Source organism: Ammospiza caudacuta, chromosome 12 (assembly GCF_027887145.1).
Source record: "Ammospiza caudacuta isolate bAmmCau1 chromosome 12, bAmmCau1.pri, whole genome shotgun sequence".
Lineage (NCBI taxonomy): Eukaryota > Metazoa > Chordata > Aves > Passeriformes > Passerellidae > Ammospiza > Ammospiza caudacuta.
Window position 1 is genome coordinate 17,340,054 of NC_080604.1, and position 284,825 is coordinate 17,624,878.

The window sequence follows — 284,825 nt, forward strand, 5'->3', positions numbered from 1 at the left end:
TGGGCCATGGCCACAGGCTGTGGTCAGAGCTCAGCCAGCTCTGATGCATCTCACGGATGGAGCTGTGAAGGAGGAGGTGGCTTCTTCCCAAAAATTTCAGTGAGATCCAGCGTGTTGGGCAGGAGCAGGATGGCCAACCATGGCTGGAGCTGGGACATCCACAGGGACAGACATGAGTGTGTGCCTGGCTGCTGCTACAAGCACAATCCACTGCTGGCTGCTTTTGGAAGCTCATGCTCTGCCATGATGCTGGAATTATCCTCCTTTAGTTTCCCAAGCAGCTCCCAAGGCTGCCTGGTACTGCTGAGGCAGAGGAGGCTCCACTAGAGCCAAGTGCTTACTGTAAAAGTAGTGGCATGACATAAAGTCCTATATTTACCAATGTTTCTATGAATTTGATATCCTAACAGAGATGTACTGACTCAGACTGATGCCCTTTGGCATTCTGAGCTATATAAAAATGAATAGTTAACATTTGGAAGCAGAGTTTATTGATGTTTTTCTCAGCACAATTAAGGACACTATTCTTGGGTAAAATATTTACAAGACTATAAGAGCAACTTAGATACTTCCCTGCCTAAGTTTAATGTGTCTCCAGCACCACTTGCAGTGGTCACTTATGAAATGTCTCCAGAACTTGGGATATGTGAGACCTCAAACCCTTTTATGCTCTGGCAGGAGAGTGAGTGCAGCAATAATTCACTATTACAGGCCAGTGTTCAATACAGATTGATTTGGTTCTGTATCTTTTTGTATAAAATGCATCTCCACTCAAATGAGTCTGGTGTTTTCAAACTTCCTAAATAATCATTTTACCAAAATTCTGTAATAAATAAGTTATCCTCAAAAATCTACTGGATATACAAATAAATCTGCAGAATCTCTGTTCAGCAGCAGCAATAAATCCTTCCTCTATCACATACAGTGTTTACATTTGCCTAGGGGCTCTAAAACATTATGAGATGAAATGATTTTCCTGTTCCTTGGTGTCTGACTGCCATAGAATTTAAGTGTTTCATGAATTTAATTGTGAAGAGAACAGTTTAACATCTTTTCAGCCCCCTGTGGGAAAATGGAAGGAGGAGCCAACTGGATATTGCCTGGAAAATGATTCATATTTAAAATTTAACAATGATTACTGTGTCAGGGGAGGTTCAGAAAGGCAGAAAATGACCCCATGTCCATTAAAGATCTGTGCAAACTGGCAAAAGAAGGATTTGATATCATAAGTAGGGCCTGGCCTTCTGCTTGTGGTTCAGTTGCATTACAGGTTGCATAAATATCTTTATTTATGCAACATTAAGCCAATTTTCAGCATTTTCCTCAAAATCTATTAGTTGCTTTCAAGCTCTCTGGAAGGTATTCTATTTCATTGCAGGAGAATTCATCTGCCAGGCTCTGAAGAGGATGTTTATATTTCTGGCAACCAAAAGCTTGCAAAAAGGCAGTTGCAATCTTCTGCTGGAGGAGAGGTAGATGAAACAGAAACTACTACTGTTGCTTAGATGTAAAAAGAATTCTATTTTCAATGGAAAAGATTGTCCTGACTTGCCTTGATTACTGAAATCAAGGAAAACATAACTTCAGTCTATCAAACCATTTTTGTAGCATTTGGGGAATGAAAGAGAGGATTGCTGTACAAGCTGGGAAAGAAAGCAAAACTACCAGTTGTACCTCCTTTAAACACACAGCCCTTCATAGTTTCATTTTCCCATCCCTATTTTGTTGTCTTGGTCCTCCTTTATTCACTTTTTTCTTTTCAAGAAATACAAGAAGCTATTTTAATGTATTGTGTATGATTCTTTATTCTGACTTCCCTGCACAGAAGTCAGGGTGTGACATGAACCTCAGCTTGATGCACAGAGCCTGCAGTGGATTCTTGCATTTTATTCGGGACTAAATGACAGCAAAATCTTTGAAAACCTGAGAAGAAGGTGGGGTAGTAAAAGAGATGTGTGGGAGAAGAGGAATATAAAAAAAGGATCAAAACAGATAAATTTCAGTTGGCAAGAGATAATATACTTTTCTGTTTCCTAGCATTAAATTTTTAGCTTCCAATGTATTTTAGTGATGGATTCTGCATAGGAAACTTAATGTAAATTAGCTGTTATAAATTTGTTTTCTAACAAGAAAAAAATTAAATATAATCTTATAAATTTTGCTAATGTTCTTGGTAGTGAAGCAGAATCAGCAGTAACCAAAAGAATACTGCTGACAATTCCAGTGAAGAAGAAAATCAATCAAGGGTAATGTTCATCATTCCTTATTCACTGGGATAATTTGATCCTGACATTGTGCACTGTGATGGGCATGGCATGCTTTGTTCAAGATGTTGCCCATTTTGTGCCTTCAGGAGCTGTCTTCTTCCCTTGCCACCAGCTTAATACACATCCTTTTAACACATGCATGGGAAATGAGGATTTCCAGAGTTCCTGATTGCCCCAGCACCTCTCTACAGCTGACACTAAGACAAATGAATCTACGTGCAGGGACACATTGGCTGAAGCTCTGCTTTGCTTCATTAAAGCAGTGCTCAATAAATGCTCTTTACCACTGAAAATTAGCAGTGGTGTGAGCAGGTCTGTGGAACTTTGCAGCTGCACTCAGGGTTAAGAACAACAGGGTCTGAGGGTTGGGAATTGGGAATAAGAATCTGAAATCAGGACAGCCTGGAGATTGGAGCATTCATTGCTGCATCTCTCTTAGGGTGGGACTGTGCATTAGCAGATGGCAGCCTAAAAACAATATGTGCTGAGAGAGCTGGAGATGTATGGCAAGATTTTCACCACCTACACAAGCATTCTGAGGAGTATTGTCTGTCAGGGGTGGCTCAGGATTTTACGAGCTGCTTTTGTGTGGATTTCTGCAGCTATTATCTGCACAGGATCAGCCAGGAGATGTTGGAGGCAAATTCGAGGCAAATTTTTACAAAATGGAATATGATAACCAGTCACAATATTAATCCCTAAGCTTTGATGTGAGCCTTGTAAAACACACATAAAGCAGCCCAGGCCCCTCTTTATTGGTAGATTGTGGAGATGGGTTGGGTTGTGAGAGGCAGCAGAAAACTGTGACTGAAGAGCAAATCATGATCTTGCCATCTGCCTGGAAGGAACTATTTTATAGGGTTTGCTGTCAATCAACCAACCTGTTTTGAAGCAAAGGCAGAACAGTATATGATTTTTTTTTTTAATCCTGCTCATTTCATGCACTAATTCCCCACTCAGAAAATCACAATTTCCAGCACCAGCACAGCACTCTGGGCTCTCCCTGCCTGGTCCAGCAAGCAGGGAGAAGAGGTGGAAGAGAGTCCTTAGAGTGGTTTTCTTAAATAATGACAAGTCCATAGGTGTGACAAGGAATTAAATCCTAAATATTGCCTGCTGTATGCCACATATTCATGATAATTCTCACCTTTTTTTTTGTTCCAGTGAGAGATCTTCCCCCCAAACTCATTTCCACCCTTTTTAAGTGTGTCTTCTGTGTTGCTTTATGATATTTTTTTGGTTGGTTGGGGGTGGGTTTTTTCATGAACATAACTGAAGGCAAAAATTGTTGCTGTCTGCCTGCTTTATCTTTTCAAGGATTTTCCTAGGAACCCTAGGCTATAGCATTGCACAGCAGTGTATTTCATCCATAACCACATTTCCTCATGTAGCACCTCTAGTCTGGGGATGTCCAAGCATGCTAAAATAGGTGTGTGGAAGCCACACTGTTCTCCTGCACAATCCAGGCCGTTTTAGAAGTAATAAACTGAAATATAATTTAATATCACAGAGTGATTCCATTATAAGAGTCCACACTGCAGGGGACCAGTAGCACAGAAACCTCTCCATTTGTTAACCTTTTTTTTCCCCCACCACTGTTTGTATTTATGATAAAGTGGAAGCAAACACATGGGTTTGCAAATCAGCTGTTTGGTCTGTCCCCTGGTGTAATGCAAGAGCTGAGATTTGCTCAGCAGCTGAGGCCGAGGCAGAGTTAGAAAACTTTAAAGTGCAATTTTCAGAGTAGCACCTGGACTTAAAAAGACCAGAAGTGCAACACTGCAGAGTTGATCTGCCCTCTTGCATTTTCCTTTGGCACCAACAAAGCTTCCTTTCCAAAGAGGTGCTGGGCTATGCCAGGATGTGCTTTGGATGGCACTGGAGCAGAGCTGGGTGTCTGAAACACTTCCCAGCCAGGAGAGGCCCTGAGCTCCTGGCACAGAACCACCCTGGCACCTTCCCCACATCAGCCTGGGTGTGCCTGAGCACTGGGATTTGCTCTAACAAAATAACGTTCTGCACCTGGTGCTGTTTTGAGCCTTCAAACCAGCTCCTCCCTCTGTTCAGGTGGTTTGAGTTTATAAAAGCTCCCTTTGTTGGGGGGAAAGATACTGAGAGGAAGAGGAGTGTGGTGGGGTTTGTTGCCTTTGAGCTTCAGAAGCAGCCAAAAGGAGTTAGATGGGAAAATAAAAATTAGGTAGTCTAAGGTAGAGGCAAGCAGAACCAAAAACTAAACCTGTCTCTGACTTCAGACCTGGTTTTTGGGTATTTGTTTGTTTTTTAAGGTGAGTATTTGGGAAATAGAATTCTGGGGGTTGTGGAGTGGTTTGCTGGTTTTGTTCATAGTTTGGGCTTTGAGCTTTCACGGTTTGTTGGGGAAATTTTTTGCTTCTGATAGGGACTGGAAAAGGGTTGATGTATTTTTGAGCTTTGGTCTGTGTAACAACTTTTGTATGGGTTTGGCAGCTTTTCACAGTTGTCCCTATGCCAGAAGAAGGTGGACGGCTGGCTGGGCAGGAGGAGTCTGCCAAGAGGAAAGAGGGGCCATCAAGCTGGGGCTGACTTGCTGCAATGTTTTAGGAGGAAATTTGTCTTCCAGATAGTTTTGTTTCTATGCTGATGTCTGAAATATGTCAAATTTGACAGAGAAGGCTTTTTTTAAAGTGTTGAAACCTCCTTTTTTTATATTACTTCATGATAATGACAGACTCACAGAATGGCTGGGTTGAAAGGGGCCTCTGAAGACCATCTAGTTCAACCCCGCTTCTAAAGCTGCTGAAATAATAATGGAAAGCTTTTTTTTTTTAATTAAGTTTAACTAAAATTTAGGAACATAGCAAGTGTAGAGGGAGTGAATATAACCCAGTGACCATATCTGAGCTCACCACAGGGAATTTTCTTCCCAAAGGTTTTGAATGCCTTTGCTTTTCTTGGATTTATTTTATTTAGGTTGTAAGTATTAAAGACACTTGCACCTTCATGTAAATGTTGACTTTTCAGCAGCAAAAGTAGATGCTAAACCTGTGATATTAGGACTGATATTTGATATAATTAAAGTGATATATCAAATGCCAAATGCCCCCTCTGGCTATAGATACACTAATTTTCAGTTCATGCAGCTTCTGACCCATGATTTGCCCACAGTAGGGGGATCTTGCCTGTAATGTGGTTTTTCTGGTCTGGAAAAGCAGCTGCAGCCTGACAAAAGTAATAGTTTGTTTTCATACTGGGACTATTCCAACAGCATTTTATGTAATGGGTTCAAGCTGGCTCTTTTAAGAGTCAGCTGGAGGTGCTGAGTTTGTGCTGGATGAATTTGGGAATCCATGAAAAGCTTCTGGATTTTCAGATCAGGATGATCTCCCTAGCTATAGATAAAGGCTAATAGTATCACAAGAAGCCATGAACTGCTATCAGCTCATGGGCTGTTTTAACTTAGATTTCTTTGCTTTTTGGTATCTCTGAACTGAAATGAAATGGACAGCAGATCTCCATGACATGATGGTTATGTTTACCTGCCATGATATCCTGAGCACAGTCATGTTTTGCTGGTTGTATTTTAAATGTATGGAGTGCTATTAATTTTTTTCCTGATGATAATGTACTGCACAGACAATTCATTTTATTAATCCTCAGCAAGTGCTGATCTTGTCAGCTAATGGCAAGTTCTAGATAAGGGTTGAGAATTTTTGTGTGCGTTGTCCTACATACTTTAAAATAACTAGGACAAAAACTTTTGTGATATAAACTTCCCTGACAAATATAGATGTGTTTTTTTTTCTCTTTCTCTCCCCTCTTAGGCTTTGGAAAACTGTAAAAAGCAGAATCCCTGCCTCCCAAACACAGTAATTGGGAAGACCAGACATCCCTTTGACAAGGAGTAGCCACATGTTTAAGGTAGGCTGGGAGGAACAATTGTGAGAATCCTTCATTTTGTGTTCTGTTCTCACTTCTCCCTGCTTTTATCAAGATTCAGACTTGTTATTTAATTGCTGTTTTCTAGTGCAAACTACATATTGTGCTCCTGTGGTTGTTTTGGGGTTTGGTTTGGTTGGGGTTTTTTGGTTGGCTTCTTTTTCCCCTGTGGTTGTGTCATCTTCCTGCTTGGGTCCTCCCTGTGAACTTGGGGATGGCTGACAAAGCTGCTGCTTCTGCCAAGCAGGTTTGGAGAGGCTGAGGCAGAGCAGGGATGTGCCAGGGATGAGAGGGTGGAAAGGGGCCAAGAGCAGCAGGTGGAGCATCTCCTCTGAGTGTGCTGTGCTGCTGCATCCTGATATCCATGCGTCTGCACCTGGGCTGGAAACACAGCTCATCTCCCAACATCCTGTACTTGAGGTGGGACAAAATCTGTCTGCACCAGCCCCTGGGGTGATCCCATGGGAATTGGCTTCCCTGCTCATGTTCGGCTCTGCTCTCTCAGCCTCTTGTGTGGTCTCTATGTTGGTCAGTGAAGGCTGTGGTCACAGCCAGACAAATCTTTGGTGTTTATTCCCTTAATGAAAAAATGGTGTATCTTTCTAGCAAAGCTTTTCTTGTTTGACTCCAGGAAAAACAGGGCATCTTCTCTTGTCACTGGAAAAAGCTGTAGGAGGAGCAAACCTTACAATACAGACAGAAGGATTTCAAGTTTTCATTGAAAGCATAGGAAGGGCAAGAAATAAAATAAATCCAGTTTGGTCACTGAGGGTGGATTAGATGTCATGCAAGAGAGGGCGAAAAGTGGCGAGGAGTGAGAAAGAAAGTCTCAGTTGTGAGGAAGGTTTTCCTGGGAATGTATCCATCAAACGTTCTGAACATGAAGTGCAGCTCCTGGCTGAGCAGAGGGGATATGCACACAGAACATCAAACATTGCTGCACTCATGCATTGAATGTGGGCTGTGAATGTTTGTCTGGACCAAGCTGTGTCCAGGGACTTGGTAATTCTGTGCTCTCCCTGTACCAAAGGAATCCTCTTTGTGCTTCCTGTTCCACTAGGGGAAAGGAAAACAACCAAGAGCCAGAAACACAGGGAGGTTCAGGGCCCTGGATGAGGATTCCTTGGCTGGTTTTACTCTGGGCTTCACAGCCTTGCTGTTCAGGCACTCACGTGTAGGCAGCTCCATCTTCACATGCTCAGCTGCTGGGGATCCATGTGGGATGGCTCCCAGTGGAGGAAACTCTGTGAGGAGGGGAGGAGGCCAAGCAAAACAGCTCTGCCAGGCTTTTGAAAAAGCCTCCACACATGTTGTGAACCCTGGATGAGCGTCAGAAATCTGGCTTTTGGTGGAACCGAGGTAAAATTTGCTGTGAGACTGCACTTGGCTCACCTGGGAAGGAACATTTAGGTGGGGAGGAGCTGCAGTGTGCAGTGCCTGTTGCCCAGGCAGCAGCCAGGGGAGAGGCTGGGATATGGGAAGGAGCTTTGTAGGGTGGGTGGAAGCAGCTGGGAGGGGTGGAGAATGCAATCTGTGAAAAGCAAAGCTTCCTTGTCCCAGGAACACTGGAACTGAGGAGCTCTGCATTTCCAAGGTGGTGAGCCTTCTCCAGACCCTGTGAAATATGAGCCTGGATGTGTGGTGTTAAACCCCTTCATGGGGAAAAGGCAACTGTGGGGGAGGAGGAGAGGGAGGCAGAGGAGGCAGAAAGCAGAGGCCAGAGGCCCCTGTTTGGGTGCAAGCACCAATCTGCTGTCTGCATGAGCCTGCCTGAGTTGCATATGCTGTCCTATTCTGTGCGCCCAGAAAATTGTGATAAATAGAGGTCCAGGCAGGGAAGAGCATTTATTTTTATTTGCCTATTTTTGTCATTCACTTGGCATCTCTAGATGAATGGTGGAAGCACGAGGGAGAGGCTGTTCTCCTTGTGCATGCAGCCCTGGGTGTGGGGCAGATTCTCAAAGACAGCTGGGTTCCTGCTGACCCCTTGCAACCTTGGAGATGCCATCCAGAGTAATGGTCTGTGCCAGCAGCCCCGTGGAGTCTCTCAGTCAGAGCTGTGGATGGGCAGTTTCCATGCTCTCCAGCTGGGACAGCTCAGGTGCTGGTGTCTGTCCTCTCCTGTGTCCCATCAGGAGTCAGAGTGGGGCTGCAAGGAGCTCCTCCTGACACTTCACCTCCCAGTAGTCAGAACAGACCATGTAACCCAAAGGGTGTTTGTGGATTCATTCAGCCCCAGCACTGCCAGGAGCTCCCATTCCACAGGACACCACCTTCAGTCCCATCTTCCTCTTGTCTAGAGACAAATTACTTGCAGTCTTCCCTTTTCATGAGAAAGCATTTTGAAATGTGCAGACTGCTCACTTGTGGGTTTCTTCCTTCCTATTTTCTCTTCCCAGGGTGTCAGGGTCAGTAGCCCCACAACCAACATGGGCCCAGAGGTGCTTGCAGAGCATCATCCCCTCCCTGTCAGAGCCAGCTGAGGAGGCTGAGTAAACCCCAAACCATCAGGTGAATATGGCACTGTGCTTAGCAAAGAGGGCAAGAGGCAAATGTTTGATGTCTTGTTGGTCCACTGAAAGTTAAAATTGGCAGCAAAGACATCAAAGCAGGTGTGAGGATGCTTCTGCAAGATGTGCCAAGGATTCCTGCGCTCCTGTCTGATGCTGGGAGCCAGGGCAGGAAGAGGCTGCAAGCACAGCCTGTTTAATATTCTCTCTGTCCCTCTGATCTCCCCCCTACCCTGCAGAAGCAACATGTCCCCTGTTTCTGCAGAGCTTGTCCTGAGCAATAGCAGCATCTGTCAGGGGTTATGGTGGCATTAGCCTCATGGAGCTGGGAGTTAGCAGTGCTTGGCAGAGTGACAGGTCTGCTGTACCTTACATAAATCCGTATCTTGCATAAATCTGCCTCTGCCTACTCTGCCAAGGTGTGTGGTCACAATTTGTCTGATTCTTCCTGCTGTCCACAAGGCTTTTGAGTTTCTTAGAAGATATTTGCTTGAGACCCTTCTCCTTCATCTTTCTTCACACCTCCCGACTCTGTATATTTCACTTGTATCTTTCCCACACTGTATATTTCACTTGTATATTTCCCACAAAGTCCTAAAAGGGATGTAGCTTAAACAAGTGTTTCTTTTCAATTAAATCCCCATCACCTGCCCCTCACGGAGCTGCAGAAATCTCCATGTATTCCCATGGGATTGAATTCCTTGAGCCTCTCTGTGGCTTTGGCAGCAAACCTCACCATCCTGACTCCTGTTGTTGGCTGTACCTGATCCAGGGTAGCCACAAGGTACCTACCTTGTTCTTCAGTCCTTCATGGGGTTTTGTTGCCTCTCATCCACTTTTCTTGAGCCTTCTAGACCCTTCTGAGGCCAGAAACTAATAACTACCTCAGTTCTTTGCTGTCCTTCAATGTCTAAGGAAATTCTGCAGGAAAACAAGAAAATCCTTATTAAACATATAATTATATCCCCACCCACAACGTGTTTTCAAATGAAGCACCTGGAAAGAAAATGTTGACCCATTGAAAGCATCTCTGGTCAATGAGGCTTGACCTTGACCACTCTCTTGTCCCCAGCTCTGCTCAGGGACCTGATGGGAAGGTCATGGCCAGTGATCTCGTGTGTCACTTTGTCACACCCAACTGCCACCAGTTGCTTCACTGTGTTAAGGCTGTAATAGAGACCTGTTCTGAGCATTGTGGCAGAGACCAGTACAACATCTCTGTTGGTCTGCAGGGCCAAATACTTGGTGTGTATTACCAATAAAATACAGCAGCTCCAGAGGAGGATGTGATCTGTCAGGTGAGCTCATTGCACCTCTCAGAGTCTGCATTGAGATAGATGTCCTCAGGTGCTGAGGTGGAGGTATTTGAGTGTAAGAGTACTTAGTGCTGTTATTATTTACTATTCTTTGGTGTCTTGTGCTGGTGAGCATTTAATGAAGGTGGCACACTCTTCTACCACAGGTTATCCCGGGGGAAAACAAATAATCCCACATTGTGTTGTAGCACACATCCTGAGCTCTCAAAATGGAAGTTTCTGTTTTGTCTCCAAGCCCTTTTTCTTTTGTAGGCAGACATAAGAGCTGTAATGCCAAGTGAATGGTATGTACTAAGTCTATACAATGGCTCTTTAAAAAAAATAATTACATATGGTACAAGAGGGAGAGGAAACCACTCCATTCCTGTAAATGGCCACTTAAGACGTGGAGAATAAATAACTGCAATAAATAATCTGGCATAGCTGAGCTGTAGCATTTGGGAGTAAACCAGAGCTCTTTCCCCATTGTCTGCAGAGAAGGCTCGGAAATGGAGTTGGAAGGAAAGACAAAGATTCCCCTGAGAGTTGCGGCGAGGCGCTGGACAGCCCCTGGGAGCGTGAGGGAGTCTCCGGCTCTGCCGTGAGCCTCGCTCCCCTTTCCCTGCACCTCCCTTCCCCTTCCCAGGCATGTGCAAGGCAGCAGACTCCTTAAGTCTCGCTCTCCTCTGGTGAACAGGTGCTGGGGGACGAGGGCTGGCGGATGAAGGCTGTGCTGGCGGAACCAGCCCGTCCCAGGCGGCTCGCAGGCCGCGCAGCCCCCGGCGCTCCCCGCTCCCCTCCCCGCCCGCCTCCCGCGGCCGGAGCGGCCGCTCCCCTGCGCCGTGCGGGCTCTGCTGCCGCTATTTAAATGCAGCTCCAGTCGCTGGCTGAGCGAGGGCTGTGTCGCTTTAAGGCACATGTGATACTCTCCCGAGCGGGGATGTGTTGAAATAGGCTCGGGCAGGTCCGGGAGCCGCCGCCTTGTGCCGCCCGTGCGGAGCCGCGGCCGCGCTGCCCTCAGCCGCCGGCTGCTGCTCGGCCTCGCGTGTCCTGCGAGCCGCTCCTCGCCGCCAGACCCCTCCGAAGGGCTCCTCCAGCACAAGGGGATGCTCGGCAATGATCTAAAGGTGAAAATGAGAAGGTTTCCACCCCTCAAACCTTGGCCACTTTTCTGACGGCAGTCTGAGAGCTCAGATGTCTTCTTTACTCTGGAAAAAGGATTTGTAACGAAAAAGAGATTTTTTTGCTTCTTTTTTTTTTTCTACTTTTAATCCTGATAAAGAAGATTATTGGGAAGCTATAAAAGAAACCCCTTATTGTGGTACAGATGGATTTTAAAAAGTATTAGATCTTTCCGATGAACACTACTAGAGTGCCCTGCTCTTGGTTGGATTACTCAGGTAAGGAGCTTCCTCAGGATTTAAGATTCAGAAAGCAGATCTGGAACTCCTCAGATAATAAGTGGAAAATATTCACTGCTGTGTTTCTATATTAATGATAAGATGATCTCTGGGTGAAATTGAGTGTGTGTGACAGTTTGCGGATGAACGAGTGCATGAAGAAATATTTGTAAGAAATGCTGGGTTTGAGCAAAGGTAGTTTGAAATAGCAAATGTTTGAGAGAGGATTTTATATTTTAAAAAGCCACAAAAACTAATTTTAAAGCCTCGGTGGGTAAAGTCTGCTGTCCATGTGTGAAGAACATGATGCTGGAGGAAAGACACAGGAGCATTTAGCAGGTTGTGGAAGTTTCGCTCTTTGACTGGGATTTTTAAAGTTCAGTTTAAATAACCTGATTACCTGAAATTCCCCTGCGTGAGGCTCACCTTTCCCTTTGCCTTGTGGTATAAAAAGCATGGGAGCACCAATTATGACAAGAAGGTGTTAATTCCTGAAGACACGGGAAGCCTCCCGGGAGCTCCCTGATCTGAGGAGATTGAATCTATTGTGCAAGATAAATGGGTCTAAAAAGAGAGGAGAAAAAGTGCATTGTATACTGCAAAGCAAACAGTTGGAAATGAAATTAATTATACACCAAGCAGTGCATCAAGCACTCAGTACAGAGAAAGGAAGAGCCTCATGCTGATCAAAATAGTGTTTTGGTATTCTCTATTAATTATATTTGTCAGTTTATGTGGTTCATTTCAACTAATTAGACTTGAAAAGCTTCCCAAAGACTCTGCTGCTTTAAAATCAGGACAAAAAAAAAAAAAAGGATTTATATGCATATATTTTATTGCCACAGCATTTCACTATTTTAATATTGTTCATCTTCCTGCTGTAGAAATCCCCTGATATTGCATGCAGATTTTTTTTTTTTTTTTTTGTAAAGACATGGGTTTTTTTTCCATGTGAGGGATTTGAATCTTTCAAAGTCTTTCTTGCTCTGTGAAAACGATGTTCAGCTGATTGGATTATTAGATAGAGAGCAGCATCCCGTCATTGGCTGAGTGAGGAGAGTGCCTGAAGTTTGATTAATTTGCCCATCTGAAATGCAGCACAAGGTGCTGTTGGGGGAACTGGACGATGTGTAGCGTAGCTGAGCCTTGCAAACCTCCTGATCCTTGCAGGCACTGAGCAAGAGCTGCTGAAGTTAACAAGTCAGAGGGAAATTCACCCACTTAGTACAGCCATGAGCACAAGTATGGAAAAAGAGTTGTCTGCACTGCATGGCCAAGTACACCAGCACCAACAGACAAAGAAATTGCCTTTTCCCTTTGCAAAGGGAATATTTTTAAAATTTTGATACAGTCTGCTGTGTGGAAGCATCAAATCTTCTATAGAGCACATCTGAAATTCAGTCTGGCCATGCTCCAGTCCTTGTGCGTGCACAGGTCGAACAAAAGGAAGCTGATTTCATCGGGGGATTAGAACATAATTCTGAGAAACAATTACTTTGTTTGGTAGACAAAAGCATAATTAATAATTAATGCTTGCAAAAGCAAAAAAACCAAACAATGTACTGTTACCTTCTGGGTCAGTAATTGCCTTTTTAGTTTTGGGGATGGAGTATTTTGGCAATACGTCTTGGATAGCTGAGGATATGTTATGTCTTTCTGCAGGGTATTTAAAGCAGCTTTGATACTGTCTGGACATCATGTTGGTTTTTTCCAGCTGGTGTTGTGACTTTTTACAATTCGGTTTATATTTTTAACTCCCTTGTAAATTGAGCTATGGATCAGTGTGAGAATATTTCCCAGCTTCTATTTATATTGTGGTTTTTTCAGCCCTCAGATTATTACTGTTTGATTTTTACCACTGAATTATTAAAGTTACCCAGGCTCCTGTGTTGATGTCTCTTTACCTCAGCTGTCCTTTTTGGGCATGACCTTTGTTGTACAACAATTGCATCCTGCAGGGGGGGAACGATAATCAAAAGACATTTAGCAAAAGGAGTGAAAAAGAAAAATATTAAAACCACTGTTGTAATGGAAGCTGACTATTGTGTGTGCTGGAAGGCATTGGATAATAATGTGTGTCTAATATTTTGTTTAGAGAATGGCAGTGGTCTCTGCAATGTCCTGGGTCCTGTATTTGTGGATAAGTGCCTGTGCAATGCTGCTCTGTCAGGGGTCCCTCCATCACACTTTCCAGCAGCATCACCTGCACAGACCAGGTAGGACTGAGCTCAGCTCTGGGCTTGCAGGCTCTCTGCCCGTGCTCCTGTCTTGATAAATGACTGACTAATCAAAATTCTCTTTATCATTTAAGTTTTATGAGTTGTTTGCCTTTGTATTGCACAGCATCTGTTTTCTGGTGAGTCTAATGTGTGTTGTGCTTTGCCAATCCAATGTGGGAATATTCATGTTTGATGTCATTTTCTAACAATTGCCCAACAGAAAATCCCATTGTGGGTAATGGTTCCGTTTCTGTGTCCTTGTTTCTCACTCCCCTTCTTCCCGTTTGGTGAAGTTCTGGAATTTCTGTAGAACTTGGACACTGAGAGCACAGGTTTGTGGAACTTTTTGCTTATCTGACCCAAACTAGGTTCAGGTTTGTTCCTTAAACCACAGGCACTGAAACTGGAGATTGGATGTTTGCCTTGGGTTAAAGGAGGCACACTCACTCAGAGATTCTCAAGTTTACTTCTGAAATTGATGGGGCTGCACAAGTGTGTCCTGGAGGAGAATTTGGGACTGAATAGAGTGCAGTGCCTGTAAAGGCAGAATCAATCCCACAGGTTAGCAGTGGAGACCGCAGCTCACTTGGACTGTTGGCTCTGCAGGGACAGCACAGCAGTGGTTTTATTCTGTTTTTAATAATAGAAATGGATCACATAACTCCAACTGCTAATTGCACTTTGATGAAGAATGTGCTATGCTAAAAATTGAGGTGGTGGCATTTTCTAGCACAGTGTTTTCATCTGGTTAAAATTAGATGGGCCAAGAATGTCACTTAACCAAATTTGAATCCAAAGAAAAGGTGGGAGGGGCTCTAAGAGTTGAAAAAATGAAAGATGGAAAGTGTTAACTCACAGTGATGAGTCATCTTACAATGTGGCAATTAATATTTTAATTTTTTTGATCAAATTATATCCCTTCAAAGACAGATGGGCTTGAACACAGGTCATTGGCAACTTTAAAACTCAGAGTTTTCCTAAGTACATTTCTTGCCCAGGAATCACAGGTATTGGCATTGTCTTGGCTTATTCTAGTAAAACATAAATGTTACAGAGGAATAGACCAAGATCCTTGCTAGGCCAGGTCTCAGTGCCCATGTTAGAGCATCAGATTAACCAAGGGTGTCACCTTTACCCCCTGGCACTGGAAATCTGGGAGTGCTTGAAGTTTGAGGGGTGAAGGACTTATCTGGGACTTGCAGAGATCTATTATAGTGCAATAATCAGAAATGCTGCTGGTTATTTGAGTGTGTCCCTAGTGAAGGAAAGGGGAAAAGAGAGCCTTGCTGCACAGGTATGTAAAGGGAAAATGTAATATCACTTTATGGAATCAGTTGAAACAAGTGACATTATGAGAAAAAATGAGAGCTGGGCAGATCCAGAGCTCTGCAACATTTGCCTAAGCTTGAAAAATCACCTTTTTTATGAAGCAAGAACAGCAAGACACTGAATGCATACCAAATGTTGGGGAAATGTGAAAAATGACAAAATCTTTCACTCAGGGATGTGCTGCAGATAGAGTGAAGGTTTTACAGCTGCCTCATCACCTACTTAGAAGCAGCCAAGCTTTCCCTCCTGCGAGCCTGGCTCAGGCAGCTTCTCTGCACCCTACACGAATAAGATTGATGGTGTTCTGATCCCAGGCAGCCAATTTCAGTCTCTCAAGAAATAATCCACTACATTGACAGATGAGTGGAATTTGACATGATGTTCACCTCAAATTCAGATTGTGCTGCACCTGGGAAGTACCAGCCAGTGAGTGTCCTTTAGGGAAACTCTCAGATATTTTGGGCGATTTCTGCTGTCACAACAGAAAATCAAGACACTGTTTTTTTTATAAGGCCATGAATTTGCAGTCTGCCAACTGAATGTGAAAGGTTGTACATAAAAGGGATGGAAATATGTTAACTAGCAAACTGAGTGATTTTAATGTATTCAACTGCAGTCCCTGAGCACACCCTATTTTTCATATTTATATTATTAGGAATGCATAGTTTACTTTTAGTTAGAAATTGTGTAAGTAATATTAAAATGTTCAGCCAAATAAAAGTGAATAAAAAATGGATGCAGATAAGCCAAAGCATAATTTCAGTAATTTAATACTTGGTGTATGAAATTTCAACTTATTGAATCATGGCAGATAGAGCTGTAATCAATAGCATGCTCAGCTTACCTTTTCTTTCAGTTTGTGATCATGCATAGATAATGAGCTGGCCTAAAATCAGAGAGTTTGAGCAGTTCATCTCCATCATGGGGCCACTTTGGTACAAGATAATTAAAAGGGCATGTTCCACCTCATCTTGTGCTTCTCATTCTTGATGAATAGAAGAGTCTCACTGAGCACAGGAAGGTGCAGGTAGAAGATAAAATCCTCTTGGAGTGTATTTAGCATAATAAACTTGAACTGAACACAGTGGATTAGCACAGTGAATATATCCATCTGGACCACAGCAGTTAATCCAGTTTGGAAACCCTGGAAATCAAGGGCAATATATTAAAAGGTTAGTTTATCATCAGAGATTTCTGAGCTTGATCTTTTTTTTTTTTTTACTCCCAGAAACTTTCTTAAGCAAGTATTTGAATGGGCTGAAATAGATTTTAACACGCTGTGCAATCACAGAAGCTTAAAGCCTCTTTCCAGGGCAGTATAATTTTTCATTTTTATAATTCAGTACTTCTTTGTTCAGTTAGATGACTTAGCAGAAGGTATGAACCTGGAAACAAATGTGACAAACTGCTCTACATGACAGTATTTGTGACTTTATTTTCTATGAAATGTTGGCAGGTGGGCACAGGTAGTAAGGACATAGTAAATACTGCTTGCTTATGAGATGGATGATGCTGTATTATTTGTGCCTGTTCATGAATTCTTTCTTGTCTCATTAACACAGTGAGAAGTTTGAGTGCTGCTCTTTAGTGCCCTTAAATTTTGGTGCCTGTTCCTTTTGGCTTGGGTAGGTGAGGAAGAGCAGACCTGGGAGTAAACCTGCAGAACCCCACTGCAGTGTAATTCCCCTTGGGCAATACTCATGGCTTTCTGCAGGGTTTTTTATGCCTATATTTCATTTTCATGAAAATCATGTTATGCAAAGGATGTGTGAAAGCATTCACAGGAAATAACTTTATGTGGAAACGAATCTCCATCTTCTTTGCAAGCTTGTCATTTCTGTGTGATTTAAGAAGAAATAGTGGTAATGAAAAGAATTCCATGCTGGTTGTTTTGGTCTCTAAGATACACAGAGTTGTAGGGCTGTGGAATTGGCCTGAGGGGTTAGAGTGGCCACGTTGATTTGCAGTTATCTGAGTGCCTGTGATAGTTCATTGATCATCTGATTGACAGGATTGATCCTCCCAGCAGCAGGAAGTAGATGCTGGGGTTTGGTGACATAAGATATTAGCAAAGTACAGGATTCAAGTTAAAAAATAAATAAAGCAACGATTGCCCGTTCAGTTATGCATTTCTTTGCAAAATTTTGGCTTTGTTTCATAACAAGGTATTGGATCTTTCATCTAATCATAGGTGACAACACTGGCCATGTGTTACTTGGAAGGACATAGGATTCACCTGTAAGTTTGTGCAAATGAATTAGGTGCACATCAAGTTAGTTTTGTGTGCAGTGTAAAGATGGAAGGCACACACAAGCAGAAAAAAGTATCCACTGTAGCACTGCTGACATTTGCAAATATGTTAATTAAAAATAGGCCTGTTCAGAGGAAGAAATCATGGACTGAATCAAGGCTGGAATTTTATGATGCTAAACATGAAGTACCTTTTATTGTGACAGTAGTTAATGATGTGCCTATTAAAAATCTTCTCAAGAAGTGATTCTCTGTACTACAGATTATGAGACAGAAAAATCAGTCTCAAAGCAATTCTGCACCATCTAACAAGGAACATCAACCTAAGGATGCTGTGAGCATGTTTCTCAGTAGACAGCATTTTGCAGAAACTGTAGAATGTGGCTGTGAGCAAAAAATGTCTTAGTTCTGATCTTGGCCTTCCCACTGATTTTTTTATAGCCCTGGGGTAAACTGCATATTTTCACATTTCAAAAGGTCTGCTATTTTCATATGCCCATATATGTGGCTATTCAGTTCAAAACAGGCAGGGTTTTGAATCTAATTCCTCAGGAAAGCAGAAATAAAATGTCTGTACTTTGTAGAGCAATTGAGATTGGGAAGGTGAGTTCAGCAGGATTTTTGCTCTTGCTGTGGACAGAGGCAAGTGTGGCACTAGGCAGTTAATATATAAAAGTTTCTGTGATTAGCAATAATTGTGTTTCATTAATCACATGGTGTGAATGCAAACTGTTGCCTTCAGTATACAATGTTCAAATTGCTAGGCAGGAACACAGCCAGCCGTGGCCATGAAAGGTGACAGCTATTGTTTCTTGCTGTGTTAATTAAAATCAGCACATTTTTAAGTTCTAAGGTCTGACTCAGTTTTCATTGACTCCAGCAAATGCACAGGAAGCAGCACAGTGCCCTGGTTTGTTCAGAGTCAGAAAATCCTGCTCGCAAGGAGCTGTTCCAGTCACTCACTGGAAAGATCTCCCTTGTGATACCTTTGTTACACACACCTGGCCTTGACAGGCTGCTCTTGAAAATGTGAAATTACCAACTGCTAAGTGAAGAAATCCAGGTTGTAAGTACCTACTGTGTTCCTGGTCACACACAAAATACATTTGGATGTATGTGGACACGTACTTTGTTTAGGAAGAGAACTGAAGTGATAAAGTCAACACTTAAGCATGAGGTAGGGTTTCTAGCAGCATGATGGCAATGAGCTGCCTGCTGTGCTTGTGTGATGGGCTTGTTTACAGCAGCAGACTTGATCAGAAGTATTGCACCCTGTGATTTTAGCTTTTGATATTTTTTTTCCTGAAAAATCAAACCTCTGAAACAAAGCTATCATGGCTCCAGGGTGTGCTTGGAGATAGGGTTAGGCATGGGAGTTTTTGGGGTCTGTTGCCTGGAACACTGGGGAAGTAAATGGGAAGGACAGGTTGGTATTGCCAGGGGTCAGGCTGTCCTCCCTGGCTGGTCAGTGGCAGGAGCAGAAGGGCAGCTGGGATCCTCACAGCTTGGCGCAGGTGGAGCAGAGCTGTCACCAGTGACTGCTGAATGTGCTGCCTGCTTACTGCTGATCCAGGGAGGTGGAGTAACCTGGGGAGGAGCAGGAGTGTCAGCTCCATGGGCTGTGAGGAGCAGCCTGGCCAGGGTGTGCACTGGGGCCTGAGCAGCACAGGAGGGCTCCCCAGGAGCTGCTGCAAGCGTGGCTGCATTCCCTGTTGGGTGCTGCCTTTTCCTTCCCCCCACATTGGGTGCCACCATTTCTTGCCCCTGTTGAGTGCCATCTTTTCCTCCTGTTGGGTGCCACCTTTCCTGTGGGCGCGCTCCTGGGGTCACCCTCACTGCACACCTTGTGCAAGCCAGCAATGGCAAAATGCTCCCACAGGGACAATGGGATGATGCCTCCTGTGCTGGTGCTTTGCACTGACACACTCTCTGCTCTGGTTTAGTTCCCCTTACTCCTGGCCATGCTCCTGTCCCCATCCTGTGCCACTTCAGCTCTTCCTCAGGCCTCTCTGCAGGCAGACACTTGGGCAGAGCTGCCCTGGGGAAGCAGGGACCAAAAATCTCCTCTTGCTGTGCTGGCCCTGGCAGCATCTCCTGCTCCCAGCCCTGTGCTGAGCCTCCCTCTCCAAGTGCAGCCTCGGGGCCCTGTGAGTCATGCAGGGACCTTTCAGTGCACACCACTATTTGTAGCTCGCTGTCATGGCCTTAAAGACTGTGGGAATTCATTCTGGGGTGGTAAAATCCCAAGGAACATTTGACACCCACAAATATAAACCCCAGACACAGACTACATTGCTCTGCGCTGAAGTGTTTCTGCTGATAACATCAGAAACATGCCTTTAATGATTAGCCTGCTTTAGTCCAAGGCTCATTTATATTTTAAAAAGTAATATTCAAGTGCATTGCTTCATAAGATTGATGTGTTTTCCCCTTTAAGTTTGATATTTTTTTACCCTGTACTGTCTATCATATTTGTGTTTCCTTCTGAATGTTTTTCTTTCCACTCTGTGAAACCAACCTGTGCTGTGAGCAAGATTTTTGGGGTTTTTGCCTGGTGGAACTCGGCATTTTTTGCTGTTTTCAGATGCCCTATACAGAGCAGTTTTCTCCAGCTGATCTTACTCCTTTGCATGGGAGTGATGCTGGAGCTTTCTATTCAGTGTGCCCTGGGAAGGGACCACGAGGACTGCAGCACAGTTGGAGTCTAAATTTATGAGAGTGAGGCAGTGATGCACAATGGGGAATCGGGGGTGTAAATTAAGCTGAATGAAGTTACACAGCCCAGTGTTTCTGTGACTCAGATTTCTACACTCTATTTAGATTGTTTTTTGACATCTCTCTCTTGCCTTCTGTATTTCTTCTGGAATACCAGTTTGCCCCTTCATAGTGGGTGAAGAAAACACTCCTGCCCTTCTTGAAAGGTCACTTCAGTGACAGCAGTGTGCAGGATCACTGTTGCTGTCATGATAATCAATAACTCTGTCCTACTGTTCCACTGTAATCCTTACTTTGAGAAAACAGCTTGGCTTGGGAACTGAAATGATGGCAGGACTATAAAATTTTACTCGTTTTTGGATGATATGAAAGGAATTTCTTGAGAATCAGTGAGTGAAGTACAGCACATGAACAGTCTGTTGGGATGGGTATCCTCATTGTGGTGCAGTGTCTCTGAGTTCCAGGTAACCCAGGGGATAACCTGCTCTCCATGAGCAAATCCCACCCAGCCACACATGATGGGAGATTTTTGAAATTAGGCACAAATATTTCTACCATGAAGAGTTAAGTTTTATGTGTATACCATGTACCTTAACTCTTACTAAATGAATAGGAAACTAAAACTCAGCTTAAACAGTGATCCTTGTCTCTTGATTATCAGGGGAGCTCTTGGTTCAGATTAAAGAATGTTTTTAATCCATCCTCATGCATGATCCAATGATCTGCTGAATTAATTTAGTTTTCTGTAGTTGACAAATCTGAATCAAGAACCCTCATTTTGAACCTACCAAAAAACAGGGAGCAAAATAAAATACACTGTCAATTAAACTGTATACAAGTGAGAGTTATATCTGTGGAGAACTTGATTAAAGACTCCTATGCATGTACATACCAGTTTTTTGGAAAGTGAGGAACCTGAGACTGATTTTTCTGTGTAAATAATGTCAGCAACCAAAGACTCTACAGATCTACCTGGGTACAGGCAAAAACCTCAGGATCTGAACTGCACCCCTGTTAAAACTTTATTTTTGCTGTCCTCATTAATGCTCTCCAAAACTGCTGCTAAATATTGCTGGCAAGCAAGGCTTCAGTACAATTGTACTGTGTTGTTCAGGATTTATTAATTATAATCTTTTCTTGCAGAGTCTATTTATATTTGATCATGACATTAATTGGTTGCCAAAACAAACTAGAGTTAATGGTGTTTAATTAAGTGCTTGAGAGCAAGCAAGGACATTTTATTTGGAGAATTGGTTTCATTGATTTATATGTTTGTTTCTTACAGGAACATGCAGAAATGAAGGGAACCTATTGGTTAGCACCTCTTTCCTACATGCTGCCCAGGAATCCCAATAATAGTGGTGACTGAATGTGTTACAGAGTTTAAAAGTATTTGTAACTCATACATTTGCCTATATAAACATATTAAAAAGTGTTCATATTCTGAATCAGTCTGAATTTAAATAAAACCAAAATCCAGACAGAAATGAGATCAAGTAACACTGAAATATCATTAAGGTCATGTTCAGAACGCTGCATTTTGAAATAAAAACACATTTTAGAGAAGACCTTAGCTTCATTCCTGGACTGGCTAAAGGTGCTGTGGATAAGGAACGTATGGCAAAATACACTGAAATATGACTAGATATAGGTACTTCCTGTAATTATATTAATAATTAACCTATTATTTTATTCCTATGATACAGTAATTCCTATGCTTTCTATCATGTCTTTAAAAATTGGCTAATTTTACAGTTCAGAAACCTTTGAACACCAGCCTATTTCATGTTTTATAGCCAAAACTGGAAGTGAGTGGGAAATTCTGAGGACTTAATACTTTGTTTGTTTTTAAGAATCAGTTTTCTAAGTTGAAACTTTAAGAAGTGATTCTATGTCTTTGTGCCTTCTTTATTTCTGCCTTGGTGTTCCTCTTTGAGGGAAAAAAATTATCTGTGTAGGTATCAGCAGCTACCCAAAACAAGTCATCATGCTGGTAAAGGCATAAATCCTGTCTGGAAGCAGAAATTGAGATCTGCCAGTGGCTGCCTCTTTCCCAAGAGGAATCCAGACCACAGAGAGCTCAAATTCAATACCAGGGTAAACATGAGGAGGGTCTTGTGTGTCCTTCTGGCTGGTAGCAGCTCTTGTTTTGGTTTAGAGCAGCACTGAAATTAAAGTAGGTCTGGTGTTTTCAGAAGATGCCCCTTTTTACACAAGGATACGCTTTTCATTAAACAGCAGAAATTTGGGGGAAACCTTTGTTTAGTCATAAGCTCTCATGGCTAAGCTAACACAATTTACTGTGACTTTCATTAACACATTTGATTCCTCTTTTTGGTTACTTGCATGGAGTTGTTTCAGATTTGTGTGGTTATCCAGCCAGAAGTCACTGCTGTGTGAAACAGGGGAACCCAGGGCATGAGTTGAGCTCACAGAGGTTTTTGAGTTCCTGATTGTTTTCAGTGTGCTGGGGCAGGATCTGACAGAGAATGACTGTGTCTAAGCCAGCTCCTACATCTGTAGTATCATTATTTCTTTAGCAGTATCTTTTTGTGAAGCTTTGAAATGCAGCATTTTTTTTTCCCCCTCCAGGTAATTAGAAACTGTATTTCCTCAGCTGACATCTGAGTGCTTTCTCCATTAATTCAGCTGCCTGGGTGGTGTTTATCCTAACCTTGTTTTGAGTTTCTCCAACAAATAGATGACTCCTTTAGTTCTAATTTAGTTTCTCTTGGTATTTCTATTATCTCTTTCTAGTTGGCAGGCAAGGAAATCAGATGTGCATCAAATGAAACCATTTGTCATGGATTAGTGCATGCAAATGCCTTGATAACAGCAGTAGACAAAAGCTGTGAGTGTCTGGGAAGAGAAAATTAACAGGGCCAAAGCAGCACTGATAGCTGTCCCTAAATGAGATTATTCAATGCCTAGGAGCAGGGCAACTCTTCTGTGCCCTCCCTTGACATTTGTCCTCTACTGAAATCTTAATACATGAGGGAAATTCACAGTGAAGCCTGTGAAGTGGAGAAGTGTCTGTGGCAGCTCCTGGCTTTCCCAGGAATATGGACACATCAGGATCTTCCCTCTGTCCATTAAAAACCAGCAGAGGTGGAGGATGGGGCTCACAGGTGGGCAGAAGTAGAGAAAAACATGAATGATCCTCCAACCCTGTGTATCCCAATTTGCCACAGCACACTGGGAGTCAGGAGAGCTGCCAGGCAGGACACGGGGATTCTGTTGAGGTTTAATGTATCCTCCTCAATGACTTCTCTGGAAACATTTTGCATTTCCTTCTTTCCCTGAGGGCAGAATTGGGTAGTTGTTTAATGCTGATTCCTGCTGTTGATAGCACGCTGAATTGAATGAGCTGAGTGGTTATTAGATATTTATCTCTTGCTTGTCGTGGTTACTCCAGTTCCATTATGAGCCTGGTTGGTCTCTTCTGAGTCCAGAGAGGTGAATGTGAGCTCTGGAGTTCCCTGCTCAGAGGATGGAGGGAGGAGCAGCTCAAACACAGTTGGAGGAAGGGGAATTTTGAGGTGCCCTGACTGGGGGCAGCCTGTGGGCCGTGAGCATCCAGGGCACATTGCATTTCTAACCCTCCAAAACCACCCCTGGGAGATCACCAGACACAGAGGCTGTCATTTAGTGCAGGCTCCACAATGCAGGCAGATTACCAGCTCTTTTCTGTAGGTTTTTATCCTGTTTCAGTCTTTATTTTCCCTTTCCCTTCCTCTAAACCAATTTCCTTTGTTTTCTCTAAGTTTTCCTTTATGTAAGCTCCTAAGGCTCTCACTTTTGGTAAAGGCTTTCAGAATTTCCTCCTCTTAATTAATGCACCTTGATGTGGTGTTTGAGCAACAAAATTCCATTTGATTTCATCCCAATTCAAACACCAGCAATATCTTAATAAACTAAATAGTTTTAAACAGTTTTATTTTTTAAAAAGGAACAAACTGGAACTATTTGATTAAAAAAAACTTGAAGTGCTAGAATTTCCTACTTCCTGATATTGGTAGGATAGATTAAGTGTTTTCTAAGAAAAACTGGGAGGAATATAAATCATAATGTAAAATATATATCATATATATTTTAACATATTTATGTGTAAGTTTTTATATATATAAAAAAATAATCTCCTACCCATAGGAAAAACTATTTCTGTTGGTCTGAATCTTCCAGTGGGAAAGATTTTGTCGTGGTTTCTGCTGTCTACACACCCCACACGTTTTGATTGTACTTTTACAGCAGTGTGGCATCGAGCAGTCCTTTGTACCAGTCAATCCTCTGAGGTTCAGGCTGTGCAAGTCCCCCCTAAACCCTGTTCTTAGGTGAAATGAATTATTTCTTACCTTCCTTTCTTGTTTTTTAGCCTGTCAAAGGAAGAGGTGTAATCTGTAGTGTCTAGAGATGGAAACAAGGTACAAAGGAGTATCAGATTTACACTGAAGTCCTTCTGATGAGGATTGTGTGTCTTTAGTATGCTGCTCCCCAGATCTGAGGGCTGTGCTCTTTAACAGGTGAGAAGAGATTATCCCTTAGTCCTGACAGAATCTATGAATCAAAATCAGGAGGAGACATTCATGCACAGTTTAGAATGCAAACCTGCTTTTAAATATTACTATGGTAAAATAATTGTCTCTGTATAATGCATGATATAAATTAGTATCTTAAGTTTGAGATATCTTACTCTAAGCTGTGTCCTGTCTGCTTTCCAAGTGCTTTAATGTCTAGATTTCACAAGAGAGGCAAAGATATGAACAAAACTGAAATATGCCTTTGTCAGGAGGGATTATTCCATTGTTCTATATTTTGATAGCACATATGGGTCTCAGAACCTCATTTGGTACAGAAAAAAGGCAGCCTAGTTTTACAGGCTGCCTGTTTGGTTCTTTCTCTTTGTGGCCAGCCCAGGGACAGTCTGTGCAGCATCCCTCAGTGGGACAGGCCATCAGAGGAACCAGCTCTCCCCCAGGAGCACATTTCTGGGAGCTGGCAAGGAAACAAGTGAGGTTTTGTTACTCTGCTCCTCACAGCCTCCTCTGGTGGCTGCCAGACCCTGTCCTGCAGCTGGTCCTGTGATGGGTAATGCCATGGTTGACTCTCAATTAAAAGGCAAATATTGTGTATATATATTAAGAGAAGTTTTCTAGACTTATAGTTATGTTTTACCCCCTTGTGTTATCAGGGAGTGGCCTGGGTTTGGGATATCTGGGAGGGTTGTCTTGTCACTATGGCACAGCTGATGTCCAATCAAGATTTAAGGAAGTGATTTCCACCACTGAAGAGTGAAGAAGGAGTAGATGGAAAGAACTTTGGGAGGAGCTAAGGGGTTAAAAGGCAAAATTTCCATTGTGTGGGTGAGCACATGATGGGGGAGAAACTTCTCTGCTCCCAGTGCTGTGGTATTTTCTCTATTCAGTCTTCTGTTGTATTTTTTGTAAGGTCTTAATAAACCTTTTGCATTTTTTGAAGTGAGCATCATTTCTCACAGTACCCAGGGCAGGAATCCCCTCCCTCATGCTGTGTCCTTGGCATGGCTGCTCAGGCTGGGTGATGGATCAGGAGCCTCTCAGCTCCCTCTTTTCATGGAATCAAGAGCTTTGCCTTAAGCCAACTTCACGCTGGCTTAAACTTCCATGGTGGTTAAGCTGGAATGGCTCAGAGTGCCCCAGCTGAGGGGTGTAAACAGCCCTGGTGTCGCTGGAGCTCAGCTGGCAAACAAGTTGTGCCATGTCAGGGAATGTCCCCCTGCCCAGGGAATGTCCCCCTGCCCAGGGAATGTCCAGGCTCTCAGCTGAGCTGCAGAGGGGCCATGCCAGATTTGCTTCAAATGTGGAGCTTCCCACTTTGTATTTAACTGCTTCCTTAAAGAGGGGAGAAGGTTGAGCTTGTCTTAGGACAGAAAGGCTTCCTCTTTAGCCATATTTCTCATTCAAAACCTACACTTTCCATCTGAGTTTAGTGCTGTGCTTCCAGCCTTTCCCAGGCAGTCTAAAATGGATTCTGTATAACTCAGGGTGTTTTTTGAAATGTGTCCAACTTGCAAATATTACCTGCTCACTGTTACTCAATAGTAATTCTTGCAGGCCAGCTACAGCAATGTGGAAACTTGTGTCAAGATAAATGTCATCTTATAAAGGGGAAAATAAATTCAGACTATTTCTTTTGCTATATTTGGAAAAAAAAAAAAAAAAAAAACAAACCAAAACCTTAATGTCTTGTTTGATTCTAAAAACACAGATTAATCTGGGGAAAGCTCCAGAATATCTGTCCCAAAAGAGGACTGTGCTCTGGCAATCCTGGGTGGAAAATGAGCTGTGAGTGTTGCCTTGTTTGGCCCAGCCAAAGGTGGGGTGATACACCCTTGGCAGGGGCAGGATGCTGTTCAGGTCCTTCCCCACTGCTGGCCAGTCCTGGGCTCTGGCTGTTCAGGTTGACTGCAGAAGTTTTGCTTCTCATTTGTTGGAACCTAGCAAACCTCCAAGCTGGAGAAAGATCTCTCCATGATTTATCTCTGTTTTGGCAACACAGAAACTCCAAGGTTCTGTAGATGTTTATCAGCGTTTTTATTTCATGTCAGGACATTTTGCTCTTTTTGCTGTGATAGAATGAACTATGTGTCCCACTTCAGATTGGAGTCACCTCTTCGGGCTGGGGAGTCCTGGCCAGGGATCCTTTTCCAGAGGATCCTTCTCCTCTCACACAATGAAAATGTGACTGAGCTGCTGCCCTCAGCCTGGTTTGCAGAAAGTGTCTGGAGGCTCTCATTAGGCCTTGAATATCAAACTAAGACTTGATTCCCTCTCTACTGAGAATTAATGCAAAAATTGTTCATTGAATCTCTTGTGGTGATAAACTTTCACGTGCTTGAGTAATTGTAGTAAATTTTTTGTTGTGACAATTGTTTATTTTTTAGTTTGAGGGAATACAGGGTAACAGTCTACATTTTGAAAAGCAGCATTGCTTTTGTTGTGTGACTAAAGCAGTGTAAATAATTGAATTTTTTTTATGTGACAGCCAAAGCAAGATATCAAGTGTTGTTTTGGTGCAGTGTTTACATTTTGCAATTAGTTTAGAACCACTCGATTGTTTTTCTGACTAAGTGGAAAAGAAAAAAAAATAGAAAACAAAACCTGAAACAGTTTGACAAATTTCTAGCCACTGAAAGAAGAGTGAGGAAATGGCCAGATGAATAAAAACCACTAGGGATGGTACTGCTTCTTTCCTTAAATAGATTCAATTCAGAGTATCTCTAATCAGAAGTTGTGTTCTGCTTTAGGGACTGACTCTTCATCTTTCTCCCTAAAGTAGATATGTGGTGTTAAGATATGGCTGAAGGGAGAGAGCCTTCCAATAGCCCTTCAATTTCACATCTTGAATAAATAAATAAGAGAGCGGAGATGAGCTATCAGGATTTTTGTGTCTCACTTTTTATGAGGCAGCAAAAAGCCCCTATTCCATTGCTGTCAGTCTCCATGGGTAAGGCAGTGCTCCGTGGAGGTTTGGGTGGCCTTTGAGACAGCCCCAACCCTGCCTGAAAGGGAGGAGATGGACAGGACACACCTGAAATCTCTGCCACTGAAGCTGAGTGTGTGGCTCTGCACTGAGCTGGTGGGGGCAATTGCTGGTCATTCGGAACTTAATATTTATGTGAAAATGAGGTTTTAACTAACAAAGGGTGCGTATCACAAAAGCAGCTTGTTCCAAAGTTCATGCTCTGGACAGGGAACACTTTGGCAGATTTTTCTTTCTTTTGGGAGAAAGCTGAATCCCTGCCCCCTAACTCTCACAAAGACTTTCTGCTGTTTTGCTGTGGTTGAGCTCAAGGCTTGACCTGTAGCTTCTCTCTGAGTTTTGGGGGAGGCCAAGGCTGCCCCAGCCCTGCCCGTGGCTCTGCTGATCCATTCAGGAGGAGGCAGGAGCCCAGAGGGAGGGAAGGCAAAGCTTTGACAAAGCCCTGTTTGTCTGCAGTGCTGTTCTGTTTTGCCGACTTCAGTCATCTGAAGACCTCTGCTAATTTAATGAGCACATTTCGCTTGTCAGTGTGACAGTTATCTCTGTCAGACACCAGTGCTCCTCCTTTAACACATCTGCAGCAGCTCTTCTGCTGTCCTTGAAGAAACTTGGACTGAAATAAGACTTTGAGAGATGCTTTTAGGGTTTTGAGGTTTTTAACAAAGTCTTAGTATTAAAAATGTGTTTATCTCAGTAATAATATTTGCTTTTGCCATTTTTGTGTAAACTCAGCTCTGCCTTGCACAGCACCGCTGTTCTCTTCTGGGGAAGGCAGCATTGTCTCTCAGCAGTGGAGCTCTGTGTGATCTAATAGCAGTCACCGAATCCAGCAGTTGTGAAAACTCTCCCTAATTGTGCCTTTTTCATTGCAGGGAGCGTGCAGGGGATTGTGGTGGTATTCCTATGTGGATATATTTGTTTTAAAATGGACTGGCAGTAAATGAGTTGTGCGCCAGGAGATGTTTAGTGAAATGTAGACTTGTGGAAAAAAACCAAAACCTCACACGTTTGTGGTAGGAACATGCCACTTTCAGCAGGTTCCAAATTTGAGTAAATTTGAGAGAGAGGTTGAGATGTGATGTATTGGGTTTGGCCAGATTTGGTGGCAGGAGGGGGGCTCCAGGAGTGGAGCAGTGAGAAGCTTCCAGAAGCTTCCCCTTGTCTGCCAGAACCAATACCAGAGGCACCAGGAAGGCTCTGCTGGCCAAGGTAAACCCATCAGAGAAGGAGGCATCAACAATAACATGGGGGTTTGGGAAGGAGGCAGGGAATTTGGGACTGGGAAGAGGAGAGGCATGGGAAGGAAGGTGTTTTTGAGACTTATTTCTTGTCATTGTGCTCTGGTTTGGTAATAGATTAAAGTGATTTCCCCAAGGGAAGTCTCTTTTGCCTCAACAGTAACTGGGGAGTGGCCTCTCCTTGCCCTGCCTTTTATTTTGTCTCTCTGTCCAGCTGAGAAGAGCAGGGATGCAACACCTTTAGTGAGCACCCCACCACACCAAGGGTTTGGGTTTTTTATTTTTATTTGGATTTTTTATTTTTTTACCTCTTTCCAAAGCCTTGTGATGCCTGTTGATGTCCCAGCCCAGTTTTGTGGGTTTTTTGTGCTGTTTCCCATCTCATTGGATGATCTCTTGCTGCCAAATCTTAGACCCCCAACTTTCTGCCAGCAGAAATAGAATAGGGTGTGAAACATTTTGATTTTGATGGCCCTTCATGTGGAATAGAAAATGTAGGTTCATTTCATAGCTGACAAAGAGCTGATTATTTATGTTTCTTAGAAAACAACGAAGAACGTCCAAGAATCTTTTTTTGCCATTATGGATGACTTTCCTTGTATTTTCACATCGTTCTTTTTTGAATCATGACAAAGTGAGATTAAACAACAAACAGCCCTGAGATCTGTCATTTTCTTTCCAATGATTTGCATAGGATGGTGTCCATAAATTATGGAGGCAGTTACTGGGTACTGTGAATGCACAAGTACTTTGTGGTGTAATTTTGAGAAGCATCCTTTGTGTTATATCTGCACAAGATAATGATGCTATTCTGTAAAAAAAAAACTGCTAAACATTTTCAGGACAGTAAACCTTGAGGCAAGGGTGTTAATTTATTTCTTTTTTTAACATAAAATTGGGAAGTTTTATGTTGGATTATATAACACTTTGCCTACCTCTCTTCTTATTTATTTAAACATTATAATTACGAAAAATCCTCAGTGTTTTAGACACCCTCCTTTGTCTGTAAATACTCCTTCTGTAAATGGGAAGCTTGGGAAAGATGCTCTGAGAAAAGGAGGCTTAATTCTGTTCTGCTGCAGACTCCTAATTTATGGCTGCTTTTATTTTCTGCATTTCCCTTCATTACTGATTGAGGAAGGGGGCAAAGTATCATCTCCCGAAGTGAGAAAGTGTGGATATGCACATGGCCAGGCTTGTATGACTTTTCTTTCTCTGTGGCACAGGAATATTCACTGCCAGCTCCTGTACATTGCCTCACCTTGTAGTGCAGAGACCCATTTTTAGTGTGCAGAGCTGGAATTTTCACATAATTGTCCTTTGCTCTTCCCTAATTTCTTGTCTTCTCAGTACAGCCCACAGTGGGATGTTCACAGCAGCCAGGGCCCCCTCATGGGGAGCTCAGTGCTGAAAGTTTCCCCTTGGCTGACCAGGTCTTGCCCTCTGTTATTCAAACACAAGGGTTTGGGGTCTGGCTGCATTCCTGCTGGTTTTGATGGAGACTGAAATGTTTTCAGTCCTGCTGTTGCTGAGAGCATCTTTCCTCATTGTCCAAGTGCCAGTCTGGAACAAGATGTTTCCCCTGGGACCACAGCTTGTCATGGACTAAAGCAGTGGGAACAGCACTGTGAGGGACAGCACAAAATCCCTGTGCTGCCCTGGCCACGGGAAATGGATGCTGCTGCCTTCTCCAGATTTCTCCCTAATCCCTGAGAGAATTCCTGAAGGTTTCTCTCTGCAGCTGCAGGGACAAGGTGTGTCTGGGCTACCCCACACTGCAGGAGCTCAGCACAGCTGGTTTCCATGTCCCTCCTCCGTGTGCCCCTAGGGCAGGGTGGCTTTGTCTGCCCTGGGGCACAGCTCTGACAGCTGCCAGTGCTGGGCTGTGGCCCCAGTGGGACAGGCACTGTCCATGCTTCTGCCTCCACAAGGCAAAGGCAAAGCCCCAGCTGACCTGGGGCTTGAAAAGGTGCCATTGCAGGCACAGGGCTGCTGCCATCCTTTAGGCAAAATCACTCACTCCAATTCCCTGATTTTTTTGTTCTTTGTTTGTTTATCTGTCTATCCCCACCTCAGTAAAGAAGATACACTTCTAATATTTTTATTTTACATTCTATGTTCTCGTTCACAGCTGGGGCAGACCTCAGTGCTCACAAGGATAGGTTTTCTAAATGCACTACTTAAAATCATAAAGGATAAGTGTATGAAACCTGAAACCAGTATCAATTACTCTGCCTTTGTTCTTCTCTAGAAATATTTTTCTTATTACATTTAGAATTATGACTCCTGTAACAAATTCTAAAGCATATCCATCGACTCAAGTGCAGAGAATGCTCAAAGTGTCTTTTAAATCTGCCATGATTGTTTCTGTCAGTATTTCATATTTGGCTAAATGCAACTCATGCTGTAAACAAAGCCATGGCAAACTGGGGGAAGGTAGTGCTTGAATGTCCATACCCCAGCTCTGCATCCACAGTTTTACTGCAATCCAGCTCAGTTATTGCTTTGCATTTCCCCACATCCACATGGATTTCTTCCATGGGCATTTCAGGCACTGTACCCTTCTGTAGGTGTGGCAAGGTCCAAAAGCTGCAAATCCATGAAATCAATCTACCTGGTGATCTTCCAGTAAATAACACCTGAGTTTATGGTTTGTTCAGCTTTGTGGTAGATCATAATTTGGATTTAGAGCTGTTTGCCAGCCTGGTGGGCAGAGGGGTGCATCTGCTCCCGTTGGGAGCTCCATCCTGGCAGCAGCTCACCTGTGTGGGATGCTCAGAGCCTGGCAGGGAGAGGGTGCTCCAGGGATTCCTTGCTCCTGCTAGCTGTGACTGGGGATTTAAGCAAGTGCCAGGCTTTCTTTACTTTTCTGGTTCATTTTGCTTCCAGCACATTTCTGGCAGTGATAGGTATATTAATTATCATTTTTATCATGTAATAGTCTATAGCCCTAAAATATAAAATTATGAGCACATCTGTAAATCAGGTTTAACTTTTAGTGCTTTTCTGGATATAGATATACATTATTTCTTTATTGGCAATATTAAATCATTCCAGTTGAAGAGTTAAATATCTGGATTTTATTAATTTTTCCCCTTCCACCAGAATGATGCCAACATCACAGCATCCTGCCCAGCTGTCAGTATATGAAGATGTTTTCTCCTTATAAGTCTCTTATAAGGTACACAATATAAAAGAATGAAGGATACAAAGATTTCATCTGTATGCTTTCCCATACTTAATTTATATTTCCTATTTTTTTCAAGGAGGGAAAGTTCCCCATCTGTGAGGAGAAAGAGAGGTAGACTGAAACATTGTTCTTAATGGCAGCAGTGAAAGTGTTGTGTGATTTGGGATGTAAGAGCAAGTCTGCTGGGAAATGGATTAGTAGGCCAGGAGAGGGTGTTGTGATCAAAGTGCATAGTAAATTAATTTACCTCACACTCCAGCAATTTATCACATAGATATCACCTCTACATGTGTAAAGATATATGAGTATGGATGTGATATTGCTCTAGTGCTTATATCTTATTCCTGAACCTAAATAATTTAACACTCGTGCTTTAACCTTATTGAAATATTAAAACCCTGTCATTCCTTGGATTTGGTTTTGTTACAACTGTTACATTACATTTTTGTGTCATTATGACACTGGTTGGTAGCTGCAGCCCAGACAGGTCTTTGGCTGTTGGAATAGAAAGCAAATCTGTTTTGGGCTGGTAAATGCAAAGAGATTTCATCATGAACAAAGATACACTTTGTAAAGTAGGAGGAATGACAGATTCGCTGACATCAGGAGCCTTTTTAAAAAGAAGTTTTTCATTTTCTCCCCCTTGCAATTTTTGGCTTGTAGTCGTTTCCCATCTCTAGAGCAGTTCTGAGTGCTGTTTCAAGTTGCACTAGTTATGCTGTGCAATTAGACTTGGCTGGTAAACAGTTCATTAAAAATATCTACTTCAAAGCAAGATGAAAGGCAGCTTTCAGAGGTTTTGTTGCAGAATGGAACAAAATAAAGATCCACCTATTGTTGAAGGGCCTCGAGGTCGGGGAGTGCAGGTGGTGCAGTGAGGTTGGGCATGGGGAGTTCACAGTTATGTCCTGAATTAAGAGGTTTTTTTGCTGCTCTTGGGCCAGGGCAGTGCCCTGACAAGGGGCTCTGCTGTCTGTGCCTTTGACCAAAACCTGCCTCGTTCCTCAGCAACTCCTTCCCATCAAAATCCCATGTGGCTCCTTCTCAGAGGGTTTCAGCTGTACAGAATCTGTGCTGCCAGGATACACAAACATTCCCCCAGAAAAATCCCAATTATCTCAGTGCCTGTGCCCAGTTCAGTGGGGGTGAGCTGGTCCCTGCTGCTCCTGGAGCTGGCACAGGGCTGCAGAGAGGGGATCTTCCCCCTCCTGCCCTTCCACAATCCCTTCCAATGATTCCCTGGCTCCTGGCTGCAGAGCCACCAATTTCTCAGAATCCCTTTATTGCCAGTGTTCCTCTAATTAATTACTTATCTCCAGGTCTTTTAAAAATCTGTTAATTGGTGTATGTAGCTGTCTGTCTCCCTTAAAGTCTGAAACCATTTTATGCACATCTTATCTAAGTGTACAATCAGCTAAATTAATACTAATTACATTTTCCGAGGCTCTCTTGAATTCATTTTCTGAAGGGAGAAAATTTTCTTCATGTTTACTTACAAGTAGAGGTCATGAATATCCCTGTATTAATCTTTTTTGATTACTAACACCTGATAACTCAGATTGCTTCTTCCTAAAGTATTTTTGGTTCAATTAATTTGCCTTTACTGCTGGATCTAACACACATTCTGCTGTAGTAAATCACCTGCTAATGAAAGTACATCTTCTTAAATCAGTTCAGACTTGCCTTGTTAGGCTTCTGTTTGAGGGAAAAAATGTACTCAAAAATACCTAAAGAAAATGCAAATAAAAAATAGTTACTCAGGTAATTAATTTTAGTTGAAATTTTCAAGTGAAATACTGTGACCCTTAATTATTTATGAGTGGGTTTGACCATCATCTGCGTTTCTTTGTAATTTTTTAGTATAGTGTTGTTAGTGTTTTTTGTAGATTTTTCTGTGTCTCAGAACCTGTACTGTCAATATGAAAATATGACCCAAGGAAAGCAGGAATTGTTTTCAGAAGCTCGTGGAACGATGATCTGGTGCAAATACTGTAACTCAGACTCACAAAACTACCAAGAAAAAGGGGATGGAAGAAGTTGATTGTCTTGTATAGGAGAAAATCTTTCCAAAACAAGCAGTTGGATCTTGGTTGAGTTTTCATCCTCCTCTTACTCCATCAGCACAATGGAGGCACCAAGTTAGACCACACTGATTCAGTGGCACTTTACCAGCACTGCCCAAAAGACTCGGGACAGTAGATACCTGCTCCAGGGTTATATAGAAAAGCAGCTTTAGACTCTGTACCAGATGAAATTTGATGGCTCATGGGAGGGATTTCAGATGAGCCAAGTGACCCATCAGAGAGAGGAGTGAATGCTTAATCAGGATTTCACCCTACCCAGGGCAAAATGAATCTCTTCCAGTGAGGGAGAAAATTTGTCATGGCAGCTTTTGTTCAGGTCCTCAGGAGGGAGTGTGGTGTGGGACTGGGTGTGCAGGTGGCAAGGAAGTGTTGGGTGGTCAAAAAGGGAGGAAGGATGCAGTGATCTCAAATAAAGAGGCCAAAGCTACAGAACCACTTTGCAATGTGCCAGACTCTTCACAAATCAACATGTGGTGGGATTCAAACAAACAAATTAGGGACTTTGACAACTAATAAACTGGAGATATATGTGGATAAGTTTTTAGGTTATAATCTTCATTTATCAGTGTAATCTAGCTATTCAAATCTTAGTATCTCTAATGCAAATCCTAGTTTTATACCTGCACTAAAATGTATACCTGATGTCCATGATATCTGGCTTTTTAGTCTGATACAATACAGTCAGAACAAAGTTCTCTTGTCACAGCTCTAGCAGGACTCATCATTGTGTCAAATCTCAGTTTCAGTGTTGTCCACTCTAAATAATTTCACCCAGCCTGTAACACAAGCTGAAGAGTATCTTCTTCAGCCTGTGTCATCCTGGCTGTGTCTGAATCATGCTGCATGAACCATCTGAGATGCAGCTGTTGAAGTTTATATGCGCAGCCAGAAGTCTTATTAAGGTTCTTGTTTCATGCTCTGATTATTTCCACCTTTGTAGGTTTTGTTACACTGTGCTGATGTCTGATTGTCCTTACCTATGCCTTGTGTTCCCTCTGTCCTGATATCCCCTTTTCCATTGTGTCAGTTGTAAACTACTTGGTTTGATTTTTTTAGGTATTTTTGTCTGTTCCCAGCAGATTTATTTCCTATTTGTTGTTTTGCACTTGCTTTGCTGTGTGCCTTGCACTGGGCAGGCTTTCATGTTGCTCATTCCCACAGCACTTTCTGTACCCTTTCCAAGCACCAAGCCCCTTTGGCATCAGGGGATTAGGTGTAGCAATTGGTCTGATATTCTGTAATAATTTACCTATTACTGCAGAAAGAAAGATTATCTAAAGAAAGTCTATCTTTAAAAGCCTGTACTTAAGATAAGAAAATATTCTTAAACTCAGGTGACTTTATCTGATCTCCAGAGACATCTCCTGGGACAGAGTGGTTTAGGTACCCAAATGCAGGTTTGTGCTTTCCGGGCATTTCAGCCATGAGTTTTCAGGCATTTAGTTTCAAAGTTGCCTCAAGATCTCTGATTCATTTCACCCTGAATATCCCCCTCTCATAAAATGATTCTGGGCATGTCCACACAGAGTAAAGAGCACAGAGGTGTCCTGGTTGGAGTCTACAGCTGCATCAGGACACACTCACTGGGTTGATTTGGTACCCTGCTGCCCAGGCATACTTTGTGTTGCTTCAGTATCACATGTGCTGATTGCAAATCTGCTTTCTGCACTCAGGTGTTCAGAATAGCCTATTTTTAAGTTATTATATCATCCTAGGGGCTCATAAGACCAAAATTCAGTATTTTAAGCGTTATCTTAATTGCACACATTTGTGTTCATGCTATGTTTCTCATATTTTGTTAATGAACTAAATTACCAGCAAAAATTGTTAGAAGGTGTAGCTAAAATTTGCTATTGATTGACTCACTTATGCCTGTGGGTGTGCATAATATGGAATGCCCTGGTTTATTAATCTGAACCAAATTTTACTCTCTGAAAGAAGGAAGAGGTTATTAAAGTGAAATACATGTGCACAGCCAGGCTATTGCCCTACAAACTGTGGTGATAAACCTGAGGCTTAGGTACTCCTGAAAATATCCCCTGTGGAGAGGGACATGAATTTGTTTATAATAATTCAGGGACTTAAAACAGGATTTCTGCTGGCGTTTGTAGCCCATGCCCTGGCAGCAGTCAGCAAACTCTTAATTAGCATCTAAACCCAACTTTAGGGCCTCAAGGGTGACCTTCAGTAGAGGGGAGCAATGAGACACTTTTAATTTCCTAATTACTGAGTGAGGCTAATGGATGCATGGCAACATCAATTCCACAAAAACTATTCTTGTTCCTCTTGGGTTCCTTGGACTCCTTTGTGTGTATTGATTGCATCTCTGCCCTGAAAAATGTATAGGCAGTGTGAAATAAAGCTATTTTGGCCTGAGGGGCTTTGAGATCAACACTGTCACTGTGTACAGGGTGATTTAAATGTGATATTCCAAACAGAGTGCTCTGTGCTGTGCTCATCTCCACTGAAATAATAATTATTAACTGTGCTGTGTTTTTAAGGAAATAAATGTGAAATAGGGATTTTCCTGAGAGCTGAGGGGTTTAAATTGCTGCAGTGAATAGCACACATTATGCCATCAGTTCAGAGCAGCAGCTGAGGTCACAGGACTTTTTCAGCCTGGGGAAGAGGATATTGATGAGAGACCTCAAAGCTGTCTAAAACTTCCTCACAGTGGAAAAGTGGAGGGTCAGGCACTGAGCTCTGCCCTCTGATCAGGGACAGGACCCAGGGAGCAGCTGGAGCTGTGCAGGGGAGGTTGGGATCAGGGAAAGGTTTTACCCCAGAGGGTGCTGGGCACAGCCCCGAGGCTGCCAGAGCTCCAGGAGGGTTTGGACAATGCTCCTGGGCACAGGGTGGGATTGTTGGGGTGTCCTGGGCAGGGCCAGGGGTTTTCTGTCCCCACTGCAGCAGGTCAGCTGCTGGTTGATCTGTAATGTTCACTGGGTGTCCTTTATCCCTGCTCCCAGCCCAGGTGACTTAGGGCAGGTGCAGAGCCAGCAGCCTCTGGGCTTCAGACCCTGCTCCTGCCGTGGGTCTGGGACCTGCTGTTGGATTCACACCATGAGTTATTTCCTCTGCAGCACTAGGATACAGGGCCCTGCTTCTTGTTACCTCTTGTTAACATGGCTCAAGCTTGTGTAGTGACCTGGAACCAAGTAATTGCTGTGCATTAAAGTGCATATATTTACTGGTGTAAAATGCCAGTAATTGTGCCATAGAGCAATTGCACCCACCCAAAAGTTGCTCATCTAAATCAATTTGATGTGTGATGTCTTTAATGCTTTTTACCAGTTTTGCATTATGAAGAATGGTGACTAGGTGATTGGTCTTTCCATGTCATCTGCTAATGTTTGTGCTTTTCTGTGTCCCTCCCCTTTTTTGTCCCTGCTGGAAATTTAGTGTTTCAATTGGTGAAGTGCCCTTGGTTCCCCTTGCTACTTTTGTTGCTTTCTCTCTTTTTCCCACTTGGTCTTTTTAGGGTGAGTATTTTACATCACATAAAAAAGAGCAAAACTTAAATATATTCCTTCTGCACTATTTTTTTTCAAAACTATTATGTTTCTGCCTCCCAAAGTGTCAGATATTATGGCTGAACTATCATTTTTTTTTTCCTAACCTGACATTGTTTACTTTAGAAGTAGCTTGGAGAAGATAGAGCTGACATATGACTTCAGGTGGAACTGCATCTGTTTTGTTAACTCTTGTATCATTTAATGATTTTCCCCTTTAAAAAGAAAAAAAAATCAAACCACAAAAACAACCTCCAAAAAAATCAATTGAAATGCAGTTCAACAAATGAAAATAACAGTTAATGTTGGCCTTCAAAGTGAAGCAGGGGGAGTTGATGCTGGTATTCCCTCCAGAGCCTAGTGCTATTTTTCTTCCTTTGATAATACCAACAAAGTGGAAGCAGCTTGGGCAGATTTGTGTGGGGAGGTGCAAAAATTGTGGGAGTGTGGAAACAGCAAAATAAATTTATCTTCATCCCACTACAGTGTGTCATTGCAGCTGTTTATTTCAGTGGTTGTTCCACAGAAAATGCCAGAGCAGAGATGATTTTTGTGCTGCCTCAAAGTGGCTGCAGCACTGGGGTGTTTTCAGGTGATGGGCCAGCAAGGAGCAATGAGCCTGAATGCTGCCCATGTGCCTTGGGCAGAGGCAGGTCCTGCTTCTTCACCAGAAAGCAAAATCATGCTGCAGGAGCTGGGCCTGTGCACAACAAAAAAAAAGCGAAAACCCTCTGAGGAGGAGCTGGAGTTTGGAGGATGCTCCTTCCTCTCAGATTTGAAAAGCCACATCCTCTACATTTTTTTTCCCCGTGTCCCCATTTCTGAGGGGAGCAGTGGGACAAAGGCTGAGGAGGATTCCCCTGGATTTCTCAGCTGCCTTCTCCCTCTCACTGGGAAAGTGCCACATTGAGTCACTTGTAAAGCAAGAGGTGGCTCCAGGAGTGTTGCTGTTGTTGTTGACTGCAGAGGGGAGAGCTCCAGCACGCCCTGATGAACCAGAATTCCTGCTTTTGCAGGGCTGTGTGTTTGACTCCAGTGTGAATTAAAACCATTATTTTTTTCTAGGACTTCCATGGCACTTGAGATTTTGCATTGCAAAGTGACCTCACCATCTGCTCCCAGGTTCTCATCATACCTGGCCAGAGACAGGTGTGACTCTGGGCAGAAAGGGTAGAGAAGACTTTGGGCAATTAAATAAATACATGCTCTTTGGTGTTTATTAAGGCATAGTAACTCTCATACTTAAATAGAAAAATAACTCTTGCAAATGCAGGGGTTTTTTTCCTTAAGTTCATCTGCTGCTATATGTGATTCTGGTGCTCCTATACTTAGAAATGCTTAACATAAATTATGACCTAATTAACATTTGCATGGTAAGCGAGACTTCCTAGAGCTTATTCTCCTAATTAACACATGACAAATGATCAAGAATTAATATTTCATTGAAACATAAGTTGTCCAAGAAAGCCCATTAATGCTGCAGAAAACGTTTTGTTGCCTTATAGTTTTATAGCTGAAAAGTGGTGTGTTACAGTTGAGACCATTATATAATTTTGTCATTAAGATTATTTGTTATTAGAAAAATTATTGTAATAATGATGAGTGGAGGTGTTTCAATTTTTTCCCAAGTTGTGTTGCAAATGGATGAATCCATGTCCTGATATGATCACCTGGGCTGATTAGGGTAGGGGGAGTTTGGGCTGCTCTGCACACACAGACACAGCTCAGGCCCTTCAGCTGCTGCTACCTCTTTCTCTCTGTATTTCATGTCTTTTTAGGGTTGCAGAACATCCTTGTGTTTGTCCCTGCTGTCCCTTCTCTCTGTCCTCACCTTTCCCAGGGAGATGTGTGGCCTCTTTGGAGGATCTGAGGGTCTGAGCTCCAATTTTCCATCTTTAATGGATGGCAAAGTCCAGCTAAAACAGAGAGCTAACACTTCAGGACAAAATGCTTTCTTTAGATCTACAGGAAGAGAGCCTGCTGACTTTAGTAAATGTGTATAGGCTTAGGATAATTAACACTTAAATAATAATTAGCTGCTAACTCATATAACCAAGAAACTGAAGGTCTAAATCAAGGTTGTAATTAGGGTTACATGATCAATGCAGCACAAAAATCCAATGAGCTAATTCCTTGAGTTCACAGTGATTAAGAACTGGCCATTTTTGCTGTGTCTTTTCAAGCACTTCTATTTCTGGGCAGTGCTTACTGAAAATTTGAATACAGCTTTGAACTTGGGTTGAAATAGTAAGTTTGGCTGTACTTACAAAACTCCAAAAATTAAAAATAATCAAATGAAAACAGGTTTTCTTCTGCCTAAATCCCCATGTAAATAATGTTGCTAAAATAATAGGCACCCTTTTGCAGGAATGCAAGACCCATCTTTGTTGTTTGGCCATCAGATACATCTCCACAGGCACCACTTGCTCCATTTCTTTGAGATAATGTGTCATCATTTGTTCACTGAGCAATAAATCCTTAGTGATTAATCAATCAATGCCTATTGGTTTCAGAAGGAATCTCAGCTGCTTGTGAAACACAGGCTCTGCTCTCTAAGGAAAGAGCAGAAAACATGCACATATTAGACTAACATTTGCTTTGTTTTAAAGTCAAATTAATTTTGCCTTGCCTGAAGCTGAGAAGGAACTTAATCATATAGAGAGTCTGTAATAAATCCTGCTTGACATCTGGTATTTCCTTATGAGCTACTGAGAAGGAGGGGGGCACAGCAGACAGGGTGTGCAGGGACAAAGGGCTGGTATTGCTCGAGCACCAGCTCAACTCCAACATTTTGGATTTGCTTTTGTCCTCGAGTTGTGTGTGCTTTTCCTGGAAAGAGCTCCTGACTCAGTTTTGTTGCACATGGCTGCTTGGCACAACTCTCAGGTGCAGAGCAGAGCCACCAAGCTGAAAACTCTGCTTCAGAGATTGTCAGTCAGCTCATCTCCAGGGTGTGAGGTCTGTGTTTAAGGTTTGAACTTTATGGCTTTTGTTTTATAAAACCCTGAATACTTATCTAATTATAAATTACCCATAAGCTTTTTAATGCAACTAACAATAAAGATATTTGGGTTTCTATTTTCAGTTCTGAGGTTATGAATATCTATCTCAGCAGCTCAACATGCCCAGACTTCTACAAATGTGATTGATCAGGCTGGGGAGTCTGTTTTCTCCCCCAGAAAGTTAAAAACACAGACCAAGAATATGGGGGATTTTGGACAAAAGGGAAAGAGTAGGTTTGTACCTGAATGGTGGCATGATGTCCATGCCACCCCAGCTCTTGTATGAGTAGAGGAGTGCTGAGGATCCTTGTGTGTCACCCTGCCACTGCCTTCTCAGGACAGGCCTTAGTGAGCACGGGGCATCACTCATTTTTTGTCTTAATATTACAATGAACTGAGTGTTGCAGAGTTGTATCTTTGACTTTCTTGTTAAGGGCAACTTTTAGAAGAGTTCCCTTTGTCTGGAATGGGAGTGCAAATGGAAATTGGCAGTATTGGTCTGCCAACAGTGATGTATCTTAGAGCTGAGTGTGAAGCATATCATCCCTTTGAAGCTCCCTTTTTTGTTGGGCTATTTTTCCTTTGTTCTAGTTATTTTTTATGTTCTGGGATTGATGCCCACAATGCAAAGAGAAGTGAATGAAAAAACCCTTCAGAAATATAACAGTTCATGCCTGTTTACATTCTTCTGTTCTACATTAGGGATACTCAAACACATTTGACCCTGAAAAAAGGTTTCCTTTAAGGTGTTTGATTCACTGTGACATATTTTGTTTGTCTACATTATGCAGGTGCCATCATAGCATTTGCCCTCTACTGTACAGCTGGAGGAGTAAAGTAATAACACAAAATTTCATGTCAGTCACTTCAACTGTAGGTGACATTTCAGTGCTTCCAAAACCCAGATGTGCATTTTTTTCTTTCCATGAATTTCACAGGAAGCAATAAAATATTTTTTCTATAGAGGAGTAATGAAGCTGATGAGGGGACTGAAGCACAAATCATATGAGAGTGGTTGGGGGTGTTTAGCCTGGAGAAAAGGAGGCTCAGGGGGCCTCCTGCAGCTCCTAAAGGGAGGTTGTAACCAGGTAGGGCTGGGTCTCTGCTCCCAAGTAACAAATTACAAGACCAGAGAAAATGGCCTCAAGTTGTGCCAGGGGAGGTCTAGATGGGATTTTAGGAAAACTTTCCTCTCTGTAAGGGTTGTCAAGCGCTGTAATGGGCTGCCCAGGGTCACCATCCCTGAAGTGTCCAAAATGTGTGGATGTGGCACTAGAAGGTGTGGTTTATTGGTGCACATGGAGCTGCTGGGTTAACTGCCAGTGGCCTGAGTTCCAAAGAAAATATCTTGAATGTCTTTGATCTGTGACAAAAGGTCAAAAGTCTGAGATGCAGAAGATGTTGCACATCACCCATGGGTCTGGGGATGGCAGAAATGTCAGTCAGGCTCCCGGCTATTTTGCAGCAAGAGCAGTTTTATGTTTCCTGTGGTCCTAAATCCTCCAAATGCAGAGCACTCTCACTCTTGTGTCCCTTGGTTTCTTCAAACACCTGAAGGGTGACTGTAACTTGGCCTACTGACTGAAAGGAATTGTGAATAATTAACTCTTGGCTTGTATGGTTCTTTTGGATTGGAAAGGCTCTGGTCTGTATTGGTTACTCAGATTTGATTTTTTTTTTCCAAAGGTTGAAGAGTCAAATACCTTGGAATGATTTTATTTCTTTTACACAATGAACAGCAATGTTTTGTCTGTCTGCATTGTTATATCCTAATTCCATTAGATCTGGGGATAAACCCACAGACCTGACTGCCTCAGAAAAGGTTTTACTTTCATCCAGCTGCTTGAAGCAAAACCTATTTGCAAATAAACAGGGAGCTGTTAACAGTGTCCATAAGAAACACTGCTCAGTGCAGTGAGGAGCTCCTCCAATTTGTCTGTCTAAATGCAATTAAATGCTGCAAGACTTGCCATAACAAACTGCTGAATTGTCACTGTCATCTACTGCAAGAGACCCCTCAAGTTATTGGGGGCACTGTTCATTTCCTGCTGCAGATAAGGGATCTGTCCTGCTGTCAGTGCCTGGCAGCAGTGCTGGGATGGAGCCTGGACTCCTGCTGCTTGGCTTTGCTGCTTCAGGGCTGCATTTACATTTTCAGCTTCCCCAAGAGCAGTTTCAGGGCGAAAATGGAGTGGGAGCAGGAATTTAAAGGGGTGAAGTTTTGCCTTTGGTTATTTTTGTGAGACGGGGCACAGCTCAGTTCCCTGGCCATGGTGAAGGAACAAGTTGTGGTTTTATCATTGGGGGTCTGTCTGCAGGAACTGGCAATCACAAAACTGCTTGTTTTGTTTTCTCCACTCCAACCTGTGCTTTGTAGTGAATATCTCCATGTCCACAGACCAGCACAACATTTAAATGGAGGGAGAGGAAAAAAATGTCTTTTTTCCTTGTTAAGTTAGCTGTAAATGCATCACAGGACAGTCTTTTCTTGTTGAGAATAGAAGCCTTGCTACCTGAATTTGGTCTCTCTCTAGCATTGAACTCTCACTTGTTTTACCTTTCTGCTTCTCATTCCTTTTTTGAAATGAGAAGAGCCCACCAGAGGCTGTTTTCAGCATTAATTACTTGGCATAATTTGAAATACTGAGAAAACTCGTGGTAGTTCAGACACTTCATTTTGGGCTCTGTTATTGATTGCTGTTGCTTTTTCCTCACATGCTAATTTACTGTGGAAAACACGCACCTTTTTTTCTTTCTGTCTTCTGCCATCCAAAGCATCTGGAAGCAGCTGCCTGTGTGCCAGGCCATCAAAGAGGAAAAGTGGCTGTGCACTGATGCTCATGCACATTTCTTCCTGACACCTTTGGCTCTGGTTCTGTTGAGAGGCAATATTCTGGCTGCTGCAGCTGGTATTTACATTTACATTTGGAGCTGCACTGTCACTTTGCTTCATGGCTTGCAGACATGAGACTGTCGATCCTCAAATCCAGCAGGAGTGGTGGAGAGCCCTTCTGCTCCTGCCCCTTGCAGGGCTTTCTTTGTGACCCATCCAGTCACAAAATCAAAATGTTTATGGTGTCTGTGTCTTGGCAAGGCCCTCTGCAGTGCCCCAAACACAAATCCATCACAGAGATTGTTGCAGAGCAGCCATGTGTATTAACTCTGTTTATCAGATAATTAATTTTGGGGCCAGGGGGAGGGGGTGATCATAATTTACAATGCACTTCAGGGCCACGTGGAAGGAAGAACAGCTCTGTAGTACTGTGGGCTGCAAATGGGAATTTTAAACACACCTTAGTATCACTTAGTGAATATACTAAATACATTAGGTAACCTTCTAACCAGAAGTCCAGTCCAGTTCATGTCCTGTTTCTGGCAGGAAAGAAATTACTTCCTCCTGTATGTGTTTATTCAGTAAGAGATGGGGTTTGGTTTTTTGTCTGGGATTTTTTTGGTGGTTTAGTATCCCATAAATCTCAAGAGGCATTATTACTGGTTCTCTGGCAGCAGTCATGTTTTAATATTTTTTTTAAACAATATAAGCCAGCAAAAAGATTTTAACAATTTTAAGCCACAAATGCTTCTTATGAGATGTGGAAATACACTGTCCCAGGCAGGGCCTGAACCCTATAAATGTATAATCAGCCCCGCTGCTATTTTCTGGGTGCATTTTGTTGAATGCCCTGCCAGGGACTGCAAGATGACTTCACCTTGGTTTTCCTGCCCTTTGCTGGGAGAGAAGGAGCACACATCACATCATCTGTATCTCCTCAGAGCACATGGAGTGCTTCTTTCCCCCTCAGCAGCCATGCAGAGGCAGGAGAACATTCACCCTGGCTGCCTCTTTTTCCCCTCAGTGTTGTCAGACTGGGCACTTCCATTTGACAAAAAATGTACACCATGCAAAATTTCACCTGTGCTTTTCCATAATTGGCATGACCTCTTTTATCAATAGCTCAACAGAGAGCAGGTAATGTCTTTTAAAATTTATTCTCCTTCTCTGCAGTTTTCCTCCATTTTCTACAGTTTCTAGCTGGAGGGGGGAGAACCAAACTGAGCATTCAGTTTTATTTTCCAGTTCAGCATCCCCTGCACTCCTGCAAGCAAAGTGTGGGTCACACTCCAGACACCAGATAAATGGCTCGTTTTACCTCATCTCTGAGTGAAAAAGTCCTGCTCACTTTTTTCTGCTGTTACAACGTGTTTGCTCTTGTTCCATTTGCAATATTTGTCACAAGTTCCACTCTGATGACCCCCACGATCCTCTTGGCAATGTCTGAGAGTGGTGCTATTACAGCACAAAAGGGAACCAGCAAAATTTCCTTTGCTGCTGCAGAAATGCCAATTTCTTTGTAACCTGGTGCATTGTTAGTTTGCATTTTATTTTATCTTGTGTAGTCGCACTGAATATTGTGAGAAAGTTAAAGGGATAAAAGCTTAGACCACTTTGTGATTTAGACTGAAAATTTGTCTGTGTCCTGGGAAGTGAGACTCTTGTATCAGAATTTGAGCTGGTTAAAATGTGAGGTTTCAAGGTTTTTCTCTATTTTTTATATTCTATTTTTCAACTTTGTAGTAATTTTTGAGTGGTGGTTCAGTATTTCATCAGTTCATCTTTTGTATTGCATCTTCTCCCTTGTTTTGAGAATCATGATTGCCTTGCACTGACCAGATCCCAGTTGCCTTTATCAGAGCAGTGTCAGCTTTGAGCTGCAGTGAAGGGTTTGACACATGTACCAAAATCATGGCCATGGGAAAGGAGTGCACGATGTTTCTGCCATCATGTTGGAAAAGGTGAGACAAGAACCATGTAAATTATAAAACACTTCACAAGATTTTAATAGCATACTTATAAACCCCTAATTTATTTTTTAAAAATGCTTAATTAGAATACATTTCATCCCACAATATCTTCATTGACATTTGTATTGAATCAATAGAAATTATTTTTTTTAGCGAATACCACTGGATCCATGACCATACAAACAAACAATGTATCCTGGGGGGGAAGGGCCCTCAAGACAATTAGGTTCTTATCAGAAACTCCCTAAGACTGATGCTAAAACCACTTTCTATTCTTGCCAGCTCTTTCTCAATCAACCTCAACTGGGGCAGAGAGGGAAGGAAGAGCTGTTCTTTCCTGAAGCCCTTTCATGAGGCTGTGAAATCCAAGACACAATCAAGTCCTTATATCCTAAGGAAGTGTGTGGTAGATATCAACCTAAAAAGATTAAAATGTGTGCATATTTTTGAGATTGACTGTAATCAGTCAGAGATGACATTTATTTTGCTATTTATTTCCCCCGGAGACAGGACCAGATGGGGCAGCTGGGTTGGGAGAGTTTGGAGAGAAGATTGAGGGGGACATGGACCTGCCTTGCCAAGGCACAGTGTGGAGCAAAAACAGCCAATGTGGAGCTGTTCATCACATCCTGGAAAATTGGAGTTATGGGCAGGACACTGATCTTAAAGAACATTTGTGTTCTTGACTGTGGCCAGGGAAGGGCTGTAGGTTTGTACAACCAAATGTGGTTTGTGCCAACAACCACACAGATTAGCTGTGGTTGTCACCAGAACCAGATTGTTACTTCTGAAGAACTGAATGGAATTTCAGTGATATGGGCAAATACTTCTGAGGTTGCTTTGCAGCAGGTTTAGCTTGTTTCCAGAGCCACTTAATCTCAGATTATCTAATATAAAAGATTAATCTTTTCAGCTTTCAGATTCTCCCAATATCCTATGTCTAAGCTTTGTGCAAGGAATGCAGAATTTAGGGTGAAAACTATCATGATGAATGCATGCATAATGTATTAAACCTATTCCTAAGCAAATACTGGCTGATATTTACCAACATTTGCTTTGTATCCAAGCCAGTCTTTTCAGCTCAATTCATATTGATCTTTCAGCCTGGTTTCCACCTTTCCCCATCAGGTTTTTTTGAACCACTGACCTTTATTTTGTCCTCTGGAGCTGTAAGAATGACTGAAGTGATGCTATTAGCTTTATCTTTAGAAAGCTGATGGTGACAGTGGCAGCTTTTCCTTCAGCCTCACAGAAGCCTACAAGTGTGTTACTGATACTCCCATGTTAGTTTAATCTCTCAGGTCAGTTCCAACGAGAAGAAGCAGTTAAACCAAACACTTTGTCACCCCCAAAATGAGAAGAGTGTACAACAGACAGAGCAGACATTTCTGCTGCCCTTTAGAGCTTCTTATTTCAAATGTTATGGAAACACCAGTTTTATCCTCGGACAGGGAGCACAAAGGTTAAAATTCAATGTAATTGAACACTATCCCACTTGTGGGGCTGTCAGGAATTTTAGCTGCACCCTGCAGAATGAGAAGGATCTTCTTGGCAGGACAGCCACTAAATCCCAGGGGTGCATTCCCTGCCTCAGAGGTGGGATTCTCTGATGTTGGCCACATCTTCCAGTGGGGAATTGTGGCTTTAAGGACTGTATGAAATATTGATGTGCCCTGCAAATGGCACTGCCTGGTTACTCTTTGTTTTACTTGTACCTGTTGTGGTACAAGGCTTGAATCAGAATTACATGGAGGCTGAATCCCAACCTGTGAAACAACTCCTCAAAACAAACCCATTTTGTTCAAAGAATCTGGTACTTCAGTTTGAGGCTGGTGGAAACTCCTAATTCTGTCCATTTCCAGATGGAATGTGCTTTTGTCAGGATTTGCTGTATCAGGAGAGAGATGAATGCTTGGCAGTGCTTTGTGAGAACATAAAAACCACATCTTGGCTGGCATATTCTGTATTCTTACATCTAGTCCAGAGAAAAGAGCAGGTCACAAAGACAATGCTGCTGGTTTTGAGCTGTCTCCCACAATGTAATTATCAGTTAACTGATGAAGAACCACACTCTGCAAGAATTATTTTGGTTTTTTTTTATGAGGGGATAATGGCCTTTTTCTCCTGGGAGCTGAAAATGCTGAGCCTGTCACATGTTATGTTCAGTGCTTTAGAGGACTGGCTCTAAAGGTGGCATAAGTATATATTAAGGTTAATTTTAGGTGTAAAAACCCATGGAGAGAGGCTAAAAATCAGGACACTGAGATGATCTCAGCCCTGCAACTCTCCATCAGCACCTGCTGAACTTCTGCATTTTCTGAGGAAACTGGAAGCAGGGTGACACATACAGACATAAATGTGGGTACATAAAGGTACAGAAAGATGTTAACCAAAATCTCACTGGATGTGTCACTCTGTTTGTAAAAGTTTTATTGTTTCAAAGCTGGCTCTTGGCTCTTCCCTCAGCATTTCCAAGCCCCATCCAAAATAACCTGGTTTTGTGATACTGTTTTGAGTTAAATTTCTGACTTGTGTTTTCTCCTTGGAAGATATTTTTATTTCATTATTATTTTATTTTCATGCTATGAATTATTTCCTGCCAATCCTGACGTGTTTTCTTCTTTGGAGCCCTGCAAGATTGATGGGCTTGTTGTCATTTGAGACTAATGCGCAACTGTCAGTGCCACTTGCTCACTCAGGGATGAAGAGACCTTTAATCATGAAAAATGGTTAATAACAACAGCTTTTCATGTCTACTATCTGGAATTAAAAACCTCATGGAAGCTTTTACATGCTTTCAAATTGTGGTTGCTTAGTGCCTTTGTACTTTTATGTGCAGAAATCTAACAACTCTCCCCTTCGTGCCTGCTGAACTCACAACTGGCTGATGTGGGAATGAAACCACAAAGATGGCTAGAGCTCCTCCAGCACTTGCTTGAAGATTAATTTTCATTTCTATTACTCGGTGATTCTAATCTTTGTTTCAATTATAGTAACATGTTGATAATGGGATATCTGGGTATGGATATAAACCAGAATTTATGTGTATGTAAATTTAATAGGTAGATCTACCTCTTTAATCTGATGCAGGAATATTTCCATGGGTATTAGTTGTGTATAAAAACATATTTCTGTAGAATTTGCAATGCCAATTAATGGTACCACAGTGCAGGATTTTGGTCCCCTCTCAGTCTGTACACAAAGTTATTTAGTGCCATAATGCTGGGTGGTCTCAGCCTCCTTTACCAAGCTGGCATATTTGGGTGCAGGGACCCAGGAGAAGTTCCCTGGTGCCTCTGTCAGTGCAGAAGAGTGGCTGGGGCCAGTCTGACCAGAGGTGCAAGATCAGATGTTTCTGGGTTCACTCTTGGATCTGTTGCAGGGCTGAGGTGCAGCATCCAGCATCCATGCAGCTCTGCTGGATTGGCAGATGGAAACAGATTCCCTCTTTTCCAGAAGGAGAAATCATTCCACTAAGCCCCAAAGAGCCCATAACATCTACCCTAAAAATAAACCCTCGGTGTGTGGAAAGTTTATTGCAAAATCATTTTGTGATATTTTTCAAGAGAGCACTAGCATACACCTGGTAGTAAGCTAGAGTAGATATTTAGTTGAAGGAAAAAAGAAAATTACCACAGTTAACTTTAAACACACTAAATTTTCCCGTGTTGAAGTATTAGTGTGGATTAAGCACTCCAAGGAGTCTGCAGACATTTGGATGACATTCACAATTTCCTTGGGAGTTTCCTGTCTGCACTGGAGACATGCCCAATGAGTGCCAATTAAATATTTACACCACCACAAACTATTGCACAGATACAGTGCTCACCATTAACATCTCAGAATTTGTCTGCAGGTGCTTTATTCTCTCCAATTTTATTTGCTAATTCAGACATAAGCACAAAAAATAGTGAGCAGAACAAATGGTATTTCAAAGAACTAACAGTTGGAGGAGGACTGAGGACATTCATTCACTGATTTTGTCAGTGTAGGATGTGAATTTAGGCAACCACCAATGTCTCACCAGTCATGTTCAAACAAAAATAATGCAGGGTGTAAAAAGTGACTTTAAAGCAATTAAGTGATGTGTCCTTTCATAGTTTCTTCTTCATGTGCTTGTAGTGAGAACGATCTTTCTTTCAAGTTGCACTTATTCTTGTGCTTAAAGGGTACAGCTTAATAAAACACAGCTTCTCTTTGAAATGTCTCTTGTCAAAACTAAACATCGGGAAATTTTCAAACAAACGTCAGATGAACTCACTGTAATTGGCACCAGTGTGTTGAATATAAAATGCATTACTCTAGTAGCATTTGCTTCACTTTAACCCAATATCTTGAAATGAATGTAATCTGCACACTGAAAATGTTTGGTGGCAAGGAAAATGATGAATGAACGTGACTGTGGCAATAATTAAAAGGTGTGAGTAAGTGTGCATTCATTGTGCTGCTGTGTAAACTTTGTTCAGGTTGAAGAGACTCAATTTCCATGTATTTGGCTGAGCCCTGATAAGTTGCAAGATTTTTTCATGTATTATTGCTGGTTTAATAATTCATATATTTAAGGAGCTTTAGTACCTCTGGTTCTATGGACCAGGTAAGAACTGGCCCACAGTGGGAGAGCTCAGGTCCATCTGCACTGCCCAGAAAAATGCACCTTCAAGTGGGCATGGGATATGGAAAGAGTGGTAGAGGAACAGGATGTGGCTAAGAAAAGGCTAAAAGAATCATAAAATAATCATAGTGGGAAGAAAAGCAAAATAAATCAAACGAACACATTGAGAAAAGACATAGTACCCTAGAGGCAGGGATATAAGAACTGAAATTAAATTGCTATCAATTACTACACCTGGAATACTCCTACTGACTAGGCCAAAAAATAGAAATGAGGCTTCAAGGAGGACCAGTGTTGGTATTGAAAAGGAGAAACAGGAAGAAAAACACTTTTCCTTTTCTCGAAAAGAAAAGCTGTGGCATGAACACCTTCAAATATATCCCCTGTTGTAACTCAGGAGTGAGACCATCTATCTCTTCAGAATGCAGAGTTGGCTTTTTGTTTTTCTTTTTCTTTTTTTTTTTTTTTTTTTTTGTCTGAGAGGGAAATACCTGGAAGCAATATAGTGAATACAGTGAGGTATGAGTGAAAATTTCCTTTGTTGAGTAAAGGACTGGGTCTTTTTTTGGGGGGAGGGGGTGCTAGTTTTTTAGGTTTTTTTTGGTGTGTTTGTTTATTTGTGATTTTGGAAAGTTGCAATCCTGGTTGCTTTGCATTTGGAGGCTTTAGTCCAGTTGATGTAGGGAAGGCAGAATAAATTCCCATTCTGCACCCTCTGCTTCTGCATTTTTGTTCCTGGGCTGTTGCTGAGCTGCTGGGGTGAAATAGTCTGTGCTTCTGGGGTGTGGAAAGGCACCTCAAGAGAACAGGGCTCTCTATAAGAGCCAGCCATGTTAAAGCTCCATGAATTCCACATTCCTCCTGAGTTCAGCACTTGCTTCTCTCAGAATAATACAGATTATGTGCACTTGCATTAAAAATCCTCCTCCTGACGGTGCTGTTTAGAAATGTGTCAGCTGCTGGCATCAGTGTTTGATTGGGAAACCTTCCTTCTCATGGCTCTTTTCCTGCTAGAAGACAATATCAAAGCTGCCATCTTAACCTCCTGCTAATTTGCTTCCAGTCAGTCAAATGATGAGTTAAACTATGTTATTTTTCCTTGTATCTGGCAGTTTAAGTCAGCCTCTACCTTTCTACATTCACAAAGCCAACAGCACAAAAATGCCTCCTGACTGTGTGTACATTAAATGTGCAGTTTCCTAAATAATCTGATCTCTAAAAAGCAATAAAATCTGTTGCTTGTACAATTTCTGAACATTTAGTTTTAAAAAAGTACAACACGGATCTGATGGTAAAAGCTTCTGGAAGTTTTGTTTAATTTAAAAAAGAGAGGAGTTTTGGGGAAAAAATTGCAATGGGAGAGTGACACAGCATTTCTGCTCCTGGGATGAATTCTGGGTTGCATTTGCTGAAGTTGGTCACAAGATCAGTTTATGGAGCTGAAAGCCAGACCTGTCCTTTGCTGCACATCTATCAGGAACAGGGCAGAAATGCTTCTCACAGTTTAATCACTCCAAACAAGCGTGCCTCGAGCAGACAGGATTACAGGGATATTAGGAAGGGCAATCAATTTAATACTGATGCTCTAAGAGAAGCCAAGAACTTGGGGTGTATTTCAACCCAGAATCTGAGTTTTGGGAATTTGAATTTGAGAGGTTTCTCAAACTGCCTGGAAATCACTAACTTGTGACATGGAAGCTCAAAGCAAGAGTAACTTGGAATTTTTTTTCCCCTGCTTTGAAATGAGGTTGTTTGTTCCCTCTTTACAATCCTGGGCGATTTAGAGGGCTGGGGAGAGGCAGATAGACAGCAGAATAATTAGTTTGCGGTGCATAAAGCATCCACACGGTGAAAGGAGGCAAATGAGCGCCTCAGGGAGGATGTGGGATGCACCTGAATTAGCCTGGGTGCCCGACGTGAATGACAAAGCTGACCCCAGGCTGGCACAGGGACATTAAACACCCATGGGCACGGGGAGCTCAGGTAGGCACGGCGCAGTTTGCTGCGGTAAATCACCCGCTAAATGAGGAGCAAGCAGGTGAGCAGGATTTACACAGCCCTGCTCTGTCATCCTTTTACACGAATAGGCACTTAGGATGTGTGCTGCGGTTATGTCTTGCTCCCCTGGGAGGCTGGAATCATTTTTTGTGGGGGTAGTTTAGTTCAGCTCTGAGGAGGTTTGTCTGTACCTTTGTTTTATGGCACACAGAAGCTGCTGATCTCCCTCAGCCTGTCTTTGCTTGCTGCTGAACTGCGTGATACCTCTGTTTCCCCAGCAACTCCATTCATTCATTTGAATCTTTCTTATAAAGTAACTTTTGCTGTCTACCTTAGGATAGAGAATTGTAAGGGAATTACAAAATCAATATACAAAACAAACACAAGCTACATGTAGAGAGACCGCTGCCAAAACGATGTGTGTTTGTGTTCCTTATCTAAGAAAGATTTATTTTTTGCATTGTTCACTTTCATTTTCCTTACAACTATTTCTTTATTCATCATTTCAAACGTAGGAAAGGATGCTGAAGCTACTGAGGTGTAAGTTTATGCATAAATGTGATGGAGCTGTGTTATTTTCTTCATCCAGCTACATCTTAAATGTAGATCCCAGTTTTTGTCGTTTACAACCTGTATGGTGCATTTATATGGATATTTTAGAAGGAAAGAGAATATTTTGAATTCTGTATGGATTCTCTGTGGATGGACACAGTGCTGGGTAGAGATGCAGTCCCCATCCTGCCAGGATGATTTATCTACTCAATCATTACATTTGCATTAGGAACATCCAAATCCATTGTGTTAGTGATTAACTAGAGGATAAATATTTCGATTCAGTGGTATTTGGTGGATGCACGGCTAAGTGCTCTGCCTTTGGCTCTGGTTTAGAAAACATTGGCATGGAGATGAGAGGAGTTTCCCCCACAGTGCTGAACTCCCACTGCCTGCCCAGTTTGAATCCTTAGCACTCTAAATAAAACCCCCAGGACGCTGGCAGAGTCTTGAAATTTCTTTGGAACTCAGGAACGCATGAAATATAATGGGCACTAGCTTTTAATCTGTTGGAACAAACCCTTAAAAATCCAATTCTTTTTGCTTTCCAGACTGTGACAAAGCCTCTTGGGTTGCAAGAGCTTTTCCAGTCCACACCTTCATGGTGGCTCAACCAGAGCCAGGCTTTGGAGATGTGTCAGATGCCTTCTCGTGCTGAGCAGGTCTCAAGCTTTGTGTTGTCCATGTTTTCTTCCCAAAAACTGGGGAGCAGTGCTCAGGGCACAGCCCTCTGCCCCAGGGCAAGTGGAATTTTCAGACATTTCCAGTTTCGGCTACTTCTGCTCAGCATTGCACAGGCACTTGAAGGAAAGCAGTGAGGGCTGGGCTGAGCTGCTCTCCCTGGCAGGGAAAGCTGGGTTCTGTTGTCTCTGCAGCCCCTGTGTGCTTGTAAAGAGTGAAAATTAAACTTGCAGGAGTGTATCAATCCTGAGAAAGTTGTGTACAATCCTGTTGCCTGTGGTCTGCACAGGGGCCAATTTCACCCTGCCTTTCTTCATAGCCCAAGGCTGTCAGCTCCTTGCTTTCCCTGAGCCATGAGGATTCAAAGGGAAAACAAGATAAAGAAAACTGCTTTGATTTTTATATTTTTGTTACCACCACCAAACAGCATATAATTAGCCTTTCTTTTACATATTAAAGCTAGCCTGATGATGCAATATCCATTATAACTCTAAAAGCTTAATCTTAAACAGAGCAAAAAAAACCCCAGAGGAGGATCATATGCCTGGAAATTAGCATAGGGTTTTTTCCTCTTTAGAGGAATGCCTGAGTGCATGGATGCTGAGAGGATGTGACTCACATAGAATGAGAACAAGTTGTTCCTCAGCCTCTTGATACAGTGCCTGGGATATCAAATCAAGTCCAAGCCCTGATTTGAAACTCCCTTAGAGGACCAATTATTAATTGGATGTGAACTACTTTTAATACAGGAAGGACACCTCTTTTGGTGTTGTATTTATGTGAAAAAATTAAAAAGGAGTTTTAGATGAGCAGTAACAATCCAGGGCATGCAGCCATAACCCAGCAGAGATGTTTCACAGAATTCAGAATTCACAGAATGACTGGGTTGGAAGAGATCTTCAGGATCATCGAGTCCAACCCAGCCCCAACCCCTTAACTAAACCCTGGCACCCACTGCCGCATCCATGGATGGTGACTCCACCACCTGCCTGGGCAGCCATTCCAGAACCTTATCACTATTTCTGTGAAAAACTTTTTCCTAATATCCAACCTGTATTTTCCCTTGGCACAGCTTGAGACTGTGTCCTCTGGCTCTGCCTGCAGGACTCACAGCTAGACCATGGCACACGGAGGACACAGGCTGCACGTGGCATCTCAGACAGGGCATGTTGGTATTTTCACAGAGAATTTCCCTCTCAGGACAGGAGTATTTTGCCATGTTTATGCCCAGGAAAGACCAGATGCACCTGGTGATTGCTCTGTTCTGTGCATGTGGAGAATGAATAACTGACTGGCCCTCGATTCCCCTTTCATCAGACCCAATTTTTCCCGTGCTGGCTGTGCTGTCCATTGCACCTCTGCAGGAGCTCGTTAACCTCCCTCATTAGTACAGTGAGGAGGTCTTGGCTCCATCCCACTGGGGAATGGGGTCATGCATTTGTGACTCACTCCTTTGCTGCTGCTCCATTTAGTGCCTTTAACTATGCCATGTTTTGGGTTGGTTTTGCTCCAGTGCCAAGGCAGAAGCTTTTAGGAGACACCTCCTTGCAACCTGCACTGTTCCTGGGCAGGCACAGCACTGACCACCACCGGCTGTAATTGGCACAGAAAGTTTGTCACATAAAAATAACTCTTGGGTAATTGTTACTCTGCCTTAGAAAGCAGATTTTGCCTATATTTTTTTTTTCCTTCTTCCTTCTTATTAACCAGCCAAATCATGGCTTATAAAAACTAACGTTTAAAAAATCTCTTTGCTGGGCATAACAAGAACCAATTTGAATTAAAGTACTGCTTGGAAAGAAGAAGAAGAAAACCCCACAACTTGGCCTTTGCCTTTTACTTTTTACTTTTCTCCAGGAATGATAGGCTACCTGGCTATTTAAATAATCTTTCATTCCAATAACTAAGTCACTACCACAGCCTCATTATTTAACACTGATGGGAGTGTTTTGCTGTGCAAAATCTCACAGCTCTTTTTACCCCTTGTTTTTGTAACTGAAAATTCTCACACCAGTTGACTTTCTTTGTTTTTATGATTTAGCTGGTTTAATATTCTGCCCTATGCCTTCTGTGCCCTGGATGTTCTCAGAGTTGTTATGAAGTAGCTAAGCAAGGCTACATTATTAATTTGCTTCTCAGTAATTTTCCTGCAAGCAAAAAGCTCTAAAACAATTATTTTTCAGCTGAAGGTCTTGGAAACTTCATTTGATTATCCAACAAGCAAAGGACCTGGTCTCAGGGTTGACTGCATCCACCTTGTTCTCCCTGTTCTCTGCAGGTTTTTGTTGCCACAAATTCACAGCTGCACCTGGACACCTTTCAGTGTGTGTTGTACAGCACAGTTAATATTTGGTGTGTGTTTTTCTTCTCACCTGCTCCTCCTTGGAAAGAGAAGTGTGAGCTGCAGTGTTCCCAGTGGTTTTTTGGTTGACTCATGCAATAGGAACATTTCCCTGAGTTTGTTCTGCTCAAGTGAATGGTTTTGAAAAGGAGATATTGAAGGGTCTGTAATTCCTGTGTCAGAGGAAGCTCAGCATCCCCCTTTGGGGGCCTAACATTCCTTAGAACATATTTTTAATTTCCAAACAATGAAATCCTCAAACACAGGTTGTGATCTACAGGCACCTTGGCCTCAGCTGGGTTGCAGGAGTGGTGGAGCTGGGCTGTGTCAGGAGAGCAGTGCTGGGGTGTTCCTGCCTGCTGGGTGGGCTCCCCAAGGCTCCACAGCTGTGCCAGAGAGCCATTTCTAATGCTTGTTCTGGTTATTTGGAGAAAACAGTCATAGCACCATACTGATAAAGGTATTTACCCTCTAATCTAACTGGTCTGGCGGGCACTGGGCACTGCAGCTTCACACCCTGAGGTCAGCTGGGATTCAAGGAGTTTGAGTCTTTTGGGAATTTTGGTGTTACAAAACAGATGATTGATTTGATTTACTTAAATGGAAGCTAAAGTAAATTATTGCAGCTTTCTGTCCAGGTTGGGTTTTCTCTGAACAGTTCTTGATACCCCGGACCCTGGCACCATGTGCAGACCTGACAAGGTTTGAACTAAAGTCATCATCTGCCCCGCTGAGGGGGACAGGGAGCAACCTCTGTGTGTGCAGGCACTTGTAACCTTGGATTTCTTGAGTCTGTAATACCATGGAACTCTTTTCCAGACAGCAGGACCCCTGAATCCTGTTTCATTTTGGTCACAAAGGAAATTGGTCCAACCAATTTCATTATTCCCTCACTGAGAGTCAAATAGACCTCATATTAATTGTGACAGTGCTTCAAATTTTCCTTTTTTACTATATGCTGCATTATTCTTTCATGCCAGTTATTCTTTGTTTGGTGTGCCTCACTGCAGGAATTTATTAAGAATCCTTATAGCCCAGATTTTGACATGCTTAGGCATGATGATTTTTCATTTATTGTTATAGAATGAACATTGCAGAGCAAGCAGGAGGCCAACCATTTAACACCAAGTGTCTTATTAATCAGCTTTTGTTTATTTAATTTAATAAGCAGCTTTTGATAGCTGTGAGAGTCTGGTTGGGTATTTAATTAGATCAGCACTTACTGCTCGGGTCTGTGGAACATCTGACTTCAGCTTTCCTGATACTTTGGATCTCAAGTTTATTCCTTTTTTTTTTTTTCTTTTTCACTTGAGAGTGCAATAAGTATTTTCTCAGTAAGATAATTTCAGTTCTTTCTTGATTTTGGGGGTATGTGTGGGGATACAGAAGCCAGGAACCACTTGCCTTTTGGCATTAAATACACAGAAGCAGGTCCTGGAAATTCCTGTCTTTGAAGCCTGTCTGGTCTGTTGGGAAGGTATGGAACCTTCTTGCCATCCTCCTCTCTTTTTGAATAAGTCCCAAATCACTTCAAAACCACAACTCTGTGAGGTGAGGACCAGAGCCCCCTCTGAGACCCCTCTCTCACAGTCCTCTGGTCATATCCCTTCTGGGTTTTCTCACACAGTTGTTTTTAGAGCCATGTAAAACACTTCCCACCATGCCCAGTGCTGCATTCCTGTGCCTGGCACCTCAAACCTTTTCTCCTTAGGGATCTGGGCTCCAGCACATCATTGTCACTCTCTGCTCCTCAGAATTCCCCAGGACAGAAATCAGCCCTGCAGAATAACAGGGCTCTGGGAAGCCTTTCTTTACTTTCATTTACATTTTATGTAAGCATTACTTATTTATTAAGTAATTAATCTGGATTTATTTTTCTGAACTAGAAGAATGCCATATGGTTTTTTGTCTTCCATTAGTTCAATCATGTCACATTAACAGGATGGGTTTGCATGTGCAGCCTGGAGTTCCAAGAAGCCTTGGGCAGCTTTTTCATGGATCCCATAGCTGAAGCTGAACCTGACTGTATTTAGTGAAAACTCAGGAATTCTTCTAATAGCCACTGCAACAGGATTCAGTAAGATCTTGATAAATTGAGGACAAAGTATTACTGAAATAAATTCACAGAAATGTGACTTCCATTATAGAGTTTTTCAAGGAAAAAAAAAAAAAACAAAAAGACACCAAAAAACACCCAAAAAAACCAAACAAAAAAACTATTTTATTACTCACAATAATAATATTTTGCAGGTTTGCAGCACTATATTGACATAGAGACCATGTATTAAATTGAGTATATATATGTATGTATGTGCCTAATTTTATTCTCAGTGCTGTGGGCTACAATACTTTGCTTTGAAAGAATACTCAGGATAAAGTCTCTTTAACTTCACAACTCCTCACATAAATTATTAAAATATTGCAAGGGCTAGGAGGGGAGTTTGAACAAACCAGAGAATCGTGATTGTCTTGGTGAAATGTATATTGATAACAGTAGTGTTTAACTATTTGGGAAACCCTCTGGGACAAAAAAATTACAATTTGCTGTGACTGGCAGATCCCAAAGCACACTGAGGAATACAGGGCTGGACAGGACTGTCCTTGGCTGTGGCCCCCAGCTCTGCCACAAGTATCTCCTATTACACTGTTCTGACACCTAAACAAGAAGGTAAGTGAAGGACAGCTATTCTGTGCTGAAAAGCTCAAGAAAACCCATCCCAAAACAATAATAACAACAATAAACCCCTCCAAATCTCTTACACAATTTGTTACATTGGCTATTAAAACCACCTAACCAAAATTCCATGCTTGGCAGAAAGCCAGGGGCAAGGTTCAGTTTGTTTTTCAAAAACACAAGACATGGGTGTATAAGTAATTAACAAAGAAAGTTTTTAAACGCAATTTAAAGGAAAAAAAGGGGGAGAGTTTTGAAGCACATAATCCAGCTTCTCTTTCAGTTTATTGCCATGCTTTCATTGGATTTTAGGGGCTGTTGAGTAGTTCAGTTGTAGTCATTAGGATCCTAATTCTCTTAGGTGCTTATTAAGCACTAAATTGCTTGCTTGTGCCAGTTCTTAGTAACACATTCTCCTGGAATGAAAAGGGGGAGCATACAGATTGACATCTGAGTTATTCTTCCTATTGTGTTACCTGGAAGAACAGTAAAATCAGCATTTTAGAATATTTTCCTCTCTCTGCTCTCTGTAATCAGCACCTAAGACACTTTTACCAATGATGGAGATCCCTCATCTAAATGGGAAAGCTGAAGTTTCTATTCCCCTGATTTTTTTTTACCCTTTCAGGAAGAGACATCCATAATTGATTCTTGGTACCCAGCTCCCTCTATTTCCAGATATCCAAAGGAAAAGATCACTGTGCTCAGGAGCAATGGAATGCCTCTTTATCCAGTAACAGTGGGACTTGGAAATGTTTCCAAATGGGATCTGAAACAAGGACCTTGAGCACCGTTGTAGGAGCCTCAGCTCTTCACTAGGAGAGAAAGGGGCTGTTGTGTGGAGGCAGCCATGGAAAATCATTTTCCTATGTTTATCAGCAACAACAATGGGCCATCTCTCACCTGTTATGCCCACAGAGCCTTTGTGGACATCTAAAACCCATTCCTGCTGCAAATAATGTCAAAAGGTCCGTAGGTTAATTATCTCTGAAGCATTACAGCTCCTTGGGGAGGTATAAGTATAAAACCAACTGCTGCTGTGTGCATTAGCGACAGCAAGTGCAGCAATCATTTTTTAGGCACAGAAAATGCCAAATTGGGAATCTATCCCACTGCAGAGCCTTGGGAACCTTGGCTTTCCCCAAAAAAAACCCCCAAGTGGCCAAATCTGGAAATTAACCTGAGATGGCTCTGTGTTCTAATGGAAGAGCTGTTAGGCAGGAATGTCAACAAGTGATCTTTGACAGAAAAAATCCTGGATGAAAGATGTCAAAAATAGTCCCCGGGGAGGGGAGGCAATCAAAAGCTCAGGTTGGATGAGGAATCAGCTTTGTACAGCAAAAGGTGACACCAAGCTCCCTGCATGGGATAACAGGCAGGAAATGATCCTGGAAAGAACTAAGACTTGTTATCCTTCCATGACCTGAAGTGGTGATGGCATGAAGGAGCTATTAAAGGGCAGTGCAGGCAGAGGAAAGAGTCTCCTTTAAAGTGAGAAATGAGTCATTTGAGGAATGAGTTGCTTGCTTTTTTTTTTTTTTCTTACTTAATTGCTTTTTTCTCTCTCTATTAGTTGATAGCAGCTCTGAGAAATGTGCTCTTTGGGTTTCTGGGAATTCGTCAGCAGTATTTCAAGTTTGTTTGTCCATTGTTTTTATAGACTTATCAGCAAAAAATCATGGGAGAGGGAAAATCAGAAAATCTCTATTTGTATGTAAATCATCAGTTAATTTCCATGGGTATTTCTCAATCTTATTTCCACAACACTAAATGCATGTATGAGCTTTATTTTCATTGTGTTTATTTATTGGAAAGCTGTGTTATCAATAGAAAAGTGTTTTTCTAAATGCAGTCTTGCTGGAATAGTAATATCATGTCTCTGACACTCTCAGTTATGCCAGTGAGAGTATTTGCTGCTGCCATTTCCAAAAAATAAGTCAAAGGCTACTGTTCCCTGCCTTATTCCTGCTTTGGGCTTTTTCCTCAGATTTTAAGGGAACTCCTGTGAGAGTTTTGTCTGTCCTCTGCAATTTAGGAGCCCATCCCTGTTGCTGAACAGCCCCAGTGTAAAACCCTCAAATTGCCTCCTCCCCTGTGGTGATACCCCAAAATCACACCTCAGAGCACACCAAGGGCTGATCCAGGCTTTGTTCTTCCCATCCTCCGTCTCATTTATTTATCTCACTCTTCAAAAAGATTTCACTTCTCACACCTTGCTGTTGTTTCTCCATTTTTCACATGTCTTCCTGCCCTCTCAAAGGCAAACCCTTGTGTTTCACCCACCCTGGCTCTCCCTGTGTCCCAGTGGTTGCTGTCCCAGTGGTAACCACCCTCCTCATCTCCTCCTTTTTCCTGGCACTCCAGTTTCTTTCCAAACCTGGCAAACAGGTTTACACCAATTCACCCAAACCAGATAAAATGAATGTGCAGTTATTTTTGTTCCTAGAAGCTTATTTCAGTTTACATCAAAACTGTTCTTACACTCTGCCGTGGTGAAGCAGCACAGAAAAGAACTGTTTTGTTTTTTTTTAACCGTATTGAAGAAACCACCCAAGGTGTTCTGCTGAGTGATCCCTGCTGGTTTTTGGATAAGGAGATGTGGGAGGTTGTGGACAGGATCTGAGGGCTGTGTTTCAACCCAAAGCCTCTCTGTTATCCACTGCTTCTGCTCCCAGGTTGTTTTCTGGTGGAAGAGGCACTTCCTTTCTGCCCCAACCCTCTGATTTGGTCTCAGCACACTTTTTCTCTTCTGTCTCTGAATTGAGTTTGCACCATTTGGACCTTCTCCCTCTGAGTGGACAAAATTTTTAAATTACGGATTTTCAGCTTGGTTTTCTCACAAGTTCCCTCTTCTAGGAAGAGTGTGGAATTGGCAGAGCAGTCCCCTCATGGATGTTCCTTGGGTCACCCTTCTCAGCACCTCTCCTGACCCATCTTTTCCCCCTCAATTTGTGCGCCTGCGCAGGGCTGCTTCCTCAGCATCTGTGCAAACATTACAGCATTTTATGAAAATAGCAGTGAATAATTCTGTTAGTTCCTCCTCGCTTGGGTTTCATTGCCTGTATTTTAAGCATAGCTCATTAAGGCTGTAGTTATTTTTTTTTTTTTTAGCTCATATAGTTGATTTTTCAGCTTAGATACATCTACTGTTTTTTTGGTGTGTTTTTTTTTTTTTTTTTATTTTAGTGTCCTACTGCTCTAATAGAGTCTGCCTGAGTTTCTGGAAACTGCAGAGGGCTTGACTGCGTCAAAAACCAGGTTTTTACCCTTTTTACCAGTCTGATTTTTCTGACATTTATGACTGTCAATGGAACACAGTGCCTTTATTTATAATGATAAAAGATACATTTGTACCCCCAATTCAGTTTTGGTTTTTTTGTAGCTTGAGACTGTTTTTGAGGGCTGCTTCTCACATCCCTCAGTCTGATGTAGAGGACAACCATTGTTTTATCTTTAATTCTGGTTGTGAGGAGAATATAGAAGACACCTCTAGGACAGATGCTGGTTTGGAGAGGGATGGATCACCCAGCCAGGCTCTGCTTGCAGAATCTCAGGGACAGGCTGGATGCCTCCTTCAGCACTAAGCACTCACTGCTTCACTGATCTGGTCTGCTGATCTTACTGCATTCAGTGAGGGGTTTAAAATAGGTATTCTTGCCTTCAGCTTAATTAATTAAATTTTCTAATTGTGTTCTCTTTTTACTGCTGTAGGAGTGATAACTGGTGACTTAATTGGGATAATTCAAGGGAAAAAAAAATCATCTTGCTCTCATTACTGGGTTGTGGAGTTTGTTTGTTTCTTTAAGGTTTTTTGCAATATAATACCCAAAGCACTAAATTGCTTAAGACTGTGGGCAAGTTTCTGCCAAATGCAGCACAGGAAAGATGCTGAGAATCCTGGGTGATGTGGGTCAGGCCTGGCTTCCCAACAGCCCTGCAGCTGCTAATGCTGGACCTCAGTCCTCTGCTGGGAACCCATTTATTCACAATCCTTTTAGGATTAAACTGCAGCTCGAGGACCACAGGTCTTGTTAGGCTGATCCCAATTTTTAATTACTGTATTGTTCCTCTGAAATGGATGTTGGACAAGAGAAAATTGGCCCATTTGGTGTGTTATGATCACAGGGCTTGCACCATGAACCAAACTTCGTAGTTTGCTTAGCAGATGAAAATACAACAGATCCCCTTTGAAGATCTTTGAATGTCTCTAAGTATTGTCCCTGTTTTCCAGAGACATTTCATGAATGGGAATTGCAGGTTTGGGAATGGGCCATTGAGAGTTTGTGGATATTTTGACTGAAACCTTCAAGACTTTTCTACAGGGACAATTCAACTGGTGTAATTACACCTGTGCAGCTGTACCAAGATCAATGCCCCATGTTCCCCAGAATGAGGGTTCCTTTCTTTTTGTTTGTTGTGCTTCTATGGTGACACATTTGGGGGAAAAGATAGCAAACTTTGGCAGGGATGATCTGTCCTACAAAAGTGGCAGAGTTCAGGCTGTTCCAGGGCTTTTCCATCCTCTGCTGTCCCCACAGCCATGTGGATTTATGTCCCAGCATGTGGTAAAACGAGGAGGGCTGTGCTGCATGGCCCAGTGGGATTATTTTGTCCACAGTTCTGTGGTAGCTGTTATCCCTGTTTTCTACAGGGTGACAGAAAGGAAGTATCTGGCAGGGACATGTCTTTTTTTGGCAGCACAGATTCTGAAAAGAGCACCATGTGCTTTCAGCAAGGTGATATTGCAGGGGAGCATTGAACCACCCCAAAAAAAGCAGGGGACTCTTTTGAGGGGGGCAAGAGGCACATCCCCAGTGAGCAATGCCTTCAGGGCTGGCAGGGGAACACTCCAGAGCTTTGCTTTGGGTCTGGGTGAGGAGAAGAGTAGAGGAGGCAATGCAGGTGAGGGGGGAAATGAATTTGCCTGAAGTTCTGTGCAGGGTGCAGTTTGAAGCATTAGGAGTCCTTGTGTAACCACTGCTGTTTGAAGAGGCAAATCTCTAATTTTGGAGTTGTGTGTTCAGGACAAAGAAATGTTGGTTCTTTCTGCAAGTCAGCATCAATAGCCAGCTGGAACTTGTATAAAAATGTTGCTCTTTGGATTTGCAATTATTTTTTGATTAAATAAAGAAGAGGGACCTCATTTTGTTTTAAGTACACATTCTGCAATATTTCTGATACTATGGGAAAGAGCACACCATGCACTTACAAATTACTGCTCAGTAATTAACTTCTTTGATCCTAAAAGTGAAAACAGCCCACCTGTGCTACAAGGTGGCTTGCAGAGTCTTTGGAAAAAAGACTTTTGCTGAAAAAGCCTATTCTCTCTGCTCTGTTATGCAAACAAATGATTTTTTTTTTTTTCATTTAGAAGGAGTGAAGTATGAGTTATTTTTCTTTTCCTGGCTTGCTAAAAATATGTGATAACAAGTTGACTTCTGTGGGAGTTCTGCATGGGTAAAATCTGAAGGATCAGTCCCCATATTGTATGTGATTTTGCCCTAGTAATTATTCTTCACTTGAACAGCTTCTCCATGGCAACTGCTTCAAGAAAGTCTTGTATCTTCACCTATTTTTAAAAAAGGACTTATTAAGATGTATGTTTTAAATTTTTTCACCCTAAAAAGAGAAACAGCAAAAGAATCAGACACAAGCAGAAACATATGGAGTTTCGCCCAGAAAGCCCTTTATTCCATGCACATCCCCACCTTTTCTCTGTCCTGGGGGTAAAAAGGAAAAAAAACAAACCTTAGAGCAATTAAAAATAAATTCACTACCTTTCCTTTCCCCAACCCCTTCCTGAGCCTCTGAGACATTGTGACACTGACTTGATCAATCATCCCACATCCACCCTGGCAGTTCCTTAACACAAACTTTTTCCTTCCCTCTATTTTCCAGCCACAGTCTGCTTTCAGTCTGGCAGTTAATTGTACCCCTGCTCCAGTGCCACAGTGGTGTCCTTGTCAGAAGGCTCAGCTGAAGGTCAGGACCTGTTGGTTTGTAGCTTCTTGCTATAAAGCAAAGGGAGCAAAACATTCTGTGCCTGGGTATTCTCTTTCTGCCTGGACTCAGCTGGGTCATTGGTGGTGCCTCGTTGTGCAGTTCTGCTCCTAAACCAGGAAATTCTCTAATGTTGTGCCAGAGAATAGAAAACACATTTGTTGTTAGCAATGCAGTAGTCAGGAAAAGCATCCATTTACTTTAAACTTATTTTCTGTTTTCATTTTTGTATGGCAACTGTGCTCTCTAATAAAACTCCAAGAGCAAGGAGGTTTTCTACTTTGGAGGTCACTGTCTTCTGAAACATCACATCCTTTAGAAAGGTTTTTCTCCTTGATTCATTTCCAAATGTTAGGTGATTGTTGTATGCTGGATCTTGTCTTTTGTGTTCAGCTCCTTATGCTGTGACAGATTTTAAAAACTAATAAGGTAAAATGTGGTCCCTCTCCTTTGTGCTGACCTCATGAACATGGGAATTTACCTGCCCTGGTGACATGATTTTTGTCACATTCCTGACTGACTGTCTTGCTGGCAGATGTGACTTTCTTAAACTGAGATAGATAGGTAATAGATAGATAGATAGGTGATTGATAGATAGACAGGTGATAGATAGATAGATAGATAGATAGATAGATAGATAGATAGATAGATAGATAGATGATAGATATACAACCAGGTTACCTGTATTTCACCTGAAATCGCTCATAATGTGGCACACAGAACATGCTATCTGATAGGCTTCAGCAGGGTTACACCCCTGTGAGAGCTGTGCTATAATTTCTAAAGTTGTTTCTGAAAGCTTTTGCAGCTTATGTATGATTTTAAAATCATTGCTCTAACAATGATCATCAACCACTGATGATTTGTTTTCTGTTTCTGTAACACAGCCAGGCTGACTGGTTCAAAAGGTGTGTGAATTTGGCACTTGGGGATGTGGTTTGGAGGTGAACATGGCAGTGCTGGGTTAACAGTTAGACTCAGGTGATCTTAGAGGTCTTTTCCACTTTAATGATTTTGTGGCTGGCACTGTGTCTGAGTTTTACCTTCTGTACCTCTCACCCTGTGGTTATGTGCTGCTCCCATCGTCCTGGCAGAGCACGTTGCATTCAGAGATCCAGTCTATATTATGACCCAATAAAGAGTTTTATCTGCAGAACTAAGATGGCAACAAACCGTGGCAGGAGCTAGGAAGAGTTTTCTGGAGGATGAGAACATAATAAACCAGCTTTCTCATTTAACCTGATTTATCCCCGTACCCTGAGCCACAACACTCATGCAAGCCAGCAGGTGCTGCTCAGTTTTGTTCTTTTCTTTGCAACTCTCAGTGTCAAAAGGAGGACTCATCAGGCAGCATCCCCAAGTTCACTGGTGCACATAAAACGTTGCCTGGTGCTGTCTTCTGACAGTCACAGCAGAGAGGGTGGTAAATAAAGCTAAACCAGTGGTTTTCGGTCAAAATGTTGACAGCCATTTTGCAATTGCCATCTTCACTCTGATATCTTGGGAAAGAGCTCAATAATTAACCTTGCAGTGGAGATTGGAGCTGTCTGCCATTCCTGAGGAGCACCAAAACAACACCCAGGCTCACTGGAGGGAGCAGAGGTACCTCAGGTGGGCTGGACATCAGGCACTGGAGAGCAGCTGTCATGTTTGATATGGTGCCACAAGATGGAAGAAACTGCAACAGAATCTTAAACAGGATGCATCCATTAAGTTTTCATTATGTATGTTTGGCTTGAACAGTTACAACAAGGATTTAATTGTCTTTTGTTGACATTTAGAAAATTAAGCCAGCAATTAGAAAATGAAATAAGCATAACTAGCAGTAAGAAATTTAGGGTTGTTTTTTAATATGTCTTGGCTGTAATAATTGTTAAATAGTGATTAATGGTTGGCTGTCAGTCAGGTTAGGAGAATAATTTTACTCTAAAAAGCTGCAAGACAAAATTTCTTGTTACCCTCGGTTCTGCACTACCTGTTTTGTCACTTAGTCTAATACCAGAGTAATTAATTCCGAAGAGCTATCTTTGAAAAACAAATAGCCCTGGCTTCCTGCTGAAAATGATAGATATCACTCCACAGGGAGGCTAAAAAATAAATAGTTTATATATATATCACAGAAAATTGGACTTTTTAATTGAGAAGTATCTAAATTCTCCAAGCACTCTCTGATTAGTGGTTCCATATGTTAAATCTATGGGTGAAAATGGGTGTGATGTGGTACATTTCTTCAGTGGTTGTGCAAGTCTTTTGGTTAAAACAGCCCAAAAATTACACAGGGTTCTTGCACCATTCACCTTAATGCTAATCTTTTAATAACAACAAAGAGAATGCAAATCTTAATGGCTTAATAAGGTTCTTTGGACCAGTGTGGAATGAATATTGGTGTCCTGTGGATCACCAGGGACAGGTGGGACAGCACAGGGGATCCTTGCTGGTGGCATCCTTGTGGACCATGGAATGCTGTTGCTGACAGTGCAGGATTTCCATGGCCAACACATTTCAGCAAAAATCATCTTCCCTGCATTGCAAAGAGAGAGAAACCTTTCTGCAACAGCAATAAAATGATTGATGGTGCTGTTTTTCATTACAGCTAAGTCTTAAAACATCCATTTATCCCATTTGTCTGTCCCATGCAGATTTTAGACAAAGTGACATCTTCTCCATGGGTCTCTTGAGCTTGCTGCTCTCCCTGAGGCAGGGCTCCTCAGTGCTTGTATTTTCCTCAGGACACCCATCTCTTTGCCTGTGTAAGTAGGATAGTGAATAAAGTATCCTTTTGTGGGGAATTCAGCAAGTTTATTGTTTCATGTATTGCTGCATTTGGATTTTGAGCAAAGCATGCAGCACAGGAATGCTGAAGGGAAGGGTAAGTGTTGCAGTCTGCATCACTGGCTGAGCTACACTGGTCTGGGCAGGTCCTCAGGAGCAGGGGACATGGAATTAAGGACAGCTTGTGCACAGGATTAATGTCAGATGTTTACACCTGACAGCAGCTTGGATAGTGCTTTCTAAGGCTTTTTTGGCTTTGCAGCTGTGGCGCTCATCTCAGCCCTTTTATTTATGAAAGAATATCTTTGGACACCTTCCAGCAACTTGGCTAACATGAATCCTTGTAATCAAAACGTTTTCCATCCAAACCAGACCTGATGTCCCATTGTATTATGGGAATTACTCATCCTGATTTCAGTTGACCCTCGGCTATGGGTATCCAAATGCTGCAAAAAGGACTGTGCATCAGATCAGAGCTGGGCACAGGGGAGAAAGCGAGCAGGGCATAATATCCATGGCTGGAGACAAAAAGAGGAAAGGTTGTTATCCCTGCTTGTCTCTCAGATATCACTATACACCATGTTTCTGGTTAGTTTTATCTGCTCTCCTCTCTAAGCTGTTCATATTTGAAACATACATCTACCTGAAAGGTGGTATTAAGATAATATCATAGAATCTCAGAATTGTTGGTGTTGGAGGGGACCTTTAAAGGTCATCTTGTCATAATAGGGTACATGTGTCTCTGTCAGCTGTTCAACAGCCAGGGTTATCATAAAGTAGATGGCTAAAGCTAGTTTTGTACCATACCAGCTCATCTTGTTGTCAAAATTACCATGTAGCAAACCAGGAATTAGGTTTCTCCTTTTCCTACTCTTATTACAAATTAATGACACCAGGGCACCAGACGAGATGGGAAAAGCTCAGGAGTCCAGCTTACAATTTTGTCTTTAAAAGAAATAGACCAAAAAAAGAGGAAGTGAGAGCTTTATGAGTGTTAATATCCTCTAAACTTAAAAATGCCTCCTAAATGTGATAAAGTTAACACATGTTCCTGTCAAATTCCATTTCTGGAAGGTGTATGAGCAGATTACAGCTTAATGTTTTTCTCAAGGTATCTTTGTTTAACCTCCGTTACAATGCAACTATGTAGTCTGCTGTCTACATATGGCCTTTTATTCTTTATATTTGTATCCTGTGCCTAGATTTAGGTAGCACATAAATTAAATTCTGTCACATATTAAGCAGTTAAGACTGATCCTAATTTTCAGGATCCATCAGAATGCAAAAGGAGCCATGGCATTAATCTTGCAGATTCATCCTTTTGAGATATAAATGTAAAGAAATTTGATTTGCTGGGCTGGAGTTTCAGGTCATGCTAAATTTATGCTTGTGCAGAGTTTTCTGAAGGAGAGAGCCTTTGCTTATATCTTACAAGGAATGTGAGGTAATGGACTTTCACACTGAGACATTTGTACTCCAGGAAAGCTTTTACTGACCAAGAGCAATTCCCAGCCACTCCTGTGGTTTAGATAAAATTAATTGGTGAAGAGGCATTCCACATTTACTGAAAATGGAAATACACTGTTTTGATAACTTTAGGGACTTCTTTCCTTCCTAGATTGACCATTTGAACATGCTGAGGAAGAGATACAGTGCTGTTGGTGCACTGAAATAAATCCCAGAGAAATACATAAGCAGGCAGGGTATGTAGTTGTATATGTGGGCTAAATCAGATGGCTGGGATTATAGATATGGAAGAGAAATCCATGATGTGAATTCCACATGTTTCTCTGTGTGCAAAATTAATCTTGACAAAATAACAGTGAAAGGATTAGTGTATGCTCTGAAGTCAGAGTTGAAAAATAGTCCTGTGAGCTGCCCCCTTTTTAGTTAATGAAGACATAGGAATTTTTGTAACATACAGAAAATCAGGGCTCTGTAATGTGTTCATTATCCTCCCATTAAAGATTATCCTGGACATAGAAATGGAATATAAGTTAGCTTTATAGGGGAAATATCGACTAGACAGGCTGCTAACACGGAGATGGATTTTATTATTTAGAAAGGCAGAATATTAGGATACATGAGGGTTTTTTTGCCCTTTTTTTTTTTTTAACAGAGATGCTCTGCTGTCAGCAGTGAAATATTACTGCAGGAGAGTTTTCTTTTTATACACAGTGGTAAGAAGTATGGCTTCCTTTCTCGGCACTTCAGCCACAGATGCTATCGGCGAGACCATCTGTGGTGACAGATTTGTGTTATATCACTTCCAAACTCAGCGAAGCTGGTAAAGCCTCCTACTACAGGATATAAGTAGCTCCTGCTAAGGCTGGGATGTATTACAGGGCTGTCTTTCTTTGGGGGGTAGAGCAGTGGGAGGATTGTGTGGATAGAAGCTCACAATAGCTTTCAATCACCTCCCCACCGAGTCTTGAAATGCTGGTGTGGATCTTCTGGGGCAACATCTACACAAAGATCCTTCCTCTGGGTCCCACAGGGGATAGGTCTGGACTCTTCTTACTCTCTGTGAGGCACTTGCAGACCAGTCTGATCTGGGGATGTCAAGGGGGGCACTAACTCTGACCTCAGAGGGAGTCTGTGTAAGTGGAAATACCAGGCTGTCGTGTGGCCCATAGCTCCTCTGGAGGCATGGCTGCAGGAAGGACCATGTCCCCTCAAAACATCTCCTCAACATTACCTTGTCCTAAAGATGGTGACCCTTTGGCTCACAGCGAGCTTCTTCTTAGCCAGTCATAATTTTTTTCTTCTCCTAATGTTCAAAATTATTTTAACTGGTGTTCTGAGTTTGTTTGGGCCAGGTTGGATGGGGGCTGGAGCACCCTGGTCTAGTGAAAGGTGTCCCTGCCCAGGACAGTGGGGCTGTAAGTAGATGGTTCCTGAACCATTGTGTGATTCCCAGACTCCAGGGATGCCAGGCTCTGATGAACACTGCTGTTAGTGTTCATCACAAGTGACCACGCTGACCTTGGCACCATTTGGGCACTGCTGGGACCAAAACCATGGCACACACAGGGCCAGCTGCCCACACCAGGGGCAGGTTTTCAGCCATGAGTAGGCAATGAAGGGATGTTGATGGCACAGAGCATCACACAGCATCTCTGTGCAGTGTGATGCTCTCCAAACTGCTGTTTTGGCAAAAGCATTGCAGAAATCCTGGTGGAGCCAAGAGTGGAAACCTCCAGTCTTCACATCTGTGACTGTTGAAAGTATTTGAAGATGTGTTAGATTGGAAACATATTCATGTCTGCTAAGCATTAAAAAAAAAAAATAATGTGGGTTTAGACTTAAAAGGAATTTTTGCTGCTAATAACCTTGCAATAGCCTTGCCCTGGGTTTGAAATCAGTAGGACATGCTCATACCAAGTGGGCACAATTAATTCAACACCATGGAAGCTCTCCAGATATCTTGAACTGAGACTTACAAGTTCCTCAGCCCCTCATTCTTCATGTCAAATTCTAGCAAGTAACGAAAGAACTTAAAGAGCTGAGCACCTTTATAGGAGTTGACATTCCACAATCTCAAGTTCCCCACCTACAAAACAGAAGAGGTCATTCATTTGGTCATGTCAAGAAATGTCCATGACTTCTTTCAGTAATAGAACCCATAAAACAACCAAAAATAAAACTATGGCATTTTACAAGATCTAAGTGATAACAAACACCTACTTGTCAGTATAAATTTGTAAAATTGTCCTTCCGTTCTTTTAAAATAAAATCCTACTGATAGCTCATGCTTTAAAGGCAACAAAGAGACTTTCCAAAAGATGATCTGAGGAAATTGTTTATCTTTCTCTTTGGAAATTTAGACTTGTTGCATTTCCTCCACAAAAATTTTGCAGTGGGAAATCATGGCAGCGTTTCTCTGGATGCTGTTCCTGCACGCAGCACAGCCACCTAAAATTTTCCAGTTGGTAAGAGAAATACTGAAAGAGTCATCAAATGAACAACTTTTTTTTTGTGAAGTCTGGTGTTTCCTAAAGGATAAACTGTCAATCAGTTAAGTCCCTAGCTGGAAGATACAGCTGATGTATCTTCTGTGTGGTAGCTTGTCTCCTCTTTATTCTTTCCTTTACTCTTCCTCCTCCTTTCATTGTTCTGTGTTTGGACTCTGGTTTTACAAAGACAGAGTTGTGCATCCAGAGCAGCTGGACTGATTGCAGGGAATACTGCATCTATGGCATCTATGGCTGTCAGTCTGCCTCTGAGCAAATTCTCCACTCAAGTTCTCTTCTTCCTTGCTCTTAAAAACGTGAGCTGGCCATCCATTTAAAATCATCCATTTGAAAGCAAAATGGAACCAACAGTAAAGACTGCTGCATCTAATTATTTTCATTTTTTTTTCATTTCAAAAGTACTGTCTACAGTGAATGTGTTTTACAAAGGACAAGAAACTGTGACTGGTTTTACTTCAGTATCAGTGGTGGTCCTTTAACTGGGCTCTCTTTCATGAGACATTTTTCAGGAGGGTTGTTGTTTGTGTACACGTGATAAGATCAACTTAAGCTGATGATCTGCAGTTTTAATTGGTTTTTTTAAATTGTTTTTTCTTGTTTATTAATTGTTTGGGTTTCTCAGTTTTCAATACAATAATTTGATACAGCTCTCCAAAATTCTGCCTTAGCAGGTTGCTGGTGCCTGTGTTTGTTTCTGTGGCCACTGGCAGGGTACAGAATGATGGGGGGATTGCAGGAGGTCTGTCCTTGTCTCCAGGCACTGCTCCAAACCACACATACAACGATATTTCCCCCCCAATAACTCTTCCTACACCTGAGGAGATCATTGCTGGAACCCAGCTGCTCCTTATCTCTCTGGCTGTTGACTGGGTAATTCGCAGCCCAAAACACAATGCTCTGAGGGTGTTACAAACAATTAGAGGGATGGGAACCATGAGCTCTTGTCAAGTGGACAGCATCACCCAGCTGGGTGTGCTGCCTCTGGGCACCTTCTGGTTAAAGCCCTGCTCGGATCAGGCTGCTCAGGAGCCTCTCCAGGCAAGGTCTGAATGACACACTCAGCACGAGCTCCTAACAAGGTTTGTGGGTGAAATGAAATTTAAATGTAGACAGGAGTTATTGCCATAGAAAAGATCCTAGCGAAAAAAAAAAAAAAAAAAAAAAGATAATCACAATGCCACAATTATAAACCAGAGAAAACCAAAATCGTCAGCACAAATTATGTTCTTTGTTATGTTCTTGTCATGTCCTTAAGCCTGGAAATCCACCCCATGGATAACTGGGGTCAGAACCGAGTTCTGCAGCAGACATGTGATGACTCTTCTGTAAAGAATAATACTTTATTAACAATATGTTTAAGTTATGTCAGCTATCAGCCATTCATGAACTTTTATTGACAGCTAAATAGGACCTGAATGATTTGAGCTTTTGGCTGTCATTCAGGGGGGCATTTGCTTTCAGGTCTGCCTTAACCTGCAAGTATGTAATTTGTTTCATTTATGGTGCTGCATAGGAAATGAACCTGGTCTATAGAGCTCAAAGGCAAATGCGTAATCATCTGCATGACTTGATTCCTTATTCCAGTAATATGAAAATTGTCAATTATGGATGAATTATGGGTGCTACTGATACCTGTAATTTGGTTGTGCAGTTTTGTAAACATAAGCAGCTGCATTTAATTGTATTTTACTAGTCATGTAATTCATTAAGGTGCACCTGCAGTCACCTAAGATACAGATATTAATGAGCTGAAACGCTGTCTTTCATTGCCTACTATTTATATTGACATTCCTTTCCAGTGTTTGTTTTTAATCAAATATCTGTGTATCTGAGATGCTGATATTAAAAAAAAATTAAATGATTGTGAAATAAACACAGAGCATAGCTAGGTGCTACATTTTTAACTTCTGAAAGTACTCTCTAAATAATTAATTTAAACAATTGCTTTTCCATGCAAAGCCCAAGACTGGAGGAAAGCTGTAGAATCGATTTTTGCAGCAGTTATTGTGGCAAAGATGAATCATTAGATAACTGATTCCAGGGATGTGAGCTGTTGAAGCCCTTACTCTGTATTTCCATGCTCCAGTGGTGATGGATGTTGTTCAGCTCTGCCTGAATACAGTACCTTTACTTTTTAACTTCCAGTCCAATCTCTTGGAGATGTTATCTTCAGACTTGGGAACACATTTATGAAATAGGCCTTTTATTTTGCACAAATATGTGTTTAATATTCACAGCCTGTTCCTTCTCTGCTGCTGCTGGATATTCCTTTCATTTGAATTAAACCAAAAACCAAGTAGATTTATTAGCCATGGAACCAGTCCTTGGTTCAGTGGATTTTGGAGAATGTGCAAGTAGAACACTGAGAATCCAACCGTACCCCGAATTTGATTTTTTCCTTCTTTCAGTAATTCTCATTTGGCCTATTATTATCAGGTAAAAAAATGTTTTTACGGCAGAGTCTTGTGCCTTCAGCAGGTCTGGGGCAAACTCTGGCTCCATAGGGAGTTGTCCTAACTTTGCAGAGGATAAAGATGGAGAAGGAGGTGACAGAGAGAGCTTCAGCTGCTGCCTGCATCCCTGGGATGGTTGCTCCATGGCTGCTGTCTCTGTGGAGCACAGGGGGAAGAGTGATGAGCCCATTAGCTGTGAGCTACTTAGGGAAACACAAAGCTTTCCATCAGGCCAGCAGCTGTGCTCTGATCTCCTCTCAGTGCTGCTCTCACCTGTTCCTGCTCTCTCTGTCAGCTGCCTCTTGTCTCTGACAGGGACCTTCTTCCTGTCTCTTCTTTCTCCTTGAGCAGAGTTTTGCTTCCATTGTCCCCTCTACTTTTCCTCAAAGGGTGATTCCCATTTAATAACTCATTGCAGATATAGAAGAAGCCACACCACTGAAGTTAAATAGCATAGTAACTAAACAGAATAAGGTTGTTGAGTCCAGGAGAGATGTAGGCTTGCTTACCTGAGGTTACAAATGTTGCAGTCCCCATCCCTGAATCAAAGGTATTGTATTTCTCCAGAAAAATCTCTTTTCCTTTAAGAACCTGTTGGTGGATTGAGGATCATTCCTGGAAACAGCTTTAACGTGTGTATTCTATTTTCAATTAATTGCTTATGGTCAGGAAAGTTTTCCAATCTCTAGCTTATTAGTATAATCTTCCTGCCTGACAGAAAGTTGTTCCTCTGCCCTGTAATATAGGTCCTGGGACAAAAATAGAGTGAATCCTTTCCATACATCTTGACATTTTCAAGAATATGTGAAGTTTCTGTTGCAGGCTGGGGGGGAAGGGTGTTAGTTCCGCATTTCAGAAGTTTCTGTGATCTGTGTGTGTATGGTGACATTATGTCAGGAAATATTTTCTGGCCTTATGAGATTTTGTGATAGATGCTTTTGCAGTTACAATATTTGTCACAAAATGGACTAATCCCATCGTTCAGATGAGGCACTTTGTGGCTTGGCATCATTTAACAGCACAGTGATGGTTATTGTAAGAGCAGGCTAAATATTCTTCCGCCTATCTAGGATATTAAGTTCTACCAAGCATCACACCTCCATTTCTGGAGGTGCTTTACAGAAACAGTTTCCAGCTAGGAAAATGTCAAGCAAGAAGATGAATTGGAACCTGAATAGCAGGACTTGCATAAGATGACACAGGCTCCTCAGATGGAAGAGGCAGATATCAGGACAGATGCCCTCAATTAGGAGGAATTAAAGATTTATGTTGTAAATAACTCGGAGGGGAAAAAAAACCTCACACAGGAAAGAATAATCTGATTATGTCTGTTCTGACATCTGTGCAAGTGTTGAAGTGTCCAAAGGCAGGAACATTTGCATGGGAACAATCAAAGTACTCGTGTGCTCTTCCTATGCTGGAGTCTATAAACAGATGAAAAAGATAATTGCATTTTTCTTCTCTTTCTTTATTATGTCCATTAAAAACATTGCAGACAACTGAAGGAGCAAGTAAAGGGAACAGAAAAATTAACTGCCATTTTTGGGGAAAGGTGGGTAGGATTTTCCTGTGCATCAGATTGAGGATGGCCTTATTTACTAGGGAATTCTGTTCAGAAACCTGAGTGAACTTGGCAACTTGGCTGTTTTGTGATTCTGTTCTACTGACTGTATTGAAGTTAGAAATTGAAGAACAATTGAAATGCAGGAAAATGTTAACAGTAGGCTACATTTTGCAATCACTTTGTTCAAGCTGTGCTTTCCAAGGAAGTATAGAACAGATGAAGCATAGTTCCATTAAATTAATGTGTTGGTTGAGGCATTTCAAAGTCCTCCTTCTTTGTAATAACAGGATTTGTGAGGAAAATGAGGTGTCCAGGTTCCAGAAGCTGGTTCATTTACCAGGCCTTGCACTTTAGCCAGCTCCAATTAGGGTTATTTTCTATCTCAGACTCAGGTGAAATCTCCTCCAAAGTTTGGCTTTCACTGGACTTTGGAGTTCTTAGCACTTCTGACATCTTACCCACTTCACTGTGTGAGGAAACAAGATTTAGCCTTCATCTCTGCCTACACTCGTCATTTGAAGTTTCCTTTAAATAGGAGGCTCTTCTAAGCCACATAGGTACCTGGATTTGAGATAAAACATCTCAGTCATTAAAGGGGTCCTTGTCTTGCTGCATTTCATGCAGCGTTGGGAATGGCTCAGTTAGTTCTGAGTTAGCAAACACATTGATTTTCTGCTCCTTTTCCCTCTGCCAAGAAATGGATGCTATTTCTTGGCAGCACCTATCTTTATAAGAAAATTCCACACATAGAAACAGGCTTCAGAAATAAATGGCTTTATTACAGACTCACAGAGTTGTGTGGCTGCATTTGCTTTGATCATTGATTTGTACAGAGTGAAGTGTTAGAAAAGAGGAGAGGTGTTTCCAACTCTCAGCTGACCAGTAAGTGCCATATCTAATTGATTCTTTTGTGCCAAGTGGAAATTGAGTTTTCTTGGCTTAGAAAAATGTGTCTGTTTCTGGAGTTTGTTGCCATTATAACACTCCTGTTAATGCTCATCACTGCTATTGCTGTGTACCATTGTCATTTACTTTTGCTGCTGATTTCTAAGCACACTGAATTAACGAACTTAAGTTTATAACCTTAATGCTTGTTTAAATAACTGGTTCCTGCTGCATTGAACATTTATCCTTACACCTCATGTCTTTTATGGCTGAACTCCTCTCAAGCACTTCACTGATGAAGGCTTATCCAGACCATGGAATTGCTCCATGCACAACACAAGTCAGTCAGTGTTTGGTTTCCTGCAGTTCATTTCAAGGATAATTATCCTAAACTTGGTTTGTCTTGAATAAGGACAGACATGTGATTATTTCTGGCAACAATAAAAGTCCAGGGGGTACAAAAATAAAATTATTTTCTCCTTTTTAAACAATATTGGCAACTTCAGGATGTTACAAGACGTGCTTTTTGCTGAATTTCAGCTTACCAGTCTCTTGCTTCTTTCTGAAGGGCTTTCAGAGCAGAGCTCCCAGTGCAAAGCCCACAGTGGCTGTGTATTAAACACAGCTCTAATTTGCAAAGACGTGTGGGATAGTTTATAGTTTAATTGGTTTGTGGCTTCAGCTGTCTGGAGAAGGTGGGAAGAGGGGATGTAAACCTGCCAACGTTGTGCAGCTTGCCTGAGCCCCCGCTGCCAGGGAGAGCCCAGCAGAGGGTGGGCAGCTCCCAGGGCTGGGTAACACCTTGGCTCAGCCCTCCCACACGCTGGGTCAAAATAGCTGAGCCAGCACCTGCGTGCTGGGAGGGAAGAGTTCAGTCCTGCTCCGGGCCAGCAGTGTCTCAGTGGCCTTTCCCTCCCACGGGGAGTAGGTGCTGGTGATTCAGAGATGTGGCTCTGAGTCAGGTGGCCTCCCGGGGCTCCCGTGGGATGCTCGCTCCTGGTTTAGAGAGTGGAGATGCAGAAGAGAGGATCCTCACCAAAATATTGCTGGAATGAGCTGATTGCATCCAGGCTGAGGAGAGGGTGTAAGGAACCGCTTTGTTTTTTGGTTCTAGAATGGTCTGGGTTGGGAAGGACCTTAAAGCCCGTCTCACTCCAGCCCCTGCAGAGACACCTTCCACTAGCCCAGGTTGCTCCAAGTTCCATCCAACTTGGTCTTGAACACTTCAAGGGGTGAGGCAGCCACAGCTTCTCTAGGCAACCTGTGCCAGGGCCTCACCAACCTCACAATAAACAATTTCTTCCTAATATGTAATCTAAACCTACTATCAGCCAGTTTGAAGCCATTCCCCCTTGTCCTGTCACTCCAGGCCCTTGTGAATTGTTCCTCTTCATCTTCTTGCAGGCCCTCTTCAGGTACTGGAAAGCCACAATCAGGTCACCCCAAAGCCTTCTCTTTTCCAGGCTGAACATCTCAATTATCTCAGCCTTTCATTCCTTATAGACAGTGTCCTATCCCTGAGGTGTTAAACAATGGTTTAATGTCCTGAAACTGAGATTTCTATCTGCTTTTCCAACTGGTTGTTTTCTAAGGAATGTGCTATAAAAACACAGGTATGTGATCATAGTAAAGCCTGTGTGCCTGCAGAGATGTCATAAGTGTCTTCTCATGCCTGCATTTCAAGAGGCAGCACTTCCAAAGATAAAGGAGTAATCTGCAATAGTTGAAGTGGTAGAAATTTTCTCACAAATTACTTACCAAAGAAAAATATATTTCTTCTCAAATCTGCAAAATGCCCATCACGAAAAATGTCAGCTTAATGCAAATTAATGTGGAAAAGAATTTTGTAAGTTTTCTCTGGTGTATCCCTGAAGGCACTCCTGAAGGACTGTAATGTTGCCTTCATTGCATGTCTGCTGGAAGGAAGGGAACATGCAAGATTTTTTCCCCCAAGGCAGCAATTTCAACCATGCTTAGATGGAAAGGGGTTTTTTTTTGGTTTGGTTTTTTTTTTTTTTTTCCCCCTAGAAACACACACTGGGAAGCAGATGGAATTATGTTTCGTTATGGAGTGATTTTCTTAAGTAACTTCTTTTTTCTTTATACTTTCCATCCAGCTAAGCACCCTGGCCAAAAGAGGAAAGTCTGGTCAGCAGCTTTGTTCTGAAGGTGCCATGGGTTACCCTGGTTCCACCAGGCTTCCGAGTCTTTTTCCTAGTTCAGGCACAAGCAGAAGTGCTGGGGTCCTGCAGCAGGAGCTGCTGTGGGGGAAGAACTTGTTCCTCTGTGTGCTGCTTTCTGCTTGGGGTTGTTTCTTGACTCATTCTTCTCCTTCTGATATCTTTGCAAAAGACTGTGACATCCCCTGGTTTCTGATCACTTCTGCTCCAAGGCTAGCAAACATACAGGAATCAGATTACATATTTAGAATCCACCCAAAAGCCCAAGAAATTTCTTCTTTGCCATTTACTGGGCCCGGTTATTCACTGTCTGTTCCTAGACAGTCTCTCCCAAAGGAGCAATGTTACTATTGCTTGTAAATATCTTACTTGTGAACACTTTATTAGCTAAAATGAAAGTGTGATCAAACCCCTTCCTTAGGCAGGAGTGAAGGCAAATGAAAGAACAGGAGAGATTCAGGGTTTTGTTCTGCCTTAACAGCGAGTGACTCAGACTTGTCTAAGGTAACTTTTATTCCGGTTTTTTCTGCACTCATGCCATGACATACTCATGTCTTGTTCTTTCTGTAAGGTGCCTGGGGTACTTGTGAAAAGGCTGTCATCAGTGCCAGGGAGAGACAAGTGCCGCATGAAAAGCGACAGTGGAACTTTTCCTGCTCCACCAGAGTGGTTGCCTTGATTTTTTTTTTTGGAGCTGTCTGGAGAACAGAAACTGCAGCTCAGCTATTACGGCCATTCAAACAAACCTGGCTATAAATATCTCTGCTGGCTCTGAGCACAGTGTAGTTTTTCACTGGGAGTGTTTGGTCAATCAGTGTCTCCTGACTGTCCCCAAGCATTGATGAGTCAAGGCTCTGCTGCAGGGAAAGGGCTGCTCTCCATACAAACACCTTCCCCCAGACCTGGAAGGGTTTTTCCTCTTCCCAACACTCCCAAAAACTTACGGTGAGAATTATGGTCACCTTCCTCTCCCAGTGCCTCAGAAAGGATGGTTTGTACACCTGGAATGGAGTAACTGCACTGTTGATTACTGCTGGTACAGGAGTGGGATGCCACTGGTGGTCTCGTGTGGTTGTTGCAGGACTGCTGGTTTCCCAGATAATTGTACAGGGGACCCATGTTGCCCCTTTCCATGCATATCCCTCGATGGATATTTCCCAATTTCCTTACCCAAGGAATTTATTTTTATCTGTTACCTGTGAATGAATCCTGTAGTTCTAAATCTTCAAATTCAGGTTGAACATCAGACTAAAACTTCATGGTAATGTAATTGTTTCATATGAGATCATTCCACTTCATAAAAGGTGTGTTCTGATGGTCTGGAAATAATGTTATAGAACAGAAATACCTCAGAAACACTAACCCACTCTGGCTAGAATTGTGTTATCTAAAAAATACTTGGAGTGTCTTTCTGCTCTGTACTGTGTCCAGAATCAAAATGAGGAGAGAAAAATTTTTAAGATAAATTGGTTTGTGAAAAATTTATGTGCACTTTAGTAGTGCAGGCAGGATGTAATCTGCTTTGTATTGAATCTGCTTGGGAAAAAAAAAAGCCACAATGATAATGAGATTTTTTAAAGGCACTTTTAAATTCATGCTGGCAAAAGACAAATAGTCATGACTTTTAATTTCTATAAACTTAACAGCTGGGGACAAAATAAAGCGTTATTAACTTAAGGGGTGTAAGGAAGTTGCTTTTGCTTCAAGGACAAAATAAGTTATTCTATTCTCAGTGTTATTCATCTCAGCTGTCCGTCTGATCTTTCTGCTGGTGCAGCCAGGCCAGTGAGTGGGTTTATTTATACTGCTTTTACTGTTAGGAGTGAGAGAAGGGGGGCTGTAGGCATCTTTGGGGATGTCTGTATTCCTTGTCCTTGGTAATGGCTGTGAAAACACTGATTATGGAGGAGCTGTGCTTCAGGGCCACATTGCTTTGCTCCTAAATGGGAGACTTCTTGGATTCAAAATACAAATTGTATTACCAAATATTGAGGAGCTTCTTAACTATATTTCATGGTTTGGAAAAATATTTGTCTCTTCTACCATGACAGTCATTAATGATGAAGATGTTTGTCCTTGTCAGACTGAGTTCTTACACCAATTTTAGTAGCATTAAGGATAATTTACTGTTACTAGCAGATAAATAACTGTTATTTTTATTAATCACTGTATATGTGTATTGTATTGCAACTGAGAATCAATCTGTTTGGTTTTGCCTTTCTATTTTTCATTTTGATTATAAATTTAGAGGTAATCCAAAGACTTCCATAGTTTCTCTGTACTCTTATGTGCCTACTTTTTCCTTTGCCTGTTGAATTCAATTGCACTTGCATTAGTGATTTATTTTTTTGCTGTGAATATCTTTGGTGGCCACTTGCAGACTCCTCCTGTATTTTCCTGGACTTCACCATGGAAGAAGTTGTAGAATATATTGTGTTAATATAAACCACAAGTTCATGTTTACATGAGGAGGAGTTTCCCCTGAGTCCCCAGTCTTTACTAACTGATTTGTCATGGAGGTGAGGGGCACAACCTCTGTGTTTAGGAAATCAATACCAGTTGCCATTTCCATTAAGGAGTCTTGGCTGAAGTTGTTCTGTCTTACATATTACACTGCTGTTAGGATCTGCTTGCACTGTCCAGCAGGAGCTCTGATATAGAGAAGCTACAACAACCTTAAGGAATTTGTTCCAAGTCTAAACAGAAAGGTTTTTTCTCCAGTAATTCTCCAGAGCACCCAGTCTCAGTGCCACTGTGCCCACTGCCAAAGCTGCCAGGCATTCATATGATGCAGGACTTCCCACCCCTCAAAGCTGCAGCACACTTGCTAAAATTCCCAGTTCTCAGTGTTTTCAGGACATGCTGTGTTTGGGCATTACTCCTCTCTGTAAAGCCCTTCCCTGGTGGGACACGACCCTGTGGCTCCAGCTCCTGCACAAAGGACAGTGCAGAGGGATCTGCATCCCAGCAGCTCCCTCTGAAACTCAACCCTCAAAATGTACCAGATCACATTCAACAGACCAGGATTTCACTGAACAATTCAAGCTAGATTGCTGCTAAGGCTTTTTTTTTTTTTTTTTTTTTAGCAGTAATTTTCAGCAGTTTTTTCAACTTTCCAGTGTGCTGTGCAGCAGGATTGAAAGTTAATATCCGTTTAAGCCATTGCCAGAATAGGAATATTTCTGCTCTTATATCTTTAAAAATATCTCGTGGAGTGAAACGACGGATGCCAAATTTCAAGGTTGAATGGATTTTTATAGCAAAATTATAAATCCCTGCAAATGAAGGACAAAATGGAGAGTATTTAATAAGCCTGAACTGAAGCAGTGCTATCAGATGTCCCTTCAATAATTTTGATAGAAATGGATCTTCCCTCAGATTTTCCTATCTGTGAGTAGAGCATTCAGCACTGGCATCATTCTACTGCTGGCCAGTGTTTAAAGGCAGAATATTTGGATTGTACCAGAGAGTGCCTGAGACCATGCAATGGCATAGTGGCTTTTGCAGGCAGAAAGATGATGAAATACAATCTGGGCTGATGAATTTTCTTCAAGCCCACTCCCACAGTGCTGTGGCTGCTGTGAACTTAGCACTGCCTTGGGAGACAAATCTTTTCCTACTATTAGGTGGGTGTTGGATGCTGTAGAAAAGAATCCATGGCCAAGACTCCTGCAGCCTTGGTGCTGGTGCTGCACCCCCATGAGCATCTCTCTAGTCCCACCTGAGGGTCTAATCAAGTTCAGGTTCCAGTGAAAGAAGAGGATGCTAATACTGGTATTAAGCAGGCAAGCTCTGAGCAGCACCCTGGGAGGAGGAGGAGAGTTTGTTCTTGTCATGTGCACTTTAATCTCTTAAATGACACTCCTGCCTAGAGGAAATGGTGAGTGCCAATCCAAAACCATGAAAGATGTGTTTTGCAATTTTCCATGCTGACTTCAGAAGTATTTATGAAGTATTTATGTTAAAAGCAGCAATATAGCTTGAATTGTTCAGTGAAATCTTGGTATATTGAACGAGATGTGGTACATTTTGAGGGTTGAGTTTCAGAGGGAGCTGCTGAGATGCAGATCCCTCTGCACTGTCCTTTGTTCAGGAGCTGGAGCCACGTGCTCCTCCTTAGCAGGGCCATGTCCCACCAGGGAAGGGCTTTACAGAGAGGGGTGATGCCCAAACACAGCATGTCCTGAAAACACTGAGAACTGGGAATTTTAGCAAGTGTGCTTCAGCTTTGAGGGGTGGGAAGTCCTGTGTCACATGAATGCCTGGCAGCTTTGGCAGTGGGCACAGTGGCACTGAGATTGTGTGGTCTGGAGAGTTACTGGGGAAAAAACTTTTCTGTTTAGACTTGGAACAAATTCCTTAAGGTTGTTGTAGCTTCTCTATATCAGAGCTCCTGCTGGACAGGCTAAGCAAGGCATGTCTCAGCAATGTCTCAGGTGCAGAGAGAGAGTTGGACTCTCTCACATGTCCTCCAGCCCATTTTTCACACCTTTTTCATGATAAAATTTGCTCTGTGCTTTCTCATTAGTGCTGCTTTTGCCTCTCCCCATTCACCGGGCAGGTGATTCACAGGTGCCTTAAGTGGGCCCTTAATTCTTAGAGCAGAGGAAAAGTTTTTGGTCTCAGTGGAGGTCTCCATTTTCCTGTCCTTTTTTCCTAACATATCTGAGCCTGGTGTCTTCTTGATTTCATTGGCATTTAAACTGCTTGACATCTTTAGCCCTCAAGGATGCTCTGAGCTGTAAAGGCTCCTTGCTGAAACTGCTGTTCTGGAGTTAAAGGTGGTGCACGATTGGTTGGCTGCTTCATGCACTAAAGAAATCAAGCAGTGTGTAGCTTCTCCCATTAAAAATTAACACTCTGCAGTAGGCAGTAAAGACCTTCAGTGTTTTGTTGTTAAGGAGCAAATAATGGAAAAACACCACCTTTTTGTTAAAGTAGGAGGGATGCTTCAAATTAAGAGCTGTCTCCTGTTATGTAGCTATCTCCTCCTTGAAACTGGTGACTGCAGAAGGATTTCTGGGAATGTGTGGTTTGCTTGGATGTTGTTCCACAGTTCATATCCATTCTGCTTTTACCTTCTATAGCCAGCGTATGCAATGTGTTAAAAGATGGATAAGTACCTGTTAGAGCTGATAGGATTTGGATATCCTTTCACACACCTCATGTTCATGTAAAGCTTCACACGGCTGCAGATGGCTAATTTGAAAAGAGGCCTGTAGGAAATTTGGCATAGAGTATATTTGTTAATGCAAATATCAATAATACATGTGGGAAGGAGTGAAAGGATCATTTAAATGGAGCACTGATTCCAAAACTTCCCAGACATCTGTGAATATCCTGGGTTAAAGGGCTAAGCTCGTGCTGGGGGATTTGCTGTTTGGGGTTATGTGAAGGTGAGCTGTGGGATGCCCATGCTCACATCTATTTTGCACACTCAGCCTGCACAGGGGCTTTGCCTGGTGCGTGGGGCTCTGCTGCCCTGCTGTAGCTGTCTCAAAAAGCTGTCTCAAGCTGTTCCTCACCCCGCAGAGCAGCGATGACTGGAAGCCTGGGGAATGCCCGCAGAGCGGGACGCGCTGCTCGGAGCAGACTGGTGGAAAGCAGGCACGTTCCCTCTGTCTGCCTCAAACAGCAGAAAATGGTTTTGGCAAGGAGCACAGCGAGGGAGATGAGAGGGGGCATTCTCTCCAGCCAACTGGCACTGCTCACATCCACCTCCCCTCTGCCTCCCTGGTACATCGTCCCTCTTTCTGTGGCACCATCTAAATGCTAAATAGCAGGGCTGTTGTGTGCCTGTAACTATGCAGCACTCTTTTGTTCCACTCTCTGCAGTTATCAGATGAGAAAGAAAAGTAGTTATTAAGTAATCGAAGATTTAGGAGAGCTCTGAAGCGCTGTCATGCAAATAGGAGGAAAAAATATGATGTTATAAGAATGAAGTATTTGTCTTGAGAAGGTCTCCAGAGTAATAGAAAATGAAGTCTCTCTGTTGAACAGCATTGCAGCAAAGGGGTCCTTCAGCTCATCTGGCATGTGACAGGCTATAAAAGCTGGTGCTCACAGTCTCTGTCTAATTGGGAGTAATTGCAGTAACCAAGAGGTGTAGTAAGACCAGTTAGAATAAATGCTATTAATGAGGATCAGGTATTAACATTGATATGATGATTGCTGGGTATTGGTGTGCAGTTGCTAGTTTTCATTTTAATTTTACATAGAAATGATCTGTTGTAGCCACCCAGTTGTCCAGTTCAGAGCAAAGACAGTTAGTTAAGACACCTGAATTCAGGCTCCCCTGGTTGCTTTACCCACATTTCACTGTGCTTCTCTGTAAATTCTGTCCATAGCCTCCACCACATCCTTTATGGAATGAAAAGAGCAATGTCACTTTGAGGCAGATCCACAGGGTTTAGACCAACTTTCCATTTCCTCAGTTAATTACCAACATAATCTCTAGATAATCTCTTCTTGAGTCTATGAAGATTGGCTGCCTTTGAATTCAGAGGACACTTGGTCTTTTTGGATCGTAGCCATAGATTAAACTTCTTCAAAGTGGAGATAGCTGTACTTTCCTGCTGTTGATTGAAACATGCCACTGAACACTTCTGAAGCTGGATAACCCCTCCAGAAACACAAACAATTGCTGGCACCCTGTGTCCTCCCAGCTCAGAGGTGCCAAATCCCATTATAACTCATCTCTGTGCAGACAGTCAATCATAGCCTTGTTGTTCAGTGTGGAAGAGATTTTTCTGGTGTTACTGGGAATATTTCATCAGTAAGAAATCACACAATATAAAAGAGTTGTTTGCACCAAATTGGCAAAATCATGTCTGTAATTGTGGTGATGTGTGTTGTTATTGCATCAATCTAAACAGGGGAATTTTCAGCCTATGTTTTCTGAACTGTCCTCATCCTGACTGAGTTCTGACATCTCCCATGGAAGGAGAGATCTCCCACCTGCAGGGGATGTGCTCCTGTGCCTTGCACTCCTCTGCTGCCTTCAGTCCCAGGAACATTGGCTCCCCTACAGAAACCTCACAGAGCTTCTCTGATCTCACCCCTGGGAACTTTGCAGAGGACCAGAAAACTTTCAGAGGAAAATTAAACAACAAGTGAGGAAACTTATTAAATGAACAAATTTCCCTTATCCTGCATGCTTTCCTTCTGTATTTTGTGCAGTTATAGTTGATGAAAGGAGCCATTTTCCTCCTCTGTGCATGGCAGGGAGTGCAGGATCCTCTGTGTCGAGCACATCCTCACAATCCTCACATCAGACATTCAGGCTGTGCCTCAGTGCCTCTAAGACCATTCCTGACCCTGTTCTTGTGGCTGTGCACTTCTGATGGGCTCACTAAAAAATACTGAGGACTGAGAGCATGAGTCCATTTTGTGTTCACTATCAAATGCTCAATGTATGCTTTCCTGTACGGCATAAATTTAAATTAATTTTTCTTTTTAATTGGTCTTATACTTCTATTTCAAATTAAAAAAAATGTGGATACCTGCACATTTGGGTTGGTGGGGTTTGTCTTTTTTTGGTTTTGAGATTGTGTCTCTAGCAGCAAGTCTGTCATTTAGTTTGCTGATGTTTGTTTACAAGCTAAACTCTGCCTGTATCTGAATGTAACACAGTAAATGTCTGTTTGGTTGCAACACCAGATATGACCCAATGTTCAGATATCCATACAGTAATTTCCCATGAGCTCAGAGGAAATCATTCCATCTCCCAGTGGACATCCAGCACCATTTTCTATTGTATTTGAATTTTCTTTGCTTGTGATATTGCATTTCTCCCCCTCCCCAGACACATATAGTCATTCCAGTTTCTGGTAATAACTTTTTGATCAGGTTTTCTTTGTACTCTTCAGCTTTTGAAAGCTCACCATTGGGGTAAATTTCCCTTTCATCTTCATGTAGCCTTCTCCTCCCCTTTTTCTCTGAAAACAACAGAAATTGGTAAGGAAGAAAGTTGCAGTGCAAACATAAATTGCTTGTTTTGTTTGAAATTGTAAATCTCCTTTTATAAAAGTTCTCCCTACAGTGAAGGAAGAAAAAACAAACAAAACTCTAACAGTTATTTTTATCTTTTGACATTAAAATCTGAAATTTCTACATCTGAAGAATAAGACAACTCTCTACTTCACCAGCTGTATGTTTTTTACAAATGTCAGGCTGAGTATTGAATGAATGAATGCATGGAAATATAACTGCAGACCTAAATATGTGCCATAGAGGCATCTGAAATGATGGAATTATGCCCTACCTAAGCCTGATATTTTGAACACTATCTGCAAAATACAACAGCTGAAGAGTTTGTTAATCAAATCCTGCTCTCTGCCAAAGTACTAAAGATGTTACTATGGCTCAAATGTTTCTAACTCTGTGAGATGTGGAGAAGTGGGCAAAAAATACCTTTCAGAGAATGGCAGTGATTTTGGTTTAGGTAGGAAACTCAGATTTTACTTTCTGCTATGAAATGAATAGAAAAATGGCTTTAACTACAACTTCTGAAACCACTGACTGACCAACCAGCAGTGTGTGTTATTGGTTGGTTCCACACACACTGTGACAGAGCCACAGGGCAGTTTTGGGCAGGAATCTGTTTTCATTGCCCCATCTTTAATTGATCCCATTGCTGCTGTCAGTGCCTTCAGCCAGGGGAATGGGGTAGGGAGCCACAGGATGCTGGAGTGGGTTGTGTTGGAAGGGACCTTAAAGACCATCAGTGCATTTCCTCTGCCATGAGCAGGGCCAGGTTGCTCAAAGCCCTCCAGCCTGACCTCAGACAGTCCCAGGGAGGGGAATCCTCCATAGCACACATCCTTCTGCTCTGGGCTTTGATTCCAGACAGGGTGTGATTCCAAGGGCTGTCTCTCACAGTCACTGCATTCCTCAACCTCCTCACCTTCTCCTGCAGCTCTGGCACTAAGGGGGGGATTTCCTCCACCAGGAGAGCTGTGCCCACTGCTGCTGGATGGAGCTGGAGCATGAGCAGGGCACAGCCTGCAGCTGGCACTGGGTGGGCACCGTGTTCCCCCCGAGCCCTGCCCGGGCAGCTCTGATCCCCAGGCTCTGTGCCAGGTGGGCACCAAAGCTCCCAGTGGGGCTGGCAGGGCCCTTCTGTGCCATCTGCCCTGGTGACAGCATTCCTGGTCTCCAAGTGTTTCCCAAGGGTGCTTTTGTAGGTGTGGGAGGCTTTGGCTGCTGCTGCTCCTGGTCCCAGCCAGGTCCTGCCAGCATCTGTCACACGAGCTGCAGGCACCCACTGCCTCTCCTGAGGCTCTCCCAGTTTGGGAATGCCCCTGCACACCCCAGAGACTCCACTTGGAATTCTGCCAGCACCAGGGCTGCTCTCCTCAGCAGCAGCATGCCAGTGAAAAATGGATAGAAAAGCCATAAACATTTACCCTCGGTCTGTGTCCCTTCTTCCCTGCCACAGAGCGATCTGCAGGCTGGGAGAATCCCTGTGAAATGTTACAGTGGCACAGCTCCACATCTGCTCTTTTCCTGCCATGCTCTTTATTTTACCAGGGCTAAGAACAGCATCCAAAATCCTGTGAGCTGGACCTGTTGTGTTAAGGACCTGTGTTTGTGTGTGCAGAAGGAGGAAGGGCTGCAGCCTGGAAAGGCTTTTGGCTCAGCTCGGCAGATGAGCTCTGCTGGCACTGGCACAGCCCTGTCAAAGGCCACCAGATAAAACCCTGATCCAGAGTCAGGTGTGAAGCCAGATGTTCCAGGCAGGAATGTCAGCTGCCTTTTGTTTTCTGAAATGTGGGACTGTGAGCAATCTCAAAGCTGCAGTCTCACAAGAGTGACATGAGTGGATTTAGTGAGATTTTGGAAAGCAGTGAGTATGTACGAAGATCTAAGAAAAAAAATTCATAATTTCTTGTGCTGGGCTTGTTGTCTGTAAAACCTCCCTGTTCTTATCTGCTTTCTTACACACATCAGGGTCTAAAATGGAAAATATGTTTTATCTCTACATCTGCGAGCATGATATACTTGATATACTGTGTGCATGATATACTGTGTGCAAATATACTTTAAAAAACATTAATTACCTACATTTGGGGTAAATAATTTCTTAAGGGGAAAAAAACCCTCCTGAATTTCCAGACCAAATGCGATCAGATCCTTTAAAATTATAAGGTGAGCCAGATCCCAGCTGATGTAAACTAGTATAGCCTCAATGAAACTAAAAGAGCAGTTCAGACCACACCCAACTAAAAATGTATCATGTTTCATAGGAAAGTTGCAGAAATAAACTGTTTATTCCTTGTACTGTAGAATATATATTGAGGCAGGATATTTTCAGGCAGTAAGAATAAGCAGCTCCCAAAATTGTTAAAAATATAGAAAAGACTTGGGCACTGCTAAAAGGTGTTATTTTTTCACTGAATGTGGGTTATTACTTGCATAATTGGCACAAAATAGAAAGCAGTTCACAAAAATGGTATTGTTTGCACTTCTGTAATTAAGATTGTATCAGTGTTTCAAGGGCATAATAGCCAGCTAGAAAAACGCATGCAATTACAGCATTAATTCCCTAGGAAATTAATCTTTAGCCAGTTTTTGTGGGGAAAACACTGCTTTGGTTAGTGACCAGGTAGAGGAGTCAAAAGAAAATCATTCTGGGTTCCAGCATGGCATCAGGTGTTCTGCATTCCTCACATAATTAAAGCCTAATGTGCAAGAGAAGCCTTAACGGACTTAACAAGCAGAAATGCAAATATTAGACCGACTTAGTATGTTCCACTTTTGCTATTTATTAATTGCTGTAAATATGCAAAGGTATGCAATTAAAAGAGCAAATGAGTATTTCTAATTAGGATGGAATGGTAGCACATTGCATCGAAGTAGGACACAGTGTGCTGCTTAGCTGTGTATGTGTTTTTGCCAATTAGTCAACACGGGATTCTCGTCTGAACAATAGAGCCTCCTGTAATTGGCAAACGAGCACTGGAGCACCAAAATCCAAAAACAACATTTATATTACCTTGTAACACAATGGGATGCTTCTGGCCTTCTTTGGGGAAAGGGATATAATTCATTGACAAAACCTGAGCCCGCCTGTGGGAATGTGGCTTTTCCTGAGCTGTCCTGCTCAATGAGCAGTGCCTGGCACTGGGGCACCAGGTCCCCCAGCAGGCCAGGGCAGAGCTGCTTCCTGCCCCTTGCATTTGTGCACTCAGATGTGTCACTCAGCAAGTGGCAAGTGTCCCCAGCACGTGTCCCTGGGACACTGAGGGCTGGATCCTGGCTTTCCTGGCAGTCCCAGCAGCGTGCTACAGCCAGGATATCCTCAGTGGCTGCACACCACAGAGACATGTCAGCAGCACTTTCCTAGAAAGCACTGAGAAACAGCACTGAGCTGGAATTACGATGGAAATATAATGCTAGGCTAAGTTAATTTTGATCTGATCTCCTCCGTAGAGCTGTATTTTTGTGGAGGAACACGTGGGAGAGGGCTAATTCCACACAATGGCATGTGTGGGATGTGCCAGGGCTGCCATGGCAAGTGACCTGCTGGCAGGCTGGGACAGCTGAGCACTGTGCTGGGATACAACCCTCAGACAGAAACCAAACCCATCTTTCATGTAATGGGTGAGAAAATTGATTTTCTGTGCAGCCAGTGAGTGCTCCCATTTTGATTGAGGGGGCACTTGGAGCAGGTGGAATTCCTGGTAATTGCTATACAATGCTCAGTCCCATGGGAAGATTTCTGTTTGCTGATTTAGCAATTTTGGTAATTTTAAGACTAGATCTCTTCCTTTATTTTCTCTTGGGTGAGAGGAATAGGATTAGAAGGGAAGAAAGTCTGTTCTTGCCTCATGTCTTCATTTCCTCTATGGAAAAGGATGCTACCAATACAAATTGGAGCCACCAATATATCAGTCACGACATCATTTCATATTGATGTGGGGTTTGCAGGAAGAAGAGTTCAGTCTGCTTGTCATGAGGATCTAAAACTCTGAAGCAGCTTTGGAAAAGCCTTGAAGAGGCAACGGAGCACAAGGATGAGGAGAGGAGGGGTGGAGAGCACAGCAGAGAGCCCCAGCCTGAGGGCTCACAGGAGCTGCTTGGAACAAAAAGGTGCCTCTGGTTCTGTAGTGCTCTGATGGGTTTGGGGCTGCTCTTCTCTTGCTTTTGGATGAAGTTTCCTTGAATTTAGAATCTGTGTTGTGGAAACACTGAGTTTAGGGGGTTCATTTGGGGAAAGGAAAAGCCATTTTTCCTTTGTATAATAATTCAAATAAACTTAGACTTAGGCTGTACTTCAAGACCTGACTGACAGTTTCTGTGACAGATGAAATAGAACATTCTGAGGTTGCAGAATAAAATAATATAATTCAGACTGTAGCAGGCAGCCTCCTGCCCTGAGCCATGACCCTTCCACAGATATTCTTTCCACAACCTCCTGAAATATTCCCAGAGCCTCTCTCATGGTGAAAGGTATCTTGCTTAGTGCTTCTCCTATGCTCAGAAGGCACAGGCCTGTAGCTATAAATAATTACTGACTACTCACACTGCCTTGCACAAAGTTCAGATTTGAACTTTCATTCAGATACCTCTGTGCCTGTTCCTGCTTGCTGTACCTGGGAAAAGTTGTATTTTTTACATCCAGCCCGTTTGCTCCAAGTTAAAGTCATTCTGTCATCTGGTTGAGATGCTCAGACAGGGGATTAGGTTCCAGGCTTTTCTGGTGATTTGGGCTTTTCTTCCATCTTGCTTCATTTCCTGAGGATAGTTACTAAACCCTTGATTTTTTTTTCCTAAAAGAAAGGAAGCAGGGCATCAGGGTGTGAGCGTTTAATGCCCTTGTGCTCCAAGGTGAAACACAACCAAAAGCCTGGGGTCTGCCAGGCTGCCTTTCCCAGCTTTCCTCAGGAATTAGGATGTCCTAAGGTGAGGTTGGGGTGAGGAACATCTGCAGGTCTCCTCATAGGGAAATCCAGCTGCCCCAAAATGGGACATTTCGGTCCCACCACCTTTTCTGAAGTCCAGCCTGTGGTGGCCCATCCATGAGGGATCCTCTCTGCCTCCAGGCTGGGCTCCATCGAGGCCACTCACTGATGGCAAAAACCCCCCAGATTTTACACATGTAAAAGCTTCACACAAGCCCATGGGGCTGCACCTGTTTCCTTCACAATTACATTTATAATACCAAAAAATGCCTTTTGCTTCTTGGCTGAGTGTGACAGGTAGAGCTGTGTGCTCACAGATTGTGCCTCAGTGGGATGAACCCTCCTCCCCAGCTTTCAACAACGCTCAAGGAGTTTTGCATCAGGTTCTTGGATGCTGGTTTTTCTGCCAAAAGTGCTTTACATCACTCAAGCTCACCAGATGCTGAGCTTCATATTTTGAGTGAGGGTAACTTTCCTGATGTATGGAAGGTGTTTAGTCCTTTCATTTGACCTTAGCTTTAGCTTGCTCATATTTGTCACTGGAGAGAAAGGTGATTAGGAAGATCTATGGCCCTCAGGACTGATTGCAGACAGCAGATATGCAGCACTGTCAGGAGTGGGCAATTGCTGACAGAACTGTTTCAAGTTCAACTTTGGATCTCAGGCTCACATCTCTGTCAGCTCTATTTTAATATCTCCTAGCACAATTTCAATATTTACTTCCTGCAGAATAGAGAACATCTGGGATTTATGTGGCTGCTCACAGAAGTAAAGAAAAAAAACCAGAGAAGTGTTTCTGGGGCTTTGCCTATAAAAGCTTCAACTTTCTGAGCAAAGCTAAATGGTGTTTGGCAGTGCTGTAGTAGAAAATTAGAGAGAAAATGGTATAAAGACTCTTGTTAATACCAAAAGAACTTGCATTCTGCAGAATTTGGCATAGCAACAACCTGCATTCCCAGAACTCTCCCTATGTATTTGAAAATAATGAAGTGAGAACAAATTGGGTTTGTGGAGTGCATTATGTGTGCCAACAGGCTTGTTTGTGTGTGTCTGAGATAAATGTGTGTGTGCCTGTGTGTTTGGGGGGTAATTGTTATCTCTGAGTGCTGTGAGATCCCCTTCCTCCCCAAACCCACATCGCCACTGGCTGCTGTGAATTACAAAATCCTGGGTACTGCCATTTTTACCTCTAGACTCAGTTTCCATGTGAAGAGGTTAATGCTAGCTAAGACAGAAATGGTCTTCTCTTCCTGCTACTTTTGAGGCATTTGGGAATATTTTTATATCCTTTTTGCTTTTAATTGCTGTTGTCCCTGCTTCATCCTCTCCCTTGTTGCCACTTAGTCCTTGCTGAACGGAGGAAATGGCTTTTACATGGTGTTCTGTAACTATTGAGATCTTTGATTATAAAAGGTGCCTGCTGTTTCTGCTGCCTCCTGTAACCGTGGTTTGCTGAGGGAAGGAATGGTGAAGGCTGCATTGAGGGGGTGGCCAGAGCCTTAGAAAAGCCACCAGCATGAAAACACTGCTCTCCTTTGCACTGGGGGAGGCTCTGTGTCTTTTCTGGCCTCCCAAAGGGACTATTTTTGTCAAAAAAATAGGGCTTCCCTGTGGTATCAGGGCTTTGTTAGCTGGATTTCAGGACAGCACAGTATCTCCCCATACCTTTGATGCTGTGATCATTCCTGCTCTATTGACAGCCTGCATCCGAGCTGACACTTCACACTCAGTACAGTAAGGGCCTGGTGTGCTGCAGTAATTCCACAGCACCTCCACTCCTGCACTGCCATCCTTCTTTCCATGAATCCTGAGTGCTTGCCTAGCCCAGGAGAAGTTACTAGCATTTGGCTGCGCCTGAGCCAGGCAATCTGTGTTAGGTAAAGTTGTTCAATGCAAGAGTTCTTGTAAAAAGTGACAGCACACTGCTGCTAACTCAGAACTGCTGCTATTGTGCATTTACAAATTCTCCTGCCTGTCCCAGCTCCTGCACCCCATGTTACAAGTTTTCTCTGCTTATTTTCCTTATTGTTCCTACAAAGTGAATATTTTATCCAACTGCATAGTAATGTTTATATTCAGAATTCCTTTGTGCCTTACTGACACATGTCAAGGCCAGGGCACTGCAGGTAGGCAGTAAATCAAACTAACCCTTTAAATGTTGACAATATGGTGTATGCTCTGTATATTTATTGCTTGCCATAAAGCAAGCGCTGGACTTCATGAAATATTTGGATTTATTTGCATGTCTGGAAAGCCAGTCATGTATGAAAGTGCTGGGTGTACTGCACGTGCACAGAGCATCTGTGTTGTACATCCACATTAGGAGTGATGCCTCCCAGGGGCATCTCTGTGTATGCAAGAGATGCACAGGCTGATGGTTGCTGAGCAGGATGCTTGGTCTTCCAGGAAATCTTGCTTGGAGCATATTTTCTGTGGCTCCACAGCAATGGGGATCCCCCACGCTGGCCCATTATTTCAGAGTGGCCTTTCCTGAAGGAAAACCAGCCCTGTTTGAAAGTGGACTGGTCAGCAGGAGGTGATAAAGTGTTCATTGTTGGGGGGAAAGAGAAAACTCTGACATTTCTGTAATTGCTTGGCTGCTGTGTCTCATATTGCAGCAGAGTCATTCTGCATGGTGGGTACCTATAATGGAGAGTGATGGTGTCATTAATCTCAAAGGAACATCAAAAGTCTGAACTGTTTCTGAGCACTGGTATAAATCAGTTAAGTGTTGTCCTTTGCACACAGTCATCTGCTCTGCTTTTCTAATAACTCTGATACATCCTTTCTTCTTTTTTTTTGACACATTTCTCCTTAAGCATAGTGGTAAGATGTACCTCCCCACATGAATCACAGTTTGTGCAGACTTCCATTCTTGGGTTTTAACATCAATTTTACCTTAGCATAGTTACAGGTTGTCACTGTGCCTACTCAAGGTATATTATTTCCATATCATTTTTGTGTGAATGTGGTGGTATTTATTCATACACAACTAAAGCCAATAAAGCACATAGCCAGTGCATATTTTATTACTAATGTAGCATTTACAGCACATTATTGTTAACATTAAAAAATGGTATACACATAAAAAGCAAATGTTACAGCATAAATCACCCTAAATGTTCAGCCAGCATGACCATCACATATAATGTTTCCATTTATCAATCAATATGTCAACATGCCTTGATGCTTCAGATGTAAATTATCACCTAAGGTGTCTTTAACTCCTCAAAATGTCATCTGCTGAACCCAGCTCATTCAAGTTCACCTTTTAGCTTTTTCCCGGAGATGCTCACTGTCCATCAAATAAGTGAAAGAGGCCAGAGGTTAATGAATCTTCATTGGACTTCCTTCTGGGGCAGGGGAGCACCTCAGGTGCCTGGTTGTGTCCTGGTGTGGGGATGGGAGCGAGCAGAAGCCAGGCTGCATCATGCACTGTGGCACTTGGTGACATTTTATGGTTCCCTGCATTGTCCCCACCGAGGTGTAAAGCCTGGTGCAAACCAGAACAGCCACATTTCAGTTTTGAGACCTATTTATAACACATTTGTAAGCATGAAGACTTCTGAATGATTGAATTATACTGTAAGGCAAGCCCAGTGCTTTATAACTTCTATCATTACTGAGATCTGGTGTTCTTTATTGCCTGTGATCCAGAAGAGAAATTGTATTCCCTCGCTGCAAGTAGGGCAAGGCAAACCAAAAGGAAAAAAAATCCTTCACCCACGAATTTTATGGTGTTAATTTGCCACATATTAATTTTCACGTATCATTTGAGAGCAAACAAAGAATTAAAGTCATTCATTCAGTAATAAAACTGTTTTATTCGGAGTTGTAATTAGGCTATATTATTTTCAGTTTCCCTTTGGAGGATTGGAGGCCATGAGCAGAAAATGATTGTGCTGCTATTTCTTATGTCAAAAAGTCTGCTTAGGCACTGGCTTTTAGCAAAAGTGCCTGGGAGATCCTGGAGAAGTTAGAAGGGAATTGCATGGCCAAAATATACTGGATCCAAAATGTGGTTTTGGTATATTGCAACTACTGGTGGTTATATTTGTGTTTCCCAAAGTTTCACATTCTGCATCAGCTGCATTTTGCCATGTTTAGGAGTTGTCATTGATATAATCACTTTGTCATCTTATTTAAAACTGGAGCCAGGTACCATGTCAGTTAGCTGGAAATCATATTTTATGAATGAAAGGTGTACTAAAGAGCTTTCAGTAAGCTCTTCACAGAGCTGTGTAATTAATTGATAGGTCTGATTAGGGTTTTCTTGGGTTTTTAGCTTTTGGGGCTTTAAAATGCTTTCTTTTTTTTTTTTTTTTTTCTTTCATTTTAGTCATGCTAGAAGAAAGTATTTTCTATTAGCAAAAAAAAAAATTAAGTGTCATTTTAGTTTACTGATTTGAACAAAAATGATGATTCATATTTCTAAGGATTTTAAGTTTCTTTCCATATTTAATTTTTAATTAAAATATTCTGCCTTTTTTATAATTACTGAATCAGATTTTAATTTTTTTTAAAAATCAAAACCAAAAAGAAAATAAAAAATTTTCACTTTGAAAATATTAAATGAGCACTTCAAATTTTGAAAAACGAACAGCTTTTTAGCCCCAAAGTCTTCATGGACATCACCCCAGAAAGGTAACATTGTATGTGCAAACTACTCGCTTTTTAATTCTTCATTTCTCAGGTCATTAGTTTTTCATGCTTTTTTTCTTTTCCCCTTCAAAGATTTTGTAGCTTTTTTAGGGGAAAACCCAACCACATTTGCTCCTAACATTATCTGCTTGGGCTAAATCTTGCTTAAGAATATGCATTAACATTTGCAAAACCAATAAAAATTCAGCCTAAAAGATGGCAAACAGTGGGACCACTTTAAACCTCACTGCAGAGATAGCTGTGCTTTGGCTGAACAAATGTGCTGTTCCTTCCTGGCACTGCAAATGGCAAATAATTTTAAATTGTTTCATAAATAAAGGATTTTCAGCCAGCAAAAGACCACCTTCATTTCTGAGCTGAAACTGGTAATTTTCTTGTGGACTTGCAGTTGTTAGGGAAGGAAACAGAGTTCTGTGCTGCTGCCTGCACCATCAGGTATCCTGCTTTGAATCCAATAACTGAGCTCAACAGCTTCAAAAGGGTATTAAACATCAATATCCTTTCCTCAGTGAGAACTAATCAGTTCCATCTCTCTACCTTTTGGGATAAAAAGAACTCTCTGGTTGCTGCAGGATTTATAATATTTATAGGTGTATTTTATATTCTGTTTCTGCCTGCCTTTTGTTTCCATCTCTCTCGTTTGCTTTATTTGCATGGCGCTGTGTGAGCTGATGGTAACACCCCAAATTGGATCAAGGGCCTGAGCTGGAGGATGCACCTTCCATAGGAAAGGTTCCAGTGGTTCCACTCAGTAACTGAGACTTGCAAATATCTTTATTTCTTATTTTCACTTCATAAGGACAGGCCCAGGGCCAGATGGGCACTGTGAGGATTCTTTGTCACAGCAGTGGCCAAGGATCTTCGCCTCTCTGGGAGTGTTCATTGCTTTGGGCACCTGGGCACCCCTGAAAGATAAAATAAATAATTTATTATTATTATTTATAGATTATTTACAGTGTTCTGGAGTGGCAGGACAAGGGGGAATGGCTTCAAACTGCCAGAGGGCAGGGTTAGACGGGATTTTGGGAAGAAACTCTTCCCTGTGAGGGCAGGGTGGCCCTGGCACAGGTGCCCAGAGAAGCTGTGGCTGTCCCTGGATCCCTGGAAATGTTCAAGGCCAGGCTGGATGAGGCTTGGAGCAGCCAGGGATAGTGGAATATGTCCCTGCCCATGGCAGGGGTGGCATGGCATGGGCTTTAATGTCCCTCCCAACTCAGACCATCCTGTGATTGGTGACACTGTGGGACCCTGCTCCTGATTAGGCTGTCACAGCACTTATTATAACAACTTGTCTGTTTTCCATTGCACCACCTGATAACTTCATTCAGACAAACTATTACCTGAAAAAGATGAAAACAAAACCAAAAACCCTCAGGCATGTGTGGTGCATGAAAGCAAATCTCAGCTCCTATTAATTTTTAGGCCGTTAAAAGACACTTTCCTAGAGAATAACACATTCCTATTGTCCCTAAAATGTGAAATATAATACAAATAGCCAATGGCAGCAAGGGATTTATTTGCTGTATGCTCAGGTAGGGTTCATCTGGTGGAGTTCTATCACATTCTGATGGATTTATGACAGTTCAATCACAAGTACAACACTTGTGTGCATGTGCTCAGCACCCACAGGGACGGCACAGATTGCAGGGAATGCAATGAGCATTCCAGCAACAATCACAATTCAGGACAGCAGTGTCTTCTTGCTGGATATCAGTGGCAACATCTAATTATGAAGAAAATGTCAATGCTTCCTCTTTATTACTAACACTGTAGCTGCATTAAATCTAACTTTATTTGACAGGGCCTACTCAAAATTATTTCCTACAGAAATGTGCTATCAGACAGCAAGAGTATATCTTTGTCAGAACAGCAAGTAGTAGCTGCTGTTAAGCAATTTTGCAAACATGGTACCTTCAGGCACATATACTGTATATCATTCTGCATTTCCTGATATGACAATTAGCCTTCAGTGTCAAGATAGAAAAGATTATGGATGCAAATATGGCTATTTCTTTTCTTTTGGTTGATTGTGTCTGATTACAGCCAGATACTACTTCCCAGCATGATGAGTTTAAATATGTTTTACTCTTTTCTTAAGGAAAAAAAAAGGAAATTGACAGCAGAGTACTTAACTGCTGAGATTCACATGCTTACTTTATGTATATATGAAATGTAATTCAAGTGGCTGCAAACATTGACTAATCCAAGAATTCAAGCTTATTTGAGTTTTCTGTAGAGAAGCTTAGATTAGATCAAGTTGATGAGTTCTTTTGAGTTGCATATTACAATGTCATAAAAGACTAACTGAATTCATACCAATCACAAGCTGGGCTCCTGCTCTCAGCACCACCAGAGAACAGAATCAGGATTTGCATCTTCTCCTCACAGACAGCAAACCTCCTCTTTGATTATTGGAGGAGTTTTGGCAGATTGTCTCACTCAGCAGCAAAATAACATGAAAAAGTCTTATTATAGAGTCAGTCCTTGTACGTGGATTTTATTATTGTAATTTTCTAAATGTGAGCCATTCTTCAGCTTTGCAGCCTGGAGGTGGCTTAAAAACCCTGTCTGGGAAGTTCAGTAATGAATTTGTCATAACAGCATTCTGAAAAAGACATCCTGGAATTACAGAAACATATAGTTAAAATTAGTCACTCCAGGCTCATCTGTGCTGCATTTTGACCCTGAGGAGCTCTGCCAAAGGACCAGCACAGCCTGGGCTTGCCCTGGTGAATCTGCAGTGAAACCCAGGGGGTTTTGTTCCTGAATGTGCCAGGGAAGGGCTGAGCCCTGCCTGTCCTGCCCTCCTGCTCGTGGCAGTGGAGACAGCAGAAATCCTTGTGCAAAATGGGCAGCCTGGAGCACAGTCTTCATAATTAGAGACCTTTTCCTTTGAGTCTGTGCCAAAAAAAGTTACATTATTTTTTTGCAGCTTATTACCTGAAAAACAGACATAACAGTGGAAGGAGCATGTGTGATAAAAGATGGAGCTAAATAAAGAGAACAAGAAATATTGCTGAGATTAGGCTGTTGGGCAATGAGCTGAATGCAGTTGAAAATCCAGCAAATCAGTTCAGGAAGTTAAAGTTCATTGAGAGCAGGCATCAAAAAACTGTGTTTCAACCACAGCAAAAACTGAAAAGAAAACACAGAGATGGCCACAGCAGGTGTACTTTATACTTCAGCTCTTATGGAACCTGCCAGAGAGCAGTATTGACATGTGGCAGCAGAGCATTTGAGTAGAAAAGGAGCATAAAGTTACCTTGGCATTCACATCCAATTTAAGAGAAAAACACTGCTTGGGTACCTAGAAAATATATATCCTCCAAATACTTCATATGGAGCTGTGTGCTAATCAAGAGAACATTCAGGGAAGAAACCAGTAAACAGCAGGTTTGAGCAAATGCTTTCCCAGCTCCCAAGCAGGAATTATTTTTAATCATAATACATAAAGCATCCATTGGAGTGAGCCCTGATCAGTGTCTTGCTGTCATGTGAGTTGTTTCATTGATTTCAGTGGAGCTATTTAAGAAAAGCATGTGCTTAAATGCTTGGCAGGGTTCAACCATAAAGAGATGGTTGAAAAGTAGCAAAGATACTGGCAAAAACTGCCCTCCTTTGCACCTTAACTCCCATTTCATAGTTCTGTCCTTTAAGAAAACATTAATTTACTCAGAATAAGAAAGGACTCATAGACCCAAACTGCACCAGAACAGAGAGTTTTCCCTGCAGATATTCCAGCAACATGCAACGCCCTCCAACACCTTTAATTAAAGAGAAATGCATACAGCTGAATAAGCTATAGCTGGTAATTTAGTTCAGCATCAAAAGTCAGCAAAGCAGTGTGCTTCATGAAAGGCAACTGTCAGTCCTTGGCCAAAACATGCTGTGATGAACTGAATTATTAGGGGGGAAAAAAGGAAACTTTTCCTGACTTCTTCAAACTGGGCAGAGCCTTCATGTTCCTTTTAACTACCTGAGGGAATTAATTAATGATGGAAAAAACCCACCATAACCCCAAAGTGCAGTGGGCTGTTAATTGCAGGTATCTCTTTGCAGCTCACCTGCTGCTTTGGCTGGTTTTGCCATCGTTAGCTGCTGCTGACCTCACCCTGGGAAACCACTGCACACAGTGTGTGGTGTGGAACTCGAGGTGCTGCAGCCCTGTGTGCCATCCCTGAGCTGTGATTTCAGTGATTAATCCAGGGCAAGTGATGAACAGAGAGCAGCAGCCACCTGTGCTGTCCCATTAGCTGCAAGCCAACAGAATTTCCATCTCCATGGGGTGGCTGAGCACTGCCCAGGCTCCCCAGGGAATGGGCACAGCCCCAAGGCTGCCAGAGCTCCAGGAGAGTGTGGACAACACTGCTGGGCACAGGGTGGGATTGCTGGGGTGGCCTGGGGTCAGGCTCAGTGAGTCTTGTGGGAACATTCCAGCTCAGGAGATTCAGGGATTCTGGGAATGGACACAGGGCTAATTCCCTCCTCTGACACAGGGTCCTGCCCCTCCAGCTGCTTCTTTCATTGGTTTCACCTCAGTTCTCTTTAAAGATAGCTTTGTGTTCTTCTCACTTCCCTCCAGAGAGATGGAAAGGCTGGAGCTGGATGAGGGACACGGTGGGAGTTTATCTTGACCGCTCCTCATCAGATCTTGTCAGGTTCCAGTCACAAAAAGCCAGCAAGTCTGTCTTGCTTTCATCTGTAAATGTCTATTTTTCACCTTGGGCAAACATGTCATTCAAGGCCATGCAAATGTAGATGGCTTTGTAGATTTTTCTCTGATTTTCGGGAAAAATCTATGGATTTTTAATCACAAAAGGTACTCTGTATTTACATATTGTTTTCCTGGAAACTTCTTTGATATTTTGTGAAGATCAGGACATAGGAGTCTGCCTGGGTTGCAGATGTCACACAAATTTAAAGAGATAAGGGACCAACAATTTTGCTGCTCTGGTCCTGTGCAGACTCCTGCAGGAGAGGAGGTGTTTGTTGAGGACAGTGTTAAATTACAGAATTAAACTGCAAGCAGCCAGGTTGGCCAAACTATCTGTCCTTAGTGCCTGAAGGTTCCTGTTGAATTCAAGGCATGTTTTCTTGCTGGCAGGTCTCAGTGGAGATACCCTTTCCAGGCATTAATGTAACTGATAGCATCACTTGAGTGGTGTCAGCTGGAGTGATATTTCTCTTTCCTTCACCTAATAGAGACTGAAAGGGCTCTGAAGTTCTGGATTTAGTTGTGTGGAAGTATGGGGTATTTAGGAAGGGAAAGGAAGATAAGGTGCAGGAATCAAACCCACGACAAAATCAACACAGTGTAATTTAAAGATCAGTCACAGAGGGTTGGAGCCTGCTGGTCGCAGACCTGTCTAGTCTGGGCTAAAGCAGGAACGAGTCTGAAAGAATACTGTAAAAAAACTCCAAGGCTGAAGCTGGAACCTTTACCTGTCTGTGACAGTGCTTAACTACAGATACACAGGACTAAAATGTTCTCGTGTGAACTGGACTTGATAGTTTTTCCTGCAATAATGTTTAAAGTATGTAATTTTGAAAATATAGATGGCTTGACTGCATACAAGTAGATAGAGACGTGTTGAGAATTAGAGCAGATAACCACACTGCCAAGACTTGCTGTATTCTGTTTTGCTTACAATGCATGGTAAATTTGTGTTTTTTGAATGTCTCACTCCCATACAAAATATGACTGAAATACTTGGCTGAAACTGAATCACCAATAAGGCCACTAAAGTATTTATTTCACCTTTTAATCTACATGTTTTTAATCCATTAGAGATTACATATTAAAACATCGAAGAAATACTTTTATTTCCTATGAATAAACCTCCAAACTCTGGCTTAATTTCAAGTTTTGGTTCTAGTCCCAAGCAGTTTAGTTGGAGCTTCAGTAGTGTAAGGATTCCAAATAGATCTCACGGGTTGCAACCTCACTTCCCTGGTAGTCACAGTAATCTCAGAGAAAGTCTTCTGGCTGTGACATCTGCAGTAGTACAACTACATTTCTTGTTGAAGTGTGTTTCATCTAAACTGTATCATTTAGCAAATAAAAACCATTTTGTGAGATACAGTAGATGGATGCTGAAATTGGCCTATTAAAGATGCTTTAACAAATGGTGTAATGAAATTCTCTGCAGCTGAGACACCACGCTTAATACGACTCAGAATAGATAAAGTAAATAGTGACTAAGAGTAACAGCACTTTATAGAACATAATTATCATTTAAGTGAGGTGCTTTGCAGATGTGAGGAATTTCTGCAGTACACTTTCTGCTAGCATTAAAGGTAGTTTTCTCTTGGTAGTGACTCAATGTGGAGCAATTTGTTTCATAACTGGAGAGTTTAAAATGTAGTTTGGAGGTTTGCTAAAATGTCTCAGACTCTTCATTTTGTGGTGCTTTGAAATAGGCTGTGTATTTATGAATGGTTTTCCCCTGAGCCTTTATTAACCAACAACCACAAGTCCCCCACATCTTCCAATACAAACTCCTGTGAGTAGTAGATTTTCTTGTTGCCTGTGCAATACTTTCATATGCTGTGAGAAGCTTTGCAGAGAGAGACTTTAGTAAAATTCTGGCCAAGTAATACACCGTATGATTTAAGATTTCAAGTGCAGGGTGGAGCAATCCCTTTTGTTGATTAAATGTAACAGCAGGATGAGTGTACTGTGTCTGACTGGGTTACAGATGTGTCTGTGTCATAAAGATGTACCTGTTCCCACTGTGATATAAACATGAGCTCCATAACCTTGCAGCCTCACCTTGCTAGCAGCTCTTTTAGAAATGTGGAGACTGTGAGAAATTCTGTATGAAACAGGTTTTGCTTTCCAGAATAAAACTGGTTATAATTTTGGTCTATACACGTTCAGATCAGTGACTCTGGTTATCCTCATGTACCAGTGACTCCTGCTGTTTGTCTGTGGATAACAGAGGATAAAGGTTAAAAGAAAAGCTGTGTCTGGTTCATACAGTCAGGATCCAAAGCCTGACCTAGTCCAAAGCCAAATGGAGTGAGAGAGGCCTCATGAGCTGCTCTTCACAGCCTTGGAGTCACCTGGGCAGGGAAAATACTCCCAGGTAGGGCTCTGGCAGGAAAAACCTCCCCAGATGAGGTGGAAGAGGCTGACACACATAAATGATTTTGCCTTCTTAGGATGTGTTCTGAAATCCATGAGTCCTGAACCATTTTTCTGTGGCTGCCTTATTTGATTAATTGGTTTGCTGTGATACATGCTATCCATGAGCAGTTAAAAGGCCTTTCCTCTTCATCACAAAGCATTTTGTTTTGCTAGATATTGGTTTTATTTAATACAGAATTTATTCAGCAGCTGATTGCTGAATCTACAAGGTTTTTTAAGTGTTTGCTGTGTGTTCTAGTAGCCACTATAGTAATTGTAAGGTTTAATGTTCACAGTGCTTCAGAAATAAATGGCTTTTCAGTGTCCATATTATTTTATCATATCAGTTATGAGCTATTAGATGAATATGGAACAAGTTTTATGCGACATAGCAGAGAAACAGTATTAATTTTCCATACCATTACATTCTCATTTTGAATTAGCAAAGGTGTGACTGAGAACCATTTCTAAAGCACATTGTGCCATATATTGCTGTATGAGGAACGTCTGACAAGGAGTTGCTACAGTTAAAAAGAGAATAAATAAATGGAACTTTTCTTTTAGATGGAAATCCCACCTATGATGCTGCACAGGAGAGGCTGACCATGCTGTTTAGATACTGGCCCAGTGGCCCAAGGAAGTGCTGCAGTGCTGCACATTTGATTTAATTTATCTGAGGCTGAAGTAAGGTCATTCAGAGGTCTTCCCTTATCCCCTGATTTCCCCTGCACCAGATTCAGATTTGTCCTGCTGCCTGCAGCACATCTTACTTATGGCTTTTCACCTGGAGAAGGCTTCCATGGCTTGCACAGGAGTGTTCCTGGTCCAGATTAGATTTAGGGCCAGGCACTTTTTTTTTGAGGCATTAAGTTATTCCCATGCAGGGGCTGGAGCCATCCCAAAACTCCTCACTCAGTGGTTAAAATAAAATCTGCTGAATCAGGTAAAAAACCAATGTGGGCTTGGGCTATCAGCAAGTGAGGAAAGCAGGAGGCACTCGGGGAGGAGGGCAGGGGCTGCCCCCTGTGCAGAGCATCCTTCAGCCCACGCTGCAGATACCCCAAAGCCCAGCACAGCCTCCCCTCATTTCCACTCTGCCCTGCCCTGTACCTCCAGCTGTGCCCCAGCTCGGTGTTCGCACATCTGATTTCCCTTCCACACCTCAGTACTTTGCATTTGCCTTCCATTAATTCCATTTTCTCTGTTTCAGTCTGCTTCTCCAATTTATCAAGATCACTTTTCTAAGTCTGTCCCTGAGAGACTTCCCAGCCTCTTGTCAGCTGCATGTTCAGCACTGGCTTCTCTTTTCTAATTGCTCACTGTGTAAAAAGCAGCCCCATTGCCACTGATAAAGCACAGTAATCATTCCTTTGCAGCCTGCAGAGTTTAACCAGTGATGCACTTCTGCCCTAGAAGGCTCTAAATGGGCTTAAAAATCTTCAGAAGGTATAAAATTATTTATTTAAATGTAGCAGTTTTATCAATTCCTGTGGAATCCAATTGATTTCATCCCAGTGAAAGCCCAGGTGAGTGAAGAATGCAGCCTCTTTGATAAATTAGTAATTGAATATAATGAATTCTTAATCATGGCTCTTGTTCTGCATTTGGTGACACAAGGTGCAGAGACCTCAATTAATTTCTTGCCACCCCCACTTCATTCAATGAGCAGTTTCCACACCAAATTGAGGTTTTTTTATAAATCTAGCAGAGGAATAACATTAGATGTGCTGTTTGTCCTTTTAGTTTTTAGAGTGAACTATGTATTTGCAGTGTGTGAGACTTCCTGAAGTTATTTCAGGGGTTTTTGTAACATACATACTTTTTTCAGCAAAAAAACCCCTTGTATTCCACAAGTCTGAGTTTCGTTTCATGTGTTCTACCATTGCAAATAAAGAATTGTGAATTCATTGTGAACTCATCCACCTCCAAATTATGGTTTAAAATAATCATCAAAATTATAGATCAGATATTTATGTGACACAAATTATCAGTGAGAAAACAAAGCCTGAAAATTGGGTCTTGACCAGTGTGTGGGACAGTAAGTGGAAATCATCCACAATACAAAAAAAAAGAAAAAGGATTTTAACCAATTTAAATCAAGAGGAGCCTTGCCCATGTTACAGGAGAAATCAGCCAAATGCACTCTGCTGTTTCATTCCATTCAGGCCTCCCTCTTGGTTTTGCAGTTCCCATTTCCTGCAGCTGCACACATCACTTGTACTCAGGATCTCGATTCACCTTCTTGTTGCCCTAATGGGGAGAACTCAATGTGTTTTTTTCTGGAAAATGAGGTTACAAAGAGCACTGCACAAATGATCTCTCCTTCTCTTACCCCACCCCAGGTACCTGCTGCCCCACTGGCCAAGTGGCAGCCGAAGCTGCTGCTCAGTGTCATCTCCTTGCCTTAGGAACTGGAATTTCTCCTAAGTGTCCTTGATCTTGCCATAGGATTTTTAATAGAACTACCTCCTTCCTAAGATTCTCATTTTTTTTCCCTCTGAATTATTTTAAAGCAAGATATTCTCTAAAAGGATTTATAACTTACCATTAGAAATCCTCTTCATTGCTTTTTAGCCCTTTAGGATTTTGTCAGGATTACTAACGGGATTTTTATCACCAGGGAAATATGGCTTCTGACATTATATCTTAAAAAAATAAATCTGAAGCATAGACTGCCAATGAAGCAGCCAACACATTTATATTCTCCCCAGAACAGCTTGTTTTGTAAACCAGAGGATTCTTTAGCAAGGTGTTTTAATTTTTTATGTGTCAGAATAAAGCAGATTTCTGGCTGAGGAAAACCATCTGCACAGATGACAGCTTGGCCATCGTGCTTTCCCAGTTTGTAACATGTAGCTGCCACACAGTTCTAGCCATGTTTTCACCATGTTTTGCTGCAGCTGCATTCCTCATTCTGGTCCCATACTTAAATATATTCTTAAATCCAAGTCTGCTCAGCTATTCACTCAGCATTGCAGGAACATGCCTAAATAAATCAAGCAGCCCCTCAAGTGCTTTCCTGCATCAAGGCCTCTCTTTTTGTGGATAGAGGATGAGCAAAGAAGGAATTAGGGACATCAGACCTGTACCAGACCCAAGAAGCTCTGATTGAAAAAAAAAGGCAGTTCTGCCCTGAATTTATCTCTGGGCACAGAGATTACAAAGGACTTATGGGATAAAAACTCAGGTGGGCAGGGATACCTGAAGGAACTGGATCTCTGACTTAATTCAATGGCTTTGCTAAGTGGGTTTGCTTGTCTGGGGTTGTTATCCTTCCCCTCCCTGCAGGGAGCAGGTTTTTACAGTCACAGCTTTCTGCACATCCATGACACCAATGGAGGCTGTTCACAAGCAGTATTTATGTAGAGAGCTGTCCCTTACTCTCATGTCTCCACTTTCTACCCTGTGTATCAAAAGTTGGGGAATGGGAGTCAAAATGGGAAGGAAATGGGCTGGAGGAAATTGCAGGAGGAAGTGTTACCCTTAGATATTGTCATCAGGTATGAAAGAGCTGAAATCCAAGCAAAAGCAGATTTTGCTTCCAGAAATGCTTCCTGATGATCAGATTCCTTTAATTGTTTGTCAAATGAAGAAAGGGAGAAATAAATTTCCTTTCTTCTCTCTCCAAAACTGTCCTCACAAGGGTGTGAAGAGCCCTGTGTCTTCAGTGAGCTCTTTCTGCCCACATTCCACCCAGAGAGATGAGAAAAGGAAGACTGGATCACTGTCAAAGCAGAGCAGCTCCAGATTGGAGCAGCAGCCCTTCAAATAGGAGGTGCAAACTCTGAGTTTCTGACTGTTTTTACAAGTCTGTGCTTTGCCCAGGAGGCCGATTCCCACTGCACACCCCTGGGCTCCAGGTTCACTGAGGCTCTGCATGTTCTTCCTGTAAACTGGTCAAAACCATTTCATAAATAATGGTTTTATTTAGGAAAATCCTGTGGGGTTTTTGTCTTCTGTTTGTTTTGTTGTGGTCATGGTTTTTTTCCTGATCAATAAAGAGGGGAGTTAATTAGTTAAGATACAATGCACTGCAGGGGTTGGTCACATAAATCTTTTAAAGCAAATAACTCTGGCATTTTTTAATTCAAAAAAGTTTCTTTCAAATTGTGTGTCTGGGGAGGTACCATCAAGGCGATTTCAATTTTATATACACTATAATTATTTAAATGACCTTTAATCTTACACCTTAGAAAGTCTAGAAGGTTTCATAGGAATGAAAACCACTTACAGGATTATCCTTGGGAAAAGCTCAGGGTTTTGGAAGGAATGGACTTTCTGAATTCTTCAGGTCACTTAAGTTTGGATTAATTAACAAGGGTAAAATACAGAGATTCCTGGGAATGGCAGAAAATCCAAGCAGTAATAAGCATGATCCATCCAGATCCAAGTGCCAGGGGCTTTGTCCAGCTGTGACCATATGATGCCCACGAGCTGCATGCTCATTTTCTGTTTATAGCGGCATTTAGGTTGTTAACCAGCCCTTTTTCATTTTCCTGAAGAATATGAAGAAGTTTTGCAAAAAACCAAAAAAGCTCACCATAAAACACTATTAATTTTTAAAGTGATTAGTACAGTCCTCACAGCTAGTGGCTCTCTGCTATTTACAGCACAAGTGATCTGTCTGTTTATGTATTTATGGCAGGCCAGGTAGTGATGAATGTCAGGGGGCCATGGGGGCAGCTCCATCACCCTGGAGCAGAATCCCTGCTCCCCCTGTTCCCCAGCCCAGGTCACCTCTGTCCCTCCACAAACTGCATGTTCTGCCTCTGCACCACTAAATTATACAAGCCAGGAGTCGTGCAACAGGATTAAATGCCTGTGATCTTTGAAAAGAAATCCGTGTCAGGTAACTCTCATTTCCATCCTTGGCTTTGACCCTTCAGGCTTTAATCAGTTTTCATTTTCAAGCTCATCTTTGAACCCACAAAGGCTCTCTTGTCAAAGGTGAGATATTATGTGTAATCATTCCGTTTCAAGAGCTGGGCTTTAAAATTAAAATAGCAGATATTCAAGTTCATGGTAAGGACAGGAAAAGTCAGCCTTAAAACAAAAGTTAGCAGGACTTCTTTCTACCTCTTGTGTGCCATCCCTGAGCCCACGGCGCAGCCCTGGGCAGCCCTGAGGGACAGGCACAGGGCACCTCCTTTCCTGAGTCAAATTTCACAAATCCCAGCCTTGGCAGCTCGCCCTGTGCACAGGGCTTGTTTTAGCACGGGAGCAAACAGTTTAATTGCTCAGATTCCAGGCCCTGACCTCAACTAACCTTAATTAATTAATTAGATATCGGCACCAGGCATCAAGCCTGTAGGTGAGAGGAGGAAAAAGCTGCTATTTTGGAGCATGATCCAGGACCTTCATATTTGCCTTTGCCAGAGGAAGGGAGTGGGAAAAGTGCTTGTTCCGACAAGACCTGTGCATCTGAGGGAGATGTGAGCAGAGCCAGGTGTTGGGGCTGGAGCAGAGAAAGCTTTAGGGACACCTTAGAGCCCCCTCCAGTGCCTAAAGGGGCTCCAGGAGAGCTGGAGAGGGACTGGGACAAGGGATGGAGGGACAGGACAAGGGGAATGGCTTCAAATTGCCAGAGGGCAGGGTTAGATGGGATTTTGGGAGGGAATTCTTCCCTGTGAGGGAGGCACAGGTTGCCCAGTGAAGCTGTGGCTGCCCAATCCCTGGAATGTCCAAGGCCAGGTTCGATGGGATAGTGGAAGGAACCTGGGATAGTGGATGGTGTCCCAACCCCTGGCAGGGTGGAACAAGACGGGCTTTAAGGTCCCTTTCAACCCAAACCATTCCATGATTCCATGATAACTTTGGACTCTGCTACAGCACCCGTCCTGCAGGAGTTCATGTGGCTGCTGTCACCTTGGGGTGCCTGATGTCAACTTGGGGTGCCTGCTGTCCATGTCCATGCCTGATCTGCTGAACAGCTGAACTGATGTTTTAGAAACTAAAACCACATCAAGGCAGCGGGCCTGCAGCTGGAATGGGTGTCAGGGACTGTTTCAAGCAGGGATTGAGGTCAGGTTGTCCAACAGAGCAGGGGTAATTTCAGGCAGAATTAACCCCAGGTAAAGGCTGTTTAGCCCCTCTAGGCATTCTGGATATTGAGGAGGGAAAGGTCCATTCAGAGGGCAGTGCAGGAGAGGGGTTTAACTGGACACAAACCCCTTTTCTTGGTTGCAGCCTGTCCCTGGTGCCTGTGCCATGGTGAGATGGATGCCCAGGGGAGGTGCAGCAATTCCTGTCATACAGCCTGGGGTGGTTGTAACTCAGCAGGACAGAAGCTTGTTTGTCTGCAGGCTCGTGTTTGGGATATAACAGCTTCCTTTGGGAAGGAAAACACAGCTCACCTGAATAATTTATGGGTTTTCCTTAATTATTCAATAATAGGAGCCCATTCTTTGGTATTGAGATCCCAGATAAAATGCCAAGAGTATGTTATGTCTCTAAATCTTATTTTCAGGAGCAGATTAAGGCCAGATTTTCAAGGTTATAAAAGCAACTTAAGATAGAGATAGCAATTTTCAGGACTAGTAATTAAGCCAGGCATCAAATTCCCAGGGAGCTCAACCTCTGTAGGCATTTAAATGTGTCTTTTGGCACCTAATGACCTTGGCATCTTTCTCAAGAACAGAGAACAGAGGGAGTAGAGATGACTTCCTATGCCTGAATTGCAGTGGAAATTTTTATTAAGTAGGGAATGCAAAAATATCTTTCAGCATGTTTACTTTGTTAGCTGCTCTCTCATGATACAGAACAAAAAATGAGACTTGTAAAAAGCTGAAGTGACCACCAATCTTGTTGTTTTGGGGCTGTACAAATAAGTAATGCCATGTTTTTCTTCTGGTTCATTTAAAATTTTGTGTCTATGGTACCAACTTTATGTGGCATCATTAGAATGCCTGCACCAAAAATAACTTTACACTATTCATTTCTTAGAAGTCTGAAATGTGACTAACAAATGCTAAATCTTTTAAGGGTTGTCTTCCCAGCTGTACACCACTACTGCCTTGGCAGATCCCCAGCATGGCTGGGACTCCTCTCTCTACTTTCTGTCCTCGAAATGTTTTCTGGATCAGAGCTTTTGACAAGTAAAGGGTGTGGGAGTGTCACGTTCCACAGCTCTGAATCATTAGGAAGAGGCTGGAGTAAATCAGCATTCCTGCTCTGACCAAACTGCTGTTATCTGTGCTTGGGTTAGCTGAGATCCCCATCCATTTAATAAAAGATTTAATTTAGATTAATGCTTTAAAGTGTTAATTGAGGAGTTTTTTACATAAACAATCTGTTTTTAATGAAATATTGCTTTGGTTTACAGATTTATCTATATATGGGCATACTTTATTCATTTCAAAATCAAAATTTTAACTGAAACTATAACAACTTAATAGAACATTTTAATAAATAATAGGGAGTATGTAATAATAGAGAGTAGATAATAGGGAGTTGAAGAATAGGACAGGAATTCCCATAAACCTGGCATCAGGTTTATCTAGCTTCCACTGGGCATGTGCTGACCATACCCCACTCCAACTTGTGCTGTTCTAAACTTCTCTCTGATCACTTAAAAATAAAATTAAGAGCACTAATTATTTACAGAAATTATATAGTAAATAATTGTGCACAAAACCCATGCTTTTTTAAATTATAACCTGCTTGTTTTGATTCACAAAGAGGGAAAATTGGATGCTTTATTTAGGCTAAGTTATTCACTACTATGAAGTGGTTTGAAGTAAAGTGCTGATTATTGCCCTATATAGAGCTGTGTTGAAATTTATTAAATACTTGAAGAAAGAGTCACAAGAACATTGCATGGCACAGTTAGTGTTTGTTTGTAAGAGTCTGGAAGTGACTGCTTGGCTTGAAGGTTTTGGTCAAGAAAATCACCCAACACTGCAGACTGGTATTACATTTTCTCTACATAAATCTCAGATCAGAACAGCCCTGCCTTGCTCGCCTTAACTTGCATGTGGAAACCAAGGGAAAGCGAATGAAATGACAAAAATAATTTTTTGCCAGGCTCTTGCTTCAGAAGATAATTTCAAAAAACATCAGCTTTTGCAATAGGTTTTTATAATGCCCAGACAAACAGCAGCAGTTCCTGGTACCTGAACTGCTGTGTGTGTTACTTGACACCTGTCAATCAATCACTGTTGAAATTTACTTCTTTGTTATATGTGGTTTATGGAAAAAATTGGACAGCATTCACACAGCCTGAGTGGACTTCATTAGCATATTGACAATAACGTTGCACTCGGGGAGAGAAAAAGAGCATTAGGGGAGTTTGACTTGCCTTCCACTCCAGAGTCTGCATGGAATGGGAGTTTTCCAACCAAGGCATTGAATCTAATTCCCTAACTCTCTAGACTGATAGTGAAAATAGGAGAGGGAGTAGAGAAAGGATTATTTCAAGTGAGGGGTTATTGTTATTGGGACTGAGCAGGACTCTTGGGAGATGCCAGCCTGGCTTTTAGTTTGAGCATTTCACCTTCTTACTGTCTGACTTAGTCTTGAGGAACATGGTTATGGCTTTTGTCTGTGTTTTATTTTGCTGAGGACACTTGTCTTGACATATGTGAGATATAAATATATAAAAATAGATTTATAATATACTTGAATGGCTCAGTTAATATTATCAGGATGCCCAGAAGCAGTAGTGCAGCATCTCTGGTATAGATGGCTTTTGTCACCTAAGTCAGCAGCACTTCGAAGTTGTTGCTTTTCACCTGTAGCAAATATAGGGGTGATACCAGAGCCCTCTCCAGGTCAGTAACCAGGGACTCTTCACGAATTTCACTCTGCATGAACTGGTGTGCGCTAAGCTATTTTTTAAGGCTTTAAATGCATTGGCCAACCTGTTTGTGACTTTCCATATTGTAGTCAATACAGAGCTATGGTGCTTTTCCCAGCTAAAGACTGAAAACCTAGTTCGAATGCTTTGAAATTATTACTTATTACAAGACTCCAAGAGAAAAGCTTGTGATAGGAGGCCCAGCTTTGAAAATAGAGCAGAATTCTTTTTCTGTGGTAGCTAGGGAACAGGCTTGACTATCAAGCTTATCCACATGTGTGCATATAGATGTGCACATTTGAAATGTGTGCATGTGTATTGTGAAGCGTTTTTAATATATATTTATGTAATCACAGATCAATATTTGTGTTTATATGTTATATGTTTAATTACATATTAAAAATTTCAGTTCATGCTAAATCATAATTCTTAAATGAAGAACCAAAGTTTTTCCTCCTTGCACAAGACATAACCTATAGAGTGTGCCAAGAAAAATACCACAGTTTGTATGCCAAGGCACTGGAGTTTTTGCTGGTATAAAGAAGTTAAATATAACTCATTTTGTACGATGTTGTTTAATGAAAATTCTTGCTTTTTTTCACACTGGTGCTGTTTATTTTTGTCAAACCCTGGATGGTTTGTTAAATATCACTAAATGATATTTACAAGTTTGCAATGCTCCCACGGACCAGGTGCAAAGACTTTACGTATCTATCTAGCTATATTTTACATACATATATTCTTTATTATATATAATCAAAATGAGAAATTAATGACAAATTCCCACCTACCCATCATGAGGTATGTCACTGCACACTGAATGTCATCTTGTTGTATCTCTACGCAGTTTGTTGTTCAGGGAAGTGGATCAGACAATACACCCCAAAAAACTGAATATCCAGTAACTGTCTATGACACTTCACAGCAGATTAAGATTTGCAAACCTTCTCATGGACTCATCTCTTGATTTTTCCAGAAACTTCTTCCCAATTCCCAACCCACCATAGCTGAGGTTTGAGTCCTGTCCTCTTTGCAGTCCCAGCCCTCAGGAAGAACCTGTTCTTGTGACTCTACTGCAATAATCTCCATCTGTTTTCAAGTACCAGCCATAGGTACCTTCCCCTTGCCCATAACTCTTCATTTCTCACCCCTCTGCAGCCACATTTTCAGCATTGATTTTGCAATTGGACTCTTCACCTGTGGACTGTGTTTGGGAGGCAAATTCCAACCCCAGACTGGGGAACCGTGGACAGCAAGGAGAGCCATGAGATCATTGAGGTTACAAAAGACCTCAAAGATTAAGTCCAACCCTCAACTCAGCACCACCACCATGTTCACTATTAAACCATGTCCTCAAGGGCCACATCCACACATTTTTTTGACACTCCCAAAGATGGTGACTCCTCCACTTCCCTGGACAGCTCATTCCAGTGCTTGAGCACTGAACACTGCATTGTTCAGTGATCTACAAGGCTCTGTCTGGCTCCTGGTGCTGTTAACTTCAGCCATTGTCTGGTGGGAAGCTCAGCACTGTGGGAACTGTCAGCATCACTGCAAGCTCTGTGTCACAGGTGGCTTTTCAGCTGTTCTGGTGTTTTTCTTTAGGTATGTTAAAAGAAAACTGCATTTTCATCCAATAGTTTTCATGAATTATACACAGCAAATGATTCCCACATAATTTTTCCCAAATTGCCAAGTAAAACTGATGATGTCAGTTTAACTGATTACAGGAGAGCATCAGTCAAACACGAGTCTCTAAATATTTTCAGCTGCCAAATAGGTTAAACACAGCCATTTATGGCTGAGCATCTCAGCCTTTCCTTCTGTGGTTTTTCCTGCCTGGACTGCCCAGGACCTTCATGCACATGTGCAACTCCACCTGCATTATTTCTGAGCAAGGTTACAACATATTATGGGATGTATTTACATATACGTATATGTGTATGTGTGTATATATATATACACACACATATATATATAAAAGTATAAAAGTATAAATATAAAACATATATAAATATTACATATATGCTATATACATAAATATATAAATAAAATATATAAAATTATAAATATATATAATATGTATATATATGTATATATGTATATGTATATAATATGTAAATATATATTTATATAACTATGAATATATTAATATATTATCTAACATATTTATATTATATGTAAATTATATGGTCATTTATATATTATATAAATATATGAGAGATATATGTATATATAAATTTTATATATTTATATATATATATATCACCTAAGAGTACCTCAGAGTACATCAGTAACCAGTCTGCAAGGTCAGAGTCAATTTTTTCTGCTTAATTCTAAGCTATTTTAGATGATCCAAAGAGCAACTTATCTCATTCACCACATCACTGAGAAACTCTTAATTCTGGCATTCATGTGTAGTTGCTGCATCAAACAAGCTAAATTTATGACAGCAAGTCTAATTCCAGCCACGCTCTTGAGTTCAGTCCACCTGAGCACAAAGATGATTTGATTGATAGGAAAAATGTGTGATCTGTCTGTCTCTAGGGTGCCATCTTTTCCCATTGTCCCTTTGAGCTCTCAGTTCTGACACCACTGAAAACAAAGGGTCAGGTTACTGCTCAAAATGGAATGATTTTATGCCACTTACTAATGCAATTTCCTTGCAGGCAAGCCAAAAGAGGATGGAAGAGCTTGACATGCTTTTATGCCCCTTGAAATGTGGGATTGAAGATCATATTAGCACAAACATATTTGCTCCATCTCTTTCTTCAAATGTATAGCTAATGTGTTCTAAAATTAGTCTGAATCAGGTTTCTCATAGAGTGTTTGAAAATTTTTTGCCTTGATTTCTGACATGCGGTATCTGAGCTGTATTTTAAATTTAGTTATGAACAGAGACAGCCTATTGATAGACAAATGATACCTCTGGTGCCTTATCTTCCTGTTATTTTGACATTTTTCTTGTAATTGGTGACTGTGAAACTTGAGAATTAGCAAGATGGAATTATCTGATACAAGGAGAATGCAGTGAATTTTGCAACACTAAAGTGGAACAGAAATATATCCACAACCATTTTCCTATAATCATTTCAGGTGGGTGTTTGTGTTTCAGAAACTGCAATTTATTCTTCATAGCTCCTTTCATCCAGAAGAAATGGACTACAAGGTGTTTTATAGACTGTGGTAATTTAACTTCCAGCAGTAATATAGGCACAACATGGCAAACAGACCTTCTAAGCTGGCAGAGCAATTAATTCATGATGAACGTTGAACACCATGATGAACATTAAGCACCTCAGTAGCCCCAAAATGAAATCCACTGGAGACTGCTGACAGGCCATTTTAATGTTAATCACATGCTTACAACCTTTGCTGTATGAAGGACTTAATTTTCCAGCACCAAACAGCTGAAGAAAGAGAAAATAGGGAAGACAGTGAGGAGTCACTCCCAGGTAAAAAGTTTTACACTTCAAAAATTACTGAAATGGCCACACTTACTGATGCTGTGCCAAGATGTGGCTATTTCCATTTGGATTTTTCACTGATAAGAACAAAACCTTGCTTACTCTTCTCTTTTGGTAAATGGTCAATCTCGTGGTGTCAGTATGTTGAATTTTAGTATTTTAGGCTCATTCAGGACAGTCCCAACTGTTTCCCACAGGCAAATAAAAATGCAAATTACCACAAAGAAAGTGGAAAAAGTAAGAGCCAGCCTTCTCTTTTGTGGAGTTGGGGTTGTCACCAATCAAAGACAATGGAGGAAATTCCCTAAAATTATCTTTCTGTTTAACAGAGGTAGCTGGGAAAATGTGTCCTCCAGTAAGTGGCACCACTTATTGATGGTGTTAGAACTGTGGGTTTGAGTTCAGGGCTTTGGTGAGCAAAGGGAAGGAAATAAGGTGGATTGGGGCCAGATTTGGTCCCCTTAAATTCACCCAGTGGAAATATTTCAGGCTCTGTGTGAGATTTGTGCACAAACAGTTGGTTCTGAGAGATTTCTGAATCCTTAAGTGGTTTCAGTGATAGAAAGTGTTTGGGATCTGGTTTGTATCCTTTTGTCTGTCCAATGGGTGTTTTGTGGATTTTTCCTATGTGAGCTTTGGATGACAGATTGTCTTCAATTTCAGTGAGACGTATTCAGTCCTCTTGACAGTTCCTTTGGGTTTGTTCGGTTTTATATATAAACATATACATTTATAAAGCTATGTAGATTAACCAGTTGGGAAAGAAACCCAACATTTCTCTCATCATAATGAATATAAGAACTCTGAAAGAACTATCACACAAAATGAAGGATGGAGAGTTGTGTGCTGACTCTATGCTGACAGCAGTAAAAGTTTGGCAGAATACATTGAAATTTCTGTCATTAGAACTATTTTATTGCAGCTGGGAATAACAAGAACTGTGAGAACTGGTCATTAGAGACAATAAAAACATTGTTTGTTTTTTTTCCTCCAGAAAGGTAAATCACATTTGGAGAGGTAATTGATAAGCTAATGCTACAGAGCCAGCTGTAAATAAACCATCCATCCCAAAAATGATATATATACTTTCTTCAGTCACAATTCTAAGCCTCCATCAAAGATCTAATTTTCTTCCTTTAGCAGGGGAAAATACAAGCCTTTATCAAACAGTAATCCTTTTAACAGAAATGCCAATTAAAGCTACTCTGTTCTTTATGCTAGATGGGTTCTTGCCATCTGTCTTGCAACTCTGTACTGTAAATAAGAAGGAAAATAAAAGGATTCTCAGTTTATTATAGCTTTAGCTGTAGAAAACAAAATTCAAGCATTCCCCTGATGTCAACAAATATCTTTCTTGGCACCCAGTGGAAGCAGGATTGTACTCCTGCACTTCTGCTTGAATTAATGAGTTTGGGCTTGGTGTTGAGGGTGCAGGGCTGAGAGCCTGAGTCCTGGAACCTGCAATTCAGGGCTGGCAAGACTTTCCTGTGGGCAAACAGACCTTTGAAACACCTTTGGCAGATGACACAACAGCCCCTGACAGGAGTGGCAGCAGCTAGAAAAATATGGAGTAAAAATTGTGGAGGTGGGGGTTGCAAATTGGGGGTTGGAAGCAGGGGCTGCAAATTGGGGGTGGGAAGTTTTGGTTCCTTTTCAACCCAAACCATTCCATGGTTCTGTGAAATGTCCCTTTACATTGCTGATTAAAGATTCCTTGGAACAAATCAGTAATTTCTCCTCAGCTATATTAAGACCATGACTTATTTGGAAATAGAATGTCTTTTTAGACTACCAAAGCTCGGAGAAATCTTCTGTGCTTTCCTAAGAAGTTGCATCAGAGCAAGGTCCTGAATAATATTTCAAAGTAAAATCTCTGGCATGCTCTCCTTTCTCTGTCCTGCCTGCATAACTGCCTATTCTACAGCTCAAAATCAGGAGATATGACAATGAACTTCATCCACACCAGATTTAAAAAGAAACAAGAGTCACTGCTTCTCAAAGCTACAGCCTATTTTCAGAAAAGTACCATGAAAATAATGAAAAGATGCTCAAGTCCTCTTTTCCTTTATGTGTAAGCCAATTTTAAGTATTCCATGACCCCTTTTCTTTGATTTTTTAGCGAGTGATTCATAAGTTTATTTCCATGTCCTGTGGGACTGATTTCTCACAAGCTTTTTCTGTTCTGGCAAAGACCTGATCAGTTGGCCGAGAGGAAATTGCGCAGAAAAGCTGCAAGCCTCCAAATTTACATGAACTGATTCAAAATGGCATTAAATGTTACTGAAAGTGGTGTACAGAGATCCACAGAGATTGATTTTCCCCCTCCCCACCTTGCTTCAGTTCCCTGGGGGTTCCCCTGCTGCCTGGCAGAGTCACACGGGGCTGGCCCATGGTGAGTGTGGGACTGAGGGTGGTGGAAAGGGTTTGGTGGGTGGCCCTTGCTTAGGCTGGGACATTAATGCTGGCTTTGGTAGATGTCTCCATGATGAGTTCAGCAGGTTATTTTGGCTTTTTTTTTGAACTTTTTATGAATTTGCAAACATAAGGGCAGGGAGTTCAGAGAGTGATTGTGTGACTGGTAGAAAACCAAACATTTGCTCATTTCAAGACAAAACTGTCTTCTTTACTCAAAATACCTCCTTTGAACTCTTCTTTAGATTCAGAAAACGTTTTTTGTATCAGGCAGAATGGAAAAAAAAACTGGGTTTTTTTTTCCACCTGCATATTATTAGGCAGACCCCAATGCATTTATTCAGGATTGAATTAATAATGTTCTCATCAATGTTACATATCTTAACAAAAATACCTTTTGTTGGCCCAACTTTTCCTTTTTCTCCCAGCTTTGTCTCATGGTTTTGCAGATTATTATTTCTGCTTCAGACACCTCTTGTGCAGACCTAACCACACATTCCCACAAATTCTGGGTGGGTCAGCACCTTCTCTGGGATTGGAACATCAAAATTTCCACTCCCCTTGGCACTTGAGGAGTGCAGCAGGAGCCAAAGGACTTCCCATCCTTTTAATAACTCCTTTAACTCTCCCATCTCCAGTTTGATGGTTCCTGTTTTACTGCAGAGTGAGCTTTCCTCTTAAAGTTAATGACACCCTTTGTTTCTAAGTATGCAGTAAATTGGTCCCAAGGTGTCTTATGACTTTGACTTGTTGCAACATCCACCCCATTTCTTGCACAGCTTCTCTCATATTAAAGCATCCCTGCCATGGTTGTGGCAGTGATGGGGTTTCTGTGTCATGCTTGTGATTGTGTCATTGTTAATTAACAATTTGCACATCTGCAGTGTTGAGGTGTGTGCACTGCTGTGTGGACCTAACTCAGACAAAAGTTTTATTAAGGAAAAAGTCATTATGTGCATCATGGAAGTTACTTTCTCATTGATATAGGAGGAGAAGACGATAAGTTATTCAACATAAAATGTGGTGTATTGAAGTAAATGAAACCTGTTCATCAGATCATGCTTTCTTTTCCACCACAGCAGCCCAAATCTTACAATAAGCCTGAGGAATATTATGTGTTTTCCAGACAAAAGCAATCTGAAATATCAGATTCATAATCTGGTCGAATTGTGCTGCCTAGGAAACCTAATGGTACATAAGGATCAGTGTTATGTGATCTGGGGTAGCAATGGATGACAGGATGTTCCTAAGCCAAAAGAATCCATGAATATGTGTAGCTAAAGAGAACCAAACCTGTGCTGTAAGGGTCTGAGGACAATATAAAGGACTTTCAGTTCCCTTTTCAGCAATGTGTAGGAATGCACTGATCATCCATGTAAATATGAAATATTTTACAAAGTAAAAATATGAAAAAATATCATGGAATGAAAAATATGAAAAATATCATAGAATGTTTAGACATGTGTCTTCCTATGGGAAATTTAAACCCATTCAGGGGAAAAAATAAAAAAGCAAGATTGCACCTTCCAAATGCTCTAACTCCTGCACAAGACACATAGGCTTTAATTTCACAAGAAGTTCATAACAATGCTACAGGTGCCAGTTCATACAAATGAAAACAGAAATTGCAGATCCTCTGGTGGAGTGCCTGTTCTGGTAAGCCATGCTAGTGTTTTGGGCATATCAGTTGGCACTCATAAATAATAATAAAAATACAAATAATAAATAGTAATTAATTGGAAGAATGTAGTATATAACAAGGAAACAAGGCAAGTGGCTTTCTTGCATAATGAATATAAATAATACCATAGTGAGAGTTTTGACAGTCTTTCTCAGTACCACTTTCTGAAGCCTTTTCTCTGAATGGTCTGCTTGGCCTGTCATTCATGTGGCTTTTGAGATAAAACAGCCTTCCTCATGCAAGCACTCGGGGTAATTCCTGAGGCCACTGCTTAAATAACTCTGCTGGAGTGGCTCCATCTGTGAACGGCATGAGCCCACGGAAAATTATTCACTACACTTGTAAGGAGAAAAAGAGAGACACACAGGAGCATTGCAGATAACCTCAGGGCTTGGCAGTAGGTCTGCAACAATTAAATAAAAGATTTTCTGAAGGTGACCCTGTGGATGTTCATTCCTTACTCCTGTCAACAGTGGACCATGATGACAAGGCGGGCAGAAGGTAGTAATGAGACAGTTTGATTGATCAGTGGATGTCAAATTAATTCAGCTGGAAGCTTGCCAGAGCAAAACACAAAACTGCACAGTGGAATAAATAGAAGAGTGGATTTGATACTTTGGCTAGAACAATGCCTTGAAACCATCAAAAGGATGTCTCAGGCAGGAAAAGTTAAAAAATGAATTCTGTAATGAATTATTTGTCATTCAAAACAAATTCGGTTTTACAACAGAAGATAAAAAGGAGAAGCAAATCTTAGCAGGTTTGCCAAAAGGAGAAGCAATATCTTAGAGAAATGTTAGTGGTACAGATGACGAATATTCATTTATCTTTAGGCAATCTGAAAATTCAGCCTTTTAGATTAAAATCAAAGGAACCAGTCTGGAGTATTCAGTAATTTAAAACATAAAGGAAAAGAGCCCTTTTTTCACCGTGTTTTATATGTACAGGCACGAATCATTTTACAGAGCTTCTTCAGAATCAATCTTGAGAAGATTGGTCTATTAAATATATTTATCTGGATTTGATTGCAATCATTTATGAAATGTTTATGGTCTTGTGGTGTATGCACAGAGGGGAACCCTGGCTTGCTGAGCCAGTGGCAAAGCTTCCCTGACTTCACAAGGTGCTGCTACATCTACAATTGTTCCTCTTGAAATCAGATTTTTACCTGAGAATTAAATATAGTGGCTATGCTCCAAGTTAATTCAACCCATTTCACTCCTATTAGCACAAAACAATATTCACTTCCTTAAAAATACTCTTGCTTGAGAAAAGGTCTCCACAAAACTTGTGCCTCAGTAGAGCTCACTGCTGCTGTAAGGCAGCTCCTTTTCCAGGGTGGCTGCACATCCAGAAAACTTTCTTGCTCATGGGTGTTATTTGTCATTGACATGATGGGGTTGGGAAGGAGGGGAATGGAGAGCTCAGGGCAAGGGGCAGGAAAACCTTCAGCACAGCCCTATCAGTTGTAGCATCCCACCTGCTTTTCCCCATGCTTCTGTCAGGTGTTGTCTTTGCAACCAATTTTCTGAAACCAAAAAGCTGGCTCAGTGAATGTGAAGTCTGCACAGTAGTTATGCCAGCACAGAGTTGTATCAGCTGCTGGCAGCCCGTAATTACATAGCTGCACACTGTTAAATGTTCTTTTTCACAACACAAGTGGCATTGTCCTGTTTAGACTGTAAATGTAGTTATAGCAGGTTTTTTCTGATGTGAACTCATCCTTGAGTGGGAACTTGCTGCCATTTCCCACAGGTTTGTTGTTCATGCTGCAAGTGCGAGGCAGCAGAGAAAGATTGCTAGCTGGGCTTCATTATCAGCCCTTAATGCATCTGCTGCTCTGCTGCAGGTAGAAGAATTTTCCTTCCAAGTGCAATGCTGATGTTGAAAGCACAGAGAGAGCTCATATAATTAGGGTTAGTTCAGTTGCTCAGTGTCTCCTGGGAATTTTCATGCCATCGCACTTGTAAATTAATTTCCTTTGGCTATTCTGTGCTCCACTTGTGTTAATTTTCTATGAACATTTCTACAATATGGTTTTATCAATTAAAATATTCATAGGATGACTCTTTCTAGACCAAGGCATATTTGCAAGGTCGACTCTGGTACTTGCTCAAGTACTTATTTTGAAATCATGAAGTGCTCTTGCATTGTATGTAAGAAATCCTTGTTTTTAAAAATGCCCATTGAAAGCAGTGGCAGATTAGTGAGAAATTTTGCCCCAGTGTTTGAAGAGTCTCAGGGCTCAAAATGTACCTGCTAACACCAGGAAATGCTGATGGTAAAGCTCTTTGTGCAAGAGCCCCAGCACCTTCAGATATACCATAAATCAGGTTTTGTATCTGGAGGAATAGCAGTAAATTCCTCAAGGTGATTTTCTTGTGAGTGGCCAAACCTGGAATTTTGATAATGCAAAGGCTCAAAGCTGGGAGCTCATTCTGCCCAGTGCAGAAGGAGCAAGAGGAGAGCAGTGGTGGGACACGGTCCCGAGGATTGTCCCCACAGGCAGCACTCACAAATCCACTGGTGCTATTCTGTCACCACAGCAGGACTGCTGTGAGCACATCTGGGCCTTGGGGCACAGGCTGGAGGGTGGGTAGGAGCAAGACATGGGAATTCAGCCACCAGCTTCAGTGGAAAACAGATTGAGATGCTGTCTTTTTATGCATTTATCTGCAGTGATTAATTTTTCAGGGAGTCAGGGCAGCCAGCTGCCACTGAGTTCTGTGTTCTGGGCTCCAAGTGTTCGATAACTTCCCAGTTGGAGAAGCCTTTGTCCCCACCTCATCTCTGTTTTGGTCGTTCCCATTATCACTTGATAAATATCTCATGACCTGATGCTCTGTTTTACCCAGACCTGCACCTCAGAGACCTCCCTGCAACTTCTGCTGTCCCAAACCCAAGAATGTAATGCATCAATAAAACAAAATAATGACTTGATGTGCCATGAAGTGAGACCTGCAATACCCTTGGTATTGTGTGTTAGACACATTGCAAACCATCACAGACTGCAGGGTTTAATGGCTTGCTGCAGTTCTACTGAAAAACTTTTTTCACCTGAGTAGAAATTTGTCATATATTGTGGAATAATAAGTCAGCCTGATGGAAGACAGAGCCTCTTGATGTGATCTGTATAATTATACAATGCCTATTACATTATTTACATGTTGTTTCTACAGCTGTAAGGGTATCAAAACTCTTGTTTGGGCACTGCCTGCCCTTGGTGAAAGCTCCTGGGTTTTAGATGGTGGTCAGCACATCCTGTTAGGGCAGTGGAATGACTCAGGGGTAAGAAACTACCACATAAAATGCAGGCAGCCAGTTTGAATGTCCTGAGTAGAAGCCTGATCTCTGATGGGCTGAACCACCTTCAAGAAATGCCGATTTCTTACTACTATGGGGGGAAGCTCAGGAGTCATTTGGGTGCCTGAGCAAAGGGCTTAAACAATGCATCCTGTGCAAAGGGCCAGAATTATCCCTAAAACTGCAGAGCCCATCTTTCCTCCAGGAGCAGACATCTGCACATTGATAAACCTCACCTGACTTAGTTTTGGCACTGAAACCATCTCTTGGTTTCAGAGATGATGCAGATTCCTACATGTGCAGGAAAAGGCACCATACCACAGTTCAACTTCCAAGAATTTCCACAGAAAGTTATTTCTGAGAGATTTGGATCTTTTAACTCTCAAGGCAGGAAGCCTGCTGCTTTTCAAAGTAACAATTTTGTTTGTCTGAGTTTGCACCTCTTGCAGTCTGTCATCAAATGCAATGGGAAGGATCTCAGCCTACCCACTGCCTCAAAATTCCACCTTTTCTTTCTTGGAATAAAAATAAGTATGTTTCTCTCCAGTTCATTTACAATAATATCCTCCTCTAATATTTATTGTACATGCTCAAAATTTTTACTTGTTCTTAATTTCCAGATAATGTCCTTATGCCCATGTGATAATATTTTGATTTTCCAGCTGATATGCATTTCTCATAATGCAGCACTTGAATGCATAGCCATGGCTCTGAACTTTGAAGAGGTATCATAGGACTGGAATGAACCTGAAAGTTCTTTAAAAGCCTCTCTTATCTTAAAACACTTCATGCAAAAAATCAAGTGCAAAGCATTCCATTGATTAAATATTATTTAGCATGTTTGAATAGCTTTCCAAAGAAGCCACATATCTAAAATTTAGTCACATTTCTGTAAGCCTGTGCTGGTGTTTCTGACATGATTTTTATTAATATTAAAGGAAGGGAAATTATTTTGATTTTTCCCAAGAGAAAGAGCAGGTTTTAATGTGGTGAGAGGACAAGCATTTGCTGAGATTTCTGTTGCTGTGACTCATTTACTGATCCCACTCTTTCAGTAATTAGCTGGGATGATTTCTTTTTCTGCCGCTTGGCATTCCCAAAGCGTATGAGGGAAACCCTGGTGGTTTCTGTTTGCAGCAGCTGAGAGGAGAAGGGTGCTGGGTCACCCTGAGCACAGACTTTGGCCTCATTCCCCACCTGCAGGGTGGGTGCTGTCCCCTCACCCCCAGCCCATTGAAGTGTCAGGTCCCAGCAGATGGATTTGGAGGTGGGGTGCTCCTGCCAGGGATGTGGCACCTCAGGAGGGTCACCTCTGGGGAGGGGACATTTAAAAGCATATGGGAGGAAAATGCCACTTTGGGAGGGTTTTGACACCTTGAGTTTCTAAATTGGCAGTTGGGTATGAGGAGAGATTACTGCAGGGAGGTTTTCCCCTTCTTCTGAAAAATCCTTGGCTGCATTTTGCAGTACAAAGCAATTTTTAAGTGCAGGGAGGGTGAAGGGAGGGAAGCACTAAAGATAAGGATTATATTAAGGGAAGTGGCCAAGTTTGGAGCCACAGCAGCATGACAAGATTGAGGTAGAAGAGCAGAGACTGATTTTTGATGTGGGATAATTTGACTTAAGACCGTGACTATCACTCCCAGTTTTACATATTGTAATGAATGCAGGCATGCAGCAAGAACAGTTTGGGAGCATCTGATACATGAAAGCATGAATATGATATTAGGTGCTTTTAATTGCTGGATTTTTGGTGTCTTAGGCTCTTTTTAAATAATTTCCATAGTTATTCTTTCTTAAGAAGCTATAAGGGAGCTCCTTCACTCTGCAGAGCGTGTTGGACGTGGAAATATAGAAAGCAATTGAATTGTTTCTATACTCTGTGCTAGAAAACTACTTATTTTGTACAAGAGCAGCTTTTGTAAAGCTTCTCCCTAATTAAGCCACTTCAAGCACCCTTCTGAGCTCAGTGTATACTGGCCTAGGTTCAAGATCTGCTCAGTGCAGAGGAGGGGCACCAGGGAACCCATCACAGGTCGCAGGCACACAAACCCATCTGCTCCTGCCCTGACTTCAGCCTCAGCATCTGAGGGGGTGGCTCCAGGTTGCCCCCAGTTCCTCTGTGGCCTCACAGACTCCCAGCTGGCTGGGAGCTGGGAAAATGGAGATTTCTACCCATTATACACATTGTTCTCAGCCAGGACCATATTCCATCCAGATGTGCTCTGTTAGGGGTTGCAGTGAGTGGGAAGAAACTCTTTAAATACAATCCTGCTTCACCAGTACATCTGTCTCCTCTTACTAATATCTGCCAGTCCCCAATTGCCTGATTTATGTGGGTGCTGCTCTCCCCAGACTTCATTGCAATTAAATAGTTACAAATTGTATGAAAATTTAGTCACAATACTGCAAAATTTTCCATAGGATATTCTAAAGGAATCTTTTCATATGAAGCAGAGGGGGGAAAAAAGTGGTAGCTTCACTTAATTCAAATGGAGATGCTTGATGTGCTGATATTCTTGAAAGATTTCTGTCAAAAGCTTAAGTTCAGCTGTAAATATTTCTGTCAAAAAAATACTTGAGCTGCAGTGTTGAGGAGATAAATACTAATCTTGGGACTTTGGGGAGATGCATTTATTGAACAAATGCTTATAAAAATTAGGGCAGTTCTAAATAAAGTTGATATCTGCAAACACCACATTAAATTAAAAAAAAAAAAAAAAAACAGAGAGAATTTGTTTTCTTTACTTAAGTGAAATAAAGTGGGTAATAGGATGCCCCTTTGCAGCTCATTTGCTGACATTTGAGAAACTTAAACACACCTGTGAAGGATTCTGGCCAAAAGAAGGGTTGCACTTGAGCAGCTCTAGAAGCAGGGCTGGTAATTTGAAATTTTAAAATTATGGGAAGAAAATCTTCTTGCAGGAAGAGTCAAGGACAAACCTAGAGTTAAAGGGAATTGAATCAGAAATCTTTTGTAAATTCTACTCCCAGGCTCCTTAAGAAAGTTTCACAGATGTAAGGAAAAATAAGTCCTTGAGCTTGATGCCCACCATTCCTGAGATGCCTGGTGAGTACTTTTATTGTGACTGTGTTCATGTTTTTATGACTTGTGAGGAGCTTCAAATCTTTGATCTCGTGTAACAAAATGCAATCCTAGCAGAACACTGAGGAAGGCACAGGAGCCACTGGGGAGCTTTGTCAGCTGAGGTGGCTCTGCTCGAGAGGGTCCCAGCAAAGGCTGCACAAAGAGCAGCTCTGGGAGCAGGGAAACCTCCAAACAAACATCTCTTTCTGATCTCCAGAAATCTGCTTTTGGATAGGGCTCCTAGGTCTCCTGATACAATTCCCCAGCATATTCAAGAGGAAACATCCAGGTTTCTGATGGAGATTATTCTGTCTGTAAACATTGACAGATTTTCCTTGCCAGAGACATGTCACACCTGAGCAAGGGGGGAAAAAAGCACATATCAAAATGGTCTTTGTCTCTTTTTTCTTTTTTTAATAATCTTAAATAAATGAAAGGTACTTTGTGTAAAATAAATTATTATGAAAATAAGCTTTCAGTGCCACAGTACCCAGTTCTCTACCATGGATATTCACAGAATGATATTCAGCTCTAAAACACAAATATTAATGAAAAGGAGGATATTAATAAAAGCAGCCTTCTCATATTTAGGTTGTTTTTGCTTTGTTTTTTTTTTTCTTCAAGTTGCAGAGTTATTGCTTTGCAAAGGCCATTAAATAGCTCCTGTAACTGCACTCTCTGTTGGAGAAGGATGTCATGTCTAAAAATGTTGTCACCTTCAAAGTACTGTGAAAGTCAGGGCCAAGTTATTTTAATCAGGCAGTGCTGGAAGTTGTGGGTAGAATCATAATGGGGAAAGCAACATTTACCTTTATATGGCCAATGCAGTAATCCTGGCTCCTCTGGGGAGTCACTCAGAATTATGGGGATGGTGAGATTAGTGTATTACTAAAGCATTTGACAGCAACAACAGCTACAGTGTTGGCTCTCTAATGCATTAATAATACTTAACATTTCCTAGTTGTAAAGCCCCTTTTTTTTTACAGGTTTCTTGTGCCTGTCCTTCCTCACAGCAGCCAGCTCCAGCTGGCTTGAGACATGGAGGGATAGGAAAGTTTTCTTAGCAAAGTGATTGATTGAGGTGAGGTTGGGGCTCCTGTGGGAGACAAAGGAGGCTGCCAGGTTCGTGCTTTGGAAAATGCCACTGAACAACAGTCAGGTTTTTTATAAAAGAGGAGACCTTCTTGTTTGGGAGTGATGTGACACTGTGCAGGAAGAACCTGATGGTGATTCTCAGATGAAAGGTTAATACGGAGTCATTTTGTACCAACATAAAATTCAGCTTGCACTGATGGCTTCTCCATTTGGAAAGCCCTTTTTTTTTTTTCCTGCAGAGGAAATCACAATAGGTGAGAGCTGGAATAAAGGAGATTTCTTACTCATTCTCCTCCAACTAACCCCAGGCCTCTCAATTTACACCTTGTGCTGCTTTCTCTCATTTGCTGCCCCCTCCAGCTCTGATGCCAATTGTTAAACTGCATCCCATTGGCACTTTTCAGAGGCTTTGCTAGCAGAGTCACATCTCACTCACAGAAGTTCTGTTCCAGATTCCCTTCCCTTATTTATTTATGCACAAAAGCTTTTTTTCAGGAGGAGCACTGACCTGAGCAGGAGGTTCTGTGACAGGGGCAGGATTGCTGGCAGGCACAGGAGAATGCACAGCTCACCCAGGGCCTGGGTGTTGCAGGGAGAGCTCTGCTCAGGCTGGGGTTGTTTTGCAGGGTTCCATTAACAGCATTCCCACCCCAAGCCTTGTTTTGTCCCAGAGCCCCAGAGAGCATCCTGTGCCCACCCAGCCTGGGTAATTAGCCTGGCTTCCTTGGCCCCTGCCCCCCAAGCCAAGGCTGCCAATCTCCCTCCTGTTCCCAGCCAGCTGAACAGCCCTTCATAGTGCTCTAAATTGACTTTTTGGGAGAGCTGCAGTTCACCTATTCTGCCTGGCTGCTCTGCTAACAAGGCTCAGCTGCCTTCTCCGGGCCTTGACAGGCTGGAGGAGGATTTTCAGGGCTTGGCTGAGTTCACAGGCTGTGGAACAGCTGCCAGTAGTACCTGAGGGCTTCTGTCAGTGGCTTCATCTCTCCTGTGAGAGCCTTCCTGTGCATGTCCAAAATAAGCACTTTTCTCATTGAAAAAGAGATGAGTGAATGCTCCCTCACCATCCCTAAAACCTCTTCCCCCTTCCTTGACTTCTCACAAAACTATCCAAGAAGTGTGGCAAGGAAAAGAATGAACCTGTGTGTGGTATTTTACTGCTGTTTTCTAACTGTGTGTACTATGTCAGATATATTGAAAGGAATGGGATTTATAACACTATTATGGTTCTGATAGTTGGCCCTGTTTATGGCTAATCTTATTTTTTTCTCTGAGCTCCCCTGTCCTTTGTTGCAGGGGATTATATGTCCTCTGATTATATTTTTTTTTTTTGCAATGTAGTGATATCAATCTCTAGGAGGCAATGTTCAGTCACAATTAGAATTATTAGATGGCACTATTTATAAAGTGAGGCCAAAGTGACTAGGTAGTTATTTCCTTTTTTTTTTTATTTTGTAGTTACAGACTCATTAGAGGAGCCTCATCCACTTGTAGCAGGCAGGCCAGAGCGCACCTTATTAGTGTTTAGTAGGTGAAAATCCTGGCATGAGGCAGCAGAGGTTAGTTACAGATGTATTTTGTGATAGATCTAAAGCTCTCTATTTTAACACTTGCTCTAAAGTAAAGCTGCTGAACCATGGCTCTGTATTGCAGTACATTAAAATGCAATGGTAATTATCCTCATTATGAGAACATCTCCTCACATCTCTTGAAATCCTTGCTTAAAAATGTATTAAGGGGGAGCACACCACTCATGCAGTCCACGGAATGTGGGGGTGAAGGGTAGGAGTGCAAAAGTACATTTATGGACAGCAGAGGTGGTGAAGAGATGTCCCTCCCTGGCTGAATTCTACTGCAAAATGCCATCTCAGGAAAGCTCTAATTCAGCATTCACAAGTCAGAAGTTTCCTTTGTCCTCCCTGGAATCAGCACTTGGAGAGTCCCAGTGGCCCCTTTGCCTTGCCCAGGCCTGGTACAGGAGCGACAATTAAAGGGTTTTTGTGCAGGTGTGTGCTCACCTGGAGCTCCCTCACACAGGTTCCCTTCTGGGGGTTCTGAGGTGACAAAGTGAAAGGTGCTTTAGCTGGAAACAGGGCTCATTAAAAGCCAGGTTTGTGTTTCCAACCTGCCCATGCACACAGGGGAGAAACAGTTCCTGTGCCTAGTGTGTAACCCACAGGATTTGGTTTGAAGAGCTTTAGCAGCCTGGAGACAAAAGAAGGAAGCCTTAATTAGCAATAAAACAAGCAGACTTTCAGTCACCCTGTACTTGGTGGGATACAAGAAGGCCTTGCAGTAAGAAAAACCCTTGATCTACTGAGTTTCCATATCTGCCACCTCCTAGGAAAGCTGTTCTATTGAGTGAGGGAACAAAAATAGGATATATCTCCATCCTGAGCAGTGCTAGTGTGTTCTGCAGTGTGCTTCCTAGCAGGGGACAGCAGTTTGATAAGGATCAACATCTGATCCTTCCAGTGCTGTGGAAAACTTTGCTGACATTTCTGTGCCTTGCAGTTTGCTGCTCCTTCGGAGCCTCCAGGAGCTGTATGAGCTGAAAACCAGTCAGCTGGGTAATTGTGGTAATTAAAAGAGATGTAAACTTTCAAAGTAGCTGACACTTAGTCATTACACCAAGCTGTCATGCTTGACTGAGCTAACGTTAATTCCGATATCCCATTATATCTTGCTGATATCAGTTTAAAAGATAGCTGCTGTGTTTCTCCAGCAACTTGCAGCTACAGTCATAAAAGTATTGATTGCAGTAGGATTTGACAGATGTGAGATGTATTTAAGAGAAATTGTGCCATAGATATTCTATTACCTCAGCTGCTCAATGCTGTATGGATTCCAGATACATTCTTTTGGATTTCACTGGTGAAGTCCTGTGGAATCTGCCTGGGAGGGGCAAGACAGAAGAAACACCTTCTCCTGGGCTGTATTTTTAGTTTTCTTAGCATAGATCTCTTTGATTTTTTTGTACCTGAACTACAAAGGTGCTGGGGAATGAGAGAAAAATCAGGTTTTAACCAACTTAGCCATTTTCTTTGAGCCTTCCCCACATGCTAAGGTACAGACCTCAGCTGAAGTGAAGTCTTCTAATTGACTTCAGCAAGCTTTGATGGAGGGGCTGAGCACTGAAGTTTTCCATTCCCTGGGAATTATCTACATATTTAACAGGTATTTTATCTTGTCTTCTTGCTGGCATCCCACTGATTTCCCAGCAGTGAATTATTATTTTTAATGCCTTGTTAGATTTCTGTAGGTACAGAATTCCCAGCCTGTGGAAGCTGCTGGGAGCCATGCAGGAGCTATGGAAAATTCTCATTTAGAGGATATAAACTCTGTGGAGGTGGCAAGTGGGGTTCTCACAGCAGCCTGGGTTCTTACCACTGGCTGGAAAACATGAAGTTTCCATGTTCAACCCCTAAAGGGTTTTTACTTTCTTTTCATGACTATTCCACCCTTCTTTATCTTGTTAATTAAAATAAGATTTATTAGGCAATAAATTCCATTTTTTCTATATGCAGTTTTGAACTAGCATGTGCCCACACTGCAGCATAAAGAAAATACTGTCAGTTGTCCTGGTATAAGAAAACCTGAGAAAATTTTTCTTGTCATTTTAAAAAAAATCACAAACAATCCAGCAACTTGAAAAACTCAATAAGCCTAATTACTGACATCTCATAAAATCATGTGCTACCCCTCGCAGCATGGCAGGAATAAGAAATCAGGAGCAATCCCCCAAACTTGCATGAGATGTGCGAATAGCAAAATGAAATATTAAAATATTATCCATAGTTTATTTCTCTAGTTTTGGCCAAAAGAATTGTGAGCTGTGGGCTTTCATGGAGACAGGTATGCTGGCATTATGAAAAAAAAAAAAAAAACATTTTTCAACGCTATCTAAAAGATTCCAAAGCTGTCATCAGATCAGTGTATGCCTTAGAATGGAGCTTGCAAAAATCATTCCTCAGCTAATATTCTCAAGGACAAGTTGTAGTTTGATTTGACTCTTCCAGGAGATATTCCTGATTGCCTTGGAAAGCAGTATTTTAAAATGGGGGTGAGGGAGGGTGATGCAGAGTTTTATTTTTAAAGCACTTCAAATCAGAATATCAGTCAGCCATGAGGATGGAGATTCTCCTCCTTTCCTTAGAAAATTCATCTTGGATTTTCTATTTTATGCCTAACTGGGAGTTGTTTTCATGACATTATGAAAATCAGCCTGTCTTCCAAAATGGTCCCGAAGTTGTGTTTGTTTGTGGGTTACTGCTTCTGTTTGTTGGTTTCTTCACCGCAGTATTGAGGAATTGTGCACTTTTTTTGCCAACATTTACATTTGATTCATATGTAATAGACCCTTAATGCTGTGTAAATGGGTAAGCCAACAAATGTTACCAAAAAATGCACGGAAACATGATGGAGACAACAACCTCATACTCAGTGTTCCTCTACTGAGGTATTATGAATACCAACAATTTACTATTTTTTTTTCCCTTTCCACAAAGCTGATTGACAGAGAAATTGAAAATGGTAACTAAACGTTCATGCTGGTTTATTTAAAGAGGTGCACAGGCTTTTTCTGTGCATCCCACAAGTTATTAAATAAGATTTGTGCACAAGGCTTACCCCCCAATGGGCAGATATACACATTACATGGCCACTTCTAAATGCAGGAGCCTGCGGGGCCCAGTGCCTCTTTATTCAGCCAGCAGTGCCATTATAATTACGGAAGGAGGGGATCTCACATTTTGGAAATCCAAGGTCTCTCTCCCAGCCCTACCATGGCAGCAGTAGCTCCCATTAATCACATATGAATAATTACAGATGGAGGAGTACCTGCTTTTGAACCCCTTAGGGAAATGATTACAGGTATGGTTTTGCTCAGGAGACCCCACAAAAATCAATAAAGTAACAGACATTGCAGAGCAGAGCCTTCTTTCCTTTAGGCTGGTAGGAGATGTGGTCAGAAGGCAAATTCAGGTCTGTTCATAGTTAATTTCAGTCACTAAATAAAGTAGGAAAAGGATCTCAGCTGCCCTGTGATTGGCTCAGAAAGGGAGGAGATTTTGTGAATTTAAAGTGTTTTACAGAATAAGCTTGTGGGTGAAACTAAACTAGGGACAGGTTTGGAACACACCATAAATGGCTGCTGGTAGTAGAGCTGTTCTTAGGGCAGGTGTACCCATTTTTATTTCTAGATTTATTACCCTGAGCACTTCTGCTGGTCCCTTCATTTGGTTTGCTCTTCTAGCTGCTAATTTTAGGGATTTTGGGGGGGTTTTTTACCCATTAATGGGAGGAAGCAATTTTTCTGCAATTGTTCCTTCTCAAAAGATGAAATGGAAAATGTTTCATAACTGGAGTGTCTGAAAGCTCCTTCCAGTGTGCACAGCTGAACCCCAACACAGGGAATCAGAATGAGCAGGTCTTGTTTATCAATCCTGTTACTCGGTGGAGATATTGGTGGACTCTTTTATAGGGACTGAGAAAGCCAAATTTCAGAGCTATCCATGTGAAATGCAAAAAACAAGGGAAAGAGTGGGAGAAAATTCTCTTCTTTTCACATGTGTCACTATAAAGCCTACACTGGCATAAATCAACCCTGATTTTTCCATGTCTACTCTGAAAGGGATTTTGTCTGCCTTTTGGTAAGATGTGGAAATTCCTGGTTGCTCAGGGGTGTAAATTAGCATGGAAAGTGTGTCTGTGAGAAAATGAAGCACATGTTTCTAATGGCTCAGTTTCCTACAGGTACATGGAATTGTATTTATTTCCCTTAGTAATACTTTGAAATGTGTTCTATTCTGGTAAAGTTGTGTATCAAGCACATCCATAGAAATGAGTTGGTTTCACCTCCAATCCTGATTTTGTCAAATGACATCAGGATGGAGTTTTCCTGAGTCCCTGGAGTTGTGTTTTTGTTCCTCTGTTACCAGGCGTGTCCCAGGCTTGAGCTCACAGTAGTGTCCATCCTACTGTTGTACTGGTTGAAGGAAAAATTACCTTGGCATTCAACTCAGAGATGTCAAAGATACTGAGAAGAAGAGAATTTGCCACTTGGCAAAGCATGTTTTTACAGTTATTTTTCCAAGTGCATCTTCAACCTGTTGGTTTAGAGGATATTTGTCCTCCAGATTCTAGTGCTTCATCATTTACAGAAAGGAGAAAAACAGGCTTATAAAACTGGGTAGTTTGAACAACAATACAGTCAACTCTAAAAAACACAGCCTTAAAGACGTGGAAATCTTTCATGCAGTGTGCCAGGCAGTGATCCTGGGCTGATGGTTGTAATTGTTTATCACTGTTCAGCGTGATCGATGCAGGCGTTAACCACAGCGCTCCCTTTCAATGCCATTGATTGGAGCTGCTCCCCCTGACAGTCCCTCGTGTACACCACAGCTCTAGCTACATATTAACATGACTTCTGAATGGCTGGGGAGATTTAGACTCAAAGGATGCTATTCTTCACTGATTTACAGCCCTTGCAGTGCTCCTGAGTCTACGTGGAATGTAAATCAATGGAGAAGCTGGCCTAGGTGATGAACTATTCCATTAGAGAGGAACATTTCCATTTTGGTGTATTTACAGTATAATGCACTTAGATCCTCAGCTGTTACCTCTAAAGCAAAGTAGGGGTGCAGCATTGGGAGTAAAAAGCAAAAACCCCTATTTGTTCTTTGAACGCACTCACTTAGAGTCATTACTTGCCTTTTTCCTAGTGACTGAGTCAGCACAAAAGCTCAAACCTTAGAAAAGCAGTTCTGGCAAATTCCCTGCAGTTTGACAGGAGCCCACTGAGTGTACCTTAGGTGGATATGCTGCACTTGCTCACATGTAGGTTATTGCCTGGGGTACATGTGCCTGCACTTGGCAGGTTATTGCCAGGGGTGAGCTGTGAACCCTCCTGCTCAGACTCCTGCCATCCTCCAGCAGGAAGGTCCTGAGACAGACCAAGGACAGTTTGCTCTGAGCAATTTCAGCCTGCACTTGGGCAAAGTGCTCTCAGCAGATCTGTCCAGTGGTAGGAGCTTGCAAACAGCTGGTTCATGGTCGTGCTCAGCCCATGACATAGGCACCAAGCAGGAGTTGGATGGCTCAGGATGACCATCCTGCTTTATCTGCTCTGATCTGGGAGCAGATTCAAGCTTTGTACCCCCCAGTGTCACCCTGATTTTTTAAGGTTTTCTAAGCCTTCTGATGTTTATATTCTTGTAACGAACTTTTTCACACACTTTATGTAAATAGCTTATTGTTTTGCATTCTTTTATGGAGGAGGAGAAATTTGGTGGACTGTTGGTTTGTCAAGTGTCATTGGAGAGGTGGCACTTTCACCTTCCAATCCACTGTCACTTTTGGTAATCTATAAATGTTGGAGTCAGAAAATAAAAAGTCCCTTTTTACCTTGGAAAAAGCAGTGAGTCCATGTTGTGTTGTTTTGTGATGCCCCAGGATCACAAAGCAGAGTTCTCTAAACTTAAAAATCAATTCTGTGATTTTATTTTTTATTTCCTTTGACAATGAGTATAAATATGATAGTAACTTCCATATCAAAAAAACCCCTGCCATTATACTCTCACTCGAGCCCTCCCCATTAATCAAGCTGAAGGAATGGATGGTAATGGCTCAGTTGTTTATTGACAGCCATTGGGTTTCTCCTCAGCCAATTCATGATGCTTGTCTGGATTAGTGTTGGAGTCTACCAAATAATCTATGAACACTTCAAGCTATTGACAGACCTCCTTGCAACACTTTTAAATTGTTTTTGTGGAAGTCAGCTTGGGAAAAACGGACTGTCAGAGTGGAGGAAAGAAGTGCTCCCCTCCAGCCCTACCCAGTATATTTGGGGTACCCAGTATATTTGGGGTTTTTGTACTGGACAAATCAAAACAATCAGAATAATGTTGTGATTATGTCACAGTACATCCCCTCCCTGAGCTCTGGAAAGTGCAGGTCTTGTTGCACCACATGCAGATGTCAGAACTTGTAATAGGGGGAAAAAGGGCTGAGATTTTGTTCCTGTTGTAACAGAACAAATTTTAGAACAAATATTGAGATGTACATTTGCCTGCACCATGGGTGCCAATGTAATCATAATTCCTATTTATTGTTTGCCTTTTCAAAACTTGTCCATGCCAAAGTTATGCCATGGTATGCAGTGGCCTAGAGCATGAAAAAGCAGCAATCCTACATCAAATGAGTTTTGTTTGGTTTTTTTTTTCCTTTGTTTTCTCAGCTCCTCAATCACTAATCACAGGCACAGAGATGAAATCTGCCCATGGCTGTATCTCTAGACTCCCACTGACTTGGAGTGAGGTTATACAGTGGGACCTGAAACCAGAGGTTTTGCCTTGGTTTTATTTTTCATTCTGAAAAAGAAAAACTAGACAAGGGACTAGTCAGAGCTCAGAATGGGAAATTGGAGTCCCCAAAGAAATTATTTCTGTGCACCTACACCTTGAAAATAGGTTGTTTTCCTACTTCTTTGTGTTGATGTCTCAGACGTTAATTGCCTAATTAGCAAGCTGACATGATCTCCACTGCTGAATAACTGAGCAAATTAAAGTAGTGCTACATGTGTGTTACTTGAAGGACATGCTTCAGCTGGGATTTCCTTGAGCATCACGTATCTGTGGAAACCTAATGAAACTGCTTTGTATTAAGTGCTTGTGATGATGTTTCTGACCTTTTGTGCTTCCTCTCCATTCCTGGAAAAAGGACCTGCATTTTAGGCCAACTTGCTATGCATGTAAATCACCATAAGTGGTGAAATGACATTTTCTTGATTTGACAGAGAGCACTAAGTAGTGTGCTTTTGTTCCCTACCTACTGAATAGGAGCTGGCTAACTATACATACTGTGTGAGCTATTCTATCACGCTGCTAAAACCTAAGGAGCTTTTTATTGGACTTTCATGCTAAATAACTTCAAAGGTACCACCTGGTGTTTTTATATAAATTATAAATGTTTTAAAAATACTTCAGGAAAAATACTTTAATAGCACAGTTTGCCACTGCAGTGTCTCACACTATGTGAACTTTAGGTTATGGCTGTTTAGCCCTTCCCCCAACAATGACAGTCTGCTACATGGGACTCAATTACAACTATTTATTCAGCATGAATAACAGGTTTCTTTTAGATATTTGGTCTTGGAGCATTCATTCTTGTTTTGTGGCTTTGGTGGGAAACACCCACAAACATGATTTTTGCTGCAGTCCCCTAGATAGCAATTTTGAAACGTGGCATAAAGATCATCGTAAAATAAAACCACTGTGGCTTCAGAGAGCAGCACAGAGTTTTCTATGAGTTTGATCTTGCTCAGCTTTACTGGGAGCTGTGGGACTGTCATCTCTGTGTTCAGAACTGCAGGAATATCAGGAGTGAAGCCCTGCAGCGTGTCTGGAAGGTCAGTTCTGGGTGATGTGTGCAGGGCAGATTGGGGATGATGCTCTCCTGTGTGGGAGGCTACATGGGGCCAGTGCTCAGGGTTGTCCCCCGTTAAACAGGGCTGAAGTGTTGCTATGCTTGCATTTTAAACGTGATTATTTTGCCTAGGCAACCTTTCTTCTGTCTGCTTTTCTGCTCTCCTCATTAATGTTGACTTCAGGTTGTTCCCTTGTACCTCTTCTAATGAACTTATGATCTTTGATACAAGAGTGTTCACGTGTGCTGGGGCTGTCTGTAGACTGAACTGCAGTTAGTAGTGGAGCATTAGCTTGGAAATGGGATACTTGATCCATCATTGCCAACATGGTCCATAGCCTGTGGGTGGAACTTGGCTGCTGGGGGAGCAGGATCGTTTCTGTGCTGCTGTATTTGGTGGTGAGGTCACTGGTGAGCTGTGATAAAACTGGAAAACAGAGAAAAGCTTCCTCCCAAATATTTGCATAACACTGGCCAAGTGTTAGGGAGACCTGCAAGGTAGCTGTGTGTTTGATTCTGAGCAAGGGTTTTCCTAGATTAGGCAGTTATTTGCTGTACATAACTCTTGTGACCATCAGCTGTGCGTGGGCTTACACTACACTGCAGATCAAAGTATTATTTCTGCTGGCCTTGAAACTGCTGCCTGCAGTGAGATAATATCTGCAAATGATGCATTGTAACTGTTGACACTGGAAAACTGTTTTGCAATCTAATACAGCAAAAATAAATTAAAAAAGCAATTGGAGAACTTGCAAATGTAACAATCCTGCAAATATTATTTCTTTGCCTTCCTATTTATTCATACATTTGTAAATGCCAAAATGTCTTTTATTCTGCCCTTTCTCAAGGGCAGATCCCTAGTGCCATACTAATTGAAAATTAAGAATTTACAGTATCATAATTAAATTCTACCCTTTGAACTCGTGTAGACTCTAGCTGCATATTAACAGCTTCCCACGCAGATCATGAGTGGCAAGGAGTATTTTGAACACCAACTGCTGCAAGATAACATAACAAGCTCTGACAGCTCTCTAATTACCAAACTACCCACTAGTTAAAAACTTTCATACTATAGCAATTCTCTTCCTTGCACATAAGTCAAAAGGTATAACTAATTTGTCCTTTAATTGATATCTATATTGCTGTTTAAATAAAGGGCACATTCTCCCCCAATATGCTTAAATATTAATTTGTCACCTCTGAACTGCATTTAGGAAATAATTGGAATGACTAAGACTTTTTTTCATTGATTTTTATAAATTTTACCACAAAGCATTTGCATCTTATTTGATCATTAGTCATGTTTAGTGATTGGCAAATCATATACAATGATCCTGAGCAAAACTGAAGTTCAAATGCTTCTGTACATGAAAGTTTTCCACCAAGTCCCAGTGCTTGTGGCTGGGTACAAAACAATAAATAATTAAGCCTTATAAAAAGGTTGCAGAGTGGGCAGACTTGGCACCTGGACAACAGCAGAGGGAACCAAGTCGTGCCTGTAGCACAACACCCCCTTCCCCATCCTAAACTCATCAGGGTTTTATAATATACTCATTAGATACTCCTTCCCTACACCAAGGAAGGGGAGATGGCTCTGCTGGCTCTCCAAAACTGGCCCTTGCCCAGCACCCAGTGCCATCTCTCTGCATTTCCTGTTGCTGGCTATAATTTAGGAAAAAGAGAGAGGGGAAAAAAAGAAGTTTCTGGTGGTTTGCCAGTTTGGAATGAAGAGTGGGAAGGTGATATGGAAGCTGCTGTAGCTGCATATTCAGCGCAGACACAAAGAGCGAATCTGGGTGTGTCTGAGGGTGGAAGAGGGTGACACAGAGATGTTCTGAGTACAGATATTATTTCCAGAGGGACAGGAGAGCTGTGCAGCCCCTGAGGAGGATCCGCAGCGCTGCCGGGGGACGCGCATCGCTCCGGGGCTGTTCGGGGAGTGCAAGCGGGTTCTGAGCCGCTCCTGCCTCCTGCTCTGGGCTCTTGGAGAGCCTGTCATCGCTGAAACTTCCCTTAAACTGCAGCCAGAGGAGGAGGGAGAGCGCTGACGGGGCTGGGTTTGGGACGTTCCTCATGCTGTGTAAACGCGCCTCCGAGAATGTACTGTAGGCAGGGACAGTAAACGCTGGTTTCATTGCTGCTTTTCTCTTTTGTTCAGTACCTGGCGTGGATTTAATAGGAATGCTGCCTTCAGTGCCTGTGAATACAATGGGGTGTTTTGATGGTGATGACTAGGATTCCTTACATTTTTAGGTAGCTAAAGCAGACAAGCGCTTCTGAGAGCATCGCGCTGTGCCTCACTCCATCAAGGCTCTGGCAAGAGCAGAGGCTCAAATGAACCCACATGTACTTAGCTTGCCACTCCATCCTTCTCCTCTGCCTTTCATGATGCACAGAACAGACTCCATTTCTTACCCCAGCCTTCTCCCTTCAACAATGCCACGTCCTTTCCATGCATTCCTTTAATGATCACTGAATTCAAACTGCTGGCACTCAGTGAATGGCACAACAGATCTATGCTCTTACAGCACACAAGCAAATCTGAGGTCTCTGAAGCACAAAGAGGGCTCAAAATGTTTTTCAAAACTTTTTTTTCATGCTTCAGGTTTTTTCAAATGGCAGGGCAGAACATTATTGATCTAACTAAGAACATTCTCTCCATAGCAGAAAAATAACAAGTTACCCAGAACAAGAATGTGGTGACCTGAGTATAAGTTACTCAAGAGAATCATTAGTTAAAACTTTAAATTATTTTAGCAATATTTTTTTTCTTTGTAAGGAATTTCTGGGTCATGCTTTTAATTCTGGCTGAAGCAGAGTCAGCTCAGTGAGGAAAAAGGTAATTGATAAGAATGCCTGATGAGACAAAAAAAAAAAAAATAAAGTGGCTCTATCTGTCATTAAAATATTTTTAATAAGCTGCCTTGCTAGTGAGAAATACTTTTGTGTGCTGGGAAGAGAAAGAAAATATCAGTACAATGTAACAGGAGGAGAATCACTGGCAATCTGAGGGATTTTGGTAAACATTCACTTGTGCCAGGTCCCCCAAAATTCATTTATAGCGAGTCAAATGTGGAAATATAAACCTAATGTGGAGAGGAAAAAGGGGATGGTCACTCAAAATCAGTATGTGCATATTCTGGGTTGAATTTTATCCAAAATGAAACTGAACATGGATCCACTCATGACTGTTCTGTACAAGATGTTGGGTATGATCTGTGTAGGGACCAGTCCACTGGTGTGATTACAGAAAACCCAATGAAAGTCACCTCCATGCCTCCCAAAAGAAGGAATATTTCTACATAGTTCATAGCAGGAAGTTTATATTCATGGGGTTTTCCCACTGTTGCTGTGTTTGCTTTGGACCCATTCAAGGTCTCTTTCCTCTGTGTGTCCCTGTTGATGGTGTGGAACTCCTTATGTGGAATGTGTGGCCTCAGTGCCTTTGTGGGGTGACATATTGGTCATGGCCCATCAAAGTGACTCATCAGAACAAAGCTGGTAGAAGCAGGTAGAGGGAGGCAATGAGAGATACCACAGCTTTAATGAAAAACCAATTCTCTCTGCTTCTCTGGGTACAACCACCTGGATTTTCGTATCGACTGCTGAAATGTTCTGTAATTGTGTAAAAGGGACCTCTAGACAGAAATCTATTTTTTGTTCCTCCTCTCCTTTGTATTAAGTGAGCTCTTCTGTAATGTTACTTTTTATAGCCTATAATCATGGTGATTATGTTTGGTTGAATCTTTCACAGTAGTCTAACATTTAGTAACATTTATCTCACTGTGCTGGGACTGGAAATCTTCCCTGCCATCAGATGCTAATTCTGTTATATTGTTGTGGCAATATGGGAGCTAAGCCTAAGCACAGTTGTTACTTCTTACTGTTGTTACCTTTGGCAAATTACTTTGGTTATTACGAGTAGCTGCATTTGGAAGGTCAGTATTAAGCAGACCATGAAGAAGATAAGAGCAATAGAAACATTTAAATGTCCAGGTAAAACACAGAGTCGCTGCATTGGTCAGCATCCAGCAGTCAACAGGCCTTGCTTTCAGCATTGTGGTCATTGAAATGATTATTTTTTGTTGAAGATCCTCTGGTGTGCTTTTTCAACAGAATGTCCATGTGTCCAAAGCTAACTCAACCAGAGACATTCTCCTAAATGCTAATATTAGTATAGTCTTGCCAGCTTGTTTCTTTAAATGCTGGACTAGATAGCATCCTTGTGTCATCAGATCAATAAGAGGAGGTGTCTCAAAGGACAGAAGTTTGGAGAATTAACACTGTGGTTTCTGTGAAATACTCTGGAAAAGGGAAGTGCTCATCCCTTTTTCTCCTGTCATCTGCTCACTTGCTGTCCCACTTTATGACTGGTATTGCACTCTGTGCTGCAAACAATCACCATTAAACTCAGTTGGGGCACTTCAAGACAACAGCAGAACTTACACCAACTGTTTATTTCTCATTATATTGTCCAGCCTGGCCTGCTCTCATAATTCCAAGGCAAAATCCTCAGCTGGCAAAAACCAGCTGAGTGAGTCTGTGTCTGTCAGGATGCACCCTGTGATATAGGTACTTTTGTGAAATGTCAGTCAGGTTGTCAGGTGCTTGAGGTGGTGGTTCAGAAGCCACAGATCCTGGATTGCCATTGGGGAGATGTGATCCTGCCCAGGTCATGTCTGCTGCCCACAGCCCAGTGAGCTGCAGCAGGGGTCTCAGTGGGTTTGTGTTCATCTCTGGCTGCAGTAAACTGGAATAAGATGGCTCAAATGGGTGATATTTAGCTAAAAGCATCGCTGCTACTTCTTTGTGTCTTCCTGGTGCACCCTTTTCTCAGGTGCTCATTAGCTGGGAAATGCAGTCACTACAGCCTGTGCCCGAGGCCAGTCCTGTGATACACCCTGAGCACTTCCAGCAGAGATGGCTCCTGCAGGAGAGCAGAGCCAGCAGTAATGCTCCTGCTCCAGTGGGATGACACAACAATGCTTCAGAGCATTCTGCTTCCGAGCTTTTGTGGGGTTTGTGTCATAGAACTGGAGCTTGATTTAGAGACAGAACTTTGAATTTGTTTTTTTGTATGTCCACGTGGCCACAGCAGATCCCTGGAGGGGTGGCTGGAGGACAGCTCCTCTTAGCCTGGCAGGATAGGGCAAGCTGGGACTCAGAGCAGCACAAAAACCCACAAAGGGCTGACCTGACATCTTGTGCCATTGTAAATTATATTTAAACTACTGTAAAGGTAAATGGGTGCCAGTGAAGGCAGGTGGCTGTGGGTGGCATGTGCTGTGTCATGAGTGTTTTAGGGTGAGAACAGAGAGAAAGGAGTGTCTCATCACCTTTGGCAGCTCCTTCCAGGCATCACTTGGCATCTCTTCACTAAGAGGTTGTTGCCTCTCCAGGTTTTTATGAACTGTCGTCCCTTGTCTGGAGACGGCACCACTTCTCCCCACAGGTTTTAATTTTGACTCAATGAGAGGGAAAGTGAACTTCATGTTTCCTGTAGCTACTGTGGGGAGCACAAGGATGCTGGTAGCAAGGTGATCTTTGGAGTAGAGCTCTAAGGAAACACCCCAGAGTGAGCCCTGAGATGCAGTGTATCCATAACAGATGATTTTTATTTTTTTGTTACAGCATTATTCAGCTGCCACTGTTACCTCTACTTTCAAGAGCCTGATGATGCTCTGGGATATACAACATTCTTTTTCCTACAATAGCTTCCTTGGGGTGAAATGTCCCAGTGCTCTGTTCACCAACAGAATCCCCAGCCTCATTTTCTTATTTTAAAGAGCAATAATGAGTGCAGCATCTGCTTGCAGAGTGTTGTCCTGCAACCGACTTCCAATATAAGCTAAGTCATTCTTGATTTCTAGTGTTATTTGAGTTTCTTTGCCTTCCCCCCACTCTGCTCCAGTGCTTCTGACAAGCAGTTGGCTGTCAGATCCAGGAGTAGGAACCAGCAAGACAAATCCCATACATGATTTGAGCATCAGTGTGAGGAAAGATTCAGGTTCCAGTGCCTGGAATTGCAGCTCTGAAATCTCATCCAGCTACCTGCTCTGGGAATGCCCAAATGCTTTGATTTAACAGCATGCCTCAAGTGGCTGGATAAAATGTGCCAGTCCTTGTGGAAGCAGGGTCCCAAATCCAGGGCTGCTGCCTTTCCAGTTAGCAGATTTATTGTTCTCTCCAGCCCCACCAGCACTGGGCTGCTCTGCCTGGGGTTTTCTGACCAGGGTGCCCAGCAGAGATGGGTGATGAGAACATCTGTGGCTCTGCTTTGCTGGTTGAAGGTTTTAGCTACAAAACCTCTGTGCAATGAAAAGGAAAGCTCCAGCACCATCAGTTTTAGCTTTTCTAGCATTAAAAGCTAAGTGGCCAATTGCAGCCCATGTTCTGGTATAAAGGCTGTGGATGTGTGTGTTCAGAGAAGGCCCTGGGTGGAGCTTCCCACAGAAAAGAGTAGGGCATTTGGAATTGAGGGTTAGGATCTGACCCACATCTGCTGACACAACTGGATAGAAGCAGTGATTTCAGGTGCTCTGGGCTTCAACCATGAGATGTTTCATACTCATTTGGAGGCATTGTGTAAGTGTAGGAGTTGTAGCACCAAAGTGCTTTACTAGATCTGCTCAAAAATTTATAATATTTTCTTGTATTTTACCTGTCCAAAAATTTTCCTCCTCTCATGTTTTCTAGTGGTACTTTTAAATACATTTTTAAAAATGAAGAATATTAGCCACCTATGTACTGTTGAAGGACAAATACAGGTTTTAGCATCAGCTGTAATTATTCACTTGTGTTCCTTGAAAAGCCATTTTTAGCCAGTTTTGCACATTTTACAAATGTCTTCTGTGCCAAATCATCCATGGAACGTACAAATCATCTCAATTGTTAAATTCATTAACCTAACAAACTGTGGACTGAAAGCCACATTTAAAGCATGCATCCTAAATAGTATTCTCATTATGTGGAATCAGATTAGTCCCTAATCAAATTTGATTTGGAGCTTGGAGCAAAAGGTAATGGAGTATGACCCCTGATGTAAAACAAGGATAGGTGAAGTGAATGTCCAGCACCATGATACCTTCATTTTGTGCTGTGCCAACTAATTCCATCCTTTCTGAGCTTTTTCATGATTTTATAAACAGATTTGTACTTGTTTATCTCCTTACCTCAGCTTCTCACACACACACACACACACAACATCTGCTAAGAAATTTGCAGATATTTGTCCCAGCAGCTTGATGTTTTTGCACATTCATGTCACTGATGTAACTTTAATAGCCTGGCCCAATAATAATGATTAAGTCTATTATTGTTGTGCCAACAGACTGAGCAGTGATGGGACACCGTGGTTTGGGACACAGGAGAGACAGAAGAGGAGAACATTTCTGCTTCACAAAGTTTGCTGTATAAATAGAAAGGCAGCAACAGGGTAGAACATGCAAACAGAAGGGGAAAAATGCTAAATAGAGACAAATGTTACAGTCAGTTATTTCTCTCCCAGAAAACTGTGGAGACATGAGGAGAGAGACTTGCAATAGAAAAGAGAGGAAGGACTGAAAAAGGCCATACATTAATATGCATTGGGATAGTGGATTTTTCCTAGGGATTTCCAAGCACATCTGAATGATGTTCCTTAATGAAGATTTAGGAAAAATATTTTCCCCAGTTGCAGTCTTAGGTCTTCCCTGCAATGACCTGTTTATTTCATGCAGGAATATTCAGTATTCAGTATGTTTTTGAAAATTCAAATCTGTCCTGCAACTTTGGTAAAGCACTTACATTCAATAGACAAACAACGGCTTATGTTGAGGTTTTCTGTTGGGTTTTAAATTCTTCCTTTTTGAAAAACTAGACTTTCTTAGAGCATCCTTTGAAACTTTCCTGTTTCATGCTCTGCCATAGGAAATTCCTTTGTTAGCCATTGGCTAATTAAAGCTGTAGCTGTTTATAGGATAAATAAATACCACATTCCAAAGCAGCTTTAGCTCTTTAGTTGTGTATCAATAAGGAATAATGGACTGCATCTACAAATACAAAGAAAAAGTGCTTAATAACTGATAATTTTAAAAAATCCTTCTGATGTTCAGAAGCCCCACTGTCAGCTCTTTGGAAAGCAAGAGAGAAATATTTGTAGAAGTGTGGCCAAGGACATGACGTGAGGTTACCACAAAGCAATTTAGCAGATAAGAGTGTGTGTGACAGTGCTGAGGTCACTGCCAGCCTGCTCATGAGCTGCTGCCAGGCTGATTTGTGACCAAGCTTTAGACACCTGAGATTTGTGGCTGTCTGTCTGCAGCAGTCAGTGCTCTATCAAGGTCCTTGCATATTTTCCTGCAGCAGGGCAAAATAAGGTTCCTTGTTCTGCATACTCATCTGGCAGTGCAGCACCTCATTCTGTGATTCCAAAACCATCTCAGTGGAAGGTAGCTGGGGTTTTGTTTGTCACAGCCACCTCAAAGCCACCCTCAGTAATTTGGTGCAGACAGCAATCTTTGGTAATAAATGGGTAAAAAATAGCTAGTAAAAATTACAATGACTTTTCATAACTTGCACCAAAAACTTGAATTACTTTTCCTTTGTTTCACTGCAGAATTAAAAGAGTTGTCCATTTGCTTTTCCCTCTTTACAGGTAGTTTCTTTTCTTCAATCTTCTCAAAAATTTTAGAAGATAAAAAAAGCTCCTCCGACCAGATTCTTCAGAGAGACCTAGAAAATTAATGGGGTAGCTGGTTCTCTTATGATTTTCCTTTTTAAGCTACGAAAGTTTTAGATTTTAGACTTTTTGGCCCTTTTAAGTAAATTTGTAAGGAGTTTTGATTCTCACTTCAATAAGGTCTGTCTTTCTTCTGCTGGAAGAAAATGTGATTATGTAATTTGAACTATATCCAAACCTTTCTACTTGCTAAAATAAAAGACCCTGTTCCTGCCAGTTTAGCACCTGCCCACAAGTGATCTTTGTGGGGACTTCTGGAGTTAATTTGGTGTCAGCCTCTGGATGAGAGCTCCAATAAATTGCTTTGAATCGAGAACCAGAACATGAGGATGGAGGAATGGCAGGGATAGAAAATAGTACAAAATCTGAGCAAACATAACCAAATAGCTACTCTGCAGCTCCTACTGACCAAAATCCAGTTTGCACATGGAATATCTGGTTTAGTTATCATATCTTTTAGGAGAAAGCTCTGTGGGTTTTCTATCCCAAACCCCTGTGTCTTTTGCCATTTAAATATGGTCATTCCCTCCCAACTCCTCACGCAGCCCATGAGAAGCTGCTTCAACCCACAGAAATTTGTGGGAATTACTTACCTGTGCTGCCAGGGAGGATGCACAGCTCCAAATCCCAGCATCAGGGCCTGCAGGAGGGCAGAGCAGGAGCAATAATCTGATTTCATGGCAAACAGTTGGCCTTCAGCACATACACGAGGCATAAAAACTGTCCCTGCAGGCAGACATGGGGTAATTTGGCATGAATAAGAGAAACTACATACTTAATGCATAATTTGCCTATTCTATGGGCCCCTTCATGGGAAATATTTTGAATAATAAAAGTGTGGTAGGGACAGTCTTCTCTTTTCATTATCTCAATTTTTAAGGTGTTAAGAGGTTTTTTACTGCTTGCACTAACTAACTGAACTGATGCTGCCTTTTGGTCCTGGCCACTATTTCACTGGACAACTAATAAATTATCTGGAAAAGAGGAGCTAGCTGGAGAGAAAAGAATTTGGGTCAAATCTTATAAATAGCTCCTGATGAAAAAGATAGGAACAAGAGAGAATTCAAAATCAGTTCATGGGAAATGCCAAAATGCTTCTTTTCAGCATTTTAATGATCCAACTTCTGAACTTTTTGCTTCAAATCAGCATTTTTAGTGTATTAAAAAAGAAAAAAAGCTCTACATACTAAAAAATGAAACAATGCTTTGTTAAGGAGTTATATAAACTGAAAACATAGTAAAATACCTTTTTTTTTTTTGAGGTTAAATGAAGCATTTTAGATTGTGCCTATGCTAAATGTGGTGGTTTTCTTGTTGTTGAAATAGCATATATATTCTGACCTAAACCAATTTCCTTCTCAAGCCCAGAATTGGCTGGGATGCTGGAAAAGCTATTTTTCCTCTTTTTCTTCTCCCTGTTCCAGCATTCTTGAAATCCTACATTTTCTTGGCAGACTTTTTGAGTGTGGACAGGCTTTCCTGGAAGCAAATCTATTTACCTGTGATTAGAAACTATATTTCTTCTGCTGAAATATTTTTCCCACCTGTTCTTTCTGAGACAGACTTTTGCTACAAAATAACTTTGCAGAACACTTTCCTTGCACATGCACTCAATGTGCAATTATTCCTTGTGTATTTTTTTAAAGCTTTGACTATCATGGCAGATATAGGAGTTAAATTCCTGTAATATTCTGTAAGCAGTGAAAACATCCTTTGCATTAGGACTACAGACCCAGGAGTTGAATTTTGTGCATTTGCAAACCACCAAAGGCTGGCACTGGTTACACAGGATTGGTGCAGAGCCCTTGCAATCACGTCCATGTTTTTTCCAGCTAGGTTGGCTCCTGGTTGGAAAATGGATCTCTAAAAGCTGCACTGATGCTCTCAGGGATGTCCAAACCTGTAAAATTATAGTGCCACACCATGGTAATCTTATCTCTCTCTCTAGTAGCTCTTTCAATAATGTCAAAAAATCCTTCAGGACTGTGAAGAGCAAGGAGCTGGATGAGGAGAGAAGGCAGAATGGAATGGTTTGCTCAGGACACAGCTGTTCAAGTGGCTGTCACATCTATTGCTTTGTTTGCTCTGTGTAACTTGCATGCTCTGAAAATGGAGGAAAAAATCCGATGGACATCAACAGGCACCTCTTAAGGTGCTCTTATGATGGCTGAGAGCAAGAGGTGGGAAGGAAGGCTGGGTAACCAAAAAGCAGGCAGCTGCTGCTGGCCTCATTACTGGCCAAATTACATTTGCCTTTTAATTTCCCACCTGACCTGGGACTGAGTGCCCTGAGGGATGGGATGAGGGGAAGCTGGAGTCACCTGGGGTCCAACCACCAGGCTCAGGGGGTCTGACAGGAGCATGGATTAGCCCCAAAACTCTAAGGGATGGCAGTGATCCTGTCTCTGCTGCTCTTCTGTGGCACAGCTGAACTCTGAAGTGGAGCATACAGACTGTGGTGAGTCTTACCTGGGCATTCACATGTCCTCATGTTGGAATCCATAAGGTTAGAGGATATTTAAGAAATGGTTAAAAGAAGTATGTAGGCCTCAGACTGAAGTTTTGTTAGCATTGCAAATACAAGCAGAAAAGTTTCCCATGCAAGCAGAAGAGTTTCCCAAGCAGTAGATGTGACAAACTACAATAGGTCTCTGTGGAATTGGCTTTAGGATGGCAACAAGGTTATTTAATGTATATCTTTAGAAGGTTAGCATGAATAGAACTCTGTTCTTTGTCTCTTATGAACTAGTCTTTGTTTTAGCTACGATTACGTATGTTTTATAGGATTGGATAGCATGCTTGTCAATATGTGTTTTCTGTGTCTGATTGGCTGAATTCTAGTCTGAGATGATTTTATGGATTGCTGTATGAGCCCTGTTGGGAGAGACATTTTTTGGTGTGGATCAGTGAGCTGTCATGTCTCCATTTTGAATTTTGAGACTGATGTGCTGGAAATAAAAGCAAAAATCTCTTCACTGGTCTGGTTACAATGTTATCCATATTTGGATATTTTGCCGCGGCCTAGTGGGTTCCTTTTTTAAGGCGTGGGTTCCTGACACCCTTGGACTTATACCTGCCCCGTCCCCCGCATTTGGTGCCCCGTGTGAGGATCGAACTCACGACCTTCAGATTACGAGACTGAATTATGAAACAGCGCAGAATTCCTTTCCATTCAGTCTTTGTGCCATCTTGCCATTTTTCTGTTTGAGAAAAGACAGCTCCGTAGCTGAAATCAAATCTCTGACTCTTCTTTGCTGCTCTGCTGAGACTGTGAATATAGGGAGAAAAAGGAGAGAAAAATCTAGATTTTTTGGTGGTATAATGGGGGAAGGAAATAGATAATTTTCATGAGAGGAAAGAAAAAAGATTTGTGTGAATTTACTGCAAGTTAGAGTAAAACATTTCATAGATGTATGGATGTTATTATCTAGATCAAGAGTATTATATGGAAATACATTTAAGTTTTGTGTCCAAATTCCAGTTTAACTTCTGCCAAGTCAATAGAAAAGATTGCAGTATGTTGAATGGAAGTGAGATGTAGGTCTATAGAAGTGCTTTTCTTTTCACTGGGGACATTGCTTTGCTATTTGTACTCTTTGTTCCTTAGGAACATCTCTCAGAGGTCCTCTCTCTTTCATTTCTCTCGTCAGAAACATGTTATTAATGATCTCTTTTTAAGCTTTATTATTCAATTCAGGTCACTAATCCAGTACACATGTGCATAGTTCTGAAAACCTGAATTGTCACCACATTCATCCAGCCTGGTGTACGTAGACTTGTAACTATCCTGGAATCTGAAAAATAAAATCATTTTAATGAACCACAGCAAACAGTTCATGTTGAAACAGCTGTAAGCACAGTATGCAAATCATGTTTACTGGTAGCTTATGCTCCAGAGAAATAATCTTTATATGACTGCTTTATTATTTACAGGAGTTCCAAAATTTAATTTTAGTCAACATTGACAGATGCCATCCATGTTAATAGTTGGGCTGCTATATATGGAAAATGCTAAACATATTCAGAGATGTGATGTTTGTGAGTTGATAATGTGGTTGACAAATGGGTTTAACAATATCCACTCCTTTCTGAGCAGTCGGCTAAAATTCACCTGAGGTCTGTGGGAACAGAGTGAGGAAGAAGGTCAGAGGAATATGAATGAAGAGGAAATAAAAGAATGACTCCAGAGAGCAGTGGGTATAATAAAAGCATGACAGAGGATGATTAATTATATTTTAGAGTCAGATAATTCCCAGAGAATATGCGTGCATGATAAAACTTTCTAACCTTTTGAGTTGTAATTAAATGAGAGATACACTAATCTGACCAAGTAGAGACTATTCTGTTCCTAAAACAGCATTAATGCATATATTAAAAATGTGTTATTTTAAATAATCAGTCCTACCTGCCATGAATAAAGTCAGAGGCTATAAATGCAGAAGACAGAAATGAGAGTAAAAGAGCTAAATTAGAAGAAAACTCAAGGAGATTTTGAGATATGGATGCAATGTCTAAGATGGTATAAGATGCAAGGAGCAGAATTAGTAGGAACAGCTATGGCTGGAAGATAGGGGTGAAATCCTCCAAAATTTTTCTCTAACTTTTTGTTTTGAAGATGCTCATTTAGGCTTCTGCACACTTGCTGTCAGTGAGTTTGGTGGCTCCATCAGAAGCAGCCTGAACTCAGCTTTTGAGAGGTTGGTGGGTTGATTTAGGGCAAAAACTCTAAAAAGACTTGAGTGTAAACTAGTCCATATGCATCTAGCAAAAATGAGCATGGATGAGAAGGAGCATGGTTTCTCTTCAGTTGCAGTTCAAAAAGTACCTGAAAATCTTGCTGGATCTTGACAGAGCTGGTCCTTTAGGTGAAATCTTGGAGCAGGTGAGCAGGAGCTGTTCTGGATTGCTTGGGGATAGACCTTCAGATTGCAATTATTTCCCGCTTAACTCCATTCCTTAGCAGCAATTCCTGAGGTGCTGGAATCTGATATGCAAACCCACAGTGCTTTAATTTTTAATTAACCCAGAAGGCAGAGCTTGAGGACAATGAGCCGTGTCCCCCTGTTTAGTGAACTTCACTGTGGTGAGAGTCAATATGTTCATTTCTGCTTAATTCTGCCAGAGCTACTGCAACCCTCCTTTTCCTACCTTGCTTTTAAGAGCACACCCTTGAGTGCCATCCCACAGCACATTTGGGACAGCCAGGGATCACACCCAGCCAGCAGGAGTTTAGGAAAGGCAGGTCCTGCTTGACTGACCTGCTCTCCTGATTGGTGACGCCATAAAAGAAAAAAAAAATATAAACAAAATAACTCTGAAGAGGTGAATTTGATAAGGAAGATATCCTTTTTAATAGATCTGGATATATCACAGAAGCCTGGGCATAGAGCAAGCCTTTATATTCATGGTCTGCTTAACAAGCCTTTTGTTTGGCATTAAAATTGAAATCTGTGAAATGGTTAAGTGCATGTTTAATCATAATGGATTGTGGACCCACTCATGTATGCCATTTTAACAGTTTTTCAGCTTTCTGAAGTACATTTTCCCTTAAGTTTTAAGGTAATAATGCAGTGAATTGTGCTGATTTCACCCTGATCTCACATATTTTTAACTTTGCGGGCTGGATCAGCAAATTTTAAATCAAAGCATTTCCTGTGGCTTCTTAGATTAAAGCAAGAAAAATACAGCTCAGCTGTTTATATACAAACATGCAACAGTTATAATGAAAGAATTACCCACAATGCCAGTGTAACTATAGTAACCAGCATTCACAAAGATCTACATTAAGGGTGGTTAAAGCCAAATACATGTTTGTTTCACACAGACAATATTATTCTTGTAATGGAACACAACAGCACAAAAAAAGGACCTACAGATGCAAACATTACTAGGTGTGGAGTCTCCTACAAAATAAACTCTGCCTTTGCTAGTGGCATGTGTACTCCAAGGTGTCAGAAGACAGAGGCATTCAAAGTGCTATTTTAGCACAAAGTCAGCTGAAAACCCAGTTCCCTAAACCCCCATCCCCAGCAGCGTCCACTGGCAGAGATGGTGAGGCACAGACACTCTCTAGCCTGCAGCAGCTCCTGCACCCTCATACTACTGTAAATATCAAAAATAAGGTATTTTGATTGTGGCAGAGCTGACTCTAAGTGATGGAAAAAGAGAATAGCAATAAACAAACAGAAGGCAGATAGTGAAAATAAAAATAACGAGTGGATGTACACTGTAATCAAAGGCCCTTTCTAGTTTTGATATACTTTATGAACACTCCTCTGTTCAACAGAGGTTGGTTGGGTTTTTTTTTTTTTTCCAAGTCTATGGCTGATTGCAAGCAAAAATAACTACTGATCAATAGAAACCTCCACTGGGAATGGAACATTGCCTGGAAATGATCTTAGCACAGCTATCTGGCTTTTTGCCGTGCAGGTTTATGCAGCTGCTCCTTCACAGTTGTTCCAATTCTTCTTATATGCAGAAAAGTCTCTGCTAGCCTGTGCCCACCTTTGCATCCTGGCAGTTTCAGGGAGTGTGAGGATACAAAAAACGACTGGTTCCTCTACTTTGGCTGCTCTTAAACACTTTGATTTTGGTTTTTTCCAGATATCCCATGCTGAGATTGCAGAGCATTCAGGGCAGTAGCAGGGCATGGTGGGCAGAGGACAGGGAGGGCTGAGAATCCAGGCACTTTCTGAAGTGGGAGGATGATCCCAACAAGGAAATCTCACCTTCCCTAAAGAGAAAGGCACAACCATCCTGCAAATCCTGCAGATCTGATACAGAGGGGGGAAAAAAGGTCACTCCCAGCCCAAAACCTGGTGAGTGGGGAAAGCTTGAGAGGCAAAGCCTGGGAATGGATATATTCTCTGTGCCACCTCCTTCCTTAGTCCCAGCAGCTCCTCTTCACAGCATGGCTCCACACTCATCCCTCAGAGCAAGACAGGATAAAATCCTCAGATATTCTCTAGGCAGTTGTTTGCTTCATACAAAGAGAGCAAAGTATGACCAGGTTTGTCTGAGATGAGTGGTTTCAAGCCTGAAAATACAATACAACACAAAACTGGCTGAGGATTCAGAATAATTCTCAGTTGTGTTTGTTTTAGCGAAACGTAAGGCAAGGCTGTGTTTTTCACAGGACCAAGATGTTAAAATATTATTTAAATAATGATAGCTGTCCTTGTTGATTGATGTGGAAGGAAAGCTGAGGTGGAAGGGCCCAGTTCATTAGTACATTTCCATCAGATCCAAAGGAAAAATGAGACAGTAAAATTAAAAATTACATATAAATAGAGAATTGAGAGTAGCAAAGTGGGAACAGTCCAGTCAGGATGGAATACTCATAATGACATCTTCACCGCATAGGACAGAAGTTTAAAATCTTGTTCCTAAATCAATGAAGAATTAAAAAATGGCATACTTTACTCCAGTCAAATAACACTTTGATCTTCAATTTCAAATAAGGCAAAAGCAGGTTGCCATGACTACTGAGTACTACTGGGTGTCTTGGTATCTGGATAATTGCTGAATATTTGTAGACAAACAGCTGACGTGCATCTTCCGCTTTCACTGGCAAACTTGGAAGCTTAACTAGTTGTTGCTGTGAGTCCCCTGGTGTCTTTGTGAGTAATTGGCTCAGCACTGAGATAAATTTATCCCTACCCAGACAAAAAGAGAGCCTTTCAAATACCCACATCAGGCCCAAATGTCATTGTGTGTTAACACACAGTGAAACTCACTGTTACAGAGCTTCCCCGTTTAGAGAAATCAGGGCTGCTGACATGCTTGACATGATTTTATGAAGCTCGGCTGTTTGATCTCTGCTTCCAAAACTCAGTAGCTTTTCACACAGAAGTGGATCTTTGCACTCAGCTGGGGAGAGCAGGGAGCTGTCAGCTTTTTTGGGCTTCTCAGGGAGCTGTTGTGGGGCTTTTCTGCCCCACAGTGTCTCCCTTTCTCTGCTTGGTTGGGAGATCACATCCAGCAGGAATTGAAAATTTTATTGTCTTTTATATTTGTACTGATGATTTCAGTTAAACTGTTCACATGCAAAATGATATGTGGAGTTTCCTCTGTCCTCATATATTATGCATATGTGCTTTACTCTGTTTGTCTGCTAAAAGCAGCACTTCCCACTGCCATAGAACTAATTGGTGTTTAATCCTGCATAAGCAAGCTCTGCCCCCAGTGACGCTAATTCAGACACCCATAACTTTCAACAACATTATAAAATCCAAATTTTTATTAACTTATTAATCATCTGTAAGTGACCTGTGTAGTTTGCACTTAGGCAAAGCATTCAACTTTTCTCTTTTTTTTTTTCTTTTTTTTTGCCTGTGCCATGCATTTGAGAATATCTAAAATATATAAAACTAGATGGAAAATACTTGAAAGAAAAATAAATCCTTAGTAATTTCCCTGCTTCTCATCCAATTCAGAAATATAATTAAATGTTAGAGAAACCATAAAAACGTTACTTCTCTCTCTCTTTTCTTTTTAACTACATCTACAGTAGCACAGACATGGCAGTTAATAGCAGGAAAGTGGTCTGGAAAAACAGATTTTGTATTGTTGGATTTGTTTGGACAGTTCTCTCTGTCATACAGCACCTACAAAAGAATTAAGATGGCACAGGATAACAGGGAAAAGTTCTGTGAGGTACTGAGAGTTTTAAGCTGAAAGTCCTGCAAGTAAATCCCTGATAAATAAATGTATTTGAAAAGTAAGCTCAGAAGGAATGTGGAAAATGCTGGCATATTCTGGGGAGCTATTTCCCCTGCACTCTGGTAATATGTGTCCTGTTCTAGGAATAGAACTTTTGAAGCTGTACATGTGTGTCTCACCAGCAGTGAAAGCTGTAGAGTTCTTGATAATTAGCTTTTATTAGCAAAATGACCAAACTCCAAACCAGAGATCTCTTAAAACTCCTGGCAGCACCTAATAGTACAGATCTGGATCAAATTTGGCAGCAACTCGCTTGATCCACAATTACCCAAATTCCAACTTAGATTTTACCTAGTTCTGGAAAATAATTTAACCATATACTGAAGACTACTAGTAGTGAAATTATTACCTGTAGCTTGCTTTCTGTTAAATATTTAAAAATAATTAATTAAAAATTGCTATCTTGAAGTCAGAAACCTTATTTTCTTTCCACTAACTGTACTAGGATGGGTCCAATTTATTTATTCAGTACTTGAGGTCTGTATATAAATCAAGTTTACACATTCCTCTATTTGCATAATTCCAATCAACCAGTGGTTAAAAAGAAGTACTGCATGAAAGTTTTTGGCCTTCCTACCTAAGCTCATTATGCCTCTGAAGAGCACTAGGCTACTCCTCTAATCACTTAGATTTTTTCTGTCAAGCTGTATTAGTCTCTGTTCAGGTTGCACTAGATTTAAGCTCCTCTTTCTTGGAGTTTGCTTAATTGTGTAAGTGGAATTTCTTCCCCCTTGCAGAGCCTTGGGAGGATGCTCCACACCTTCAGTCTCAGCATAAAACAGCCCAGTCCCCAAGTGATACATATTTTATTGCTTCTCTGACTGCAGTTCTCTGCTTTTTCTATTTGCAACCTTTTCCCTTTCATCATCGAGCCCATCCACACCTCTGATGGGAGGCAGACAGTTCTTTTGAAGAATAATAATTTATATAAATAACATTCAGATATCCGCATTTCTTCATGATCATGGATTTTCCCTTGTGACCCTGCGGCCAGCACCTTGGACAGCTCCATGGATGTTGTGCCTTCCATGAGCCCACAGCATCTCCTTGGAGCTCTGAAGGCCTTTGGGGTATTTTTGTTTGCCTTTTTAGGCCTTTTCAGTCCATTTTGCCTGGAGCTGAGCTGTGAAATCATCACCCCTTGGCACCACTGTGTGCCTGCACCAACATTTCATACATGTAACTCTGGTATGACTGTGGAACAAAAAGGTTCTTTTCCCAGCTGTGCCAAAAATGTCAAACACTTTTCTGATTTTTCATAATAAGTGGTCTCTGCTATTCCATTTTAATGTGCACAGTTGATAGCATTTTAAATTTATTTCTTGTTTTATATATTAGTGAATAAGGTGGCAATATAATTACATTGGATTTTAGATATTATCGCCAGTGTAGATGAACAATGGGAAAAAAGGAAATAAGCTAGAAAAGGTAATACATAGAATTAATTCTTTGAAAGTCCACAGACTCAGCATTTCAAATATACATGAAATTTCTCCTTTTTTATAGTTATTCCATTGTCTCCAAGATTTTTAATGTCAGAAAGTGCCTCTAGAATTACATTCTCCTGTGTAGCAAAGGTCACAGGATTTCATCCAGCTGTTTCAGTGCTGAGCCTCGTAAACTCTGTTGAATAAGCATATTTACTGAGGCAGAAGTCCATGAACTGAAGACATGAACTGAGCCTGCCCCTCTCAACTTGTCAAATCCCTTCTGGCCTGTTCCATTTTTACTCAAAATGCCAATCTTTTATGTAGAAAAGTATTTAAATACAGAGAGATCATGGCACTTCTTTGGAATACAATCCAATGGTTTCTTTACAGAGAAGAAAATACCTATGACACAGTCCTCTGAATACAGGTGTGCTCACACACATTTATCTCATGCTGCTTTCCCTGCTTGCTGAAATGTCCCTGAGAACAGGGAGTGTTAGTTCTGCAAACATCTGTAATCCCTCCTTCATTTTCGTCCCTACATGTATAATGAATTCAGTTTAGACAGTAGTTTCTGAAGACAGAAACTTCATAAAAGCTTTACAGATCAAATTTTCATGGTGGAGAAAATTCTAACTTACATTTTTTTCTTTGTTACCGAAGTGTTACTTTGTGTGTGTGGTCTGGGCTTATTTGTATAAAGTTCTGGGAACAAACCTTTGGTAAACTCTCTAGGATAGAGACTGTCTGTGGAATGGGCTGCAGGGAGGGCCAGGCCTCAGCTAATGCTGGAAAAGCTGACATCAAGGCTCAGCACTATTTTTAAAAACTTTCTTCTCTTCTATTAAGCATAAAATCTTGTTAAAAACGAGATTTTCCATGTCTTAATTGTAATACAGAAAGTATCTTTTATTCTTCCTATGCTTCAGATAGCAAGGTAATTTCAGAACTGAAACTGATTGTCTCAGACACTCATGACTCAAATATTTAATCTAAAGGGTAAAATTCCCAGAGTACTTCTCTCATCATTCCTCAGTTCTATAGAGAATAAAAGCTTCAACTTTATATGATGTGATATTATTTCCATTATTGGTATTATGCTGCAGGCAAATATCCTTCAAAAAGCAAAATCCACTTCTCCAGCACACAGTGAGTTGTGCACCACAAAGGCCCAATCCCTCCTTTGCACTGTGTGCTGGAGATGCCTTGTAATCTGCTGAGAATTTAATAACAATTATTTTACTTCTTGTAGTGAAGAGCCTTTAAGATGTAATATAAAATATTCATCTGAAATCTGATGTCTCCAGATTTCAGGGGTGATTTAGGACTCAAGGATGAATTTTCCAGCTAACTGAATATTTTAGGTAGCAGTGCCTCTATTTATCTGCATCTGTGTACCTCTGTACATGGTGTGCAAGGGCTTCCTTGGCACCTCTTTCATTTGCTGTTCTTAAACATGCAAAGGCTGGGATAACATAATATTATCTCGCTCCTAAGTAATTCATCCATTTTTGGAGCCCTGCCTCAGGAAATGAAAATAAAAGTAAGCATTTGCCTATATGGTAAGCAAAGAGAAGGAATTAATTTGTTCCAATAACCCCTAAAAATTTTTTTTGTCCTTCATAACACCTCCAAGATTCATTCTCACACAGCCTGAATCCAATTGCTCCTATCTGAAAGTGGTAAGAGCTGCTAAATAGGAACTTCTAAAGAGTTTGCAGTGTAATATGACAAAATGCAAAATATGCTGGGATTTCAAATAGTGGGTAATATAATGGACCTAATCTGTAATCCAGAATAATAATCTCTTAATAATATCAGAAAAATTCTTCATGTCTCTTTTAGTTCTTACTGAGTAGAAATCCCATTGACTTTATCATCTTAGTGAGGGTACAGGATTTTATCCACCCTGTCTGATAGCATAACAACATGAATATGGATGCCTTTATTTATTGTAATACAAGGAAATATGCCTTGTAATTATGCATAATGAGGCCTTTAAGGCTGAGAGCTGTGTGTGTGTCTGCTCTTTAGCCCCAGACATGCAGGCAGGAGATGGATGCAATTTCTCTATTATTGATCATGTCTAAACATCAAAGGAGATGGTAGGGGGGATTGCTTCCTGCAACTGCACAAAGCAATGCTGCTTCTACAGAGGGAAATTGTGCAAATATGTGATTTCTTGGGGGAAGGAAGGAGGATTTGTATAAATACATGAGAATTCAGGGACACATGAGTGGTAGTTGTATAGTAGTACACACATGAAGCAGCAAGATCAAAGACAGACTGAAACACTGAGGCAGACAAAGTCTTTGCATCACTGAAAATGATTACTTTCTCTATCCAAAATATCTTTGAAAAACAGCATTTCCTGCATGTGAATGTCATAACCAATTTGTAGATGTCACAGCTGGGCTTTGATCAAAGAGAGAAACAAGAGAAGTGAAGATCAGGAGTAAGCAATCATGGCTCAGGACTGTGCAACAGACTGAAAAAAGAAAAAACACAACCTGTGCCAGGAGTGCAACTATTAACGTGTGCTTACTCTGAATTTTCTATGGCCAAACCAGGAAAATAAGAAAAATTCAGTCTAGATAATTAAGATTTGAACAAATACACCCATTATGGCCAGGAAGGGGGCATTCATTTCACACTGGTTTGAAGGCTAACAGACAATGGTTTTCACCTGAGCTCAATTGTCCCCCTGCACTGAAAAGCTTTGCATGATCTAATGCACAGAACACTGCTGCCAGGCAGCAGATGCTCAAAAATGTTGATAAAACCATGTAGATAAATTGTGACAACCAAATAAGCTGCCTAGGTTTTATGTGTATTGACACACTAAGACAACGACACCAATAAATAGGAGAAACACCAAATAGTGTTAGAAAAGGGAATTGTTTTTCAGGAGATGATGCATTTAGTTTATGGCAATGTTAGTTTTGGAAGCCAGATTTTAAAATATTCAAGCCAGATCAATTAGACAGATCAAACAAGAATAGCTGTGATAGTCCACATTAGTTATGTTTTCATCTCAGTATTCTAATTTTGGTATTTTCAAAAAGTAGAAAACAGAAAAATAATGAAGTAATTTATTTACTCTGATAAACTTAATTACCACAATAGATCAGTTCTCCAATCTGGATGTATGTGAAATCAGGAATCCTTGGGTTATCACCAAAATGTGACATTTCATTGTAGAAAATGATCTGTATACGTATTTTTTTAACCTAACTTGCAAATAGCTAGTAAATGTCAGAATATGCCAGATGACATTAAGAAACTTATTCAGGCAAAGATGGTTTAAAACACTTACTGAGTGCCTGTGGTGCTTTCAGAGGGAGTGGAAGACATCACTCACTTTCCTCTTGTATTCTGAAAATAACAGCAGGTAGAGGCAGAGCAGTTGTGGGAATGGACCTCCAGCTATCTGCTAACTGCACAAATCTTTCAAGATAGGCAGAGACTCCTGAAGAAAATACAGCTGAATTTTAAATTCTGAGCCAGCTGAACCTTTGTGGGTATATATGTTTAAGAATGAGTATGTGCTTATACACATGCACAGAGAATTTGGAGATATTCACTCTGAGTATGTGCAAATACATCCTTAACTGACATTATAATCTCCATTTAAGTACAGCATATGCTCTGCTTCAAAGTCAATTCATAACATTTCTCTCATTCTCCTTTATTTGCCTTTTTCAAAGTCTCTTGTAGGAGTGGAGTCAAACTCAGTCTCTGATTTTATAGATGAAAATAGATAATGTAATTTAACATTAATTTATGACCCTTTTATTATCTATTACTTGGTCTTTTGAGCAAACATAATATGCCTGGTGTTGCATGAAAGTCATAATAATAATTGCTGTTTGGTGACTGGAAATGGGTTTCCTCAGCTTTAGAACAGCTGGGATTTTTGTTAGTTTTAGATAAGTTTCTAATTTATTTATTTATTTATAGATATTTTAGATTGCATTTATAGCAGCTACTTGTTGCATTATCTGGATTTTGTAGGGACAAAGACTGTAGAAAACACCAGGAGACAGAGTGAAACCCTGTCCACATTTGCCAGTTTCTTCTGTGGGACCAGGATTTTGCCTTGAGATTTTATGTGGCATACGGGACCAAATCTCCTGTCAGCTTTTGCACTCTGAGCTGTTCTTGTGAGATAGGTTTCTTTTCAGCTGTGTTAATTCCTGAGAAGCTTCTTAGAAAGGTACTTTAGTGGATTTTGTTGTAATAGCTATGGAAATTCAAAGTGAGCCAGAGACAGCAATGTCTATTTCATTCCAATTCCTGATGCTCCAGTGTTTGTACTTCAGCTTTACATTTTTCCTCAGTTCCACTTCTCTATGTTATTATCATCTCATTAGTTCATTATTGTTAATGATTCTACTGTATTATGAAAGATAACAAAGAGAAAACTTTTTCTTTTTGCTTTTCCTGTGAATTATGTTTAGACATGCAGTAATTATTTTGATAATAGTGGGTGTAAGGATGAAGAAAAGCCTCCTCCCTTCATCTGCAACCCTTAGGTGAGCTGGAGAAGCCAAAGCTGAGTTGAGCTGCAGGTGTTTATTGCTGTTGCTGTTCAGTTAAACTGAGGTGGGTGTGACCTCTGCAATCCAAGGAAAAATCACAGGGGACAGAAAAGAATCCAAGTATGAGGTCATTAATCTGTTGCCATATTTGAGAAAGGGAATCAGCATCTATTACCCACAGTCCAAAGTTTTAAAAGCTGTACACAAGGGTGACAGCATTCTGCCTTTCCTCCATTTGCTCTTTGGCGATTGCCATCGAGGATCAGGCAGGGTGACAGAAAGACCTTGACACATCCCTTAGTGACTTCCAACACCTTGCAGGCACGGCTGGCATCCACAAAAATTGGCTTTCCATGAATAAAATTGTAGCACTTGCACACAAACCAGCTGATATCCAGTGTGTGCCCTCCACCACCTCAGCTGTGACACACAGGCTTCCAACAGCAGCCTCAATTCACAGCTCTGTCTGAAATATTGTCACTCTGGCAATTAAGTTTGCAGAGCTCATGGCAGTAGTAGTAAAACACAAAGTCTGCTGTACACAGTTTAATGTTACTGAACAAAACTGCTAGGAGTAGCCTAGTGGAATTACAGATATGTGGGCAAGTTTGTGCATGCATTTAATGAACTGAGCTAAAAATACGTGAAACGTATTTTAATGATTGGAATAAAATGCAGAAAAATGTACTGCTCATCTGTAATGAATGATTTTCTCTAATAAAAAGAATGATTTTCTCTGTGCCTATAACATGGAAAACTCTTTATATCTGCCCACAGACCAAAGTCTGGCATGCACAGCACAGTTGCAGACATGGATGGATGCTGATGTGCACAATTGCCCACCCTGTGCATGTGCATCCAGAATTTTCACAGGCTGATGTGCACAGCCACTGCTGAAAAGTGCATGTAGTTCATGGCCCCTACTGTAATCTAAAATTATTTCTCACTGCATGCAAACCAATATTAAAATTAAAACCTCCTTATCTTTAGGGAGTCAAGACAAAGTAAACTTAATGCTCATGTAACAGTGTGTGTACATGTGGGGATGTGTGTGCAAATAATGAAATTACCATCAGTAATGTCTTTAGTGTGCTGGCACTCTTTAAAAGCACTTCCAAAGGTGTGCAAGACTGTTTGTTACAGTTATGTCTTATTTTTAATGCTAATTAATTAGTAGAAAGATCATATTTACCATAAATTAGATCTAGTAAAGGTTTGGGCGGGGATCTGGCACCTTTGGAGAAGTATGGAATAAAAAATGTTTAGGAAGCACATGTAAACACTTGACTTAGACAGACTGACCAAGTCTTAGGTGATAGAGAATATACCAGACTCCCACAGGATGACATGAAAACTAGGTGAAAGGGTGGTGTGAGGGCAGGTGATCTGAAAAAAAGTTGATAAAAGCAGGAAGAAAACCCCCAAATGTTTACACAGAAGGAAAATCACTAAGGATAATTTTAGCCTTGAGGCATTATTCTGCTTCTGTATTCAGTGGAGGGAGATGTGCATTCAAAGGGCCACTTAGAGGATCATGTCTGGGCTCCAGGCTGTCCTTGTGCATGTCCCTCAGCACAGGGCTCCAATTAAATCCCAACCACTGGATTCAAAGCCCTAATTCTTTCTCCTGAGCAGAACATCTGGTTCACAACACTGTGAATTGAACCTGTGACATGGTTCTGTGCTCTGGAAATGAATAATGGATCTGTGACGGATCCTGGAAGGGAGGAACGAGGGAAGGGGATGTTGGCAGGATGTAAACGGTAAAGAGACAAGAGCACCCAAGGGAATGTCTGCTGAATGTTCCTGGGGATGAGCAGAGACTGCAGAGCAGCACAAAAGGAGATCAGGCCCAAGAGGATAGCAAGAAAATGGAGAATGATTTGAAAGCAGAGCTGGAGTAGTCCCAGGGGTGAGCCACCTCCTGCCCTTGGAGTGGTGAGGGAAAATCGCCTATCTGGTGAAACTGCAGAGGGTGATTTATTACAAAAACATTGGTTATTGGGAAAAAAATGTCAGGGTGAAATAGGTGTACCCAAACTGGTGACTGCTGAAATGCTTGCTGCAGCACAGCAGGATAAAAATGGGAAATATTATGTTGAATGCTGAACTCTTGAATGTCATTATGAGTATTTAAGATGTTTCTACTGACAGATTCACATTGCCCCTTTTATCATCAATTTTCAAGCACCAGTGAAATCTAAAATAGGAGCCACATGGTGTGTTTGAGAGATGAGGAAATAGCTTTATATGAGCAAAAATTGACACGTAGGTGACCATATGCAATAGAGAAAAACTCCTGAACAGGCACAAAATGGAATGCAGAATAACTGTTATATTTGCAGTTCTTTTGAAGAATGAGTGCAGACACCCAAGAAATTTGTAAAATTGATGCAGGGAACCAGGTTTAAAATATTTATTAATACAATGTATAATGTATTTGAAAGGTATGCACACCAGTAGTAATAGGGACATGTAACAATATGGACATAAAATAATCTGTGTATTTTTCTGGATTATTTGAACATTATTTCTCTAGGATTAAAAAAAGCTCCCAAAGGAATAGGAGTTCCCATTTCCCAGAAAATAAGTGTGCAGGCAGCCTGTATTGCAGTTGTCCCATTTATGGGCTCCTTTAATGTTCCTTTGAAGCCCTTTGTGTTTCATCTGTCACAGGGAGTGCAGAAGAGATGATGGTCAGCTGTTCTGATCTAGTTTGGCAGTATTTGTGTTCCAGGTTTGTACATGTTTAAGGGCCATTTAGCAGTGAATCTGGGACTCGTGGAAATCTGAGGATTTCTCAGGCACATGGGAGATTCACCCTTAGCTTGAATCCCAAGAACAAAGAAGTTTTGGAGAAGGCGTGGCTAGCAGCAGAAATCAAAGAGCTGGGGAATGTGCATGACAACTTTGACATTTCCTGCCTTGTTCTGTCCTGTAGCAATGACTCTGGACAAGGCTCTGCAAGGCAGGCTGTCAGATGGTGAGGAAATAAATAAAAGTTTAGGGTGTGCTTGTGACGGCATTTCATAGCACGGGTTGGAGAAGGAACGTCAAAGCTGACGTGATTTGAATATAAAGAGAATACAGGAGATGGAGATTTGCCCTGGATAGGAGCAGGGAAAAAAAATGGAAATGCAAGACCTGCAAAGGGATATGAAAGTCCCAAAATATGATTTATGTTAGGAATATGTGTCCTAAATAGCTTGGTGATACTTCACAGTGGGTTACTATTTTCAGATGACTTGAAGAATGACCTCTGGGATGTTGGGACCATCTCTGGGAATTTAAAAACAACCATACTGGGTCAGGTCAGGAATCCAATCTTGTTTCCAGTAGCAGTTGCAGCCCATGCTAAGGCAGAGCACAGGAGTGATAAACCAACAAGGAGAATTTCCCTCTAGACCTTTCCAGTTTCCAGCAGTTTGTGATGCAGGGGTTGTTTTTAACCCCTAAAAGAATTTGCTTTTCTAACTGCTTTGTGAGCTCATGGAAAACTTTCAGCTCATGTGCCTTGTGTGAGATTTTTTCCATTATTTTTTGGAACATTCAACTTAATGTTCTGTCTTAACTCCTGGGTTTGACATTGGAAGACACAGTGAAAATTTGTATTTTCCTGACATCTCTCAGTACCCTCATTATTCATCGCTCCAAACACCTCTCTTGTTCATCATTCCCAATAATATTCTTCTTCAGAAAGTCACTCTTACGTTGGTTAGAAACATTTAAATTTTGTTCCTAACTGACAGTAGTTCACTAACATATTAAAATCTATTTTTTACTGTTGAGTATCAACGAGTTGCAGTTAATTTTTTTGTTGTCTTCTATTCACTTTATATTGCTGTTTTACTGAGTTCTGTTAACAGATATTAACTGGCTTCATTATTGGTTTTGGTGGTTTTTTTTTAATTGACAGCCAAAATTATTGGGTGGGGTTAAATTAAACCTAAATTTAATGCAAATGTTCACTTTGAATCTGTATTTCTCCATTAAGTTTCAGTGCAGTTTTACACTTATCCTTTTTTTTTTTTTTTTTTTGCTTTGTTCTGATGCCCAAGTGCTTACTGTCCCCCTGTCCTGGGGATCAGAAGCAAAGTCATAAATCCATGAGCAGTTGATTTGGAATCTGTGTGTCACAAACTGGCCAGAGGGAGCAGAGCCACCATCAGTCCATCATGCTGATGACCAGCTGGTGAAATTCACAGCACAGTAAAAAGAATTTCTTACTGAGCGAGGGTCAGTGAGTGAGCAACAGCAGCTGAGAGTTGTTTGTCTCAGGCATTGATCAGTGCATATTTTCAATCATCTCAATCATCATCCTGTTTGAAGCAGTCACGGTCAGGAATTTATTTAGGACACCAAACCTCCAACATAAACATGGTTGAATCCTGGAAGAAAACTAACAGAGACAACAGCTTTGTGCCATTTCTTTTGTTTGTATAATTAATGTTCAACATTAAGTGCTCACTGGGCTGACACATCCAGGGTACCAGCAAAGTCAATTCATTTAAATGCAAACAGTTGCTCTTGTATTGTTTTTGGAGCTATATGGTACATTTGTTCTGCTCCCTGGTAATGCTTTAAAAGCTAATTAGTTTGAAAAGTAAACAAATATGCAAATATACATCAAGAAGTTCCAGTTTGTTGTCTCTGATGTTTTGGGTTGAAAAAACCCAAGAATAGAGAACCATGACTTCACTGAATTACTGACAGTGCTGTGGTTTCTATTTCCTGTTGATACTTTATTTATCCAGACTAATTTTAAAATAATTGAAACCAATACTTCAGTCTGTGCACATTTTCAGCTGAAACAAGTCAACAAAACAAGGATAGTGGGGAGGAGCCCACAAGTGCCCAGGTGGGATATTTATGCACAAAGGTAACAGAGCCCTCAGGCAGTTTCCCTACATCTTCCAGGGATGACAGACCTGAGATAGCTGTAGTGAAAACAAAAATCTCCATCAGGATTTGGAACCAGAGCTGGTTTTGATGCCACCCTGCTGGTATTCCATGAGACTGTGCCCTGGGCATAACAGTGAGCAGGAGGACAAAGGTGAGGCCTTCCAGATCTATCCAGAAACTTAGATTTTTTTCAATGATAAAACGATACCATTGACACTTAGATATAGACTCAACAACGTCCAGTAACTTATCAAAGGGAGTAATTAGTGATGATGATGATAATAATAATGATAATATAATAGTAGTAATGATGATAATTCCTTACCTTGATATAAGGGAGCTCCTGGTTCACATTTCTAAGGGAATAGTCAGATTATAAAATCCTTAGTCAAAATTTATGCCAGGGGATCTCAATATTCTCCAACATGACAATTATTTAGGGCCTGATGCTATCTCACTGAATTAGAAAGTTTCTCACAAAATTGTCTCCTGGTCTCAGAAAGTCCTGACATCAGATTCTTGTTCCAGAATCATTAATTCACTATTCTGTCTCTCAGTAGGACACTGTGCTTGCACATCCATCTTTTAGAATGGTCTTTTAGTCTAAAATTGTGGTTCCAGCATGGCTGAATACTGTTTATTGATGTGGAAAAAAAAAAGTCTGATCCTGAAAGTATTAACATATATATTCAGGTATTGAAGAGGTGATTTGTCCCACAGAGAGAATTAGGATTTTTAAATAAGAGAAGGGCTATGATGCATGAGACTATGAGGTGATTGCAATATCAAAGGAGGAGAAGGGAAAAAATGAACTTTCCAATTATTTTATGAACCTTACTCACTCGATAGTATGCAAACTATTGTAATTTATTTAGATGGAATTTGTGTAAGCAAAAGTATTTTTCTAGGTGCGCTAACTTATCAGAAAAAGAATTTATGTGAAGTTTCCTGGAGGTTTCTTTTTGTGGTGATTGAAACAAAACCCACGTCCTAAAGCTATTATTGTAGCAACAAGGATTTTCTGGCTGCATTACTTGTTCACAGATGGTTAGCCTTTGACATGGCAATGAGATTGTTCACTTCTGCAAGATGTTAGCACAGATCAATAAGAAAACTGTCTTACAGAGGGAGCACCTGTTTGTCAACCAAGGCTGCCTTAAAGGTATTGCTGATAGCACATTTTTGTTTGTTCAGTGGAAAGTCAGTAGTTTCTCTGGCTGCAGGGTTAAATTCCTTCTTTGTTAGTGTGCACTTTGATTGGAGAAGGCTCCCACTGGAGCAAGAGGGAGCCCACATTTGCAGTGCTGGATAACTTGGTAGGGTGGGCTCGAAAAATCCTTTCCTTTTACTCCATTTAGGGCCATGGCTGTTGCAAGTGCTAGTTTAGTTTTCTGCCAAGCAAAAAAGCATCTTTCAGGTTTTAAAAGAAATATTTGGGGATGGCTTTATCCACAGGAAACGGGGCCTCTGCCAATTTGCCAGTGACAGTAAAATATGTGTTACAACACACAAGGCTCATAATAAAAAGGATCAGAAAAATCTGAAGGCCCAGGAAATAATGTAAGTGTATCTAGAAAAAAAAAGTGAACTAATATACATGGGGAAAAGAAGTATTCAAGTATTAACGCTGGAAAATTGCCAGCTACTACAATGGAGATGGAAAAAATAGGAAAGTGATGGCACTTTCTCCTAGAGCAGGAGGTAATAGTGTCTTTCCTTGTTGAGAACACTGCTGGGAAGCACAGAGCACCATTTCAATTAGATATGGCATTCCTCTTCCATCTCAGACTGTTGGCTGGATTTTCTATTGCGGAGCATCTGCCTCTGTTTCTGCACCCTGTTTTTTATTCCTTGTCCATCTCCACAGTGCTAACATGCCCAGGCAGTAATAATACCGATGTATCTGGTAGTTTATACACTGATGATCAAATATTCTTGAAACTATTAACTTGTGCTGGTTGTCTGTGTTTTAGTTAATAGTGCTGAAGAGCTGAGTAGGGATAAATGCTGGATTGGGAAAACAGGGCAGATTTTCTCTCTTGAATGGAGATAATGATGCTCATCCAATTTACAGCAGAGAATTTCTATCACTTTTAATAATAATGTAATTGTTACATAGTGGAATTCTAAAAACATCAGTGATGTCAGTGATGCTGAGAGGAGCTGTGGACATCAGTAAGGTGATGGGGACAGGCTCCATGAAGAAAGGTGAAGTGAAGCAGCAAATGCACAGCTTGTCTAAGTGGTGATAATGATGATGGGGGATGTGATGACCATCAGAAACATATCTGACATCTGTAAATGTGGAACAGGGAATAGCTGTGTTCAGTTGGTCATAGCATCACAATTAGTGTTAATGAGGAAAACTGAGCAAAAGAAAACAGAGCATTCTTTTTCTGCTCAGCCCAATGGTAGATCCCATTAAACACTAGAATGGCATCTTCAAAGGATCCCCTGTTGCACCAGCAGAAGTCCAATTGCTTAAATAATGAGAAAATAAATTGAGCAAGATGCTCATGAGTGTGTGGAGGGCAGCATTTTGATACTGGGAAAGATTTGGGCAAGATGACCTCTTCTGCTTCTAATTACCAGCACACCATTAAGGAGAGTTGGCAGAGCTATCCTATTTCTAGTTTAGAGGCTTTTCCCAATTTATTTTATTTCTAGTGAAGGCCCAGTTTATAGCCAGCATTATCCAAAACTTTTAAGGCTGGAAATGCAGGAGCTGGACTGAGGGGTCAGAGCACTGGGGTTTCTCTGGTGGGGCTCACCTGGAGCTGGATCCCCATGAGCCCTGTGGGATGGCATCTAAACTGAGCTCTCTGAAGCAAAACTTTGGGGTTTGAGTGAAATGGGGTTTCTCTAACTAGCTCAAAAGTGGACTGAGCTGGACATGAATCAGGAAGAGGGAAGAGAGACCCTTTGGAGGCAGTGCTGGAATTAGCAAAGAATTATAGAATCTGCAGCTCATCAGAGGGGCTGCTTCTCCTCAGGAAGCTGCATGTGCATGTGCCTTTTTTTCTTTTTGCATCATTTCCCTGGAATAGATCACTTGGATTATTTTGGAACAAAAGTTGAATTTATTTTTTTATCTTAATGCAAAATGATGTCTTTGTGACCATAAGAGACATAGTTCAGATAATTTCTTACTTCCTTCTTTGACCGGACTTCAGCTTTTAAGACAATTTCCCCTTTCTGGGGATGATGTTAGTGTGCTGTAGTTTATTGGCTGTAGTACTATATAGGAAACTGGGAATCATTTGCTAAAAGTAATTGAGTTATGTGAATTATAACACACACTGAGACAGGGATTTTATCTTGAATTCAAATTTGTTTACATTGGCCAGTGAAATGTCAATGTCTTTCATCAAAAAGATTTTAGTTTTTAAAGAAATCTGTTTTAAAAGCAACTTTTAATTGAAAAATCGGATTCCAAATTTTCTTAGATAGTGTTTGGATGAATACTGATCATCACCAAGGGGGAAACAGGGGAGAGAAAAATAAATGTGTTTTCTGCCTGGCCTCTTAGGTTCTGCCAGCTGCAGAGCTCCCTGCATACAGCTCCTGTTTAACTAATAAAAAATAAACTAATATTAATTTCAACCCAATGTTGTTAATGTCACATGTTGCTTTCAAAGTAGGAAATTATTTGCTCCCTACACTTCCTGTATTTCCACTGGAGTGTGCAGCCCTTTTTATTCACATTATAAAGGAACAGAGTGCACTGGATTGCACATGTATTCAAAGGAGCAGTACAAATCTGAACAGCAGCCAGGTGATCAATTATTAGGAGGCAGTACTGCATTGTGTTGTTCATCAGGAGCTTCCAGAGAGAAGAGAAAGAAATTGTCAGAGAGAGAAACATTCAATGCAGTTGAAAATAAAAAGGTAAAGAGGGAGAGAGAGAGAGTGGGGAACCAGAATAAATCAGGGTTACAATTCTATGCAGAGAGCTGAAGTGGGAAGACAGAGCAAATCATGGTGGCAGGAAATAAAATATTGCTCATCAACAGAAATAGGGAGGAGAGAGACATCAAAACACAGAGACTCATGCAAAAAAAAGCAGCTCAGGATAGTGACTATGGAAAAATGTAGGAGAAGACAGGTTTGGGAAGTGATTAAAGTAATAGGGGAAAAAGAGAAAATCAGTCAGACTTGCTTTGTTCGAGGTGAACCTCACCAGAACAAAACCAAAAGAAGAAAATAAGAGGTGCCAAAAGACAACATGAAATAAAATATTCCCATTGTCCTCTCCCTTAAAATTTCAGTGAGGAGGAGGCAACTGGCCTCTCACTATATTTTAGCCACAGTAGTGGCTGCCCTGATTGTTAAATTTTGAGAACTGTAGGGTCTGAGTCCCACTTCATCCTCTGCTTCCTCCTCTTCCTCAGCCATAGTTTGGTCCTGACCAGAAGTAAAACAGCTCAATCATGCTTCAGTCTGGAGGGAATAAATCATTGTGAGGGGGAATATTTAAGCTTGCTAATGCATAGCCACAGCAGAGTAGCATGAAAGTTAAAATAGATTGAGAGAATTCCTTGAGTTGTTAATTCATAACTGAAGTGTAGTAGTCTGAAATTTAAAATATTGCTGCTCACATACCCAGTTCCTAACATTTACTGAAGTGCTTGACTGTGCTTGAAGCTAAATAAGGTTCAGAAATGAGTGTGCTATAAATTCCTTAGGCTGGAGACTACCAGGTTCTTCTGCTCTGGATAATGAGTGCAGTGCAAAATGCTTTCCATGCAAAACCAACTGATTGCTTCTGAGCCTTTGGTCCCATCCTCTGTCCTTGTGCACCAGTGTGCAGCCAGTTCCTGGCAGAGGAATGGTTTTCTGCTCCAGAGCAGGACCAGCTGCTGGCAGTCACAGTATGAATAATTCTAAAATATATGGGGTGGGATAATGGGCACACTTGTCCACTGGAAAATGCCTGGGAGGTGATTGCCTGGCATTGCTCAGTGCTGCAGAGGACAGGATTTACTGCGGCTGCTGCTCATCCCACACAGCTCCTCACAGGGACTTCTGCTTGCACGTGCTGTAACTTGCAGTCTTTGTTTTCCTTCCCATGGATTTTGTAGCATGGGGTCAACCCCATGGATGAAAATTTTGTTGCCACCATGGCTAGTCAGTGCATCCATAAGAGATCCCATTAAAAACACTTTGATCCCACACTGACTTCTCAGTTTTATATATTGGCTGAATTTGTTTAGACCCATTCCTTCCTGTTATTTTATTTATTGCCATTCACTGGAAGATTAATGCAGCCTGTACCATGGTTATAATTCTCTCTATCAGTCTGTCTGTAGTATCTGTGCAATCCCAGCTCTTCATCACTGTGCATTCTTTATGGATCACATTATTTTCACCACTCCTTATCTAACTGCTTCATAAAAGCATCTCACACATTTATAAGGCATGACAAGAGCTTTACCATAAACTATGCCACTGTGCTCAGAAACACATCATAGGCTCTCCATAGGCTAATCACCTCAGTGGATAAAATTATCTGGGGATGAATTTATCTGCAACCATCATATCAAAAGATGAACTGTATGGAGCAACATTGTTTTGCTTTTCCACAAGGATTTCAGATTCCTGAATCATTTTGGGATGACTCAAAGCCTGGGTTTGAAAGTTGGTTTTTGTGGAGCTGCTTTGTACTTGGTGGATTATTTTATAAATATTTTTTTTAAATCCCAAAAGTGTGACATTTTCATGTACCATATGAAAAATTCAAAGGGTGCATCATGAGCATAATAAGAAATTTTGAGTCTCTTTTAAGGCTGAAGAGAAAATTAATACGGTTTTCCAGTTTGGAGAAGTTTGGAGATGAAGGTATTCAAAAAATGCATTAGGCAGTTTTAGAGATCTGGTGCTTGGGGAAAGCCTGTTGGGCATAAGTCAGATTCTGGCAGGACCAGGCTGTGCTTGCATATTAGACATAAAATAATTTCTAAATCCTTTCTTAGTAATCATTTCTCATGCACATTCCTATATTCATTTCTCATCAGCAGCTGTGACTGAATTACTTATTTCCTATCAACTTAATTACTCCATCCAAAAAGAGGGTAGTCCTGTCTTTCTTTCATTGTGTGTTTTTCCTTAACACTGTTTCTTTAGATGTCTTTTGCTGGCAGCATTTAGAGCAACATTTTGAGGTTCCAAGGACAATATTCTGTGGTTCACTCAGATTTTATTGTGAGGATATTTTCAGCCCTAATTCCACTTTGGATTTTCACTGTTCTCTGGCAAGGAACTAGAAGTGTCAGTATTGGAAATGTTCATTTCAGTTCAGCAGCAGAAATCTACATTTCTCCACAGCTTTGATACCCAGAAAATTTGTTCTGGGCAAGAATTGTGCAGCTGCAAAGCAATGATCAGAACAGCACAGCAGGTCTTTTTAATCTCTAGTCTATACTGCTGCCTGCAGTTTAACTTATAGGAGGAGCACTGCTGCAATGCAAGCACATTACATCTATTTTGTCCAAACCCAGTTTTTTTATCTTCTCTGACATATCAAATATTAAATTTTCCAAACCACCCAAGTGACTAAGAGCATGGTTTTTTTTAAAGGTACTTACAAGATTTTATGCTCAGCCTTACTGGCATACATCATTTAGACCAAGACATCCTATTTACAAGTGATATAGACTTCTAGGAATGTCATATCTCACTGAAAGTCAATGAAATTTAAAGTCATAATGCTTATTACTTTTTAATATGGAACTTCAGTTATTTCTCAAAAGTAACATTCTTCTCTTTCTGAATTAAGTCCTGCCTCTTCACACACATCTCTTAATGGCATTCCAGCGCTGTAAATCCCACCAAGACTTCTAATTTCTAACCTCCATTTCTCAAAGTTGCTGTAAGTTGGCCTCCCTTTGAAGTAAAAAAAATCTCATTAAAAGACTGAAGATCCCCACTAAGAGAACATTGGATTCTTGCCTGCCTGGTGAGTTACATGTCTGGGGTTTGTGGTTCATCAATACAGGAGTGCTGATAGTCCTTAGTACAATTCCCTGGCACACTCCCTGTGACAGAAAAGCAATCAGTCCTCTGGGGAGTGGCAGGGACAGCTCCACACACAAGAAGTGGGGTTTTCTCATAGATTCTCTCCTTTTGGGGGTGTATTTTACACAGGCATGCAAAATGCTAATTAAAACTACTCATAACCCTGCTTAAATAAGAGCTAGGAGCAGATTCCTCATCAGCATTCCTCCCCAGCCACCCTTGCCCTGTCGCCCCCTCGCCTTCCTCAGCCTTGCTGGTTATTCCTTTTTCTTTGGAGCTGCTCTGTGCCAGAGGTAGGAGCTGCTAGAAAGCTGCCTTCTTGTTCTGGAGACCATTTTCACTTTGATTCATCTGTAAGAGGGTTTTTTTTTTATCATTATTATTATTTTTTAATATGCATAAGAATAAGGTCCCACGCAAATTTCTCAGGAGATCAATTTGCAAGGCTCTCTAGTAGGAAAACCTATTCTCTGGTGTGTGTATTGGTTTGATATGGAAATCCATAAGCCAGCCCAAGATCCAAGCACAGCTCACATGCTGGTGTGCTCTGGGTTTTTCCTTGTGAATTCAAGAGCAGATTGCATATCTTTTCACCTTTACAGAAAATACGTATTTTTAATTTCTGTGAATAAACCAGTTTGTGAGGATCAGAGTCTGTTCTATTCTGGGTGTAAGTATAAAAATCTGTAAATCTCTCAGATAGAAGCCTCCTGTGGCTGATGGCAAAGAGCATTAGTAGAAAATTGTAAAAGACTACAAATCCATGTGCTAATTAGAGCTTTGCATATCCTTGCTTCCCCTATTATACTGAATGGGAAATAAAATACAAATGGAAAAAAAAGTTAATATTAAATTGAAATATTAACATTCTGCTGAACAAAATATTTAAAGATTTTATTTTCCTCTAGAAGTTATTTTGTTTTTCATTTTTACAGAAAAGCTTGGTTTCATTAAAATGGCCTTTTCTGTCAAGATTACTCTCAGAAACTTAAAAGTTTCTGAGATAAATAACCAGAGATGTCTGTGAGAATGCACATTGCCCCTCTTAGCCCAGGAATTCTCACTCCAGAATCTATCAGAGCTTTGGCTGAGTGTGAAATAGATTTTCACAGGTAACTGACCTGCTTGGTCCAGCAGCTCTTTTCCAAATTCTGACCATGAGGCAGCACAAAGCAAGACAATCTCATTATTTGCCTTGCTCTAAATGGGGATGCTGTGCCATGGCACAGGAACTGGGGCTCTCAGACCTGCAGGGATGTTGCACCATCCCATGGGCTCTGTCCTGGGGGCTCTCAGAGCTGGAGCTTCCAGGAGTGCTCTGAGTGACCCGGACATCAGAAAAACCTCAGCAGGGTTTTAAGGTTTAACACAAGGTGCATTTCCAAGGGAATACAAATTTCACTAGCCATGGTCCTCTTGTTCTGTTTTTTTGTGTAGAGAAGCAGCAGTTTCTTTAAGGGGGTACCCTGTGTCTCCAGAACCCTTTCACAGCAGCAGCATTTCAGAAAATAATATCCCAACCCAAAACTTAATGACCCACAGTGGGAGTCACTTATGTTGCTGCTGTTGCACAGAATCTTCCCAAAATGAAAATTATAATATGGATTTTGCATAATGAACAACAAAATACTGAATAGTAATCAAAATATAAATAGAAATTTAGGGAACAGACCAGTGCAGTCTATTCTGATCCACTGGGCTAAAAAACAAAAAATCCACTGTATATCAGGGGACTTGCAGAGCATGTGTGGAGCATTACAGATTCTCATAGTTATGGTAATTCCACATCTAAAGAATAATTCATCCATTTATTTGTATCTGTTATCATAATGGAATGTAATTAAGGAATAATGCTAATGGGTTATACTTAGGTCAGTTTTTTGGTGGTGCCTTTGTGTTACATCAGGTTTATGAGCCAAGTTCAGCTTCATTGAAGGCAGTTAACCTTGTGAAAAGGAATGAAAACCCTAAGCCTTCTCTGATTGCTCTGAAAATGCATCCTGTAAGATAGATCCTTTTCCTTCTGGAGCAGATAAACAATGTTAGAGGATTATATGTAAAAGAAAAATTGGAGTGTAATTGCACTGTGGCTATGAGGAGTCTTTTATTTGTTCACTTGTGAAGTGGCTGGTGGTGTAGCATGGGACTTTGTTTTTCCATCTGTTACATATTCCTGTCAGAAGTAAAAATGTTGCTTTGCAAGTTCCATAGTAGTGGCTTATTATTTCTTAAAGTAAAGTGTAGTATTTTCCCCTGTGCACAGTGTAGTCTGCAGTTCTGGCACATTAGCTGGCATAAACATTTTGATTAAAGCTTATGAATGTATTAATTACACCTGGGAAGTTTCCAAAGCTTATTCAAACTGAAAACTCTTTAAACTGCAGCCCCCAAACCTGAATTCTTTATAGTAAATGTAAAAAAAAAAAAAAAAGAGGGCTGTCACAGGGTTGTTGGGTTGTTTTTCCTTTCTTTCCTTTGTTGTATAGAGATGGGGTGGAGACCATGCAAATTTTTATATCCATTCATTTCTGGGAGCAATTTTTCAGCAAGTCTACAAGTGTCTGAAGAATTTTTGCTGTCACCATTTGCTTGGATTCTATAGAATTTAAATTCTCTCCAAAATTCTCTCTGTTCTCCTAGGTCTAGCAGCAGCATCTGCATATACTTCAGCATTTTCAGAATAACATATGGGTCCATGACCTTAGCAGAATGATAGCACTGGCATTTACAGTGGCTACTAGAAGCTGTTACAAATAAATAGAGCTACCACAAACCAGCTGCAGTCCTAATGAACTGTCTGGAAATGCTGATAAAATTGGTCCATATGATTTCTTTTGTTCATATTCCCATGGTGAATCACCAGTGGTGTAACAGAGGCAGAATTTGGCCAGCAAAGCCCATGATGTTATTTGGGCACCATTATTTTTTTGCAAGTAGCAGGAACAGGTTCTTACAACAACCTTCATCTGGATTAGGCTGTGAGGTGCATTTGCAATGAGCTGGAAGCAAATGGAACAGAGGATCTGAATTCTAAAATCACTGGGTGTGTGACCCTGAGAAGAAAGGCACATCTTATCTGTCAGCCAGCTCTGCCAGTGCCAAACAGCCCAAGAAGTCTCACCAAAGCTCTGCTCTGCTCATGCATTCATGCACACTTGCATTCATTATGATTGACCTGCCCTAGGAAGGTCCATTAAGTGGAGCTCATTTCAAGCACAGATGGTCCTGAATAGCTTAATGTCTGTCTGGTGGCCAGAATAAGTGAATTCTTGATGGCCTTAGACTTCTGATCACATACATGCAGCCAAGGAGGAAATGAAAACATGTTTATCATTTTGATAAACAACCTCTCTCATTGCTGCAGGACACTCCATGTAACTCAGCAGAGTCAAATACTATTAAATTGTCATCACTGTCAAAGAGAGAATGTATAAGTTTTGCTACCTGAGTCATAGTTAATGACTTCCACAATGTATAACACAAATCAGTAGTGCTGTTTGCCTTTTTTATGTTTGTTTACTGATAAGTTCAGGCTTGGCTGGAATGCAGAGGCAAGTTATAATTTTGAAGTGCAAAATATGCTTTTATTATTACCTCCTAGCTAGAGGTATAAAAAACAGAGATGACTAGAAGATGGGCTTTTTGGCTTCTGCCAGACATGCACTCAGACCTTATAGGTGATTAGACATTTTAAATCACAGCCTCCCACAGCAGACTCATACTCATGATAAAATATTTCACTCTGTGGTGTGCAAACTCAAGGTGGCTTTGTAAAAGAGACAAAAATGAGCATTATTTCAGGAGTTAGTGTTCTCCAATTAGAATGAAACCTTTGCAGGGGTAACAAACAGCTGCCTCTGTTTTACAGCAGAAATGATCTATTATTTCTACAGTTTTCTATTTGAAGTCTGTGCAGAACAAGGGTTTCTGGGAGGCTGGGGGATGTGAGCAGAGTTGCAATGACACAGAGAGTTGCCATCCTCAGCATTCCAGGGTCCTCCCTGGCAGGCAGTTCTGTCCCTCTGGCTTTGGTCACATTTCCTCCATGCAGAGCTGAGGCCTCCTGAGTGCTCAGAAAGGATCAGCTGTTCTCACCATCAATTCCTGCTGGCGTTTGGTGTGAAGAAGGTGTAAGTCATGACAGGACATTTTCATTCACCTCTGAAGCTTCTTGAAGGAAGATCAATGCTCTTCCTGATCCACAAGTTCCAATTCCATTTCTAATCTTCTGCTTTTCTTGGGGCAGAAAGAAATTATTTTTTAAAAAATGCCAGATGGATAAAACAGCCACTTCATGAAATGTAACTGTCAACATAACATTCAGAAGACATTTACTTTGAGGATTTTTAGGCCCCTTTCCTCTCCTTTTAAATTCAATGGCAAATCCTCTCTTGACTTGAATGGGTTGGATGAGGCTATTGTTGTGAAATCAAAGCCAGAAGCTACTGTAGCTCAATAGACCATAAACTTCAAAAAACAGAGACATTTGTGGGGTTTATGACAAGGATTCAAACTTTTGCTGCACTCACAGCCTATGGGGTCAATAGTTCCCATTTTTTCCACAACTCCTAGCCATGTAATATCTTGCCAAGTCTTCCCATAATCCAGATGAACCATTAAGAAAAAAAAATGGCTCAGGAAATTAATCAGATATTGAATTAGAGTATTTCTTTCTGCTCTCCAGCCCCCTCCCCCAAAAGAAGAAAGTAGGAAACAAAAAATAAAAACCACAAAACGCAAAGGTATTTCACATATCCATCTGAACACATTGAGTGATTTTCAGTGGAAACTGAAGATGGATTTGTGTTCCTCTCCCCACTCAATTAATTTCCTCATTTATGCAGCTGAAGTAGATTTAAATAGAACCTCCCACCCTCAATATATTTGTGGTATATGTGTTTCTGTGAATGATGTAGTAAGGAGCATGCTTTTTCAATGAGGTTTTTTTCCTATTTTCACTGTGTCCATTTATATCTGTCTCTATTCCCATTTTGTATATGACTTTTTAAAAGTCTCACATGTACATGCATGGTTGGTAAAATCCATACAAGAAAACACATTGCATGCAATGCTGCCCAGTAGGCATCCATAAGCTAAATATGCTTTAATGCAAATATCTGATCCCACTTAACAGATTTTTCAGGATAACAGGCTGCATAACCTCCAGAATTTTCTCCATGTGAGGTGGATTTTTTCTTCTCTGTCAGCACTGGAAGGGGTCTTTCTATTATTATAATTATTAATATTTGCATACTTTTATAGACTATGTAGATAAAACTTCCAATTAATGTATTTAAATTTTTAGCAGTTAAAAAAATGGTTTTTCCTTGCTTTTATAGTGTCATTATGTTTTGCCCCTCCTAAACAATTACACACTTTGAGCTAAATTCATTACTGCTCTAGCAACTTCAGCTTCCACATAACAATTAAAGGTGTTATAAAGCTCTTCCACCACAACCCATTATTTTGAATAGATAACCAAATAAGCAAGACTAAGTCATGTGGTTCTTAGTACTCATACAGTATATTTATAGAGGAAATTAAGCATTTAGGTTTTTCACAAATATTTACCACACTGTCTATGCAGTCTAAAATTAGAAATGCTTATTACTGTGTACATTATCTTTATTGTTGAAGTTGCAATCAATAAAATCACAAATCTCTCTTCTCTTAGGGCATGACCATAAGATGGATTAAACCAATGAGAATCTTTTCATTGCTTTCAATACAATTTGGATAGGGGAACAGGGAGTTTGTGTGAAGGATTACTTCATAGAAAATGCAAGCATTTGGGGCTGAGTTGATTATCACAATTCCTCTTACTCCTCAGATACACTCCAAAGCCCATTTGTCAGAGGATGGCTCTCTGAATTGTTGGGATCTCTCTTTTTTGACACCTTTTGGCTTTCAAAAAGCTTGTGTCAGCAGCCCAAACACACCTAATAACTAAGAGGTGCAGCAGCATGTCTCTGCAGATGACTCCAGTGTTTACTACAGAATTAATCTCATGCTTGCAAACTCCCCCATATGAATTCTCCCTGCCTACCTGCCCAGTGCTTCATTTAAAATGCCATATTTGTAGAAAACCCAGGTACCAGGATACACTCCTGGTAGGGAAATGCCACTGAACTGCCAGACCTCTACCAAACCCCTTTGTTCACAGCTAGATGTGGATCAGCATCTCCACATTTCTTATTCTCCTACAGCACACAGTGCCAAAAGCTCTCAATATTCTTTCAAAAAGAGTGAAATCCAAAGATAGGATTAATGTGGTTTATGCTGCAGTAAAAACAGCATGTACTTAATGGCATGAAGAAATAATGCTCTTCTAGAAAATCTTGCACATCCTGCCCTTCAGTGGGCAGCACATGAGGTTTTGTACTAAGCTGAAACAAACCCTGCCAAATTTGTGCTGCAATTTCAGAAAGCAGCCAGATATCTGTGGGGAACAGCCTGACACCATTAAACACTCAGTGATTGTGAGCTAAATGCAATCTGAACTGAGGAATGGAGAAATTACCTGGGCAGGGCATTAGCCCACCGTGGTGTTTGTCTCCTTGCAGAGCAGAGGTGAAGGGGAATGGCACACCTGACACTTCATTTCTGTGCTCAGCAATATGGCACAAACACCAAGCACTCGTAAGCCCAAAGCCACCGTGGATGTGTCGATCACCCCCTGTGCTCTCCTCCTAATAAAACTATTGCAAATGCTCAGAAAGAACAATTAGGGAGGAGACAAATTAAACCTGATGATCTCACACACAGAGGAAATGTTTCCTGCCTTAAATCTGCCAATCTAGTGAGTGGGAGAGCAAAGGGAAATGCTGCTGGGCCACCCTGTAATCTGGGGAGACTCTGTCCTTCCCTAAGGGCTGAGTACTACCTCAGAATCTAATATTTGGAGAAAAACCTTATTTCTAGATGGGTTCCCTTAGTCTCTGTCCTTGTATGAGAAGATATTTGGGGAAAAGGTCTCCAATATTGCAAGCATAAAACCAGCCAACAGTGATTGCACATTTTCTGTAGTATTTTACCCACATTTCTTCAGGCCCAGACATTGACAACATTATTTTTAGGCCAAAAATTATGTGGATGTCACAGAGACTTCTAATATAAGAAAGGCAAGAGAACTTATCTACGTTTTCTATTAAAAAATGTAGTGTAGCAGTACCTGGCTTATTTGGGAGCACACAAAGAGACAGAAATAAAACTGTAATCCCACCTGTACAGAAGCTGGGCAAAGGCAGACAGGAGCACACCTGGGTGCTTTGATTAGCCACTGCTGCTCTTCCTAATCAGAGTGTCAATATTCTCTTTTTCTTTTTTTTTTTTTTTTTTTTTTTTTTTTTTTTTTTGCCAGAAGGAGGAACGTGTGAAGTTATAGCAGCACACAGATGCTGTAATAAGAATCGAATTGAGGAAAGATCACAAACAGTAAAATGCTCCTGTCTACCTGGGAAAGTGGCTGGGACTACAAGAAACAGACCTTCCTGTGTTGATGGCAAGTAGCTCCTCCTGTGTATATGTTTCTGTTTGTGTACCATCCATTACAGCTAGAAAGCTGTAAGTCCAGAGATTGTGAATAGGAATTTTGTTGTGTTCTTTATTTAATGAAATAGAAAAATCTATAAGAATAAGTATATATTTAGACTTTCTTGCTACTTCAGTGCATAGCTCTGTGCACATGGATCATGTTAAGGTTTAACTGAAAACTGTAAGAATATTGCCCAGTATGGATGCTTTACAGATGAGTATAAGAGATTTATTATTGATAAATACCTGGATAAAATTATCCCCTGAGTCACTTCACAGGGCCCCTTTGGTGCCACATTAGTTTTGATTCATAAATATTTCAAAGGACAACCACTATTCATTTTGATTTAATTAGTCATTTGGAAAGTCAGTGGCAAAATAACATAAATAAATGAATCTCATATTCTAGCCCTGAAATGAACATTACAGAAAGCAGGAAAAAATCTTTGTCTATTAAAATCACTGCTGCTGTTGCTTGTCAAGGGGATTTGGTTTGTTTTTTGTTTTTTCTGAAGGAAAAGCACCATGTTATTTGTGTCTGGGTTTCATATGAGGTTTAGCTCCACAGGGTGTTTTCCTCTCTGGGGCTCCCCTGCCAGCAGTGCAAGGTGAAACCACAGAGCAGTCAGGGGAGAGCCACAGCTGGGAAGTGCTTAGCAAAATATAAATCTCATAAGAAGATGGGGAGTAAGTGGTACTAATCCCATTAGTTACCCTTCCCAAACAAGCTGCTCTGTGCTGCAGAATCCCTCAGTGCAGCAGCTTTGTGGAACGGAGTATCTTGTGAAAATCCCTCGCTGTTCCTTTTGGCGAATGTTGTGTTGCTTGTGTCAGCCCACAGGTGCTTCAGAGCGCCACAGGTTGGTTTTGTGCAGCATTGTAGGCTCTCCTCACTCTTTCCATGTTGGAATCCCATGGGTGGTGGTGTCTCTGCCCGTTTTGGGAGCACCCAGAGTTTCCTTTTTGTGTCTGTGTTTGGCACTCAGCTTTACCCCAGGCGAGAGTGGGGAGCTCTGCAAGAAAATATTGGGAAAAACATTCTCTTCTGGGTACCTTTCCTCAATCCCAGGCTGCCAAGGCATTAGAATGGAGCAGGGAGTGGTCCAGTGTACCTCAGACAGGAGTTGTAGTTAGGCAGGAATATTGGTGGGTGTTGTGGAAGGGAATATTGTGCAGACAGAGATCATTCTTGCAGATTTGATACCAAGAAGGTGAGAGATTAGGAACCCTTAGAGAAATGAGAATCTCATGTTTTCTCAGTAGGTATTTCTGGCATGTGGATGTCTGGTTTATATATTAAAGATACAAAAGGAAATGTTTTATTATTTTAAAAACACATTCAGATTTTTAAATTATGAAGCAGTGTTTCATAGCTTTTCATAGCGGGAATGCAATTCTGCTTCAGAACTCATGATTAAAACCATGCTATGAATGCACCTGTGAATGATTATGCTTTAGTCCACAACCTGTCATTCTGTTATTGCCTAATTACCCTGATGAAAAGAAGCTTTTCTTTTTCTGCTAAGCACACTCATAAAACCGTAGGTGAAAACTACAGCTGTTGTAACCAAAGATCAGGCTGTACAAGCCTTGAAGAATTTCATGTTCTTCATCAGGTCATGAAATACAGAGGCAGCAGATAGAGCAGAGAGACACCATTAATTCAGCCCTCATAACTCTGTTCAGAGAAGAGAAGCTCAAAGAGTGCTGTGTGAAGGAAAAAGTCGGGTGCAGGTGTGGACTGGAGCCTAATTGCTCTGTCAGGATTACAATAAAGAGAAATGTTATTGTCTGGAATTTTGAAAGGAGTTAGGATAAAACAATGGCTAATATGAAAGTGTAAGGCAAGTCCCATTGAAGTCACTGGTAAGACTCACTGTGACTTCAAAGCCAGCAGACGTGAGCTACAAAGGAATGTCTTCCCCTTTCAAGTTGGGTTGTAGTCAGCCCATAGCTGCTTTTGTAGATGGCTGGAGAACAGTTCAAAAGCCCAATATGCTGCTGGTAAAAATTAATCCAAGGGACATTTGCTTTGGCCTTTGTTTTATCCCAGACTTTGCTTTGTGGCTTTTGACATACTGACCTGGTTTAAGTCAAAACTTTTTCCAATTTGGTGGTTCTGTTCTTGTAAAGACAAACTCCCAAAACTTCCCATGGGAGTCCCACTGACGTCAGTGCTTTAACTCACACAAAGATTTGGGCTTTGCTGTTTGTTTTGTGCATGAGAACATTTCAAAAGGTCACCTTTTGAACTTTCTGCCTTCTTTGTCTACCATATTGAAAGGTTTCAGGCCGGTTAATCTCACACCAGCTTTTATTTACAGTGTGTAAATATATACAATTTCAAGCCATAATGTGTCACTAAGAAATCTTGCTTGAGTCCTAATTAAATATCCACAGGTGTTCAGCAATATACTCACAATATAACACTTCAAGCAATGTACTCACACCCAAACAAAGGCACTTCTGAGAGGTGACAAGGACTGGGAGACCCCTGTGAGCAGTTTGGCTGTTGGGTGATCACCACCTCAAGCCATCTCCACCCCATGGCTGTGTGCTAGTGTGTATAAAGCAGGCTGAACCGCAGTATTGCCCTGTCAAACTGTGACTTAATGGTATTGGGATCAAGCTTTTGGTGCTTCCCAGTTAAATTTCATCAGAAAACACCTCATCAAGGCTGGTGCTTTGGCAGTTTGAGTCCAAGTTGCAGAGGAGAGATTGCATTGCCTTCCACTCCTACCAGCTATTGCTCTGGGACACGGCTGGGCTGTGTGGAGAGCTGGCTTTGTTTTCTCTTTCAGAAAATACAGTTATTTGTAGGAGTCATCTTAACATTTTTAATAAGTGTCAGGGCTGATGAATGGTCCTTTTGTCCCTTTTGTTGTGGGATCTGATCATGGGTAGCACACCATTCCAGTACACAGGGCTTGGCTTGCAGTCCTGCTCCTGCATGGGACAAAATTCATGTTTGTACTGTGCAGGGCATGAAGTTGATGTGTATTCCCAAGCATCACTCCCTGCCAAGTCCAGCAAACTTTCTGGGGTCTCATCTTAATAAAGTGTAGTGAGGCCAGGCCATGGCAGCCTCAGAAGTCACAAATAATTCTTTGTATTCAATACTGTCCTAAAAGCTGCCTCCATCACCAGTGAATTATGCAGTAGTAAAACAAAAGCCAAACCTTGCCATGAAACACAGACACCAATGTCTGTTTCTTTGCCTATTCTGTTGCACATTTACTTTCATGGTTCCTTTCACTACTTCAAGGTCTTTTTTGTTTGAAGGGTGGTTTGAAATGCTCCCTTCCCTCTCTACAATTTATCTTGCCTGCCACTTGGCCAGAGCATATACCACAGGCATCAGGCTGCTCAGCTCTCTGCCATGGATATTATTATTTTCTTCATTTGCCCAAATACCTCTCCAGAGCAAGTCCCTTTTTCTGGGGAAAGCAATGCCCAGCATTTCCTGTGGGCTCATGAAGGCCCTCAGGAAATCCCTGTCACTGGTGCAATTTCTCCTGTGGGCTGAGGTTTTATTCCTTTGTCATATCATTACTATATAAAAAAGATACTTATAATTTTTTTAATACTTTCACTTTTATGCTGGAGATATCGTGCTTTGTACCCTATCCTTTCAAGTGGTATTGAAGCATCCTGTACAGTCAGTAGGTGGTTATGTCTGTGTGTTCTTCAAGGCTTGTGAATAATATATAATTTGTTCACCTATACTGGAGTTTACTGTGTTACAGTCAGTGCTCTCAGACACACATATTTTTTAATGTTTCATTTTTCTGTTCCCTTCCCTTCAATCTTCTTCCAGGCTATTTTAAACTCTTTCCCAGGCAACTTCATATTTCTTGCATAATTATCTGTGAAATTTGTTGGACCGCAGAGTATGGAATAACAGAAAAGCACCTGCACTGGCTTTTGAAATCAGCCACAAAGGAACCTTCATGCAGGTTGTGCATATTGCCAGTGCTTTTAGGAAATGAGGTGGGTTTAACACTGGTGACAACCAAGCAAAAAGGAAGGTGCTACTAAAATTCTTAGCAGTATCTCTTCCTCTAAATTGTACCTGTAAAGAAAGGCCTCTGCAGACATGTGAGGTGTTCCCATTCCACATTTTCTGCAACACAGGATTTGAAGAATTAACTCTCAGGCAGCAGGATTAGTGATTTAGTCTCCATGGGTTGCTCTTGTCCTGTTTTATACCAGTCATGCACCAGGGTAAAGAAAAGTCATTTACTGATACAGAAAAATAAAATAAAATCAAGCCAGTATTTTCATTTTTCACAGACTGATTTTGGATCACCTCAAGTTTCATCCCACAGTGTATGAAATATTATCACACATGTGCATGCTTCAGATTTCTGTTAGTCTGAGGATCATTTCTGTTAGTTTGAGGATCCCTAGCCACCGTGTGGCTAGTTTGACATCCCACTAGAATTTACATCACACTTCATTAGGACAGTGGTACCAAGCCAAACATGAGGTTACTGACCAGTGGGAGCTCCCTGACTTTTAATCCTCTCTTGGCCAGTACCTCTTCAGTTGTGCTGCTGGATAATTGGTGCTGCTCATCCTTATTTTTCCATGTGCAATAGCTGGAGCAGAGAGAGGACAGCATTCACAGCACACATTCCATTTGCTCTGTTTGCCCTGCTTTCTCCCACCCAGGACCCACAAACAAAAAGGTCCCAACTGGTCTGTCACTCCTTAGGCAGACAGTAAGTGCTGCCATCAGTTCATTTATTTTTATTTTTAAATTATGGGTAAGACACTGATTGAGGAGCAAGAATCCACAATTCAGGAGTGTTCCTTCAGGACAGAGGGGCAGCTCAGCCCCTCGTGCTGGTACTCACCCTCATCATCCTCCCACAGCACTGCACCAGCTGAGGGGTGGGCAGGGGATGCACAAACACTCCCTGGCTCTGCCTGCAGGGAAAGCAGGATTCAAGGCTTGTAGAGTCAAATGAAAGACTCCTATTGACTTTGGGTCAGGTCCTTAGTAAATGCTTTGTTAGAGATAATCCTGTATCTATCAGCACTTACATCAAGTGAGAACAGTTCACAGTCACAAAGCCAATAGTTTTCTATTTATCTAATGTGTACTTTAGGTGGTATCACCAGAAAGCCTTTTTTTTTCCCCACTCTGTGAAAATACTTTCAATCAATTCTTATTTCTTGAAGAAAGGGGGAAAAATGCTTTTTGAAATCCAAGGAGTCAGCTTCTCATCCCTCTAGCTGTGCTTCGGCCTAGATAAGAAGAGATCTCAGGGTCCCATATTATTAATTCACTGTCTATATGAATAACGAGCAGCCTTGGTGAATTATTCCTCACTCCTGGGAAAATCTATAGCCCTGTCCTTCTGCAGCACCACTGGAACCAAGCAGTAGGCTCATATTTATTTTTATTTGGTGAATTCAGATGACTTCATTTGTAAGGAGGAAAAAAATGTCTCTCTTCTCCACTGACATCCATTTAGCAAGTTCAGAAAAAGTCACGGAATATCTCATGTGCTATTAAAAAAATAGAAGAGGGGGAGGGGATAAGTCTAACTTTACTGAAATATTTTAGGCTTTTGTTTTGTCCAGATCACATCTTGAAACGCCCTTGCAGCCACCCAGAAATCACAGCCAGATCCTGAGAGGTGCTGACTTCAGAGGGAGCAAAAGCAAAGCTGGCAGCAGCCATGCAGAGTAATTAATTCATTTACCCAGGCACAGAGGCTCTCATTACCAATTTGCCTTCCCTTTGCAGGGCAGAGGCTGAAGGGAGCAGAGGGGATGTGCTGTGTGCCTGACCCTGCCAGTGCTGGCTGAGGTTTTGTGTCAGGGCACAGCCTCATGCCCTGAACCCAGCCCATCAGGGAGCAGCCTGGGGAGAGCAGGGAGGCTCTGCTCCTCCCTGAGCAATGGATGTGCAAACAAATCTCTGTGTGGGCATATGGATCCATATCTCTGCACATATATATATATATGTGTGTGTGTGTGTGGATATATATGTGTATTTCTGTTCTGCAGAGCCACCCTGCCATGGCTGGTGCCTTACAGCGCCCAGAGCTGCTCAGACACACAGGGATGATTTTCTGTGATTCAGGTGCACACAGGCAGGACATTGAAGGAGCAAATCTGCACTCACCTGAGCCAGGTGCAGTCAGGGCCACTCAGGTAGGTGCTGCCCCATGTCCCAGCCAGGGCTGTGCTGTTCCTGCAGAGAGGGGAATGGATGCTCCTGTCTCCTGGGGAGAGAATGGTGCTGTTAATGAGAGCCTCTGCCTGTGGGTTTGTGTGAGTACCTCTTCATTGCAGTTATCATTTGTCTCCACACCTGTATTTTATGTTTCTTTATTTTTCCAGTGGCATTGTGGTTTCCTGCACAGCAAAGCAACCACCCTTTTTAATACCAAGCTCATAGAACAGCTGACTAATCCACCCCGATGAAGTGCAGAGAGCTCACTTAAATCCCAATTTCAGCAGGAAAAAAATTTTCTACTTAAAAAAAGCTGTAAGTCATGGCATGTCTCCATCTGTGTGAGGGGTGGTCACTTTCCCAAGTTCCAGCTGGCAGATTTCAGAGGGAGCAGAGCCCTCACAGCCAAGCAAGGTGCACAAACAGCATCCCCATGGTGAAATTAGGGAATGGCATGGCTCTGGAGCAGTGTGAAGACACACAGGAACATACAATTACTTCACCTCCATACAGAGGAAAGTAACCTTTTGCTCAAATACTTACAATAAACCCACTAGAGGCTAAATGGAAAAACAGTGGGAGATTTCTCCTCTGATAGGTAGCATTAAGTGTTAATCACAGCACTGGAGGAGCCTGGGAAGAGGGGCTGGAGGCAGGGAGGGCAGCCAGCCATGCCAGTGTGTGCCAGGGAAAAGAGGCACAAGCTGGAAGGGAAGAGAGAGCCTGCAGAGAATTCCCTTGCAGGGGTGAAGCCACAGACAGGACCATGGGTTCAGGTTAAGGGCTGGTCAGGCTGCCTGGAGACCACAGAGAAAACCAGGACAAGGGGTCCCAGTGCTTGGTGAGCCCAGAACAGGAGGCTCAGCCCCTGTGAGCTGTGGGCAAGTACACAGATGGCAGATCCAGGGGCAAAAACAGCTGCAGCAGTGCTGAGGAAGGCTTCTCACAACAACCCTTCACCCAGCAGTGCTGAGGGAGAGATTTCCAGACATAGGAATGTACAGTCTCATGTGTATCTGCCCTGCATGGCAGCAGCAGAAAGATTTGCTGTATTTGCTGCACCTGTGTGGAGAGGTGATGCAGCTGATGGAGGATGTGTGGTACCTTAGAGCAGGAGGGTTAAACCTTCACACCCTGCCTTTAAACAAGCCCTGGGTTCATCTTTCCCTTGTGTGGCAAAGCCAAGTGCAGCATCCAAAAGGCTCTCAGGAAGGGATTTGACACCCAGATTTTCAGCTGGTGTAAACTGGCTCTTAAAACCCTGAGAGGCTTTCTGGTTTGTGCCAAATGAGGGCACAGTTTGGAGGGTTTAGGAAAATGAACAGGGCTGGCTATTAATCCTTGCTCACAGTCCTCAGGGAATGTGTTGGACCAGTGTCCAGCTAATCCATGGCCAAGGGCAGCTTGGGGAAGCATTAGGGTCGGGTTAGCATCTGTGCTGTATCCTCTGACACCAACTCCTGGCAGGAATTCTGATGATATTTTATCCCTGCCAGGAAAGACCATGTTATTAAGTGGCTAATTCTGCATGAGCTCACACCACACATCTTTTCTGCATCAGATGCTGTGGATTTGGTGCACTGTGAAATGCTGTGTGCCTACAGGTGTCTCTGATACACTGTAGAAAATACCTGACTGGAGTATTGCAGAGCAGGAAGGCTATTTTTCTTTTTTTCTTTTCTTTCAAAGCTACCTTCCATCTATAAACATGGAACTGGTTCACAAGGCTTGATTGTGGTTTGTGGGATTAGGGTTTGAACACAAAAGAAGTGGACGATTAAGTAAGAATGAAGAATGCTCCTCCACAGTGAGCTCTCTTTAAATTAATAAACAAGAACCTGAAGCTATTACACACTGGAATTTTAAAGAGGCACTGACCAAATCTTTGAAGGAAGCAAACACATCATTTTTCCTTTTACTGATGAAGAGAGTTCAAATAAGAGTCACTAATTTAGCACTGAAACTGTTGTGTTGAACCATGTGAATTAACCTGGCAACTGCAACTGGAAGCAGGCAAATCAACAAGTGTTTAATTGATTTCAGAGGATCAATTATCCATACAACTGATCAGCGACACATTTACAGTTCCTCCTCTCAGAATACCACCAGGTCACTGCAGGTCCCAACCCCCTCAGCAGTTTCTCAGGCTGGAGTTTACTTTGGGAGATTTTTATGCATTAATATTGCAGAATTGTCTTTTAGGAATAAAGTAAGGACATTGCAAACAAGGGATTTCTATAAAATCTGAAACTTTTTGCTGAGGAATTGTGCTACTCAGCATGTAAATAGCCTTCAGAGTTTGGAGCAGGTCTCCATATGCAGGTGTCAAAAAGCAGTTTATTGATCCTGTGTATCAAAGAAAGCATTATTCCTCTTTGGGAGCTGTTCCCAAAGACCTTTCAGTTTGTCACAATAACTGCTCAAGGTTAAGCAAGATGGAGGATGGCAAATTTCAGTATTACTTCAGAAGTGCTGCCTCTCCCTCTTGAAACCATCATGCAAAAGGCAGTGGTGGGGAGTGGAGCTGTGCTCCACAATTTAAGCATTCTGCCCTTTGTTATTAGTACATAAAAACTATTCTGCAGGCAGATGGATTGCTTTTAATATGTGGGTTTGTGTAATCATTTCCTTTTGATTACAGCTCCTAGGCAGCAACCATACAGCACAGTTTTCAAGATGCATCTGCATGGTCAGTACTTTTTTTTTTGTCTTCCAAATGTGCCCAGAACTCAGGAACAGCAAGGTGAAACACCAGCACAAGCCATCACTCAGGAATGAAATGGAGAAGCAAATGACACTGTCTTAACTGAGGACAAAGGCAAATCTCCCATTAACTCAAATGAGAGTAGAAAACATCTCTCTCTATTGGTTTTCTTATTACAAAATGCCCTCTCCTTTTTCTCCAGACCCCTCTATGAAATACCATCCAATAGAGTTGTGTGTAATATAGTTATGCAAATAACAAAGGAACTCTATTTCCTTTAGAAGTTTCCTTTCCTCCTGTTGAAAATTGCCAATTGGATGAACACTTTTTAAAACCAGAGCACCTGTTATATATAAAACTCCAAGTTCATTAGTGCAGTGAACGCCTGTATATCCAATATATAATATAAATATAATGTAATATACACATTGCCTATCCAAGGACAGGATGTCTTGGATCCTGAGCAGGATGGGGAGCAGCACAGTGACCACTGCTTTCCACCACAGAGCACAGGAGCTGAGCAGCAGAGGAGAAAATCTCCATCCTTTTGGGCAGAGAAGGACTAAGAAATCAGTGGGGGTTTAATTGATATGAACTCCCCATCATTAAATGTAGCTTGGAAATTAGAAGAGTACTACCAGCCTTAAGAGGGGGTTGGCAACAGCTTCCCACCAGGGATGACAGCTGATTTTGAAGGCTTCCAGTGTCTTTTGTCTCACCCACAAAATGCAAACTAATTGGTATTATTTGATCAAATAACACTGCAGCATACTGGTGAGCAATGGGTGGATCACAGACATAAAAGCCAAGACAAAATGCTGTACAGCAGGCTCATAAAATTCATTTTTATGTTAGAGGCCAAAAAAAAACCCTCTTGAAGTCTTTAGTTACAGTTTGGCTTTATTTGATACAATCATTTTTTATTGTTTGGTTGACCAACATTGGTATCTCTTTTTTATTCATTTATTTGCAATAACCTGCTGATAAATCAGCTTTAGCAGTGGAACCAATTAATTCTCCATTGTAAATATTGACTTAGATATTTTTAATCTATTCTGTTTGTCAGAGATGGCAATCCTGGACTTCCCTGGATGAGCAATAATGAGGCAGCATTGCAGAATCCTTTTCTACTGCTCCTCTGAAACAGCCCTTGTATATTCTGTGTGATCATTGCAGAAAAAACGACTCCACACCATTTGCAAACACAAATTAAGGAAATTACGATTTTGCTACCTGGCTTGCATTCTACCAATGACCCCTGGTGTCCACAAGTGGGGATTCTATCAAAATATATCTCTGAGTTTGCAGGTTTCCCAGCTGGGCTGCTCATTAGCACATGGCCTGATGGAAACTGTGACCAGAAATGATCTGTGATTACAATAGACATGGTCTGAATGTGTTTTGTGTAGCCTGGTTGGATAAATAGAATGAATGGGGGAGGTTTTGAAATTCCTAAAATTCAAACCTAATTGCAAATCACCCAGGTCTGTGGTTTACTGTTTCATGGCACCTTTTGAAAGCTGATACAATTTCCTAATAGAAGGAATAAATTGACAAACCAGGTTAGAAGCTTAAGCTCTGAATGTAAGAACCCTTATTCACAGGTCTTCAGTGAAATCCTGAATCCTATCAGTGTATTTCTCAAATCATCAGGAGCACTCATTTGTAGCTAGCTTTGAGTTAGACCCTTTCCATCTGAACCACTCTCATTTTAAACTCATTATTTATGGTAAGCACAGCCACACACTTCATGCATTTTGCATATTCAATTTTCAAGCCAAAATATAGGAGCTGCATTAGCTTCAGTGCTCCCAGCAGGTAATCAGGCTCCTGCAATATCAAACCTTATGCCACCACCAGTAATAGGCTGAAATAGTCCTACCCTCACAAGCACTGTGCCTGCCCAGCTCCTATTAAAATTAATGGGCACTGGGCATCTATTCCCTCTAGGCAGCTTCGGAAATATCAGCCAAAATGTAGTTGTAAGTATTAACCTTTAGGAAGTTAGTGTTGGCAGCTTCCCACTGCTGTGCACTGACTGAGCCCAGCCCTGCTCTGATGGGAGCAGCTCCTGGGGCTGCTTTGGCACCTGGGGCTGCTTTGGCACCCCTGGGGCTGCTTTGGCACCTGGGGCTGCTTTGGTACCCTCAGGGCTGCTTTGGTACCCTCAGGGCTGCTTTGGTACCCCAGGCTGGTTTGGCACCTGGGGCTGGTTTGGTACCCCAGGCTGGTTTGGCACCCCAGGCTGGTTTGGCACCTGGGGCTGGTTTGGCACCCCAGGCTGGTTTGGCACCTGGGGCTGGTTTGGCACCTGGGGCTGCTTTGGTACCCCAGGCTGGTTTGGCACCCCAGGCTGGTTTGGCACCTGGGGCTGCTTTGGCACCTGGGGCTGGTTTGGTACCCCTGGGGTTGGATTGGCACCTGGGGCTGCTTTGGCACCCTCAGGGCTGGTTTGGCACCTGGGGCTGGTTTGGCACCCCTGGGGTTGGATTGGCACCTGGGGCTGGTTTGGCACCCTCAGGGCTGCTTTGGTACCCCAGGCTGGTTTGGCACCCCTGGGGCTGGTTTGGCACCTGGGGCTGGTTTGGCACCCCTGGGGTTGGATTGGCACCTGGAACTGCTTTGGCACCTGGGGCAGTTCTGGCTGAGCACAGCCCAGGGGGATTCCCTGCCTGCCCTTCCCTCCCCTCCCTCCTCCCAGGAGCAGCCTGCAGTGATCGTGGCTTTTTCCTGGGAATCCGAGAGAAAGAAAGCCCAGCCCCATAAAGGTCAGTGGAGGTGGTGTGAAAATGCTGCTCTGACTCCATGTTGAAGTCTGGGGCAGAAATGACAAAAATATTGCAGGCTAACTGTTAAAATAAGTATATTCTGTATAGGAAAACAAAATTGTCTGTGAATACTTATATTAAACCTTGTAAGGGACTTTGCCCTGCTGATTTAACATTCTTTAATTAGTTGGGTTTTTCAGGTTTTTTTCCTTTCCTGTCTATGTTTGCAAAGAAAAATAGTCTGGCATTTTAAAAGAAAAATAGGATTAGAATAATTTATTATTGGATTGCTGTTAAACTAATAGAAACAGCCATATAAATTCATTTCTATAAACAACCTCCAGGTCTCAGGTCTAATCCATACAGATGGTGACCTGTGAGGAAGCAATGTTCCAGGAATAAATTTGCTGGTTTAGACTGGAGGGTTTCAACCCAGCTAATAAACTCTCAGTGGTGCATGACTGAAATGTTACTGCAGTAGCTAGAGAGCAAACTGTCCCCTGTTTCACTTTTGTTTTTTTCACCAAATAGTTCTAAAATAACCAAAGTGTAATCACCACACTCAACTAGCAGATTGTTCATGGACACAAAATACAGTCCTAAATCAAATAAATTGCAGGCTGTGAAGCATTTGTTGGGCTCTGCTTTGCATAGTATGAGATAAGAAGCAAATATAATGCACTGGTCTCTATTACTAAATGCTGCTAAAAGTGCAAAGTGATAAATGTGCTCTTTCAATTTCAATATAGCATCATTAGTAGAGAGACCCTGTAAGGATCACCTGCATCTTAATGACCTGCATCTTCACTGTGAGTGCAGCTCTGTGCTTTTCCTGGGAACCTGTGCCATTTTAGGAAGTATCAATGTTATTTTGCCAAATTCTGTTATATTTTTGTTCTGGTATTGTGACATTTTTTACTCTCCCTTCCTAAATATGAGTGTCTAGTGGTGAGGGACCCAGAGGAGATGTGTAGCCAGGGACATCAGCCGTGCTGGCAGGTCAGAAACAGCAGGAGGGGCAGCCAGAGCCCTTCCTGGTTCTGCTGAGTCCTCAGCTTTTGGGCAGAATTATGGGCAAGGCTTACTGCAGTATCCCTGTGCTCAGGGTATGGATCATGCACTTGCTCTGCCAGCTTTTCCTGAAATATTAGGTCTTGCTCCATGTATCTTTTTCTGGAATACAAATCAGCCATGTTGGTGTGGTGTCCTGCCTGTACAACATCTTCTGGTTATGTCTACCCTTGTATTTGCTCACTTCATGGCATGCTGCAATATGTCAAAGAATGTAGATGCTGCTGCTTCCTATATAATTTTTCAGCTAAAAATGACAGGTGCCTGGAATTATTACTGTATTATTTTGGTTTGGGTTTTTTTCACTAAGAAAACAACACCATAGATGTTGAGAGGTTCTTCCCAGGAGTTTTGCAGAGACCAAAAGGGCTATATTTGCACTCTGAAATCCAGCAAAAAAATACAATCTACTATTTTATTCTGCAAAACAAGGCAGGCATCCAGCAAGGGCAGGAGCAGAGGCTTCACATAGTGAGAAGAAAAATTGGGCTGTGGGCAAGACAGGAGTGAAGAGAATGTCAGCAGACTTGCTATGTAGATAATACTGGATGCAGGTAAATAACCTCAAATATATGGATTTGTTTTCTTATTTCTGAAACCTGAAAGAATGTGCAATAAATAGATTAAAGATGTGCAATGTTCAGATCAGTGTTACTGTACCTGTGAAGGATGAGATAGAAACAGGGCACGGGGAGCAGTTACACAGGGTCGTGGTTGACAGTAAGTCTGGGGAAGCACTAAGGTAAAAGGAGATATTCCTACAGCCTGCTTTTCACTCCCATCCAAAAATATCCTTTCTTCCAATTTCTCTTTGGTGTCAAAATAAATGAAAATATTTCATAGTGATTAATGGTGTGCTGGCTACACACTGAATGCCAGTAGGGATGCAGCTGATCAGCAAAGAGGATATTTTCAGAAAACCTCATCATATTTTGTTTTGACTTTATGCTGACACGTTGAATTTTGCCAAAAAAGTGATTCAGTTCAGCCAGTTGTATAGGCAAGAGTGAGAGCAGTCAGACACACAGGGAGAGTCAGTCCCATGGGGATTCTCTGGTAGGAGATGGCTGTCCCAAGAAATGCTCCAGAGGGAGAAATGCTGGGCTGCTGGCCACCATGTGCACCTGGGTTGTCCACCCCTGTCACCCTGTTCTTCTAAGTTCTTCTAAGCCTTCTGATGTTTCCATTTTTATAATGGAGTTTCTCACGCACTTTTCATGTAAATAACGATTGTTTTGCATTCCTTTCTAAAAGAAGAGAGAATTAATAGACTGTTAATTTAACCAGTGTAGATAGAGAGGTAACAATTTCATCCTCCAATCCATGGTCACTTTTGAAAGTCTATAAATATTAGAGTTCAGAAATAATCTACCCTCTTTTTACCTAAGACATTTTGACTTGTGCGTGTTGTTAATTTTGTGTCCTATTGGAACCCACCCCAAGGACCCTGTCTGCAGGACAGGATTGCAGGAGCATCTCTGTGCTCTCCAGGACCACCCAAGGTTGTGTGGCACTGAGGGCCCCAGCACGTGCCACCTCTGAGAGCAGAGGGAGGTGAGAAATGTCACCACGTCCTTGTTTCCTTTAGGAAACAGTTCAGTTATTGAAAAAGTGCTTACAAGGTTTTGGAGAAAGGACCAAAAGAACCCTGCAACCTAATGCAAATTAACTTTGTGCTTGTAGGTTTTGATGGAGCTGGTTATACATAAAGTCTGTGCTGTGTGTATTCACCTGGAGACCTAAACCATTATGTAGAGAAAAGAACAACAGCAGCACAATATTGTTGCTTTCACTACCATTGATCTTTAATTTCCCACTTCAATTTTGCCTTTTAGATTAAGGGGGGGTTTTTTGTACTGCTGTGTATGTGAGATGTTTAAAACTTGCTTGAGATTTCAATTTCCAGAGGGTTCTCTTGGCTGAGGTTGTAGCTTATCTAATATTTTCATGAAGTCCAAGCTCTGCACTGTAAAAGTCAATTTAGTTTTAAGCTGTTGTTTTCACCACTACAGTGAATAATCCAATTTTTAATTATTTTTATGTGTTTTTTTTAGGGGGGAGGGTTGAGTATTATTTGCTGAAAATTTAGTTGTTTGTCATTACTGTAATTTTAGTGGAAGGGAGATTGGAGAAACCAAGCCTCGGTGGAATAGATTGTTATCCAGTGTAATGTATTGATCAGGTCAGGCAGTAAATTAACAGGAGCAGAACACCATTAAATTTTGAACTTAATTGCCTTCTACTCTTAATTTCTATTGGATATAATCAATAGGTGCCAGAGGAAAGTTAAAAGAGTTATTTAGCAAGCTGCTATTTCCTGCAGCATAATGGAAAACTAATGTTTCATCTTCTAGTTGATGCAAATGATTTGTAGTTCAAGAGTGGCCACTTAAACATTTTATCAAAGACTCACTTTTAGTTCTGTTTTGATTAATCTTCTTCCCTCAAAGAAAGAAACATGATTTAGTGGCATGAGTTGTTTTGGCTTAGCTGCCCCTTTGGTCTTTGTTTCCCTGGAGGATCTCTCCAGTCTCTGTTCCCATCTCCAGCCATGCACACCCTGAGTGTTTCCAGGGCAGGCTTCTCAAGCCAGTGTCTCTCAAGGTAATTTCGTTTTCCAGGGTAATGCTGTGCTGCAGAAGTGAAGACCATAGCCTTGGTCTTGGCTTTTCGTCTTGGTTCTTTTCCCAGCTTGTTTGGGCAAATTGTTCATTTCTCTTTTTTTCCTGCCTGAAAAACACCAATGTAAACAATTGCCTTTGCCAAGGGCCGGTGTCAAACTGAAGTGTTGCACTTTCTTGCTGGGCTCCTTGTGCTGATGATACATTTTGTTCTCCTCTCCAGCCTCAGTTTGTTGCTTCTTCTGTCTCACATTTCCCTCTATAGTAATATTTTTTTTACCTTTTTTAACTTGCTGTTGAATTTCAGTATTGCTTATCCTGCTGTAATCTAAACCCAGTCCCTTAGAAATCAATATCTCACTGCTATTATTATTTTTACACCTCTTTGAGCACTCTTTTCCTTACCTGGCCTTTTGCTAATAAAATGCTGCAAAGGGAACACCGTGGTTCAGGTGGCCCCATGCCAAAGCCACATGCCCAGTGTCACTGCCCTGTGGAGTTACAGGGACATTAAACAGCCATTGAATGGAGGATAGACTTCTGATGCAAATTAGGGAATTACTGCAAATTTTGGTGGGCCTCAGAAGCTGTATTACTGAGGCAGCACTCAGAATAAAACAGGCCAAGGTAATCACACCTCAATATTTTACATTGGTGTCAGTTCTGTGCCAGTGGTGCTGCTCCATATTTATAACTTTGTACTGGCATGAGGCAATTCACATTCAAGCTAATGGGAGTTTTCCAGGAGTGTTGATTCAGGTTCCTGATGAGAAATGAGTATAGCTCCTTTTGCTCATCTTCACAGCAGAAATAGCAGTTGGAGTTGAGAGGAGTCTACTTGAGCTTTTATGAAGTGGAGCATAATGATGCACCAAATGAGCAGACCTTCATGGAAGTCTCATTTTCTAAGAGAGTTAACCTATACTTGATCTGAAAACCAAGTATCTTCAGGGAGTGGCAAGTTACCCACCTCAAAACAGAGTGACAGTGAGTGATCCTTGCTCTGAAATCTTGACCTACATCTGTCCACAACTCTTTCCATTATAAAATGTGTATAATGGGTATTTTACTGGGACCACATTTGTTTTTATCCAAGTCCTATATATTAAAAAAAAAACATTGCTTGCTGCCTGTGCAAATTCAAAACCTGCCAAATCATCAAAAGAGCTGAGTATGAATTTACCTCTTTGATAATTATTCCTTGTCACATTATTCTGGTTAACAGGGAATTCATCACAGCAGAGAAGGCAAAAATAAAGCCTCTTGACAGTTACAAGAAATTACCTGTGCTTACAATAATATATTTTCCAAGGGAAGGCTGGAGGGCAGAGCTTGACAGTGCTGAAGCTCTGCCACCTGCAGTGACATCTGTGACCATCACTGGCCTGGGCTTCACTTTTGCAGAGGGAAGATTTGTTTGTCTGTGTTACAGACCAGCAGGAATTGTGGAAGGTTTGCAGTCCCAGCTCCACAGAGATGCTGAAATTCTCCTGTTTTGGCTGTTCCACTGGTGTCCATCACATCCCTGGCCTTTATACTGGGAGCAGACAGAAGAGGTGATGTTGTGCCTGTTGTATATTTAGGGACTGAGCACAAAGTGCCCATGGAAGCCAATGGCCAAAGAGGAATTTGGACCTGGGGCTAATTGAGTGCCCCTGGCCAGGAGGGTGTCAGCAGCCATAATGGCATTCCCATTTCCCATGAAGAGCTTCTCCTCGTGTTTCACTCTTGTGCCAAGAAAAAATAAAAGGAGATTTTTCTCTGTCTCACTGAGGAGAATCCCCTTTTCATCCAAATGAATTATGCTGTCTTTGAGGCGCCAGATTAATCTGTCTGTGATATCCCTCGTGCATTGCTTCCAGACTAACACATTATCTGTGTTCCTTCTCCCATGATGTGCTGGTGCAGATGAAAGCTAACACACATGGTAGGCTGGAAAGACTGCTGCCCACAGCCATGGAAATCTCTACAGGAGCAGCTCTGCCTTGCTGGAGGAGAGAGGTGCATAATGAGGCAACATTTATGTTAAGGTTGATAACAAGGATAGTTTGGTGCAGCTGAAGCTCCCTCTCTGACTTGCTGTCATCGTAAAAACTTTGTGAACCGTAGATTATTGCATTTTAGGTACCCATAGCAGGACAGGCAGACAAGGTAGGAAGTCTCAGAGACACACATGAATTAGGATTAAATGGAGCAAACTAATTCTCAATCAGATCTATTCACCACTAAAACAAAGAAGATAGAAAAAGACAGGATCAAAATTAGCAAGCTAACAGATTTCTGGTTGGGAAAAAGTCCTGGGCTAAAAAATGCTGGTGGATTTAATGTTCAATTCTACCTTTATTTATCATGCATATTTTTAAAGCATATTTGCAGCCATCACCTTCTAGTTCAATCAGGGCAGTGAGTTTTTGTTTATTGAGAGGTGCTGGAGGTTTTTATAGTTGAGCCTTGGCAGAAGTCTGCCTGTGGTAATACACAATTCACATCATGGTTAGGATGGGCACTGCAATTGTTGCTGCTCTCTCTATTCTCTGCTGTGTTTGTAAAAGGATCAGGATTGGAGCTGTGAGGTTTTCTACTGATCCCTAAATCCAGAAGTGTATTTGCACCATTTTTATCCCCAGAAAGTTATCCACTGCTCACCACTTGCTTTCCTGAGAAACAGTCACACAAGACATTTTGGAAAGTAGGATTTTTTGTGCATGCTGTTTGCAGTACTAAGAAGTTGTACCAGGCAGTAACTCTAGTTATGATCCAAAATCTCCACACAACAACAATTCCCCAAAATCCAAAAGAAAGAAAAAAAGTAACCTGCCAAAAGCATACAGCTCTTCAGATGTTTTGCAAGGTAGTTTTGGGAGTTTCAGGCAATAATATTTTCTTTGCATAACTGTTCAAACTGAGTGCATTGACTCTATGCATAAACTGTTTTCAGCTCTGTCTTGTCATTCAGTCTAGAGAGTGTTTTGGTGGCACTTTGGAGTTTTTCAGAACATCAGTGCTGGCAGGTGTAAGACCTTTGGACTCTGCTGAAGGGGAGCTGAAGGGAAGATCAGTTTCTGGAAGCAGCTTTGCCATTATCCCATGGCCAACAGAACTAAATATGGCTGCAGGAAAACTGTACAACAGGCTGACAATGGAAAGGACATTATATGGAAATGTGTGTGAAACCTTGCTATGTATTTGCACATATTTTTCAAGAGTTTCAGCAAAACAAGGAGATTTCTCCATCTTTGTCCTGGATGACAAGCATTTTAGAAAGATAGGTTCTGCACTGCCATAAATAACAATTTCTCTTTTTGCCTTTGCAAGCCATCATCAGGAGGTGATGGCATCACCTCCTCATTCCTACCCTCCATCTACCCACAGAGCCATGAGAGCATGCATGTAAAAATGCATAAAAATGTCAGCCTTGCAATTTAAATGTCAACTCTTCAATCTTATTCCAGTACATTTAGACCCTCCTTTGCATACAGTGTGGCTGACTTCTTACAGTTCTAGTTTTCTTCAAAATGACAGAGGAGGCATCCACGGCCCTTTCCGATAGTTCCATTTGTTACTGTCCCCTTGCAGAACACCAGTGTAATGCAGTGTGCTCTGCTGAGAGACCAGTGCCAGGCAACTCCTTAGGGATATTAAATTTCTATTGTCTTTGTGCTCATCTGACTCCCTTTTGCTTCTCCAGAATTTAGCAGGCTCCTGCTGAAATGCTGCTGGGATTTGGCTCCATTGTGATCTCTCCCAGCATCTCTGCATGAGGGGAGGATGCTGTAAAGGTGTGTCCCTGTTGCCCATTCCTTTCAGCACCCTGGAAAGAAGAAAACACAGAATTAGATATGTAGATATAGATATATATTGGTGTGTAATCCATTTCACAGCTTTTTCTAGATGCTCCTCTTTCCCATCCTGTGCAGTTTTTCCAGGTCTGCATCAAGGGGAGCCATTTGTGCTGAGTGATGCTTTGGTGGGTGCTGCAGGAGCACAAACACAGCTCTGCTGCATTGCTGGAGCTGCAGGCACAGCCTGCTCCTCCGTCTCCCCTTAATGTAAAATGGTATTCTAGAACTCACCTTCAAAGACTGAGGGCTTCCAGTGAGTTACCTAAATTCTATATTTGCACTACCTGTATAATTCATTTTCTCATATTTATTCCATTTGAAATTAAGACCAAATACAATGTGTGTAAAAAATACATTTCTATAAATTGTTAGCTTTTGGAGAATTTCTTCCCAAACAGTAATAAGAAATGTACATGTGTACATTTATAAATTTCTCTGGGGACAGATTTTTTTAGTATTATTCTTAATGAGATAAAATTTTACGTCCATTCCTAAGGAACTCCTGAGCTCCTTTCTATTCCACTGCCCACAAAAAGTGGGAATGATTTCCTCTGCTTCACTCTCTGGCAGAGAACACAAATATAAACCAGTATTTTCACTGAAGGATCAGAAATATTTTTACCATTTTCCCCCATGTCCTGCAGAGCAGCTTGTACAATCAACGTGGTCCAAGGACAAGAATATGCTTTCCCTTCCACCTTGGCAGGATTTTACAATGTCAAGGTAGGGCCTGAAAAGAGCTTTGAGATCTTGCAGTAGAAGTGTTGAAAAGGCACAGAAAGCTGCTCTGGTGTCATGAGACACCAACTTGGCTGCAGCAAGAGCTTCCCCATTACTACAGAAGCCTTTGGAGGCCAAAAGCTGTCCTAATTTTATTATTTCCACCTGCTTTTTAATAGAAAAAAAACCTGATAGTGTTTGAATTATTCATTCATATTAAAATACAGATTTTTCAAGCACATCAGCCACTAAAGACTCTTCCTTGCAGAAGCTCTTCTGCATTTCCCTGGCCAGGGCTGCTGTTCCCTGTGAGGCAGAGCTGGAAGATCTCCCCATGAGCTCCCAACACAGAACTGAAGCCTTGAATGCTCCCTGGCCACAAATTGAGGCCCTGAATGCAGAGTTACTGAATATTCATTTTGTCTATTCTTTAGGAAAATAGTGACAATTTAAAGGACAAGAATAGCTCCATTCATGAGCCACGATGTGAGCAAAGCCTCTGCCACCTCTGCCTATCTGCTTTTCTTAATATGCCAACAAAGCTGATATATTACCACATATAAAAATAATGAAAAAGAGCTATCCGGGGAGAGAAATTATATTTTTGTGATGAAGTGATGTGAGTTGATTATAAGCATAGGTATTATTTCTCTGTGTTGTTCATTTGTCTGTGCAGAGCAGGACAGTTGGGATGCAGAGTGCTCCTGCTGCAGGGCTGGGTGATATCAGGGTTTCAACATTTGGAACAGCAAATACTTAGGGCAAAACTTTCCCCTGATTTCAGCTGAACTATTCATCACACACGTAGCTGTCATTAATCTTACATGCAGAGCCAGGCTTCTCATATTTCACAACCTTTGGAGAGGCAGCTTTTTAATCTATATTTGGTTCTTCTTTTTTTCCCCCTCTGAGATTGGTTTCTCTTTGCATATAATGCTGCAGTAGTTTCAATTTAAACAGAACCCTGAAATAAAATACTTGAATTTAAAACCCTAGCAGAGAGAAAGGAAACAATTATCTTGATTTTTTTTTGGAGGTAAAAAACTTAAATGACAGCACTGCTGACTGCCAAAATTGACATGTATTCTAACTTCTGTTTCAAGCAATGCATTATCTTAATCACAACAAGAGGACACATTCTCTAGGATGGAGCCAAAAATTCAATTAATCTCAGTAGTAATTCACAAAGCAATTCATTATAATATAATGCAGCACCTTGAAGTATCTAAATTACAGCCCCTGGAGATGCTTAATGGCCAGAGGCAGGTGCAGAAGCTGCCCAGCAGCTCCTGGTGGCAACTTCTAACTTCTGCTTCCTCTCTGACACACCATTCCAGACTAAAGGCAGATTAGGCATTCTCCTATGAGCCAGGAGAAAGAAGAAAAAGAACAAGGAAATAAAAATGCCAGGAAAAACAGGAGAAAAGACAGAATATCTCTGAGGGCAGCAAGTGGCAGGGGAGTGAGGTCTAAGCTTATTCTCAAAAATACATGAACTATGGCAGTCACAGGATATGAAGTATTCCTATCAAAACTTTCTGGTGACCAAGAGCAAAATTTTTAAGTGATTTGCATATCTCTCTCAGTTCTTGAGATAATATAGCTGCCTGCTCCTTTTTTTGTAGGTGTTTAATACAGCTCATACTCTAAACCCTTCTGTCTGCTAATATTCAAACAGGATGTTCTTGGAATCCCAACTTCTTTGCCATTATGCAAAGCAGAATTTGGACACAAAGCATTATAAATTCAGCACTGTGTGTCACTATGGGAACTGTTTCTGCTGCCAGACAGAATGGGAATGAACTGGGAACTGGCTGTTTGGGGCTGAACTGGCTGTTTTGGGATGAACTGGGAACTGGCTGTTTAGGAATGAACTGGGAACTGGCTGTTTAGGAATGAACTGGGAACTGGCTGTTTGGGGCTGAACTGGCTGTTTTGGGATGAACTGGGAACTGGCTGTTTGGGCACATCTGTGACTCTGTGTGTGTGTGTGTGTGTGTGTGTCTGCCAGGCAGGCACACACATAAACATTCAAATACAGATATGTAAATTTTACCATTAGGTGTTTGCACCTCTTTGCTTCCCCATTTCTTCTTATTTTGCTTCATTTAGCATAGATTATCTCAGTGAGTCTGGCAACTAGTCAATTACTGAATTCCTTTCAAAGGAAGGGAAAAGGAAGATTACAAAATTCATCAAGCTAGCATAAATCACCATATCTTCCCCACCTGAGGATCTGACCCTCCAACAGTAGTTTCTTTCTTCTTTATAAAGGTAATTATCCTATTAAAATTAATAGTAAAATGAATACTGCTGTGACTGAATTACATGGGATAAGCGTGAAATACTGTGATCAGTTCTGCTATGAATTAGTAATTATAGTGTGCCCAGTGAAATTTGCATACTTTGCTCTCCTTCCCTGCTATCTGCCTTGGTTTAGTTGCCAGTGCTCTCTCCAGGCTTGGAGCTGGAGATTGCTGGTGCTTTATGCAAAGAGGAGGTGTTTGCAGAACATAGCACCCCTGAGTTTTAAGTAGCAGAAGAAGTTACAAGATAAGCTTGGGTTTGTTTGGTATTTGAAATAGCTGTGATTGCCTTTCTAAATGTGATGGTGTGGGGGGGTTTAGTGCTTACAGAGATGAGGTGAGGGGGAAAAAAAAGAGAGGGGGGAAAAGTCTGCCTCCCTTCCTCCTCCTATTTCTGCGTGAAAAGTTGGTGTTGATGTGACTTTGAGCTGGTGCTACCTGGAGCAGTGCAAGCAGTTGGTATCTGACAGGGAGAGGGGAATAAGGGAGAGCCAGAGCAGGAGGAGCTGGTGGAGCTGCTTCACAAGGAGCTGTGTCCAGCCCCTTGCACTGGGGCGCTGCATGCAAAGTCGAAAGTGACCTTGAAGAGGATAAATGGTACCAGGATGAAAGGCACATCCCACACACATATTGAGAGACCTGCCTTGCGCCAGCAGCAGCAAATACTAACCAGCTAAAGGATGGAATGTAATAATCCCTTCTTTTTTTTTTTTTTTTTTTTTTTTTTTTTGTGGCGCTGCAAGGTCTTAGGGCAGAAGTCAAGCATCAGGTCCAGGCTGGTTTCTCAGGAAGAAAAGGCAGGGAAGTTTTTCCCTGCAGCCTCACAGCCATGCCAGGATCCCTGCTCAGCTCAGGGACTCTTCACCTCAGCACGAGCTAAACCCCCACATCCCAATGGAACAGGATCTAAGGAAAAAACAGATGGAGAGAGTTTCTCCCCGTCAACATCAGTGAGTGGAATCTGACATCCTACAAGAGCTCTGTGCTCAACTCAGCTCCAGAGGTGGAGAGGAAATCAGGGATGCCCAGGCAGGGTGGGAAACTTCTAATTGGCTGCATTCCTGTGAAGTGATTGCTTCTGTTAATAGGATTTTATTGTTATTATCTGTATTAGGATGATCACAGGCTGGTTTAGATACCTTATGCTTGATTAAATAATGGCCTACTGTAGTGATTAATGGAAACATGTTCCAGTGGATACAAAACATGTATCTCTTTCCTGAAAATAGTGTGTAGCAACAATTTCTCAAAAAAAAAAAAAGAAAAAGGGGAAAAAAGGAGACTTATGCTGACATAGTTAGCATAATATATTTTGTTTGTTTGGATAAACTTTGATCTTGACAATCCCCAAGTTAATAGAAAGTTGTTCTTTTTCCCTCCCTATAATATCCTGTGTAGTGCACAGCTTATTCAGATCAATAGAAGCATATTTTCACCCCAGGAACACAACCTTAGAGAACTTGTAAAAAGGTCATACAAACTTTTGATGCAAACCATTATTTTTAATTCATGTGGTCTACCCGTGTTTCCTAGCACCTGAACTGTCCTTTCTGCAAATTACATTCCTTTTGTGAATAGAAACAGTTTATTAAAACTCCTGTATTAATTATTTAAATGAATTTATAAATATTTGAGGAAGCCCATGTGCAAAAAGCGCTCATAATAAATTATTATATTCTACCTTCATTGAAAGCTAAATTAAAGAGCTCTGATGATTGCCTTTTCTGAGAAAGCCTTTTCAGCTGCCTGTCATCACAAGGTCTGGGACAGGAGAAATTTTTCTAAGTAGCAGGAAAATCCATAAAAATCAGCACCTAAAGGTCAAGGTGGGATAACAACATTTGTACTAAATGTGAGCATCAAGTATGGGACCATTCCTTTAGCTGTGCTCAGTGTCTTATGGGGGAGCCATCAGTTTCCAGCCTCAGCTTTGGGATCACAGGTGTGGAGACTGAATTACTGACAAATGGGGCAGGAGTGGTGCTAAGGAGAGGAAAGTGAAGCAAGTGAGAGGAGAAATCCCTCACACAGATCGATTGATCGAATGAGAAGTCAGATACTGTGAGTGGTGCTGGTAAGAATATCAACCCTGAGAGTCTGTGGCAGACCAGCCTGAGCAGTGCAAAGGGATTTTGTACGCGAAATGAAATGGAAAAAATAAAATTATATTTAAAATGGCAGCAGCAGAATAGCAGAAACTTCTCTGGATAAACTTTTCTGGGAATTATTTCCTGGATGGAAGAAAGCTTCCTATTGTAGCTCCCAGTTTGGCAGAGCTGGTGGGTAAGAGTCACTTTGTGGATATTCCCATCTTTTGGGTCCCATTCTTTGTGCACATGGTCATGTCTGGCTGTCAAGGACATTGCACATTATAAATGGCAGGTGCCAGTCAGGACAGAAGTGTTTCTGCAGAATTTGGGTAATGGACAATTAAATTGATTAAATAGAAGGAGATGTCTGGTGACGAACCCCTTCATCCTGTGCTTCTTTCTTAATTGTGCTGTGTTTGAGGAGCCTCACCACGTGGATCCCATGGCAGTTTGGTGCAGTCACTCTGTGGTCATGCAGGATGGAGCAGGAGATGCTCCTGCTCTGAGGCCTCAGAGTGGTGATGGTTGGTAAACCCAGGGCACTTGCAGAGATGGGCTCAGCTCTCTGAGCAGTGACAGTTCAGACCAGTTGCTCACAGCCAGTCTTCACAGCTTTCCCAGCACTTTTCCACTGACCTGCTTCTCTTGTTCATCCGCCTTCTCTTCTGTTGGTGATCACTATTAAAGCAGAAAATTAGAAATATGGAGTCTAAGGACTGCGCCATAATGCCCAGAATTATAGGGGGCTCACTAGGCAATTATCTTTCATATTTGATCAGGTATTTTCGAAGATTAATATTTAAAAAGAAAACCCAGCCATTTCAACCTTGTTCTGTTTTAAAGTGCTTTAAAATAATGGAGGAAGGGACTGTTGTAAAAATTAAAAAAAAAAAAATACATCTAAAGCTTTCTATTCAGTTTTCTGGTAACTATAGCAATTCCCAGTGTCTTTGTTTAGCTATTTGTCTTTGCAGGGCTCCTGCTTGCATACATTTTGCAATTGGCAGAGCTGAACACATTCTGCAAAACCTTTTCCACTAATTCATGCTCCTAATTGTGAAGAGCTTGGGCTGGGTACGCTCAGGCTGCACGTACATTCATTCTGCATGAGCATTAATGAGATCAAGTAGAACAAGGACAGATGTTTGTGAAAAACAAACTCCCTTTTGTAATGATGAGAGCAGAGCTTAGGGCTGAGAATCACCTGAGCAGAGTGGGCATGAGATTCCTGGAGTACCTGGAGTCTGGGGCTCACAGCTCCTTCCACCTTCTTATTTTTTCAGGAGCACATCTTGTGCATTACAATGGAAAAAATGATCTTTGTATAAATTTGGGATTATTCCCTCTGAGGACAACAGGGTAAGGTCATTTTATAAATTATTAATAGCAAAGAGTTACTTAGAGGAAGTGAATCCAGGTCCTCTTCAGGGTAAAAAAAAATTTAAAAAAAGAGGAAAAATATCACAGTGAATGGTAGTGAGTTTTGATCTTTTAAAATAATACAACTCAGAGTTAAATTGAATGGAGGCAAAAAGACATGAGCTGTGCCAATAGCAGCGTGGCCATGAAATTTCAAGTGCCCATTAAAAGACTTCTCAGCTCTGTAAAAGGTCTCAGAGTAAATAAGCATTATGAGCACTGAAGGAAAACATAATTTCAAAGGAAAGCTTGTCAGTTAAGGTCAGTTTAATATCCACACTTGAATTTCACTGTTTGTAAGTCTTGCTGATAAGCTTTTATAATTGAGTTACTTCTCTTATTCCATGCATATTGAAGCAGTAATTAAGCTATGATATGAAATACAAAATATCGTGTGCTCAATTCATCAATTTTTGTTCAGTCTTGCAGTTCTTGTTCCAATTGCACTGGCATTGTTGCACTGAAATATCTCCCAATCTATCATGTCAAGATTATGCATGATGTAATTTGTAATAGCAGCTAGGGATTTGTTTACAAAAAACAAATGTTCCTTTAATCTCTGAAACAAAATTAGGCTTGTCTTACATCACAGAACAAAGATAGCTGAATGAATACAACACCTTTAATAAATCTGTAATTACCTTGTGTAGTTCTAGTTGGCTCATTTTGCTTGACCTTTGAAAACAACTTCCTCCACATAGATTTTAAAGTGTGCTCTTCTGGACTGTGGAGATAGGAGTGCTCTAAAGGTGTGTTGTTTATACCACAGCAATTCCCACTTCATGGAAGAGAATTTGGACCTTATTGTCTTTTCCCAGCTGAGATAATTGCAAGTTAACCAAACCACCTCCTCAGGAATTTTGCAGGCTCTACCTTCCAGTACCTCTGTGCATAAATCAGCAAACACCACGTGCGAGTTCAGAGTGCCGTCATTTGAACAATGAAACCTCCTTTGGTTTTCCTTTCACTGGAATCATCCCTGCAATGAGGGCACAGGGCATCTGACCCTGTGCAGGGTGGGCTTAGGTCAGTGGAGAGCTGAATAAACAAATTTATGTAGCTGGACTGAAATATCTGGTGGGTACAGACACCAGCAAAGGGCTGCTCCCACCCTTTGCTGGGATTTTGCTCCAGGGATCTTCCAGGTCTGATTATTATCCTCTTTTAAGGGGAGAATAGCAGATGGCTTCTTGTGCTTCACACCTCTTTGCAGTCTCTTTTCCCAAAAGCTCCTTGATGTCCAGATTTTAGGACAAACACAGAACCATAGAATCACAGAATTTTTGAGTTGGAGGGGACCTTAAATCCCATCTCATTCACCCCCTGCCATGGGCAGGGACATCTTCCAGTGTCCCAGGGTGCTCCAAGCCCTGTCCAGCCTGGCCTTGGGCACTGCCAGGGATCCAGGGGCAGCCACAGCTGCTCTGGGCATTCTTTGCCAGGACCTTTAAAGCGCTTAGTCTTTTTCACAGAGGAGGAGAGGGACAGTATAATAGCTTGCATTTCAAAAGGAAAGCCAAAGCAAAAACCATTTCTCACTGGAAAACATACACCAAAAAAAAAAAACCCAAACCAAAAACCCCCAACCTAACAAAAAAAGGTGTCTTTCCTTGACTAATGACACATAATCGCATTATACCCCATTAATTTCTGTAGATTAGATGGAGGAATTTTCTGTGTGTTACAGGAATCTTCTGTGTTAACAAGAGTTTCTCTGGTAACGTGTATTTGGTAAAACACAATTTATACCCAAGTGGTACACCAGAATTTAATTTCATAACTGATAACCCTCCAATATATTATGCATGCTTTGTTATGCCTTATAAATGCATTACAGTTATATAATTTATTCATTTCCAGTGTTCTTTCATGGAGTGCTTTGCTGCCAGGCTGTGATTCTGGCACCTCGTTCAGTCAAAATTTTCACAATAGACTTTCACTCTCCTGAGCCCATTTCACAGCTTTTCCCTTCCACATCCCCAAATCCAACACCAGCAGCACAGGAGCTCATGTTTGAACAAATGGCAGCTTTTACAGACACCAGATTTGGTCTGAATTCTGCAAAAACTCAGTTTTTTTTTTCCCCTGATTCTCCAGTAACTGTTGGATAGCACACTAAACACAGATTGTTGGTTTACATACATATATATTTACATATATATTTTTGTATATATATATATGAGATTTACAATCCCAGCAGCCACTGGAGGAATAGAACTCCAAGTCCACCCACAAACCTTTGTGTACCCCCCTAATCTTCATCTCACAGCCTGGCACTTCTCTTTCTGCATTCCAACTCATTCATTTACTTTATTAATAAATTACTGTTCCTGAAAAATTACCATTGCATGGAGATATAATTCTTTGATTAGTCCTCAACTCTGATCAGAAACATGTCTGTGAATATTTATAGGTAGTTTCCTATTGTCTTTCCAAATATGTATGAATATGTTGCATTTCATTGGCATTTCCTTAAATATATGACAATAAGGTTAAACTCTCACTGGGTTATCTGAAGCCATTCAAAGAGGGTATAAATAACATTGCTTCATTGCACAAATGCTTTAGCAGCCTGCAGTCAGCCTTGTTCTGTAGGGAAGAGTGGATTCAGTCCCAAACTTTAGTAATAAATAGCAGCAATGGTGTCCCTAACCTACAAAAGAGCCCCAGACAGGTTGGGAGGGGGTCCTCAGTCACCTGAATGTTGGATTTCATGTTCTCATCAGCCTCATTAGCACTCATTAGTGCCAGCAGGTTGCTCTCAAATGCCCCACTCCCTTTGCAGAAAGGTTATGTCAGCCACCAATAAATTTACACACCTTAAACTAGAAACAAAGTTGGCAGCTTGATGCTTGTCTTGGATAAATGTTGCTGTGCAAGAATTCAGGAAATTCCAAGAAAAAATATAGGACTGTGTTCTAGCACTCTGGAAGGTCATAGAATACACTATGCACTTTTGGGGAGACAAGTTTATCATACGTGATTTATTTTATCATTTTGTGTCCTTTCTCTGTGCCACAGATATCTGCAAAAATCTGTTTTGTTGAGGCTTGCTCTCCTTTCCTTTGCAGAAATCCAGTTTCCTGATAGATAATGTGCTGAAGCTCCTGTTAGAATATCAACTATGATCCATGACTTTCAGAGAAAAAGTGTCAAGCTTTAGTCGTGTCTGAGTTCAGTGGAATGTGGAATAATTGCAGCTTTAAAAAGCCTACCACACTTTTTGAGTACAGGATTATCAAATGGGAACAGGGTTGAGAGCCAGCTGCCAGCACAACTGGCCTGGGACCTGCTGGCATCTCCTGAAGGAATGCCACCAGAGGCCTCCCAGCCTGACAGCCTCTTGCTGGCTTCATTTCTGTATTTCCTAAAATCCCAGACTTTGAAAATATCTAAGTTGAGCCATGAGCGGCTGAGAAACATTTTGATTTCTTTTCCTTGTCATTGCTGCTGAGACCTTCCAACTGAGCAAATGGTTATGCAAATTCTACAATCCTCCTTAAACTCTGGGTGCTTTATCTGTGTGCCAATAAATCAGTGTTTTAGCCCTGGACAGCTGGGAACACCTTACAGGTGCCCAGAGGACCTGGGTGCTGTCCCTGTCAGTGGACTCAGGGAAGTGAAGATGCACATTCCCTCACCACAAAGGTGATGCCCATGAGGAATCCTGGTCCCACTTCAGCTGTGGGAGCCCCTCAGCCACGTGTCTAAGCAGCAGCTGTTTCCAGAGGTGCAAAGAAAAGGACATGGAAAAATGACAAAGCTGCAGCAGTTGATGCTTCCAATCTGAACAGCACTGAGGGCAAGAAATTCTTTGGCAAAATCCAAGTTTTTTATGTGAAATTTGCCCCTTAACAGACCATCTCCATTCAGCTCAAAGGCAGGGATGTGCTTAAGGACTTTCTGACAGCACTTCACATCATTTTAATGTTATAATTTATTTTCATAGTACCTGAGAAACCCATTCTTCAAGTTGTACAATTGGAGAAAAAGATGTCACTCCCAAACTGCTGCAATTCAGTGTTTAAGTTCAGCAGGGCAGAAGAGGCAGAGGGCAACATACAAGGCAACACAGCAAGAATAACTCATCGTCTAAGTAAATAAAATTTCAAATGGCAAACTGGTATAGCAAGGAGATGATTTACCTGTAGGAATAGAGAAAATGAGAAGCAGCGCTGGGATTAAACAAACCTTGGGAGTTTCTGCTTCTCAGGCCATTAGCCACCACCACCTCTATTGGTCACATTGTTATGAGGGATGCACACAACATGTTTATGTCATTTTTCCTAATTTACTAATTTTCTAATTTAATAGCAGTATGTTGGCTGCTAGGAGATTGCAATGTAAGTGGTTTTTCTCTACTGAGGCTTCCCATGCTGTTGAATTAGCACCCTTATTTGCTGGTTTATGCAGGTATTAAAAAGAAATTGTTCATGGATTCTTTGCATTTAATCTGCCCTTTCATATTTAATGGTGCAGCCCACAGCATTGTTCAGACATGTAATACACTTAAAAATATCTTACCATAGCTGCTGAATATTTTGCAATGGAGAATCAGGAATTCTGAATGGAAAAAAATTTAAGATCTTCAATTCTTTGAATTCTATCAGTGAATTAATAGAACATTTTTTAAAAGCTGGAGAATATCACAAAGATCAGCGTGTTCAAAAAGAAAAAGAAAAAAAAAGAAATTTAGGTTGCTGATGTCTTTTTAATGTTTACTACAATTAAAAAATATTGAATTAACTCAGCAAGACTGAATTTGAGGCAATTAGAGATGTGAGACACCACTTGCTAGACTGATTGCACTGTGCTTGTATTTTAAACAGGAGAAATGTCCATTTTCCCAGAGCTATGAGAGGTCTGCTATCAAAGTCTGTGAAGCATTGCACTGCAGGAGCATTAGATTGATACTTCTAAAATTGAGTAAGATTGAATTAAAGCAGAGAGTTTGATAGTTTGGACTCCCTGTAGGAAACATCCTGCATTTCTTCCAGATAGAAATATTCAACCTGAAATCTTTTGTTTCAAATTTGTATTCTTTAACTTCTCAGATTTCTTCTCTACAGCTCCCAGAGTGGCTGCTATCTCAGTCTGTTTATGAAATACATAACCCTTTAAATGACACTCTTTCAGTCCAGTTTTCTCATCCTCCCAAAAAGTGTGTTCCCACCCCTGTAATTCATCCTGCTCCCCATGACATCCCAATAAACTAAGAGAAACTGCATGTCTCATTCAATTCTCTGAGATTTTGATGTATAAGGAATAGGTGAGCACAGGGTTACAGTTTTTCCCATTCTAGTTTATATCCTTTAAAAAAAAAAAAAAAAAAAAAAAAGACAAATTACTTGAAAGATTTTACCCACCTCTGTGCTGTTGCTATTGCCAAAATCTCCATCAGCGCAAGAATCTCTCACAGGGAGTTTGAACTTCCCTTTAATCTAATCCATTTAGAAAATGACTCACAATATATTGAATAAAGTGGAGAAAATTGATATCTTTTCATTAAGCTGACAAAGTCTTTTTCACTTCTGACATCTGTGAAATGTGTTCTCTATTTAAATTTTATTTATATCAATCTTCGCTGGTGGAAACGAGATTAAAACGGAATGCTCTGTACTTACAGGGAAAACTTTCCCATCCTGCAATGAGTGTCATACTGGCTTTGAAAATGAGCTGCTTATTCCTTGCAGGAACACAACACCTATGACCAGGAGGAACCACAATTTAATGTCTCCATTCCTTTGTATTCTATTTCTATATAAACAAAACGTGCCCACTTTATCACAGGCAAAAAGAGAGCTGTTGTGGCTTTATAATGGCAACTGCAGAAGCAATCTTGGAACATTTTAATACATAGCATGTTCCCTGTAAACTGTTGAAAAATGCATGATGATACTTTGCTCTGTTTCATATTTCAGGGTATTCCATAAAAATGAATTAAAGTTATCTGTTACTCTGTGAGAATGGTCTTATTGGTACATTGTTAAATATAATGTCTTTATACTTTTTGCCATATGGACTCTGTCATATTGTTAAAGCAATTTCCTAAATACAAATGCAGAAAAGTTAAGGAGAATTTTATCTGCAAAACAAAACAAAGAGAATTTGCATTTTCTCTACAGACAGGAGTAGCAAAAATAACAGAAGCAATTGCCTGTGGGTGTCTGGGCTGTGTGTGCTCATTTTCTCTGTCCATGTACTGTTAACCACCTGTAAAACAGCTTTGAGGAACTGAGTAGCTTCAGTTTAATGCAAGAACTTGAAGACTGAGAAATGTGACACATAATAAATTCAGGGGTTTCAACAGGCATCTTTAATCAAATGGATTGTGTATTTTTTACAAACTTTGTTTCACTCAAGAGGAGGGTGATTGAATAATTATTGTTTCCATGTTGATTTGATCTTTTAGGTGTAGATATATGAAGGTGTTCAGTGCATTTCTACTGCCCCTTAATAGAATATTTTGATGCTGAAATTCAAGGGGAGAACTTTTCGCCAGCCAGCTGCCTTCATGCATCAAAACTTTGTGTTCTAGAGGATGCACAGGAGCAAATCAGAGCACGGTCACTACCCTTGTGCAACCTCCAAAGGTTCTTGTGAACTTTGAAGGCTGAATCCAACCTAAACTGGAAGTTCCCTGCAGCTGCCTAAGGCTTTGGGCATTATGTTTGGGAACAAATATATTTTAAAATGCAATAGAATTGTATAAACATGATAAAATATAAGCTATTCTATTGCTTTTTCACTGTATTCTATCTGATCTTCAGATTTCTTATTTGTAGTTTATTTGTTTGGAGCCTATGCTTTGCAAATGCCATTTTAACCAAATTCTTTTTGTGTGTGTTAATCCATGCAGACTAAATACATCAAAAGTTAAATATTTTGATCAAAATTATTCCATGGCTTTGCAAACAAAGATTTTAGAAAAGCATTATTTAGGCTGAAAAAGAAACCTCAAGAATTTCCTGAAGAAAGTTGCTTTTGTTCCCAGCTCCATGGGTGATATGTTAAGAGTTAAACATTCTTATAAAAGAGACATTTTATTGAAAATAGTTTAGATATAAACAATCCCTTTTTTAACCTAGAAGGTCATGGAAAAAAAAAAAAAAAACCACTGAATTAAACACAAGCAAAGCAGGAATAGTCAAGGCCCTTCTGTTTCACATCCTTTTCCTTTCCCCAGGGGAAAGGGGATCTGTCTCAGTCAATTCAGCCTTGCATGGAGAAACTCCTGTGCTTGTGCATTCCCCGGACAGTGTGAAGAGCACAGTGAAAAACACTCCAGAATGCTACAGGTGTCTGATTCAGCATGATGTGAGCACTCACAGCCTGTGCTGCTGGTGATTAACTGGGATCTCTAATTCTCACCCAGGATGAGTGGTTTGGGTCACTGAGAAGCTCAGGTTCCTCAGGATCTGGGAATTCTTGAGTAAAAACCACCCTGAGGGGGAGCATCTTAATTTGAGCAATTTGACCCAACTGCTTCAGCTCATCTCAAAGTGACATAACCTAAACATAGAAAAGCTGAATTCTTTCCCTGAGGAAGGTTTCTCCCCTCCTCCTACAGGTGGGCCCAATCTCAAATGCTGCAAACTGTGATTCATTTTAAAGTGTTTTCCTCCCTCTTTGAACAGAGCTGGAGGTGTAAAACTTTGAAATCAAGTAGAACTCAAAGGATCAGCAGTACCAAGAAAGACAACTGGTCCTAAAGATTAAAAGGCTCTTAATAGAAGAGAAAACCTATAAACACAAGATTTCGAAAGTAATTTTCTTTGGGTTTTGGATGCCCCTGCCATGGTAAGGGGATGAGGACTAGACCACAGTGAGCTTTGTAGTGCTTCAGACTTAAAAAAGATTTTGCCTACATGCAGATTAGAAACAAAGGGGAGCTTTTCATCTGCAAATTTTCCACCATTATAAAAGGAGCCTGGTCTTCAGTCCAGGTGAGGGTGCTCACTGATGGCACTTGGCTGTAATTGCACTGTGATCATAAATCAATAATAATATGTATGTGTATACTAAAACCTGTACACCACTACATGAGTCAGTTGCCATTAGAGTTCAGCACTGACTCTGCATTTGATTATTTTTCAAGGTCAAGATCTGAATACTCGGGCTGCATTTAACAGCATTAAAAAGTAGTGAGATCATTTTAATTTCTATGAGCAGCATTGCCTCTCCATGCTGCCTCTCAGTCTGTATTCACCTCAAATCTCTCTTTTACAGGGTAAACTCCAGGCCAGGGCATTCAGGTTTGTGGGGTTTAGTACCTTGCACTGTAGGATCCTTCTCTGTGGTTATTTAATGCTACAGCACTGCTCCTAGTACATAACCATGATCATCACTTTTGATTCCATGTCACAGGATTCTTCTCACACATCCTGAGGATGCTCTGTTCTGATGATTGCTGTGCAGGCCAGTATTTAGCAGGATTTGGTTTTTCAGTTTGCCCACTGCACAGTCTATTATTAGAGCACAGATTCAGCCCTCTTGCTTTTTCATGCATAGCAAAGAGAGAGATTTTTTTCTCTGCTCTTAGCAGCATTAATGCTATCCTTCTGAAACAGGTGTGTGAGTAGCATCATTAAACTGCTTTGCCAGCACAGGTGTCAAGGGCTTTTTTTGTGTCTTGTATATATGGAGAAATGATATATTATGTGATAAAAATCAGATATATGCTGTGGGAAGAACCAAGAAAGACAACACTGAGAGCTATATGATCCTTGTAGGGCCCCTCAAACTGAAATATTCTATTCAATTTTATATTGAAGAATTTAATTATAAGCTCTGTAATGTCCTTAAATCAATGCATGCACAACAGGGCATTTCCAGAGCTGAATGCCAGTCAGCTGGTGTGTGTATATATTAATATATAAATGTATAAGACAGCTGCTTCAAAGGTATTTTGTGGGCTTGAAGCAGCCATGAGGGATGATATGAATGGGTTAAGCATCTCTCTTTGAGTGACTGTGCAGAAAGCTTTGACAGGCTTCCTGAGTGCAACCATGAAATTAATTCTTGCCAGAGAAAGCAAGCCACAGAAAGAGCCACTCATGAGCCAACTTGTCACACTTGCAAGGTTAGCTAAAGTTTATCAAAATCCCCAGACAAAAAATGTCATTAAGATACAGCTAAGGATATAGTCAGATACCAATTCCCAGGCAAGAAACTTCATTAAGGTACATTCAAGGTTGTAAACATATGTGCCAATTAAATTCAAACAACTGGGTCCAAACCCTGTAATTATTTACAATGTTAAATATTTGGAAATTAAAAGTTACTTTTAGAGATAATATGGTTTCTATAAAATTCATAATTGTGTTTCAACAAGCAGCTTCTGCTGCAGAGTTACCTTACCCTCTGTTTCTAGTTGTGATGGCATATTGGGAAAGCCAAAAGTCTTCATGGCTTCAAGTAATTCTGGATAGATTTTTGGTAAAAAAAATCCAGCTGTAGGTCCTGATAGCAAAGCAGACATAGTTTTATGTGGAGTACATTGAACCAGAAGTCCTGAAGAATATTCTGAGGACAATCTCTTCAGACTTGCCTTGTTCTTGTACACACCTGTGAAAATCAGATTGGCACTCAGGGACAGGGGCTGTGAGTATGGATGGTCCTTTGGTCTGCAGCAGAATTTTTGCCATCACAGCATTCCCTGCAGCCACAGCACAGGAGCAGACAGGATCTCCTGTGTGAGGAGGCTGTGGCAAGCAGTGCACTGTCTTAGGCAGCAGAGGATGCCAAACAAGTAATTAAATGTGAAATCCTTGCAGCTAAACTCCAATTGAAGGGACACTCTGCCTTTTAACTGCAGTGTTAGACCCTTGAGATATTATTTAATTAGATTTGGTCATTGTAACACAGTTGTGAACATTGTCTTTTCTCTTTTAGCTTCTATAGTGATTGGGAAGTGGTGGTGTGAGATGGAGCCCTGCCTAGAAGGAGAGGAATGTAAGACATTGCCTGATAATTCTGGATGGATGTGTGCAACTGGCAATAAAATCAAGACCACCAGAGTAAGTTTCCTTTCTGTCTGCACCCAGGAGGTCTTAACAGGAAAGGGAATCACTAATGACTGCTCACCCATGTCTTTCCCATCATCATGCCTGCTGGAAAAGCCTTAAAGACCATTGTCATGATCACCCAGTGCTTCTGGCCATAACTGGGTGAAAATTTAGATGGATCAGGCTGGTCAGCTGGGTCCAGGCTTGGCAATCAGCATGTTGAATTACCAGGTCACTTTCTTACAGACACTGTCACCTCCAAATGCCCCTAATGCACATCCCTGAGTCCCTTTCTGGTGGCTAAAGGGAAGAACATCATCTCAGAGGGATCTGCTGGATCCTAAACCCATTCCTCGGCTGTTCCAGGCCACATCTGGGTTAGCACATCTGTACAAGGGCTTTGGAGCAGAGGACTCAGCTCTCTGTTGGCACTGCAGCTCTCACTTCAGAGCAGCTCCAGCCCCATGAACTCATCAGTGACAGCTCTTGAGATGCTGCAGGGTCAGGTAGCACAGGCCAACAGGTGACAACAGCTTTCACCACATTGTGCCAGGAACAGGCAGAGAGGGAGGGTGTGAATGAGCTGCCTAAACTCCCACTATGGGATTACCTTGGGAATAAAAGTGTTTTTTCAGGAATAGACTCTAGCTTTTCTTCTGCATTGTGTGATTGTTTCACAACCATTGTCTTCAAACTGTCACCTATACCTGTATTCAAAAATTTTAATTACTAATTTTCATATCACAATTGAAATTTTTTCCAAGAAAATTACACAATTGTCAACTCAAAATGCTTTTATAAATATGTAGATTTTAATTTTCTGTGAATTGGAAAATGACTTTTGAAATCTGCTAAGTGAAAAAGAGCAAATTTTCAAGATTTTTTCCCTGTTTGATAAGAAATTCTACATACTGATGCCCAGATGCTAATTCACAGGATGTGCAGCATAGTGTTGTGATTTCCTGACTTTTTTTTCCTTTCTCTCCAATCCTAACTCCAGTCATTTTTCATGCCTTCTAGGCCTCCTGTTGAAGGAGGAGATTTTACCCTAATTGATCCCTTTGGCACCTGAATCCTTTTCTTTCCCTCCACAGGACCTACCCCAGGATGAATTATTTGTATTGCAATCCTCATTTCTGGAGCAGAGCCTTCTGCCACACCAACACATTAAATTATCAGGACACCTACTGACTTAGGAGGTTTTCTTTGTAGGAAGCAGTCAGTGGCCCCCAAAAACAAGATCCATGTGGTCTCTGTCACCTCCTAGAGAAAAGGAGGAAGGAAGGAAGGAAGGAAGGAAGGAAGGAAGGAAGGAAGGAAGGAAGGAAGGAAGGAAGGAAGGAAGGAAGGAAGGAAGGAAGGAAGGAAGGAAGGAAGGAAGGAAGGAAGGAAGGAAGGAAGGAAGGAAGGAAGGAAGGAAGGAAGGAAGGAAGGAAGGAAGGAAGGAAGGAAGGAAGGAAGGAAGGAAGGAAGGAAGGAAGGAAGGAAGGAAGGAAGGAAGGAAGGAAGGAAGGAAGGAAGGAAGGAAGGAAGGAAGGAAGGAAGGAAGGAAGGAAGGAAGGAAGGAAGGAAGGAAAAGGAAGGAAGGAAGGAAGGAAGGAAGGAAGGAAGGAAGGAAGGAAGGAAGGAAGGAAGGAAGGAAGGAAGGAAGGAAGGAAGGAAGGAAGGAAGGAAGGAAGGAAGGAAGGAAGGAACTGGGTTTCCCTGACTCAGTTTCTCTTTCTTGGTGCTGTTCCTGCAAATCTCCCTGTGCCCACTGCTGATTTCTTCCACTGCAGCACCACTGGAAAGCTATTTCCTAATAAATGTGCCTTGCAGTTAAATTAAAAAATCCATGGCCACAAATTCACTACGTGTCCTTTCCAGTGAGGAAAGTGGGGAGTTAAAATGGAAGAAAGTGATGTAGAACTAAGAAACAGCATGAAGTATCTTATACAATAATTCAGCCCTTCTGCAATCTGTCTACAAGTTATATAATTGAGGAATTACATTTTATTTCTTCACTGAAGCTGTCCTTCTCTTAACTCCCCCAGTCCTCATCATATAAACTGGTTTAAGGCAATGGAAGTGATTGCTAGAAATTTAGGAGGTTCATTAATATGCAGATGTATGGTCCAATCTATTCAGTATGCATTATTGTATTTCATTTGAATTAAATACTTGCAGAGTGAGTGCTCATAACTGAAAAAATATTTCTTCATTTACCCACAGGAGTTATTTTAATTAGCTTGTGAGGGGAGTACCTTATGGTGCTGCTTCCAGTAGAATTTTGCTTTGTTGCTGTAAAATATCATTACAGAACCCAATTGACAAAGGCAACATGACATGATGTGCTCAGCAACTGTCTCTTGCATTTTCTAAGGAGAAATTCTGCTTCTTAGTCCCTGGAACTTTGCTCCAATCCCTATCACTGTGTCAACTGTAGAACATAAATATAAAATAATGAAAGCAATCAGATCCTGAAACAGGCTTTTTTTTTTTTTTTTTTTCTCCCATTTTGTTTTGCCATTTCAGACAGCAGCAGAGAACGAGATTACAATGTAATCTGCCCTGACCACAATCCAGCTTCCAAGACTGGGCCATGTGTGTCTAATTTGAGTAGTTAAGGAAGTTAAGAAAGCAGAAGAAACAAGACAAATCAGTCAACATGCAGCTCTCTCTGTGGTGATGAGGCAGAGGGCTACAGCCAGTCTCCATAGGCTGTAAACTGTTTTAATGAAGGCTTTTCCTTACACTAAACACATTTATATTAGCTGCTGTCCTGACCAGGAAAACATTCCCATTTACGACTCTTGGGATTAAGGTACCCATTAGTACATTCTTCCAGACCCACAGTAAATTAAATCACTTATAAGCATATGTGTATGTTTATATATATATACATATATGTATGTTTTTAAATATATACATATATATATATATATATTTATATTTCTGAATACATGGATATATGCAATATATATAATTTTCTAGCCTAGTGTATAACTTCAATTCGGTCTCACGTGTGATCAATATTGATTAATGTCAGAAAGAGGTGGACAACAGACTCAGTGAAGTCTTTACCAGCATATTCTTCATTGCTTCCTTTTTATGTATTTATTTCTGTGTTTAGCCCTTTAGCATAGTTCACTAATTAAGTGTTTAAAGCCAAAGTTCTAAAGCTCACAGCTTCCTTAAATTGATTTGTTTTCTATTGATGGTCAGGCAAGTTACAAACACTGGAAGGAAATAATATTGTCATTCAATTTTTGGAGCAGTTTCAGAGTTCATTTAATCCCTTGTCACTCCTTCTTTTTTTTTTTTTTTTTTTATTTATTTAACAACTTTCAGTGCTTTCCTTAAAAATGTGGGGCCCTTGGAGCTGTGCTAGGACCTGCTGGAGGTCCCCTTGCCACTTTCAGCACAGCACCAGTGGAAATAGAAGAGCAGCATCTCGGGCTGGATGTTGCTGATATTCTGGAGCATGGAAATTAATGTGTTGGTCAGCTGGGAATGGGCAGAGGAGCCCAGCTCAAAGCCTCTCTCCAGTTTCTCAGCCTGTGCCTTGTGCTGCAGCCTGGTTTGATCAGTTTTAACCAGTTTTAACAAGCTTTGACCCATCTGAACTGGTTCTGAGCAGTTTGAACTGGTTTTGATAGGTTTGATTTGTTTTGAACTGATTTAAACTGATGTCTACCATTTTTATCCTGTTTGGACCAGTTTAATCTGATTTGAAGTTTAAACCATTTGTTTCAGGTTTAACTGATGGGATTCAGTGTCATTCAATTTGAGCTGTCTGGATCTCATGTAAATCTCTCTTGCTCTAATATTTACTGCTGTGTTTAATAATTTATAATTAGATATAATAATTTATACTTAGGTAAGAATCTGTAGCCCTGATTTAATTCCAAGCCTGACCATATTCAAATCAATGTGAGTTTCATTGCTGACCCAGTTGCCTGGCCAAGGGCTGAACCCCTCATGGTGTTCATATGGGTGAACCAGAACAGCAAAAGCATAACAAAAGCATTTCCTTGAGAGCACTATTTCTGCTGTTGGACAGTTGTTCTTATTTCAGCATGCTGAAAGAACTCCTGGGCACTGGTGTTTGCCCTTGCAGCATTAGTGCAGCACTCAGATCAGTGGTGGTGGTCACAAGGAGGTTTTGTGTTATCTCACACAGGGTGAGTAGATGGAGTAGCTGCTATGGCCCTGCCCTCTGGGGAAGTGGGTTGGAGGGTTCCCAACAAACCTCAAAGGTGGATGGATGCTCCTGCCTGTCTTGTCCAGCACAAGTCACTGGAATCACTCTGGGAAGGGGAGGTGGAAGGCTGGGGTGAATCTGTCCTGGCTTGTCCTTCTTGCTTGAAGGGCTCCTACAAGGAAAATGGAGAGAAACTCTTATAAAGAGCATTAGGAGACAGCATGAGGGAGAATGGCTTCAGACTGACTGACAGGAGGTTTAGATTGGATTTAGGAAGGAATTCTTCCCTGTAAGCGTGGTGAGACCCTGGCACAGGTTACCCAGAAAAGCTGTGTCTGCCTCACCCCAGGAAGTGTCCAAGGCCAGGTTGGACAGAGCTTGGAGCAACCTGGAGTAGTGGAAGGCGTCCCTGCCAAACCAAGACATTCTGTGATGTCCAGCACCACCAGCCCAGGTGGTTAAAGCACATCCAGTCTCTCCCAAGGCAGGGGCAGGATCTTGCTCAGGATCTGTTTCTTGCATATTTTTACACCCCTGCAGTGCTAAAAGACACACACCCCTCTGGTATTGCATTCAAACTCAGCTATATCAATCAGCTATATCCCACAGAGCCTTTCTTTTCCAAAAGACTATATTTAAAAAATAACATATTATGCATAACTGACTCTTTCCCATTTTCTCACTGCAGATCCACCCAAGGACTTAACAGAGCGCCCACGTCTGCACGGAGACAGTGAAAGCCCTGCTGATTTATGAGGACAAAGTATTGAAAGTTTAAAACCATCTCAGCATTTCCAAGCCAAATGGATTTCTTATTTGCACTTTGACTGTTTACCAGACAACAACAGTGGCTTTACCGTGTGAAAGAAAGGATTCGGTGGAAATAATGGCCCTGATTTTTGACAATTGAAAATAAAAAATGAAGAAAGTGATTCCTTTGCTAAAGTTTCTGAGATTGCAAAGTACAAGCAACAGTATAAGTTTGGATCTACGATTTACTTTATACCAGTTAAAGTATATATATATATAGAAATATATATATATTAATATATGATATTTTGAAATAAAAGCCTCACTCTTCAAGAAATTGAATAGTTCCACACTTTGCTGCAGCTGCTGTATTTTTTTTTCCTTTTTTGCAATGGTCTGGAAGTTCCCTACCTGTTTGAGAGAGAAATGTGGCAGTGAAGAGGCAAAGCAAACCTGCTGTGGTACAAGGACGCCTAAGAGCTACACGAATCCTACCGATGCAGCATCCAGAGCTTCCTGTTCCCTTCGGCAGAATTTTGAGGGCATTTGTTGTTCCACTTTGTGTTCTGGAGGCTTTTCCCCTTGTGCAATACTAGCATGCTGGCTTTGCTTCATTAACCATACTTGATTGATATATAACGATGATAATTCTATCCTCCTCCAGGAAAATATTTTTAGAGCTGTTAGATATTCCATGAAGATGAGATGGACAACTACTGAGTGAAGTACAGTATGTATTAAAAGTTTATTTGGCAGAGTTTGGTAGACTGTGAGCTCCCTTCTTATTAAAGATGTACTGTACATACAATGTCTTCAGACTTTGTATAGCTCCTAGAGACTCCAGTAAAAACCCAGTAAGCACCTCCAAAGCTTTGCATTGTTGGCTCACTCATTCTTTGAAACAACAACAAAGCTATTTCCTTCCAGACTGGTATGTGAGGGGAGTTTTTCATATGGTTTGGTGTTTCAGGAGCCCTTTTGCAGTTGGTGAACAGACACCTCAGCTTAAGCATGCCTCTGTGGACCCCTGGCTGTGTGTTCTTACCCCACAGCACACATGGGAGAACTGCCTAAATTTAGGTTTCCCTCATTGCAGGCCAGGCTAATTCTCCTTAGAGCATTTGCCACCTGCTAAAAGCGTTCACATGAGCAATTCCATGGCATAGCAAATGCCCAGCAGTTTGTGGCAAGCACAAGCTTGTGGCTGATCCCTTCACTTTCAGAATAGTTTCCTTCAGTTTATTTTCAATCTGTTTCTTGCTATGGTGAGTTCACCTGAGCTGAGATGTTCCTCAGCAAGGATGTGTCCACTGAGACCTTGACCCAGTCACTGCTGAACTCCCATTTCTGGCTGAGCTGTAGCTGTTCACCAGGCAGTCTGGCCCTGGCGTTGCTGAGGAAAGATCAAATGTGAGGGCTGAAATGTGAGAGCCTAGTTCACATTCCCAGGCACTTTTGTGAGCAATCCAATTAATTTCAGGGGGTTTATTGGTGTGGAAAAGTGTCTTGCTGTCACGCATAAGTCTGCACAATCTACGCTTCAGTCTGCCTAATGCTACCAAATGAAGGAGGAATAGGGAATTGTAAAACTAGTTCTGTTCAGTCCAGCTTCATCCCTTTAATATTTCCAATTTCCTTTCAGCCTGCTTACCTGTCTCTCACAGGATGCCTTTGGCCATGCTGATCACTTTTAATCCAATGCAGAGGAAGTGCTGCACTTCCCATCCTAGATTTGGTTGAAATTCTCCCACTGAGTCTCTTTCTCCTTCAGGGTAACCACTTCAATCCTGATGCTTCAAGAGGCAGAAATTGTCACCGTAATTACAGTGCAGATTAAAGCAGCTACATGACGTGTCACGCCATATTCCATGCTGGCTTTCCGTGCTGGCTTTCCATGCTGATCTTTTCCCAGTGCTCACAGTGGAAATGGATAAGCTGTTTCCAAGTACTTCTATTATCCCCCTTCAAAAATATGAGTGAAGAGTACCCAGGGAAGAAACAGATGCCCCAGAAAGTGATAGAATCACTGTCCATGGAATGTTCAAGAAGAGGCCTCAATGTGGCACTTGGGGACACGATTTAGTGGTGAAGATGGCAGTGGGAGGTTAACAGTTGGACTTGATGAGTTTAGAGGTCATTTCCAGCATTAAGAATTCTGGTTCTGTGCACAGAAAGGAGCGTGAGCCTCACCATCACTTGTGAGTGATGGTGATCCTTGCACATGGAGACCACCCTCCCTGGTGGCTCAGCTGGACAGGCTGGGTGTTTTCTGGGGACAGTCACCTGTCCAAACAGAAGATACCTGGACCCTACTTGTATTTTAGATGTAGTCTGCCATGGCCATGTGTCAGGTACCATCATCTCAGTTCAGAGGGGAACACTGCCTGCCTTCCTGCTTACCCCCAAATGGATTATAAAGTCAGCTCTGGGCTCAGCTGCCACTAGTAAAGAGAAACGCCTCCAAAATAAACCCCTAGAATTTCTGAGTTTTACTCAAACTCTTTATAAACCCCAAGACCTCCTCAAGCACCCCTTGGTGCACTAGGAGATAGACCATCAGGTAAGTCCATTCAAAGCCAGGACATGTTGTCACCCTTGTACCAGCTGGAACTGATGCACACAAAGCTCAACAGCCTCCCACAATCATACTGGGGAGCTATGGAAAATCCAGCAGAAAATGAACTTTGGTTTCCTTATTCCCAGCCTAGTGATGCTCTGTTTGAGGAGCCCCACAAACAGAGCCATGTGTGGCCTCTGGTACCCTTTGCCAAAGCCCCAGGTGTCCCCACTGGGAGGTTTTTACCCCCCAGCAGAGCTGCTGCCGTGGCTCATCCTGTGAGCAGATAACGCCGCTGTGCTGTGCCTATGAAATATGCCTGTTGAGATTGGGAAATATTAGACTTGCTAAAATGTCAGAAGGAAATGTTGTCATTACCACAGGAAAGTTTCTTTGAGATGTTTATGAATTTTTCTTTGCCAGTAGGCAGCCTCCAATGCCACCCCACCAAATTCAGTAAACATCTGCGTCTCTTTGAAGTCGCCGCAAAAATCCGCTCGTGAAGCGCGGCATCGAGAAATTGCTGTTTTAATTAAAATGTTTTAGAGGGCAATTAAGGCCTTTGCAAAAATAATGACTGATAGAACATGAAGTCCAATTAAGAGTCAGATGCAACTAACCTTCGTTGTTTCAGGGAACCAAGTTGAAAACAATAATAAAAAAGAATTCAAGAAGCCTAGAGTCACAAATATTCTGCATTTCAGGGATACTCACAGTAGCAGTGTGTGTAGCAGGAAGATGTCAGAGCTACTTATCCTGGCCAATGGAGAGCAGATGTCTGTCAGTGGTGGAGTGAATGGTCCTCATATCCCATGGGAAAGTGACAGTCATGCCATTCTCTGCATAGTGTTAAAAGGTTTATGTTAACAGAGGAGAAAATGAAAGTTCCTGCTTTTTGGCAGAAGTCTAGACAGAGACACTTCAGGAAATTAAAAAAAAAAAAAAAAGGAGAAAGAATATTTGTAAATGCATCAAAGATAAATTTAGATTTATGTCAGTGTTTCTTCAGATGTGTGAAATCAAGTTCTGTAAATCTAAAATGTACAAGTTGGAAAAAAAATGCCAAAAAAAAAAGGTAGCTGCCATCTGCCTATTAATTCAGAAAACTTAGATTCTGTGCTTCTGTCCAAAAATCTCTGCTAATAAAAGGCTCAGTGTGGTATGACTTGATATTGTTTTGAATATACTATATGCAATATAAAAAAAAAAAAAAAAAAAAAAACAAAAATCTTGGAGAAGTCCACTCCTATGGCCAGCATCAGGAACAGCATGATGTGCACCCATGCCTGGCACTACACAGAGAAAGGACCATGAAAAATTGCTGAAGGTGAAGCAGTTTGTGATGAGTGATGCTCTTATCAGACCTATTGATTGAGTATTAGCAGAGTTTGCAGGTACTGTCAGTGGTACTGCTTGGATGTTTTCCCATTATAAAATTATTAGTTACATTCCTAACTCTCCTCATTTGCCACTCACCTGTTTCACTGGCTGATCCAAATAACAGATCTTAGAGAAGTTGTGGAGGAGATAAACATACTTTGGCTTGAAAAGCACATCCATTTAATCTGAAAGTGGCAGGCTTTGTTTCTTCTTCAAGGGCAGGATGAATACTGTGGCCTAAAATGAGCTTTTCTTTTATCAATACCTCAGTCACATCCCAGTAAGCAAGGTTTAGAGCTTGCCTGACAAAGAACTGGGTCATGCTTCTTTGCTTGGTATTCTATTTTTTTGTGAGAGAAAAATAGAAACACATTCCACAAATAATCTTTCAGGTAGACAGAAGGAGATGTGTGTACAGGGCAGTTGGTTTCAGGCTGTCAACACTTTTTCTAGTTCACTGGTTTGAATTCAGATCATAGGCCTGACACATATTTATGGTTTCTTCTCTCAGAGGCTCACACAGTCAAAGCACTTAACTTCACAAATATCTGTACTTTATAAAACCATGATGCTCTGAGGAAAGGAACTGAATCCTCTGCTTTCCAGGCAGGAAACTGAAGCTCAAAAGAGCTGAGACTTGCCCAAGGTGATGCTGAAAACCTGCAGCAGACCTGGCTGTAAAACTGAGGGCTCCTGGATTTCAGGTCATCACTGAGGATGGTTCATCTGTGATTCACACCAGTGAAGTTTTGCTGAGAGCAGGCCCTGAGTCACAGAGAGCAGAATTAGGGGACCTGCAGTCACGTGTGGACAATCATGTGCCAGCACCAACTGAGCAGAGCTTGTGCATCTCCCTTCAGCTGGGATTTTCAAACCATTGATGCTTGGAAGATCCCCCCCAGGTCTGCTCCAACATCTCCTGGTCCCACAGGAACACAGTCCTGCCTTAGTTTGGTCTCATGGCTCCATAGTAGAAGCTGCTCTGAGCCTTTCAGATGAGAGCAGAGATAGAAAATGGTCCTGCTTAACCCTGACAGGCTGAAAAAAATGACCAGCAGTTCTTCTTTTGGAGGTCACGATTTCTTTGGAGACATCCATCTGAGAGAACATTTTTCATGTAAAAGCTGGAGGGGAGAAAGCCCACATTGCCTTCCAGCGGAAAAATGAACTAGCCAAAGAGGAGCACAAATAACTTGGTCTCACCTGGGAGTGTGAGCACCACTGCCATGGGAGAGGATAGTATGCAGAGCAGCTAAGTCATGGGGAAAAACCCTTATTTTTGACAAATACTCCTGTATGGGCACATTTTGCAGGTCTTTGCTAAACCTTTAACCTTAGTTTGACTTGTACCTTTAATTCCTAATTCAGAAATATGCAAAGGTCTTTCCCACATAACAGACTTGGATATGGCATCTTTTCATCCAACACTCATGGTTAGGTTATGTTTTTTTTCCCCACCATGAAGCAATATGATGAAATTTGTCTGACCAGAAACAAAATACATGTTTGAGCATCAAGTTACTAACCTGTTTCCTATTATTTCTCATCTGTTTCATTTCTCAGATTATTGTCCTTGATTCAGTTAGAAGTGGGGGCTAGAGGCCCACCTAGATACGAAGCAAACTACCCATAACCTAAAATATTGCTCAGGGGAATATGTAATTTCTTCCTCCCACCTGCCATTCCTCTTCATTTCCTATTTCATTTCACTTTCATTTCATTCCATCCCCTCTCTTTCACACCACTCAATTACATTCATCCATCTCTATTAGCCTTTTATCACCACTGCTGCCCCACAGACTAAAGAAGAGACCCCTTTCAGGGAGCTGTCCCCCACAGCAACAGTGATTTATGTGATCTTCACTCTTTTCCTTTTTCCTGTGTACCTTGGAAGGCGAGATGCCAATCTGTGCCAGCAGCTCCTGTGTTTCACTGCCCACACCAGCCCAGGGCCACAGGGTCCCTCTCAGGTGTGCCCTGGGTACAAAGCAGGTGCTGCTGCTGCTTGATTTGCAGCAGAGGAGTCAAGTGTCAGCTCCTCACCTCCCCTGAACCCTTCTGTTTGTTGCTTTTCCCAAGGTCTCCTCTGCCTTGACCAGATCTCAGAACTCAGCACGCCAGCTATTGGGGGCTTGCCACCAGCTTTAGCCTCTGCAGGAGGGAAATTTATCACTATTGATTTGATCAGACTTGTTTCAGGCTTGAAATAAAAAGTGAAGAACTGTCCAAGCTGCTGTGAAATGCACAGTGTGGGATCCAAGCACAGGCATAGAAGCTTTGAGATTGGAGAAGACCTCTAAGATCATCAAGTCGAGTCATTAACCTAGCACTAAACCGTGTCTCTGAGCACCACATCTGCATGGTTTTGGAACACTTCCAGGGACAGTGATTCCTCCACTTCTCTGGGAAGCCTGTGCCAATGCTTTTTCTGAGCTTTTTGTGCTCTTTCATTACATTTTCTTTCTGATAGACTCTGCTATCCAGATTAGTAGAGCCTTTATGATGTCCCACATAGAATGGTCCAGAGTTTTTACAGATCTGACCCCAAGTCCCTAAAGCCCTCCTGGTGTCTCACAAACACTGATATAGAGCAGAGAACCAGTTAGGAAATGTTACAATCTAAAGACAATGGTCTGTGTCTCCTTCTCTGCTTGAAGAGAATACTCCCTGAAAGTAATTTTGAAATGAAACAACCTTTCAAGCATTTTGCAACCTGAAGAACCTCAGTACTGGATGCTGAAGATCAGCTAAAAATGTCTTAAAATAAGAACTGCACTTGGTTCTTGAATTCAAGCCCTTAGGCAAACCTTCCACCAGCTTTACTCCTCGAATAGGAGCTGATAGGTCACACTGAGACCCACTAAAATCTTAGTAATGAACGTAAGCAGGGAAGGAGACCTGTCACAAAGATGTCACTGCCTTGCAGTGCTACCTCCAGGCACTCTGCAGCTTTACTTTAATTTTGCCACAGGCAAATTTATCATTCAGCACTGGACCCACAGTAAGCAGATTTGTATTCCATCAACTTCCCCTGCTCTTAGTCAGGTCTGAATTTGACTGATGAGTATGTGTGATAACAGCACTTCTGTCTTCACAACACAGCACTACAGTCCAAATAAAGCTTTCCCACTGAGGAAGGCATTTCCACCTCAGCTGAATCGCCTGCTCTTTGAGCACAGTTTGGTGGCATGGATGTTCAAAGCTGCTGAAGAGGAACCACCAGGCTACAATATTTTTCCTCAGCAGCTTGGCTATATCTCCCCATTCTATTTGGCCACCAGACTCTCAAAGGCTACGGCCAGTGCAACAAAGAAATACCCCAGTCTGGATGTGCACCTACCAGAGGCAGCTTCCATGAGCACTTCACTCATTTGGCTTCATTTTCTTCCGACTTTGACTCCCAAAAACTTACAATCTCAAAAGAGAGTAGTGACTGGATGGAAAACAAAGCAAAACAATTCATAGCAGTTGTTGGTGTGTCCTAGAACTGCTCTCTCCTCATCAGGAATAGGTGAGAGGGAAGACTCATAAATGCAAGGACAGGGAAATTCAGAACCCAAAGCTGTAAGACTCTTACAAGCCTGAAGTGATATTTTCTGCTCATCTGGGCTGAGATGTGATTATTATGAGAATATCACGTTCTCAGTTAGCTTTTATACTCTCTCAGCACCTGATTTCTAAATGTTATTATAGCCTATCTTCCATTCACCTCATCTCTGCTCTTTGTCTGAGGAAGAAAAAATTATGCTTTGCTTACACAAAAGTCTGTTCTTTTACTTGGCACAGAAAACAAGGCAGAGGATAAGAGCCTGTTGGTTTTATTCAGTAAAACTCATCCCATCATTTGCTTCACTGTTGGATTATAAACAGTATTCCAATCTACTCCCATAACTGAAACACCTATTTTATATCAATTTTTCTTTTTATTTTCATCAGACCACTTTGATTTGTTTACAGCTCTAGCTCATGTAACCTGTGTCTATTTTTCTGATTTGAGCAGAATTGAATGCAGTTTTCAAAACAGTGGAGCATTTTCCCTTTACAGATGTATCCATTTAATCTGGGACTCCCATTTAAAATGCTCTTTCCAACAGTGCCTTGCTACAGTCAGCACCAGCCTTGGGCCACAAAAACTGAAACAGCCAACTCTGAAATGATACTCCAGGTATTCATATATTAGACAAATTAAAATGCATGTTAGATTGTTTCATATTTTTGCTGGTCTTTCTCCTTTAGGCACTGACCTTAAGCAGAGCATGGCAAAAACTTCACCAATGCCCAGCAAGGCAAGCAGAACAATTGGGACAGGATCAAAACAAGAGAGAGTTACCCAGACACACTGTTCCTGGTGCCTAGGAAGATTTTCTGAGCTGAAGTTTCAGAATTCACCCCAAAAACGTAGATAGTAAGGGTCAAAACCTGATTTCTGCAGGTACCTCAGTTTCCCTCATCACTGGATCTGACTCACGGTATTTGTTGGTTCATGATGTTGCTTTGCAGCCCTACTGATGACTTTAAAATATTTTTTTCCCTCCATACTAATTTAATTTTGACTTCTGTGACTGCTCATTGCACATGATCTGTGAGATCCTGGAGTTAAAGATGTCCCTCAAAAGCTCTCAGAAATGTCACAATGGCTTTTCTCAACAAAATCATCTCCACTCTGCATCTAGCCGCAATCTACAGAAAATACTTACAGTGGGACCACAATACATCCCTTTTTCCACCATGGAAAAAAGCTGCAAAGGAAAATAAGAGTGAAAAGATTTCTTACAGTAAGTGCTGTTGAAAACCTTGTGGCAAAATTAGGAAGAGCAGCCTAAATCTGCTAGAATGGTTTATTCCCAAAACTAAAACTGGTTTAGCACAGAGTTTTCATTGATTTCTAGTCCTCATGATCTTCCTTTAACATCTTTTTGCAGACTACAGCAGCTCCACCTTTGAGCACCTTCTGTGGCTCTACCATTTGGAGCTTTGACAATTAGAAAGGAGCCCCAAAAATCAACCTCACAGAAATGAGGGTAGGCCTGGTCTGTGTGTTGCTGTCTCCCTTCCACCTGCTGCCCTTCACACCCAACAGAATTTCACCAGAATAGCCATGAGAAAGTTGCTCTTCCCAAATTGCTGTCAGACATGAAAGTCATCTTGTGTCTGAATAACTGAGCACTCATCCCTCAGGCATTTCTGTACCCCCAGCTGCCCTGGTCAAACTGATCTAATTAGTCCCTTGCAATCAAAGGCAGTGGTTTGGGCAGAAGACTTGAAAAATAGGACTTCACAACTGGTAAAGTTCTTGATCAGGATTATTATAATTTTTTTCAAATCAAACCCACAGTTTGCATAATGAGGATTTCTGGGAAGATGGGGTCTATTACAGAAAAACCAGCTGTTCACCATTAATTGACTCCATCCTTCTCAGACACTTTTTCAGACACCTGGAATCAGGATTTCTGGGCACATACAAGCCTAGCATTAAGTTAAATGAAAATTGAGGAACTGACCTGAAAGCAAAGATTACCAACCTTAACTTTCAATTTCTCAGGACCTTGCCATGATTTAAACACAGGCTGCTCTGCTGAAACACAGGGAGTTTCTACCTGCAGCCCTTGGTTTTCTTCTGTGCTCTACCATGCAGAAATGCCGCTGAAAACACCCTGCACACCTCTGAGGTGACTTTCCTCAGCAGTTGGCACTGGAACACCTCAGACACAGGGGAGCCCATCAAACATAACCTATAGAGAACCACAGAATCATGAGTGTTGGAAGAGACCCCCACAATCATCAAACCCAAGCATTAACCTAACACTGCCAGACCCAGAACCAAACCATGTGGAGTGCCACATCCACACATTTTTTGGGCACTTCCAGGGCTGGTGATTCCAGCAGGCTGTTCCAATGTTTGCCCAGTGTGAAGAAAACAGCAATTCAGTTTCAGTTCTATGCAGTAGAGAGGCAAACCAGACTCCTAGCAGGAGGAAATTGGTATTAAAGCCCTGTCTGGACAGCAGAAGATCCACATCTCACTCAAGACTTTCATATAGAGTGAGTCTATACAATAGCTGTGCTGATCATTTCCTTAGGTTTTAGAGAAATTAACAACTTTAACTTTACAGACTTCATGGTTGCTTGATCTCACTACAGTAAACAGCTCCATATTTTTCCTTTTCATGTTTTATCCTGAAGCAACAGAGCATTACATTAATTGACTTGTCTTATTAATTCAATAAGCTGCTTCCAAGATGAAATGCTTAGCTATGCTTACTTGTTTTTGGCACTTTTTGGTTGTTGGAAGAAAAGCTTTAAGGCTAGAATTGCTCTGATGTTTTCCACAGTTCACTGAATAATTTTATGCACTACTGAAGATTTGCCACATTTGGAATTACTGCAAACTGCTACTTTTTCATCATATTATAATTTAATTCACACTTTTAGTATGATAAGAAAACATTTAACAGTTTGCATATTTGAGAAGTATATTTGTTCTGCCAGAAAGTTGTGGTTAAGAATTCATTATGGGTCACTCATTTCTAGGATTTGTAATTTGGGCTTAAGATACATTTAGAAGATTAAAGATGACATAGAAGCCACCCCATTCAAATGAATTATATGCAAGAAATCCAGGGAGAAAAAATTGACCTTGCTGTAAATATAGGGCAAAAATAATTTATTGCGAGCTTGAGTGAGGTTGAGGATTTTTTACTATTTCAGCAAGATATTGGAGGGGAGGTGAAACTATTTTAAGCTTTAAAAAACAAAACCCCGACATTCCTTAAGGGGAAAATATTCATGTAACTATGTGGATTCTTAGATTTTGACCTCTTTAGGAAATGTGATCTCTTGGTTTGCCTTTCAGTTGGTGAAAATGCTGATTTTTTTTTTTTTCTTTTTCTTTTTTTGGTCTCTACTGGGTGAAAATGAAATTTCTTTTTGGTGTCATTAACCTCTCTGTGTCCTTTTGAGGGTCCTGTCACACCATGGGCTGTTGTCCTAGACATAAATATCTCTCTCCATTTAATTTCTTGGGCTTGGAGTGGAACCTCACAGTGAAGTCTCCAAGGTGAGGTCTCTGCAGGGTAACTGTGAATATTCTCCCTCTGCTCCTCACTGCCAGGGCCTGTGGGAAGATGGATTGAGTGGGAGACCCCCTTACAAAGCTATTGGAGGAGGTGCCACAACACGAGTCAGTCCCTGGAAAAACACTTCAGCTGTTCCTGCTCCTGGGGGTGGGAAGGCATGGCTGTAAAAAATGTCCTTTACACCCCAGAGCCAAGCACAATCCCTGCTGCAGCAAACCCAGCAAGGTTTTGAGTTAAAGACTTTGCTGGCAGTGAGGTCCTGATTTTAAATGAAGGTTATTGATCAAGTTTCTGGCCTTAAGAAAAGAAATCAAGACCTAATTTATGCTCAGAGTGACCTGTAGGTGTTTGCACAACAATTAATACCCACAGTTATGGTAATGCAGCTGGACACAAGGCAATTGATCTTTTCCTTGAAACTTTTTACCCTTACAGCCACTACCTCTAACTCCTCGTTATGTGTCCCCATACTCGTTGCATTTCAAAATTATCACACTAAGCAAAGCTCAGTGCACTGTTTAAATGAGTAAGGAACATCTGGTGAGCTGAGACTACTGGGACTCCACGGACAGATAAAGTTGTAGCACTTTTCCTCTGTATATGGAAATGCATTGTAAATTCAATCTGCAAATTGTCTGAAAAGGCACAGGTCGGAAGGGAGGTGGAGAAGCACCATCATTTGTGCCAAGGTCAAACTCCATGCAGCTCAGCTGAAAGGCAGTGTATTCTAATGCATTCAGTCACAAAGCTTTGTACTCTTCACTCATTATTTTGTACCTTAGCAGTTTTCTAAAGGTGCTTGGGACATCCTACTTTGGCCATCACAAAGTAAGTGCCAAATACACTATAAAGCTGACAAACCTTGTGACTATGAAAATGTTTCTCTCCCAACCTTTTTTTTTTTCCTTCTTCTTTCATTTGCTTTGAAGAAATGTGAGATAAAACTGATACCTCAACCACTGATATCTCAACCCAGAGCGGCTGAGACTGAACCGCTGCCTGCTGATCTACCTTGGTTGAAAAAAAAAAAAAAAAAAAAAGCAAAACAACAAGTTGTGCACTAAACCATCTGCCATGAAACATAAATGTCCTGTAATAGCAATAAGCCAAGAGCCATGAACCACTTAGCCTGAGGGAGAAGATGTTTCAGCAGGGTGAGCAGCAAGGAAACCCTCAAAGCGACGGGTGACGCTCCTGCCGTGCTGGGCCAGCTCTGCCCAGCCTTCCTGCAGAGTTCCTGCTCTGCCCTGAGCTCCTGCTGAGCCCCCTCTTCACCCCTGCATTCATGCTGAGAGGTTCAGCCCTTGGGAAGATGGGAATAATTTTTGTTAGTGCTGCTCTGTGGTCAGGGATCCCACACAGCCCCTGTGTGACTGTACCTGGGGATTGTCACTGTCTCCATGCCAGGACATCCCTGACCTGCTGCCACCGTTTGTGCTCATGTGTTGGTAGGCTTAAGTTCCCTGCAGGAGGCAAGGAGAGGGCACTACAGGCTGGTGGGACTTTGGTTTTGTTGATCAGAACTTCTCCTGGAAGCCACAGATGTGCCAGTCTCTATCTATGCTTTTTCCCCATCCCACACAAGTGTTTGCAGGACCTTCATGCACATCTTGGCTTTTGTTCTTGAATCACAAAGGGGTAAAATACAACTGGGAGAGCATAGCCTCCACCTCTAGAAGAAATTTTACCCCTCTTTTCTCCTAAAAGCACCAAAACACCCCTTATTCCAAGTACACCGTCAGGACTTCTCTTGCACATCTTCCAACCACAGCTCCAAAGGTGAAACCTGACATTAATATGAACCATTTCCAACTGTTTACCCTGGAACAGAGCTAATAACAAAAGACAAGCAGTTTTCAACAAAAGGCAGGGTTAGCTCATGTCATGGCAGCTAAGGAGTATCATTTGAAAACCCCGGAGGGAGTATTTAAGAAAATATCTTCTGAAACAATCCCTGCTCTTGTTACCATCTCAGGAGGAAGCAGCAGGAACGTGACACCTTTGCCCTGTTGGTGTAATAATGGTACTGAGGGTATGGCAAGGCTGAGTGCTAATTGTTCACTGGGTGATCAGGGATATTCCCAGGAGGCTGCAAAGGCAGAGCTTGAAAGGGGGAAAACAATTCTTTGGATTCCCCCTTTCAAGAAATCATTTAAGCAGAGGCATGAATGAAAGGAGTGTCAGGAGTGAATCTGCAGATGGCTCCAACATCAGGGAACATTTATCTGAAAGCCAATAAAAGTGTGACTGTCTCCTGCTTTCCCAGGCTGTATAACATCACCCTGATGAGTGTTTCCAGCCCAGACAATGCAGGAGGGCACATCTGCTGCTCAGCACAGCTGCCCCAGCTGCTCCCTGCAGCCCCACAGGGAACGGCCCCCAAGGCTTTGGTTCCATCACCCCTCTGACTGCCCCAACCTCCTCCTCCCATCATCCCCATTATCCCTATAAGGTTCAGCAATTTGGCTGATCCTTTTCTGGACCTGTCCATCCATTCCCAGAGCTCCACACTGGGATGTGCCAGCACACACTGTCCTGTGTGCACATTAATTCCCTTTAAAATTCAGCCTCATTCACAAGGCACCCATAACCCTGATTTTGGAGGACATGAACATCCCATGCCAGCTGCATCTTCCACTCTCCTTTTTGGTGACCCACACCCAGGTGCCCCTCAAACATCTTCCATCAGAACCACAAGCTCCCAGCCCAGCCCTTCCATTTGTTGCTGTATCTAGGGATATATTATTTCTAAGTCAGTAGCCCAAAATTCCTCTGAGGATTTGGCTTTGATTTCCCTCAGAAAAGCACTTCAACATCTGATTTTACCTACCCAGCTTGCAGGGCTGTGATATGGATGAACAAATCTTCCACTCCTTTGAGCAAGGCTCAGTGTGGCTGAGGAGAGGAGAGCAAAGATGCCCCACATCTGGACAAAACACATCTTCTGCCTCTGGAAGGTCTGACACTCACTTGGTATCAGCTGAAGGCCACACAGGATGGTGGAGAATCACTCTTGGAGTTTTCATGTAAGAGATTTTATGGCACAGCTGATGATAATCGATGCCCAAGGGCAAAGTGACTGGTATTAACCTAGCTGCCCCCTCAATGCCATGAAAAATAATTCCATCCTTTGGGTATTCCTAGAAGAGGAGAAAAAAAAAAGGCAGAAACAAAGTGCTTAAAAACCTGCATTTGTCAGACTGATCCTGTTTAATTAAACAGGAAATTGCAGGGCAACGAAATCAATCTTTACAAAGAAAAGCTGTTTCTCTGTTTACAGAAGAGAAACTTGTGGTGATTTATCTTTAAGAATGTAATTGCCTAATGATTAATAGTGACCAGAGACAGGAGAAAATGAGAAACAGGAGTGACTTCTCTTGGTGTGTGAAGCATGGCAGAGTTATATGCCCCTGCCACAGGGAGCATTAAACAAGGAAAAATTCCTGGTTTACAGCAGGAACCTGCTATTCTTCTTCTACTTTCTTCTTTTGATACAGAAGTTATCACCACTGGAGAAATCCAGATACGCTGTTGGATATTAGGAGATTTGGGTCCAGGTATATATTTGTTTGGGGGTTTTTTTCTGCTCGTGGTAATTCAAAATCAGAATTTCATCTTCCTCCCCACATGGTAATTCAAAATCAGAATTTCATCTTCCTCCTCACATGGTAATTCAAAATCAGAATTTCATCTTCCTCCCCAGCAGGACCCCTTAGGCAGAGGCAGGAGCTGAACCCAGGTTAGCTGATCTTAGTGCAGAGCCCCAAAGGCTAAACACCACTTTCCAATCCAAAGGGTGTCTGCTCTCTGCTTCCCAAGAGATAAATGAAATTTGCATGGAGCAGGGTATCCCACACAGCACAAGAGGGGTCTGCTCAGCCATAATTCTGACTGAAAGCCACAGCCACTCTTGGGTGGGACTTGAGAGTTTGACAAGTCACGATTCAATTCTGGAGCACTTGATGATGGCATTAACAACATTCTCTGCAGCTCATATATAGAAATTATACAGAATATAATATGGTTATATATATTATACAGAATATATATGCATATTTATACATACATAGCCGTTATACAGAAATGCCACTGCAGCCCAACCCAGAAGGGCCATCCATGCCATCCCTCACCTCACCAAGCAGATTTAACAAATTTAAACAATTTCTGTTCACTTGGAACTGGTGAAGGTGAGAATAAGACACTAACATTTTACAGACCCACAGCTTTTTGGCTGCTTATGAGGAAAGGCAGACAGAGTTCTCGCAAACCAGTTAAAAAGCCCTCAGTAGTAAAACCTCATGCTTTAAGAAAATGAGGATTGTTTGTTATTATTCTAATAGATGTATTATTACTCTAAAGTAATAATACATTATTAATCAATAATACACTATAAATTGTGCATTATTACTCTAAAGGTCGCTTGCACTGAGATGAGGGTTTGAAAAACCTGTAACTACTCTGAAAGAGGTGTCTTCCACTTGGCCAGAGTGTGAGAACCAATTTTATGAGTGTTTCACTATTTTTCTGTTGTAGCTGAACCCAGGCAACATTCTGCTTGTTTTCTCAGCTCAGTCAAGATTCCTCTGCACCTCTAGTGGGACAATTCTGACCCTGATAGCTCATGTTCTCTCCCAACAAAAGTGTTTCAGTGCCTTACACTAAAGCACCATGCTATTCTCTCAGCTACACAATTTTCCCCCATTTCCTTTAAATGACTCAAGGAAAATCTGCTCTCAGTGTCTTGCAGAAAGGAATCTGTCAGGCTTTAACCCATAACCTTTCTCTGCTTTACTGACCTAAAACTCTCCTGCCTGTAAGGCAGACTCACATTTTAGAGCATCTATCTCCATAGTTTAGGGAAGGTCATAAAACATTGTCCAAGCACATCCACTCTCTTTTCCCATAGATCATTTACTGATTATCTATGGGCAGCATCCCAGCTACCTGTTTGACAAGTGTTGTCATTCCTGTGCCTCCATGTGAGCCCATCTAGGCTAATATCCACAGACTGCAGCACAAATTCCCTGTTAAACCCCAACCAGTGTAATTACTCTATCCTAAATGCTCTCATTTCTTCCTCTGTAGGGTCCAAAAATATCTAGCACATGAGGATCTCACAGCCACCCTCACGGATCCCCTGCCACCACTTAATTGAATTATAACACCATAAATAATCTGGAGGGTATCTCAGAGGCACCCCACACAATTTTCAGGGATGTTGCCTGGTGGGTGACCTATTTGGAGAGGTGCAGACAGATTTCTCAGGATTTTCTTCAAGCTGATTATCTCCATATTCCCTGATGGGCCTTTGTTGCAAAAGAATTACCAAAAAAAAAAAAAAAAAAAAAAAAAGTGCTATTTAATTTATTAACAGCTGGTCCCAAACCAAATTCCCACGGTGGAGAAATGCTGAGCAGATAAACCTAAACTCCTGGAACTGAGAATGTCAGGGCAGCAAAGTATTTTAAGATGGGGATATGAATTTTGCAGCTAAAGACCATCTTCAGGCAATTTGTGGATTATGCAGGGATACAAATGCATGAGGCACTTAGTGCCAAGTACCTCTGGCACTCACAAACATAATCTCCACAAAAAGACGATTTCCACCACAAAGGGTTGTTTTGTGTAGGGCCAGAAACGAGGTTGCTTATTTGAATTAAACCTTCCAAGGGCATTAAGGCTAATCTAGTGGCAGCAGTAGGTCTGCACTTCAGGTAGATGGAGTGTTTGTGCTGCATTGTAGCCCTGCACCCTCTCAGCACAAGGCATTCAGAGAACTGCTCTTCTCTTTGCTTGCCCAGCTGCTCCAGGGACACTGCCACACTTGTCAGACAATGGATGTGCTACGGGAGCAGTTCACATCCCCAGCACACACCCACGAGTGCTGCTGTGTTAAACAGAGCTCTGCAGAGCTGCACAGCACCCCAACACACATCTCCTTGTGTGAGCAGCCTCTGCCAGCCTGCCCGTGACACCTGAGGGATGGGTGCCACAAAGGGACCTGGATGAGCTCAGGAGTGGGTCCATGTGAACCTCATGAGGTTCAACAAGGCCAAGAGCAAAGTCCAGTGTGTCACCACAGGCTGCGGTGAAGGGGCTGGGAGCAGCCCTGCAATCATTTGTCCCTCATCCAACGTGACCAAAATAAAACGCCCTGTAACCTGAGTGCATTGACACTGACCCAGTGTAACAAACCCACTGAGACCTTACACACCTGACATGGTCACAGAGCAGGTTAGAACCTTCCAGGCACGGTGCTGCCTCTCAGGGACACCATCCAGCACCAGCAGTGCTCTGTCTGCTTACCCACACACACAGCTCTGCCATAGATGTGCTATGGGAGCAGTTCACATCCCAACCACACACCCACAAGTGCTGCTGTGTTAAACAGAGCTCTGCAGAGCTGCACAACACCCCAACACACATCTCCTTGTGTGAGCAGCCTCTGCCAGCCTGTGTTCTCCACACGCTTGTGCACATGTTCTCTACCCATTCTGTTCTCCAGATGCTTCCTCTTGCATTGCTCCTCCCTGTCTTCTCACAAGAGTCCAGCAGGAAGGGATGCTCCCTGGATGCAGTGATGTGGTGGTTCTTGTTGCCGTTACATGTACCTGGGGGATTTGGTTTCCTCTCTTCTTTCTCCCGTCCCTGGCTCTGCCTTTGTGAGTGCCCCACACATGGAAACAGGGATGTGTGCCTGTGCTGCCAGAGATCACAGAGCTGTTGAGAATTGATGTTTTTCCCAGCCCTCTGCTGCTTTCTGTTTGTTTTTGTGTAACCAGAAGCCATTGAAGCCTGATGTATTAATATATAATCCCTACACTGGGAAGCAGCAAGGTCTCCCCTCCTGCTGCTCATGGAGCACTTTTACATCTTCCTTGCATCCCAAGGAGGGATTGAGGAAAAAACAGCAGAGGCTCAGGAAGGAGTCTGCTCTTTTTGCCTTCCCATCAAGCCCAGCTGACTGCATGTGTGAGGTCTCACAAGGGCTGTGAGCCAAGCCTTATCCTCATCCAAACCTTCAATTAAGGAAGGAATGAGCAGCGAGCATTGGCGAGCACCAGGACCTCACCAAAGCCCAGAGCTGTCAGTGTGGCTGTCCACAGCAAGCTCCCAGGAGCTCTCTACTGATATTTAGAAAACAAGGGCAAACAAACCCAAACCAAACCCCTGAGCCCGAATTTCTGATTAAATAATACTGAAGTGCACATAATCCAAACTGCTGCATGCCAAGGAACCTGCAGGGTGGGCAGTCCCTGGGATGCAAGAGTGTCCCTTGCTCTCAGCCAGGAGAAGGAAGAGAAGCTCCTGCAGGAACAGCTCTTTGGGGCCAGAAAAGGCATCCAAACAAAGAACACTCAGAGACTGAGCAGCAAACCCAGTGCTGATCCTCACCAGCACCTGATGGCTCCATTTCACCTCTTTGAGTGACTTCCTGCCGACTTCCTCAGAGGTTTTAACAGCCCAGAGATGAGTGCCATACCAAATCAGGGTTTGCAACAGATCAAACCTTCTTTCCAAAGTTTCAGGAACTCCTGGGGTACAGCAGGGGGTGAGTACAGAGCTGACCTGCACAGAGAAGAGAGGACATTTTCAAGTGCAGATTCCACATATTCAATTATCATCCAGCCGGTGCTGAGGCACGTGATGGAAGGGAGGCACTGTGCCCTGGGTACCTGTCTGGCTTTATCTCTTTGGGGAAGGGAAATCCCAAATCTGCCTCTAGTGCTCTGCATCACTGAATTCCCACAGCAGCGGGGTCAGACACATCTGTCTCACAAAGGAGAATTAAACTAGGTTACCAATTTAAAAATACACTCATCCTGTTAAAGAAAGTAAGCAAACACTCTCCACTGAGTGATTCATGTGTTGGGAAGTTACACAGCCTAATGAAGAGCACTACGAGCTGTTGGCATTATTACATTTGCTGTGACCTTAAAAAGGAATAGCTCCAGTTGTCTTTGGAGCACAGCTTTGTATGTTCTTGGATTTCTAATACTAACAGGAGCACAAAATCCTGCACTGATTAAAATCATTCAAGCTTTTGCTTCTACACCAAGAAAAGAGTGAGAATGGATTGTATTACAGGCATTTTGACAGAAAAAATATTTGCTTTCACAGAGGGAGATATAATGTGTCAGTCCTCCAGCCAAAGAGCAGACAGGCAGCTTCCACTCCAGCACCATTCCAGCAAAGTCTGCTTTGACTCTATTTCACATTTCACAGCATGAGAGCCCAGGCCCTGTGCAAATACCTCCAAGAGCCCCTTTGCAGATCCTCCTGGTGCAAATGGAATGGCCAGGAAGGGCAGAGCGGGCAGGATTGCAAGTTTAAAAAGTTCTGTGCTTGCAGCGTGGCCCAGAGGAGCTCATCCACCATGGGCAGCTCGTGAGCCGCACACGAGGCTGCTCTGGAGGGGCAGCTGGGACCGCCCTGGACGCCCTCAGTTGCCCATGGTGGGGAGTTTTTCTAAAACCTGATTTCCTAAAAATCATCCTACCTTTACTATTTCCCACATCAGTGGGTTGTCCCTCCTGGTACCATCTCCAAGGTGTCCCACAGGGAAAAAAGGGATTGTTAAGAGTTTCCCACACTGCCAGCCCCTTGAGCATAGCCCAGTTTCCTGAGATGTTTCTCATTCCATAACCAGCAAAAAATGTTGGATTTGTGACTCAAATGACCAGAAATTTCCCTGTTCAGCCATGCCTATGTGAACATGGGTTATGCTTACATCAGGTTACTTACCCTCCCAGGTCTGAGAACATTTAGCAACAGGGCTGCTGTGAAAACAAATTGGGTTCAGCAAAACCTGTTTCAGAGACAGCAGCAAATTCCAATTGCATTTCCATTTCTGCAGAGAGGCTGAGGGTGGTTTTTGTGCATCTAACGTCAGTGTTCAACTATAGGTGACTAATTATACCAGAAATGGAACAAAGTCAATACATTTCCAACTCCATTGGCTTCTAGTTGGGGCTTTACTAAACAAGAAAAGAAGAAAAATAAAGATGAGGCTTGTATGTTTGAGATTGACTAGAAGATTTAAATGCACATTTTCAGACTTTATACCATTCTTTCATATTTAATCTTTCTTTTTCCAGTGTTGTTATAAGCTTTCAAGTGATCACAATGCCTGAGTCTTAAGATGCTCATTTGTTTGGGAAAATATATGGGAAGATTTCAGGAAAGAGAAAGTTAGGTTTCACCTGCTTTCTCCTAGAGTAGAAAACAATATTATAATTAAATGTATTTATAGAAGAGTGTCTGGCAAAGCATATTTCTGCTGTTGTTGAGAACACGGTTGTGCTTTTCCCTCTTTTATTATATTATCTAGAAAATGAATTATTTCCCTCATCCATTGTTTTTAACAAAATGTTTTTGTTTCTATCAATATGAAATGTCAGACTGAAACATGCAGCTATTTGCTTTGGAGTAAGCACAATATTACCCACAGCTCCATTCAAAGAACCAAAGAACATAATAATGTTAACTATAATTAGATTATTTTCCAGAGAGTTAGAAAAATTCATTGTAGAGCAGGGGTTTTCACAAGGAAACAGAAAGACTTACTTTATCAAATAACTCTGCACAAAATAATTTTGGAGCATTAACTCCCTTTTGTGCCTTGGCTTTAATTATTGTCTTTTTGGCTTGCTAATGTGTGGATTCCAATTATCACATTATAACAACATAATAGATGACTCAACAGAAAAATGTGTTTTAAGATTACAGAATTATCTTATCCCACTGCACTCCAAACCTGCTTTACCCACAGCACATATCACAAATACTCTTGACGACCAACCCTTATCTTCTGCACAGCCCAATAGCACCAGATGCAGATTTACACCAGAGAAATATTTCCTTTCTGTGCCATGCATGGCATCCTGGCCAGAATCTCTCAGGGGTCAGAATTTCACTGCTTCTCTGGACAAGGATGGCACAACACTCTTGCTAAAACAAAGCACAGTGCTTCAGGCTTAAAAACATCTCAAGAGACATTACAAGGGTACACCTTCCTGACACAAAGCAGGCAGGCCATCATGAGGAATCATATCACCAATTTCATCAGTGATTTCTGAGCAAGCAGGCGATCGTGGCTTGAATTCTTTCATCCCAGGAAGTCTCTGTAATTGTTTGTTGTGTTTTGCTCCACCTGAGGTCTGTGTCCTAATGGATGTTCTGTGGACAACTCATCTGGATCAGAGACTCTATTGACCTGTTGGGTAGGAAGTCAGTGCTGATCATCATTGTAGCTGACAAGGTTTAAGAAAACCCAGACAAACAGGGGCTGATAAACTACTTGCTGCTGTGCACCTGGCACTTATGGACTTACAGGATTTATAGTGGCTGTTTCATCTCCAGTATTCTTGGAAATTAGAAGAAACTCAGGAAGTCTTGAAATGTAAGATTTAACACAAGTTCAGCACTAAATTGAAGGACTCTGCACAGCTCAATGCCCATTTTGCTAAAAAGGAAGCAAAACCTTTTTTTGTAAACTATAATCATTTCCAGTCATAAGACCTTTTCATTTTCAAAAATCCCTGAGGTATGGTGTTACCTATGGGAAACCCCATCACTGTGGTTCTGCACAGCTAGTCTAGAAATCAAGATATAAGCACTGGTGTGCTTTATCTCACATCCAGCTGGACACTGTAGCTCAATCAAATTCCTCAGTATTGCCCTGGGTCCCCAAATACATTTATTTTCAGCTCTTCTCTACCCCATGTGTTTTAACTCTCCATGAACACTGAAAGGGTCAATCTCACACCTTAATGGCTTGCAGGAAGGGAATCTTAATTGAGAGAATTGAGCCATAGGCTGATGCATCCAGTTGGGTGGCTCCTGAGGGTAACCGCCATCAAAAAAAAAAGAAAGGAAATTTCAAAATCTTTAAGTCAGACCAGAAGATAAAACTAAGTCTAAACTGGGAATTAACTCAAGAAACTCATCAACACTCTTGACCTCTAGCACAGATGAGTGTAGTTTTGTAGTTTTTCTGGGGGAAAAGTTGCATGTGCCCATGAGGGTCAGTGCATCCTTATTCAGCTGTCCAGTGCCACATCATCAACTACTGAAACATTTTCCAGCTCTCTCTGTTCAAAGGGCTGAGGAAATCAGTGACAAACATGGTTAGCAATGGCCCCTGGTTTGGAAAAGGTGTTCAGTGGTCTCCCTGACACATTTCATTCCCCTCCCTGGCAGTGACTCTGCTCACAGCAGAGGAACCTGCCCCAAGCCATGGGACCAGCACTGAGCACCACCCCACTGAACTACATGGGCAGCTTTACCTGAGCCCCAGGCTGCCCCTGGACGTCTTCCTTTCTCAGTGGGCAAGGCCCAAATCAGCTTGCCTTGCAGGACTTCTGCCCAAGCTTCTGTGGCTGCAGATTTGTGAACAAATCTGCATGAGAGAGAGCTGAGAGCAGCAGGAACTGTAATGATGCTACCGCTGGCAGTGAGCTAAATTTCATGTGTCAGCACTGGGATTCACAGCAGCACTGGTGTGGAAATTGGATTAGTGGCTCCAACTAAACAGAGCTTAAGCCATTATAAAGTCAGTGGGAGGTTCTGATTGACCTCAGTGGGCTTTGGATCAACTCACAGGAAGAATATGACCAAACTAGACAGTGTTACCACAAAATGTTGTTCCTAGAAGACTTCTTTGCCCATGATAGATGAGGTTCAAGTGAACAGCTTTCTAATGGAGAGCCTGGGCCACTGGGAGGATTGTCTGGCTGCTTTTTGAAGGCAGCTTCTTGAGTTGCTGGCTCTTGAAAACAAGTGCCAGACACGGAGCAGACAGTTTGGTCTAGTCCAATCTTCCTTTTGTTGTGACCTAGTCAGCCCTAGGTATTATTATCCACATTTTCTCACAGTTGTTTTCCCTGTCCTGAAGTCTCTGGACAGGACTTCAAGAGAGTGGAGAGTTTTTGTGAGCACTAAGCAAAGTCTCTTCCCTGCTTCTTCTACCCTTGCTGTCAGAGCAGAACAGGGTGCCACTTGAGATGAACAAATGGAAACTGCCACCCAAACTTTTGGACAGCTGTTTCTTTTTGGAAAAAGAAATAAATACAGCAAATATATCAACCTGAACCTTGACTTTCATTTTCCAAACCTGTTAATTAACTGTGGGGGAAAAAAAGTATGTTTTATGGGCCCCAGATACCCTCACTACTCACAGTGTACAGAAAAGAAAGACATGGTCCAAAGGCTGCCATCAAAGGTTTCTCATGATTGCTTGTTGTTAGAGGGGAGCTGCAGCTATGCTAATACAGTGTGCTCTCTACAAAAAACCCTGTAATTGGGACAAGGCAGCCACAAAGCTTCCTGCAGCTGGCAGGAATTGTGACTGTTCTGTTCAGCTTTAATCATGGCTTTTAAAGCAGATCAGTAACAGCAACAATTAGCCTTTTAGATTGGTCTCAGAAATTACCATTTTTAAAATATGGTGACTCTGCAGGCACAAACCCAAAAGCTCTGAGCTATGCATAAAACAAGCAGCCACACACTCTGCCTTGTTTGTCATTTGTTTGGTGGCTCCTTTTTCTCTGCAGAATCGTGGTTCTAAAAAGCAGACAGGAACTTGTACAAATTCTCAAGAGGAAATAACTTCAGCCTTTTCCTCATTAAACCCACCCTCCCAGACAGCTTCTGCTCTGAAGGAGTGTCTGGCACTCTGGCTGGGAATGAGGAAAGGGATGCATGGCCATGTGTGACTGATGCCTGGAAAGGTTGCTGGTCCACACTCAGCAGAAAAACTTTGAATCTTACTTAGTAGGAAAGGATTGGAACAAAGCAATTCAGAATGGAGGCATGAGAGAACAAAGAGGCGAAATGAACAGGAAAACTTTCATTCCAGCCAATATCCCTGTGGGGAGGACAAGGAAGGCAGTGCAGGAACAAGAGCAAGCCCCTCGTTAGAGCAGATGGTGGGGTGTGTAGCTGCTGTTGAGAGGGTCTTTCAGTGCACCTCCACCAAGAGCAGCAGCCAGCCTGACAAGGCTGCCAGGAGCTTGTTTGGCTCAAATCTGCCTCTGCTAAGCCACTCAGGAGTTTCTGTCTGCACAGCAAGGTTACTCATGACCCTCACATCTCTTGTGAACCCTCTGTGTTAGCCACACAAGCCCTGGCATACAAAACTGGGTATCCCTGTCTCAGATCTCTCTCCCTACTTCATGTGGGATTACAGACGCCTGGTTCCTTCTTGGAGGGTTTGCCAGCACAGCAACACAAAGGAGCCTTTTCAAGTACAGATCTGGCCTTTGTGCCTCAGGGCTTAATTCTCTGATGCTGCGACTGCTTTGTACCACTGTGGCTTACAGAGCCTTTAAAGTACAAGTGTGAGTGCACTCGGATGTGTCTCGGTGTCAGGTGGTAACAGGGTGTTTCTTGCCTACCTCAAAGAGTGACGGGGCCGTGTTATCAACCAACACTTCCACCGGGCTTTGATTTCCCTCAGATAAAGCACTTTAGCACTGACACTCCTGGCTCCATCTCACTGGAGCCTGCTGCAAACCCTTCCACACGTGATCTCCACAGCAGAGCATCCCTGGCTGGCTGGTGTGCCAGCCACTGGCCAACTTCTTTATCCCCAAAACTTCTTTACCTGTCTCAGGAGCTGCAGGTGCCTCAGGCAGCAGAGGGTTTGGAAATGAAACACAGCATTGGATCTCTGTGGCAGGCACGAGCAGCCCACAGTCTGCTCTGTGTTGTCCTACTTCTGTGAAAACAACAGAAAGATGATGCTCCCTGAACCAAGTTTTCCAAGCAATGCAATTATAAAATGGCCAAAGGATAAAATCCATACATACAAGAAATACTGACAAAACTCACAGCCCATGCAGCATATCCATGAAGAATTCTGATATTTCCTTGGTTTATTTCTGTCACAAAATTGGGAAATTTATAAAATCTTCATTTTTCAACACCATAATTTGTCTTTTTCTACACTCACTGTAGACCTACGGGAAGAAAAGAGTTGAAGCCTCAGTTACAGGAGGCTTTCAAAGAAGCAAAGGAAAATCAGCTTTATGGAGCAATCCTGCATGATGAATGACACGTGGAGCTGAGGCTGAGCCTTTATCTCCATGGGCTGCAGGACATGTGGACAGCAGAGCAAAGTACCCACTTTGTGCTTCAAGCCTGTCATTGTCCACATCTGCTCAATCAAATGCCATTGAAAGGTGGAAATGCTGATTTTGTCCATGATGGCTGATAATGGGTTTAACACCTCCCTGGGAAAGTGCAGTAGGAATCGGCAGGAATATAAACCTTATATTTCCTGAGGTCACACTTTGCTTTTAAATTGGGACTTTTTGCTGCTGTAAATAGGGTGAGTGCTGAGCCAGAGCCATCATTAAGGTTTGCATGTTCTGCACTGCCCATTACTTCACTTGTCTGCATCAAAATCTGCCATAGCAGAGACAGCAGGAGCCTGATAAACCAAACCCCTCTGAATGCAGCTTAACATTGTGCTTTCAATTATCCCCACTTTATGAAGTTAATCATTGAGGCAATGTGCATTAACAGCAAACCAAAATGTACCTTCACCAAGGAGGATGTGCCAAGGACAAATGCTATTGGAATAACTGTGAATGATTCCTATCATAAATAGCAAAGCAAAGGATAATGTGTTTATTTAAAATGCCAAAATGGGCCACATTTCCACCCCATAACTCTAAGGGGCAGGAAAGCATCTCTTTTTATGAATTTGTAATAATTGACACTAGGATGGAGCACAAGAAAATGACTTAGTGATTGTGTTAGCTTTGCCCACCTCCTCCCTACTCACCAGTTCCCAAATTTCACATCTGAGGCCCTCATCTGTTCTCTGCTTTGTCTTCACTCTCCATCTTCCTCCTCATTCTCTGCTATCTCCAGAAATGCCAGCACCAAGCACCAACAGGAGCATTTTAGCAGCAAATTCAGGAACACTTGCCTGTAACAAGAGCAGAGCCCCATTCAGAGCTGTATGGCCCTCGTGGATGTGCAGTTGCTGAAAATGTATCAAGTGGGTGCTGTTGCCTTGATGTTCTCTTTTTATGCCATTCAGCAAAATGTGCTTATTTCGATTCAAATTCCTGTCCTTGGGAAAATGAAGAGCTTTTTTTCCATCCTCCCCATCCCAAAATAGAATGGAAAAACATCTTAAAAAGTTGATTTTTTTTTTTTTTAACACAGATTTCCAACCTGTTTTCAGGAATGAAATAATGCAACAACTGTCCTTGCTGGCTCACACAAGGTGAATTTCTCATTTAGGCAGGTTCTGTTTCCCTGTGTTGCACAGAGGCTGTGGTGTTTGGTGGGAAATTATGTCCCTTAGATCATCAAGATCTGCTAAGTACATTTTCTTTATAATAATTCAGGTTTATACATACTCCTTGTCTAAACTTCACAAAATTCCCTTCTCAGAAAACCTTTTTTCCCCCCAGAAATAACTGATTAAAAACTTAATATCTTGTGAAAAATTCAAGAAAAACTGTTCCTTATAATTAAAATTTTAATTGATATCTGCTTGAACATGTTATCCGATTCATTACTGAAATTCTACGCATACTAAGATTTTTTAAATTAAAAAAAAAGCAGGGTTTCATTAAAAGAAATGTGACAGGTCTGAATGCCTTCAAATGAAAATTATTTTGCATAATGAATTGTGCGGCATTCAAGCCAACCTCATTGTCTGCTCTCATGTCTGATAATGCCACGTGGTACAGACAGCCTCTCACATCTGTAGAAATGTAATATTTGACACCACTATTTTTAAAATTGCTGCATTAGCATGTAATGCAACTGAGTTTCATAGGTTTCAGAATGAGGCTTATGGAATTGCCCAAGGGGATATTATGCATGGCATCAACAAATCAACCACCCTGCCCACAGCTTTAACTTCTTGCAGAGAGCAATGCTTGGTGATAATGCCAACTCCAAAGAAAAATCTAGCAACATTTTCTTCATCTGAATGTGGAAGCCGCTTTATTAATGAAGAGTATTTAACTTGCTGCTTGAATGAAGGAAAATGTTTCATAAAAATTGCTTGGAAAAAAGACAATTGCCTATTTCCTCCTAAGATGGTCTATAACTTCTAGACAGTGTCCTGCTAATTGCAAAAACCCTGACGCATTCAAGTCATAAATCAGCATTTCTCAGGGCAGCCAAAATAGCCTTTAAAATTCATGGGGGTAGGACTGCTTTATTGCAGTGCTGAAACCACAGTTCCTCAACAGCAGCCCCTGCTCAATCCAAATCTCTCTGCCAAGAGCTGGTGAGACAAAGAGGAAAGCTGGGGCAGAAAAGCAGGAAATGATGAAAGAAAACTTAAAATCATTTTGTATATAATTTGCAGCAAAGTTACCTCAGTTCAAGTGTCTTTTACCTGCACCCCCTGTCACAGTAACCCTTTCAGGAGGGGCTGTGCAGATCAGCCCTGGCTCACTCCTTGCTCAGGCAATATCCCAGGGGCAGATTTCCCATCAACAGATAGGGAGGCTCCTTTAGGATTCATACACTTTACTTGAAAATGTAACCAGGACTTGACCACAGAGCAACATGCAGAAGATAACTCTTTCTGGGGACCTTCCTCCCTGCTATGTTTTGCCTGATTCTGTCTGTCCCATCTTACTTTGATTTATTTTCCTTTCCTTTCCTTAGTCAGCCTCTCCCTACTGCACATCATCTCCCTGCATCATCTCCCTCATCAGGAGGAAAAAGTGATTATCCTGTGGCTCCCACTAATCCTCATACCCCATCACTTGAAAGGTTTTTTAGGGTGATGATTTCCAGCCTTCCTGAAATTGAGTGAAAATTAACACTCAGAAACGCCAGGATCTGTGTTCTGTTGATCTGACCCCAGGCAAAACACGGCTCTGGCTGGGGCTGTTTTTACATCTGATCACAGCACAAGAACAGCTCCCACACAGCCTTAGCTGGAGTTTTTTATCTCACTGTCCAGCTAAGTCAATCAATTGCTGCAAACTGTGCTGTGCTGCAGGGTAAGGAATAATAGAGAAATATTCAGCCAAACTGCACAAATGTTCCTCCTACTGGTGTGTGTCTGTGCTGGAGCAGCAGCCCCGTCCCTGCTTGCCAGGTAATGCCACTGGTCCTTGACAAGGCTCTCACAGCCCTTCCAATTTTAGGGGTAAAACAAAACAAGAGCCATCATTCACCTCAGGAAGCATCCACGGAATCATTACTCCCTCCAAAACAATTATATCTGCAAAATGCTCCTTTTCCTCAGAGGGAAAATCCTCGTGGAGGCTGTTCCCAATTAAGGTTAATATATGCCTCTGTTTCTTCAGGAGAAGGGTTGTTCTGGTCCCCACTGGAACCACTCAGGAACTTTAATGGTCTTTGAGGCCAGCCCAGTGACAATGTGTCTTCATTAGTGGTGGGAGTGCTCCCTTGCTTCAGGTTTGTCTGAGCTTTAGATGCTTATCCATCACACTGTGGCATGCTGGGGACAAGAAATTCAACATAAACTTATGGCAAGAACTGAGATTTCCTACAATTTGGCTGCCCCTCATGCCTCATTGAAGGGCTGCATGGACGATGGTATTTTCAGTAATATTTGCTCTGGTGACACTGCTGGGACCAGTCCCTGCCTCCAGCTTCAACGTGGCTGGGAAATCACAAAATCATGGGGTGGTTTTGGTTGGAAGAGACCTTAAAGCTCATCCCAGTCCAACCCACTGGGCAGGGACAGCTTCCCATAGAGCAGGGAGCTCCAAAATGGGGCTGGGCAGCTCAGCACTGGCTCTGGACACACTCCAGTGTCCCCAGCTGTCCCCCTCTGGGCCACCACTGGAGCAGCACATTCTCCTGATTCATGAACTGTGACACTTCAGTGTGTGACACTGACTGTGCACACTGAAGTCATCCTCTGTTGAGTTTTGGGGGCTGGAACTGCCAAGGCAGGGGAAGGAAAATAATAATTATGCAGCAATCTTTCTTGCTTTATACCTCTGCAAAACAGCTTTGGGCTGATTTCTGTGTCAGTAGCCCCACAACTACATGTAAGGTTCCTGGGAGGAGCAGGATTTGGTTGGGGTTTTTTAAATTGAATTATTGTTTAATTTCAGTGCTTATTAAGCAAACAAACTGCCAGACTGCTACCCTGCAGCAGAGTCACTCTTACCAATGCCTGGAAAATTTGAAGACAAATTCTCTCTGACTTTCATGGGCCCTTTTATCACCTTGTCCATGCTTTCATCGCCCTGCTTATGTTTTCCTGTATATCCCATTACTTTTTACAACAACCAGGGTGCAGTTGTTACTATTGATCACCATTCTTTCTCTCACACACAGACTGAGTTCTCTCCCTCTCCCTTTTATCATACAGTTGTCAATCTCCACTCTTACCCTGGTTTAGGTATTGTATAAGCTTTTCTTTCTATTTTCTATTATTGAGTAAATGATCCCTCTAGATCGAATCTGTGCTACAAAATCTCTGCAACGTGTTGGCACCTGAAATTCCCCCTACTTATTCCAGTACTGTGATTTCCAAAGCTTTGCTCTCTTGCCATGGCTGTCTGTGCAGCATTTCACACAGGTCCCTTACAGAATGGCTTTTCTCAGCTCCTCCAGCAGAGCAGAGTTCCTTTCCAAAATATCCATGGTTCCTCTTGGCATCCAGGTGCCTGTAGCACATTATAATGAATGGGGAAAATAAGTCACTTGTGAGCTGCAGACAGATGAAGGGGTTGTGCCAGCCTTTAAATCACCACAGCATCTAAATGTTTGTTAAAAACAATAATAAGCACCCTCTCATCAAATGCAGTACTCAAAAACCTATTGGATTTTAATCAAATGAGAACAAAGGCAGCACACAGTGACTCCCATTCATCTCAAGGCATCTTAATTCTGGCTCCAAATATTGCTGAAAATGAGATGAATGGGAACTGCTGACACCACTGGCAGAGTCAGCTCTTGGCTCGTGATCACTCTTAAAGCAGCTCAGTCTCTAATGCCCACCCATCACAGGGTTTTAAGGGAAAGCCTGTGCCTTGGAGTAATAGAGACTTCAACTTCTTAATATAAATATGCAGAATTGAGCCCCCATCTTCCTCCAGTCTTAATCACTGTTTTGATGTTGACTTTGTCCGATATTCAATAATATCCACCTGGTAGGGGAGCCACCATGACCAGCCAGGAGCTGTTCCCAGGACAGGGCTCATCATCCCTGCCCTCCTCACGTGCTGGGTTCTACACTGGGTCTCTCTGCAGTGAGACAAGACGAACATCGTAGGGCCCTTCCAAGTGAACTCCTTCCATTCCATTCCATTCCATTCCATTCCATTCCATTCCATTCCATCCCATTCCATCCCATCCCGATAAACAAGGAGCTGCAACCATTTCTACACAAAACATCCCAGCTGACCCTGAACACCCAACCCAGCCACGTCACTCACTTCAAGACCTCTCTCACCTCCTGACCCACCTCTGCTGACTGGAACAGCTCTGGGCTCTCCGGGTGCGCAGCCTGCTCTGGAATACACCTGGGAGCTGGAGGGACATTTGCAGTTTGGGACCCAGGTAGAATAAGTTGAAGAGTCACCAGGCAAAAATAACATTGAAGCTGCTTGGACCACGCTGCATCAGCACAAGAGGGATCCCACTGAGAATTCCACCCAGCTCCACCAGATGGGATCCCACTCAGCACTTCCATCTGTCTGAGGAGTCATTTCCAAAGCCACTGAGTTTCTCTGTGCTCAAATGAAAGCAGCACTTGTGGACTATAAACCAGTAGTTGTATTTTACAATACCTGTGTTGCTTATCAAACTTCTGAGCTGTGTGAGAAATATGAGAAACACATGTGAGAGCTGCTTGTGAATATACAATGAAATTTTTCCTTTCTGAGCAGCAGAGCTGCTTATCAAAAAAATGAATAAAACAAAGGATTCCTTCTTAACATGGAACTTACATCTTTAATAAATATCAGCCTTATGTTCTCATGAGAATCTCTATTATACAACTGCCTTCACTGATTCATGTATTAATACCATTTTGTATTAAGCTGGTACATAATTGATGCTATGGAAGTGTTTTCATATAACAACTCCTTCACTGAATAATATAACCCACTTATCATATTTTCAGCTCAAAATTCAGAAAGTTCAGGCATGCATTATACACTAAAATGAACGCATTAACTGTATAAAAGTACAGTATATCATTTGCAAATTGCATGCAAACCAAAGTAAATATACAGTACTAAATGCTGACTTTGATACAGCTCATGTTGAAAGGCATAAATCAGCTAATAGAAAAAAAAAATTGAGCTCAGTTGAACAGAAAAATCCCTGCAGGAAACAAGACCCAACCCAGTGATTTGGGTGCAGCCTGTGTCCTGTATGGCTGTGATTAACACACATGTTACCCATTCAGACACAGGACTTTCCCCCAGAAAACCATTCCTGTCTTTCAGTACCACTCACTAGAAGCAAGTGAAATCCCTGAAGAAATGCGACCTTTAGGTTTAGGACATTATTGGTTTGTTTTGCATTCTTTGACCTGCATTTGTTTAACAGGATTTAGCAATACTTCAATATCTAATATGATAAAATTACCTAAGGCTCAGGAGGTTGCTCTGTTTTATAAAAACTATTTAAAACTTAGCCCAGGAAGACAGAGAAGAAAACCTCCTTCCTGCCAAAGAGCACACCAGGGCAGTGACAGCCCAGAGCAGCACTCCCTGCATTTACTTACAAGCTTTCCATCCCGGGGAGCTCCTTTTACAGATGCTCAGGCAAAACCATGAATATTGGAGAGCTGTCTGGAATAAAGAAGGTGATGGTTTGCAGGAGGAGCACACATCCACTTCAGCCACATGCAAACAGAGGGAGGGTTCCTTTCTGTGCTGCTGCTGTGTCCCAGCCTGGCAAAGGGACGTGTGAGATGCCACTACCAGTCACGGGCTTGTGCCAGCACAGGACTGGCTCTGAGTTTTCAGACGCTGCTCAATTCACTGTTATCTCCACAAGGGGAAGTGGCTTTAAACTGAAAGAGAACAGGTTAGGTTGGATATTGGGAAGAAATTCTTCACAGTGAGGGTGGGCAGGCCCTGGCACAGGTGCCCAGAGAAGCTGTGGCTGCCCCTGGATCCCTGGAAGTGTCCAAGGCCAGGTTGAATGGGGCTTGGCTCAACCTGAGACAGTGGAAGGTGTCCTTGCCATGGCAGGGGGTGGGACTGGATGGTTTTTACAACCTCTCTGTGATTCTGTGTTGTACCATCAAAAATATATCAGTCCTGAATCTCCTGGCTCTCCCCCTCCACCACAGCACTGACTCATCACTTCTGCGCTGCTCAGGATCCCGGGTTCCCTTCCAGCTCCCTTGGGCAGCCACACCACCCAACCTTTTACCTCCCTGCCCTCCAGGTGACCCTCCCTTCCCAGCCCTGCCTCCTCTGGGCAGTGGAACAAGCCTTGCTCCAGCCACAGCGTGATCCATTATTAATCCAGCATCTCCACATCTGGGACTCTGAGTCCAAGGCAGAAATAAAAAGACAGCAGCACAGGCAGGCTGGGAGTGCAATCAGAGCAGCATTTGTAATTTCACAGAGCTACCTGGAGTAATGCTGTAATCTCAGACAGCCTTCCTAGGTTGTTCAGAGAGAGATTCCCTAAATCCTCAAATCAGCTACAAATATATAGTTGCATTACTACCATGGATTTAAATGCCTTTGAAGTCAATAGGGAGATTCATACGGATTTTTTACAGGCTTATGTGGTATTTACATATATACACACAGAGAGAAATACATATATATACATATATACGTGTGTATATATATATAAATCTCCCTAGGAGTTTAATCTGGATTGAGAGTCCTTGAGGAACTCATAGCTGAGACCCTAAGGAAAGGCACAGTCAGAAAGCTCTCTGACTGTAGGGTTTTTTTATAATGTCGTTTGAACATAGTTTTTATTCCATTAACCACCACCTTTCTTTCCTTTTGTCAAGGCAAGAGTTGTCTCTATTCTGTAATGTAGACATCACCAGCTCAGAGTATGTTCCCAAGAAGGCCAATTTAAACACTGACAAGAAAATCACCCATTCCATTTGGACAGAGAAAAATTGTATTTCTCCAGCTGGAAAGGAAGAAAATCCTGCCGTGTCATCTTAATCAGGTTTGCTGGACCAGTCAGGGAAAGATTGAGGTTTTGCCAAAATGAGGATCAAAAACTGAGTTTTATTTGCTTCTGTCATTGCACTAATTTTCCCAAGGCCCTTGGTGCAGAAGCAAGGCCAGCTGGATGCTTAAATCACCTGCACAGGTCCACCCACGAGTGCCACCAAAGCTGGGCTGGATCCCCCATTCCCTTTTCATCCCTTGTTTTTATCTTGCCCATTTCGCTCCCTTTCTGCCCCCATGACACAATTCCCCCCTCTCCCACCTCACACTGAGCAGCTCCTCCTCTGCCTTTGCTCAGCTCCTGCTGGTGCTGGGATGGCCCCAGGTCAGGGCAGCCCCAGGCTCAGCCCAGCGCTGCACAGGGCAGGGACAGCCACAAACTCCATGGAGCAGAACCACGTGAGACACCAAAAGACAGGGCTGGGGCACAGCTTCTGCTGCAGGGCTCGACAGACAACAGGCAGCAAGGCAAGAGGCAGGGTAAAAATAACCCCAGGTGTCCTTTGGAGGGCACAGATCAGATCAGAATCCTCTGGCATTTTAACTGACATCTGTGAAAGCTTTTCCAAACAAGAGAGCAACTTGCCGTGGAAGGGGGAAATGTTCCAATGAGGAAACATCCATTTTGTAATTCAGTAAAAAGGATGATATTATTAAACATTTTTGTTTCATACTGATTTGGGGATAAGGGATTAAAAGTAAATTAAAAGCCTGGTTTGCAGTCTAAGGGCTGTTTCTCACCTCAGTGGTTCTGCCAGTTGGGATGCCAATCTTTTCGTACATGTCCAGGATGGGTTTAGCACACCAAGCCCTGCTGCTTGCTCTCAGCAGTGGCCAAAAATCCTGTGGGAAGCAACACCACCAGCATGGACTGGGTCTGCCATCACTGCAGGATCTCAAAAAGCTCTGCTGGGAGTCACACAAGGCTTAACCCCAGAATTAGGCACCACTGGGAAAAGGTAATACAAAAATCAGCTGAAAACCCAAGTGTATTTCTTTAACCAGATAATTTAAAATTTGCTCTGTATTTCTTTGTTTCAAAGCTGAATAAAAAAAAAAAAAAAAAAAAAAAAGAAAAACAAAACTAAAGACAAACAACAGAAAGTGCAAATGTAGACCAAGAGCAAAAGGCTATGAGTAGTGGGTCTAGTGGATGAGTAAAGCATGAGTAAGGAGTAAGAAACCTCAAGCTTCTTTAAATGTCTTTCTATTGCTAATTAAAACACTGTGCAGAATTTCCCATGGGAAGAATCATGGAAATTGGGCCTTGCAGCACAATTCTGATAGAGGGGTGGGATACAGCTGCCTCCCCCTCAGACAAAACCCTTTCCCACATTTCTTTCCACCATGCTCTGTCAGTCCAGCTTCCCATGCACCTCACCACACTGTCCATCCTTTCAGTGAAGAAATGTTTCTGAATATCCAGTCCTAATCTTCTCTGCCACAACTGGAGGCCATTTCTTCTTATTCTATCATTTCTGGGAGAAGAAACCTCTCCCCACCCGGCTACAAACTTCTTATGGGAAGTGAGAAGATCCTCCCTGAGTCTGCTTTTCTTCAGGGTTAACACCCCCAGCTCCTTCAGAGCTCACCCCCAGCTTCTCATAAGATTTTTTGGGGTAATTTGTCCCAGGGATGTGTTGTGTGCAGGATTTTCACCTTTGCAATCCTCTCTCTGCTCCCCAAACCCTGACCCAGTGCAGCCCTCCGGGCACAGATCCTCTCCTTCCCCCCACAGCCCTGCTCACCAGGGTTTCAATGCACAAATCCCAGCCTCTGCACCTGCTGGAATAATCTTGTGTCATGTTCACAGAGATCAGGCAGGATTTATTTCTAGATGAAACTCAGCTGATAATAAAAAGCAAAGTGATTAATCCACTCACACCGGCCATCCAAAGCCTGTTACTCCTGCTGGCTGGAAGGAGATGTTTGATTGAATCAGGAGGGTCTTTTAGCTCTTTCTTATTGTTTGAGAAGCTGCATAAAAATGTGTAGCCAGGGTTTGTGTCCCTGCATCCACCACCTGACTGTTTGTGACTGAGCCTTTGCAGTAAGAACAGGAACAAAAGTCAGGATTCAAGTTCCCTCTGCTACACTTTCATTTAGTACCAAGATCCCAGGACTAGAAATAAGGCCAGTCCTGATTAATCATGTAATTTTTTTATCTTGAATATTCATTAAACATCTCTTCCCTTTGGGCTCTGAGCTCTGTTTCCTGCCTCTCCCTGGCTATGGCTCACCAGCTTTCAGTTTCCCCCTCTCCCAAGCTGATATCCCCCCTGCCTCCCTCCTTTTTCCCATCTTTCAGCCTCCCCCACATGGACAGGCTGTTCCTGGGAGCTTGGCACATCCCCACACCCCTGCCACAGTCCCCAAGGGATGCCCATGCCCACAGGCTGGGCAGGATGCAAGGCAATACCCTGCAGCATTTACTTCTCTTCTGGTCATGAAAAAGCTGCACCTTAATAGTTCGGGGGGCACAGATGCTTTGAAGATTGGTGTAGCTTCTAACACTTGTGTTTCTGTACCTCTGTACTAAAAAAACTTTGATTTCTCCATAGGAATGGTTTAGATCTGTCAAAACTCTGTGTTTAGCTGCTGGTTTAACCAGCAGGGACTGGATTTTCTCTCCTTTTCTGTCAGAGGGTTTGATGAGAGAACTGGTATCAAGAGGATCAGCCAGAGAGTGATGATAATGCTTTTAGCATCTGAGCCAAAGCCCACTGCCTTCAGAGAAAGCCTTTTCATTGACTTCAGTGGGGTTTGATCAGCCCTGTGCCTCACACAGGACTGGGCAGGCTTTGCTTTGAACACAGCTTCAGCATCAGACACCAAAGTTTCCAAAGGCCACCAAGTGGCCTGGTCACAGAAGTTTGAGAACAGGCAGCAAAAGAGAAAAGAATTATTCTTTTTCCCTGAGCTTTCAGTTCCTTAAACACCTTTCTCATGCCTCTCCCAATATATTTCTTTTTCAAGTATTCCCCAGCATCTCCTAAAGCATACGAAAAGAAAAAAGACATCGACTCATTTTTAACAGATAGCTGATGTAAAACCCAAAAGATTTCGTATAAATAAACAAATAAATATAAGAGGAGTGAAGAAAGTAAACACAAAAAAAAAGATGATTAAATGCTTTGAGAGGTTGACAGGAAGGCATTAGTTGAACCCCTCTCTCACATAGCCTGAAATCTGCTAAATGCACGGAACGCAGTTCTGCCCGTCTCTATTTATTGCATTATGCATAAACTCTGCTATATGGGGAGATGAGCAGATCTTGACACGCTGTGACAAGCTGCCAAAGTTGCTGCAAACAGGAGGTTCCTGAGCAGCCTCCCTGAACGAGGACAGCCCACACGTGCTGCTAATGAAGGAGCAACCCGCCTCCCTCGGCACTCAGGAACGCGGGGACAAACGGGGATGGAAAAACCTGGCAGTGGGAGCAGCACTGGAGCAAGGGAACTTCCACACTTCTCAACAGCCATTGTTTCTGCCTGAAATCAGAAATTAAATGAGCAGTCACTATTGCTGCTGCCTGAAATCAGAAATTAAATGAGCACTCATGAGCCTGCGCCTGTGACCATCAAGGGGTTAAACTCATTAAGATGATGTTTGACTCCACGGTATTTTTGGGGGGTGAGACCACAGTCTCATTCCCTTCTTAGGTTTTCTGCCTTGTTACACACTAAAAACTGAAAGCTAATTAGCAGCTTGCATAAAATGCAGGAGGGATGAGGGAAGGTGTGACAGAGACAGGTGGCTGTCACCAGGGAATGTCTCTTCCCATAAATGCTGGTGCCCATTCACAGGCTCCAGGAAACCTTGTCCCCAAGAAAATAAATGCCAGCTGCAAAGCACGTGGTGTGTGCTCTGCTCCTCTTCAGCAGCTTCCCCTTTGCCCCCCCAGTTAATTACAACTTTGAGGAACAGCAGCCTGTGATCATGGATGTGCAAACTCATTTCTCTTTAAATGAAACCTGGCTAACGGTTGAGCTTTACTGGAACAGTTTTTAAACAAACAAGCTGTGCAAGTTAAAAGGAATCTTAAACTCCATTAAATAATACAGTTTCTTCACAGGGATTTCTCCTGGGAGGGGATGTCTTCGATTCAAGTGCCATGTTATGACAAGCATGACAGACTTGATAGCGATCTGTTCCAACTCATGACATTGCCTAAATTAGGTTAGATAGAATCTGTGCAGGCTTCCCAAGGAAAGCTCATCTGGGTGAAAGCACTATTATTTTTATTAATGGCATTGAATTATGATTTTCTTCTCCTAGGAGTCATAAACTGTGTTGCTACACAGTACTACATCATGTAATGTATGTAGTACATGATTCCTTGGTAGGGGTAGAAACTGTTACATTTGCATACATTAGAGCCAGAGTTGTAATCAGAATGTGTTTTCCCGCTTCCTTCATTGAATATGTATGGATTTCTTTCCCACTTCCCCCTCTGCTGCACATGTCTCTCCTTGACCTGGTGTCTTGCTCCATCTCACTCAGGCTGTGGAAGGGCTCGTGCTCATGGCACGCTCCTGGTGCTCAGCAGTCACAGAGCCTGGCTCCTTTCAGGCTGCTCTGAGCCTCACTCGCCTCCATGCACATGCAGCCCCAGCCTCAGCCGTGTGCAAAGACAGATGGAGGCACAGAGCAGCTCCCCTCCATCGCTGTGGGCTCAGGAGCACATCCGGCCAGGCAGCTGCTGGTGGCACCAAGGAGATTTTAAGGTTGTAGCAACACCTGAGCAAGCCTGGAAACACCACAGGGTAGAAAGGCACAGATGCCTTCAGTGCTGTGCCTCTGTGGTCAGCACATTCCATACAGCTATTTCCAAGGGCTCAGATCTCTAAAGGTGCTCCTAAATCGCTGAGGCTTTACTCAGAAATCCTATTTAGCAGCCCACCAAGCAAACCCTGTATTCTTCCACAGCTTTGGTGGTTTACATTTAATTTAAAAAGAGTCATTCAAGTGCAAACACAGAGGATAGATTTAAAGGATTTGTTCTGAGTTCACATGAGCATACCTGTTTTCCCATCAAGACAGGAGACTGACACCTATCTGTAATTTGCAGAGGGGCTGGGGCCATCTGAGCAACCTGGACAAAGGGAAGCAGCAAGTGCACTTGTTTTGATGCCACATATGAGCACAGAAACAAAGCAGCAAAGCTGGAAGACTATGAGAAAGATCAAGAAGCAGAAGAAATTCAAATTGCTTTTGAAAGCTATGAAACAACAAGAAGTTGTTATAAAGTTCTAAGAAAAAATGCTTGGATCTGAAGTGCACAAACCCACACTTGGTCCATTTTGCTAAATACATTGTCTGCACCTGGTGTGACAGCACATCTCCAGTGTCCCCTCCAGATGGAGTCTGTGCAAGTGCCTGAGGTCAGGGACAGAATGGGAGCTGGGTGAGATCCCTGGCTCCTGCTGGAGCACTCGGGTGCTGCCCAAGGCAGGGACTGGGGATGTGCTCCCAAGCACATTGGTGCTGATCAGAACAGAGTCAACCTTCCTGGTGTCCATCCTGCTGGCAAGGCTCAGCCACGTTTAGAGGAGGTTTCCTACCCATGTGTCAAAAGCCCTCAGTAACAATGGGCTGCACATTCAGAACTGAATTATTGCCCCTGCCAGGAGGCTAGAGAGGAACCAAGAGCATTCCTTACAGGCTCAAACCAATTTAATCTCAGGTTGCCAGAGTGACACGTTGTTATTTCTTAGCTGAGAGATGGTTCAAGGCAAACTTGAGCCCTGCAGGCAGCGTGTGGGCAGCCCAGCACACAGCCAGGGCAGGGGCTCCTGCGTGGGGCTGGGGCACTGCAGGATGGAGGGCACTGCCTCCAAAAGGACACAACAAGATCTCTGTGCTGCCCCAGAGAGGATTTATGGCTGGGCTGCCAGGGGAGAGCTGCCTTTAATGGAAAGGAGCAGAGAGGGTGGCTGCAGAGTGAGATTCATGAGTGTGTGCAGACCATAGTAGTCCAAGGGTTTTAGTACATTACCAAAGATGTACTCACAGCTGAAAGATGACCAGGTGGCTAAAAATGCAGAGAAACACATGGGACCAGATCTCTGAGGAAGAAGGTTTATCCTGGGATGGGATTAAAGGAATTTCCAAGTCCTCCCAATCAATGGAAATGCAATGACAGGAGCATGGCACCTCTCTGCTTCTTAAAATTGCAGAAATAGCTCTGCAGAACTGGTCATTGTGCTGAAGAACAGTTGTAAAACTAAAAGGGAAAACAAATTTTAAATAGGATGTTGCAATTCCTGTGCCATTGGGAAAGGCTCAAAGCAAATAGCATCAGGTGGTTTTACTTCCTGCATTTGAATTTGTGACAAGCTTATGGTAAAAGAAAATATTAAAAGCATCTTGAGATAACTTTGGCCTCTCTCTTTCCACATGAGACACTAATCATAATTATCTAATAATTATCTAATAATTATGTTACAGCCATGTGCGATCCTGGGAAGGACAGACATTGTCACTCAGCTGCTGCACTCATCCTGGAAAATCATTCACCTAATGCAAACAAGGAAGGAACTGGCTTTAAAACACTATCCAAACTCACAGTCCCTAAAGCTGGAGGGATCACCCACCACTGAGCAGACACGAGTCCTCAGTTCCCACCCAGTTCAGGGCAGATGCCCCTGCAATCCCAATGTATGGGAAAATTTGCTATTGTATTGGATCACAGTTTTCCAGTTGTTAACCAGCAGATTGCAGTGTTGTTAATCTAAGATCTTTGTGAAAACAACATTATTTTCAAATAGAACTCTATATTTATGGCTGATAAGTGTCATTTGATCATTTTTGTGAAATTAAATTTAAGTTCATACTGCATGCTCTCCAAACTACTCTATAAAATTACACTTAAAGCAAAAATTATATAAATCATAGACAAACTGATACAATCCTTAGCCCTTAAAAGTACTGCATGGGTATTATTTAACCATGATATATGCAAACAAAATGCAAATTAAATGGCAATGGGTGTGGTATATATGCAAATTTCAAACCCTCCCCAGTCCCAATTTCCCCTTCATGAACTGCCTTACAGCTATAACTCAGAATTTATAATCCTCTCAGTTTCTAATGCAATCTCTGTCATGGGAATGAGGAAAAAGAATGGAAAAGGATACAGAATCAATCTCTGCCTTAGGCCCTCTTCCTACCCAGGGATTTGGCCACCCAAGGAGGAGTTGGCTTGTAGATGGCCAAGCAAGGTGAGGCGCAGGAAGGTGTGGGACTCCTGAAAACCCCGTGTGCAGAGGGCACCTGGAGCTTTCTGTGTCACCCAGCAGAGAGCCGAGAACTTGAGGGATGGAATTCACACATGGACAGCACCATGGACAGTGCTGGAATTCACACATGGACAGCACCATGGACAGAGAGCTGGAATTCACACATGGACAGCACCATGGACAGAGAGCTGGAATTCACACATGGACAGCACCATGGACAGTGCTGGAATTCACTCATGGACAGCACCATGGACAGAGCTGGAATTCACTCATGGACAGCACCATGGACAGTGCTGGAATTCACCCATGGACAGAGCTGGAATTCACACATAGACAGCACCATGGACAGTGCTGGAATTCACCCATGGACAGAGCTGGAATTCACACATGGACAGCACCATGGACAGTGCTGGAATTCACTCATGGACAGCACCATGGACAGAGCTGGAATTCACCCATGGACAGAGCTGGAATTCATTCATGGACAGCACCATGGACAGAGCTGGAATTGACACATGGACAGCACCATGGACAGAGCTGGAATTCACACATGGACAGCACCATGGACAGAGCTGGAATTCACACATGGACAGAGCTGGAATTCACCCATGGACAGCACCATGGACAGAGAGTCGGAATTCACCCATGGACAGCACCATGGACAGAGAGTCGGAATTCACACATGGACAGCACCATGGACAGAGAGCTGAGAACTTGAGGGATGGAATTCACACATGGACAGAGAGCTGGAATTCACCCATGGACAGCACCATGGACAGAGAGCTGCCCTTGCAGCAGCTCATGGGGACACCTCACTGGGGTATTTGCTGGGTCTCTAGGACAAAGGAGGAATTTATGAAGTTGACTCTATCTCCTTAGAAGGCATATTAATTATATATTATATTGTATTGTATTATATTCTGCTATACTAAAACTATACTAAAGAATAGAGAAAGGACGCTTACAGAAGGCTTAATAAGATATTACTGAAAAACTCATGACTGACTCCTCAGAGTCCAACACAGCCAGAATGTGAATGGTTATTAATTAAAAACAATTCACATGTTGGATAAACCATTTCCAACCACATTCCAAAGGAGCAAAACACAAAGAAGCAATCAGATAATTGTTGTTTTCATTTTTCTCTGAGACTTCTCAGCTTCCCAGGAGAAGAAATCCTGGTGAAGGGATTTTTCCAGAAAATGTGACAGTGACACCTGACCAAGGGGAAGCCCTGCAGCTGCTGTGCCCATCATACCCACTCTGCTCCAGCCCTCAGCCCTCTCATTTCCACCACAAATATCTCACTTTCCCACTGCACAAATTGCTTTCATCAGCATCTCCCCACGGCTTCAATGCAATCTGTCTCCTTGTTTCCCAGCAATAATGTGAAATGACAAATTCCATGAAGAACTCTATCACACCTCTACCTACAGGGGATATTTTTTATGTTGCTAAGGCCTAAGTGCCTGGATTCAATTTCTATATCGACAGAGCCCAGGTGTTTCGACAGAAAATATTCCCCATTTCAAACCAAATTAATATTTTGGAGAGTCTTCACTGCTAAGGTGAGAACTGGCAGTAGAAATTATCTGTGCTTGGGACATGTTTTCTGGAGGAAACATGAAGTTCATCCTTTTGGCTGACTCACCTGCCACTGGCACAGGACATCATCCCACTCACCCAGCACTGAAGGAGAAATGCCAACAGCTTGAGCTGAGCCCTGTACTTCAAACCCACACTGGTCCCAGAAGTAAATTTTCCATATGTTAGCCTGACAAAGCATTACAAGTGTTCTCCTCCATCTCTCCTAATACTTGAAGACCTCCCTGCCTTTGACTCCCTTTTAAATTTTCTTTTCAAGCATTTGCTTGAGCCTTCTCTCAAAGGCTGTGGGACTTTCACCCTGTGACAGCCTCACTGTGTTTTCCTCAAGAGCTTTCCAGTGGCCTTGTTTCCCTCCAGGGCCCTCACCAGGGAGCCAAGGCACCACATTTAGTTTCAAGAGACTCAGTAACAGAGGATCTGTCTGCCAGACTCAGACCTTACAGATTTTTCCTTCACAGTTTCAAAAGCAATAGGACAAAGCAGCCCCTAAGTCTCTCCTTCACCTTGCTCCTTAACTCACACTACAAAAGGAAGTTGGTTATTTTTCATTCCTTTATTGGACTCACTGCATTCGTTCTCAAGACTTTCCCTTGAGGACAAACCTAAAGCCACACCTAAAGGACAGAAATGAAGGTTTCCCTCATCCCACTGATGGAGGACTTGGAGAGGGAGCAGAGCAAAGCACACAAGACAGGTCTGTAAGTCTGTCCAGTGCAGTTCCAGGACTCCCAGATGTGCCTCACCACCCCCAGCCCTGGCCACTGAGTGGATTTGCTGACTGTTACTACATTTTCTGCTTTTATTAGACCTTCACAAGCCACACAGCCTTCACAGTCACAGCCATGAAACTTAGTAGAAAGGAAACTTAGAAACACACAGCAGAGACAGGGCTCAGAGAACAGAGGATTAAATAATTAATTTTAGTTCTGAAACAGTACCTCAAAGAAGCACAAATGAGAGCCTACTTTTTAGTTCAAACTCAGTGAAGGCAAAATTTCTGTTCCTGGAGACTGGGAAAGTTGCCTTTTCCCCTGTGAACACCTTTTGGAGATAGCACAGTTTCTCTGAGTCCAGAGAAGCCTGAAAATTTCTGCATGAGAAAAAGGTATTTGAAGAGGAAATCAAGGAAAAATGCAGCTTTGAGCACAATGTTCTTGAAGCCCCATCCACTGCAAATAGAACACCCTAATTTGTGACTGCAAACCTGGGAGTAACACGATGATCAAAGGCAGTGTCTGATAATGCAGTACTTGTGACTTGTTCCTGTCTGTTCTGTTCCCACCTAATTATCCCCTCCTGAAGTGAATGAAAAATAGTTTAATCTGTTTTTACAAAGCTCCTTCCATCAAATTAGCCAGTGAGGTACACGGTGCAGTCACTGCTGGTAAAACCCACACCTAGGAACAGCCAAAGACAGAGAAACTATCTCTCAGTGTCTTGGTTTTTTTATTTGACAAATTTAAATTTAAGGGGAGGTAGGAAAAAAGTGTGCAGGAAAAGTCTCAGCAGACAGCACCTTGCACTGGCACTCAGGTGCCAGGATGGTGGTGCACACACAACACACCAACTCCTTTGTCCCTATTGATAGAAACAAACAAAACAACAAAAACACAGCACCAAAAAAACACAGCACCTTTTTCTCTCCCCAGTCCTCTCTCTGCCCACAGGAGATTTTCCATTACTGATGGTTAAACTCCACCAAGGCTGCTGTGATACAGGATGCTGTCCTCAGCCCTTCCAAAACTTCCTGAGGAATGCTCCCTCATCCCAGGGATCACACAGCTCTGGTGAAAATCCCACACTCCTCAAGGATGGAGAGAGCAAGCAGTGTTTGGGTTAGCAGGGTTAGACAATTCAGGAGTGTCTCAGCCTGTCCTCACCCTTGGAAGGAGCAGCTCCTACCCATGGTCTCATTGGAGCATGAGCAGCTCTGGGAGCTCTCATTAGCAGCCAGCTCTTGCTTTATCAGTTGCTGTGAGGCTGCACCTGTGCTTTGGTCTCCTGAGTCTGTCAAAGCAATAATCCACTTGACATCTCCTCAGTCTGCTGTACATTTTATGGTTTTATGGCTTATTCCTCTCTCCCATCACTGTGTATGTGCGCTTCGGGTGGGCTGACCTTGAGAGGCAGAAGCTGCTGTTAGATAACTACACCCATAAATCCAGCTCAGCCTCGTGTCCTGCTGATCCCTCTCCAAGCTGAGCCCAGCCCAGGCCCGGCTGAAACTCCTGGGAAACCTCTGGCACCAGATATATTCTCCTTTATCCTCTCTTCATGCTTCTCTGACCAAGTAAGCTGTGGTGTTACTAAGCTTCCATCTAAAAACAATCCTTCCTTATTTGGAAATAAATTTAAAGCAGTGAATTAGGTAATTATGGAAGACAGATCCACAAGGGGACAGAAAAGGTTACCAGCCTGTTCCCCCAGTCCCAACAGAGAACCATATCTCCTTAAACTATTCATGAAAGATCTTCTTTAAGCTCTTTTGAGAGTTTCCAGGGGTGAACCCTGCTGCACTTGTATTTAGGCACAATTTTAAAATTATTCACATGGTTTAATCCTTGCACAGGTTTTCATCTCAATTCTAGGTCCATGGAGTGAATCAAATCAAAGATCATTATATTTGAGGGGGTGCCAAGGGGTGATGTTTGCTTTAAACAGGTGCATAAAATACACAAGAAACTGTCAAAACAAGCTGGGAGTCTCTTTGTCTGCACTTTTCAATCTGAAAAGATTCCAAACTCTAGAGCACAAAACACACCAAGTTGGAAAGCAACCTATGGGGAGAAATAATGAATAAAACAATTTGATGCCTTTCCAATCTGACAAAACAAAGAAACATTCTGAGCAGCAGTTCTAAGGGATAAAAATAATCCAGCTTTTCATTATATGTGTTAATTTATGCTTTACATATTTTAAAAAAACATTGAATTTTTAACTTGGAAACCTACTATTGCATCTCACTCTGAGTGACACTTGGGCAATACACAGAGAAGCACTGGTAGATCCAAGCACTGAGCATGGTGCATTTGCAGTTACTACCAACACTTGCTAATTTAGCAAAGGATGGGGATTTGCTGAATAATTGGTTTTCCCAGCCACAGATGGCCATCTCCCTCCACCCACAGCTCTGGCCTTGGTGACATTGGTGGGAGGAAGGCCTTTGAGCATTTGACTCTGTCACCTTACAAGAACAACAAATTCTTTGACCTATACTTTAATTCGTTAAACAAGTTGCACCCACTTGAAAAAGAAATGCAAATCTTGCACAGAGTCCAGCAGAGCAGAGAGAAGCCAATCCCACTAGGGCTCAGGAAATAGAAACCACCAGGATGAAGTTGCCGTGATAGCAGTGCCCTAAACCTTCTCAAATTGCATAAAATATTTCTTCAAGGTTCCCCATTTGTTGAATCGTTTCTGAAGACAGTTGCTCATTCTGCAGCACCATTGAACAGAGCAGAGAGGGGGAAGCCTGACACTGTCAGGTGACTGCAAGATCAGATGCCAATAAACCCAGTCAGACTAGGCAGGATTTCAATTTGGCTGCTGCATTTAGTCATGACTGCCTCACTGAGACATGAACCAATGCTGTAGACTCTTGGAGAGACACCTCTCTCACCTTTGCTCCTTCTCATCAGAAAGTCTGGGACACATTCCACACTCTGGGATGTATTTTAGTACATACCAGATGAATGAAGAGGAGGGGTTAACTGTTCCTCAGTTTCAGATGTGCAGAAAGTATTCCTGCATTGAATAATCAGATTTAAAAATAAACACATGGAGAAAACCCATACAGCAAGAAAATTAGATGATCAGCAGCATGTTCTCCTCCAAAAAGAAAGACTTCTGACTCTCTGAATAAAATTATAGATCAGCTGCCTACCACCACATGGAAACTTCATATGAAGACTATTATGTTATTATCTGGATTTTCTTATGAGGTGAACATATTTTGCATAATTTTTTAATGCAAAATCTGAAATCTTGTATTCTGGAAGCACTAGGAATTTCAGACTCTGTTGGAATTATTACCAACTAATGAGAGCAGAGATCAGAGGCTAAACTACACACCAGCATGGCTTAGAACAACTGAAACTGCTTTGCCTTTCAAAGGAGCCTCAACTTGTCCTAGGTGAGCAAACAAGTCAGAAAAAAAAAATCACTGTGTATTTTCTTCTACTGTTTAGATGTCCTCACTCTGCCTATTCCCTTTATCCCTACCAAGAAGGTCACCCCATGAATCTGTAAGCCAGCAAAACAAAAAGTTGTAGAGAAGTGTCAGCTTATTAATCAAGTACATATGGCTCTCCCTGGAAAAGAAACTTTCACCTACAACCAAACTGATGTCTGCGTTTCTGTACTCCAGAAAAGTTCTTTTATTAAAAAAAAAAAAAAAAAAAAAAAAAAGCCAGGATTCTAAATAAGTATTAAGCAATCAAGTCTTCAAAATCCTTCTTTCAATGATAAAAAATTTTCCCAACCTTTTCAAAAGCTGATCCTTGACCTTGAAGATTCTGACATGTGTTCTCCTCTTGATGCCTCCCTGCTCCCTGCCAGCTGTCTCACTTTGGCCAACATCCTGCACAGAACAAGGCTGCAGCCCCTGAAACAGCACAGAGGGCTCTGCTGGCACCCAGGTCTTGTTGCCACCACCTCCCTTCCACTCCTACATTAGTCTGCAGCCTTTGATATAAAAATTGAAGAAACAGCTCATAACAATAACACAATAACATAACAATAATAGAAGTGGACGGTTCAACCCCAACATAGCTGCTGTCAGTGGTGCCCAGCAAACCTAAGCATGGAGGCAGGCTCTGTCCTCCCATCCTTGAACAGCCCACAGACATCCATGTAGCCCTTCTTCCTCTCTTTAACTGGGAAGGATGGCTGGGAGAGATGGAGAAGGGGCTGCAGGCTTGGTGAGCAGCAGCCTGCAGAGGACAATGTCCTCATTCTCCACAGACAGCACCACTGACACTCACAGCACACCAGGGCCCCTCCAGGAGCTCAGCTCTTGGAGAGGAGCAGATGGCTTGAACTGCATCCAGAGAGGCTGAAGTGAGTGAATCCAAGCACAGCCAAAATGCAGGATGAGGGGAAGGATTTCTTTTAGCAGCCCATGGAAATGTTGTTTCCCCCTCTGTGGAAAAGCACACTGCTCACATTTGTCAGGGCTGTGCCTTGGGTCTCACACCTTGCAAAGTCTGGCTGCTTAGGTGGCATCAGTAATCCATGAATTTGTCACCTCTGGGCTGGATTATAATAATTCAATGTGTTTTGAAACTCAGTGTGGAAACTGTACACCAGCTCCAGCTGGTTGGGAATGGGGAACAACTGCTTGTTTGATGGCTTATGTTGCCAAGGGCATATCTGGTTTGTGCTCAAGCCTTTCCCATGGCTCCCAGCCAGTATCTGATGCCAGCTTAAGGCCCTGGTTCTATTTTTCAAAGCAATTAGTGTCTCAAGTTCCAACCACATCAAAGTTTGAATTCTCATCCATGAATCCCCATGGCATCTGTGAGATTTTGAGAGGTCTTAAAGCTCAGAACAAAGCACCTAGGGGAGATGAGAAGAAAATAAGGTGGGTTTTATCAATAGCTGGGGAATATTTTTCTAGCGGGTATCAGGCAAGTCCTGACTCTGGTACACTTCAGGCATATTTCTTTAAGGTGGATTTACTTCCTGACCTAAATTCACAACTCAGATAACTGTTTCATGCCAAAACTCTTCCCAAAGCCCTCATAGTATCAAATGTCATGAGTTTCTACTCCCATTTGGAAGAACTACAAAGCCCATTAGCCCACACTGCCACTGACCTTGCCCAACACACAGATGCTCCAGCAGGTTAATATCCATAGAGAAAGTACAGAAAAGCAAGAGCAGGGAGAATGTGCTGGATGCTTCAATCTGTCCTTGACATTTTTTAGATGACAGACCATACCAGAGAGGAAGTTAGAAATTATTTCCATTTGGTATAAACCTACCTTCCCCCATCTGGCAGTTTTGCAGCTTCATCAGATGAATTCTTTTGTTCCATTCCTATTACGAATTAAAAGTATATTTGGGAGGTTTGTTATTTACTCCTCCAGGTTAAGCACCTTGACAAGAATCCAGGCTGATGTTATCCTACCTAGCACACCAGCCTGCAGGCAGACTGATTTGTCTCCAGTATCACCTAGTGGAATTACCAGTTTATTTCCTGTGAAAGCTTGGTTTTCCCACTCTCCATAATTTTAAGAATTACAAAAGGACATTCTTTTGTCAATGGACAGGATTTTATACACATTATGTGTGTCAATCAGACTTTAAAATGCAGTTTCTTCAGGAACTGTATTTTTTCTGTATTTTTCACTCAATAATTCTCCTGCTGTTTTCTCCCCCTTCCCAGTGCATCCCTCTCCTCTTGAACTTTCTCAGCATCGAGTCCTGCTTGTGGTAGATGTGATTATCTTGCTGTTCCCACCAACGTCCATGACATCTCTTGTTAAAAAACAAACCCAGAGTAGCACGGGCAACCCCTCACATTCATCATATTCTGCCCTTACTCAGACAAGATTAAAGACCTTTCAGTAATTAAAGATGGAAGGGTGTCATTGAAAGGCACAGGGCAGCAGGGGAAGGTGAATTATCCAAGCAACACATCCGTGAGTCTCTTGTCCCTTCTGACCCCTTCTTCTGAAGGCTACTGTTTGTAAATCAAGATTAATGAGAAGAACAGCACTTAAGTGCACCTGATCATAAATCTGGGAGAGTTAGTACACTCTCTGACAAGATTAATATATTTTATATCTGACACTGTCTGTGAAACATTCTGTGATCAATTTATTACCGCCTCAGACCTGAAAGTGGAGCACGGATTTCCTTGCAGAGCAAATTTCACTTTTTGCAGAGTGTTTCATTTGCAGCTCTGTATCCATTTTCATTTCTCTTGAGGTTATTTTCATTATGAAATAAACTTTTAATATAATTCCAGTATAATTACACATAAACCAACATATTGGCAAAAAGCCACGGAAGAGTGTTGTTGGTTAGATCATTAAAACAATTCCAGAATTTTTTGAGGAAACATTAGTAAATGCCATTTCACCTAATTCAAAACATTTTGAATGAAGAATTGTTCAAAAATTTGTTAGCTAGGGAGAAAAAAATCGGTAACCTAAACTACTTTTTAATATACTTTTTTTACTTGAAACAGACTGAATTTCACATAGACCTGCTTTCTTCCTTTGAAATTAATAATGATCAGCAAATACTTCATTTACATTTTAAAAAGTCTGAACTCAAACTGAAGTAATTGCAATTTACTGAATCAGGTTTTTTCAACTAAGCCAGCTCCTTCCTTTAAATTCCCTCAGCTGATAAATAAGAATGGTTGAGATTTTGGGTTGCTGTCTGAATTTGAGATAACAGCACTTTTCAAATCTTGAATTTCTCAGCAGTTAGGAAACTATTCCCACGGTGCCATAACAGCCACAAGGACTCTACAACAAATTGTAGCAGATATTCAGATGTCCAGAAGTTCTTGAGCATGGTCAGTGGACATGGTGATGATTAATTAGCTCCTCAAGCTCTCTTTGGTGGGCTTTGCACACCTGGGATCAGCACCAGACATTGCAGAGAGAATTGTTTTGTGCCAGGCCACACCAGCTGCAATGACAGTGTGACACAACACAAAACAAGGAAAGGTAAAGCCACCCAACTCATCCCTTGTAACTGAAATGCAATGGAGCAAGGAGAAATGGGATTCAGTCCAATTGAAGGAACTCCTCTCCAGTTGCTTCCTCCCAGAGCTGCCCCAAGGTCCCAGGGAGTGAGTGAGCCCCAGGGCTGGTGGCACATCTCCTCCCATGGCCATTCCCTCCTCCCAGGGCTGTACTCATACAATCATGCCAGGAAATGCCTCCTGTCCCCTGCTGAATCAAAACCAGACCTAGAGAATAACCAGAGGGCTCAGTTTTATTCCTCTGAAGAGCAACCAATGGACACAGTTCATCCATCTTTAGGATGCTCCTGCAATTCACACCACAGCTCCCCTGGCCTCCAGGCTGACACATGCCACAGGAAGAGCATGCCTGACAGAAGGCAATTTCCCTCCCAGGGCTCATCCCTGTTCTCAGCTCCTGTCTTTACCCTATTTGATTCCCCTTCACACAAAGGGCCCTGCTCTCACCAGCTCCTGCCCTCTGACACTGCGTTCCTAAAGGCAGCACCCCACAAGAAGTTTGCTTCTCATTATATTTCTTGATCTTCACTGCCACTGTCACCTGCTCCCACCACACCATATGTTTCCTCATCCCTTCCCTGCTGAGCAGTCTCTGGTCTCTGCAATCTGACAGCTGAAGTGACCTCCCCCTCCTGGTCCCAGCCCTGCCTCAGCACAAGTCAGGGACTGCAGTTGGCACACTCTGCTCTCCTCAGGAGCACACCTGCAAACAAGGGTAAAAGCACGTCCTCATTCCACCCTTAACCAGCTCTCTCTCCTGATGCTCTGGGGGTTTTGGGACACAGAGGTCTTCTGTTATTTGGCTACAGAGTGTTTAAGCAGGTCCTCTCACCTGGTTGAGGTCACTGGGTGCGTCACAACACAGAATCTGCCCCAAATATTACTGCAGATTTTCCATTTCTAAAGCCTTTTTGTCACATTTTTCTCATCAGCACTACAGAAGAGCTTCTGCCACAGTGTGAACTCTCAAAGAGATTCTCAAGACACAAGGTCACAATCTCACCCATATACAAACCAGTTACTCCTGTTCGTGCTTCAGCTCCACGGCCAGGACTGAAATAAAGCAAAGTCAAGTTCCCTAATCTTCCACAGTATAAAACACCCAGCAATCAGAGGCTTATTAGCAGATAATGATTTACTTTCTACCCACCAGTTATTTGCAAAGATCACCCACTCTCCCTGTCTGAAGTATCATCAGGGTTTCTCCAAAAGTCTACTCCATTTATCATTAGGGGGATTTACACTGTAAACAGGACAGCTGCATTACTAAGTCTAATTACCCTGAGAAGACAAAGCACCGTGTGCCTACACATCACCCTGGAATTAGAAGTCCAGGTAGAACAGAAGAGAGGCTTTTAATTAAACAAAGTCAGTTTCCTCTCACAGAAAGCCTACAATTTAATTTAAGCACACACACAGGAAAAACAGCAGGTCAAGCACCTTCCCCATCTTGTGAACCTGGAGTCTTAGTGATTGCCACACACCACAATCAGTTCTACCCACCTGCCTCACATTTCTCTTCAGGAGTATTTCATTCTCTTCTTTGCTTTCTTTCCTTTAATTAGGAGTAAGGAAAAGGTTGTAGTGACTTCATAGCATGTCAGATTCAATCTGCATAAGACCCCACCACATGTTGGGGGGATGTGTGGCAGGAGTTTTTAATAAAGGATTACAGAATGCACCTGCTGTGGCTGAAATATTGTGAGCTTTTTTGAAGCTCTGGGAGGCCTGCATAGGGTCAGCTTTGACTTGAACATTTATTACTTACTAACCTTTGGCATTGGGATGGAGTCTGGAGCATGGTGATGATATCAGCTGATTTAAATTGCCAAAAAAGTGATCAGGTTGCTTGCACAAAACCAGAGAAGTGTTTGTCTTAATGGCTGCTGCAGAGATGGGTAGGATTCCTCTGCCCCAGACAATATTGGTTTTTTGTTCCCAAATGTCATCAGATAATGACTTTTATGCCAACAAGTTAATTGCAAAAGCAAAGCAATGAAAATATATACCGAATCACAGTCACGTATTTCCTACATTTGCTTCCAATTTAATGTAATGAACAGAGAGCTTTGTGAAGGCAGATTGCAGATGCCATGGAAAATAAATGCTGTTTCTGAGCAAAACCATCATGCAGCCAAATGAGCTGCCAGCTCCCCTTTTCTTGCCCTGTTCTATCTCCTCCAGGGTGTGGGGTCAGTCACCTTCTGCACGTGAAGGAGCTCAGCCCAGAGCTCCCCAGGACACACCTTTGGCCATGTGGTGCAGGTTTGGGACAGACACCCTCACTCCAACAGCAGCTCCACACTGCTCAGCCAGGTCCAGGATTGCTGGGGCAGCACCTGTACACTCCCCTATGTGTTTGAGGTGCCTCCTGCTCACACTTCCTTTCCATTCTCTGGTTTTGAGGTGGTCTGAGCTAAGAAAATCTCACTGTAGAGCACTGCTGGATGTGCAGCTGCACTGCCTGGTTCAGCAGCTCTGACATCCCGAGCAGAGCCAGGAACCACAGGTACACAAACCACCTCCCCAGGGCTGCAGAGCTGCACCAAGCACAGCAGGAAAGAGCCCCCTCTGGAGTGTCAGGTGTCTCCTTTTGGATAAATCACTTGTCAGCTCATCGCTCACAGCTGCCAGGGTGAGCCAGACTATTTACTGCATCCCAGCCCTGTGGTTCTAATGGCTCACGAAAGAAGTGAGAGACATCCTGAAAATACACAGAGCACTGACAAGTGCTAATGGGGCTGCTCTCCTGCTTTAAAGCAATTCTATTAACACATTATGCTGCACCTGAGGGTAATTATTTCCAAGGGAAATGGCTCCATGACCCAGGATGGGCTCTCATGATGGCGATTAAACTCACATGTGACTAATGCACAGAAGACATTAACTGAAGTTTGAGAATTTATTGAGATTTGCAGAGACATCTCCAGGGCCACAGAAGACAGTCTGCTTGGGTTGCAATACAAAGTAAGAAAAGTTGGCTCATAAAGCTGAATAAATTAATTTCAGATTTTTCGCAATACTTTCAATTATAAAGGAATGCCTCTGCAAATCCAACATTTTATTTAGTAAACACATGAAAATGAAAGGGCTGTCACTCATTATAAGTAGTAAAGTATTACATCTCATCTTCAGTTAACACTAACCTACAAAAAGTGTTTGGACAACACTCTCAGGCCCATGGTGTGATTTCTGGGGCTGTCCTGTACAGGGCCAGGACTTTGATGATCCTTGTGGGCCTCTTTCAACTCAGGTTATTCTATGATTCTACCTCTCAATATTAAGATAATTTAGAAAAATTAGAAAGGGTTAAAAAACGGTGTTTGCATTCCATTGTTTCTCATCTAGCATTGTCTTTCTCTCCCTTCCTGCAACCTGATGGCAGCACAGCATTGTGCATTCAATCCCATTCAATCCCTGCCACACATATAAGCAAAATACTGATAAATGGGATTCTCCCTGTTCCTTTGCAGCACCCACCTGGCTAAGCCAGTGCTGGAGAGGGATGCAAGCCAGCAGCTGATTCCTCTGCCCCTGGAAAATCTCCACCTGTCTGCCCCCTGACACTGACTCTCCATTACATGCCAGTCATGCTTTCACCTACCACCCATGCAAATCCCTCCCAGCAGGAGCTATAAACAGGGCCAACAGCAAAAGTGATCATGCAACTTCTGCTGTGCCATGCATGCTGCAGCCTCAGAGCAACAGCATGAAAGGAAATCCTTCCAGGGCATTCCACAGTGAGCTCTGTGAGCTCTGCCACCACAGATTACTGAGAGGGTCCCAGTGAGCCACCCACAGCTCTCAGGGTGGCTCAGCTGTGTCAGGATGGCAGCTGGTGGCAGCCACAGAGCAGTTGGCAAACCTTTAGCCCTTTACAGAAACCATTCTGCAGCACCTGTCTGTAAGAACCAAATGCTCTCATGGAGAGTTTCCCCTGCACAATACTGTCAACACTCTTGAAGAACAAATTGTGCTGTTTTGAAAGGATAAATGACTCTCATCTCATTCTGTCCATGCAAGAGCAGTGCAGGAGGCTTTAATGACTATATCTCACTGCCTTTTGAATGTGTGTTTATGCACAGTTTGGATATAAGGAGTGGAAGGAAAAGGAGAACAGAAATGAGGAAAATTTAGATCTACGTCTCAGGCTGAATGAGCATAGCAGCAGCTTTTACCACACAGCCAAATTTTCCTCTGCCTGTAAAGCCTCACAGTAGCTGCACACAGTCAGTATTTGATAGACAAGTTGGCAAAGCTCTTAGATCTCACATTACCTGCTTGCTACACAGCAGAACTGGCTTGTAGGCAGTTGGGCTGCAGGAATCCACATTTGGGAAACACCAGTCTGGCTTCTCCTTGGACCTGTGCCCTGGGGACAGGATGGGAACAGCCCTGGCTTCTCACCCCACACTGTCACAAGCAATAGAGCAGAGGGGGATAGAATTGCTTTCCAACATTGATGGAAAACCTTTCGGCTACCTCATTCATGCAGGATTTCTATGGATAAAGGATATCCACTGCATATACCAACCTATCTGCATTTATTCAACCAGCCTGGCACTGCCTGTGTGTCACTGCCTGCAGCTGCATCTCAAATACAATCTCCATGGCAGGAGTCTGGCTAGGAGCAGCACCAAATCCAGCATTCCTCTCGAGCTGGTGACACTCTCTCCCTGCTTGGGCACTCCCTGAAATCAGCTGAGAGCCAAACCCCAAAGGCGCAGAACAGGACAATGATGAACTTGACAGATTAAAAAAAAAATTAAATAAAAATTTAAAGGAGTGACTTCATCAGTCATCAAATATTGATTTGTCCTAGATCTGAGAATACAGGGAATCACACTCCAGAACACAATGTGCAGTGGGACAAAACATTAAGGAAATAGTTCATAATTTCACAGGCTATTTATTCATATAGATATGAATAGCAGATATATCTATCTATCCATATATATATGAATAGCAGATATATTTATCTATCCATCTCTCTCTATATATATATGTCTACTTATCCAGCAGGTAAAACACAATTGGTAGGCTCAGTAATGTTGTTTCTTCATTAAAAGCACCTCTAGAATCTCCAAAGCAATCCTTGAATTGGGCCTCCCATAAGGGAAAAAAAAATATTGTTGGAGAATACAGAAAACATTCCTGCCTCTTTCAGCTTGTCTGACAGAACATAATTCTGCACACCTATGGATCAGCAGATCAATGATCCAGGAACATAACTCTGTTGAAATATTCCTGATGTGGTGAGCATTAATGGCTCAGAATAGGCCTATAGGGTCTCACCCATCAGTGCACCTGCAGCAATTCAGAAAACTGTAGCATCTCTGAAAGTGCCATCAGCCCATTAAACCACAGATCTGCAGAAGTACCTCTCTCTAAAGGAGCAGCAAAATCTGATTTGATTTGGCAGACTCAAATAACCTCATCAGAGCTATAAACTATCTTCAAAGGTGCTTATGGGGGCTTTGGATCGTGTTGAAAACCCCACACCTGTTGCATGCTGTGAATCCAGAACTCCAATGGATTAACCAAGATTCCATTCATGAATTCGTGTCAAAACAACACAGAAAAACCTCCCCCCATAGCCCAGCCAGCCTTCCCCATCCATCAGGGTCTCTCCCCAAAGGGAGAACATCCAAAAGGGATTGGATTTGTGCCATCACTGCTCAAGGGTACAGGGGGGAAAAGACACAACATTCAGAGCTATACCCAATCCATATTTTAAAGGTTTCCCTGCAAAAATGCTTACAGATATTTGGATAAAGCCTCTTTAAAATAGAAACTAAAATATTGATACATTAATCATAAATAAACATGTACCACAAATGCAGCTCTGTAAGAAGAGGCCTGAAAAGTATTGTAAACAGCTCAAAAAATTTCACCTTGCATGAGCTCCAACACTCCAGATCTGTTCGTTGCTAGGCTTAATTTTCATTCATGTGAAAAAAAGGTTTTGCTAAAAGAATGCAAATATTCCTATGCTTCATAAAAGAAAGTTCCTTTTTTGACATGATTACCCTAATCTAATTAAAAACTGTGCTTGTCACATCTTGGAAAATTAACTGTCTTCACAGAGGGCGAATGCTATCATTTCAAGAGGTCACAATAAATTACTTATAAACAAGAAAACAAAATTAATTCCTGATCTAAGCACCGAATTCTTTACAGACCTAATTAAAGAGCAAAACTCAGCATCCTAAAGTGACTCTGAACAGAAATCTGCAGAATAGAAATCTGTGTGTTTCAGGGAACAACTCAACACATTTGGGAAAGAGATGGAAAGCACCAAATGAATAATATAAAAGATGAGAGACAGGATTTTATGCAAATGCAATATGAATATCAATACACCCCAACACTAGAAGAGTGAGTGCATCATTATTGTGGAAACTGGGGAATTGGCTTTGTTGTCATTCAATGCCAAAAATCAATGCCCAGAATCCTTTTCTCATGACACTGTTACAATTCATAAATTATTAACTGGAGTCTTTTGTAAAAAGTTCCTGTTTACAAGGTTACTCTGTAAGTTAAAATGTTTGTTTGCCCTCAGATCTCCACTGTAAAGCATCTGTGGGTAGATTTACATGATGAAGTTGATAGATTTGTATTTTGACAGTACATCTGTCATCCTCGCTTCCCATGTCAAGGGGTCAGGTGTGCACTCGGTGTTATCAGGTGGCTCATTAGTGTCCTGTGGGATGTGCTACCTTGTCTGCTTTGCTTTAAGTGACAAAAAATGTTCTTTCCAGCCCTTGCTGCAGGAATTCACATCCCCTCTGCAACTGTTTGTGTTTTCCTGCTGTCAGATTATTGGATTCTTAGCACATGAACAGAGAGAACATCTCTGGACACAGCACCGTGTGGGGGCAGAGCTCAATCCTTTCACACACACCCTGATCCATCTGAGAGTGGGAGTGCCCCCTTGGCCTCTTCTTTACAAGGCTTGGAATACACATTTAGACACTCAGCACAGCCACACTACACCTTGCACCATCCCTCTGTAAAAAATGCACATTAAGCAGAGCCAAGGATCCCTGAGCTCACTGCTAACATGGGCAGGCACTTGTGCACCTAATCCTCAGGCTCTGAAAGCCATGGGCCACTGCAGGAGGAAGCAGTTTTCCCATGACTTTCCAGGCCCTGTAAAAGTTGCTGAAAGCAGCAGCACATTCCTCTGCTCTTCCTGCACTATTCCTCACGGATTTGCTAATGCCTCCTGCTGACTGCAGGCACATCTTCAAAAGGCAGAGAGAGAACATCATTGTGCATTCATCTGCACCCCTGTGAACTCATCAGCTCCAGGAGTTCCACAGGAATCCCAGTGACAGCAGAGTTTAGTCCTGTGAATAGCAGGGCTGTTTTACAAAGCACCGATTTTATTTTGTTGGGAGTTAGAGTAATGCATTTTACATTGATTTTACCACTGTAGTAGATTACTTTGTGAGCTACTTAATTTAAAGGGTAAGCAAACAGCTGACAATTTTGCTTGCAAATCACTTGTTCTGGTGAATTTTAAGCAATGGGAATATCTGTCAAAAAATGTGGTAAAGAAAAAATCATCATGATTCTGTAAACTGGAAAAGCACCCAGTGCAAGATGAGCTTGGGTGGATCTGCAAAGTACTGTACAGCAGATAAATAGATTCTGTACCTAATTTTGTGCTGCCTTTTAGGCTCTTTTTCCACTGCTGTAATGTTCATCTCCTTCCCGTGGTGGCTCATGGATGGCCTCATAGATGTTCCTTTAAGTTGCATGAAAATTATTTTGCAATTTATTGTGGCTCTCTAAAGCCTCAGCCATATGAAGGGCACAGGTTAAGAGTCCTTGAAATGTCTTGAATAATGCTTTGTATCAGTAACATGAAGTGTCTTGAGGTAAAGTTATCTCACCCATGTCACATTGCCACTCTTTGGCTCACTGAGAACATTTGTGGGGTCGGATGAACTTCGCCCCTCACAGATTTCTTTTCATGTCTGGGCCAACCATTCCCTCTTCTCAGAAGACCCAGTAACAAGTTTCCTGACTGGAAGGCATTTCTGTGAAAAACCTCTCTGGTGGTTCAAAGTTTTTTAAAAAATGGGAAAAAAGTACATCCACCCACAACCTTGAACTGCAAAGAGCACAAATCAGGATTCTGTAGCCAAGAGCCATCAATGGGATCCCCAAATCTTCAGCCAGAGAGAACACTGAAGAGCAGAAGGGATGCTGAATTACTACAATTTATACAATTTTGTGGAAGTTCCTATACCAACCCATGCAACCTCATGGCAGCACGGGATGTCATCAAGTGAAGCTCAGCTCCAGAAGCAAACAAAATAATTGTGTTCCCTATTTCTCTGCTGGAGGACTTCAATGCATAAACACCAAGCATGCAATGGGGTCAGTTTTGCCAAATTTCATTCACAAAGATAAAAAAATATATCCCGAATTTACGAAGTCACTGCTAGTGCTGGATTATCCAGTGTCCCTAAATACCCCCAGGTTATGGCTGAAACAGAAAACTGAGAGAGTTAAGAGAGCTTTAAAAGTTGCAACCTTCACAGCAGCCTGAGGTCCCTCACTTTGCTTTATAACCACAAGGAAATATAGTACCTGCATTTCAGCTAAATCAGCTAAATTGAGCTTATCAGTGTCCTGATAAGATCACTGCTTAACCACTTGTGATCTGACCATGCTGTTAGACACCTTCCAAAATGGAAAACTTGCATTGGCTAGAAGAGATTTATAAATCTCTGAGTTTCAGTCCAGAAAAGTGTACAAAGACTGAAGGTGCAAGCATTTTCTTCTCTGTCATGGAATGGGACAGGAGAGTGAAAACAAAGCTGATTTTCCACTTAAGTCTCCCTCATGGCTGCACCTGTTACAAGTCATTACTTCTCAAAGGACCAGAATTATATACTCATTTCCAGGACCCATCTTGGGCTGGTAAAATGCAACATTGGCTTTTCACAGGCTTGAGCCTCCACATTCAGAGCAGCCTACAGTGATTTTTCTGGCAGCATTTCACTGACTGTCATTTTGCATAAATGATTGTAATAACAATATGCTACCAATAAAACACGCTACCAAAACTGTTCTTCTTTTGAGTGCATGTGATTTCTGGGTATTAATGGGAATGTCACACTCATACACACAGGCCATGGCAGAATGGCCCCTGAAGTGTTTTTACTCAATTTCTCCTGGTGGGTGACTTTGTCCTCATAACCATAATAAAGCTGTGGTACTTTATAAAATGCAAAAGGTCTCCTGAAGGTTGGTACATGCTGTTATTCTAACCCCCATTTGTGAAATTTCATGCAAATTAGAAAAATCTGGTAACTGAGATGTATTCACATAGCAGAGATCTAGACTTTAAAATACAAGCTGTTAACTCTGCCCAGGCACTTTTTTTGTTTGTCTTTTTAAGTAACTTTAACAGCAAAAAACATAAAGGAAATTATTTGGAGATAGGCTTATTCATCAAGGCAAAATCATCATTTAGAAAAAAGCTCCAAGGTTCATCATTGTTTAGTTAATCCTGCTCTTGAAAATGAGATTCTGAAACTCTAAGGTAACTGAACTGAAAAACAGTACATACTTCACGTTTTCAGGTGTAGAATTCTCATTTCCAGGCAGTGAGAATCCCTGCAGCCTTAACCTTCAAAAAACCACCCTCCTGAACCATAACCAATATATTCCAAATTCCAAGGTGAGCACATCCATTCTGAGTTTGTCCAGAATTATTACCCCAATGCATTGCTGAGAGACACTGTGCTGCAAAAAGCAGTTCTTTAAGTGACATTACTGCAGTTTAGAGGCACTAATTTTTCCCAAATATTTGTTACAGGATCATCTCTATCTCAATAGATACAGAAGCATCTATTGTTATGACAGAAGTCTTAACTGTTCTCTTACCTCAGGGTCTTTTCAGTCTGCCAGCAAACTGTGAGTCTTCAAAGCCATTTTCTATTGTTGTAGGTTTGTTATAAACTAACCCTTGAGAAAATTTACAGCAAGTGTAAAAAATTTATCCACTCTCTTTAGACCAGACTTGAACAAAAGTCCTTGAAGATAAGACTTAGAGGTAAATGGAAAATGGAAAAAATCTCTGTTAAATCATGAATTTAACAGAGTTGTAGGATGCAAGGAAAACCTTGAAGGGAGTTATATTATGATAATTTAATTTCTAGATAAATAAAATGCCATAGATCTAGTTTAATCTATATATTCAAGCATTTATTTTGATACCACAGATATTTCCTTATCTAGCTGGAGAAGACAAGGATGGTGTAAGGAATGGCTGGGGAGTGAACAGTGGCACTTCCTGCTCAAAGTGAGACAGGATGGAGATGGAGCTCCTCATCAGTCAGTCCTGGCAGTACTCAACACTCCCAAAAACCAGCAATGGCAGATGCCAAATAAAGCACATAATTCTGGCAATCTGTGTTCAAAAATATTCACCAAAACTGCAAGGAGGGCTACAAAGACAGGCAGAGGGGAGAAAAAAGGCCACGAAGAAGCCACAGTTATTTTATGCCCACTCAAATGTCACCTGGAGGAAAGGAAAGGCTTCAGGGTCATCCTGAGGAGGGACAAAAAGAACAAAGTTAAGAAATAAGATAAAGGTATAATCAGAATATGAATCAGCTCAGCTTGGATATTAATATATCATCAGAGAAGTGAGTGTCTGCAATAATCTTTGTTTGAAACTGCATGGAAAGACATTGCCACTTTTAGAGCAAGAGGATTATTCTCTGAACCAGCACAGGAGAGTGTCTGTCCAAACAAAACCCTGGGTGTGATGACCCACAGGATTTGGCCCCCAGAAGCTCAACAGTGGGAGCAGCCTGAGGCTGCAAAGAGCTGGTGAGGATTGCTGCCTACCAAAACTGCTCCTCTAGAAGCAGCAGTGAGACACAGACTATTCCAGAGAGAGCACACCAAGGATCTGAGGCACGGATCTCTCTATTCCCCCGGCAGAGCAGCTGGCAGAGATTTAATTCTGCTGCCTCCTAGCAGAAGGGCAAAGCTGGTGTCAGATGCCAGACAACAGCACTGGAAGCAGCAGCACTGCTCCAAAAGGAGAGGCAGGCACACATCACAGCACCTGTGCAACGAGTCAGAAAAGGCTGTAAACTGACCCAAGATCCCCTGAAACAAAGCTTCTTTGGGAATATAAAATCTCTGCCATGGGCTGGGCTTCAAGGAAAGCAAGTCATTCATTTGGGCCATATTTCATAATTCCCTACTACCAAATTTACATTGTAGTTTTCCCCTGTCCTTAGTGACAGCAAAAGCTTCCAGGGGGCCATTTCAGGGTATGTGACACATTTCACCCCTTTGGGGTAGCAGCGAATTGAGAAGTTCTGGTTTTGTTCTCAATTCCACCACAAATCCAGTATATAACCACTGGAAAGTAACTTATTTTCTTTGAATTTACCTTCAAAAATAGACAACTTTTCTCTAAAACTCTTTTTTTCCCATCTAGAACATCTCAGAAATGGTTTTAACTTAACATCACCATAGAACACTTACCAAAATAAATAAATTCCAGTTATGGGTAAACACTGTACAAATAGCAAATGAAAAGGATCTCCCCTGATGACACCATGAGTATATATGCAGAGAAACAATAGAAATAGTAATTTTAAAATTTAATCGGAAAATCAAAACAATGGAAAAATATTGGGAATGTAGAGCTCATTAGGGCAAGCAGAGTCTATTAACTGTTCAGCTGTCCAAGCACAGAGCAGAAAATCTCTTGTTTGCTTATCACTGAGTACAATGACCACTATGATCCCAGCTGTAATCAAATACATAATGGAAAGTGACCTAAACCGAGGAAATCAAAACCAAAAAAACACAGGGCCAGATCCTCCCACCACTGACTCTGGTGGAATTAACTGGCTGAATGCTCCCACTCACTCCAGCAAATCAGAATTTAATAATAATGACCCTGAACAGCTTCCCATTGCTGATGGGATCTTTCCCCTACACTAGAGAGCTTATGCACAATGACTTACATTAGTACTAGACAGCTTTTTTTTTTCCACCTTTCAGTGTGTATAAAAATTGGATGTGCATTGTTACCCCAATATTTACATAAAGCATAACAATGACTTCTGTCTCTGGGTCACCAGCAGTTCATCTGCACCACTGCACTTCAGTCTGCTGCAATGTCAGGGGGAGCAGACTGGCTGCAGCTTCACCTCTACCCTCTATTCTATTTATGAAGACTGATGACAAAAAATCTCTAACAGGCAAATAAAAAAAAGAGCATGAAATGCATCTACAATAATAGGGAACAATTACGTGTCTCAAAATGTAACCACTTGGAAATTCAGTCTGTCAAGGAACTGGACATTTAATTATTATAATCATTCTAAACAAGAACTAATTGAAACTGAAAATTTACTTTTATCTAGAATTTTGCTTATGAATTTTAAGTATGTTACCTATTAGGATATAACCAAAGCAATGAAAATCCAAATAAATTACTCCCATTCCAGTAAGCCTTCCTTATGCAGTACAAGCCTGCTCGCCTTTTTTTTGAGGCATCTCAATGAATATTTTTAGCTAATGGCTAAATTCTTTCCCATATCTAGATTCAAAGAGGCAAGGAATATGTATACTTTGCTATTCCCCTAGAGAATGGATTTATTTTAGGACAAGAAAAACTATGCCTGCTTTCAAATTTTATCTCTTCCTCATGCTTTCCTGTCATCACTTATGAATGTAAAGGTTAAACTACCTAGAACTATCTAAGGAAATAAATCTAATTGCACAGCTATAACCAAAGTTTATTGCCCTACAATAATTGCTACTAATTCTATAAGTTCCATCTTTTCACCTTCATACCACCTTGATAGGTACTAAATTACAGTTGAAAATACACTAAGACATAATTTACTAACACGGTCCCATCAATTCACTGGGATCAGCTTTGTATTTTGATGTTGTACTGTATGCAAGAAACACCTCAGACAAATCCATAGAATCATAGAGGTTGAAAAGACCTTAGAGATCATCTGTACCAGTTCTAACATCAGCATTTTCTTTCTATGATCCCCTAAGTTACATTCATGACCTAAACTCATTTAAAACAATTTTACATATCTTTGTGTCATTAGGAAAGTCTTATCCTTGGTGCACCACAAGAAGTTCAGGTGTGTTCTTCCACAATTTTCAGCCAGGTCTCAGATCCTTGGGAATCCAAGGTGCGTTTCAGGCAGAACCAAATCTCCCTGATTTTTCTTGTGAGATTGTAATGTACCAATATAGCAAAATCCAGGTTCAGGAGCTGCAGCCACAGTTCAAAGGAGAAGTGCTGTCCCTTTTTCCCAACTCCTTTGCAAGTTCAAAGGGTGAAGTCAATAACAGCATGACAAAAAAGGGTCTCTGTGTGACAGCCAAGGAACAGTTCCGTGTGCCATAGTTCTGGGAGTGGCCCTCAGGTTTAGCCTTTGCTACCGTGTTACCTATAAAAGGAGAGGAAAGAGTTACTTACACAGAATCGACCAAAAAAAGGATATCAAGTGCATTGTTACTGCAAAAAACTGCACACAAATAGACAATGAATGAACTTGCCCCAGCCACACCTTTATATCACACAGAGAAGCAGAATCTCCATAGAAATGTTAATTACATGTTATTTCATAGCATGAGGGAGATTTGCAGATAAAGAAATGGCAATTCACCGTTAAATTTGCCACCAACACCTCCTGGACATCTCCTATTTTACTTTGCTTCATGTCATTCCCAATGCCTCCAACACAAGTGTAGGATTTACATCCCAAAGGGCCATTCATGCAAACTGCTGCCCATTCCCAGGGGTCCATCCCATGGGAGGGAATCAGGGACCTGGCAGCACATTGGAATAAATTGTTCCTGCAGCAGAAATCTCCCCCAGCCAGCAGAACTCCCTCAGGACCCTGGAGGGGCTGGAGGGATGTGTTGAAGCCTTGATGCACACACAGGACACAGCTCTGGCTGCACAGTGAGGAGGGTCCTGCTGGATTTCCTGTCCTGGAAATGGATGAGAATAGGCAGCTGGAAGGAGGAAAGCTTTGTCAGCTCTGCTCTGCAGTGTCTACATGTGTCACAAAACTAAACAGACACTCAGCATAGAGAAGTTTTTATTTCCTTCCCTGAGGGAACTGATGGAAGATGCAAATTCCTCAGCTTTGCACATTTTAACTGTCCCACTCAGACACTAACTGTTCATCTAAATACTGAGTCGTGTCAGCAGTCTCCTCTGCTTCAAATATTTTAGTTACACTATTTTTGCTTATTTTCATGGAATGAGAAGATAGAGGACTTAAAGTTGGTTAAATGACATTTCCTCTTTCAGTGTATAATTAACCTGTCCCACGCAGCACTGATCCCAGGGTCTTAAAAAGCTTCAAAAATTGATTACAAATTTAAATGGCAATGAGATCATCTCTGGTGCATAACACAGAAAAAGAATTCGTATGGAATGGATCTCAACTATTGTGTTTTAGACATAAGGCAACTATTAAATTGGAAAAAATTCATGTTTGCATACACTTTCTGTAATTGTCCCAAAAGGTTTTGCTGTGTCTGATTTGAGCATCCCATTGCTGAGGCTCACAGGTGACTCAACAGTTTGGCTGTTCAAATAGGCCTCTTTGTGTAAAATTTTAATAACATACCTAAGAAATATTTGTTTTATTAATCTGAGACAAATCTTTGGTTCATTTTCAAAATAAAAATATATGCTATGCCATATTTCCCTTTTCCCTGGGACTCTCTTTCCATTCTAGTTTCCTTACAGCTGTCCAGAGGAAGGAAGAGGCAGCTGCATGATGAGGATCTGACAATTCAGACATCAGTGCCAACATAAAAGTCTTTGTTCTGCCACCCACCCCTCGAGTATCTGTCCAAGGCATCAAGGATAATTAACCCTCACTCAAAGAATAATTAACCTGACTCACTCTTCTCCAATAAAGTCCTTTTGGTATAAACTGTCAGCTCTCTCTTGGTATGTCCAGAGATGAAGTTGTCTTGTACAACATCTAGAACTCCTGTTCACCAGTCCCACCCTTCAGTGGATGCTACAATGCTACTCCTGATCTACAAATGAGTAGTTAAAAATCAGCCCTGGGGAAAAAACTGAAAGGCTGAGGTAATTTTTAACTTGCAGTAACTGAGTCCCAGTTATCCACACTGATTCCAGGGTTTGCAGGCCAAATTCCAGATGTAGTGTCCACCACAGGAGATCAGCAGGACCCAGGCATGCTATAGACTACATCTTTGGCACTTGATAAATATCACTGGCCACAGAGTCATAGAAAGGTTGGGGTTGTAAAGGTTCTTGAAAATCTTCTACTTCCAACCCCTCTGCCACGAGCAGGGATGCCACTGCCTTTGTGCAATGTCTACAGAGCACCAGTGCCACAGCACAGCTGCCCAAAACATCCAATTTCCTCTCATCCATCCACAAATTAGTGCAGTTTTCACTGCTCAGAGCAGCCTTCACTAAACAACATTTGGTGACAGTATTGCTTATTAACTCAGACTGTAACCTAATGAAGAACATTCTTTCCCAGCTAGAAGAGGCTGTAAAGGGAAAAGCCGAGCATATGTCTCTCCTTGCTATTGCCTGCTAAAGACTCCTGGTTTATGATGTATTTAGACATGCAGTTTGCTGTGACTTGCTGAACTTCAATGCACTGA

At 41.9% G+C, this 284,825-nt stretch overlaps 1 protein-coding gene across 2 annotated transcripts; it reads left to right on the plus strand.

The window, feature by feature from the left end:
- The first annotated feature begins 4,390 nt into the window (after positions 1-4,390).
- On the plus strand, positions 4,391-220,471 carry TAFA1 (TAFA chemokine like family member 1). 2 transcript variants are annotated; one of them, XM_058813033.1, is made up of 6 exons: positions 4,391-4,552; positions 6,068-6,164; positions 13,483-13,603; positions 178,577-178,717; positions 214,375-214,499; positions 219,359-220,471. In XM_058813033.1, the coding sequence occupies exons 2-6, from the start codon at positions 6,156-6,158 to the stop codon at positions 219,374-219,376; spliced, it is 414 nt and encodes a 137-aa protein (XP_058669016.1). In that variant the 5' UTR covers positions 4,391-4,552; positions 6,068-6,155; the 3' UTR covers positions 219,377-220,471. The 2 variants fall into 2 exon arrangements, with proteins under 2 accessions (XP_058669016.1, XP_058669017.1); XM_058813034.1 differs by lacking the exons at positions 4,391-4,552; positions 6,068-6,164 and adding an exon at positions 10,938-11,387.
- Positions 220,472-284,825: the final 64,354 nt, after the last annotated feature.

What these genes read in the sequence shown, in the direction of transcription:
- TAFA1 (XM_058813033.1), top strand. An exon ending in GCATCACCTGCACAGACCAG is followed by an intron (nt 13,604 to 178,576) that starts GTAGGACTGAGC and finishes TTTTTTTGCCAG; the next exon opens with AAGGAGGAACGTGTGAAGTT. An exon ending in CAGACCTTCCTGTGTTGATG is followed by an intron (nt 178,718 to 214,374) that starts GCAAGTAGCTCC and finishes TTTCTCTTTTAG; the next exon opens with CTTCTATAGTGATTGGGAAG.